This window comes from Eschscholzia californica, unplaced genomic scaffold, assembly GCF_041429995.1.
Source record: "Eschscholzia californica isolate CP2 unplaced genomic scaffold, dmEscCali1.0.p SCAF_4, whole genome shotgun sequence".
NCBI classification, from domain to species: Eukaryota; Viridiplantae; Streptophyta; class Magnoliopsida; order Ranunculales; family Papaveraceae; genus Eschscholzia; species Eschscholzia californica.
The window spans coordinates 502,083-732,499 of NW_028238461.1; the positions used below are offsets into that span (position 1 = coordinate 502,083).

The following is a 230,417-nucleotide window of genomic DNA, read 5'->3' on the forward strand; positions in this document are numbered from 1 at the left end:
AACCCCTTCGCCGGACTTTCTAGAGAGAGAGAGAGAGTGAATTTTTTTTATCTTTCCAAGTCGCCGACCGGAGAAGACAGAGCGAGTGGTGGGGAGGGAGAGAGGTGAGGTGGGAGGGAGAGATGTGAGGTGGGGAGGGAGAGAGGTGAGGTGGGGAGAAAGAGAGGTAAAAGGTATTCCCTATAAAATAAAATTGTCGAACAAAATTGACCAATTTTTAACCAAGTCTTCAGACTCCGGAAACTATTTTGCTTTTCCCAAAACGCTGACCTTTAAATAAAATTAATTCGTTTCGATGAGATATTAGGGTTTAAAGTTTGAATTTAGCATGATAAGATGATTATTAGCAATGACCCACTATTACAAAATGAGGGGTTGGGCCATTGGTCCAAAAAGGGGGCCAAAATGAAAATTTCATCCAAAGTTGCCTAAAAATGAAAGGGAGGTCCAATGTGTCAGTTTGGGGGTCAAAATTACGTAAAGGGCCCTTAGAAAATAAAGTATTTACCGTTCATGCCATCGAAAATTACAAAATTGCCATCGAAAATTCTCGGGAAACGATTTTTTTTCTGAAAAATAATCTGACAACCCGTCCATCAAAATCTGTACTGTTCAGAAAATTATGGAACAGCCACCGAAAAATTTTCGGGAAACGAAATTTTTTTCGGGAAATTATTTTATTTACTGAAAATTTTTTTCTGTACTAGACATTTTTGCTAGGCGGGAATTTGAAATTTCGTAAAAAAATTTGAAAAATTGGGCGGGAATTTGAAATTTCGTTTGAAAATTTCAAAACTTCGAAAAAAAAATTTGTGACCGGGAAATTATTTTATTTACTGGAATTTTTTTTCTGTACTAGACACTTTTGCTGGGCGGGAATTTAAAATTTTCAAAAAAATTTGAAAATTTGGCCGGAAAAATTTCGAAAATTTGAAAATTTCAAAAATTTCGAAAAAAAAGATTTCGTTTGAAAATTTCAAAAAATTGAAAATTGAAATTTTTTGTGTACGGGAAATTATTTTATTTACCGGGAAGAGATGGTTTGCTGGGCGGGAATTTGAAATTTCGTTTGAAAATTTCAAATTTTCAAAAAATTTTGAAACTTTGAATTTTTCGTGTACTGGTAAATTATTTTATTTACCAGACATTTTTTTTTCAGGAAAACGTCAGCATGTCCCGTCCAAGGGCAAGAGGGGAATAAAAAAAAACTGACATTTGGACCTGCAACTAATTTTTTGACAAGAGTGGATTTTTTTTGGGTTTACCCCCCATATTTTGGACTGTTGACTCAAAAATCCTTACAAAATTGTTCTAGTGCAAAATAGAAGATCCTTTTGGGGTTCACCACCCAACTGACCAAAATAGTCCACAAATTGACCATTCCTCTTGAGAGAATAACGACTAATTAAGAAAAGAGTGACTTATTCCTCTATGTAATTTATTCAAATTGATCATTGGTTAAGTTAATTCTTTTTTATTGTAATTCACTTTTATAATATTGTCATAATACATGTAATCTTCTTATTCTTATCAGAAAGAATTTTGTTGTTTATCATTACTCTGAGTTTTAGAACGATAAGAAATAAAAATCAAAACTCTAATTTTATTTTGTTAGTACACCGAGAATAACAATCCTCTCAACTTGGATTTTAACATCTATCTGGGAGTAAATCTTAGTGTGGTGAACTTTTCCGTATTAATAACAATTTAAAGATGGTAAGATCTTCATCGATCCTTAAGATTTTGTTTACATAAAGTAATGAGGTCATATATGTATATATACATTAGTATGTTTTCGTTGGTGCTAGTTTGTGTCTCTGTTACATAAAATTTTGAACACCAAACCGTTGAATTATCAGTTTGTGGTAAGTCAAGAAATCAATAAAATCGTTGATTTGTTGTGTACTATATTGCTGCAAAATTTGTATTTCTTTCAAAATGCTAGTCGATTTCGAAAATGCCATTAAAGCCTCATTGGAGAAACATGCGGGTAAGCATTATTTATTCTTATTTAAGTTTATTTTTGTTGTTGAAAGTAGTTAAGTTGAAGTTGTTTTCATAAATTATACAAGAAGATCAGACGATTGAATACTGACCCAGATCAAATTTAGTTCGAAAACGTTTGATTTAACCATCTGTAAACTTGTTTGGCCGACACAGACATTAGTAGTTGCTTTTCAATTATAATGATATGAGATTTGTTATAACCACAAAGGCTTATTTGAATTAGGGAATTGGAAACAATAAAGGAAGAAGAGGATAAGAAAAGTATATCCTTTATGTTCAATTTGGAGAAAGAATTAATGGGGTTAGGTCCAAGCTAATAGAAATCCTATTTTAGGATCCTTGTTTTCTTTTTGTTGAAAAACCTATTTTAGGATTTTTTTTTTTTGTTTGAACTCATATTTTAGGATCCTAGCTAGAAATACCCTAATACCAAAGGGAAAGAGAGATGGAATACATTCTACATAACTTTTTTTTTTTTATTGATGCCAATTTTTTTACCATATTCCTTTCTATCCACTAATGAGGATAAATTCATCCAAAAAGAGAAAGAACTTAGAAATTCTCATTCTCTTTAAGCACCTAATGCTTATATTAGGATTTTATGTTACATGTATTAAACATTTTTTTATAGGAAATGCAGTAGCATTTCGAGTCAGAACATTAAAAATTTGGGCCGCTCAAAAAAATAAACGGATCGGTCTAGGCCTCAATCCTGAGCTACCACGCGTCGGGTTGAATTAGTGTCGGCTTAGGGCGACTCGTTCAACAAAAAATCCTAGTCCGGTCTTGGACCGAGACGAAGCATGCTAAACCCCTAAATTGGGCGACCCAAAGACACAGGTTGCTTCATGCCCTGACTGGGGCCTATGTTAGGGCGGGCCACTGGTCCATCATAAGATTAAAAGAATTCTTCTTTAAAGTTTCAAATTTATTCTCTAAATTTTATTATAAAAAGAAAAATGATGAAAGTTCTTTTCCAACAAAATGGACAATTATTCACAAGAAAAGTCTATTTGCGAAAATCGCTAATAATCGTTTGAAACATCTTATCTAAATTGACTGAAAAATTAAATCACGCTTAAAACATGATAGATATCCACAACCCAATAGGATCAAGTTCAAATGAGTCTAATTCCACTTGGGCGATCCTTTGCCACACAAATATAATGTACTATAAGTATATCCACCAATCTTTCCCAAAAAAACATCCAAATCATATACTCATTACCAACAAAATAAAATGGCATTTCAACAAAAAAAAAAAAAAAAATAAAATAAAATGGCCCACTAACTCTCTTCTTAAGTTGATATTTTAATGTTTCATATCTCACTCAAGATAAAAATGGAACAAATTGTTCCCACATTTGGAATACGGTTCCCTCACTCACAAATCACAATGAGATTGGAGGGAAGACCAAACCATACCATTTGGGGTTTTCTCTCTCTAGTTTCTCTCTCTCTCTCTAAGATGAGATGAAATGAAATAAAGAGAGAGAGAGAGAGATGTTTGTTCTTCCAACAACAAATGCGACGAGTGGGACGTTTAAGATAACGAGAAGAAGAAAATTAAAGAAGACGATTAGTATTAGTATTATTCCTCCTCTTGGAGAAAGAGGATCCGATTCTTCGAATAACAACAACCACTCACACTCATCATCATCATCAGTAAGATGTTGTTGCTCCCTATTTAAACCACATCAACAACAACTAACCTTTCCTCATCAGAATATGCGATTCTTTCCTAAGCGATTATCAACTACTAATATTTCTTCATTTGCTTTCTCTTTTCTCTCTCCTCCTCCTCCTCCTCATTCATTTTCTCTCTCTAGGTTTCATTCTCTTTCTTCTTCTTTTAAAATTCCGTCTCTTGATAATCATCATCTGTCTTTCCAAACGATTCAAGTTTTAAGAACAAGAATCACAACAACTAATTCTAGTATGAATATCGGACGAGGTTTGTTTTTCTCGATTTTGTGTAATTTAAGTGAAGTTTTTTGTTGATTTTGTGTTCTTAAGGTGTTTGATAGATTGAATTTTGTTAATGTTGAGTTGTTTATAAGAAAATTTGTTATTTGAACTTTTGAATTTCAAGAATCATGACTGTTCGTTGTTATCCAACTTGAAATTCAAGAATTATCCTTCAGAATTTTAAGTGAAGTTATATTGATTTTGTGTTTGGAAGGTGTTTGATGGATGTTCTCATTGAAGTTTTGTTAATGTTTGAGTTGTTTATAAGAGAACTCTTGAAATTTTAAAGAATCCAGAGTCTTCGTTCTTTAATTTTGGCAGATTAGTTTCTTAGTAGATATTGATCAGAATTTGAATTGTTTATGTAGTGAATTTCTTTGGAGTTGAACGAACTATGAATTTATAGAAACAGAGCATGACTGTGTTTGATATTGATCTGTTGTATTGTTGTTGTTCTTGATCATTCTTTTCTTTAGAAAGCTCAGTTGAATTTATGTTAATTTGATCTGGTTTTTGAATGTATGCAAATTTGACTTTGTTTCAGGTGCTAATCAGTTACATACTAGTTATACAATGGATGAAGCTCGCTTAAATGATGAAATATCACAGTTGGAACAACCAATTCAGCATGATGGAAATCGATGTATTTGGTCATCTTCAGGATGGCACAGTAAGATCGACTTAGGAAAACAGATCTTCTGCAATAGATCTTTGAATATGAAAAACATTGTTGCCGTTGGATTTGACATGGACTATACTTTGGCTCAATACATGCCTGAAACATTTGAATCACTTGCTTATGATGGCACTATCAGAAAGCTTGTCTATGATTTAGGATATCCCGTTGAGGTGTGTTGTGACTATGATCATTCAAGACTTATCTTGTGCACCGAAGTTGGTAGAAACACCTATTTTGCAGCTTTCTTAAAGTAAATATTTTCTCTTTGTGCAGTTACTACAGTGGTCTTTTGACTGGGAATACATGGTAAGGGGCTTAGTTCTTGACAAGAAGAGAGGAAACATCTTGAAGGTATCTAAACTCAGTGATATTGAATTTCTATTTGCTTAAATTTGTTTTATGTGCTTTTATTGTTATTTTAGAAGACATATTGTTGAATTCAGTATGCTTCTACGACATGCCTTACTATTTTGTATATTCAATTATTATATGTAAGTGGTCTTTGTTATGCAGATGGATCGACACAAATATGTCAAAGTAGCTTATCATGGATTCAGGGAGTTGTCAAAAGAAGATAAAATGGCAACATATGGAAATACATTGATAAGAGATTCATTTGATGAGCCTGAATATGCTCTTATTGATACCCTTTTCTCACTGGCAGAAGCCTATCTATTTGCCCAACTGGTTGATTTCAAGGACACCAATCCTGGAAAAATTTCTGACAATGTGGAGTATGTGACAACTCATCTGTGTTCTTGTAAAATTGCATTTCACATACTACTTTACTTCAAAATTTATATTGATTTACGTATAGGTACACTTTTATATATAAATCTTCAGTACTTGTTATCTTAGTTGCATGTTTTGCCATCTCACTGCTAAAATGATGATTAACCAATACTTTTAAGTTCATATGTTTCAAATTTATGTTAACATATTTCAGATCTGAATCTTACACATTTTGTCACTAGCTATTTATCAGAATCTCATTTTCTATTGATGTTCCCTTGTTCACAAATATAAAAAGTACATACATGTTTGTCGGGTTGTTAGCTAACCAAGACTTACTTGGGCAGCTAACACTGACTCGCATGAAGACCATGTCAAACTAAACACCCCCAGCACTTGGAAATTTTGATGGCCCTTATCGAAAAGGCCGTATGAGGCTAAAATATGTGATCCTGTACTCTAGGTTGAGGAAACCAGGACATTGAAATGCTTACATCTTAACCATTTGAGCCTAAGTTTCTTAACCATTTGTGTCGTTCCACCCTTGATGCTGTTGTTCAACTAAGAAACCAAATGTCAGTTCATTGATGCATATGCACGTCACTTAGTTTCTCCCTGTGTTTAATATTGTCCTAAGCCTTAAAAAAATCTAGTTTTCTAATTTATCCATACATTACTACATGTGTTACAGCTACGCAAGGATTTACAAAGATGTTCGAGCTGCAGTTGATTTATGCCATCGTGATGGAACGTTGAAGCGAATGGTTGCAAAAGAGCCTGGAAAGTATGATCTCAAAAGAACACATTATTTTACCCTGTGGCTTGATTTTTTCTTTTGCTTTTAATTCTGTTTCCATGGCAGTGGTAGAATTATTATGGTTCCAGTTCTTCTGAATTAAGACTATTTAATTAAGTTATCCAATGCTATTGATATAGTGGAGTATTGTACTGCTTTTGCTTATGCCGGAAGCTGACATTTGTGGTACTTTTGATGGTTCATCATAACTTCATACGTATTTCATGTTCTTAAATTGTATGACAAGTATCCTACTGTTTGGAGTTAGGATATAGGGTTGTATCTTCATATGTCGGCTTGAAGTTTTGATCTATTACGAAGATGTCATTCTCGATCTCGAATGCAATGATAGCAATTACGTAATCATGTAACTTGATCCCGCTGTCAGTTTTACATTTTATAAATTGTTTATCCTTCAATATATATGTATATAAATTTGCCATTGTTAAAAGATTGTTTTAATGCACTTCATTTTTTGCTGATTTGTGTTATTTTCTAGGTATATCAATGAAGACATCTTGATTGTACCGATGTTGAAAATGCTCAGAGATTCAGGTCGTTCAACATTCTTGGTGACAAACAGGTGATTATGTTTGAGCAACCACAGTATTGTTCCTTTTTCTCGTTTCCGAATCAAATTGGTGATTCATAGAAAGACTTCTATTATATTAATTTTATTTTTTTCTTTATCTAATGAAGTTTATGGGACTACACAAATGTTGTGATGAATTTCCTTTGTGGCAACCGTATTGTGGATGACAATTCTTCGTGCAATTATAACTGGCTTGAAAACTTTGATGTTGTCATTACTGGCAGGTTTGTTTCCTTTCTCGGATCTTTTTGACAGTGCTTTTAGTTTGTATCCGTTATAGCTGATATTCTTTTCTCGTTGCGGTTTTTGTGTATCCATACGAGATAACTTATTATATTCAATACATACAGCGCAAAACCAGGCTTTTTCCATGAAGACAATCGTGCAAACCTGTTTGAAGTTGAACATCAGTCTGGGATGCTCGTTAACACTGACAATGGTACTCCTATGGCTCAGGTTTGTACGAGATCCATGTGATTTAAATGTCGGTTAGAAATTTATATTCTTATATATGTTTTCGCCTACTTAAGCAATTATTTTCTGATCGAGAAGGTCGGGAGCTCATCACCAACAATATCAGTTACGGGGCTGAAAAAGGGCTGTCGGATTTTCCAGGTATTCTTTAACTTACAAATGGGGTCTCAAGCTCACCTAAACAATAAAGATAAGGAGAAGGGTTTAGATTATACACCTTTATATATGTTCATTCTTTAGCTCATTTTTTATTTGGTCTACTCTACATTCTTCAGGATTGATTGTTAACTTCTAATGAACTTGATTTTCAGGGAGGAAGTGTTGGTCACCTGCATAAGCTTCTTTCTATCGAATCAAGTTCACAGGTGCTTGGAAGTGACGTGAAAATATCTTTTGTGTCTAATCCTCTTTTATCTCTCACTCCCCCTTCCAATTATAGTTTGCCGTCTTAATATCTTGTAGGTTCTTTATGTTGGAGATCACATATATGGAGATATTTTGCGTAGCAAAAAAGTCCTAGGTATCTAATTTTCATGTTCACGCCAGATTTTTGTTCTTCAAGTACTTTTGTAATATATTGATGTGGGTTGCATTCTTTAACCTGTATGTGGGTTGCATTCTTTAACCTGTAAAGCTGTTGATTTGTGTCTTCTTGAACAGGTTGGCGAACAATGCTTGTCGTTCCAGAGCTTGAAAGAGAGGTAGAACTCCTTTGGAAATCGAAGGAGATTCGAAAGGTATTACTACTAATCATCTAACATTTAAAAAGCTACCTTTTGCTTTTGCATGACTTTGAAACTTATATGGATTCCTCGTTTTTCTCGTTCTGTCTCATTTTTAATCAGTGAAACCCATCAGACTAAAACACAGTTAGAATTAGAGGTTGAATATTTTAATTTAGTTTCAATGCAAAAAAAAAGTACTCCATATTTAAATTTAGTTTAAGTATTATTTTTTTCTTTTAGTTTACATGATACAACTTTGTATATGCAGAAACTGCGACTTCTAAGAGAAGAGCGTGATCTGATTGAGGACAAGATACATCACATAAAGTGGTCTCTCAAGTAAGTATCGACCCTCGGAAAATTTATGCTCAATTCTCAGAATAACTACCATATCTTCTTTCTAATTAATGGGTTATTTTTGTTTCTCTTACTATTTACCAACTGCTGTTCTTTCTTTTCACATTTTTGTGACGAAGGTTTGAAGCTGCTGAAAATAACGAGAATGAGAAGAATCTGTCATCTGAGATTACTTCACTGGAGGTTAGTTCTTCAACACGATGTCATTAATATAGTTCTTATGATTCTCCCGATTATATAATGCACAAATCTCTGCAATTCTACTCTTATAAATCATTGTTGGACGATGATGCAAATCATCTGGTATTTAGTCGAAACATTGAAATGTTCTAATCAGCTTAACCATATTCGATCACTGAGTTAGTTTTTTCTTTTCCCCAATTTACTGATGTTTAGATTCAAAGAGAAAAGGTTCGTCTTCTTCATCAAGAGTCTCAGAGAAAATGTCACCAGAAGGTATGCACCATCATCTAGAAATGAAAATTTCCTCAGATATAGTTTTATCTATATCGCCTAAGATTTTCATAAGTTTCACAAACTTGTTACTTTTGCTTTCAGTTCCATAAGGTCTGGGGCCAGCTAATGAAGACTGGGTATCAAAACTCTCGCTTTGCTCATCAGGTAAATCTCCAATATCATTTACAATCTCCCTTTTTATCCCGTTTTTGCTACGTGATCGTTTCGGACGTTATAAACGAACTTCCCGTTTAGTAGATCCAACATTATTCAGTTCATGTTTATTTTTGCTTCTGTTTATGATATATCGGTTTATCACTTTTGTGCAGGTTGAAAGGTTTGCGTGCTTGTATACGAGCCAAGTTACCAACTTAAGCTTGTACTCGCCGGACAAGTACTATAGACCAAGTGAAGATTTCATGCCCCATGAATTTGATATACTCTCTGTCTAAACCAGACAACTGAAGAAGAAGAAAAAGAAGAAAGAGAATTGCTTCCATAATTTTTACATTCCTCCTATCAAAATGATGAACCGATTACAAAGCTTTTTTTTGCTGGTAGCTTATAATATACTCCCAAGATGGGAATTGTGGTCTAAATCATTTACAGTTTTTAACTTTACAGATTAGATGTTTCTGGTACAATGTTGAAGAATTATTGAACCTTTAAATCTAGAATTGGTATTGTTCGAATGGTTTAATCATTTTTAGGTTGAACGTTGATAATCTCTTTTAGCTATTGTTAAACAAATTTGCAGGTATGACTATCTCTTTAGAGCTCTCTTTTATTGGACATGAGTTTTAAAATTTTGTTCTGTTCGAAGCAATAATGAATAATTAAAAGAGAGGACTTGCTGAATTCGAAATTCGAATATACTTCAAGAGTTAACAGTTTGAGCACTTCTTGTTAAAGAAATGACATTCTTAATGAAAGAGAAGAAGACATTGTTACTAGACTATTAGTTCTTCTTCTTCTTTCTTGTAAAACTGTAAACAGCAACACCAATTCGAGTTCCAGGGGCAGGAAGATCAGTATGAATCAATTCAACATGGAACATCTTCTTAGCTTTCTTAAAGAAAACAGAATCCTTCTTCCACCTCCTCAGATGAGCCATTAAAAACACAGTTTCACTTTCTTCTTCTTTTTCTCCTCCAGCTGATAAGAAGAATTTAAGGGTTTGAAGAAGTGGGTCATAAAGATGATCATAGTAAACAACATCAGAACCCAATATGATATCAAAATCACTTCCAATGGATTTCATATCATCAATCTCTCCCCACCTGAGTGAAACAACGTCTACCAAAGCATTACGAGAGGCGATCAAAGAAGAATTAGCAGTGACATTGAGCTGAAGGTTTTGGAGAACATGGGGAAGATCAGTTAGAGTGACGGATGAGCCAAGGATAGCAGCAGCTGCAATGCCAGCCAGACCAGTGCCGGAGCCAAGCTCGAGAATACGAGGGGGGCGATGACGAGGAAGATGATTGAAGATTGGTGAAAGGGGTGTGGTGGTATTACTGGATGATTGGTGGTGGTGGTGGTCGAGGAGGTTGACTAGGGTGGTGGCGGCTGGCCAGAGCTGAAAAGAGAGACCTTGAGAAGGAACCTGGCATATCTGAACTGAAGAGGAGATAGATTTAAGGTAATGTTGTTGTTGTTTATATCTTCTACTACCTGTGTTCTCTGGTTCCTTCGATACTTCTTCTGATGCTGGTGGTGGAGGTGGTGGTTGAAGTGGAGGTGGAGGTGGGTTATCTTCGTTTTGTTGTTGTTGTTGTTGTTCTTCTTCATCTTGTAGTAAGATACGAAGAGGGCTGAGATCTATGTCCTCATCTTCCCCTACAATTACTGGGTTGATCATCTTCACTGTTTGGCTGCTGCTTGTTGATGTATTTACTACATATTCATTCTCATTGTGAGATTAGGGCGGGCAGTTTTGAACATTGAAGAGAGAGAGAGAGAGAAAGAAAGGGTTGTGTGTGATTGTGTACATTGCCCTTCTTACACTATAAAATTACAACAGCAAGTCCCACCACCACAATCAACTTTCATCAAATTTTGTCCATTCACCCATTGAATATTTGAGTTTTTTTTTTTATGAGATGAATATTTGAGTTTTTTTTTGTTAAGGAATGAATATTTGAGCTTGGAAGGGTGTTAGTAAACTTTAGGTCATTCTACCATATACATAATAAATGAAACTTCAATTATTTTTCAGTTATATTTACTGACTCAAAAAAGAGAAAAATTTATGAGTACAAGTTAATTTCTATTGGCCCCCAATGCGTGACCATCCAACTGTTTTAGTCCCAATTGTAAGTGCTAAAACAAATTGACATACAAATGTGGGGGCCAAAACAAACTGCCATATACATTTGAAGGTCAAAATGGTCCCTTCTTTATGTTATTTGAGTGATATTTTGTATTCTCAAAAAAAAAAAAAATTGATTGATATTTTGTATGGTTCATATCCATTGCTACATGTTTCCAGCAATCTTTGAAGGTTTACCTCTTCTCTCAAGTACCAAACACAATAAACACCTTATTTACTTAAAAAAAATTGTTATTGTAATTGTTTAACCTAATTCTATCAAGACAAGTAAAAATCACTTCCTTCTCAATTGTTTGGTATATTGTTCAGGCAAATTTGACAACTTCACACAGAACTCTGCTCCCATTATTACCCATTTTTCCAGTAAGTATTCTGGACTTTTCAAGTTAAAAACTAAAGAAGATTAAAAGAATGAACATAAGCAAAACAGAACATCTCTATTACCTTTCCTCGTCTCTTTCTTCTAAGTTGTTTGATGTATATTTTTTATCGGTTAACAGCAACAACAATGAATAAACTTCCGACATCGATGAATAATCTTTGATATTTGATCAGACAGATAAAGAAAGGTAGAACAGGTGAGTCTGAAGGCCCTTCCAGTTTGGGTGGTTCAGTTTTTTTTAATATCTTTAAGTACCACATGAGCAGCATTTCGACCTGGTGCACCCATTACACCACCTCCTGGATGTGCTCCACTTCCACACATATAAAGACCTCGAATAGGTGTTTTATAATCTGACCTGTAAATTGTAATTATGAAGTTTATGTTTGAATTAAGAAGATGGATGACATCTAGTATTCGATCTTCAATTACTACTATATGTTTAGGGTTTGAGGTCGAGGGAAATTTACCATCCTTTGACAGGTCTCATCAGGAAGAGTGAATCCAAACCCATTGCACCATGAAAGATATTCCCTCCTGAAATCAGTTTTCTAACATTATGAGATCATCAAAGTCAGAGACCTTAAAAATTGCTTTAAGAAATAGTTCGTTACAAGGAAAACTCAGCTTAAGTCTGGAACTGGAATAATGCGCGACTACCCAAAAGAAAGATAGTACTATGTTTGAGTATGTAGTGGAATACCTGTAAGACCGAACTCTCTTTCAAGGTCGGGAGGTGTCAACATGTCATACCCTACTATGGATGAGCTGAACTCTGGTGCATATTCATCTATTACAGAGAAGCATCTCTTAGCAAACGACTCCTGAGGGGAAAAAAGAAAACGAAAGAAGTGTCATATGTGGATTTTCATCAGTTCCCAACACAGGTCAATGGTCCATATTGATCAAGAACGTCTTGCTCGAGGCTAAAACATGTATACAAGCACTTGAGTTTGAAAGCTGACTCACTCTGAAATTCGGATCTTCCCAGCTACCGTCTGTAGGACTATAGGGCGTGTATTGAATAAATAGGTTAATCACGTGCTTACCTACAATCGGGAGAAGAAAACATATACGATATGAAATAGAAAGCATTTGTATACAAGGAAGGATATTGAACAATTATACAAACTCTTCACCCCAATTCGGAAATTTGAAATAGGTAAAAGTCTTAGCTTAGAAATACTTTCAAAAGAGTTAGTTAAAGCAAATGTGTTTAATCTAATTACCAGGTGGTGAGATAGTCTTGTCCAGTGCAGAAGGAATAGTCATCTCGATTAAAGGTCTTTGTGATGGTGAACCATTGCACGCTTCTTTACAAGCTATGTCAATCTCCTCCATACTTGAAAACAGAAAAGACACCCAAAGTGTTAACTAATACAAGTCTTAAATAGTTTAAGTTAATGATCAACGAATCCTAGACCATAACCTCACGCATCAAATTACAAATATAAACAAACTAACGATTTTTCGTGTTAATTAATTTCAGAACTTGAGCAAGAGAGACCACGACAAACTATTCAACTAACAATTTACCTTTCAGGACCAAGGTGAATGGTTCCAATATGTTCAGGACCTGGCTTTCCATCAGTAGGCTTGCAACACTTAAACTGCGGTAATGTATCTACAGCTAAATTAATTTTCGTTGTTCCCTGATCCAAAAACAAAAGCAGCTTACAACCCAAAATTGTCCTACAATAAAACCCGGCTTCGTCGTCTTTTGTTGGGTACCAAAATTAAGAAGACACTTCTCTCTTTCTTTCTTGTAACGAACTAAAATGGTGTTATCAAGCGATCTTACTTACAGAGCTATAATCTAAGTTCTTAATGGCAACATGAAAATCTTCAGGAAGAACATCTTGAGACACTAAATCCTGCACAGCAAACGAAACTATGTGGATCAACGTAAAAGAATTTCTTATATTACTAAATCTAATGGTGAAGGAATGCACGAACACATCGTTGATAATATTTTTTTACCATGAAGGTACGATAAGGAGTTGCATTTGACAAAACAGTTGAAGAATGTATTTGCGTCCCATCTGTCAAAAGCACCTAGAGATTTGGGATCTGGGTTTCATTACATTGTCAAGAATAATTTCTTATATGAGTTCAAGATTTGGAATCACAAAATCAACTAACCCCATTTACACTTCTTGAGTCTTTGTCAATCATCAATTGAGCAACCTGTGGGATAAAATGAAGATTATAATAGATAACAGTAGGAAAAGTACACATAAAAGAAAAGACGGAGTAAGGAAAATCTAAATAAGCACACCTCTGCATCTGTCACAATATGAGCACCAGCTTCTATGGCAGCTTTACTTATAGCCGAGGATATTGCCCCCATTCCACCTTCAACATAACTGCAGCTATTTTGATGTTAATATTATGTACTTGTTTATCGAATGACACTAATTTATTAGACAGCTCATTTGGTGTCTTAGGATTAGCACAAGCAAACTGATACCCATGCTTTGAATTATAGTGACGAAACCAAAAGCCCATCGATGAGAAAAGACTTACGACCAAGCACCACGATGGCCATCGGTTTCTCCCATCAGATGATGAAGTAAAACATACCCACTTCCTGGTGTATGTACACTTCCCTGTATTTGAAAATTAAAATTGTGACGATAAACCAGAAACGCAAAGGACAATCGAAGTTTCAAACCAAGGATCTTTCTTTTCTTGTAGATTGTTCACTCTGGGACTCCAATAAGTAGATCGATTCATTATTCTTATCAGAATTGAGAAATAATCAAAAGAAATAAGCTTGAAATCTATACCATGCTCCCAATTACAGCATCTGTTGCAAGAGTTGTCTTGAGTACATCTGCCTGCAAATATTATATCTACTTAGAAAATCTCAGCTCATCCGTACACAAGAGCTTACTAAATTTTGTGATTCGAATACTTAAGCCGAACGAGAAAGTAAGTATATCAACCTCAAACCAATTATTCAAAACCTTTGATGCAGGGGACACTAAAAGATCCATAAATTCCCTATTAAAATGAAAGAATTCAAGATAAGAGAGATTGTAAGTCCCCAATAACAAAATGAATTAGTTCAAATGAAAGAAAGGGATTCATTATATGATATCAAAGAAGAAATACTCAACACCATATCCTTTTGCCCTAAGGAGAGAGCTTGCCGTGCTCGACGAGACCAAAATTCAGATTTCTGCAACTTATCCTTCACTTTTTCGATAAACGATGATTTATCATCATGTAAAGTTTCAGGGGTCGACGAATCCAAAAGAGAATCAATTATATTACAGAACTTTTGCAGTTGAATCTCGTATCTACATTTTATATATCAACAATCACAGGTTAGAAATCAGAGATATAGATACGGAGAAACATATGATGAAGAGACAGAGTGTGCAACCCCACAAGCCTAATCACTTATCCGTATTATCCCCGCCCACGCCTCAAACCTCAGCAGTTATGGATATTTTCTCCGCTTTCGCCTCAAACCTCAGCAGTTATGGATATTTTCCCCGCTTTCGCCTCAAACCTCAGCAGTTATGGATATTTTCCCCACTCGTGCTCAAACCTCAGAAGTTAGTGATATCGTCCCCGCTCATGCCTCAGACCTCACCAATTATTGGTATCGTCCCCGCTCACACTCAAATCTCAGCAGTTATCAATACTGTCCCCGTTCAAACTCAAACCTCAACAATTAATGATATTGTCCCCGCTCCACGCCTCAAACCTCAGCAGTTATCGATATTGTCCCTGTTCAAACTCAATCCTCAACAATTATCGATATTGTCCCCGCTAACGCCTCAAACCTCAACATTCAAACCTCAACAGTTATCCATAATATCTCTGCTTTCTACACTTATTCAGCATAAGCACACACCTCTAGCCTAGACTATAGAGAGAGAGAGAGAGAGAGAGAGAGAGAGAGAGAAAGGCTGGGAGAGAGAGAGAGAGAGAATATGTATGTACCTTGGATAAGAATCAGCATCTTTGTTGGAGAACTTAGAAATCTGAGAATGATTAAGTTGTGAATCAGGTCCAAGAATAAGGTAACGTCCATCAAGACAAGGTGTGAATGATGAAGGATTTCTCATCAATAACTTCAAACCATGTCTTTTTAAACCTAATTCCCTTTTTCCAAATCAAAATCAGCATTTCAGATTAAAAACACAAAATTGAAAATGTGAATTTACAGAAGATGAATGATTATGAACCTGATAATGGAAGGACGAAGAAGACTCTGAACGTAACTACAACGAGAGAATTTGAAACCAGGAACAAGTTCTTCAGTAACAGCAGCACCGCCGATGAGGTAGCGCCGCTCAAGTACGGCAACGGATAGACCGGAACGTGCTAAGTAAGCAGCAGCTGTAAGACCGTTATGACCTCCACCGACGATTAAAGCGTCCCATTTTTTACCTTTCGCCGTCAATGCTGCTCTTGCTCCGTCGCCGGCACCGCCGCTGGTGAAGAATCGGTTCCACATTTTTTTTGGATTTTTCAGGTGACTGTGGGAGACTGTGAGTGGGACAAGTTGTACGTAACTGCTATATGGAGGAGGAGTAATAAAGACAAGAAACTGTTTGTTTTTCGAAAATTGAGATTCAGAAAAGGAATCAATTGTGACTTTTGGTATCATATAATCCAAACAAGGCCCAACCCAAGAAAATTACCCCCTAGTTGAAGATTCTACCCAAGTCCACCCCTCTTGCGTGGAGCGGTTGGGCATCCCTCTTAAGCCTATGAAATCGAAAGTCGTGAGATTGAATCAGTAAATAATATACAAAAAGTATACTCAACCCACTTCGTGGGACTCCCACTTGAATCGCATGTGAGAGAAATCCTTGTTTTTCTCTCCTCTCACATGTTCATTCACGTGGAGAGAAACAAGGGTTTTTCTGATCACATGCGGTTCAAGTGGGAGTCTCAAGAGGCGGTTTGTGTAGCCTTGTTGATTAATATAATAAATATATTGGGCTTTAGACCTCTTTCATTATAGTTTAAATTAGGCGGTTATCGTGAGCATCACGTCTTCATGATGTATCAATGCCTTTTGTAAGTTACTTTTAGAGATATGGTTTAAGACCTTCACTTTGGCGAACAAGAAAATCTTTGTGGTTACAAAATTTTGAGTAGTACATATTTTGGTCTTTTTATTGTTTCACTTTTGTTTCGGCAACCCCCACCACCACTCCTTCTCAACATGAGTAGTGGTCTCTAACAAACTATAATTACAGATAACCGTCAGTTTGTTTCAGTTTTTTCTTTATTCTCTTCCAACTACCACCACCATCATCTCTCACTCTCTTCCTTTCCCTTCATAAGAACGTCGATCTAGTTTGGGAGATTACCCCAAAATAATTAGTAGTTAGAACTTAGAAGGATTACCCCCAAACTAATAGCCACGTTCAGGCGACGGGACCATCCCCTTGCGGCCTTGCCCGAACAGAGGGAAGGAGGGAGAGAGAGAGAGATAGAGAGAGAGAGAGAAAAAGAGAGAGATAAATGATAAGGGTGATGGTAGTGGGAGTGAAAAGGTGGAGGTCGGAGGTGGTGGTATTCGAAGACAGTGGCCGGAGAAGATGAAAAAGATTACGTTTTGTTGTCTCGTAAAATTTGACTGAACTCAATTCATCTTTACAATTTATATATCGGAAAATTCACTTGTTTATACAAAGCCCCAACCTAGTTTATAGGATAGGGGTATTATTATGCAGGTCTCTTCCTTTTGTTTTTACTAAGCCACAAGCTCAAACCCTGGTCTAGAGAAAAATTCAAGCGTCAAAGGGAGGCTATGGCAAATCTTCAAGATCAGATTCATGAGTTAGACAAGGTTGAAGAGGGGAGGGATTTGCCTCAGTCAGAGATAGACACTAGGGCTGGGTTAAAAGTGGAATTGGATAGTCTGCTCAGCTTGGAAGAAATTAGTCTTCGGCAAAAGTCTCGGGTTTTGTGGCTTGAAGCGGGAGATAGGAACTCTAAATATTTCCATAGCATCATCAATTGCAGAAAGAGGTCGAATAGAATCGCGGCTTTGAAAGTTGGTGACCGAATTCTCACAGACATGGAGGATATTAAAGGGTCGATTTCCTCTCACTTTGCTTCTTTACTCGAAGAACCAGAATTGTGGAGGCCAGGGGCGGAGGGTATCGACCTTCCCAGATTGGAAGACCCTGTTGCGTCGATGTTGGAAGGGGAATTCGTAGAGGAAGAGGTTCTGGCAGCGATTCGGGGTTTGGCGAAAGACAAGGCTCCGGGTCCCGACGGGTTGCCGATGAACTTCTATGTGAGATGTTGGGATATAGTGGGTAAAGATGTTATGATAATGATGACGGATTTCTGGTACTCAGGAAGTTTGGATTGGCGTTTAAATCAAACATTTATGGTTCTGATTCCTAAAAAGAGCGCTTCTGAGTCTCTTAACGATTATCGGCCCATAAGTTTGGTCAGCGGTCCCTATAAGATTCTTTCTAAAGTTCTGGCTAATAGGTTAAAACCTTGCCTTGAGTGCCTTATATCTTCTAATCAGGGCGCTTTCATTGAAGGGAGACAAATTTTAGATGGTGTCCTAATAGCTAACGAATTGCTCGATTCAAGGATCAAGAGTGGTTCAAAGGGTATCCTGATTAAGGTTGATCTCGAAAAGGCGTACGACAAGGTGAGTTGGGACTTCTTACACTCAGTCATGACCAAGATGGGGTTCAAAAGTAAATGGCTTTGTTGGATATATAAGTGTGTGTCTACAACCTCTTTCTCAGTGTTGGTAAACGGCTCGACTACGGACGTTTTTCAGAATTCGAGGAGTATACGTCAGGGAGATCCCATTTCCCCGTTATTATTCTTACTCGTGGCTCAAGTTCTGAATACTCTTGTCTCTATTGGGGAGAATAAAGGATGGCTAGAAGGCTTTAGGGTGAAGGAAGCAGGTACAATGGTCTCTCACCTTCAATTTGCGGACGACACTTTGTTTTTTCTTCAAGCTAGCCGTACTCAAATCTTGAAGCTCAAAGATATCTTAATTTCGTACGAGGCAGCCTCAAGTTTGAAGATTAACTTTTCTAAAAGCCAAGTGATTGAGGTGGCCGAGGTTCAAGAGCTGGATGAGTTAGCAAGGATGTCGGGTGTGATACAGAACCCTCCCTACTTCTTATCTCGACTTTTCTATAGTAAATCAACAACGGAGATGGAGATGAAGATAAAGTGAACCGGATAGATAAAGAATTCCAGTCCAATACAGGGATCGTCGATCGGTTCAATGTACATATAGAACGAAAACTGACGTAATCAAATGGATGTAGATACCTCCTAGATATCAATTTCAAGAAGTCCCCATCGAGATTAACCAATGATATATGTACTTTCATTTCATTTGTGGTCGTCTCATCCGGTGCTAATACAAAGATGTCTTCCTCTTCTGTTTTATCTAACATAACTTTTCTTCTTGTCCTTCTTGTGTCAGTAGTGCTTGTGAATGATGTAGGAGCTATAACCGAATTCGCAGAAGATAAAAGAGGAGTTGGTCGACTAAAAGACATTGTAATACTATTATCTTCTAGGTCGAAACTGTATAAGCTCTTATCTTTCGGCATTGTGTAATACAAGCAACCCCTTGTAAGACCAAATTTGGTTGCTGAGTAATATGCTGTTGTCGTTGGAGATTCATCGAGAAATAACACATAATTTCCCAAACTTCTAACCTCTTCCCAAACCATTGAAGACATATCCATTCTATAAACATGTATTTCGATAACTTTATCGCGGACATTTCCAGGATAGAAATGTCTAATAACCCTATATATTTCATCACCAGCTTTTACAAACTGTGACCTTTTAAAACTGCACTTTCCTCCTATTGATGGAAAACGAAGTCGATTGCCAAATTTTACACAGAACCTCTTTATAGTTAGGGTTTCATCAAAGATTTCGATTTCAAGATGACGATCATAATCACACATAATATATAGCTTATCATCTTTGATGCAAATTAGGGTTTGAACAGAACAACATGAAATTCCCAACTTCTCTAATCACCATTGATTATCTCCAGGTCGGCAATAAAGAAGCAAGTAATAATCACTTTCTCTATTAGTACTGTTAAAGAGTAAAAAGGCCCTAGAAACAGAATCACCAAGATTATTATTATAACCTACTCCTAATTGGGTAGGAGAAGAAGAAGAAGAGGATAAAACAGATAGATATAGATAATATTTTTCAGATGATTTACTAGTAATCCAATTGAGCAAACTAGGTAACTGAATTACCTCTGAAGTTACTGAATTCCAAAGAATGCAATCCCCCAATTTCAATTTTGCACCATCATTAGGGTTAGGGTTACTAGTATTGACATGGTCTTCTACATCACATATCTTAACTAACCACCCTCTTCTTGGAAGATTGAGAAAAAAAAAAATAAAAAAATTTACTTGTGAGTTGACAGATGTTATTGTAGGAGAATCCAACTTCATCTTTCAAACTCTTATTATGAGAGAAAACTAGTCTAGCTCTGGAAGAAGCTTCCGTGGTGATGAACGACTAACCTTTCCTTAAACCCTAACCCTAAACCCCAAACTGGAAAGAGAGAAGAATGAACAAGTAATATGAATTTCCCTCCAAAAAATCTTGGGCCGTTTCTTAGGTGTATTCAGAATATGATATCGGGAGTTTCAAAAGTACATGTTTCTGCGAAAGGCACCACTTTCCTTCACCCCTTTCCTAAAATCTGCTTTGATGGAAAAATGAGGTGTCTTTAACACTATCAGGTGGCGCTTTTAATGCTGATAGGCTTGTAGGTTGTAGCTAGTCTTGTTTTACTTTACTAAATTTATTTTGATATCTATAACTTATGGATTTGGCTTCCAATGAAAATCAAACCTACTTATGGATTTCGCTTCCAATGAAAATGAAAGCTGAAACTTCTGGATTACATTGTCAGTGTCCTACACTACAGTGAGTAGGATGAGATATTTTTAGCTAGGGTGGTACGTCAAAATAAGGGTCGTCATCACTTGTCAAACAGATCCTAATGGCTTAATAACATATTTTACCAAATATTTAATACTCTTTTTCTTTTTAAATTTTTGTTTATAGTTAATTAGTTAGTCCTTGTATTGAAAAGATTATAGAATACTTCTAAGAGGACGGTGTGAAAGAAAGGTGTCCCTCCAACAAAAGATGAAGGGTACCCATTGATATCGGACAGTGTGACATTGACAGATCAGTATACGTCACATGGCGTGGCAATCACATCAGTAATGCATGTTTTTGTATGTGTATCGATCGTATCACATAAATAACGTCTTGTTCTCATCAGCAGAACACACTCCACCATATTGACCTCACCCAAGACATACCTAGTTAATGTCATATCTACCAAAGAAAAAAGAAAAAAGAAAATAGAGAAAATTGATATAAAAGAAAACCCCAACTGTTAAAATTTACATCGAAAAGGGAAAATATGATGAATAACAATGATAAATTACATGTAGTAGCATCTTCTTCTTCTCAATCCAAAGACCCCCCAAAATTGCTCCAATTCATGCACAACCAGTCTAGTTCGTTCTCAACATCTTTCTCAAACCTTGTAGTACTTGCAGGTTTCATCTGTACTCCAAAATAAGAGTGAAAGCTTTTCTCTGCAAGTGGTTACAAAATACGAAATAGTGTTCTCCACATATCAGCGTAAAAAACTGATATCCAGAATCAACCGTGGTCCCGATGGGTAGGGCACTTGAATATGGAGCCTGTTTGATTTTATTCTTCTCAAAGAATTCTGAAAGATTTTCCTGAGTTTTGTTCTTCTATTAGTCTTCTCTTGGTCTCTCAATATCTGGCAAATCAGAAGGCTCGGGAAATATGTCACTTGATAGCTTCTTGTTTGATGATGAGACGTCAACTGGGCCACTTCCTTGAGAACCGATAGTAGCTAGGTGTTTAAAACTAGTGGCACCTTCTTTTGCGTTAAGGGCAGGGGCACCTGTTATTTCAGACGAGCTTTGTCGCCAACTTCCGAAAACCGATGCATTCCAAGATCCTCTAGACGAAGTAGTTCTTAGCCTAGCTGAGCCAGTGTTTTCTTCTCTGACTACTTTTAAAGGATTTTCCAAGGCTTTTAAGACGTATCTCATTAAAGGACGTTTTGATGGTTTGGGGTGAAGGCAAGATTTTGCCACGATAGCCATTGCCCAGACTTCCTCCAAGAGGTCCTCGTCTACTATGAGAGATGGGTCCAAAATCTTCGTTACCAGCTCTTTCTCGTATATGCTGATATATGGCAATGTATTTTCCAACCACTCGTTTGTCGAGGCATCATTTGATGAGCTTATTCCTAATTTACCGGTAACTAGCTCAAGTAATACTTTCCCGAAACAGTAGACATCGTATGCACAAATTGTTGAAGAATAACCTGCAGAAAGGAAAACAGCATAATGTTAGAAGAAAAAGATTGTGTCTTTTAACTAGAGCAATATATTGACCGTCTCTCTTTACAGTGTAGGTTTTACAGTTAAATAGAGAAATTAGTAATAAACAATCAACTTGAAACGTTTTATATAAGAGAGAATTGTACATACCCGAAGAGCCTTGTTCAGAAGTCCTGCACAACAAGGGGAAATAAATGTCATTAGATGATATACGGTAGTCGTGTAAGCAAATTGTAATCATCATCACATAATAAAAAAAGAATGGGATGATTTGATGTCATATTCTTGTCTAGAAATCAATCAACAGACTTTAGCTCTCCAAAAAAATCATAAAATGAGTGAACCTAGCTTAATCTCAAAATGGTTTCGACTTTCAATACTAAAATTAAAGAGGCTTGCTTTGGAAAGTTGGATGCGAATCCTACCAGTTTAGCAAAACCGGAGGATTGAGAAACAAATGAACTAGAGTTCACTTTTTACAAGAGATTGAGGCTAAAGAGCAAATTTATCTCTATATATTTCCTTTTTATTCAAAAAAAGACATGGTGCCTCTGATGTCAGTAATGGTTTTATTATGTGAATTTTGCCGTCCTGTATTTCATTAACAGTATGAAGTGACCAACACTTAACAATGATGATAAAATAACTTACTGGGGCAATCGCAGCAACCTGGTTATGACACTCTGCTGAGTATCCCCTTCTTGAGAGCAAATCTCACTCAAGCTACCAAGTCGTACTTCAAACTTATCATCAAGAAGGATACTGCTTGCTTGAACATCTCTTCAACCATCAAAGAATAGAGAACAAGAAGAATTTTAAGTGTGTGAATTAGCAGTAGAAATGCACAACAGCAGGTGACCCAATAACAAATCCATAGGAATTCATTACAAACTGACGATACAACAAAACGTAAAAACAAAAATGTTTAGCTTTAAATGGCACTTAGTATTGGTCGATGTTAACTAATTCTTTAGGTAACCCATCAAATAAATCTACAAGTTGATGGAAATCCAATCTAATAATACAGACATACAATGGAAAACCTAGAAAGTGGTCCAGATGCTACAATAACCTAGTAAGTGCTCTAATTGCTTCAACGGAGAGCAATTTGTAAGAGTTTTTCTTTTAATGTGAACAATGTACATTTAAAAGCGAGCTCTAACAATGGTAAAATGATGTTATCACAGGTCATTATTCATAATAGAGATGGCATGACTAATTACCAAAAGGAATATAAATTTTTAAGAGAAGTAATTTATGGGATACCTGTGAACGAACGGCGGATTACACTCATGATGGAGATAAGATAGACCTTCAGCAGCTCCTATTGCAACTTTCAGTCTTGTAATCCAATCCAGAGTCTGCATACTTTCATTGTCATCATCCGTTTTCCTATACAAAGATGTAGACAGGTCCCCATTTGGCATATATTTGTACACCAAAAATTTCTCATTCTCATGCCCCAAACAGTGCCCCAAGAAGGGGATCAATCTGGTATGAGAAACCTTTTTGAAAAACTCCAACTCTACCGTGTATGCTTCCTTCTTCATTGAGCGCAAATCGACCCTCTTGATGAAAACAAGAGTCCCACCTTCCAGAACCCCTCGAAAGAGGTCCCCAGAGTGTCCATGTTTGATCATATTTGAGTCATTAAAGTCACTAGTAGCACGGAGTAGCTGCTCATATGTAAAAAGTTCTCCGACATCCGAGAAGTCCACAGATACAACGGGAGGCCCACGTGCTTCTCCAACGGGGGGAGGAGTGGGACCTCTCGTTTGTTCAGTAATACCTGGTTCACGCTTTCGCAAACACATTACTAGTAACAGCACCAAAACTATGAGAAAACAGAGGCCACCTAAAACTCCAACCAATATGAAGATCAACTTTCGCTTGCTTTTCCGGTTAGGGGAAGAAGGCGGTTGGGTTGCATTGGGTTTTCCAAAATCATCAAACACTAGGCCTCTAACAGCATAGAAAAATCTACAATCACCCAAACTTCTTTGATTCGACGCATGCTGAAGACAATTGTTCTTGAGAGAAGAATTCTTGAGGGATTCATCAACAACCCTGCCTTGGAAATAATTAACAGATAGATCAATATAACTGAATGTACCAATGTCGGAACCCAGACTACCATAAAACTGATTGTTTGATAGATTGAATGTCCTAGCACTAGTAACATTCTCATTCAAACTAACATTTGGAAGAACCCCCGTGAAGTTATTATAGGATACATCAAGGAACCCCAATGCTGGCATTGACCAGAGTAAATCAGGAAGAGCACCAGATAAATTATTCTGACTAAGTACTAGAAACTGCAGTTGATTAAGGTTAGAAAACAAGCTCGCGGGCAGCGAACCATCTAGTGTATTTTGCCCCACCACCATTTTCTTCAAACTTCTCAACCCATTGAGATCAACGGGCAATGACCCAGAAAGAGAGTTCATACTAAGATCAAGATTTACAAGATTCGAGAGATCACCGAGTTGAGAAGGAATTGAAGATGATAAACTATTGTTGGAGAGATCCAAGATTACTAAACTTTTGAGAGCTCCAAGAGTAGGAGGAATTGGACCAGATAAGAAATTCGATGAAAGATCAAGAAATGTAAGATTTGTCAATGAAGCAAAAGACAAAGGAATTGATCCAGTTATTAAATTCTGTGATAAATCTAAAACAGATAGTTTAGCTAGTTGACCTAATGTTTCAGGTATTATACCAGTAATTCCATTACCAGATAGATAGAGTGAGCTAAGATCAGTCAAATTTCCAATCGAAAACGGAATAGTATCAGTAATAGAACAATAACTAAGATCAAGTACTTGAAGAGATTGAAGATTTTGACCGAACAAATTGGGAATTCGACTAGGAAGTGAAAAACGAGAAGCATTAAACGATCTTAATTGAGTAAAATTAGTGAGAAAATCAACAGAAAACTGTGGATTAAGACGACCAAGTCTAGTTCGTCTTAATCCAGATACATTAATCCCAATTACTAAACCATTATCATTTCCACATTGAACTCCTTTCCAAGTTAAACAAGGATCAGATTTTCTAGGCCAATCTTTATTTCTTAAACCTAATGTTGATCTTAGTTGAAATAGGGCAAATCTTTCAGTACGAGAACTCGATCGAACTAGTTTTTCTTCCCCTGATGTTAACTGAAATAGTAAAAGTAAAAGAACAAACTTTATTCTACTACTACTACTTATCTGAATCGTATCCACCATTTTTCTACAACATCAAAGACGAAGACGATCTAAATTGCATCTTCTGGTTATTCTTCACCTCTTCTGATTTCTTCCATTCTGAATAACTACACAGAAAATCAACAAGCCTTCAATGATCAAAAGAAAACCCTAGAAACTACTCTCTCTCTCTAAAACTTTCTCACTCTAAACTTCAGTAGAGAGGCAGCAGCTGTAAATCTAGTGAGAGAAAGTAGGTGAAGAAGGGTTTGAGCCAGGGGGGGAGGGGGGCTGAACAGACGGTCCGAAGATTGGTGCGGACAAAGGAGCAAGACCATCGCTTGCCGGTTTCACCATTTGAGGGTAGGGTTTGACCTCCGTTAAACCCGCGTAAGCCAGCTCAAAACCAATCTTTTAATTTAATTTAATCCAAAATAAAACTATATTAAGAAATTAAAACCCTTTTATAAAGTAATCACACGTTAATTACTCTCAAAAAAGATTTCTTCCCCACTTCTCTTTCCTTTTTTTATTCATAAAAATGGGTGAGTGATTCAAAATTCTAGAGAGAGATAGAAAAGGGGATGAGAGAGAGAGAGAGGAAAGAAATGGAAAAATGGGTTGTAATATATGAGATCAAAAGTTTGTAAAATTCAGTGAAAGATCTTGTGGACATTAAATTTCTTTTCATATTTTAAGGCCTTAATACTCCATTTCTTGTTTGGTATCCTAATAAAGAAAAGATGCACATTATTTCACAAATAACTTGTTTACATAGTTTGATGTTAAGGGAGTAATAAAGAATGGGGAGTATATAGTATGGGATCCAGTAGTAGTGTGTACTATGATATAGAATAATAATAATGAGGCGGAGGTCACTAATCTTTGCAAGGTGTACCATGTGCATAACCACACTTCACATGTAAGAGAGGTGGATTACTTGTTGTTATTAGATTAAATTTATAGTCCTAAGTGTCACTTGATAACATTCTTTGAGTGCCTACAAAAAGGTGGCGTTGTCGACAACTGTTTGGTGTAGGGGTTGGTCATTCCACGTGTAATTTGGAGACTCTTAGTCGGATTCTCATGGGAAATGAAATTTATGAAATGGTGTATATTTGTAGTTGATTTACTCATATATTCAACTATAGTTATAGTGAAAAAAAATTCAACCACTTTAAAACAAAACCAAAGAAAGAGAGAATGATAGAAACCAAAAGAAAAAAAATAAATAAATTATATAGTATTCAACTATAGCATCACAGTTTTATATTTCGGTTATTTCCCTAATGGCCCCCTACTTTGTGACCAGCTTCCCGCCTGGCCCCCTACTTTACGAGAAATACCCATATGGCCCCCTAAAACCGTTAACTTTAACTTTCCGTCACTCTCTCTCCTCCATCTCTTTTTCTCTCTCTGCCATGTCACGCCACCTCATCTATTAGGCCACCTCATCACCTTCTCCGGCAGAGGTCGCCGGCCGGACAAATTTCCCGCCGGCGACCTTCAAACTAAAAAAATAAATAAATTTTTTTTTTATCTCTCTCCTCTCTCTCTCTCTAAGAACTCCGGCGAAGGAACCCTTCGCCGGAGTTCGTCTGTTCTCACGAACAGACCATATGGGTATTTCTCGTAAAGTAGGGGGCCAGGCGGGAAGCTGGTCACAAAGTAGGGGGCCATTAGGGAAATAACCCTTTATATTTTGACTGATCACCTAACCTTCATGTGACTTAGATATCATGACATCAAAGATTGATAACATATGGAGTAAAAATGACTTTGATATGGTGTCTCTAAACCCTAGTTAATTAGTAAATGCAGTCCAACAAACCTCAAATGATTTAATGTGAGTTTTAGCCAAATTTTCTTTTCCTCACTATTAATTACTAATAGAACTTTATAGGGTTAATTCCGTTTTGGCCCCCGATTTGTGACCAACTGGCCGTTTTGGCCCCTAATTGTGTCCGGCAGTTCGTTTTGGCCCCAGATTCGGTCTGGTTGGAAACCAGATTCGGTCTGGTTGGAAACCAGATTCGGTCTGGTTTCTACAACCAGATCCCGGTCTGGTTTGAAATCAGATCGGAATCTGATTTCAACTAACCAGAACGGAATCTGGTTTCAACTAACCAGAACGGAATCTGGTTTCAACTAACCAGAACGGAATCTGGTTAGTTGAAACCAGATTCCGGCGAAGGGGCCCCTTCGCCGGAGAACCAGACCTTCAAGGTCTGGTTGGAAACCAGATTCGGTCTGGTTTGAAACCAGATCCCGGTCTGGTTGGAAACCAGATTCGGTCTGGTTTGAAACCAGATCCCGGTCTGGTTTGAAACCAGATCCCGGTCTGGTTGGAAACCAGATTCGGTCTGGTTTGAAACCAGATCCCGGTCTGGTTGGAAACCAGATTCGGTCTGGTTTGAAACCAGATCCCGGTCTGGTTGGAAACCAGATTCGGTCTGGTTTGAAACCAGATCCCGGTCTGGTTTCTACAACCAGATCCCCGATCTGATTTGAAACCAGATCGGAATCTGGTCCCCTTCACCGGAGTTATAGCGAGAGAGTGGGGTTAGAGAGAGAGGTAAAGAAAGAAGAAGAGAGAAAGAATGAGATGAAGAAGAGAGAGAAAGAAGGAGATGAAGAAGAGAGAGAAATGAAAAAAAAAAAATTATTTTGGTAAAGGTGGCCGACCGAAATTTTTTATTCCGGCCGGCAACCTTTCGCCGGAGAAGAAGGGTGAGGTGGACAGAGTGATGTGACAATTGTTAGATGAGGTGGACAAAGAAAAAGAAAAAAAAATAATTACAGAAATGCCATGGGGGTAGAATTGGGAGGTTGAAAAAATTTGGGGCCATTTAGGAATTTTTTGGGGCCAAAACGAACTGCCGGACACAATTAGGGGCCAAAACGGTCAGTTGGTCACAAATCGGAGGCCAAAACGGAATTAACCCAACTTTATATGAGCTGGGGTGGAAAGATTTTTTCATTACTTTTCTTTTTATCTTGCAACGTTCATTTTTTATCGTCTATATTATTTGTAGTTGGTTTTTTTTTCTGAACTAATCCGCTTCTTATTTAAACAAGTTTTATCCTGATGTATTACTGCAAGTTTTGACAATTGAAAATGAGCATTCTCCTCATATGTTAGTATTGTTTAGTTTATGACATCCCATTTTCTGTAAAATAGGGATGATAAATAGTGAGCTACTCAATTCTTTTGACTTTAATATTATCTGTCCACTAAAATGTTGTTGTAAGTTAAAAGGCTAGGTTGGAACAGTGAGCATTTGAGAAGGGCTTCGTTCATTGAACATTAATGGAGGCATTTATGGTATGCTTAAATGAGAGTTTTAAACTAATTTAGGACATCAAATAATGCTTTGTCTTCATTATATGAACAAAAAAAAGTCTTCATGCATAAGATGAAGCCAACTATTTATCCTTAAATTGATATTGTTTTTTTGGAAGTTTAAATTGATATTGTTAAGAGTTAAAGTTTGTTGTTGGAGAAAGAATTCTTGATAGATCCACGAATTTAATTTTATTATGTATAATAATTATAAAGAGGAAAAATAGAGGTATACCCATCCTCTTCTAGCATTGAAATAAAGAGGGGAAAAATATTTTCAAGAACATAGAATGTGTTGATTTTTGGCGCCTTTAGTACACATGGTAATATCAGTTGGGTTGGGCTGAGAAAAATAGTTTAGTCTAAAAACATTCCAGAAAATTGCAGAGAAAATCATTTCCATTTCAAACTAAAAATAAATAATTTCAACAAAAAAAAAAAACTAAAAATAAATAGAGATGCCTAAGTTTTTTTTTTGCATAAATAGAGATGCCTATGTTGTTACACGCTAATATAGGTTGGGTTGAGAAATAGTGGTGGTGCCTTAGACAAGTTAAATCTCATTCCTCTGTGGTTTTGTTTGGGAAGTTTTATATGAGTTAATTCCTATATGGCCCCCTACTTTGTGACCAGCTTCCTTTTTGACCCCTTTTTTTTTCGTAAATTCAAATATGGCCCCCTATTTTTATGTAAATGGCGTAAATACCCTTCCTAATTTCTAAATAAAATATTTAAAACATAATTATTTCTACCTCACCTCTCTCTCTCCACCTCATCTCTCTCTATCTCTCTCTCTCTATCTATCTCCATCTCACCCCTCTCTCCACCTAACCTCCCTCTCTCTCTCCACCTCACTCTGTCTCCGGCCGGCGACTTAAAAAAAAAAAATCTCATCCCTCTTTGTCTTCCCCAGCAAGGTCGCCGGCCGGCGACCTTAAAAAAAAAAAAAAAAAAAAACTCTCATCTCTCTCTCAAAAGATTCCGGCGAAGGGGTTACCCTTCGCCGGAATCTGTTGAACCAGACCTAAAGGTCTGGTTCAACAGAACAGACCTTCGAAGGTCTGCTCGGAACAGACCTTCGAAGGTCTGTTCCGAACAGATCTGTTCGGAACAGATCTGAAGGTCTGTTCTGTTGAACCAGACCTTTAGGTCTGGTTCAACAGATTCCGGCGAAGGGTAACCCCTTCGCCGGAATCTTTTGAGAGAGAGAGAGATGAGAGTTTTTTTTTTTTTTTTTTTTAAGGTCGCCGGCCGGAAAATTTTCCTGCCGGCGACCTTGCCGGAGAAGACGAAGAGGGAGAGGTGGAAACTGGAGAGAGAGAGAGAGAAAGAAAGGTGGAGAGAGAGAGGAGGAAAGAGAGAGAGAGAGAGAAAAGTGGAGAGAGAGAGAGAGAAAGGAAGGTGGAGAGAGAGAGGTGAGGTAGAGAGATGTGAGGTGGAGATAGAGGTGAGGTGGAAATGAGGTGGAAAGTATTTAGTTTTATTTTGAAAAATTATGAATAAGAAGGACAATCAGGATATTTACTTGAAAATAGGGGGCTATATTTGAATTTACGAAAAAAAGGGGGCCAAAAAGGAAGCTGGTCACAAAGTAGGGGGCCATATAGGAATTAACTCGTTTTATATACACTTACATTACCCGAAAGTATAGAATTTTTGTTTGGGAAGTTTTATAATACACTTACATTACCCCAAAGTATAGAATTTTTGTTTGGAAGGGGCTGCATTTTGTAATCCGCTTTGGACCTCCTACCTGCTAGGGGCGGCCTGGATATATGCTATCTCTTATTGTACGTAATTTTCATAACTCGTGTTTAGCGTAAAAATAAAATTAGTATGAAAGTTAAATAATATATATATGGTCAAACCGACTAGATTGAACATAGCGTAACCAAACTGAAAGGTTTTTAGGCCGAACCGAACAGTGTTCCGCTTGGCTCGGCAGAAAAAATAATCAACCGATCTTTATTTGCAGGGCCGGTCCTGATTTTTCGGAGGCCCGAAGCGAGGTCTGAAAATGTGGCCCCTTCTATCAAATTGTAAAACGTATGAATGTATTAATGAAAACCGTTAGTACCGCAAAATATTTTCATCATATTTATATAACAAAATAGTTTTTTTTTTTGATAATTACAATCACTGAAATTTTGTTCTTCTTAAATTTTTCGCTGCAAAGTCACTAATAATCGTCGAATAATCAATACTGTCAGCCATGTCTTTCTCCATAGATAATATAGCTAACCTGTTTAACCTTTCTTGCGACATAGTAGATCGAATATAAGACTTAATTAACTTCAAATTAGAAAAACTTCTTTCTGCAGAGGCAACAATAACTGGCATCGTTAACATAATTCTATAAGAAACCCATGTGTTCGGGTAACAACCTTTCATAGCTTTCAAAAAATCTAGCACTCCAATTGGTCTTTTAATCTCATTTGGTAAAAGACGCTTCAACACTTTCAGTTCAGAAAATAAGTCTAGTCCGTCTATGTCATATGACTCAGTATGCTTGAAAAAAGTTTCAAGGCGACCACATGATCATCTCTCAAATGACCATCATCTTGGGAGTTTAACTTTTTTTAACTCAAACAGAAAACAAAATATTTCTTTGTACTTCCGAAATTGAACAACTTACAACAAAAAACAATAGACTTTGTTTCTAGAAATTGAATAAACAGCCCGATTTGGCACTTTGGCTTGAAGAAAGGAAAGGATATTGGGATTTCATGATTTGGATATTTAAAAAGTATTTTTGTTTCATAAGTCAAACAAACTGTTGGGCCTACCATTCATTTAAAAATCATCAAATTTGGTGGCCCTTTTTACTTAACATTAGTTAAATGGGACCTTGTAATTTTCTTAGAGAGTTGGGCTTCTTTTATATTTCTTAAAGAAATTAATGCTTTGGTGGCCCCTAAAAGTTGGTGGCCCGAAGCGACGCTTTGTTCGCTTTGGGCCAGGGCCACCCCTGTTTATTTGGTTTGGCTTCGACTTGAGTTTTTGAAAACACCCAAAATTGAATAGACCGAACTATACATACAAATGTATATAATTATACGTACATTATACAATATTATAAATTAATTATCATTTTTTATATGGATCTTAAATTATGAAATTGATTTTTTAGGTATTCAAATGTATAATAGTTTAAGAGTGAAATTGATTTATAACTGTCATTCTTTTTGCTTAAGTTCATTTTTTCCTCACATATTTGTTTTGGTTAATTTAATTCGGCCGGACCGATCAACCTAATTTAGTCGAGTCAAATCGAACAGAGTCGAAAGAAGACAGTTAACTTTTGGTCGACTCAGCTTTGACCCATGATTTAGTCTAAAATAAATTTGTGTTTTCATAAATTGGTTTTGTTATAAATAAATTTAGTTTCTTATTTGTAATATAGATTTTTTGATAAATACACGTCGTTTAAATAAAGGTTGTTGTAGTCAACACTTAGTTGCCTGAGTGGTTAAAGTGTTGATACATACTCCAAAGGTCTTTGGAGGTCCCGGGTTTGATCTCCATAGAAGGTGAAATTTCTGGATTATTGAACTTGGGGTTATTAGGGCATAAACAATGTAGATGGGCTTTAGGCAATAGTTTGTTTGGCTTAGGCCATAGTTTAGATGGGCTTTAGGCTAGTTCTTATTTGATTTGGCTGTTACCGTGCATATCACACCCTTGATGTATCAACGCCTTGTAATGACTATCGTACATCGAAGTCAAATTACTAAAAAAAAATAAGGGTTGTTATAACTTAGTCCATCTAGTAATGGAGAATAAATTACTCTTTTAAGGTTGGACACCCCTCTTAAGGCTATGAGGTCGTGGAATTGAGTCTCGGTGGAAGCAGTTGCCATCAAGATTTATTCCATGTAATTTAGACTATAAGTAAAGTTAATAATGTTATTAATGGTCGGGTTTTTTAGGCCTCTTTCTCTCATGTAGGCGGTTACGGTGCGTATCACATTTTCAAGATGCATCAATGTCTTTTCGAATTCTCAAACAAAAAAATGGAGAGAGAGAGCACCCAACCACAGCCTTTGAGTTGTAGACAACTGGCCAATCTTACACCACAATCTCTTTCTCACCACAACCCATTAATCGTTTTTCTCCTTCCTATAATCAATTGACTAATTCACCAGTTTTTCTCTCTATCTCTCTACCTCTATAATTCATTGACCCATTCATCTTCTCTCCCTGTCTTCTCTTCTCTTCTCTCAAATTAAGCAAAAAATTCTTCAAACTTCCAGACAAGGGACAAAACCGTATAAGGGTTTGCTTAATTAAGAGATTTTTACGATCATCATTTCATTTCTAAGAGAGTAAGAGAAGAAGACAACAACAGACCAAGTAAGTTAATTTAGGAGATGGATTTGTCACCAAAAAGTCAAGATGGTTCACCATCTCCAGCATCATCATTGATAGGAAATTTGTTAGGTCTTCTTAGAGTCCGTGTTCGTCGAGGTATTAATTTGGCTGTGAGAGACGTAAGAACTAGCGATCCTTACGTCGTTGTGAAAATGGGTAAACAGAAGTTGAAGACTCGTGTCATGAAAAAGAACGTAAACCCTGAATGGAACGAAGATTTAACTCTTTCGGTTGCGGACCCTAGTCTCCCTGTCAAGCTTATAGTTTACGACAAGGATACTTTCAGCAAAGATGATAAAATGGGAGAAGCTGAGTTTGACATAAAACCGTTTCTAGAAGCTGTAAAGATGGAATTTCCAAACCTTCCAATTGGTACTATAGTTACTAGGGTTGCACCATGCAGACAAAACTGTCTGTCTGAAGAAAGTTGCATTACCTTAAGAGAAGGTGGTAAGATTATTCAAGATATGATACTCAGATTGAGAAATGTTGAATGTGGTGAAGTTGAAATTCAGCTTCAGTGGATTGAACTTCCAACTACTAAAGGAAAATAGAGAGATCATGATTAATGTTGTTGTATCTGTTTTGCTATTTTGCATGTATAGGTTGCCCTGCATTTGGATACTTCTTGCATTGGATTTTCTTTTCTTTTTTTGATCTGTCTCTATTACATACAATAAAAACCATAATTCATCATCCGAAAAAAAAAAAAAAAAAAAAAAAAAACAATTTTTGTGAGCAAATGACTACTTGGCTCGCGCTGACAACCCAATTTTCTTTTTCTTCTTCTTACTTACACCAGTGTGGCTGCCTCAATCACCCGTAAACGTCAGTATTAGCCTATTAGGGGTGGGAAAACGGCCTGGTACCCGCTTGGGTCCGTTCAAGTTCGAGATGGACCACGTGTACCCAATATCCGTCACAGGTATACCTGATCCATCTGACATGTATTTAACAAGCGGGAAGCAGTCAAAGGGTCTTGACTGGATAATCGTCCCGTTTAACCCGATTGGGTCCGTTCGAGTTCGAGATGGACCACGAGTACCTGATATCCGTCACGGGCATACCAGATCCATCCAACAGGTATTTAGCGGGCAGGAAGCAGTCAGAGATAATCGTCCTGTTTAACCTGTAGACACGACCAAATGAACCAACCGATTTGACCAGCACTATTACCCTATTGAATGGACACAAAATTTTGGTTCCCGGTCAAGACCGACCCAGGAAATTTATTCCCGTGGAAGACCCGACCGGACCGATTCCACCCTCTCTCTTTAATCTTTATCTTCCCTCTTTATCTTCCCTCTTTCTCTTCTCTCCCTCCAGCTGAAACCTTAGGTTTCTTTTTCTAATTTTGTCCTTCTTGCATTAATTTATTTTTGTTGTTTTTAATTTCAAATTTTCTCTTTTCTTCACTCCTTTTTTCTTAAACAATTTTCCTCTGTATATTTTTCTCCTTAGAAGCTCATCTCAAATTGAAATTGCCAGCCGGGACCATTTGTTTTCGAGTAACTTTCTCTCTGTTCTTCCTTTCCCTATTTTCCTCTCTCTTCCTCGGGCAAATGGAGTAAAAATGAAGAGAAAAAAATGTGACGTATTAATAATTTATTTCTCTTGAGTGTCATGTGATTAGTTGAGACAGTGCACTCTTATAATCATTTCAAGCGAGATTATACTCACAAACGTAAAATTTGCTTTGCCTTTGTAATACTCATTCCCGTAACATGCAAGATAGAAGTGTCTGTACGACTGTACCACACCGGGAAGGATTACACCTAATTTCTTACTAAGCTCCTTGATCACCATAAGAGAGTCTAGAAATCCACTTGTAAGTGTTATTCCCGAGTCCCGACCAAAGGGGTTAAGGGCATTGGAAAAGTTTGATTCTATTATAATCTTAAAAAAATTTGAGGACTAGCAAAGTGCTCGAGACTCTCCTTATTCATTTGTTTCGCATCTACAAACATTTGATTTGGTCAAAACAAAATTAGCATTATGAATTTATGATCATGAACAATGAACACCCGATAATTGTTAGTTGGTCAACATGTAAAGAAAAACACTCCGAGATGATCAGACAAGGAGGAACCCCAATAGAAGTGGAAGCACCCTTAGAGGACAATTTGAATTGATATGGTATAATGGTAATACTGCTTTTGTTTTTCATTGTGACTTGATTTCAAAGACATTCTAAAATAGATGTAATAGTACAATGTTATTTTTGTTTAGCAACTATAGTGGCAGAATATTTGTTTCAACAAAAAAAAAAATAGTGGCAGAATATTTCAACTAGTAACTAAAAATCCAATTTTAATATTTGAAGGAACCAAACATCCAGTTAGGAATTTTGCAGTGATCATATTCCTATTCACGGACAAGCCAAATCTTAAACTAAAATTTTCAAATTTGATATAGAAGCAGCGGCAGAGAAATATATGAAAAAAAATCGATGCAACCAAATATACAGGACGATGTGAAACGACCAAAACCAAAGCCGCTGGTGTTGAAATTACACGAAATTTTGAACGTCAGTGTAAGATAATGTTCCACACATTCCACGTTTGCTATTCGTGACTATCACATTTCACTTTCTCAAGGTAATTCAACCGTAGTGCACTTTTAAAAGTCTAATACATATATCACTTTAACTTATAGCACACAATGAAATTCACTAGATCGTTTTTCGTCTAACTAGAACACTCGTGATGCACAAAGATTTCACAAATATCTCAAACATATGAAAGCAATTTGAAGTAGATAGTGATGTAGACTGAGAGAGAAAGAATGGCAAAGATATGCTGCCAGAACAATAGAGCGGATGCCTCTCGAACTGCATAACCCCGCAAACTTGCAATTGCACCTAACAAGATAGCACTCGGCATCGTGTATTGCAATAAGAGAACAAATCTATACATTTGATCGCCCTGTACCAAAATGTGCATTGAATCAGCCAAAGTAACTACCCCGAGTCCTAAAAGAGGAAGCACTATCAATCTCGCTACATTTATTCCGATTATAGTTTTAACCCCAATTTTTGAATCATTCGGTCCTTCTGAAAGCATTCCTCCGAGTATAAGCATCACCGAGGGAACCATTGCAGCTGCCAAGATTTCTAAACTATCTGTGATGAAAGAAAGTGGAGCGTCTTGTTGAAAGAATAAGGCTTTGAGTTGTGGCACCAAACCAACGACTATTGCTAGAAGAGAAGCTAATGTCGGAGGCTGAAGAATGTGGCGGATTGGAGTTTGTTCAGCGACGATCCTAATCCTCCGGACCATCCTCGGCTCTGCTAAACACCTAATGGACTTGGGACTGTTGTTACCACCATCGACGGTTATATCAACGTCTGGAAGAGTACTTTGTGAAATTGTAGATAAGCTATTAAATACCCTAGCAATAAAAGGTGTCTTGGAATGTTCAGTTTCTTGATCTTCCATTCCTGGCCATTCAGCTTCAACAAGAATAGGCCTACTGAAGTCATTAAGCCGAGCTTGATCTTCATCTTCTATACCCTCGTCAACAATATCGTAATACTCCATAGGAGGTTCCATCATGTGATAAACAACGGTATAAACAAGGATCACAGCAACCCATTGAGCCAACGAGACATAGGCAATGCCAGTCCTGTGACAATCTGGACCAAATGGGTTGTCTCCACTATGACAAACCGACCCAATAATAGCAATTGGGAGATTCCCAGTGTTTCCGAATGCAGTCATTACAATAGTAAACCGAAAGAATTCAGGTGGTGGATGACATATGAGTGCCACAAAGTACCCAAGTATGCCACCGATAATTGTACTTATTACAACATTTACCGGGACGAACCACCAATGGAAAAGGTTAGCAAGGGTTATAGACTCACCAAGATGAGTGAAGACAAGGCAAGGCAAAAACAACGCGAATACAAGCTTACTGAGGAGTTTGAATGTTGCCCTAGGGACAATCCTCAATTTAGAGTGTGCAAGAAGTAGTCCAATAAGAGTGAGAGATATGAGTTTCATCAAAGGTACTACTGCCGACAGTAGATTTTCACGTTCAGACATGGCAACCGATCCCATGATTTCTTCTTTTCTTAACTCCTTCCGAATATCTTGAACAAGACTTTTCTGCAATAAATTTAACAAATATTTCTCAAAACCAATCGAAACATCACCGAATCGCACACTCAAACTCAATAGAAGTTTTTCTAATATCACAACTAAACTTTAGCTTATATTAAATCTAATAGTTTACTAGTTCTTGTCCTAGTCCTAGTCGGACTAGGAGTAGCATTTCGTGATTGTAGTAAATTTGGTATCCTTAAACTAATCAAATTCTTCAAACCCCACCAGGAGAATAACAAATAAAAATCTCTTAATCTAATTCAAACCAAATTCTATTATTACATGATTTAAAAGTATTACTTATCTTGATGGTTCGAGGATTTGACATCGCTGCAAGTAGTCCAAGTGGTTAGAATTATTATCGAATTGCATTTCATTATAGATTCTCCAATAAAGCAAAATTGAAAAGCTGTGAATAATGTCAATTTCAGGACCAAGTTTTCTAGTCTTTTTAATATCCCGAGAAGTCATGAATTCCTTCTTCTCCTGGCTCGTAAGAAATCTAAGGGGTTTGTTATCAGGTTGAGGAAGTTCTATCCATATCCTGTGATTCTTGTCTTTTTTTTGTTCTATGAAAGAATCCTAATTACACAAAAGTAGTAATATCTAAGATGACCCAATTTTTCCAACTTGTAAGGAAGGACCATTAAAGCAAGAAAAGAAACAACTTTCTTTAAAAGAAAATGGAGAGTGGAATCAGATTTTGACAAATCTTTTCAAGATAGAGACACATCTATTTGCAGATAGAAATATTGTTTTTATGATAAGGATCTTAAATATCATCACCAAATGCCTTTTGTCTGAGGATCGCCTTTTTTGACATAGTTGCACAAATTATTTTCTAACATATCATTAATCATTGTTAAAAGATCGTAGATGGATAAGATGAAACTTTTTGTGCTGAGTCATATAGTTAGTAGCAACTAAAACCAATTAATATTTCTACTTCGAATAATCATTATTGTTTCAATTTATTCGTCTGACTCAAACGAGTTAAATAATACCAGTTTGAAAAAAAATTAACAGTGTGAAATCTAACTCTGAGTCAGATTTCATATTTGAATTATAGACAAAACAAACACTTTGTTAGTTCCTTAGTAAAACTACCAAAGCTGAAACTAGTTGAGCTAGGTTCAAAGAATTGTACATGTAAGGAGTCGTTTTGTATATATCCAGTAATCTGATGATTCTGATTGTACATACAACTAACTCACATGAGAGGGGTGTCTACTGGTCGACCGAAGGTTGATCATGTAGGCTACCTATACTCAACCCTTTCAAGTGAGGTATTATATCCATTTGGGCATACAAATTTTTCGGTATTTTTAAAGATAGTATTATTTATTTTGAAAGTAGAGGACCCACTATAAGGTTTGAGTAGTGAAAAGTTCAATGACAAATGACAATTTAATCACTAGAAAGACATATTGTGGGACCTCAGGGACTTATCAGTTGGTAGGACCAACTTACTCCACTAGATGATGTAAACAACTATACAAACAAAAGACGAGAAACTTTAAAATGGGAGTCAGGAAGACGATATGGCAATCATATTGATATTCGTATATGGCTGAGGTGACCCAGGACTGAAATAAAATTTTAGAATTTACTTTTTACGATTCACGAGGTCTGATTTGATCTTAGGATGTTATTATGATTTACGACTAAATTATGTGACAAAAATTGAACAGCGCGGGTACTACTTGTTGGACTCGTCTAATACTTGTTAGTTATGTAATTTCAAAATGAATAATTTACGTAAAACTACGATAAGACTAACCAGACATGTGAATGGCATGTTCAATTTTTAAACGTAAAATGCTTCAATTGAGTCAACTCATCATGAACTCATTAGGAGTTTTTACTCAAAAGTTATGACCGTTAGAATAATCTCATATCAGCTGCGGAAGGCATAAATGGTTAATTTATAGGTCGTGGAAAAGACTCACCTCTCGCCTTGAGCTAGCTTTTGGAGAGAGAAAGACCTAAAACCACCCAACAATAATTAATTAGTAAGTTTTCGTTCATGGTATCATACAAACTACTTCATGAATAATGAGATGCGATTAGTAAAAAAAAAATCAAATATCTTACTGTAACTTAGACACGTCGTCAACAAAGACAAGGAACAAGTAGGATAATAGGAAAAGAAGAACATTCTTATAAACACTATATATATTTCATCAAAACTAGTTTTGATCCTGAATATAGATACCAAACTCTACTTGTCCGACATATCTAGTAAGCATAATAATCACCTTTTTTTAAGTGTTAATCAGTCTTGTTTTCTTCAATAAAAAAAATCAATAAGAGAAATTCTTCTTTAAGTATTTATATGCAATTTACATAACACCAATACTTACAAATCCCATATATTTAGCATAACAAATTGCATTGAAGTACAATAATAAGCAGGGGGAAAGGAATAATAATCTGTTTGCTAATTGAACAATTATGATTACTTGATTAGGAGGATATAGTAAAATGAACAGAATTAGGGGCCATTTGGTTTCACATTAGCTAACAAACAAGTTATATTTTACTCCTAATAGCTTTTGCTTTTCTACTGTTAAATAATTGACTGCAAATATGGCTAATAAGCAATTGTTTTATTATTCTAAAACCTGTTTAAAGTGGAACGACAACTTGACCACTTATGACGTTTATTTGTAGCCAGGGATGCCATTCCAAAGTACAAAAATGATAGGCGAGCCGAAGATCTTGGGCCAATTTGGACCGAAATGGCTCATCAACGAACCAGGATTTTCGGCCATCTTAAAGTGAGATGTTGACCCAAAATCCCTGTCATCCAAAATGATTTTGGCTAACATTCTGCTTTGACTCTTGACCCATCTATCATTGTTGATACTACTTACATCTAAAGAAAAACTAAGAACTTTCTCAACAAAAAAAATAAGAACTTGGAAAATTAAGTCATGTTATTTCTTGATTAAGATTCAATTATTTAAACATGCCAATATATAATGTGATTAACATTATTGCCAAACAAGTAACAAGAATGGTCAAAGTTAGTAAACAAAAACCCATTGTTTCTCAGAAAATTCTAAAATAGGATTGAGTTCAGATCCTAAAACAGATAGAGAGAGAAAGAGAGGACTGTTTTTGTTAACTCTGAAAAATACTAATTCCATTAATGTACGGCCTCTCAGCTATAGCCAGCTAGAGTTTTTTGGAATGTAGTTCATTTTACAGAACAACAAAATCACAATCTTTGGGTAATGTGTAAGAATCCAAAAATATGAAAGGGGTTTCATAAATAAGAATCTCCTTGCTTGTATCACTCTCAGATTTTAGAGAGAAAAAGGAAATGAGTTGGTAGCTCGTGACCCTGGCTGGCCTTTCAAGTACTGGGCCAGTTTGCTGATATCCACCCTAAACCCCTAACACAACATTTACTATTTTTCTACTCATTGCTAATTAGTTTTGATTTATATGTTTACATGCCTAAGATACATAGTACAAGTGATATGATTTGTCGATTCATTGGTAACGCATACATGAGAATCATTCGTTCTCGATCAATGATATAATCACAGATACAGTAAAATAAGAAAAACGAATAATTTTACATGGTTTTGTCGGAAAATTTGATTTAAATCCACATAGAAATGTCACAAATGCTACATATATTATTCTCTACAAATTTCACACATGCGACTTCGTGAAAGTAACTTAGAATTCGGTCAAGTTTAGGCGTCTTAGCTCCCTACGACTTCTATCTCATATATGCACGAAAATTTGTCTTAATCTCCAAACATTTAGTTAAGTATATAAGAATCTTCGATAGTCGGGAAGAAGATCACTATTTCATTCTTCGATTAATCGTGACCCTTGAATATACTAATATTAAAAATATTCTAATAACAATTAAAATATTTAAATCATGATAAGAAGAGGAAACCAACAATACTAAGATACTTGGATACTTGTTCTATACCTGGATACTAATACTGGTTCTACTTCTACCTCTGTTATTACTACCTTTCTACTAGACTTATTCTGCCAAGTGGCTTACTACAACCTCAACCCCTTTCTTCCTCCTTATAAAAACCACACTTGTCAATCTTTCCTTGTTCATATCACCCTTCATTTCTTCTTCTATCCTTGGGTTTCTAACTCACTCACTCACACTCACTACTCTTAATTACTTAATCTCTCTCTCACTCTCTAACATTCTTGTTTAACTCTTTAGAGAGAGAGAAAGAATGGCTTCAAACTCTCATACTTCATCAAGGGGTGGTTCAACTTGGAGTAGCAAGCAAAACAAATTATTTGAGAAAGCTCTTGCTGTTTATGATAAAGATACCCCAGACCGTTGGTATAATGTAGCTAAAGCAGTAGGTGGTGGTAAAACTGTGGATGAAGTTAAAAAACATTATGAAATTCTTGTTGAAGATCTTCACTATATTGAGTCTGGTCAATTTCCTTTGCCTAATTATAAGACTAATGGAGCTAATAACACCAAAATTAACATCAATGATGAAGAACAAAGGTAATCAACACACCCTTTATTGTTTTTCTTATTAGTTAGTATTAAGATTCTACTGATGAAACATGATTTCTTTCGATAATCCTAATGGTGGTGTTTGTTTTTATTTTCCGATTGTCTGAAATCTGACTCGTCTGAATCTAAATCGACTTAAACAAATAGACTCAAAATCAACCTAAATCAGTTCGCCAAAACGAATTAGTCTAGTCTGACATCACGAGTCTCAACCTAAATCAGTCGCCAAAACGAATTAGTCTAGTCAGACATCACGAGTCTCACAAAAACAAACCGTCTGAAATCTGACTCGATTCAACTAAGACTTTGAGTCAGATTTCAGATCTGACTTACAAAAAAAAAAATTTAAATGAAAAATTCTATCCAGGTCAAAACTGTTCCGGTTCTAAGATTAGAGTTGATCAAAATCTCCTAAAATCGATGAATATACTGACCTAATCTCGACAAGAATTAGGTCAAATTTTCATGAAATCTACTCAAGAAATTCCTTAAGAATACATTTTCTACCTGTAATTTAAGCTTCTTAGTAGGGTTTCATCTAAGTTTATGATTCTTTTTCTGTTTTTTTTGGTCCAATTTTGCAGGTTGAAGTACCTAAACCTCCGATGAAATCATAATCTGAAGAAATACAGATCGATTAACTAGATCTGAAAATTTCCTGCTTCTAATGTTTTATTTCGCTGTTCGTTCCTCTCTTTTTCTCTCTATCTATCTTAATGCTTATAATGATGGAAGAACAATAACCATTAAATTGTGGATACCTAATTACTTTCTCTGTAATGTAATTGATAATCAAATTAAATGGATATATCTACTTTAACTAACCACATCAATCAACAAATTAAGAGACAAAAAAGAAGAACAAATTGAGGTGATTATGAAATTTCGAATCAAAATTAATAGAATTGATTAAGGTTTTGAAGAAATCTGACCTGATTGAATCGATTATTGATTCCAAATCTTTGGAATCGTTGAAGAAGATGTTTAAACTGCGAGTGAGCTGGTTGACGAAGAAAATCGTGATAGAGAGAGAAAGAGAGATAAGTGTTTGAAAATTATTTGCCGTAATTAAACATATAGCTCACTGATTGCTTCCGGAGACCAATCTGGCCGTCCATCTTTACATATTATGGGTGAAATCCTATGGTTGAGATTACACCAAACCAAACCACAGGGGTTTTTGAGTTGGCCAGTTTATCAGCACCCCATATAACTGGAAGGGAAGTTTTATAAGAGCCCTAAATAATTGCCAGAGACACCCCTCTATTTGTTAAATTTTCCGTTGTCCAACTCAAAATCAATTAGTAATGATTACAAGATCTAAGCTTGTGGTCACGCAACCATAAATTTAGCACCTACTGGATTCACGGGGAGAGTCGGCAGGAGTGCCTTTAGCATTACCAGGTGACGTCTAGAAAACTACCCAACAATTCAACGGGAAAAGTATAAATAAGGAAGAACCAAATTGGAGTATGTTCTGATTTGTCCCAACAATTCAATCAGTAAAAAGGAAAATTCTTCATTCTACCACATTTTCGACTGTATTTGGTAAAGACACAAGCGGAAAAAGAACAGTACTACAACATTTTGAAGGGAAAAAAGGTCAAAGAAAAAGCTAAAAACGTATGATATGACGATTCTTTTTCAGTACATCTATGATTAAGTAAAGAACACGAAAAGAAAGTATATTTGATTGTCATAAGATCGCGACTCATCGTGGATTCTAATAGGTGTAGTCATGGATAAGACCAGATCTGTCAGGGACATTAAGTCGCCAAGAAAGGAAAGGCATGCCATTATCAGAATCTCGATGATCATCGTCTTGAACAAACATGAATTCATTTCCGAGGTGATGATGGGCTGTTTGTTGTTGGTGGGCCCATGAGTATTGATGGCCCATCAAGTATTGTGGGTCTATCATAGTTGGTCCAACTCCGGCGACAGAACCACTGTTAGTGGTGGTGGCGCTGCTTGCTCTTCTCTCTTCTTTCTTATACCGAATTCCACAAGCATTGCATAATGACTGCAAACTCAAAATGACAATGGCTAAATTTAGATTCACAAAAACCAAAATAAAACGACAATACATTTCTTTGGGCTTCTAGGCCCATTACTCCAAAGTGGGCTAGAAGTATGTGTCGCAGTGAGACGTTAGACAGTACTTTTGGGCCTCTTTTGTCTAGATATGGTAAGATTGAAGCTCTAGTTTATTAGTGACAAGACATGGACATTACCGTCCAACTGAGGTGGCTCACTCCAAACTCAGTTAGGGCTCATAAACTCCATGTTCCTTAGAGGGTAGACACAGCTAAGTTAATAATTTGGAGGCACAACAGGCTGGTTTAGCTTCCGGTATCTCACTATCTAAAATCGAATTATGAGATTTTTTAGCGGTTCGAAATAACCATGTACATTGACACCCTAGTTAGTAGTTTTTATATTTTTCTAATACATACATGAACTTAAAAAGAGAAGAAATAATTAGACAGTACCTTTGGGCCTCTAGGCCCATTTCTCCAAAGTGGGGTAGAAGTAGTATCACAATTAGCACATCTTCTAGCAAGAAGAGGATCTCCTTTCATGTTGTTAGAATTGTTTCCTCCTCTACCACCACCGCCGCCACCGCCTGCGGCGCTGCTCTTATGATGATGATGATGATGAATCGGAGTGGGTCCGGTTGATTGAGGAGGAGGAGGGGGTTGTTGTTTGGTTTGGAAAATACCCCAAATACTTGAAGACTTAGAAGAAGGTTTTTGATGATTGTGACGAGTAGAAGGAGTTCCTAGTGAAAGGGTACAATCAACTGATGAAGATGGGGATGAAGAAGAATAGCAGTTATTAGGGTATTGATCATCAAACACCATTTCATGACTATAAGAAGTGTTAGTATTTGGATGATCTGTGGCACCACCACCACCACCAGGGAACAACATTGAGAAAGAATTTTCAGGTGGAGAATAACAGTAAGAGCTGTTATATAGATTCATTACTAATGGAAGTTGAGTACTATCTTAAGTTAAAATGGGTAGTCTTAGTCTAGAGAGAGAGAAAGAAACAAAGAGCACTACTAGGTAATATTGTTGTTATCCTTGAATGGATTTGGAAGGAAAGTGACTAAATATATAGTGAGGGAGGTTGAAAGATCCAGTCAGCAGTTCTTAGTCCACGTCATACCAATGAATTAGATTAGAATAATGAGTCGGTCACTATCAATCTTATATATCTAATGGTTTTAGAGATAAAAAATGATGCTATGCCCGGCTGATTTCCCGGCCCCAATCCCGGCGCGCTGACGTAGCGCGCCAACCGGGCATAGCATCCGATCTGGAGCGAAGAAAGGAGCTAGGAAATGTGGTTTCGTATTTAGTCCCTGAAATTTATGTTTATTCAGGCACAGTCCCTATTATAAAATAGTTAGTGATGCCCTAAAATCTATCTCCCCCCTATCAGACATCAGTTGCATTCTTCTCACTCTCTCTCTACAGCTTCGTCTTCATCACTCTCTTCTTCATAGAGTCCCACTTTATAAACCCTAAATATTTTCAAATGGGTAATTAATCTAAATATTTTCAAACGGGCAATTAATCGTTATGATTTTGATCATAAGTCTCAAGCTTATCATGAAATTATTGATCTCTGGGGAAAGCCTGGTCATTTAATCACAAACTTGCATCACGAAAGTATTGATCTTTGAGGAAAGCTTTGTCGTTTGATCACCAACTCTTCTCGTCATGAAAGTATTTATCTTTCAGGAAGCTTTGTCATTTACTGTCGAATTTGACTTTTTAGATCTTGGTGAGGCGTTATATTAGTAGTGGTGGATGAACTGCTTATAATCAAATAAGAGAATATGGATGTAAAACTGAGAAGATTGCACATTACTCTGTGTTTATCATTTTACGTAAGAAACAAATATCTATTTGTTGAAGTCAAATTCCAATGGATGTTGTAATGGTAATGACATTGAAGTAGAGAAGGTGTTTGTTGAAATGAAAGAATCTCAAATTCAACCAAATGTGTGTCCTTTAACTCTTTGTACTATAGTAATCTATGTGTTATGTAAAAATGTCCAATTTTCTGAATCTATTAAGCTTGAAGAGATCACTTCGCTGTCTTTTTACTGTTATTACATTACTAAATTTTATGTAGTTACTAAATTACAATCTAAGCAACTTGTCCTCCTAATATGTAGTCACTTTTTGCTGGAAGAATACTTTTTCTTTGTTAAGTGATTAAACATCAGATTGTATGTTTATAAAGGACTGCATTTCAACAGAAAAAAAAAAAAATGGGTACATGCACCTTAACGCTCAATGGATACCCACTACAAATTGATCAAATCAGTTTGTCAGCTTAAAGCATCTACATAGGTATGCTATATGCTGTGATAATTTATGTGAAGTGTCTACGATTCTTTTAATACACATGGTATATCTTTGCACCTGCAAGATGATCATTCAACTTACACCAACAAAAGCTAATAAAAATTATGGAGAAATCAAATACTATCATAAAGGTAGGTGTCTAACTCTGTTCATCCATCCGGAGTTGTAAAAAGAAACACAAATTATGTTTTTTCTTTTCTTTAAATAAAACAAAGAAACAAGTAACCACAAGTCACAACACAATGTTATTAGGGTGGGTTTCCCTCAACTTGAAAACACTTCCGCGACAGAGCTCAAATGCTATCGTGTCCGACACATAAAATGTTGTCTAATCGTTGAAGGTTGTTTCAGCTCCAATAACTTCACTACCGCTCACAATTCCTGCAGCTAAATATACTTGAATAAGAATTGATGAAAGCTAATCCAAGTCTTCGATGGAGATATGGGATGAACCTAATTTAGAAAAATAAGTATCAAAATCTTTCTCTCCGCTACTCCAGAATCAGATGACGAAAAAGAACCACCTCTGTTAGATAGGACACAATTTTTTTTGCAAATTGAGGGCGTTAGGCTCTCATCGTCATTTCTCCGCAATCTTGTTTTTGTTTAAAGTTTCAAGGCTGTAGTCGTTCCGTTTAGGGTTGGTTTTGTCCGAAAATACAATTTCATCCATTGCTTCTCAATGTCTGCCTCGGCGAGTATCGAGCTTTGCTTGTGTACTTCCACGCCTCATCTTTTAGCTTAGATTTCTCGTTAATATTAAATACTTCATCCATTGCTTCTCTATGTCTGCCTCGGCGAGTATCGAGCTTTGCTTGTGTACTTCCACGCCTCATCTTTTAGCTTAGATTTCTCGTTAATATTAAATACTGTATCCTGTAGAAGTAATAATTTAACGAATCGACCAAGAAAAAGAAAACATTTCCGACTCGGTAAATGCAACACTTAAACTAATAAACAGTTGCAGAAGAAGACACACTCACTTGATGTTATAATCTTTCATATGGGTCAAATGCACAATAATTACAACATAAATTTATCAATCTTGCTACACGAAAATATCATTACCATCAGGATATTTTATAAGTTTTGTTAAGTATGTATCAACTTTTTTGCAACAACTTTTGATTCAACTCGTTTGAAGAAAATGATTGTTCCTACCAAGCAATTAAAAGGATTTGTACCTATGAAGAAGAAAAATGATGAACACTCACCTCCGTTGCAAGAAAAATGGAAGCCCTAGGTGGTGATGAAGAGAGAGTGAGAGAGAGAAAGTCGAATGAAACCTTCGATCTGTTCAAACCCGAGGTGCTGTTCTCTGATGAAGAGAGGAAGCCGTGCCCTAACTGAGATGAGAGAAAGTGAGTGAAACCTTTGATCTGATCAAATGCTATTGTCCAACCATAAGTGATGAAGCCGAGTGAAGATGAAACCCTGAGTGAAGAAGTTGGGTGAAGGTGAAACCCTAACTCCTCGAGAGGAAATGTAGAGTGAAATTTTGAGATGAAATGGGATTAATTTGATGTTTTTATGCAAAGCCCTTTATTGTAATTAAGGTAAACTTAAGGGACCAGAAATGAAACTCGCCTAGTTCCATTTCCTGTTGAAAACACGTCAGATGCTATGCCCGGTTGGACTGCCAGCTCGGCCAGCCGGGATTCAGGCCGGGATTCAGCCGGGCATAGCATCATTTTTGTTTAGAGATAGAAAGAGAGAGATTAGAGTGAATTTGGGCAGTCAAAAGAAGGAACTCACGTGACTAAGAGAGAGAGAGAGAGAGAGAGGGGAACAAACAGTCTTTAAGGGATCTGTCTTCTCGGATCACGAGGCACTCTATCTCTCTCTCTCTATCTATGTCTGTTGGATTGATTCTGTATGTCCGTTTATCCGTATCTCTGTTTCTACTCCCCCCAAGGGAAAAGGAGGAGAAAGAATATACTTAAATTTTTGGAGACGTAATCCATTTTGCTTACTAATTCTTAGTAATACTTAAATTTGAACTTACTCTTAGCTACACAATGGGTCCACAAATTCATGAGGACTTTTTTTTTTTTTGTTGAACTAATTCATGAGGACTAGCTCTTCAAAAAAAAAATTCATGAGGACTATAGTGCATTTTTACATTCTAATGTTTTGGGTGAGTAACCTTCTTTGAGCATCAAATCCATTTGTTAAGAGACAAATTGCAACTCCGTTATCTATCAACATTTCTTACTCTAGTAACATCTGCTTCGAAAATTTAGGAGTCACGTGATCGATAATATATGTACTTGATGAGGGTAAAAATAATAATGTATTAGTCTAAAATGACGTGCTAGTTTCTATAGTCCCCGAGGCTTATGAGTGTCTTTAGCACAACATTACCGCAGTTATAGACCTAATCTTTCCATACGATCGTATACTAAAGTCATTTGATGGTTTGAGTAGTGATGGATATTATAATATGTAATCATATTCTATGGAAAATGATAAAGAAAAATACCTTAGCTATGAGCTAATTTATTTGCATAATTTTCGACAAGTCTTATATTGGTCACAGATTTTTAAGCTTAGAATTGATAATGTAGGAAAGAAAAAGAGTGAGATAGTATTTTGTTCATGATTGTAGCTAGGAAAGAAAACACAAGTAAACTTAGATGGTGTTAGTCGGCTGGTCAATGGTAATGATATGAAGCAAAGGCAGCATGGAATATTATTATTTATTGATAATGTAAAGAGAGAGAGAGAGAGAGAGAGAGAGAGAGAGAGAGAGAAATGTTTAGTATATAGTATAGTAATAATAGGAGCTTGGCCCCTGGCATTGTTGGTAAGGAAGATGAAGAGATTTTTGATCGAGAAAAGCAAAAGAGAAAAGAAAAACAACAGCTAAGCCGCGATGACCAAAACGAAAAAGGAAAGAATTAAATCTAAGTAGTAATAAGTAATCATCAAACTCCTTCTACTTATTCTTCCTCTTACAACAAGTCCAGTCAAAGATTTTGTTCAAGTAGAGAAAAAGTAAAGTATAATTAGGGGACCCCTCAATCCCATCATCAGATATATCCCACATCCATCATCAACAAGATTCAAATTTCGAATATTACTTATAATTCCATATTCTTATATTCTTGAGATTTGTGAACTTCTTATTCGACAAACTAGATGCGACGACTACCCCTTTTCAAAAGATACTTTCACTTTATCTCTCTCTCTCTCTCTCTCTCTATATATATAGATTATCACCAACGACAAATTTAGAATTGATTAATTCTATTTTGCCCCACCTTAAACTTATGAAATGGTCCTAAAAAAATGGACTAGTTGTTATTTTCGTCTCTAGTTTTGTAAACAACCTCAACATCGGTGGTTAGATAGAGTGAGACGCTCTTCTAAGAGGTTAAGCATCTTTTTCTAGTAAGACCTTTTAAAATTGTGAGTCCAATAAGTACCAAAGCAGACAATAATACCTGTAGTAAGGTTGATCTGCGTCATCTCATACCATGTTATTAACACGATTTGCTCTACTGACACATAAGAGATTATATTGAAAGAAAAGGTAGAAATAGGAAAGAACACAATGACAGTTGATTTGAATAACATAATTACAGTTACGAAAGTCTAATTATAGCGCTAGACAAATTAGGGTCAAATTTTCGAGTTGGTTATAATTGGGGCCCAATTAGAATTACACCACTTCCTTGAAGAGTAAAACTCTTGGGTTTGCTCATCTCTTCTAGACTATACACACAAGATTTCATTGTGGATTCTATGCTATCCATAAAATAGGCATACTATATTTTCTAAATTCTGTAATCATATTGTCTTATGGGTTTACAAGATTTAGTGATTGATTCTCTAATCAACACCAAATCACGTGCATCATTTAAACTTATCATTAATTCATGTTGCATGCATGCATTGAAATTGCTTAATTGGCAATGAGATGATATTTTCGAGTTTAAAAAAAGTTAATCCAACCTGTTCCTTACCCACTTATTGATTGTTTTCGACCCGACAATTAATTTCTTACATGTTCGAGATTGATTCCATATTTTTATAAAATTATAGAAGTAATGAACAATTAGATAGTTTCATATTATCAAGAAAGAATTTGATCTTCTTTCATTATTAGTACATGTTTTTTTGAAAACATCACATTCTTGAATACATTTCTTAAAAGTAACAAAAAGACATAACTTGATATGTGTTAAAGTTGTAGTAAGAATTATGGAATGAATAATGTACTATCTCTCTCTCTCTCTCTCTCTCTCTCTCTCTCTCTCTCTAAACTATAAAGTGATAGTTAATTTATTGGGTTCTACTCTCTATAGATCTTATAACCTGTTTTTCTTTTAATGTAAGACTAAAGTAAACATATTCTATGTTCTACTAACATATAAGAAAGAGAAAGTAGGAGAGAGAAAGTGAGGAACCTAATGAAGAAGCAAACACCAAACTCAAACATTTAATAAGAAGAAGAGTCCAATTCTTCTATACTTGGAAAGGTAGATAAGTTCTTGTCGACCATAAAGACATCTAAGGCTCACTATAAACCTCTTGATTGTCTCCTCTACAAGGGTCCATGTAGCCATAAAGCACACCCCTCTTGTTCTTTAAACTTACACCTATTTAATTCTTTTCTTTTTCTTTTTTTTTTCCTCCATCGGGATAAGGAAAATTTGGATATAGTAACAAACTTAGAGTTTAAGGTGATGTTTTACTTTTTTGTCTAAATCCCATTACTAGTACGAGTTTGACATAATCCTATCAAGTGTAGTCATTTAAGGATATCTAGTCTGAGTTAGTCGACTACTCGGAGAAGTTAAACGCACGGGTCAAACAACGAAAATGTATATTTTTAAATCAGTTCAAGTAACCAGTCAAACATGTGACATCTGCATTAGAATAAAAAGAAAAACATGATCTCAAACATTTTTTGGATGCCATTTTTTTAATGACAAAATGAATTATTCACCCATGAAATTACATTGGTTTGAGTTTGAAAATGGTATCTATTAATTGTAAGGAGTTTGTAAGAGAGAATTATGTCTTTTTCATTTAATTTTGCTCTTTTTCTTTAGACTGGTACGAAACCTGCCCCTTAAGACACGCATCCTAACTCCTAAGCTATAAGGATGGTACAAATAGGAGAGGCATCCCTTGAAATAGAGGCCCAACTAAGTTAAGACCAAACCTCTTTTTAGTACTTTTCCATGATTGTTTAGAATTCCCTCTTCACTTTTACTTTTGAATCTAATAGGACCCTCTAATTCCTTGATCATTCTTTTTACAACTTAGATGAATCTCTCCCAAAAAGCACAAAACATTAGGACTATCATGTACTTGAAACGCCAAATCGTTTTTGTGAGACATTATCTTAATTTGTCTGTCAACTATAACTTCTCCTAGCGCAAGGTGAGTCTCTTTATCTTTAATATTTTGTGTGTCAACTAGAACTTAAATTGTTCGTCAACGAGAACCTTTACAATTTCAACCTGTTCTGTTACGAAATTGCCATATTTTATAGGGAGATGCTAGAGTGCCCAGTTTTTTGGGCATTTTAATGCCCAGCTGATGTGGAATCACTAAAAGACGAGGTTTTTTCAAAGTTTGACTACGGTGGGGACCGCTTTTGTTTCTAAATGAGGAAATATGTCACTCTCTAAGTACCAATTTCTAAGGCACTCTATCATTTCCCTATTTTATAACGGACCAATTGTAATCTTTTTGATATTTGAAATGAATTGAACTTCAAAAAAAAAAAAAAAAAAGGATTATTATTCATTCATTGATAATGTATGAGTTAAAATGATAAAAGTTAAATAAATTAGATTTGATGAGATGAATAATGATTTGACAATTTCACTATCCGAGACACCATTGCAATATCACCAAGAAAATGGTAAAATTTATCTTTAGGTGCGAGATTGGGTACTTCTTCATCGGAGATGCTCTAAACCCATGCCACCAATCTTTTCTAGAAAAGAAAGAGAGAGAAGATTAATTGAAGATAAGAATGATAGAAGATTAGCCTATCTTCATCTTCACTTTATGAAACTTCTTATTTTTTAGGAGTTGTACAAGTAAGTAGTTACTCATGTAAAACTTGAATCTTGGGTGCGCCATATAATTTTAAGCTTCATTTGTGTGAGGTCCATAATAAAAGTGACAGACCAAAAATTAGCCCAACATTCTGGATATAAAGCCCAAGTACCTTCCATTGCCAATCTAGAATATCACACACAAACGCGCGCGCGCGTTCTTCCTCCATTTTGGTCCTAAACCAGAACTCACAAGAAATCGCACACACGCGCGCACACTCTCATAGTCAGCCTTTTTCTCTCTAACCGGTTCTCTGTCTCTCCCCTCACGGGCGACAACAACAATGATCGGGAATTCGTGATGGTTAATTAACACATGGTGGCCATAGTGCATGGTTAGGACAAACTAACCAGGAAAGAGACAAGATTGATTCGTGAGAACAAGTGAAAATCAATTGCCCAGATAGAGATCTGGTGTGTATAACACTTAACTTGGTCATTCTGAATAACCAAGTCAAATATTAGTGGTGCATGTAGCAAAAACTCAAAAGTGTGGCCAAAATTTCCCCAGTATTTTAATGTGACTAAATTATTCATGGCCGGTCAACATTTGGTTAACAGTGTTGACATAAATTCAAAAATTCTGGAAGACTTAAGTTCGATTTCCAGAAGAGGTGGGATCCATGGTTTAGTTCCACCACCACATCAACCACTACCACCAAAACTAGAGCCTATTCCTCTACACGCTTCAACCTCATAAAAAAAAATCCCGTTTCACCCTTGAGAATGGAGACCGCAAATGCAACTTATCAATTCAATATAGTTGTTATAATCCAAACCATACCATATTCCTTGTGGTGGTTGCATGTTTGATCCTGAGTAACTTTGTATAAATTGATTGTTGGATCATTTAAAACCTTGTTTTCTTTCCAAGGAAATGTTCTAATAGTGACTAAAAATCACCTTAAGTTAGTGTCATATTGATGAAAAGACAGTGAACCTCTTTCTCTTACAAATTTCCAAGTTAAAAAGGCTGGACCTTTGCAATTTAGTATATGTTCAAAATCATGCACCTCATATCCTATACTTTTTCCGGCCATTTTTTTCCGGGCATCTTATAATTTTTATTAAAACAAATCAAGCGTGCCTCGTAATAAAACTATCTGAATTTCACGTAAGGAAATTTTATATACGCCTACAATTTCTGCTAGCCACACTTACACCTCATTTAACTTAAACACCGTTGACGTGAGTATATATAACAACAATTGTGAGTGCATTTAAAAAATCCCTTTCACATAAACCATTTCGCAAAATTAATAGTGGTGCCTATATAATTTTCTTCAGCTAACTAGTTTAGATCCTTACAAATATTATGGGCCTTCATGGTTGTATTTTGCCCACTGTATGTCACAAATCACTAAGAATATGCTTTGTGGCTTTCGGCACAATAATCCAAAGAAAATCACCCATTCTTTCTTTAATTAATAAGGGGACCATAGGGCACACTCTCATTTATCTCAATATGTCTCATAGTCAAGTCCTAATCATCATTATAACTAGGGTATAACTACTATTACACTAACCTAACTCCGAACACGATCTCTCTTTTCTCATTTAGGTTAGGTCTCACATCATTTTTAACTCCTTCTAAATACTTATTAGTAAATTTTGTTACGTATACTTCTCAAAATTTGACAGATTATGAACATAGTAAAATATCAAAAACTTTCGTCAGTCTGATGTTAGATATTTTGTAAAATTTTTAGATAGACGATGATCAATTAATCGAACGGGTGAGATATAGTATATGTAAAGATATTGTTTTGTCTTCATTGTAATAGGACATAAGAGTTTTGGTTTCTTGAATGAGGACATGTTGGGATTAGTCCAGCCTTAGCCCTTAGGGTCATCTTATCTATCTCACTCATACTTTATAGCATATAAAAATCCACTAACATTGAACCACCAAATATTTTCTTACACAAAAAGAGAAGATGCTTTAATTATTTGAGATTCTTCATAGGTCATGTTATCATTCTCTTTTGTTTTGGAATTCAAAAGTGGGAAGCTATTAAGAATACAATATTTTAATTTCATGTCACGCTAAATCAATCCAATCTTAGCTAGAAACCATTTTAAGATATAAAAGTAAAAAAGATATATTAGAGGCCAACCGGGGCGACGAGCCGGGCAGAGTATCATCGTTGGTAAGAACAATAGAACATTTCAACGACATACAAATACAGTTGGAACTTGTTTGGTTCGGCTAATTTTAAGGGTTCGTGAATGGGACCAAGGGGGGGGGGGGGGGTCTGTCTAGAGAGGACCTCTTTAGGGAATAGAGTTCCAATTGATTTTTAAGTGTTCCCCACAACAAAACAGGCATTGTTGCTTTGTGTTTCTAAATGAAAATGGGTACTACAAGTTGAAGAAAGAAAACATGATAAGTAAATATTGAGAGGCACTAAAACTAATAAAAACCAGAATCCCCATATGGATTTCTGTCTGTCTAGTCATTCATGGCTTAGCCCCACTCTTTTATCTAACTATCCCAACACCACTACTTGCCCAAATCCGGCCTGCTTTTCAAGGCACATTTATACTATATGATTGGGCTGAACCCAACCCGCTCCAATCCTCCAACTTGCCCTCTCAATCTCGCGCGAAGGCGTAAATATACAGACACTTAAAATTTCTTATATATAATAACTTTTATGGTCACATAATTAGACTTCTCAAGTGAGACTTTGAGAGATATGCTACCCCGTTTAAGTGAAAAAGGTAGATAGCAGAAATACAATATATAGAACTTCAAAAGTGAATAAATAAACTCAAATAAATGGACATAGAGGTAATGAAGTTTTTGCTCATGAACCAGTAAATTAGAATGTATCAAGGATTTTGGATGATTTTTTCTTGAAATTGAGAAAATTTGTGAAATGAAATAATTTTGAATTATATTGCTTCAATGTCAAAAGAAATGATAGAATAAGAGGTTTGTTAGCTCTTGTCATTCTCAAACTTGGTATTATGAATTGGCTCAGGAGGAAATCATTTTCATACAACACTATTGCAACTAATTATGATGCAACTTGCATAAAAGATAAATGTCGACCAAACAATAGTACTTTTAAGCTTTAAGTATTTACTTAAAGCACCAATTCCTAAGGGTTATATATATATATAAGTTTTTGTACAAGAATCCTAAGTAGGTAGAAGACAAAGTGTGGTGCTCATGGAGTCTTTAAAAGAATTTGAAGCACTCTTTACTATTGAAGTGCTTTAAAGTCGTGAGATTTGAAGTGCTAAAGTGCACAATATCGCTAGAGACTATAAACGTTGGTGTCCACATTCTTAGAAGACGTTATCAGCACGATAGTTTCTAATATGATGTGATCTTGGGAAGATATGTTGTAAAACAATCTCACATTAGTAGGAGATGGAGTGTTGTGCCCCTTTTTATGTTCGAAGCACCCTTTTCTAGTGACGGGTCTTAAAATCATGAGGTCATATAGTGTCAAAGCAGACAATATTACTAGCAGCTCGAAAGACTGGTATGCACAAGTCTAAATGAATTTTGGATTTATGGCTAGTTATTTTTTTTATTTAAGTGATCATTAACACTAAGTTTGTCAAGTTCTCAACAAAAAAAAAAAAAAAAAAAAAACTAAGTTTGTCAAGTTTGTACTTCATGTATATATATGACGCCAATTTAAGGAATGTTGTATTTGATGGTATAATGACTTGGATAGTAAATGATGTAAAACTTATTTCTAAATTTACCATCTTGATCAATGAGAATTTACACTCAATGCATTTACAAAGTTACTGCATAATAAATGCAGTCAAAGAAGTTAGTATGTGGTCCAGTTGAAGTAAAACCAGGGACAACTTTTGAAATGTATTCGATCTAATTGGAAATCTCTGTTTTTTGTTTTTTCAGATGTTTCAAATTGCACATTGATTGGAGTTCTTTAGAAGGAGATGAGACATATTTGAAGTCTATAGACTTCGTTTATGTAGTCGTGTATATGTTAAGTGGATTCCGTTGAGTGTTATCTTAAGACCTTGAATCTCTTAGGGGGATTCTTTTTTAGTAGTGAGCCTATACCGTTCGTTTCTAAGTTGTATTATCTTATGTCTTCTCCAGTTTTTGACATCAAAAGAAACTTAATCGTTTTATATTTATCTTAGAATAATTGTTTTTGTATGACTCGTGATGTCTATTTAAATTTGATTTTACCAACAAAAGAAAGTCTCAGATTGTTCTTTTAAATACAAATTTGACTTGTCTGAAATGTCTGTTTTATATTGATTTCAGAATGATTATTTTTTCGGACTCGAGTCGTGATGTTTGTCTGAACTTAACTTTGAGTCTATTTGTTTGAGTCAAACATAAAAGAAACTTAATTAAAATACTTACTGTGTGAAATAAATTGGAGTGACTATATTGCACTCTTGACTAAAAAAATGAGATTTGGACGAATCGGTCTCAAACGATTTAGATCAAGATCCAAACAATAAGAAGAAATACAATCAAAGTATCAAAGTCTAAACAAACAAAAAAAGGGAAGAGAGAAAGGTAGGTTGGTTGTTTGTGTTTTTTTTTTTTGTTGTTGAAAGTTGTTTTTGCGGGCAAGATTAAATCAAAGCTAGTATATGTATATGACTAGTTAGAATGTTGAATACAGCAAGTCAATTAATAGAGTGGCTGGCCACACTAAAAAAAAGGTGTATCCTTTTGGAGGACCTCTCTCAGTCTCTCTCTCTCTCTCCACTTCCTCTCTCTGCTTTTTCTCTTTTAACTTCTCACATTTTCCATAGGTTGAAGCAACACTTCACAACCAAGTACCTACAGAAGCAAAGACAAAGACATAAAGATAGAGAGAGAATCCTTGTTCTAGCTACAACTACATTGGTTTACATATATAGAGAGATAGAAGCATAGATTGGAATCTTGTAGAGGCATCAATTGCAGTTGAGAAAAAAAAGTAATAAAGCCATTTCTTTTACTGAAATTAGAGTGGTGGTGCAGGAAGGTGCAGAAGGTGCACTACAGCCTTAAGTAGAGAGTTTTAGAGAGAGAGAGAGAGTTTTAGAGAGAGAGAGAGAGAGTTTTAGAGAGAGAGAGAGAGACCAAACAAAGACAAATGCTGTAACACTGTGGCTTAAGGACCACCCAACCACTTTATATCTCCCCACAAGCCCATTCCAATTCTTGGGTTAAGCTTAAAACATCCCCCAAACCCACCCACCCACCCACATAAAATCTCTTATCAACCATTAAATACCTCTTTCAACTCTTTGAAATCTTCCTCTTTTATATCTCTTAATTTTTGAGTGTTTGATGATCTAACTATTGGATGGGATGATTTTTCTAGCAAGAAGCAAAAAACAAAAAAAAAAACCAAGATTTGATTTAGTTTTTAATGTCAAGACATAAAAACAACAAAAGGGTCAAGTTTTGTGGTTGTGAGAGTGGAGAAGAACATGAACTTGTTGGTGGGTTTGCTCTTGATCCCTCATTTTAGGCCTTATTGATGGTTAGATGGTAGAAAACAACTAAACCCTTCTTCAACTCTCTCTCTCTCTCTCTCTCTCTCTCTCTCTCTCTATCTAACTTTCTCTCTCTAGCTACCATCTCATTCTAGTTTAATTTGCATTAATGGAAGTTTATGCACTTTTAGTTATATGGAATCACCTAATTGCTTGCTTTGTTTAAGGTATTATACTAATCTTTATTTCAACTTTAGATCTCCCTCTTTTGAGTTTTGATGTTGTTTTTTAATATTATCTTTCTAAACTAATCCTAAATACTTCTCAATTATTTGCTTACCTCTTGAGGGATAAAGGTTAAATTTTTGACAAATCGGTTGGTGGGTTTAGAACAACCAAGAGTCCAAACCTTCTTTTTTTTTTAATTAAAAAGTTAGTTTAGTTAGTTAATATTTTTGTTTTCTCCTTCTTATGTGATTATTTGATTAGATGGGTAATAAAGGTTGATTTTATGGGTTGATCATCAATCAAGAAGAAGATGGAGAAAGGGAGACCATAGTTGGAATTTTACTCCTTTAGGAAAAGAAAAAAGATTAGTGAAGTATTAAATGGAATTTAGAAGCCAAGACAAAAGAATAGGAGGGATTATGCCAAGTTCATCTTTAGATTACAACCATCCTTCAATTTCCAATAGAGAATTATCATCTAGTACTACTCCTACTCCTACTACTTCAGTACTTTTACCAACACAGAGTGGTGAAGGAGAAAGAAGAAGATTAGATGGAAATGGAGGTGCAACTTTAACTCCATCGCAAACCCTAGATCACCACTACCATAACCACCACTACCACCAAAATCATGGGCAGCAACCGGTTCGAGAACCAACTATCAACGTCCCAACGGACCCCGAACCAGTTCCAGTCTCAATTGCAGTTGTTGGTGGTTCATCTTCACCAGTTGCAGGTGATCCAACAACCCCAAGGACTACTACTACTGCATCTACTATTCGATATCGACAATGTCTTAAAAATCATGCAGCGAGCATCGGTGGGCATGTCGTAGATGGGTGTGGAGAATTCATGCCTAGTGGTGAAGAAGGAACTCAAGAAGCTTTAAAGTGCGCAGCTTGCGAATGTCACCGGAACTTCCACCGGAAAGAAGTTGACGGGGAACCTCAACCAAGTCCAAATTGTTATTACTACTACAATGAGAGAGGAAGTAGAGTTCCACCGCCACCAACATTACCACCACCACACATTCACCATCACCAAAAGTTTCATATGGGATTTCCACCAACTAGTCCTTCAACAATGCCAATTCAACCAATGGCAATGGCTTTTGGTGGCAACCGAGTTGGGGCGACTGACTCTTCGAGTGAGGAGCTTAATGTGTTTCCTCCTCCTAGTGGAATGGGTCAGGCTCATATACCAGCACCTCCTTCGTTTGGTTCATCGAAGAAGCGGTTTAGGACAAAATTCAGTCAAGAACAGAAAGAAAAGATGTTTGAATTTGCAGAGAAGATAGGGTGGAGGATACAAAAGCAAGATGAGACAGAATTACAACAATTTTGTGCAGAAGTGGGTGTTAAGAGACAAGTTCTTAAGGTTTGGATGCATAATAATAAGCATATATTGAAGAAGTAAAAGATGGATTATATCTTTTCTTAACTAGAGAGAGAAAGTTAGAGTCAGAGAGAGAAAGAGTTAGATGAGTATAGAGGATGAGTATAGAGGATGAGTGATGCCAAATCTTATGCCGTTTGTGTTGATTCGTAGTTCAATGGATCAAAATCATCGGAAGCACAGAATAACAGTCAGCCTCGTAAGATTTCCACCAGTCTGCCTATTTTTCTTGTTCCCTAACATTTTTCTCAGAGGATTTGAAGACTGAACTTGAAGAAAGAAGCTTTTCAGATTTCAACATCTTGATTCTTTTTTAGCTCCATCTTCAAGCTTTGTTGTTAATTAACATGACATTGTTGTTAGTTACTAAAATTAAATATTGAGTTCATATTGCGATTATCACTTCCTTCTCTTCTTACACTTAATAATATTTCCACCTACTAAAAGAAATGCTAAATGACATAGAACAAGAAAAACGATGCAGGTTCTGAAAATAAATCTTGTGTGGTTTGCCGCGATTCGCTGTCTATTGGATCAGAATCATCGAAAGAACGAATCACGCCAATCCATATAAGACTTATGCCTAGAGTTTGTCTGGTTTTTCTTGTTCTCTATCATTACTTAATATTTTCCTAATAGTAATTACCCTTTTGCTTAATTTGTATTCTATAATTTTGTACTAAGAGTTTAGATTTCTCTCTTCCATTCATTTAAATCTAAAGTGGACGGCCAGAATTTGCTTCTGTTCCTCTCACTTGATTGGTTAACAATATCCGACCATTCACCTCTGATTTCCACCAACTGTAGATTCACTTTTGTGGGGTATGAATTGGTGATTTGAAATTTGGATTATTTTCTATTAGTAAGGGTAATGATGATTACTCGTGATAAGATTAAGCGGGACGACGACTAATCATGATAATAAGTTATTCATTGGCCCACATATGCCTTATTTTTCTTATGTATTAGATTGTTTCTTCAAACACCATTGATCATTTGACAATAGTAAAATGACAACAAAAAACACCCAAATTCCATATTCCTCAATAAGAGCAAAGAAAGAATCAACTACTTTGAAAATCTCAATAGAATACAAAAATGCACTGAAATCCAGTTATATTGCCAGGCAGAATGAAGGGTACTCAAAAATCACTGCATTAGCCTGCAATTACAATTTTATTGTCCTGGTAATATCACCGGAAGAGAAACTTAGATGAGTTCGATTACGTACTTGTGAGATGTGAGATCTCGTTTGTTTACTCTAAACTACGAGTTTCATTCGCCGGTGATGCTCTGCTACCTTGTAATCTACTATCCCCATGAACAGTTGGGAATCCAACGTGCAGTCTGGGCGCCCGTAAACTGCAGCTTGAATACTTGCCATGAGTTTTGCTATTTCTCTACCAGAGAAACCTTCGGTTTTACGAGCAGCCTCACGGATTACATCTTCGGGCAGATCATTTATTGATATATCCTGTGGCTTTCCCTTAAACATGAATTCAAAACGAGACTCGGTTTTGTCTTCGTTTATGATGTATTTTTTCAAGTACAGGTTTAGTAGCTTGAATCGCTCTTCTTCGCCTGGGAGTGGGAATTCGATTACTTCATCTATACGATCTGTAATTGCACTGTCAAGATCACCTGGTCTGTTAGTTGCCAGTACAAGAACTATATCTCGTGATTGATCTCCAGTTCGAAAGAGCAATGCATTTAGCGCACTTCGTTGAGCTTCACTCATGTGGGTGCTATTTCGCCTGCATTATAATAACAAACAAGTGTTAAAGAGATTCAAAGTGGGATTTAGATGTTTCGGAATTAGTAGGCGCTAACTGAATATAATTCTCAAGTCAATCACAAAATTTGTTTGAAATGGTGAAACAGAAAGATTGCTTAGCTGCAATTTCAGAATCGAGTTGCTAATGGTGGCTAAATTCTTGATTTACGAGTCCTCGAAGAAAAATTGGTTGAGATAAATACATTTAGAGAATTTGGAGTACAAATGCCAAAAAACCACCAATGAAATAGCATAATTTCATATTAGAACAGGATGAAAATGCATATAGTCATACAAAAAATGCAAACTTCAGGGATCAAAGAATTCGAATAATCAATTGGGGAGAAGGCAACTTACTCGCACAGGAAGGCATCAGCCTCATCAATGAAGAGTAATAGACCTTTATTTGACTTTTTAGCCCAGTCAAATATCTGATGAATTTTGGTAACAGCCTCGGCACCCAGTGGAGCAACATCTCCACCAGTCATCATGGCATAATCGAGGCCCTGTAAATATCATAAAAGCAAGTAAGAAGAGCTCTTGCATTTACACATCTTGGAACATAATGATAGATGAAATGTTGAAAGTATACCGATTTACGAGCTATTTCTCTTGCAACCATAGTTTTACCAGTGCCAGGTGGTCCATAAAAAAGCATGTTTCTGAAAGGTGCCTGATGCGCCTTAGTGTTAGCAGTGGCTCGGGCAAGTTGCTCTATCCGCCTTTGTAAGGAAGGATGAAGAACGATGCTGCCAAAATTAGTTCTGCTTGTCCCCTCTCCAGTTTTTAACACCTTACCGATGCCCCGAGAAACCATTCCCGACCACGGATATTTAGCAATCGATGATTCTCGGATCAGAGAAGGCTGTCCCAGTATCCGATTGATGTAACCCCAAATTACTCTTGCACCTTCTCTGTGAATACATGTAAGAATTTTCAGTCAGTATTAGGTTGTATTTCATCCCATTTACAGGATTCCTGGTGCAATCCAGAAACTTTAAGAATCAAGGGTTCTACATAAAATAGCAAGTAAGTTATCAAGTGTGGACGGCTTTCTTGTTTGTGACATGTCTCCCTGGCTGGAAGGAGTTCTCCTAGACTCACAACTGACCAAGAACATACCACAAATAGGCGACACTAATAAATCAGATGGTGTAAAGTTAATTTTTTCTAAACATTAATCGGCAAAGTCCAAAAAAGTTTTTTTATTTTCCTTCAAACGTTTTAGAATTCGACTGATGTATCATAATGGCAACAAGACGCCACACAATAACGATTGACGATCAAATAGGATGAAACAGAACAAGAAACCATAACGAGATAGCAAGTAGACCTGGTAGTGTAAACTCCAGCTGCTAGTGCTGTAGCTCCTCCAACAGCCATAACCAATTTACTCTGGTCGGTGAATAACATCCTGAAACCGCCTACAATCGCATTGAGCAACCAGTAAATCAGGAAGAGCCTTCTTCATTTTCAACCAACAAAAAATTTAATGCTTTAGCACATTATAGGTAGCAAGCATGAATATGTTACAGACTCACTGTGTTTATTAAAGCAGCTTAATTGAATTATGATGACTTCAATAGTGTTAAAATGAAAAGTTTAAGGAACGCAATTATCTAATATTCTACGGAAATACAAATCCAACAAGTAATGTCAAATCAAACTCGATAAGGTTTTGGAGCAATGTTTACAATCTAGCCTTAATTTTTAGATCCAACAAGTAATGTTTACAAGACCGTTTATTATGGATTCAGATAATTAAGAACAGAAGGATAGTTGATCAACCTACCAAGTAATGCTACTACTTACTACAACTACAGAAAGATACTAGTTGTATACCTTCAATATGACTGAAAGTTGTATTGATGGCTGCAAGCCACTTCTCCCTTTCACCCTTCATACGCTCAACAAGCATTCTCTTGTTATGGTCTTCGGTCAGTTTTGCCTCATGGGCTCGAGCTTCAGCTTCAACCATAGCCTTTACTCTTATTGTTTCCCGCTCTATCTCAGCTCTCTCCTTCTCAGTTCGGCGTTGCTGGGCTTGAATTTGCTCTTCAGTAGCCCGCCTAGCTTGCTCCTTTCTTGAGGAAGACTCCTCTTGCATCCTAACTAATTCAGCATTCTGTAGCCTTTGGGCCTCGTGCTCGGTCTGCAAACAATAATATAACACCAATTTAGAGATTGAAATTGTGGAACCATTGGCGTACTTGACTATAATGCTTAAACCTCCAACGATTTTACTAGCAACTCAATTGTCTGGGTTTGGTTCAAACAAAGCAAGAAGTCTCACTCTCAAAATGAAATCACTATGACAGTTCAAACCCACAAAAACAATCAACCTTTGACCAACTTATCAACCTAAAAGAACTTGACCGACTTACTGACAGAGTGACAGTTATTATATATATGGCCCATCAACTCAAACAAATATTGCGATGATTCACCATTGCTGCTTCGCCTAGGCGTGTTGTAAAGTCAAATCCTAGTTTAAAAGTTTAGTACGACTCTGGATATGTAGTTCCTGATACCTGCATTCTCTTTCTAGCCAATTCATCTTCATATCGTGCCATTTGTGCTTTTGCTTGCGCTTGTTGATGTACCAAATTCCTTTGTTCTTCAGCCATTTTTCGTTGCCTCTCCTGCAGATGCAAAATTTGTACTTTTAAACACATTAACTACAGAATAAAAATAAAGAGGACCTAAAGAACACATCCTGATCTATGTCCAATAAAGAAGCTTTAAAAACAACTTCTTCCCCCACATGGGCAAAACGACTGATTTCCAGCTACGGGTTTATCTAATCGGCAAGGTTTTATATTCTTTCACATTATCGAGCTACATTCACAAGGTTTACACAAATAGCCTTAACTTTAAACTACCCAAATTGTTGCATTTGTTAGCTTAGACATAATCACTTGGGAAATTCCAAAGGAAACTCGTTTCGATGTATAAAGCTATTCAAATTAGAACAGTACTCATAATTTGGCAAATTGGGAAAGAAAGGAAAAAAAATTGCATACAATATCATTTTGTGATTGAATAGCTTGAAATTGAACTTTCTCAGCTTCTAACTCTTCAAGACGAGTTTCTTCCTGCTTCCTCATTAGCTCAAAAACCTAATTCAATAACAACAAATCAATTACTACTTCAAGTTCTAATCTTTTTCATTTATTTATCAATCTAATCATGAAAACTAAGAAAAAGTACCTGTTTTGAGTAAGGGTTACTGTTGATTTCTCGAAGAGCTTTAGCACCTCTCTCTAATGATTCTGGATCAAAACCAGAGGAAGAACCACCTTTGGGTTCTTCAGCTACTTGCTTTACTTCTGATTTAGGGTTATCTGGTTGGGTATTCTGAGCTGATTTAGTAGAAGAAGAAGAAGAAGAAAATGGGGGGAAACGAAAAGGGCCATCGGCGTAGACACGTTCAGTAAAAACAGAGATAGAAGCAGCTGCGGCAGCCATAGCTGCACATGAATAAATCTTTCCGGCAGCCATTAGAAGATGGGTTTCTTCTGTAAATCTTGAATCAAATAGAAATTAGAAGATGGGTTTTGGAAGAAAAAACGCCATTGTTGAAACAGAGGAAGGTAAAAGCCCCTAATAGGGTTTAAGCCAAGTTGAGGATGAATGAAGAAATCGAATGCGCGCGACTTTGATTGAGAATTTTCTTGGTCATCAAGGAAGGGCAATTTGATCCAACGGTTCTTATAGATTTTACTTACTACTTGCTTTAGTGGTTTGGATATGGGCCTAGGCTTAGGCTTTTTTATGTGATCGGATCTTATACCTATAGATTTGGGCTTTTCTATATGATTGGATCTCGTATAAAAAAGTGCCTAAGGAATTTCTCATTAGTGAGGTAAAAACACCATGATCATCGTCTCTTGGTGCAGTGGTTGAACACTTACTTCGTAACTAGGAGGTTCCACATTTAATCCTATGAAAGTAGAAATCTAGGATTTATTGAACTTGAGTATAAAGTAGATTATATGGGTTTCAGGCCCCCTTCGAATGATCTATAAAAGTTGAGGTGGAATCTTTGGATTATTGAACTTGACATTATCAAGGCATAAATAATGTAATTAGGTTTTAGGTCATAGTTTAGTTGGACTTAGACATGTTCTTGTTAAAATTCGACAGTATCGTGCTTATCACATATTTGATGTACAACGCCATTGTAATGACTATCATACATCGTAGTCAATTTCAAGAGAAAAAAACTATTATTCCTCTCAAAGAGATGGAAGAAAGAAATGTGAGATGTTACGAACGAACTAGTTATGCCACATTTCTGATCCGGTGTAGTTATAATTAGTTAATCCTTAGATTTATCCATGAAACTGCCCATGTTGACCTATCTTAAACCAATTGCTAGAGAAATTCATGAAAACAACAAAGAGACACGTTATATAGCAAATAAATATTATTTTAGTGAAGTTTTTTTTTTTTTTGTTAAGATATTTTAATGAAGTTAGGATAATAAACAAACAACAATGATAAGGCAGCCGAAAATCTTGACGTGAATAGAAATCTAACGATTGAAACTCGTATTGTTTCATCAAGAAAAAGAAAGTGATGTGAACCCAGCTGTTTGGTCGATATTTATGCTAATTTCATGCCCATTTTTAGGTGGTTGAAACATTTTCAATAGATAAAATATATAAAGATTCCGTGACTTCTTTGACCTTTGGAAATACAAGTGGCCACGTTTTGTTTCAATAAATAATTAATACTCTTTTATCATCTTAATGAGGTTAGGGTACTATAAATAGACGCTAGTATTTAGTCTGTTTCTCGCGGATCAGAAATTTTTTTTATTGAATCTAGTTGAGTTTAAGATTATGGGTAAAGTTTTTTCGCAATGCTTGCTGTTTCTTTTGGTCGTCTTTTCCACATCAGGTAAGTTGGATTTTCTCTCCTTCACGTTTTTTACTATTTAGATTCCCACAAAATTAATATTAAACATTTGTTATTTTGATTTCAATTAATCCTTGGTATTTTGATTCCAACTAAACATGTCTTAGTTAGTTATAAGTTGGGTAAGCATAAACTTAATATAGTATAGGTAGCTAGACCCAACTATGATAGGCTTAAGAGCGTCACGTGCTCTATGTGATCCTAAAAGAAAAAAAAAATCGCACTAGGCTCAAAAGAATGTCACACGTGAGAGTGCGTGTGAGATTTGAAAATATTCCCCATGGGAGAATGGGTATCTACCAACGAACAATATAATGTCTACGTCCTCTACACTCATTGTCAATTAGTTTTAAATTGGATGACTACAAACTTAACGAATATCACGTAACAAGTGGAATGCTTATGATGTGTCGAAACCTAATAAGTTCCAAAACTTAGGAAAGAAAAAAATATCCATTATATTTTGAATTCATACCCTTATTTTGGACTTTTGGTACTCTGATGTGGGAATAAATAAATAAATGATTGGGCTTTGTTAATTTGATTTTTGAAAACTAATAGTTGTGTTTGACTTTGTTATAGTAATGGGAATAATGGTGGTGAAGGCACAACAACCATCATGTTTCTCCCCCATCAAGATTCCAATCCCAAATTCAGTTATTTGCAACACCATATGTGGAAGTCGATGCAATCCTACTTATCCTGTTTACCATTGTAAGAGTGTAGACAGTACAGTTCCTTGGCAAAGATGTTCTTGTTGCCGTAACTGATAATTCCATCTTCTCAATGGACGACATTACCACCACCCGCAAGAACAATGAAAACTAAAATACAACAACCATGTTTGTGTGACAACACTTTATTTTGATTCGTAATTTTCTTTCAATAAAGTAGCTGGTACCAAAACCAACAATTTCATTTTTTTTTCATATCTGTGTGTGGACAGACAACTATTTTACTTTTCCCATCATATGAAATATGGAATATGTGAAAATTTCGTGGTTTTAATTTCTAAGTTTGATGCTTAATGTTTGAATAATTAGCATATCTTAACTCGACAAGCTCTAAATACTCATGGGTTTGTTTCTTTCACGAACGATTATGTATTTAGACAAGTACACATCTTATGTATTAATTAACATAAAGTTGTGAGTGTGGAATTCATGGGTAGCCCACATGGTAGATTTATACCTAAATTAGGGCCCATCAACATTACCTACAATGGGCCATTTATATATACCGATTCTGGCAATTATCGCTATTAGGTTGCTGTAGATGGTGCAATCATACGTCAGGTGCTTCAAAATTTCAAGACCAAACACAAAAAATACATGTATTTTTTTTTATCTTAAATAGAATATATATGAAGGCCCTATCTAGGGGGTGGTCAATGGATCGCGCGGATACATGCATTTGTTGACACGACCGTTTACGAGGAACGTACATCTACACGACATAACACATGGCGGGTCCTTACCTTTATCAATTGAAATCTTTTTCTTTCTATTTATATATAGATTGCTAGAGACTCTAGGTGGTGTAACAATCTAAAGTTCAGTAGTTATCAATACTGTCTATGTTAAGAGACATCTACACCCAGATTTATTGTTGCTTCTCCGGCGAAGGGTTCTCTCTTCGCCGGATCCCTTTACGTTCGTTTATAATAAATAGTTACCACCAAGAATTGATCGAAACTAAGGTTTTCTTTGAAGGGTACTCACTTTGTCAACCCTAATTTGTTGAAACTCTAGATCTGTTGAAACACGAACTAGAAACTAAAGTTTTCATTTTGTCAATCTAATTTGATTGTAGAAAGAAAGACAGAAGAAGGAATGGCTTCTCCGATGACTTGAAGGAGGGCCGTTCTTTCCGGAGGATTTAATGAATCTAGGTTTTCATTGAACGAAATTGGAGGTTTATTGGGTTTCTTCTGAGATTTAATGAAATTAATCAATCAACCACGACGACGAGGATATCTGATCGAATCCAAATTGAAAGTTCTTCTTCCTCGATTAGGTTTATTGGGTTTCTTCTTAGATTTACAGAAATTAATCAATATTTAAAGAACAAGGAATCGCTCTCATCGGTAACAAAGAAGAAAGAATTGACTCGTTGAGACTTGCTGTGTTAATTTTGTCTTCCGGTGATGACGGCGGTTTTTTTATGGTGGTGGCGGTTTTCCGGTGACGGTTTTCCGGCGCAAATGGCGGTTTTTCGGCGAACGCGACGGGGATTCTCATTAGTTTTTATATTATTAAATATTTTGTTGACCTTTAGGGTCCTTTTATTTGTGATCTTTAGGATCCTTTCATCTTTTTTCTATCTTTTTTTCGTCAGAGTCTAGTCCAAATTCTCTCACCTCATGAGGTACTTTACATTCAAAGTTCTTAGAATTTGATTATGTAACTCTCATGTCGCTGAACCGAGAGGATTAACATTTATCCATGTAATCAGTGATTTATTCACATATGAATGAAAAGGGTTTCAATGGTTTCAAAAAAAAGAAACATCTACATTTTTTCAATATGAAGTTACATTAGATATTCAGACTCATGACATTCTCCAAATGTGAGACTATCACATCCACTCATCGAGGAAGACAAGTTGTTTTCTCTGTTAAAAAACTATCGATATTATTTCTATTTTTGACATAAAAGTTATAACTCAACAAGTATGAAATTTTGTTCTCGTCGAAGACTACGTCAATTTGCCCTACAAAAATATGCCCACTTACTTTATCTAAAAAGATATTTGATTTTTTTTTTGTTGAAGAAAAAAGATATTTGATTGCCTTGTGATTGCACTATTTATTATATTGGGTTTGGTGCTCTATTCATTGATCTCCATGTCTAGTGACCCACACCCCTCTTCTCTCACTATACAATTAGTTTTTTTTTTGTTGAAGAACTATATACAATTAGTTGGAAAATAGAAAAGGAATGATATTTTATGACTTATCCAGTAAGATAAGATAAGAGAACATATATTTTCAAATAATTGAGACAGAGAAATGATCACATAGGGTTCTGCCAAATATATCCAAAGTTATTAAAATTTTATCCATGTTTTTCTTCTAAACTTTGAAATTCACCCTTAGTAAAATTATAAAAGAAAAAAAATATAAACTAAGAAGGTCTTAGAAAATAGTGTTTGAAACTCGTGATGCAACTGAGGTAAATATTTTATCCGACACTATGCTACTATATATCTTTGTCAAACTCTGGACCTAATAAATATTATTTAGGTATCTTAACAAAAAAAAAAATATAAATTAGGCACAACGAAACAAAAATCAGAACCTCCACTAAAATTTAGGCAATAAAATGGCCTTTCTAATAAAAGTTGAAATTGGGAGGAGTAAAAAGAAAATTTAAGCTCGACTAAGATGGGTGAAATGTACCTTTTCAGTTCCAAATAAGCGAAAATTTACCAACCTATCAGTTGTTTGTGTTGAAACGGGTTAGGATATCTAATAGTGTGTGCTAAATAAATTTTAGAGATGAAGTAAAATTCGAAATCAGATAACAACTTAGTTGGAGTGGTAAGAAGTTTAAACTTCTACTTTTAGGTCATGAATTTGAAGCACACTGCTAATACAAGAAAAACACAAGATAAATTGTAGATAACATTAAGGATACTAATGGTAGAAAATGAGACATGAACCGTCTTCTCTATTTGGCCCAATCTCTCTAACCGTCTCTCTCTCCCTTCTTTACCAGGTTCAGATCTAAGTTTTTTCCTCCGGCGAAGGGTCATCCCTTCGCCGGAACCCGTTTATCTTTCCCATGTAGTTTGTTTTTATCCATTAATAGTTTCTAGGGATTTCAATGTTGTAGAATTGTTCATTTTCACTCTTTATTCTCATCTTCTTCCTCTTCCTCTTCCACATCTTCTTTTCCCCTTTCACCGAAAATTTATTTTCTTTCACCACCAATCATCAATGGAGAGATCACATCCCTATTCCCTTCTTCTTCATCATCTTCTTGTCTCATTTCTACTTCTCTTTATCAAGAAGAAATTCAACAGTTGAGGAGTTATAAATTGAAATTGGGATTTGGAATTTTTATTCTATTTGAACAGTTTGGGTATGTAGGGTTTGGATTGAATAAATTGGTTTTTTTGAGTCTCATCAGTGGAGGACTTTGGATGAGTTTGAACAACATTATCAAGGTTTCTTTTGGTTCCAGAAAATGGAGATTTATAATAGGATCTGGGTATGTTCTTCTTTTCAAGAAGAAGCAATTCGGCTGAGTTAATTATGCTTTCCGATGATGACGGCGGATTTTTTCAATGGTGATGACGGTTTTCCGGTGATGACAGCGGTTTTCCGGCGACGGTTTCCGACGACAATGGCGGTTTTCCGGCAAGAGCGACGGGGATTTATATTAGTTTTTTATTCTGTATTATTTAATATTTTGTATTATTATTTCTTTTTGTCGACCTTTAGGGTTTTATTCGCGACCTTTAGGGTCTTCTTATTCACGACCTTCAAGGTCTTTTCATTCTCGACCTTTAGGGTCATTTTATTGAGTCTGTGTCTAGTTCCATTTCTTTCTCTTCATGAGGCACTTTACATTTAAAGGTATGTAACTCTCATGAAGTTTTCGTAGGAGAGAAATAAGAATGATGTATCATCCATGTAAACAATGTGATTTTGTCACTTTTAATGGAAATGGTTCCCTTGGTTTCAAAAAAAAAAAAAAAAAAAAAAAAAAAGAAAATGAGACATGAAAAGATGGAGACCATCTGGGTTCTGGTTAAATATCATATTGTACTCCATATTAATCTAGAGATATATATAGAATCAAAAACAGTATATGAAAGTAGTATATATTGGGGAAAATGAAGGAATCCCATGATTAGTAGTAGTGGACATATGTGATTCATAATTGTTGGTTTCGAATAAATTAAGGGAAGTTTTATAAGGCCTCCCCAATTTTGTTAAAAGACCTCCCCATGAACCATTTTACTTGCTAAATTATCACTAAGGGGAGGCCTTTTAACAAAAATGAGGAGGCCCTATAAAATCTCCCATAAATTAATCCGGGTTATGTCCCACTCTACTTCTTCACCTTTACTTTCACTTATTGTTATCGATCTATCACCAAGACACCAACTAGTATTCGCCTGTTAATATAATTCGATTATATTTGCAGTATTCATTTCTCTATTCTATTATTTTATGAAGTGATAATTCATCTTGGTTTCTTCTTCAATGTGTCCACATACAGGTCTCCATATTTTAGAGGCAAAGACTACAATTTAACACAATTTTCTTGATAACTCAGACTTGGTTGTGCGTATAAGATCTGGCATAAAACCCCGTAATGCCATAAAGTGTTTTATAACCATCTGTTAATCATAAGGGTTACGTATCGATGATTATGACACTTCCTTTACCGTCCATAGGCATCAAATTTGAATATAGAATGGGCCACGGAGTTTAGAAATAGAAGGAAAATAAAGATTATTTATGTTATAAATAATGCAGATTAGCCTGCTTCCGAAGTCTGTTAGTCATATTGTTGTTCTCTTTAGCATTTTCGGAAGTCACTATTTTAAAAGGCTCACTAGAAAATGGTGTTTAATCTCTTAACATGAACACTACACTCCGTCACACAACCGATGTGAACGGATATTAAAGAGTTAGAAGTAGAAATCAAAAAATATCTTCAATTGGTTCATTACATCGAAGCCGTTGATGTTATCTAGTTTTTACTACAGTTATTTATAATTCAACAGTTTAGATAGGCTGAGAATCTTGGGAAGTAATATGTAAGCAATTATGTGGGTATCCGTTTTTAGTTCCTCTCTGTTTACTTTTCTCTCTAAACTGTCCTTTTTTTTTTATGAAGGATTCTCTAAACTGTCCTAAAAACTTCCAACAGAATGAGTTTGAGACCAATCAGCAACGAAAATAGATACCTCCTGTTCCGTTTTACAACGTCACTTAGCTGACATGTCAGAAATAACACATGCATAACCGCCACGTTTGAGTATTCACCGAGTTCATTATTACCGACATAGTACAGTCGTCGCATTTGAAGGACATTATGAATTTGGATGAGAACGGTAATTGACAATTAAATTACTTCTCGTGACCCCACAATCTCATGAACTTAAGAGGAGTGTCAAACCACACCGTCAAAGCGTGGTGGACGACACGAGCTTTCGTCAAACCATAAGAATGTTAGGCAACTCGAAATCGAATATCTTTGTTTTAGGGTAATATTTTCTCTTTGTCTCTCTAGGTTTCGATGCAATACTACTACTCTGTCCAACAACTATCTCATATAAATTTCGACCAGAGTATATGGTTGGGCAATATTTAGCGAAAGAAATAGTTCAATTTTCTCTCTCTAATCTTACGCACTCATATACTCCCAACGGATAATGTTGTCAGACATAAGGTCATTTTTCTTCTTAACAGACTTTCTCAACATTATTGGTGATCAATTACTTCCAGTTTAACTCTACGTTAGTTTGCCTTTCCAATATTAATTAATATCATTTTTTTATTTAATCCATGGGCAAAGTAAACAAAAACTAAGGTAAGTGTGAGTTTAGTCTTAGGACGTCGAAAATACATCATAAGGACAATAGAGGTGAACTTATGACACATCCAACGATTTCAATGGGTGGAGCACATGTCATTAGGGGTGGAAAAAATCGGAAGAATTTGATGACATTACCTTTGTGTACAAAGAAAAGGTCAAATTCTAGTAAAAATGCTTTTGAACCGTCAAAACTCAGAAATCATACAAGGAACCCTAGCCAAACCTCAATTTACTAGTGAACTTTTTTTATGTCTTGCCCATGCAAACAAAAATGATTGAGGGACTTCTGCGTATACTTCCTGCATACCTCATTGCTGACGTGACTAATAAAACAAAGAGTATTTTAACATTCAAAATTTTTCAAAGTTTGATTTTGATTGGGACCGTTCAAATGGCATTTTATCAAGAATCTTGTTAAAGATTCTTTGTACATTTAGCATTTCCCTTTAACATTTTCACCGTCTATAAATATTGCGAAGAGACTTAAGATACCCCTTGTCTCACTAAGATGGAATACACCCGGGAGTGTACGGGGAGTCCCCTCTCAGCAGCTTCCCGGACAAAAATATCTGATTTCAGCTAATTTTGAATAACAACAAATGAAGAGGGGGGAATTAGATTCACAAAATGAAGAAAAAACAAACACCACCCGCCGGAAAAAGTAAAACTATTGCCAAAGATAGAACTCAGTTCAAGGAGTTGGTTTTAATCTTCCGTTTCCCGTTTATCAGACACGCCCACGTGTCGTCACGTATCCTGGGTCCCATAACCCACAGCTTTGTTTGATACTTCTCCTCTCTCTCTCTCTCTCTCTCTCATTTATCTTTTGTTATTAATTCCGGGGACTATTTGGCGTCAGAAACCGGTCAGTCCGGTAGTGTCAGATTATCACCGAAAAAACTTTCTCTCTCTCTCTATAAATACCTCATTAATTAACAATCTTCAAGCTTACACAATTTTCATCCTCCTTCACTACCAAGAAAAGAAGAAGAAGAAGAACGCCTTATAAAATCTTCTCACAGCTTCCTTTTTCTAGTGAGAGAAATTTACAGAGTGAGAAAGAGACACGCGTTTGACATGAAACTTCGGATACGTGCCTAATTTTTCCCCTACCCATTGCCTAAAATAACAAAGAACCGCCTCTTTCTTCTTCAATTTTCTGTTATGAACGGAACCCAACCGGAGATGTTACGTTGTTTGCAGACACCGGGAAACTTAGCTGGAAATGGTACCGATATTACTATACTTGAAAGACAAAGATCTCGGCAAAAATGGGAACAACATCAAAATCTGAAATTTCATCAGGATATTGAAAATCAAAGCTATTTTGATGGTACCCATTTCAATAATTTCTTACAATTACCTTCACTGACTTCAAATTTTGATCTTGATTTCATCAAGAACAGTATGATGAACAGAGAGGTTTCTTCTAGTAAAACTGATCTGAATTTCGTCAATGGGTGGCCGGATTTCGGAAAATACCCAGTAATTAGAAACGATTTCAGTGAAGATAACAACAACAATAATAATAGTATAGCTACTGATTTTGGTACTAATAATTCAGTGGAAATGGAAAATTACTTGATGATTTCAAGAACTTCTAGTTGTCCTCCGGCCATGGGTGATAATATTCTACCAACAGTGGGTAATATTGGTCTAGTGACAGAAGAGACAAGTAGAGAGATGGGTTCATCGGAAAAAATGGCTTCCATGGTTGGTAAGGAAAGCTTTAAGAAGAGAAAATCAGATAAGGCACAAATCTCAAAGGTCATTAACTACAGTCTATTTATTGGCTACTTTTTTCTCGAGCTTCCTCGAGATTTGTGTCATCTTTTTAGTCTTCATCATCTCAATTAGTTCATCAATTACGCTTTCTCTTAAAATCTCAAAATCATGATAGAAAAATCTTAATGCAGAAGGTTACGATTCTTAGGTTGTGTTTGTTTTTTCTATTTTTCAGATCTGAAAGTTCAGATGTTTGTTTTTTTAGTTAAGAAAATCTGAAATCTAGAATGAATTAATTTAACATCTGAATTGTCTGAAAAAAAGGTCATCTCATTTCAGACTTCAAAACAAGTCTGAAATGAGAGTCCAAAATCTGAAACATAACAAATGACTTGTATACCCCTCGAAAATTAGAAATATACTAGTTTCTTCCATCTTTTTTACACAGCCAATACTGAACCAAAACCACCGACCACCACTGAACCAAATCCACCGACCACCACTGAACCAAAACTGCCGACCACCACAACCACCATCGACCAAAGCCGCCACCACAACCGCCGACCAACCCCAACCCCTTCCTTTTCTCTCTTTCTCTAGGTTTGTTGATCTCTATCTCCTCAATGTCACTTGGTCAGGTGGGACTTCGTCCAGAACGATCGCCAGATTCATCTTTCTAACACCACACTTCCTCATCTTTATCCTTCACATCCTCTTCGTCAAGGTAATATCAGAAGGTATGAACCCTCGCGCAAATCAGGGTTATTTTGCTCCAAACCCTCGCCGAATTTGGCGAGGGTTAGCTTCCTGATCGAAGATTATAGAGATAGATAGATAGAGAAAGAGGAAGAGATAGAGGGGAGGGGAAGAGAAAGAGAAAGGACAGAGAAAAAGAAGAGGTGCTACCAACACCAAGGCAGCCATTGTTGGGATAAAGAGAGAACAGGAAAGAGAAGCTAGGTTTTTCTTTTAAAGTTGGAGAACAGATATTAGGGTTTTCTATTTGTTAAGAAGATCAACAAGGGTATATATGTCAAATGTTTGATTCAGACTTAGTTATTCAGATGGGAGAAAACAAACATCTTACTTGTGAAACAATTTAACCAATTCAGATTCAGCCAATTCAGTTCAGCAATTTCAGATTCAGTCATTTCAGATTCAGACATCCACAAAAAAATAAACACAACCTTAGTCACTGGCCTTTCAGTAAGTAGAATCTGAAATCTAACTCCAAGTCTGAATTGACAGAAGTTAGACATCAATTTGCGTGACTACTGATGTTTGACTAGTTTGAGTGTTTGACAGTATAGTGTGGCTGACTTTGGTTTCATTTGATTCAGACGAGTCAAATTGAGACAATGAAAAGTTAAACCAAAGTTGATAGGTTTGTTTTTTTTTTCTTCAAAATTTAGGTAGGAATTGAAATGGATCAAACAAGAGAGAAGAGAATTAAAATAGACACCGAGGAAGTCGAATCAAAGATCACACATGAACAAAAGAAGACTACCACCAAAAGAGAAAGTACTTCAGGAGAATCATCGAAAGAGAATTCAAAGATTTCTGATGTTCATAACAAACAAGATTATATCCATGTTCGAGCTCGTCGAGGTCAAGCTACAGATAGTCATAGTTTAGCTGAAAGAGTAAGAACTTCTTTTGGTTGATTATGAACTTATTTGTTTGAATTTTCTTATTCGAGATTTGATTATTGATTAAGCTAATCTTGTATTATATAGGTAAGAAGGGAAAAGATTAGTGAAAGAATGAAATATTTACAAGATTTAGTCCCAGGGTGTAACAAGATTACAGGCAAAGCTGGAATGCTTGATGAGATCATTAATTATGTTCAATCTCTTCAAAAACAAGTAGAGGTAGAAATATTACTAAATTAACTATTTGATTATGTGATATACATTTTTTTTACAGTGTCTTGTATATTTAGCATTTATTAGTTAACATCTTCATTTTCGCCGTTTCGTGATTTGATTTTTCTTTTTAATCTACTACAGTTTCTATCCATGAAGCTTGCTACGGTAAATCCAAGACTCGACTTCAACATCGAAAACCTCCTTACCAAAGATGTAAGACCACGGACCTTAATTCTTATTTAGGAAGTAAGAATGTTTAAGTAAAAAACTTTCTCTGATCAAATTATATTTGGGAACTACTACAGATGTTTCAGGCTTGCACTGGCATTATTCCCAATATTGGGTTGGCACAAGAAATGGCTAATTGCCCTGCCTACCTTCCTAATTTTAACCCAGTTCAAGAAATGATATCATCTTGTGGATTGGATATGGTTTTAAATCCACCCGAAATGGAGGTGAATCTTCGAAGAACCACAAGCGCACCAGTGACCGCTCCACCAGAGACGTTTATGGACACTTCATGTTTCACTGTAATTTCTTTCTCTCTATATGTTGGTTTGTCCGTCTATTATGATACCTTCTTTCTTACATTGGGGGTTGGAAATAACATTGCAGCAAGAGCAACCGACTTTAACATGGGAGAGTGACCTACAAAATCTATACAGAATGGAAGAGTTTCAGCAAGGAAGAACACCAACTGTTTTACCACCTCAATCATTTACTGGCGGTAAGAAATCAAATACAAAGTTAGGTTAAATTATTGGTCGTGGGAGAGATTAGAGAGCCCCCACATAGATAAACATGATCAATAACACCAACAAACTCTGAAGTTACTTCATGCCTGTAATCTTCATTGTCTTCAATATTGGGCCCATTGTGATTATAAATCAAGAAAGCATCTTATCATTTTTGTTCCTCACCTAAAGTGAAAGCGAGCATCTCTTTTGTACTTACCATGCATGATTTCATATTAGGTTTTGCAGGTTCGTTAATGATACATGTTGAAACATAAATTCTTTTTAATTTTTGTCCAAAAAAACCTAAGAATCGATACAACCAGTATTATGAGTGTATAACTTAACATGTGTATAAAGACGCAATGAACTCACAGAGGGTTGGAGTGATAATTTCGTATTTGAAGCTATCTCCCCTAAGTCAGAACTAGCTGAAATACAACTACTACATTATTACCAAAATACAACCCATCATTCATTTATCATCATTTTCTCGAGATGCCTGTTTATATCTCTAGAACGTTTGAAAATCTCAAAATTGACGCATAAAGAGTCAGGTAAACGATCTAAGTGGGAGCTACTCTAGATTTATTTTACCAAATATAGTCGTAACGATTAAGGTTTTTACTTAACTAATGTCAATGTATATATGTTTTTGCAGGAACCATGGAAATGAACAGTAATCTCAAGATGGAGGAGATGTGATGGTTGAATAAAGATAGTAGATTCTTTTTTGAGGAATTTATAGCTAGAGTTTACACTAGTCTAATGAAGCAGTCTTGATCCATTTTTCTTGCTCTATTTTGTTACATATGTTTGTATATAAAGTTCAAGTATATTAATAAATAATATATGTGCCTTTATTTAAGTGATAACCATTAATTTTGCTTAGTTTCTTTTGTTGTTTGCAAATGATAATGGAGAAGCAAATCTCCCTCATGATCATTAAATATTTAAATGATGTTATCATCTTGATTACTAAAACTATAACATCATGGGACCAATTTGAATGATCATCCTCAAGGAAAGTTTTTTTTTTTTTTTTTTTTTTTTTTTTTTTTTTGTAGCCACCAAAAGTGTGGTCCAATCCATTTATTTTCCATAAAAAAATAGTTTGCATATATGTGAGACTTTGAGTAGGGTCATTTTTCACTTGTTATATAGGACACTCATACCTTATAGTTAAGAAAATGAAATATCTGGTACGCCTTCCGACTGGATCGAACATGATTTAGAGAAAACACTTTGTCTCTCTAGTTATTTCGTGGGCAGACACTCCAATCGGGATTCTGCTGGGATAAACTTAGGGCCCAAGTGGAGAAATATTTTTTTTAAAAAGCTACAGGGCCGGCCCATTTGGAATGAGTGGCCCAGAGAGTGTTGGCGCTATTGGATTAGCTCAAAGGTCACACATCCCCTTTAGAAAGGCCATTGCTTTGGGGCGAGAAGAAATCCTTGTGGGAAGAAAGTTCCTCGACCATTTCTTTCTTCATTTTTCCTTTCGGATAAAAAATTTTAATCAACCATTTTTTTTCTCTTTAGGTATATGAAGGGATATGAATGTGGGCCTTTTGGTTGGAGATATAAAGTGCCCCACATTAGGCCGGTGTTTCTTCACTTTTTTCTTTTACAAACTCATATTTGCAAAATCTTACGTAAAATGAGCTTCTGCAAACCTAATTATGTGTGGCTTCCATATAAAATCAAAAGTTAAAAGATTAATGGCTACTTTTTTTTGTTGAAATAGGATGCTATAATAAAATTAGAGTAAAATATTCTTACAGTACTTTTTAATAAGAAAATAAGGCACGTGCTTCCATGTCTTTCCTGTTTTCTTCATCCTTGCCCACTTTGCTAGAGAGTCTGCTTGAGAGTTCGACGATCTTTTTGTGTATAGGAAGGAAATCTCTTCAAAGCTTCTAGTCATATCTGTAATGTTGTTGATGTGAGTCCTTGATTGCCATCTTATCGAATGCTTTCGGTCTTTTATGTGTTGAATGAGATTATAGCAGTCGCTTTCGATGATAATGTGCTTATACTCTCTATGTATTGCCCATTCCATACCTTTGCAAATGGCTATAGCTTCACTCTCTTCACTGTTTCTAGCTTTATTGCATTCGGCCGCTGCTTCAATGAAGTTTGCATTGTGATCGTGGATAATTAGCCCCGTGCCTATGATCTGTTCGATCGACTTGAAGGAAGCATCCACATTGATTTTCAAGAATGGTGCTGACGGTGGGGACCATCTTCCCGTGTCTGTAGTATTTTCCTTTATTATCTCGTTAGTATCAGCCGGGTAGTAGAGTATAGCATTTATGATTCTGCCAGTCTCGGTTTTTGTACCCTGAAAACAACTATTGCATCTAGTTTTCCAAAGAATCCATAGTATAGTCGCAAATTATGTTCGGTTTGAATTGTTGCATCTATAGGTAGAATTATTCCAAGAGAAAATCCATTCTTTGATGGAAACAATGTTTCCTGAAATGATGTTGAAGTGGAACCATATATTCCTGGCAATCGGACAATGAAGAAGTGCGTGTTCCAGAGTCTCTGTTTCATTGCATATGTGGCAGTTCATATTGTTTCCTATGTATTTACCTATTCTGCCTTTAACCGGCAGCGCCTCGTTACAAATTTTCCAAAGAAAGATTTTTATTCTGGGAACGACAGGAAGGCTCCAAAGAAATTTCCAATCATTAAGGTCGGAGTTCGGGTCGATGTTTTCTCTTCTGAGATGATTGTATAACGATTTTACCGTAAAGTTTCCAGATTCAGTTAAACTCCATTTCAGTTCATCTTTACCTTCAAGGTTGATCGGAATAGTTTGTATCAGGTTTTTGGTAGCCTCATCAAAATTGTCTCGTATTATATTCTCGTTCCATCTGTTGTTTTCTATAAGTTGAGAAACTTTTGTAAGTTGTGAGTTTTGGTGGTTAGTGATAGGTCTGTTTGTATTTGGGATCCAAATATCCTTCCAAATATTTATATTTTCTCCATTCTTTGCCTCCCATATGCCCAGTGTGTTTATTTGGTTTAGCGATTTGCATAAAGTTTTCCAAATCCAGGAATGATGATTCTTTGCGGTGCCAGGATTTACTGTATTTGGAAAGTATTTAGCTTTCAAGAATTTTACCCAAGCTGCTTCTGGATTAGTCTTTATTCTCCAGGCTTGTTTGCTCAACATAGCTATATTATCAATTTCAGGACTATGAATGCCCAGTCCTCCCATATCTTTTGGGAGGCAAATCGACTTCCACGATTTAGTACAGATTCCTTTAGACTTACCCCACCAGAAAGACTTTTGAATAGTCATAATGCGTTTGCTTACGCCCTTTGGAATGGCGAAACATTGCATCTGATATCGGGGTACGGCTGCTGCGATCGCAGTGATGACCACTGTTCGCCCGGCCTGAGAGAGGAACGCATTGTTCCATTTCGAGAGTTTTTGACTGATCTTATCGACCAGATCATTGAAAACTTTAGTTTTATTCGGCCCAATGAAAAGTTGGGCACCCAGGTATTTCTCCGAAGTGGAGGCATATTTAACTTTAAGAGCCCTCATAATTATTCGCTTGAATTTAGGGTGGGAGTTTTTAGAGTAAAATATATTCGATTTCGAATAATTAATTACCTGACCTGAAGCCTTCCCGAAGGTATTGAGAATCAGTTTTAGCCTATCGATATTGTCAAGAGAGTTCTGACCGAATATGATACAGTCGTCCGCAAACAAAAGATGATTAATCTCAAGAATGTTTCCATGGCTAGGGAAACCTTTAAATTTTCCATTTTCAATATCGGAATTTATAAGTCTGCTCAGACCTTCCATGGCTAAGGTGAAAAGAAACGGGGACAAAGGGTCCCCCAGTCTTAGACCTCGAGAGGGGTAGAAGGTCTTACCAGGATGTCCATTAACTAACACCGCCATAGAAGAAGTCGACAAACAAGCCTGAATCATGTTGATCCAGTGTTTCGAGTAGCCCAGATTCCGCATAATATTGGTAATGAAAGACCATTCTATTCTGTCGAAGGCTTTAGACATGTCTAATTTGAGTCCGAAGTAACTTTTTCCTCCTTTCATCTTTTTATAGGAATGGATAATCTCTTGACCGATGATGATGTTATCTGTTATCTGTCTGCCCGGGATATATGCCGCTTGAAAAGGGGAAATAATATCAACCAACGTTGATTTAAACCTGTCCGCTAAAATTTTCGTAATGATCTTATAAGTGGTGTTTAGCAGGCTAATTGGACGGAAATCTGCAGGAATTGTTGGCGTTGGTGTTTTCGGAATGAGACAAATATGGGTATGGTTGGTATTGCTGGGAAGTTCTGCGGAGAGGAAAAAGTTTTCAACCAGCTTGTAAATGTCATCACTCACCGTGTCCCAGTTGGATTGGAAGAAAAAATGCGGGTATCCGTCCGGCCCAGGAGCCAGCTGATAGCGTTGTCTATTTCTTCGTGAGTCGGATTCCTGATGAGCAAGTTGTTTTGGACCTGTGAGATGCTCGGGAGGAAGTGCTTCATTATATCTGACTGGTCTGAAGGATTTGTAGTGGTACTAATGTTAAGGATGTGTTTTGAGAATGTGTCTTGTATGTCATTAATATCTTCCATCCACTCGTTCTTTTCATTTTTGATGGCCATAATGCGATTAGTTCGGCTCCTCTGGATAGCCTGAGCATGGAAGTATTTAGTATTTTTGTCGCCTAAAGTAATAAAATTATTTCTGGATTTTTCCTTCCATATACTCTCTTGAAGATTATAGAGTTCTTCAAGCTTTATGTTCAGATCATTGTACTCTTTCCGGGTTTGACTTCTCTGCATAGATTTGATGATATCATTCACATTATTATCTATGTTTCCGAACACTGTTTTGTTCCACTTAGTGAGATGCTTACTTAAGCTATTGAGGTTATTTTGAATATCATTTCTAGGGTTTTCTCTCTCGTAAGTAGCCCATTTGTTTGCTATAAATTCATGACATTCCGGATGAGACATCCAGGTACGGATGAATTTGAAAGGTTTAGCTTGGTTATTGTTTCCTCCGTGATTAGAAAGAAGGATCGGTAAGTGGTCAGAGCCAACTGAATCCAGATGGGTAATACCTGAAGTTTTGAAGCTCTGAAGCCAGGGGTGGTTTGCCAAGGCCCTGTCCAGCCTCTCTTGGATAAGGTTAGCACCAAATTGTTTATTTGTCCAAGTAAAGGGGTTTCCCTTGAACCCCATGTCCAGGAGTTCAAGATCATTGATGATACTCATGATCTTCGGCATCCTCGAATTTGAGGAAGAATTTCCTCCTATCTTTTCTTTAGGGTCAAGGATGACATTTAAATCTCCTAAAACAACCCAAGGAATATTTTTCCCGGGATTTAAGTCCATGAGCTTTTTCCAAGGTTTAACCTTATCCTTCTGGTAAGGGCTACCATAGAAGCCAGTAAAGATATAGTGTTTGTCACTGCTATTGTCCAAGGTTTCCAAGTGAATAATATTTTTGTCCGAGTATAGGATGTTCGCTTTTATGTGGTGTTGCCAGAACATTGCCAAACCACCCGCTTTGTTTGTAGGTTCAATGTAGTGGCTAGCATATTGTCTACCAATATGGAGGTGATTGTTAATTTGAGTCGATGTATTTTTCGTTTCCGAAAGAAATATATTATCCGGGTTGTGTTTTTTTATGAGATTCATTAAATGTTTTTTTGTGGTGAAGGAGGATACACCTCTCACGTTCCAACTCAGGATGACTGGTGCCTCTAGATGAGGTGTGTTAGGGGCCATCCCCCTACGGGAAGAAGAGGCTGTTGAAAGCCTCAAGAGTTTCTACAATAATTTAAAGGCACTCACCTTCCCGCCAAAGCGACAGAACAAACTCTATCCGGGAGAGAAACCCTAAACTGTACTTTCGTGCACCAAGAAACCAGCAAAACAGAGGAGAGATGAGAACAAAAACCAAGCACACAGAAGATTGAAGCAAGAACTAAACAAACTAATAAAACTACCCTGGACTAAGAGGCTAAACAGCAGGAATAGAAGGTAGAAACAAGTACTAACAGCATATCTTAACATAAACTTAAACAACCCCAAAAGTATCAGTTCATCTGTCTAACCAGATGAAAAACATATAACACAACCCAAAATAGGAAGAAAACTAAACAAACATGACAGTAAAGTAACTAGATGAAGATAACAAAAGACTAACCCTAATAACACCTGAACTAACAAAAAACACCCAAAAGACCGAGACACCACTAGTCTAATCGACTAGATTAGGCTGTTCATCCATTCCATCATCATGAGCTCCTGAAGAGTGGCTGGGAGAAACAAGGAAATAGTCTGATAATCGATGTCTCCTTCTCTCCTCTGGACTGTCAAGAGATTCCGGAGGAGGGACGTACCAGCTAGGAGGGATGAATTCTTCATTGTCCAAAGCCACTAACATATTACCAGGAAAAGGAATACCTCTCAAGTTCTCCCCCAACGAACTGCTACCCATGCTGATATCCTTCTGTTTCTTAAACCCTTGTTGACCAATCTATCCCACTTCTATTTTGACTTCCATCAGACGTTCCCCCTCTTTTCTCTTTCCTTTATTCTTATTTGAATCCACTAAACTCGTGGAAGCTTCTTGATGGATAATAGAGGGTACGACTGAGATGGCCCAATTACCTGGTGAGATGGGAGCAGGCACAGTTGCATTCAAAGGGGAGACAGAAGCTCTTCTATTCGGCTTGATGCATGGGGTAGCAGGATGTTCAATGATACGGCATCTATGACATATAGCCTTTGGAAACCTGAGGTAGCTAAAGTTTATCGGCTTCCCTCCGTCTGTGAAAATTGAGTTCAAAGTAGCCAGGAGAGGGGTACGCACATCGTACATGAACTGGATCCTGATCAAAGTATTTGGAACCATACTAAAGTTTTTGGGTTGAATCTGCATGATATAACCCATGCAAGAGAAAATAGTTTCCAAGTCCTTAGTATTCTGGATGGCTGAGGGTAAACCTGCAAAACTGCACCACATTGGCTCCGACATCAACTCCGGGACCTCATCTCCTAGTGGAAAGTCCACTTCCTGCATGATAACCAACCAACCTCTGATGATCCATGGCCTACCCTGATTAATCTCATTCATAACAATCTGACTTCTTGGCTTGATAACAAAGTGATTTGGACCAGTAAAAGCTTTGTTGATCGCACATTCTCGGAAGAACTGAGATTGACCAGACAAATGTTTCCTAATGAAACCAATACCAAAATCATAGGGGCAGCAAAGCCTAGCAATAAAACCCGAAGATATCTCTTGGAGATCCTTGCTAACAGAAGGTTTGGGATAGGTGATGGTAAGATTCCCATACTCGGATATATTCATTTGGATAGACATCTGTTGGGTAAGGCTCTCAATGCTATGAAGATGGGAATGGGTCGACATGAACCAGCTCTGAAAGAAGAAGATGAGAAGAAAGGAAAGGTGGTAGTATATGAAGGGGGGGGACGAGAGTCTAGAAATGAGTAAATGAAGGGAAGGGTTAAGAAGATAAGAATACATTAAGCTCCACTGGTTGAGTCTAAATCTGGAAAAAGATAGCACTTGATGGATAGTAGATTCTTCAGATCTAGGGAAGGAGCGAGATACCAGAACAAAACCACCACCTGTTGCTCGGACCTTTAGAGCCCAATCCACGAACACCAAGGGGAAAGGAAGCAATAACATCCGGTGCATGCCTCACTCCGGGAAATGAACAGCCTAATCTACCCTTAATTACTCATGACACATGTATGAAATGCACAAAAAAACTCGAAAAACTAAAAATTAAAGTATATACTTACTTGGATACTCCACCTTTTGAGCCTTGATAGTTCTTCTCGAAAGTTGTTGTCTTGGATTATTGGTTGAAACTCTTCGACTTCTGGCCTTCTTTGAATGTTCTATTACTAGCCGATTGGGTAGTTTCTGGGCGAAATTTATTGGATCTAGAGATAAATGTTAGCAAAGAGTTCCCTTTTCTATTTGCATGTGGGATATGAAAAGGTTTTAATCATCTAGATGAACGTTCTCTCTATGAAATTTAGGGTTAGGGTTGCGAAAAAGGAGGGGGGAGAAGAGATATCGTCGTTGACGTCACTCCTCTCGTTCTCTCTCCTCAAAAAACCCAGTATGTATCCCTATCCTTACAGATTAATGGCTACTTGCTGACCAAAAACAAAATGTCTGGCATGTTTTGCATAAATGTACATGCCACATTTTCTTTAAACTAGCTTTAGGCCTCATAAGTGTCATGATCGACTCTATTTAAGTGCAACTCGACTAACATTAGGTGCTTTGAATTTACTAGATTCTTTTTTTTTTCTTGCAACAAAACAAAATGATTTTCATTTTCTGGGGGAATTTGTACAAGTCATCTTTCTCACTAAGGTGAATAAACTTTTAGAGCATCTCCATGCAAAACTAAAAAAAAATTCTAATTGGCTTATGTGTTGAGTCTCAATTGAGATTCTCTTTCCTATGTGGCTAACTTGAGTGTCTCTAATTCAAGTCCTTCTCCAATGCAACACTCTAAAAAACTCTAATAGAGACACATGTCACACATACATTTAATAGAAAAAAGTGGTTGAGAAAGAAAGACTTTTTATTGGTCAAAAAATTAAATTTGGTGACTAGAACACTTAAGACTCTCAAAAGAGATCTCAAAAATAGAGTTTCTAGTTGAGACATCTTAATACTTCCACATCATCTTAAGATCTCAATTGAGTTTTGCATTGGAGAGGTTTTTTCTAAAAAAAAACTCTAAAATCCTAGGTGGCACTTACGATTTTAAGATTGAGTCTTGCATTGGAGATGCTCTTAGAAGTGCTTAACCGATTTTGAATGGAAAGATTTGATTCTTTTGAGACATGTAGAAAATGTTTACCAAATCCTATTGGCGATAAAAATTTCAAAAGTCAAAAGCAACTTCTCAAAGGTTGGCGGTAACTTTGTATCAACTTAACAAGAGGTATTTTTTTTTTTGATAGATACTTGTTTTTGACTCCTCTCCTCTCTCTCTATCTTTCTCTCTCTCTCTCTCTAATTCCCCATAACCGTTTTCTGTAAAACTCTTTGATCGTCGTTGCTTCTCCGGCGAAGGGTTCTCCCTTCGCCGGATCCCTTTACTTTTCGTTTATAATAAATTGTTATTTGTTTTGTTGGTCTTTTAGGGCCTGTTTAGTTGATCTATAGGATCTTTTTTGTTGCTTTCGAATTTCTTCCGGTTCAAGTGTTTCATCATGGACAATTCATTGGTGCTTCTTCAACAACTCACTTCTCTCTTCATTTAAAGAGAAATCTCAGGAGATGTGGACTTACTCAAATTCAAACTCATCATGTTAAACTTAGGTTTGAGAAGATAGGGAGATTTTGCTTCTTCTATGGGATCTCTTGAAGATCAAAGTATTGAAGTTGTGGAAAACAAAAATTATGATCGGGGTGAGACTCAAGCTTCGGGTTGCATGGAGGAAGATGCTGACTTGACAATGGGAGTCAGATCCGGCGGCCAATGGAGGTTCTCCGATCAATCCAGTTTGTGGTGGGGAAACGGTTACAAGCTTTGACCCACTCAAAGTTAGTGGGGAAACGGTTACAAGCTTTGACCCACTCAAAGTTAGTTACTTAACTACATGAACCAATGGAGGAAGTGGTGGAAATGGGTCATGTACTCATGAAAGTGGGGAAACCACTAAAGACACACAGAAACTATTGTCTTCTTCATATGTAGTAGGCATGGGATTATTTTCTTTGTGCTTTGTTTTTTCTTTTAACTTCTTATTGTAATCCATCTTGGCTTTGCCTAATCAATGAAGTTATCAGATTCCAAAAAAAAAAAAAAAAAAAAAAACAAGAGGTATTTTTCCTCAAATAATAAAATAAAATAAAATACTAAATCCTTCAATGCAACTTCCACTTCATGGGACCTTGGGCTCTTGATGGGCCTTTTTTATTTTTCTGTCTCTTTCAATGAGTAAATGTGGGACCTCATCTAATCCATAAGGAAAAGGCACAATCTTTAAGATTCGTTTTTCTTTTCATTGGAGGAGGTAAAGAAATGATTTTATTTTGGCCCCCCTCCTGTTGGGCCCATCTAATAGCGATAGCGGGCCTTGGGCCTGAGATCCCACAGTCTCAATGCTTGTAGTTTTTCCACCTCACATGTCAAACTATGAAAGATAAAAAGATTCTTTGCATTTCTAAAAATAACCTGTCTTTTCTGTTATTCTTTAGCTTTAGAGTAGTAGGCCCCTCTTATCGACACTTAGTTGCCCAAGTGGTTGATAGTGTTGACATAGACTCCAAAATTCTGGAAGTCTCAGGTTCGAATCGAATCCATAATTATTAAATTTGAATTATTAAAGGCACAAATTATTGAAGGCACAAATTTTGGAGCTCCCAAGCTCGAAGTTATTTTGTGCGAGGTTTCTTTAGTTTTGGTCAATAAGAGTTATCAAAAGTCAATGAGCCATGACCTAGTGGGGTAAAGCCTGTTGTTGGGCAAATCATAAGTTAAAATGGTTGTTTCTAATATATTATACATGGCTAATTAGTTAATTTTGCCTTTCAACAAAAAAAAAAAAAAAAAAAGTTAATTTTGCAATAAACGGGTCATTGCTCATTCACATCACAGTACTGTCGCTGATCGAAATTAAAACAATAAATCGCTACATATACGTGTCGATATTGGAGACGGTATATCTTTAGATGAAATCAGTTTGAGGAAAAATGATCGAAGAATATAGGTAGAAAGAAAGAAAGAATCAACACGGTTTGCCGTTTTGTGTATTATTTACTCCATGAGGACTGAACTGGACAAGGTTGAGTGAAATGAACATGCAAATTAAAGATGTATTTTCTAAGTAATCTTGTAGTATTAAAATAAACTTTGTAATAATCCCAAAAGGAATAGCAACATTAAGTTGGAACCAAGCATTATTTCCAATGTTTGATAAATTGGTTGTCCTCTAATCACACTAAGCCTGTCAGCCACCATTTCTGCTTTACTATCACAAACTTAATTCCATTTTTAAATTTATTTTTATTTATGTTGTTAAACACCCATTTCATTTCTAGAAATTTCAATTAACCAAGATGGAGAGGGAGTTATTTATTTTATCGATAATGATAAATAATTGACCCATGTTATGTATTGATGAAAAATGAACACTTAATATTTTACTACTATCTCGATTATTTTCAAGATTTTAAAATGTGTATCTCCATAAAGTGTTCAGAACATGAACGTCAAATGGCCTTTCTGTCATATATGTAGTAAGTGTACGTAACAAATTTTGTCAACCTAGTATTGTCTATCTCTGGTATGACAATGTTATGTATTTGATGTTCATAGTACTGTTTCAATGTAATTGTTTCATAAGAAAATTAATTTGACATTCATCAACTTTTACCCTAATTTTTCATCTTGATGATTATGTTATACTAATATTTGTAGTATAAAATGCAACTAGACTGCCTTCCCAACAACCCTTGTAGCCCAAGAAACTAATTTGTAGTTTTGCTTGAGAAATGAGCCTAATCTAACCATTCTATCCATGACCAACTACAAAGTCTAATCCTTGAGTAGGAATACCACTTCATCCAATTTTTATCAATTTAATACCTCATAATCCTTCAAGATCAAACGGCCTACATTATGACTCCTAAGCTTTAGCAGTTGTCGATATTTTCCCTTCTTAATTTTACCACCTCACACAGATACATGGTTTTGTTCTTGGCAAAGGGTCCACGAGCGCAGAGCGCACTCCAAAAGGCCTCAGTACTCACTAAGCCTGAGCGTACACCTATAATCCAGACTCAGGACACTCGTGAGCAACATGGGACTATCACATACATTATCCATCAAATATGAAGGATATATCTTGGCCATCCAATATTGTCTATTTTCAATCAGGTTTGAATTAATTTGTTAAGTAAATAACAAGGAACATGTCTTCTTTGTCAACACAATGTACATGCTTTTCTAAACCCTAAGTTTAGCTACCTTTGAGCATCAAGTATATTATAAGTAAACGGCTGTCTTTCCTCCTTCATAATCATATATAATAAAGGCTAAGATCTCCATGTTCTCATAACTTCATCACATGTACTAATTTGTTATTTCAACTATCTTAATCATTTCTCGATCCATTCAAAGTCTTAATTCTGCGATCTTCGTCTAGTTCATCGAAAAAAGAGCTCATTAATTAACAAAGAATAATTGTTGTGATTTACAAAATATTAGGGTTTAATTAGCTAGGGTTTATATAAAGATGGCCACATTATTGGGATTAGTAGTAAAAGGTGTTCATGTGATTGATAATAGTTTTTGTATGGTTTTGTTGGTTGGTTTGGTGTGTTCTACTTTCATGGGTTATTCTCATGCAGACCTAAATAATGGTGGTGATATGTCTAGTGCTCTCCTCATTAGGGTTGATCAGTCTGGTGCTGGAGATTATATGAAAATACAAGATGCAGTTGATGCTGTTCCTTCTAATAACTCTCAACTTGTTTTCATTTGGGTTAAACCTGGAACTTACAGGTCCTCAATCTCTCTCTTTCGCTATATATAGATACATATATATATATGATCGACTTTTCTTTATGGTTTTTGAACGGAGACACCGTCGCCAAAACCTTTACTTTTTCCCTACGGATTTGAACAGAGACCATCGCCAGAACTTTTTTTGAAGCTTAAAACTGGTTTTGCCGACGGTTTCGCTCTTTATATACTACACACTTTCATGCAGGTTTTTAGTTGTAATAGATGAATTAAGACTAAGGAAGTTAATAATATTTGTTAATTTTAACAAGTATTAATTATGAGTAAAACCTGCTAATTTTTCTATATAAAATCAAGAGAAAATTCAAGGTGTTAATCTTTATTTTTTTCCTTGTTCATTTTTTGTAAACCTAATTGCTGTGCCCTAGTAGGTAAAACAGTACAAGTAGTTTACCAAAAAAATTAAGTAGGTATATCAATCCAAGTAAATACCATTTTTAATTGATTTAATTCTTTGTGAAATTAATTAATTTTTGTGGGATATGAATTTTGCAGGGAAAAAATAGTGATCCCAGCTGATAAACCATATATCACAATAAGTGGAACTCAACCATCAAACACCATAATAACATGGGATGATGGTGGTGAGATATTTCTATCCCCAACCTTTGCTGTTTTGGCTTCTGATTTTGTGGGAAGATATCTTACTATTCAGGTACCCATATCTCTTAATTACCACCATTCTTTTTTTTTTTTTTGGTTAATTTTACTTGGTTGATAAGGTACTTAGATTTCTCAAATTTTATGTGTTTTGATTTTATAGAATACATATGGAAATAGTGGAAAAGCAGTCGCGTTAAGGGTATCAGCAGATCGAGCTGCATTTTATGGGTGTAGAATTATATCGTATCAGGATACTCTCCTAGACGATGTGGGAAGTCATTATTATAGCAATTGCTATATCGAAGGAGCCACTGATTTTATATTTGGAAATGGTGCTTCCCTCTTCGAAGTAAGTTAGACATCCAAAGTTACTAACTACACCCAAAATTACATTTCATTTTTATGGTATTATTATATCAAAGTTTGCACATTATTTGTATCTAATGGTGTTTTTGTTCCATGTAGAAATGCCGTATTCATTCTGTTTCGCCAGGATATGGGATTATAACGGCCCAACGCAGGCAGTCACCATCGGAAAACACAGGGTTTACATTCTTGGGTTGTAAGATCACCGGCACCGGAACTACTTTATTAGGAAGGCCATGGGGTGCTTATTCTAGGGTTGTCTTTGCCCTAACTTACATGTCCAATGCTGTACTTCCTCTTGGTTGGGACAATTGGGGCAAAGAGGATAGAGAAAGGTATACATGTTTCTATATTAATTCAATTCTAACTTAAGGTTAACTCCAGATCGTGTTGAACGTAGTTAGGCTCGTGTCAGCCTCGCTACAGCAACCGAAAATCCAGGCAGATTCAAGAGAGAAATTAATCCAAATCAACTGTCAGGATTTTGAACTTGTAATTGAGAGAACGTTGACCTAGTGGACAACCGATTACGATTCCTCTCCTGAGTCGGTTTTGACTTTCGACGGCTCAAGCATTTTCCAACAAATATAGATAGGCTCCTATCAAAATCATAACTATACGATATTTTTCAATGTATTTGATAATTAGTCTTAATTGACATACTAATAAATTTTAAATTTGGTAAATATGGGAATGCAGTACGGCGTATTTTGGGGAAAACAAGTGTTGGGGGCCGGGGGCGAACACAACAGGAAGGGTTGGATGGTCGTATGTTATGTCGGACGACGAAGCTGCACCGTTCTTGACCAAGGACATAATTGGAGGCCGACAATGGCTCAGGTCAGCTCCCACCCGGTTCACCAGATTAGGCTCCGCAACAATTGCCTCCAAGATTGTGCCTGCTACCGGAAACTGATTACAGATTTGATTACCCATGGGCCCTTTGTGAAAGGCTAATGAATTGATTAATTTTTATTTGTTTCTTAATTAATTTATTCTCTTTGATTAATTATTTATTAATGAAGATACTATTGTAAATTTATTTGATTACTCATATTATTGTGCGTATATATTTCATTTTTTTTATCCAATATTGGTGCTATTTGGTTCGAAAATGGGAGCCGACCGACTGTAGCCCGAAAGCCGATCTCCCATCGGACGGAGTGTTTTTCTCTCTACATACCTGGACCAATGACAACCAACCACATCAGGTTTCAGACTGAAGTCAGATTCCCATTTTCAGGTCAAAAAACATTTTTTGGGTAGAAAGCCTTGATGCGCATTTACGTGTGGAAAGCCCATATAGATTGAATATTTTCTATTGTTTTACTAATGAAATATAATTAGTTTCGCCACCAATAAGATCTCAAAACAAAGGACCACATAGGATAGTTAATTTGACATTACAACTACCCATGAATATGATATTCACATATAACGTCGTAAAAATATGTAGCTGATTTGGATTGAAAATGCATATGTGCAAATATTAGATATGAATAACTTAACTCTCTTGGTTAAAAGAAAAAAAAAAACAATTTTAGATGTCTCAAGTTAAAATTAGATTTTTTTTTTTTGTTGAAGGAGATAAAATTTGAGTTAGGTAACTAAAATGCAAACTTTTTGAGTTATTATATAAGAAGCCCACTTAGCCTTCCTATTATGAATCTTGTCTCGGAAAGAAATATGGTTGTCTGGTCTTAGGTGGTTGTTAATTATTTTTTTTATTGTCTGAATTTGAATCCCCTAAATTTCAATCAAATGAATTCGATGGACGACACAAAATGAGTTCCAATATCATTCAAAGAGTCAAACAAAAATCTGAAATTTATGACCTAGAAAAAAAAGGGAGAAAGGAAGAATGACTAGTGAATGGGTTTTTAATGGGAGAAACATATATATATATATATATATATATATATATATATATATATTTTTTTTTTTCTAGCTAGTTTGGCTCATTGCTTAAAGCAAATTAAAAAAATAATTTAAAGAAAATGAAGCTTGAATTCAACACAACACCTAATGAACCCTTAAAAGTAACTCTATTTCTGTTAGGGCTTCTAATAACACAATTCTTCCTTTTCACTACACTTCTCCAACAACAACAACAAAAATACCTATAAGTTAATATTTTTTTTCACAACAATGGTTATTTTAACTGATCTGCTAGCCTGGTGAGCTAACTAGGTTGGTCTTACATACCTCTCAAACTTTTTAAAAACCCTAATATTTTAATCTTGAAGTTTCTCAACTTCCCTTCTTGGGCTAACTTCTCCTAATCTTGGGTGTCTCAATCTCTAAGTTAATTCTCTTCTTTCCAAAAGTCCACATCCATGTTAGCTTATAAGCATTAGGTCAAGGCTTCTCTCTCTCTCCCTCTCTTGCATACCCATATAAATACTATCTATCTTGATCATCTCTACTCATATACCTCAGCGTTTCAAGCTAGACAAATCAAATGGCTAGACAAGGCAAGAAGCTCTACTATGGGTCTATATTGTTCTTTCTCTTGGGTAGTATTTTGTTCATGTCTACTCTTCCTAATACTGAAGCTGCGATTAAGAAGTACCAGTTCGATGTAAGCTTCATAAACTTCGTAAAAACCGTTCATGATTTTTTGTCAATTATATTTGACTACTTAATGTAATTATCTAACTTTCTTTATAGATTCAAGTGAAGAATGTGAGTAGGTTGTGCCATGCCAAACCTATAGTAACCGTAAATGGGATGTATCCAGGACCTACAATTTATGCTAGAGAAGGAGATCGAGTTCTTATAAACGTTACCAATCACGCTCAATATAACATGTCGATTCATTGGTAAAAATCACATAAAATATCCTTATATGAAATGTATGTGTGTATACACGTAGGCTACATTTATTGACACGTTTATGTACGTTGGTGTAGGCATGGACTAAAGCAATTTCGTAACGGTTGGGCGGATGGACCGGCTTATATAACTCAGTGTCCGATCAAAACCGGTAACAGCTACACTTATGATTTTAACATAACAGGGCAAAGAGGGACATTGTGGTGGCATGCACATATCTTTTGGCTAAGAGCAACTGTTTATGGTGCACTTGTTATCCAACCAAAACTAGGAACTCCATTCCCATTTCCACAGCCTAACCAGGAAGTTAATCTCGTACTAGGTAAGAATTTAGTATAATCGAAAGAGAAGAATCAAGCTCGGTCACCGATATCGGTTGAGATAACATTAATTAAACATGTTTTGTTTATAAATTGTGTAGGAGAATGGTGGAATACCGATATCGAAGAGCTTGTTAAACAAGGGAACAAGTTAGGTTTACCACCAAATATGTCAGATGCTCATACCATCAACGGAAAACCAGGACCACTTTTCCCTTGTTCGGAGAAACGTAAGAATAATATACACCACTAATCCGATAAAAACTGTTGCTAATTTTTCAAAGAATAGACAACGCTTTTAACGAAAGTGTTGCTAAATCTACCATTAAACAATGGTTTAATGTTTCTTTATCTTCTTTTTGTTTACCTCCTTTAGATACTTTTGCAATGGAAGTTGAACAAGGAAAGAGTTATCTCTTGAGAATCATTAATGCTGCACTTCAAGATGAGCTATTTTTCGGCATTGCTGGTCATAATATGACAGTAGTTGAGATCGATGCGGTTTATGTCAAACCATTTAGTACCCAAGCTTTACTAATTGCACCAGGACAGACTACAAATGTTCTCGTTCGAGCTGATCGAGCACCAGGAAGATATTTCATGGCTACTAGACCTTTCATGGATGTCCCAATTCCTGTCGATAATAAAACAGCAACGGCTATACTACAATACAAAGGAATACCCAACACTGTTCTTCCAACTCTGCCTCAGTTGCCTTTATCGAACGATTCAAACTTTGCGTTAAGTTATAATGCTAAGCTTAAGAGTCTGAATTCTCCTCAATTTCCTGCAAAAGTTCCCTTAAATGTGGATCGACATCTTTTTTACACGATAGGACTTGGTACTAAATCATGCCTAACTTGCCTAAATGGAACACAACTAGCCGGTTCTTTAAACAATATCAGTTTTGTTATGCCTCAAACCGGGCTTCTTCAAGCTCACTATTTCAACCTTAATGGTGTGTTTAGAACTGATTTTCCCGACCGTCCTCCTACTCCTTTTAATTATACCGGTGCACCCCTGACTGTCAACCTCAGAACGTCTATAGGGACCCGTCTAAGTAAGATTGCTTTCAATTCAACTGTCGAATTGGTATTGCAAGACACCAATCTTATAAGTGTTGAGTCACACCCATTCCATCTTCATGGTTACAACTTTTTCGTTGTTGGAACTGGAGTTGGAAATTACGATTCTACAAAAGACCCAGCTAAGTATAATTTGGTTGATCCTCCCGAGAGAAACACAGTAGGAGTGCCGACCGGAGGATGGGCTGCCATAAGATTTAGAGCTGATAACCCAGGTAAAGTTATAAGAAGTTACAGCTCCAAATATATTTAACCACACTTTTTGAACAAAACCGTGGCTAAAACTTTTTTTTCTGGTGTGACTGTTTTAGGTGTTTGGTTCATGCACTGTCATTTGGAACTACATACAAGTTGGGGACTAAAGATGGCATTCGTGGTCGAAGATGGAAAAGGTCCTAACCAATCGGTTTTACCACCACCGAAAGATCTTCCACCTTGTTAGTGTAGTCTATTCACTCAACATTGTAGAATCTTATGTGTTTGATTGAGCTTTTCATGGAGTTATTTAGATGTTGTTCGTGTATTCAAAATTTGAAGGAAATTGGGTTGTAATTTGTAAAAAAATGTGTTGAAGTTGCTTTGAGATTGTTTTGAGATCATGATAATCGATTTGAAACTCATAATAAGAAATAAATGAAATCCAAGCTAGAAGAAACTACCAATTCTTGTGTTTGAATCCAATTTTTTAGACAGTTTAGAGTTACCAACCCGTCAGATTGAACAATATTTTCCGATTTAAAATTTGTACCGTGGTCTAACAAATCGCTATCTTTAAGAAGGAAAGCTCTATGGACTCGCACTATCGTTTTCGCTAAGACGGATCAACCTCTATATCCAACAACAATGGTGCTTACTAACTATATCCACCACTAAATCTAGTGGTGTCCACTGGACCGAGCTACCCGAATTCGGTCTGGTCCTGGTCCAGCTTTAAGCGGACCAGGCCTATGAGGGATGCGCGGCCTCAACCCAACCTGTAGCCTGTTCCAGGACTGGTCTGTGAAGCTCGGGTCAATTTACAGATGTGGAACCAGCCTGTTTAAAGGCGCCCACATTGCTGCTCTTCTCGCTACTTCGTCAAACCCCCATTCGATCTTCTGGTAGGACCAAAATTGGATCTTTGATTGAATTTTATTATTTATCTGCAGGCATAGCTGCTAAATTTGTTTTTTGCATTATCTGTGTTATAACTAAAAGTCGCGGAAGCTATCGAACCTATCCTAGAAATTGATCCGATTATGAAGATTAATCGAAAAGCTAAGCCAAAATCAAATATGCGAACAAAATTTAACGAGGTTCGGCTTAAAGCCTACGTCCTCGGGCGAACAAGAAATCTTTATTGAAGGATAGATGAAGACGACTAACACAACCCGCAAGTTCGTCCCAAGATGGTACCGTATAGAATTAACCTTCTATATTAAATCTTCGACGACCGAGAAATTTAACACCGCTCAAAAACTATGAAAAATTTCTCTCACTCTTGCTCTCTCTCTCTCTAGCTCTCTAAAGAAGAGTTGTTGTTGCTTGTGTTGGTGTTTTTTTGGTTGATAATTGGCACTCATATTTATATATAATATAAGCCGACCTTTATGCCACAAATTGAATCCAATTTGGAAACCATCCAATTTGGGAAACCAAATTGAAACCGCCATCAAGCCTAAACAGCCAATTGCCGTCTTTTGGAAACTACCCATTCTAAACCGCCTATACCAATTCCCATTCCAATTCAAATTTGGAAACTTGGAAACCGCCTCTTACAATTCTCCACCTCGTACACAATTTGATATGCTTCAAATTTTGGACGAACACCAGGATACTCCTTGTAAGATATATCTGCTTTTTGTAACTTCATCCGACTGCACCATATGACCATGGTTGCCTACGTACCCTTTTACAGGATCAAGCCTACCGTAGTTCTACCAACCCTTCACATAAAGATAACCTTGTCGCCATTACGCCCTTTCGGGCAACTTAACACGAGCCGATTTGCAGCAATTCCAGACAATGCTGAAACTTGCTACACGTCACCACTTTAGTCAACATGTCTGCGGGATTCTCATCTGTGTGTACCTTCATGAGAGAAACATCACCTTCCTCTATGACATCTCGTACAAAGTGATACCTGACATCGATATGCTTAGTACGAGCATGATGGACCTGATTCTTCGCCAAGTGGATCGCACTTTGACTATCACACCATACATCCACGCACTCCTGCTTAATCCCTAGATCATCCAGAAGACCCCACAACCACAATGCTTCCTTCACACCCTCGGCCATAGCCATATACTCGGCCTCCGTAGTAGATAACGCAACTGTAGATTGTAACATCGATCGCCAACTAACTGGAGCACCATGTACCCTAAATACATAACCAGTAGTAGATCGTCTTCTATCTAGATCGCCAGCATAATCCGAGTCAACATAACCGCTTACCTGACATGTGTCTCCACCAAAGCACAAACCCGTATCAACGGTACCCTTTAAGTACCTCAAGACCCACTTCACAGCTTCCCAATGTGTCTTCCCGGGGTTTGCCATAAACCTACTAACCACACTGACCGCTTGTGAAATATCCGGACGAGTACACACCATAGCGTACATCAAACTGCCAACTGCACTAGCATACGGTACACGATCCATATGATCCTTCTCCACCGTAGTAGTGGGAGATTGTTTTCCCGAGAGCCTGAAGTGTGGTGCCAAAGGTGTTGACACCGCCTTCGCATTCTGCATCCCGAATCGAGAAACTACTCGTTCGATGTAACCTTTTTGACTCAAGTACAATTTCTTACTTGACCGCTCTCTCTTAATCTCCATTCCCAGTATCTTCTTTGCAGCGCCCATGTCTTTCATCTCAAACTCTTGACTGAGTTGAGATTTCAACTTATCTATCTCCACCATGCTTCGAGAAGCAATAAGCATGTCATCCACATACAAAAGGAGATAAATAAAGTCACCTTCGCGAAGTTTCTTGATGTATACACAACAATCATAGTCACTTCTGCGAAAACCATGTTTTAGCATGAAAAAATCAAATCGTTTGTACCATTGGCGAGGGGATTGTTTCAATCCGTAAAGAGATTTCCTCAAACGACATACTTGATTTTCTTTGCCCTCAACCTTGTATCCCTCAGGTTGAGCCATATAAATTTCTTCTTCCAAATCACCGTGCAAGAAGGCGGTTTTAACATCGAGTTGTTCCAGCTCAAGATCCCTGTGAGCAACAATACTCAATAGCACCCGAATAGAAGTATGTTTTACGACCGGTGAGAAAATCTCATTGTAGTCGACCCCTTCTTTCTGTGCATAACCCTTGGCCACTAGTCTTGCCTTATACCTTGTACCCTTGATCTCGGAAGAATCCTCTTTCTTCTTGTACACCCATTTACAACCAATAACAGACTTTCCTTCGGGCAATGGGACAACTTCCCATGTCTTGTTCTTGTGAAGAGACTCTATCTCTTCTTGCATAGCAACCAACCAACTCTCTCTTTCCTCCGCGGTAATAGCTTGTTTGAAGGTGACCGGCTCGTCGTCTTCCACCGAGAGTGCATATTCAACAAGATTTGCCTGCCCATAATGCCTAAGAGGTTTGTCTGACCCTAACCTCTGTACCGGCTTATATAACCGTTTCGGCCTAGTGTGTACCGAAACATCCTGCTGTTGTTGTTGTAAAACTTGTGTACCTTCCCCTTGAACCTCCTCATGATCGGGTTCATCAATTTCCTCATCCTGAGTTTTATCCTGATGCTCCACCTGATCATGATTCCTAGAAACCCGTTGGTCTTCGGCTTCTACTTCCACTACTTGAGCTTTAGTAGACCCAACATCACCACAACTAGGCACCGTAGCTTTCGCCATAGCTATAATAGATGACTCATCAAACACCACATCTCTGCTGATTACAAACTTCTTGTCTTCCGTACACCATAGCCGATAACCCTTGACTCCTGTAGCATATCCTAAGAAAATTGCCTTCTTTGCTCTATTGTCAAGTTTGTTACCTTTAACATGGTAATAGGCCGTACAACCGAAAACCTTAAGTCTCCCGTAATCTGCATGTTCACCTGACCACACCTCGTAAGGTATGCCGCCATCTAAAGAAGAATGTGGAGACCTGTTCACAATATAACAAGCTGTAGCAACAGATTCTGCCCACCATTCTACGCCTAATCCCGAATTGGAGCGCATACATCTAGCCTTCTCAAGTAGTGTACGGTTCAATCTCTCTGCGACTCCATTCTGCTGAGGTGTGTTTACTACTGTCCAGTGCCTCACAATGCCTTCCTGATTACAAAACTCCTTGAATGCCCCATCCGTGTACTCGGTCCCATTATCCGACCTTAACGTCTTCAGCTTTCGACCAGTTTTGTTCTCAACCATTGCTTTCCACACCAGGAATGTGTTGAATACCTCATTCTTATGCTTCAGAAAATAAAGCCAGACAAATCTCGAATGATCATCAACGAATGTAACAAAATACCTGGAACCACCCTTGGAAGGTAACTTTGCCGGTCCCCAGACATCGGTGTGTACGTAGTCTAACACCTCTTTGCTCCTGTGCTTGCTTGTAGAGAACGTCACCCTGTGTGCCTTCCCGAACACACAATGCTCACAAAACTCCATGCAAGGCTTCTTCATGTCCTTCAACAAGCCTTTCCCGCACATCAAAGATAGACCCTTTTCCGACATATGCCCAAGGCGCATATGCCAAAGCCTCGTACAAGCCGTTGGATCCCTTCCATTGATTCCTACTGCTACATCTCCTGTAATTGTTGTCCCCAAAAGTTTGTATAAATTTCCGTAACGAGTACCTCTCATTACTACCAAAGAACCCTTAACTACTTTTATGGAGCCATTCTCTATAATTATCTTACAGCCGCTTCGCTCCAACACACCAAGGGAAATTAGATTTTTTCGCAAATCGGGTATGTGTCTTACGTCCGTCAATGTTCTCACCACTCCATCGTGCATCTTGATACGTATTGTTCCGAGTCCCACAGTTTTACTTATACTATCATCACCCAGTATAACTGTACCACCATCTACACTCCTATAGGTAGTAAACATCTCCCTATTTGGGCACATATGGTGTGACGCCCCTGAATCAAGCATCCACTTATCGAAGATCTTCTCAGACACCTCTGTCACCGAGAAACATTCGTCCGCCTCTTCTGACACATATCCCGCCTCTTGCATCTCTTGTTTCTCCTTGTAGCCTTCGTTCTTTTGCTTCAACTTTCTCTTTGGACAAGCCGCTTTAACGTGGCCAAGCTCACCACAACTAAAGCACGTTTTCTTGAAAGAGCCTCTAGATTTGGATCTAGATTTCCCGCCCTTTCCCTTTCCCCTTTCATTACTCCTCCCCCTCGTTACAAACAACCCTTTTGCTTGTTCTTTGTCTACTCCACCCGACGCCATACTGCTAGTAGCAACCTTACGAAGGTCATCCGCTAATAGCGAATTTCTCGTCTCTTCCATGCTTAGACTATCACCAACAAGCATCAAAGTTTGAACAAGGTTCTCATAGGATTTAGGCAATGAAAGTAACAATATGAGGGCTTGGTCCTCATCCTCAACCTTAACATCAATATCCTTCAAATCTGAGATAATCCTGTCAAACCTATTCACATATTCCTGAATAGAAGAACCCTCTTCCATTCTACATGTGAATAATTTGGATTTTAAGTAGACCCGATTCGTTAAAGTTTTCGTCATGAAACTGCTTTCTAGCTTTAACCACACACCCGCCGCCGTTGTTTCTCCGTCTACTAGGAACGCCACGTCCCTCTCAAGACACAACATAATGGTAGCCCGTGCTTCGAGATCTAACTCCTCCCAATCCTCATCTGACATATCTCCTGGTTTCTTTCCCGTCAACGTCTTGTGTAATTTCTGCGAGATTAACAGATTCTTCATCTGCATCCGCCAATAAGAAAAATCGTTTTTCCCATTGAACTTCTCTATCTCATATTTCCCTGATTTGACCGTACCACTTCTCGATCCCATCTTCTCTTCGTTCAATCTCAACAAGGCTCTGGTACCAATTGTTATAACTAAAAGTCGCGGAAGCTATCGAACCTATCCTAGAAATTGATCCGATTATGAAGATTAATCGAAAAGCTAAGCCAAAATCAAATATGCGAACAAAATTTAACGAGGTTCGGCTTAAAGCCTACGTCCTCGGGCGAACAAGAAATCTTTATTGAAGGATAGATGAAGACGACTAACACAACCCGCAAGTTCGTCCCAAGATGGTACCGTATAGAATTAACCTTCTATACTAAATCTTCGACGACCGAGAAATTTAACACCGCTCAAAAACTATGAAAAATTTCTCTCACTCTTGCTCTCTCTCTCTCTAGCTCTCTAAAGAAGAGTTGTTGTTGCTTGTGTTGGTGTTTTTTTGGTTGATAATTGGCACTCATATTTATATATAATATAAGCCGACCTTTATGCCACAAATTGAATCCAATTTGGAAACCATCCAATTTGGGAAACCAAATTGAAACCGCCATCAAGCCTAAACAGCCAATTGCCGTCTTTTGGAAACTACCCATTCTAAACCGCCTATACCAATTCCCATTCCAATTCAAATTTGGAAACTTGGAAACCGCCTCTTACAATCTGACATTGCCTGAGCATTAGATATGCATTGGACAATCCTCTCCTTGCAAGTTGGTTTTCAAGGAGAGTTGAGCCCTGCCGGATCTAACATTAATTGCTTCAGCGTTAGTGTATCAGCCAGGATAGGTCGAGACTTAGTGACCGACCTTAACCCTGCCTGGAGGGGGAGAGCTGAGTGACCTCAACCTTAGTGTTGAGGGGAGGGAGGTATTAGCACTATCCCACATCGCCCGAACCCTCAGGCCTCAGCATCAGTAATTGCGTAGTAGAAGCCTGTTTGCAAGGAAAGTTAGGCAGAATGGACTCTAATACCCGCTAGTTAGATGTTGATAATTTTCTATATCTGTTTTCGGAATTCATGATTGTTTGAGTTCAAAATTGTTAATTCGTCTCTGTTTACCAATAATCTCCACATGAACAATTTCCATCCTTAAAACAATGAAACCGAGTTCTATCCCTCATTATAATCGTCCGAGAGTAAACCTTAGAGATGAGCTTTATCGCCTTATGGCAGTCATTGCACACTCGAAGATTCTTCATAACTCGAATTGTCACCCCTGGCTCAGTACTAATAAGCCCAAATGCAATTGCAATTTTCTCACTATGTTGCTGTATAGCAATTTTACTCTCCTCCTCATCAATATCAAGCAGCAAGTTTTCCGTCGAAGGTATATATCCTTCTTGTTTCAATCTTTCCAAGACTTTTTCCCACATTAGATAAATCTCATTTCTTCTTGGATAAGACTGATCTCCTGCGAAAAATTCATGTATAGTTCCGTTCATTTCGATCGAACTGCACCCGGGGAGTTTTGAAACTCCCTTAGCTTTCATCATCTTCCTCATTTTGATAGCTTCATCTGCCTGTCCTGTTGCCGAAAAAACCCGGGCCAAGTGAATATACCTCCCACCATGATCACCATCTACTTCAATTAAGATCTTTCCTACTTTCTTCCCTAACTCAAATTCACCATGAATATAGCAAGCATTGAGCAATGCCCCCCAAATAGCTCCATTTGGATTCATGGGCATTGTCCCGATCATCTCGAAAGCTTCCTTTAGTTTCCCGGCTCGACCGAGAAGATCAACCATGCACCCATAATGCTCTATTGATGGTTTTATGTTGTAAATTTTCTCTATACTTTCGAATAGAGATTTTCCTTCTTCTACTAATCTAGCATGACTACAAGCTCTCAAAACCCCGGTGAAAGTGATCGGATTTGGCTTAAACCCCGATATCTCCATTTCCTTGAACAAATTAATAGCTTCTTTACCCATTCCATGAATTGCTAAGCTATTAATCATTGATGTCCATATCGAAGCCGTTCTCTTCTCTGAACATGTAAAAACTCTTAAAGCTTCTTCGATATCTCCACACTTGGAATACATGTCTATAAGACTAGACTCAAGAATTGAATCGATTTTGATTTGGTTTTTGTCTATGTAAGTATGAACCCATCTTCCTTGATCCAATGCTCCTAAGTTTGCACAAGCTGAAAGAATGCTGGCTAATGCTAAATTATCTGGTTTGATACCATCTTTTTGCATTTCATTAAAGAGATTCAAAGCTTTCTTGAATTGTCCATTGGCATCGAAACCAGCAATAAGAGATGTCCAGGATATAACATTCTTACCTGCCATCTCGTTAAACAATTTGCAGGTATTTTCGAACTCTCCATTCTTCATGTACCCATTGACCATCGAGTTCCATGAAACTACGTCTGGTTCTTGGATTCTCTCAAATACCCGACGAGCCGATAGAAGGTCTCCACATTTAGCATAAACATGAATCAATGAATTTGAACTATAAACTTCAAAACTAAACCCGGTTTTCACAATATGAGCATGTACTTGTTTTGCTTCTGAAAATGCAGATAGATTAGAACATGACTTGAGCAAGAAAGGGAAAGTGTAAGAATTTTGCCAGACTGAATTTTGAAGCATTTGCTGGTAAAGAAGGAAAGCTCCATTAATGTCACTGATTCTTGAGTACCCATTGATCATACCGTTCCATATGAACGTATTTGGCGAATGAATACTATCAAAAACTCGTCGAGCATAGACTAAGTCACCGAGTTCCGATGTTGCAGAGAAGGTTAGTAATCTACTTACTAGGTTTGTGTCTAAAAGTAGCCCTGTTTTGAACATATAACAATGAATTTGTTTTACTTCCTCCATGTTTGAACATCTTTCTAATAGAGATAGTGTTTTAGTTTGTGCTTGTAATGGGAATTTGTTTGTAGGAGAGAGAAAATGGGTTGCCATAGATTGTATTGGTTGAATGCCTCAAGAATTTAGATAAGGTTCTTGATATTTCTCTTACTTGTTTGAAGAGAGAGAGAGAGGGAGAGTATTGAATAAAAATAAATTTACATCTCTGTCATCTTTGTCCACATTAGACACTCAAAAAAGCTCAAACAATGAAAAATGACCATGACTTAGACATTATTTACTTGAGCTATCTAACAATTAATAAATCACAAAGAGAACAAAATTAACATATGAGATTGTCTGTAATGATGTATATTTTAAGCTTAATCATCGCATATATTCGATTCGAACACCCTCAACACTAGCATAGATTCCAGTACCACCTCTTGGTACCAACGTGACCCAAATGGTCTCATCGCCTTCTGCTTCGAGATCTTCTAATAGCTCTGAGATACCCAACTTGAGAATCGTTTTCTTCTTCGATATAACATCACCTTCTCTCAACACCAATGTCACTCCCTTCTTCATGTTAACAAATGTTCCTGCAAATTCTCTTGACTCTGGACCTATGATAGTTTCATCAACTGCATTCACATATACATCAAACTTAACATACTTGTCTTTGTTGATTTCGATACCGTAAACAACAAGAATCTCTTCTTCATCTTCTTTCTCAATCTTAGTTCTATTTATCTTTGGTCTTTGAACTTTCACTCTTATTGTTTTATCAAGTAACTTACCGTCTAACCCAAAAACTTGTGAAACAACACTTTGATTCGAAGATTGTAACAACGGGTTTTCCTCGTTCTCTCTCATCTTTAGAATGTGACGGGCGATCTTCGGTGGGACGGAAGGTTTAGGCTTTGCATTTAACCATACATTATCAACTTGCTCATAATCATATCTAAGCTTAGTTTTATCAAGAACATCTCTGAATTTGATTCTAACAAGTTGTGACTTTTCATTATGGAAATAGAAAGTAGAATCTAACCATTCCGGATCGATAATCTCTGGTTTGTTTCCTCGAAGCTCTCTCCATACGTCCCAAAGACGATCGATATTAGCATGATGAGAATAGAATATTGGATCTCTTGCTGCAGAGTAAAATGCACCTAAATCTTCTCTCTCAGGATTCAAATTACTACCAACCCAAGTATGTAAAGCATTATGAGGTGCTAGCTCAATGGTTCCTGGTCCATCACAAAACCCATTTTCACCTGCCTTATAAGGACACCCCATGAAAAGTTCGGTCTTTTTAGCACCAGAAACCATTTGATGATACATAAAAGCAACATTAGTTGATATTTGTTCTTCGGAACTATACCCTCGTTCGAAATAATCGTAATTTATATCAGCAACTTGAGGTGGAAGATGAGTACTATCTCGTTGAGTATCGACTAGACTTCCATCTAAATACATGCCAGGAATGAACATACCCTCAGGAGAATCCCAATTCCAAAAAGGTAGAGCGAAGTTTTCGTCACCAATAAGACTTCCAAGAATTCTTTCATGGAAGTATATCATAATTCTATGCCATGGGAAGAACATCCAAGATCTATGGATTTTTAGAAGAGAATTTGAATGTTTTTGGTTATAGGCACCAGTACAGTAAATACAATGCATATTAGCTTGGCGCAGATAGCTTCTTGGGTCATCATAAGGTAAAGATTTCATAATGGCTATGGCTTTGTTATATTTAGCAATGTATTCGGGATCGGCCCGATGAGCCGGTCTTCGGATTTTTATCGGAGTTGACGGGTCGGGGAACTTGAAATCGATGATGGTTTCTTGGGATTCTCGCTTCGGTGGACAACAATAAACGGGTCGGTCGGCATCGGAGAGAGATTTATGACAAGTAGTAAGGTTTGGACTTAGAATCACAAGTTTAGGATTGGTTTCTTTAGTAGCACTATTTTGTTTATTCAAGGTGGTGGATTCTTCCATTGAAGGCCATGTTCCATAAACTAGGCCAAGAATTGTTGTCTTTAGTTCACTGCAAAACAGAGAGAGAAGAAAAAAAGATACTTAGTTTCCAAATCAAAACCAATAAATCAAATTGAATCATAATCTAACATTAGATCTTAAAAAGAAAGATTTAAATTTGGAACCCAAACTCAAACACCCATAAAAATCAAAGAAATGAAACCAATAATATACCTCATAAAAGAAACACCTTGAACTTGGTTTGAATCATCATCACTAAGAAATAAGCTTGAAAATCCAACAAAGAGAAAAGCAAAGAGAAGTAAAGAACCCCATCTCTTTGCATCCATGGCTAACTCCCAAAGATCTCAACTTTGATCACCTTCAAGATTTGTGGTTTAGTATATATATGTGGGTTCTTCAAAAGCTAGTACCTCAAGAAGGGAAGTGCATTAGTCTTCAAGAGAGAAAGAGAAAGTTTTTAGAGATTTGTTAGGAAGAAGAAGAAGCTTATTTTCTTTTATATATACAAAATATAGTACTAATAACAAATACAAAGTCTCTATATAGATTTCTTTAGAAAGACCCATATTTTAAATGTTTCAACCATGTTTAAATTATAATAAAAGAAAGAAAATTACCCACTTCCAATTTGTATTTTTTGAAAGTGACAAGGGGGGCTGCTTGTTAGCAATTACTTGGAAGGAGTTGAAAAACTTTTGTGGTTCAAATTTGAATGGGTATCTTTTAACAAAAAATAATTTGAATTGGTATTTTAACAATAAAAATGCTATTGAGTCTGAAAATTGGGGCCGATTTCAGTCTGAAAATTGGAACCGATTTCAGTGTCGATTTCAGTCTGAAAATTGATATGACCAGCTCCCATTGATCCAGACTAGAGCCGATCTCAGTTTGAAACTTATTTGACCAGCTTCTATTGATCCAAGCATGTGAAGAAGAAAACACTTGCACCTCGGCTACGCCATCAGACTGTAATTGGCCTATTTTCGAACCAAATAGTAGTATTTTTCTTTCAATAACTTGTCATAGTTGTTATGGAAATATTTGGGGGAGTCAAAAGTGGGAAAAGCTCGTGGGATGATGAGGACTAGATGGGTATGAAACATGGGAGAGTTGATGAAGACATCAAGACCATGTGTGGAATCTTACCAACTCCCCAAATTTATTAGTTTATTAATAGTTTTCTGTGTTCTTTTAACTTGTTTTCAGAATATGATACTAATTACTCTTGGAAGACCCATTTTTTTTGTTGCAAAGAAAATCCAGTTTTTTTTTTTTTCTTTTCTTTTTTTTATGAAGAAGAAAAAAAAAAGAAAATCCAGTTATATATCCAAATGGAAATGAAATCTCATGTAATACAAACACTTTAGAAAATTTTATGTGAACTCACAACTATTGACTTTTCATTAACTTTTTTGTTACTGTTAATTATTGATTTATTTATTTATAGTTATACTGTAATACGTCAACAACTATAGAAGAGATCATTATCGCATATACGATAGTAATAATGATTAATTATTATGGCCAACAAATGATAGTTCGGGATGTAAGGCATGCACTTCGAAATTGTGGAGAACCTAGAGGTCAGAGGTTCGTTTCCCAACTCAAGTGGAATTCATGATTTATTGAATTTAGATATCGTATGGATTTTGAATCCGGTGGTTTAATTTGATTTTTTGCTCTCTGTCTCTGTCTCCTCTTTCATCACCAACTACCAACTGATAAAGTGATACTAATTAACTAAAACAAATACCAACTAAAAAGTGTAGTCTTAAACAGTGAGTCCATGAGATGAGAAGACTAATAGTTGTAGGCACGTAGTCTCACTTTTTTTTTCTTCTAAAGTTCCCCTTTATAAACACTCTTGCCTTTTTTTTAACAAAGACTGAAAACTCAAACGTTACAAATAATGATCAATTAAGAGCGTGTAAAAAGTTCTCTTCTTCTACCTAACCACGAAATATATATTTTCTTTCTAATAAAAAGTTCACTTGCCAACTTTTCTTGATTTATAATTAACTTGCTACCTAATTATGTATATTTTATTTGAAATTTTTTCGTTAAAACTTCTAGACATTATAAATAATAAAGTGAGAATACATTGCTCCTATGGAACCTTTTTTTTGTTGAACTTGCTCCTATGGAACTTAGAAGAAAAAAGGGGGAGATCACATCCCATATTCATTTGAGTGGGAAAGCCTTACTCATATTAGTAATCATCTCAAAGATAATATGAGTGCTTCTTTTTCAAATGCTCTCTAAGCATTTCTCCATTATTATTTCCATTTTGATTTTGTAAGATGTTGAAAGTGTTTTGAACATATGTTGATGTGTACTCCGGTTCGTGATTCAGAAAAATATTCTCGTTCTCTTGTATTTGTCGTAATCTTATAACAATTTGTTATCAATATAAAAGACATGCTAAATTCAGTTTTGAAAAGAAGATTAAAAGACGACCGAGTGTTAGGATTTTAATCGGTCACAATTACTAACATATCTAAGAAATCTCGATAATTTATTTCTTCCTTCACAGAGCATTGTTCGCCCTGGAGTAAGTGGTCACCAAATCAACCACGCAAAATGCTTATATGTTGGGAAATCGTTTAATCAACCACCCAAAAATTCTTTTTTATATTAGTAAGTATTTGCAAGTCAATAATTTATTATTCATTACAATGCAGAAAGTGTTCCTTATAAAGTAAGCCCAATAGGGTAGTCCTCCTTATAAATAGTTTTAGCTATACAAGTTGCATAAAATAAAAATTTGACCTTTAAACCTATTTTATAATAGGAAAATTGCAGTCATATTTGACCAAAACTCATATATGACCCAGCCAATCGTTCAAGTTGGGTAGTGACTCCTAACAATGATCAACTTCTTTGTGGCAACGCCACTAATGTCTAAGGTTTTCTAGGTCATTATGAGGGGTAAAAACTTTAGACAGCAAATTATAAAAATGTTCATATATGAAAAGTTAATAAAGGGTTTTCCTGCCGTTTTAAAACATATACTAGGTGTGAGAATCGTCGCATGCGACAGATAGATAAAGTTTTGGGCTACTGGGATAAATGAACCACGAAGATAGAATTGGGATCTAATTTCTAATTGCGGTTTGTAGCCATTGAATACATATTCATTAAGAGGTTCATTTTTTTAAGTTACATTTCGTAAATTTTATTTGGTGGATTGTAGTGACAAAAAAGGAAATTGGACAGAAAAATGGGAGTACATCAAACTTTGACAATCAAGGTTGGCCACAAGAAAAAAGATTGTGATATTTGTAGCAAAATTTTTGATGAAACCTTTTAAAATAAAAACTTTCATGGAGATTACTTGCTTTTCTAGATTATTCCATAAAATGGACGGATACTAATATTACACCATACTCAGCAATATAATAGCATCTGACATACTGACCGAAAATTTTAAAAATTTAAGTGTTTAGGGATTGAACTTGGTGTTTATTTTCTAGGTGGATGTTTAGAGACACTTTAGAAACTAACAGAGACGGAGCGACTAGTGGGTTCCGTCGGACTGCAGTCCAGGTGAGATTAGGATAATAAAGACAAGTGGTACTTATAATGAAGATCTCTAGTCGAGTGGTAAAAGCTATAAAATACTATGATGCAGGGGCACCCGGCGTGGAGACTATTTCCATGACCAAACCCGGTCATGGACCAACCGGCCAGAGAGAGTAGATTTAGGAAGTCCTTATTTTAGTATAATTATTAGGTAAATTAGGTTTAGGAAATAATGCTATTTTAATATTCCCAATAATTGGAAAGGTCCATATTTGAGTCTAGTTATTTAGGTAGTTGCAGTATTTTAATTATTTAGGAAGTCTAATTCAAGTCTATCTAGGAAAGTCCAGAATCCTATAAAAGGATGTCTAGTTTGTCTATTATTCATATATTGAGAGAAAAACCCCTTTGAAGTTTTAATAAAGTTGAGTATTTACAGTTATTTGATCTTTATTTTCATTGTTCTTATTTAGTTATTTAATCTCTTTAATTCCGCTGCGTTTCTACATCAAGTGGTATCTAGAGCCAGAAATTTTTTTTTTCCATCACCATGGTTAACACTACTATCACCACTACACCAACTAAGGAGAAAACACCAACCTTTACATCTGAATGGGACAACATTAAAGAAGGTCTATCTGCAGGTAGAAAGTTGGAAGAAGGTTTCAAGGAGTACAAGAAGGAAACAACAGAAAAATTCGAACGAATCGATCAACGTTTCGATCAACTCACCGATTCCATCAACAATCTTTCAAAGCAACTCAAAGGTATGTGTATCAATCAACCCTTTTCCCACACTACAAACCCGTTATCTATTGGTTCCATTACACCACCGATCCTCACAACCACTTCACACCCTACCCGGTTTTCACCTATAAGCTTCCCTACCGATACCAACATACCCCTCTTCGGTCACACCGTTAGCAATCCTTGCCCAATTACACCTCCACCCTTCATCACAAACAATCCAACGACTCCTACAGTAAAACCAACAACATACCCCTCTTATAACATTACACACTCAACCAACCCCAACACCCCACAACCATCATCGTTCTCCTTCCCAAATTCCACCATAAACCAAAACCGATCACAAACCGAACCCTACCTCCTAACCGAACATCATCACTACTCACCATCACCCGAACACCGAATCCAAACCAACAACCAACACACCAACAGTGGGCAACAAACCCAACCTATCGGTCCCTCACGTCCTTTCCCATCGTCTCTCGACCCTCACACCCAACACCCGTTTACCCGAACCGACACCAATCCTCTTTACCAACCACATCCCTACCTCCCAAACCAACAACCCGACAACCACCATTACCCCCAAACTCGCGACACAACACCACCACCTAACCAGCCCTATCAACTCCGAGAACTCCCTAACACCACTCGACCCCAAGTTACCGAACCAGCCTTACCGTATCACCTCCAAACCGATCCTCACCAAACTCCACTTACCCGAGACCCATACCAGCCGATAACCCGAAACCGTGAGACCAACCTAAACCCTACCCAAACCCGAGAAACAAACACACCATTCCACCGTACAACCACCCAAACCCAACGACAACCGATTGTCTTTCCATCCCCTAAAACCGATCTCGAACACCATCATCAACAAACCGAAATCGATTGTCCCCATCCAAATTCTTCTTACCGTATTCGAATGGAAGTACCATCATATGATGGTTCGATAAATATTGAAGATTTCTTGGATTACGTCTCTAGACTCGAGATTTTTTTTGATGTCATGCAAGTTGAAGGTCCTGAACAGGTGCGTTGTGTAACTGGTTACTTATCTAAAACTGCTCTTACTTGGTGGAAACAAGAATCTGAAAATCGTCATTTATTACACCTACCTCCTATTTCTTCTTGGTTAGAATTGAAACCATTAATGTTCTCCCGTTTCCTCCCTCCGGACTATGAGAACCAATTGTGTGTTGATTATTTACGTTGGCGCCAAGGAAGACGTTCCGTTGAGGAATATGCTTCGGAATTCCAAAGACTAATTACAAGACTTAATCTCCCAGATTCAGAGTCAATGAAAGTAGAAAAATTCAAGGACGGACTTCGGAATGATATTAAAGATTTGGTTAATTTAAGAGCTTTTAATTCGGTTTCTGAATGTATTAGTGTAGCTCGATCTTTTGAATCAGATTCACGTTCCATTTTCCGAGGACACAGTACGAGAAGTCAAGCAGTTCGAACTATACCGGATGAATTAGATCAATCCAAACAGGCGGAGGACGGTACTAAGTCACTTCCAGATAATCCTTATAAAAAACCTCCACCAGTTAAGTGTTATCGTTGTTTTGAAACAGGTCACTATTCTAATGCTTGCCCCTCTCGCGGTAAAGCAAATATGGTAGAAAAGAAATCGGACTCCGATTCAGATGAAGAGCAATTGGAACGAATTAACACTATTCCTGACAACGGTGATCGAGTTATGTTACTCACTCGGAGAGTTCTTTTCACACCTGTCAAGAGGAATTTATCTCAACGAAAGAATTTGTTCGTTACACGGGGAACAGTATTGAATAAAGTGTGTACTATTGTAATTGACAATGGTTGTGTAGAGAATTTAATTTCTACCAAGCTGGTCAATTTCTTGGGTATTCCTACAATGATTAAATCAAACCCGTATAAAACCACTTGGATTCAGTCGGGTACTACTACACGGGTTGATCAAATGTGTACTATTACTCTTTCTATTGGTTCTTCTTATTTATCTATAGTTAATTGTGATGTCACCGATATGGATTTATGCCACATCATATTAGGACGTCCATGGCAATCTGATGTTGATGCCACTTACCGTGGTCGTTTGAATGTTTATGAATTTCCATGGAAGAAGAAGATCGTGACATTATTGCCAATTGCAGATGGATCGGAGGAATTACATTCTCTTCAAAAACGGTTCGGGACGAACCTCTTGAGGGAAGGGGATGCTGATGCAGGGGCACCCGGCGTGGAGACTATTTCCATGACCAAACCCGGTCATGGACCAACCGGCCAGAGAGAGTAGATTTAGGAAGTCCTTATTTTAGTATAATTATTAGGTAAATTAGGTTTAGGAAATAATGCTATTTTAATATTCCCAATAATTGGAAAGGTCCATATTTGAGTCTAGTTATTTAGGTAGTTGCAGTATTTTAATTATTTAGGAAGTCTAATTCAAGTCTATCTAGGAAAGTCCAGAATCCTATAAAAGGATGTCTAGTTTGTCTATTATTCATATATTGAGAGAAAAACCCCTTTGAAGTTTTAATAAAGTTGAGTATTTACAGTTATTTGATCTTTATTTTCATTGTTCTTATTTAGTTATTTAATCTCTTGAATTCCGCTGCGTTTCTACATCATACTAGCTTCAAACCGTGGTTGTCACGAGCTCGAGCCCGACCACCCCATTTTTTAGGATTATTTCTTTATTACTTTTAGTTTTCCGCCCGTCTCTTAACTAATTTTTGGCTCCGCTTCTGAGAAACTTTCTATAAAAAAAAATGCTCTAAAAATCAAATATTAACTTAAGTTACATAGTTAACACTAAAAGCACTCAAGAGTAAGATCTTGAATACTTCTGCAACAACTCCATCCTCGAAAAACTTTTATATAGAGTGTCCTGCTAAAGGAGATATATTTTTACAGAAACTAAAAATTCTTAAAGGACACTCAAAGTTTGATCGAGTGAGACTCTCTTAACCTTATAAGCTATTAACGTCATTTTTATTACATTGCTCCATGCCTATTTGGAACAAAGTTTAGCAAATCCACCTCAAAAATGTCAACCCAATAAGTTTGAGCTCGTGTCTATAATTCGTGCTTTAGATGGTGAAGGAGAGCATTTGTCTATTTAGACAATGAATCACTATTTACCTAAAAAAACTGCATACAGGTACGAAATACTCTTGTTATATGATTTTAAATAATTTGTAGGATTCAAGATTCCAGATCTTGTATATAGGGTAAAACTATAAAAAAAATTTAAATGTGCCACATTTTTTTTTTGTTACATATCACATCTGTATGTCATTTTAATTTGTTTAAAGAGAAGATGACACTTATACCCTTTTTCCTTCACAAAACCCAAGAAACTTTAAGGTCAATATGGGAATCAGAATTAGTTCACAAGATTAGCGTGGGAAGTAAAAAAAAGTGAACCATTTCCTGACGTGTCCCGCGTGTGTCCTAAACAAATGCCATGTACCGAATCCATCCAAACAAAAGATATACCATAGTACTACTAGTAATTGATTATGACTTTTCAGCATATCTCTTCCAATATTTTCGTCCATGTATATTATTCGTATAAATGATGAATTTATAATAACCACATGACAAGACCATTTCTTCATATTCTTTCATTTTTGCAATTACTTTCTTTCCATGTGTCACCTACTGCCGTCTGTCAGAATTAAGTATATTATTTGACCAAGCTTCATGTATATAATCGGTTTCATGTCATTTTCTACCTATAACATTTTTCTTTTAAAATCTACTATAATAGCTTTTGGAAATCATCACATAAACATATTTGAATTATCTCAACCCATTTCTATCAAAATGCTAGGGAACGGAAAAAATTAGGCCAACTCTGGTCCAAGTCATGTGACTTGATGTCATATTGTCATAGACGATTTTGATGCACTGAACTGTGAATCACGACAAGTCACATTGAATTTCTGCCTGGTCTTTCTTGTTCCCTAGCATTACTCTTCTACCATAATAGCTTTTGCATTGTCAAATCCTTTCGGACCCATCTGAAAAATTTATATCTCGATTCGTTACCCGCATTTCTACTATAGGCACTTCTTCCCACACCGAGGGGGAAAATATATCAAAATTTTGGCTTGGGGTTTAAAGTTTTATACAAGACCTACAGCTGCTTGATTTTCAGACATCTTCAAAAATTAGCAATGAATCATTCCTCTTGATAACATTCCTCAAATTCAATAAACTCAAACAAATTTCAATTTCGAAAGAATATGTAAATTAAACAGAACCATTATTATTGCTCATGTTACTTATTCTTGGTTTTCTGATGATTCTGTCAGACCGTTTACAGAAAGGGCTCTGAATCTGAATCAACAACGAGATTTGGTATCAAAGTGATAATTTGAAGTCTTTAAGTATTCGAAAACGCGAGAGTTCAGTTCATCTGCTAAAAAGATAATAAGTAGCAGTAGAACCTTGTCTATGATATAGATTTTTGCTGTTTGGCCTTCTCAAATTCCAGTCTCCGTAACGTCGATGAACTCACTTTTTCGCCTGTTGATTCTTCAGAGAGAAGATCCACCACTTCTACCTACATTATGAGATCCTTTAGGTACGAATATTTCCGCTCCCAGAGCTTCAAAATCAAGTGAATATGAGTATTAACCAAAATACATTAGAATAAGTGAAAGAATTAAGACCTGCAATTGGGATAGACCTTTCTCAGCTCTTTTCTTGTTAACTGATAACCCACCCGGCAAGGTCTCCTTACTGCAACAGAAGAAAATCAATCAGATATATCACGACCAATGTGAACTGATAACCCCACACTCGATTAGTTGATAAGAAAAACCAGAAGCTAGACCAACCCAGCCTTTACTTAGATACTAACATCGAATTTGAACGATAATACCAAGATCTTAGTTGGGACAAACCTGACTATAATAGCATCCAAATTTTCATCGATAACTGAAGGGCCATAAGGATCTGTTATTGGCTCCACTTGAACTATCAACTCTGGCTTTATTGACTGAGATTTTTTTTATACAAAATTGAAAGAAATATTAGTACAAGTTTAAGGGCTTTAGCATCAATATGTATGGATGAGAATAAAACGATAAACCACAACCAATTCATTAGATGTTAAAGTAAAAGACATAGAAGGTTCAAAGCTTAAAACAAACATGAGGAATGGGTAAATTATGTTGTTCTTCGTTTATGGACTATATTATTATGAATGGGTACTTGAGTGATAACGATTCAAATTGATAAACAACATGAGTTCTTGATTGGTTATTTATTGAAAAACATACAACTGTGTTCCCGACCTCAAGGTTAAGGGTTCGGGGCGTTCTGGTTTTAAACCCCCTTAAAAAGTCTACTGACCTAACAAAACTTTCTAACAACGTCTAAGTCATTTTTTTTACTCGTTGCATTCTTAAACTTATATCGGTGGAACCCCCACCAACTCTCCATATATTATGAGTACCATACAACCACAGGGACTAACTTGAATTTTTTAGTTTCTTACTAATAACGTTTAATGCCGATGTTCGTTCATTTAAAGCAAACACATTAAGGGTATTTTTCATCAAAGAACTTCAAATATTCAAGTATGGTAATTGGTAAGTGACAAAAGTAGGTAGATACCTTAATATAGTCATGAACATTTTGCATTCTTATCTCAATGGGTTCAATTAGTTCAGCAAACTGCAAAACCAGAACAAAGCACAAGTTTCAACTCAACCTTATTATATACCCCATTAAACTCAATTGAAGAAGATAAAGTTCTTCTCTTTTTTCATTTATAACCCAAACTATATACTATCAATTTGCCCACCATTTAAAGGACTAAAGCTAGTAATTACCCAAAAACTAACATATAGTTTCTAAACTCACCGAACCCTTAAAAGTAATCTGTAGTTCATCCAATGTTGAATAAAATTGGAAATCTCCAAAATTGGTGAGTTGAGAAAATGTTTTAACCTAACCCCACTTATAGCATAACTAAAATTGAACTCCAGAGATAAGAGACAGAGACAGAGATCACAAAACCTGTTTCTTACTCAACATAGGACCATCACAAACACCAATCACAATTCGATTTCTGGCCAATTCAGCTGCTGCCTGTAGAAATTTAAACAAACCCTAAAATCCCAGTATGAAGAAGTTGAATGTGAAAGAGGAAAAAATTCAATCTTGAGAGAAAAGAGAGAGAGAGAGAGAGGAACCTTGAGAAAGAGGTGATGACCGGGGTGTAATCGATCGAAAGTACCACCAAGAACAACTGATGGATATGAAGAAGGAATTAGGGTTTTAGGTTCTTGAGTTTGAGGGTGGTCATCCATCTCCATCTAAGTCAGAATAAGAAGAGAGAAGAAATGGCGGGGACTCTAGTTAGTTAGTAATCATCCGCCCGCCCCTCTCTTTTATCTAGCAACAACAAAGGTTGATGTTTCAACAAAAAAAAAAAAACAACAAAGGTTGATGAATTGAGGAAGATCAACTACCCAACCACCCTAAATGCTTCCCACATTTTTATTTATCAAAAAGTATATTCAATCCGCCTTCTAGGACTCCTACTTGAACCCCATGTGAGACTCTCTTCTCACATGTTCAGTCGCGTGGAGAGAGAGATCCTCGTTTATCTCACATGCGGTTCAAGTGAGAATCCAAAGAAGTGGTTCACGTAGACTTGTTGTTTATTTATTTATGTAAACAATTACCAGTACGAATATGTTACTAATGGGTATGTGCCCCTCCAAGTTGAACATGTTTCAAAATTATACATATGTCTAAATCTTATATAAACCTATGAGCGGAACCAAAAATTTTAAGATTACATGACACACACGACTTAAACAAAGATACTAGGGCGTCCGTTATTTTTCAACAAAAAAAAGGTAAGGAAGTCGAAACTATATGTACTAGACGTATTATCGAACATTTCATGTGCATTAGTACACAGACAAAATAACATCACAAGTTTGAATATCTAAACTCAACTCTAAATAAGATACTAAGTATAAAACAAAAACAGTATTGGAAATATACATATGATTAAGTGATAACATACTAATGAGTTGGTTGTTCCCTAATGACCCTCTTCAACTCAACCCAGTTTTGAGCCTTTCCCAGATGTGCTATGAGACCTAATATATTCCCCCTAGACTGAGTGCAATGCCTTCCAAGATACAAAAAAAAAACTTGATGTGTTCTTATTGTAACAGTTTAGACCATTTTGTTTTGAGAAACTTCTACAGTTTATAACCGTCATAGTTACGTTTTGCAACCTGTGTGCGTAACAGTCTATCCTTGCACATTCAATCCCAATCTCCTTTCCTTTTTCCCAAGCTTATTTCATTTCAGTTCTATCAAATGAAGAAATAACATTTCACAGGGCGGAGATTTGTAACCCAAGTTTTTAGATGTACATCATTAAGTAAAAGGACATTCTAAGACTGAAAAGGCATGCTAAAACAGTACCATATGAACGAAGAAAAGCCTCGAGACCAAATGCTAAAACAATACCATATGAACGAAGAAAAGCCTCGAGACCAAATGCTAAAACAATACCATATGAACGAAGAAAAGCCTCGAGACCAAATAAATAATAATATATTCTAACAGATATTTTTCTAATCGACCTAAAAACACAAGAATTATTTTACATGAAATTCGTCTTTAAGATGCAACAGAAATAAACCAGATCAATTGTAAGTAAGCATTTGACATAATATTCTTCGGACGAAAATATATAAAATCAGGTTCTTGTTGATTCTTAAGACACCCGATCTGGTCTGATGTCTTCTTAGTCTGCCGACGAACGGCTACTACTTGCACCAGACTTCTTCCCGGAGTATTTCTGCACAAATTACAACGGAAATAACATCATTTACATATTTTTGATATCTCAGAACCCACACAAAGTACGATGATTAGTAGTTCATGACAAACAAAAAGTGGGTCTGGTGGACATCTAGTGTACTTACTTGCTTTCCCATGTCGAATGGGATGTATTTGTATTTAATCATGTGTAAGATCTGGCGTTTCATCGTGAGAACAAACAGAACAATCCAGTAGCAGAGAAGTATGGGCCAGAATACAGGGACATCAAACAGTGAGAAGAATGTCATCAGAAATGCTACACAAAATGCCTTTGTGAAGGAGTACCTGAAAAATTAGAGACGACATGACTTGGTTATATTCTAAATTGTACATCATTCAGCTTTATATTTGGAACTGCAAGTACTTTGGTTGTTTCCAACGAAGACTGACAAGTGACAACAATAAAATACAACATGATTTGGATAGGATAAAGTATATGAAACAAACAACTTTACCAATTATTACCTAATAGTTAAATGAAATCCCTATACCGATCAAAAAAGATTGTTAGTCGAAATACTAATTCAGAGTTATCATAGTGTGCAAGGATAGTTTCACCCATAAACAAGAGGCAATTGGCCTAGTGAATCTGAAGTTAATATCAAGTACCACAGAGAAAACAGCATGCCATATTGGTTTTAATGGAAGCAAATTTTACACACTAAGAGTTTTGGCATTTCATTGGCCGTCTCGAAATATCATTTCTAGTGTCGTTAGATCCTAAATGTCTTACAAGTGCGAATATCATATGTATCTTTGCACACTCCTCTTGTAAGGAGCATCATGCTTGAGCAGGTTACAGTTACAACACTAATGGATTCATAACATTTTATATCGAACCCTAGAAAAGAGGTTTTGATACAAGTCCTCATGTTCCGACAGTTTGCTTCAGCTAATCGCACGATTACCGGTGCGTGCGAGTACTCACACATGGGCAACCTATTACTTGTAAAGTCTTCTCACTTCTGATTCAGAATCTCTGAACTATCTATAGGCTTTCCAACATAAAAGTTGAACTCCTACATAAACGCATAAATTTGTCATCAATTCCAAACCATCAAACTCCTTCCAAGTGAAATATGAACTACATCTAGGATGACCCAAGTTGAGGGTCTTGTAATTAAGCCAACATAACAACAAGAACAACATGTCTTGAACCATCATTGTTTTTTCCTTTTAACCACTAGTTGCTTATTTACCATTATCATTTTAAGTTATAGAACGATAAAAATAGTGATTAGTTGCTTACATAAAAAGAATCATGAAAAAAGTCAACCCAATTATCAGAATAACACTAGAAATCCATGTAAAATATAATCTAAATGATACACATTTACACGAATTTTAGTAGATCTTGTATAAAAGAAATTTACCAGAACTTAAACTCGGGTAGGCGGCGAATGAAAGGTTTGAACTCATCAGAACCTTTAGTAGGCAATGAAGGTCCATCAGTAACCTCAAGCTCTGGATCAACCTTAGGTGACAAAAACCCAATCAATAGATTCAAAAGATAAATACCCAATCCATATGAGATGATATAAAACCCTTGGATATAATAAACGCGTAAAATGTAAATTAAAGCAGCAATTAGGGTTCCTATCCATCTCTGAACTGGATGTGGAGTAGATCTATCTAAATAATACTGAAATTTTCTTGAAAATTCATTCCTCCATTTAGCCAAAGGCGCCATAACTGAAGGACCACCATCATTATCTACTCCTTCCATTAGATTTAAGTATATCAACTATTCTTGCATTAAACCTAATTCAAAACATAAATTCAATTAGAATAAGAAAAATTAATAACCCTAAATAAAAACCCTTATCAGAAAAGATGAGATTCATACAAATCAGCCATCAAAATTTAAAATTTGAGAATTCCAATTCAAGATCTAGGCCAGAGGATTCAATTCTGTAAAAACCCCTAAAAATTTGACTTACATTGAAGCAAATTTACCTAAATAGGTAGAAGATCAAACCTGGAAATTCCTGCTAACAAATTTGAATCAGATCCAGTGATTGATCTGAAGAATTTGTCTTGACCTAAAAACTTAGGGTTTCGACTTTCGAGGGATTTGAGTAGCAGATAATGATGATCTAGTGAGAGAAAATGATGAGTTTCTCTGTCTGTTTTTTTTTTTCCTTTCTCCCTCGACCTCGAGTCTCGAGAGAAAGAAACGTAATTTTGTTCGTTTTATAAATCTGGCTGTTTTTCGGTTTCAAAGTTGTGTCGGTTATCCGATTCAATTCAACCCGACAAAATCACCTATCCAAGTATTAAACTCAATGTCAATATTTTACGGGTTGTTAATGTGAACTTATTATAACATTATGGACTAAATTGAAATTAAAAAGATTTGGTAAAACCCCATTTTTTTTTCGTTTGGGATCTTCTTCTTCTTCTATCTTCTCATTTCATCTCTTTCTCTCTCTTCCCACCATACTTGGAAGAAATCAAAGTCACACTGTGGAAGAAAAATGGGTACTTTGGGGAAAGCGATCTACACCGTTGGATTCTGGATTCGTGAAACTGGTCAAGCCATCGATCGATTGGGTTCTCGTCTTCAAGGAAAGTACTACTTCCAAGAACAATGTATGTCTTCCTTCCCCCCAATCACCATCTTCCTTGTTGGAACAGTCCAACACTCAAATATGTAACCCTATATAATGCTTATATTAGTTTAAGTTGAAAACGGGCTTAATTTTAATGTTTGGGCATTACTAAAATTGATGGACTTTTCTATTATAGAAGTTAAGATCATGATTGATTTTTTTAATTTTCAAGTTACCCATGTGTTATTTTTGTGGATTCTGTAGTTTATGATGATATCAAATAGGTTTAGGGTTTTGAAAAATTCTTGTTATGGGTAGATTGGTTTAGTTCTATTTATTGGGTATGTTTGATGTTTCATTAGTAACTATGTGATATTTATGTTGTTGTAGTATCGAGGCACCGAACGTTGATGAATGTATTTGATAAGGTTCCAACTGTTGATAAAGAAGCATTTGTGGCACCTAGTGCATCTATCACTGGAGATGTTCAAGTCGGACGATCGTCTTCCATTTGGTACGGTTGCGTTCTGAGAGGTACATTTGATTCATCATAAAACAAAAGTATATCACTTTGTTATCGTGCTATTACTATGTTTTCAAACACGAGACACAGCAACCGTCCGGGTCCAGGGGTATGACTTCTGGTAGTTTAGCACTCAAAGGCATCCGTCCACTAACTGATATATGCCAAGACACCTAATGTATCCTTAGCCCTTAAAGTATAACCACCATTTAGCTAAAAGTTTGTGTTATATGAGACTGAAAATGTAACTTGATTGATAGAAGAACCATGAGAAAGTCTTACCTCAAGAAGAATCTTACTTAATAGTTTCTAGTATATCGCGATTATTGAAATTATTAAACTTGTCATGATAATTAACCTAAAAGTTCCTGTTATGAATCTGAGCGTCAATCGAAAGATGGAGATTATTTATGAAGTTTGATAATAGAAGTATGAACTATGAAGTACTTCAGTCACTTTAAAAACATTCCAGGCGTACGCCTCGAGACGAGGCGGTCACCTAATGGCTCCAGGCGTACGTATTTGAACCCGAGAATAACACGTGTGCAACTAAAGTCACCTGTTATCTTTTGACTTGTTGGACGACGTAAAAACATTAGTATTTTTACATAATAGTTGTCATTTTTCTTACAAAAAGTTAGTTACGCCTTTTACGCGTCAAGGCCTACGCGCGAGGCGCCGCCTGGCCTTGTGAGAGCAAATCGCCTTGAGGCGTAAAAATGTATTTGAAAACATTGGTACCTAAAATTATAGATAAGTATAAATCTTGTATTCTTGTTTATAACAGTGCAATTGTTGGACTTGTAAAACTTTCTTGATAATGACCTGGACTTCTGAACCAGTGGACTCCAGATTCTCAACTAGGTTTGGGATCCATGCTTGTTAGTGCTCATATCTTTTAAAAACTTCATAGGTTCTTTGATGTACAGATCTTCTAAGCATAGAATTTTGCTTTTCTTTTGTTTTTGGTTTTTCATAACAATAATTTTACTTGGTACAAAATGGAGGAAAAGAGACGATTATAAGAAAAATGGTGTGACTCTTTCTCCATGCAGGTGATGTTAACAGCATCAGTGTCGGCTCTGGAACAAATATACAAGACAACTCTCTTGTTCATGTAGCTAAGTCCAATCTTAGTGGGAAGGTATTGCCCACTATTATAGGAGACAATGTTACTGTAGGTAAGTAAACAGTCCGTAGCTAACATCTGCTTGATATTTTTTGCAATTAGAAGAGTTCGAGAGGCTTTTATACTCGACCCATTTCAAGCTTCAAAGATCCTTGAGTTACACTTACAGTTTAAATTGAGCAGGTCATAGCGCTGTTTTACATGGCTGTACCGTGGAAGATGAGGCATTTGTCGGTATGGGTGCTACACTTCTTGATGGAGTTGTAGTTGAGAAACATGCCATGGTTGCTGCTGGAGCTCTCGTGAGGCAGAATACGAGGATTCCATGTGGAGAGGTTTGTATCGAATACTTCTCACTAAACCTCTTTCCATTTGCTAATCGCGTTACCTTAACTGTTTCTATGCACTATGCTACGCATGGACCCCTTTTTAGACCTTGTATCAGGAATGCATTTCGTGAAGAATTAGTTGTCAACGGAGTAGTGTTCTTCACTTGCTTTGTGTGTAAGAGAGCAAATGACTTTGATTCTTAAACCTAGTCATATACCTTCATTGTCGTTTGAAAAACAACACTGCTTTACCTGATCACGGTTTTCTCAACTTTGACAATGGTAACTAGACGAGGTTTCTGTGTTGAACTGTTTAAGTTTTGAGGCATATAAAAAAAACGAGGCTAAACCCTTCTGATCATGAATTACGCCCTATCCTAGAGACTGACTGGCTGTGAGCGTTCTTACAATGGTAATTGACAATTTTTTGGTGTTGTGATGATGCAAAAATGTTGAAATTTTTATAATAGTTACTTAATTCAACACCATTTTTCTATAGGTTTGGGGAGGTAATCCAGCAAAGTTCCTAAGGAAGCTAACAGAAGAAGAGATAGCTTTCATTTCTCAATCAGCCACTAATTATACAAACTTAGCACAAGTCCATGCAGCTGAAAATGCAAAAACTTTTGAGGAGATTGAGTTAGAGAAGCTTTTACGTAAGAAGTTTGCTCGTCGTGACGAGGAATATGATTCTATGCTCGGTGTTGTTCGTGAAATACCTCCAGAGCTTATCCTTCCAAACAATATCTTACCTGCAGATAAAACACCAAAATCTGCTTAAACTGAGGTAGTCCATCCCCTTTTCGTTTGAAGGTGGTAGATGTGAAGGAATTTTTGTTATTTTCGGATCTAATGACAATCGGGTGTTTTTTTTTTTCCTATTTCAATAATTTTGGGGATTAAATGCTTTCGAGATAGATCGTAACTTGTAACTTCGCGCCCTTGTCATTTTTGTTTTCGGCTACAATTCAGAAGTATGTTTTCTCTTCTTGTACCCAAGATCTGTTTATCTCAGACTTTGCACTATTAGAATTTCATCAATGTTGGACGAATAATTACAAGAATGTATTTGATATAATTGACATTTTATTGAATATAGCTTCAAACTAAAGATTCCACAAAGAAGGTATAACGATTGTTGAAGGCTAAGCTCCACATGTTGTATTAAGATACATTTTATGAAAATGGGTTTCCACAAATGCTCATATAATTAAGTACACGCCTTTATACAATCTAAATCAGATGGGATGTATTTTTATCGTGTGTTTAGTAAGGTGAATGCTGGTTCTAATGAAATAAAACTATAGGAGAGAAAAAATGTAAGCTGTAGGAGATAAAAAAAAAGATCACGAGATTCGTCGACAGAACACAAGCAAGCAAATAAGTAAGCCATATGAGATGGGAGCTGAATCGTTGACAATCTATCTGCCTAAGAACGACGACCAACTTCCTTCTCCTCCCAACTACCTTCTGGTGAGAGCTGAATTGGTGGCTCTCACCTGGTAGTACTTACTATAAACTCTTCTTTAATCTCTCTCTCTAGTTTTAAATTACTATCTATGATATCTTCATTTTTACTATTTATGTTCCAAATAAACTCTACATGTTTCATACTTGCTTTAACTCCTGTTTGAATATGTGGTTATTCAACACCCAATTTGTATGAATTTCATGTGGGAAAAGTTCTATTTTTTCCTTTTTTAGCTCTTTCAAAAACGATAAAATAAAGGGTACTTCTAAAGGCACCGAGCCAAAAGGCTGTTAGCATCCGAAACTTTTATTGACTCGGGTCAATGGCTATTGACCCGAGTTCTCTATGAGCACCGGTTTTTAATGTGGGTGACGTTCACCTTCGTTTGCTTCTTCCATCTTCTTCTTTTATGGCAGACCGAAAGCCTAACTGTGACGGACCAGGATCTGCCTGTGATGATCCAAGATTTGTTGGAGGAGACGGTGTTGTTTTCTACTTCCATGGTAAGACCGACCAACACTTCACCTTGGTTTCATGTACTCTGGTTCTCACACATTCAGTTTGGAAGCCAAGAAGGTAGCTGACTGGAACAACAATGAAGACCAAATCCTCTTCACTTACGACAACCAACCCATCTCCATTGATGAAGGTCATCTCTCTTCTTGATCTGCACCAAAAAACCCTCTCCTAGTTGAGAGAACTGCAACAACCAACAGTATTACAGTGACATTACATGGTGTCGTTGATATCTCTGCAACTGTTGTTCCTATTACCAAAGAAGATGACAAGATCCACTACTACCAAATCCCATATGGGAAAGATTGTTTTTGCTCACTTAGAGGTCTAATTTAGGTTCTTGGATCTTTCTGAAAGAGTTGAAGGAGTCTTGGGCCAGACAACCTGAGTTCCAGAGTCCAGTGAAGAGCGGAGTAGCAATGCCAATCATGGGTGGTGAAGATAAATACATGACTTCATCTCTGCTCTCAGCTCACTGCAACTACTGCACTTTCTCATCTTCAGTAGCTGCCAAGCCTCTAGTCTTGAACCCAAGTAGCACCATGGACTGTACCAGCAAGATGAGCAATGGACGTGGAGTTGTCTGCCGTCGTTAGACCAATCAAATTTATAAGTAAATCAATAGACGAAGACTGTCCAATACAAAGAGATTATCCATAGGGACTAAAAGATAAGAGTAGTTAATATGTAGGGTGTACAATGAATCGGCCAAACAGCGTATTAGTCGAACTTAATTGTAGAAGGTTATTAGTCAAGTTTTTTACAACATTCTTCAACCTGCTCTGAACCAGTTCGATAGGATGAGGTCTGACTAAGAAGACCAAAAAATTGTTGAATCTTCTCTTTTTGTTGCTCACTTTCTTGTTATGTTGTTTGTTCTTGAATGGTTTACTACTTCATAGATGGGCTGTGATCTTAAGGATTCATGTATAATATAGCCCATGGTAACTGTTATGTGAAATATAATATGGTGTCTAATTTAGAGTTCCTTTTGCTTAGAGAGAGAAACTTTAAAATTGGGATTTATGGTTAGTTTTGTGAGAGATGGATGGAGGGGTTAGGGTTAACTAAGAAGGGACCGGTGCCTACATAGTTTGTTGGTGCTAATAGAGAAAGGGGCGGTTGGGCGTGGTGCTAACAGAGATGGATGCTAACAGCCTTTTGGCCCGGTGCCTTTAGAAGCACCCTAAAATAGACTACAAAAGTACATCTACTTAAAACTTAAGTAGTAAGTAGTAACCAACCTCAATCAAGAGAGTGAAAAATGTCCATCAAGAACGAGAAAGAGTTGACCAGGAAATTAGAATAGTTGATTTCTTTTGGGGAAAACACTAGTTAGTATTCCGCCCTAATCTCGGTCGGTGTATGTGTCCGAACAAGATTTAAGAGAGAAAGTATTTTACTTTTTCTCTCTAAATCCTGACCGGACACATATCCTAGCCGAGATTCGATCAGGATATTGGTCGGGCAGAGCATCACGATTATTTTGTGGGAGATTTTATAGGGCCCCCTCATTTTTGTTAAAAGGCCTCCCCTCAGTGATAATTTAGCAAGTAAAATGGTTCATGGGGAGGCCTTTTAACAAAATTGGGGAGGCCTTATAAAACTTCCCTTATTTTGTTTAGGTTTTGAGTAAGTTTTGACTTGTAGCTTTTTCTGGCATTGCTTGTTTTGAAAAATTGGGTGAAAGATAATTTCATACTACGTATAATCATGAAAAATGATAGAAGAGGCTACAAAAGTAGACCTACTCCAGACCTAAATAGGAATCAATCCTCTATCCAGAGTGAAAAAGTCCATCAAGAGAGAGAGCAAGAGAGTTAACTCGAAAGTAGAGACCGTTGATCTCGTGTAGGTCTAGAGTAGATTTTGACTTATACCTCATCTCCAATTGCTTCGTATCTAAAGCTACAAGATTACTACTCAAATTAGAAATGAATAAGGCAGACTTATAAAATGGTTTTTTTTTTATATTAGCTTTAATCTCTTCTCTAAAGAAGTTTTGGGTTTTGAGCATGCCCACCATTTTGGTTTAGTTGAGTTTGTACTAGGTAGACCTTCTTCCTGCCTATTATGTCATTACAGCTTCATTATATTGACATGCCGTATAGATATATCCTCGACCATTTTTCTCTCTCTCCCTCTACTCTTTGTGTTTAGTCCTCGACTTGTTTCGAACTCTTGGAATACGAGATTCCCTCTAGAGTTGAATTATTGATCGACTTTGTGGCTTGCAATTGGTTTCTGTAGAGTTAAATTATTGATCGACCAAAGTGAGTTTCATTCGTGATGCATTTGTAAAGAAAACTGTCTTCGTTCGAAACTCAACTTGATTATTTTGACATAGTTTGTTATATGTCTTAATCTACAAATTGGTAATTGGTGTAGTATATGCATTCCATTAAATACATGAAACTCTAACCAAACAGTACTTGACTCAAATACCACCTCTCTCTCTCTCTCTCTCTCTCTCTCTCTCTCTCTCTCTCTCTCTCTCTCTCTCTCTCTCTCTCTCTCTCTATAACACACTTGAATAACAGAAAACGGCCAAATTAACTGAAATTCTCTCTCTCTATAACACACTTGAATAACAGAAAACGGCCAAATTAACTAAAATTCACACTCTCTCTCCATATAACACACTTGAATAACAGAAAACGGCCAAATTAACTGAAATTCACAAATTCTGTTTATAACAGAAGAAAGGAAATCAAGAAGTAAGATTGTGATTCTTACTTTCTTGATATTTAAAGCTATATAAATGCCTTTTTCACACCCCCAAAGTGATCTCCCATAACAGAATCACACAACTCTTCCCACTTCTGATTTGGAATCTTATAGTGTGTTGAGATGACTATGAACGAATTGACAAGGAGGGTTAAAGACGCTATGATGGCAAGCAGTCGACCATATCCGAAGAATGCCAAAGGTCTTGAACTACAGCATACAGGGGGCCTAATCACCATTCAATTGATCAACTCCAATAATGTATATAATATGGTTCTTACCGCTCAACTCGATGATATTGTTGAGGAAATGATTAAATTGTGTGACCAGGAAAACATGGAGATGGAGAATAAGAAGAGGGAGGAGGAGGAAGAGACAAGTGGCGGTGGTGGTTCTGGTTCTTCAACTTCCAAGGGGAATGAAGAAAAGGGGAAAGGGAAATGAAACAAGACAACTTGAGTGGATACTACTACTACTACTACTACTAGTACCAGAAGAATGACACAATTTCCTCTCATTTTACATTTCTTTAAATGTCTCCATTTCCTCTAATTTTACATTTCTTTACCATAGAATTACATTTTTGTTATCACAACCACTCAAAACCTGCTGTACTACTACTACTACTACTACTACTACTGGGAGAAGGATGGACTGAAGTTTCATCCATCCATTACAATGTGCTAGAACAGGGCTCACTGTCATTGTTGTTAACTGGGAGAAGGCTCTCCGAGAAAGTAGTAACATAACTATCGGTGCATAAATGTGGGAGCGACGAGGGGATTCCGCTTACTTCAAACTCTCTCCAACTTCTCTTCTTCCAATTGTAAGAATAAAAAGACACACATTTCTTCTTCCCAACTTCTTTATCACAATCCGGTCCTTGAGATGATATTATGATTATCTCATCATCTGATCCTACAAACTTACAAAACCTAACACCGCAATACTTGCCCAAATAAAAAGGCAACGTGATACTACTCGCCTCACTCCATCTTCCAACACTATTACTTGAAAAACTACCAATAGGTGTTGTATTGATCTCCTTGTCGTCCAACTTGTAGTCATCATCATCATCATAAATATACATATTGAACATACAATTGTTCATTCTAACTAACATAGCTAAACACCCACTCACTTGTAATAATTTGACACGATCACCATAAGCATCAGAATATGATGGACTATCGAGGGGGTTGAATTCTGTTCCGAAATCATCATCTCCAGGTCGATCAAGGATGAAATTAGGGACTGTGATATTTCGGAACTTCTCCCTTGCTACATCAAATGCCACTATGCATGCAGGACCATTTTCACTTTTCCAAGCTCCGATACTAAGGAGAAAACTGCTCCAATAAATAACACCATCCACATAAACAGAATCGTTTGATAAGTTATAATAGACATCTGGGACCTCTTCGATCCTCCTCCATTTACTATTGCCATTAATACCTTGACGCCCTACTGTCAATACCTCACAAATCAAGTAATTGCGGTTATGATCTTCAGAAGAAACTTTCCACACACATACCAATTTGTTTTCATTAGTGGAAGGATCAAAACCAAATTGGTAGTTGGGCTTCACATCTAAATAGTGCATCCTCATCAAGCATGGGTTGCCATTAATTTCTTTTTCTCCCGATAAGAGTGATGATTCAAACCATGGTGATAATTCTCCGGTACTGATATTGCATATACGAACAGCATACTCAAACTCGGACTCAATGAGACATATCAAACCGTTTAAAGGGTTCGAAATGAATTCATATTGGGTCGAATCCACCTCCCTTACTGTGTCAACCACTACTACTACTACATTTGTAGCAGCAGCACGAGTGTTGTCTCCTCCTCCTCCTTTTTCGTCGTCGTCGTGTTGGAACAACTTATTTAGGTCAGCTGTAATGTGGATTTCTTTGTAAGGATAAGCATCATTTCATCATCATACACTTCCTTCACTATCATCTCTGGCAGTGGCCTAGGTACAGGATTGACGATAAATAGACGACGAAGACTCGTCTTAGAACGGTTAACAAGGTGTGAATCAATAAAGTTTTCATCTTTTTCAATTAAACAACACCAATTCTTGCAAACAGTCTTAAAACGAATTAGGGTTTTCACAGGGAGTCTGGTTAATATCTCAGATACCAACCAATCATCATGAAAATTGAAATTCATCATCAATACTATTCAATAACAAACTTTCGATTAACTATATAGTATATATGAATGAAATCCGATAGGAAGAAAACATGGAGAAATTTTGAGGATAAAAACACCAAATTCCCCTTAAGTAAATAAGATGGATGGAATCATTATTGTTGTTATTGTAGGTATGTACGACTTACCCTAGTTCTGATTACTATCAAGAGGAGGAATTGAAGAGGGAGGTTTTTTTTTTTTGCCCTAACTCCCAACGGTTCCGATTCTGTTACAACTTCAAGAGAAGAGAGAGAGGTTTTGGTTTGTATGGAGTTGAATAGGAGACAATGTTACTATAGTAATTAGCAGTGAATATCACTTAATAAGTGCCAACATCTTTTTAGCACTTATAGTAATTAGCAGTGAATATCACTTAATAACTGCCAACATCTTTTGTTTTCATCACTTATAAGAGTTTTAAAAAATGTTATATTGTCTAAGCTCTACATTGTATTAAGTTACATTTCATAAAATTAGGTTTCCGCACATGCTTGTATAAGTACATGCTCTTTATACAATTTAAATTAGATGGGATGTTTTCTTAATCATGTGTTTAGTAAGGTGAATGTTGATTCTAAAGAAATAAACTCATAGGAGAAAGAAAAAATGTAAGCCATAGAAGATAAAAGAACACGAAGAAGATAGAACTGTGATTCGATGCCTTGGAGGTCAGGTCAGACCAAGCAATGGATATACGAGGAGATGCAACTCTAAGGCCTCCCAATTCCTGGTAGCTACAACCAAACTGAGAGTGCTTCTTTCTCTGTTGTCACTTAACAATTCTTAAGTGATGGAAAGAGTTGTGACATGATGTTAGCTTGTCGATCTACTGCGTCTAAAACAAGGTAGTTGCCACATCGACAAAAGGTTTTGACATTTGAACAAAAGACTTTTGAAAGATACGATTACTCTAAACCATTGTTTTTGAATTCGGTAGACATTGAGTTGAATTCTGAAACTAAATGCGACTCTAAATCCACAGATTTCAACTCAAAATATTGGAGTTGAGTTTGGGTGACCTTGAGTCAAATTTTATAACAAATTTTTGTCTGAAACCACTTACTTGAGATAGCCTTTAGTCAAACACATTCAAATTAGATTTACAAGTCAAAGGGGTGCGGGGGTCATAACACTTACAGGACGACATTTGGTTGCCCAAGTGATTGATAGTCTTGACATAAATTGCAAAATTCTGAAGGTTCGGATTTGATATTCAGAGAAAGTGAAATAAATGATAATAGTCATAAGTTTGTCGGGCCATAGACTATGTATTATCAGGCTTTAGGCTCCTTTAGCTATTGTTTTAACTTAGGCGATTATCGTGTTTATCACATCTTGATAATTTATCAATGTCTTTATAAATGATAATGTATATTGTAGCGGATTTCTTAAAAAAAAAAAATTCCTTCAGGTGCTCTAAATCTCCCCTTCTCTCAAACTCACGCCACGTGGAATGATCTCGTTGGTGTTAAGAATTTAGGAGGTCTTACTAACGTGAGCTTGGTGCATCTTATACCGCACAAAACCTTCCAAATTTCAAGAACGTTTGGCGCGTATTCTAGACAAAAACCTAACCCTGGATGTATATATATATATATGATCGATCTTCTTATTCTTTGTTGGTTGTTGTTATTAGGGTTTAATATTAGGGTTTGATTTGAAAATATGCCGATGTTTTCAGGAATCAAATTAGATAGGTTTATAGAACAACCTGAATCTTCAATTTCCAACCTTGAAAGAAGAAGAAATAGTTCATCACTAGTGGTTAAGATAATTGAACAAAATCAAATTCCTTCATCAATTTACAAAACTTCTGAATCAAATTTGAAAAGGGTAGAAAAGGGTATGGTTGATAATAATAATAAGGAAATTTCTTCTATGGTGAATGAAGTTGGTGGTAATATCTCTGATAAGGGTTTTAATGAAATTAGGGACTTGGGTGATGATGGATTGGGTGTTGGAAGTGAGTTTAATGATTTAGAGAGAAAAATTGATAGTGAAATTTTTTTTGATCCTCGGGATTCATTGAGTTATACTGATGATGATGGGGAAGAATGTTCTTTCAAGTTGACTACACCAACTGGTGAATATCTTGATCCTAATGAAGGTACTAATATATTTCTTAGATTTTATCGAAATTTACCCGCGTTTACTTATCGATTTTACCTTGTACAATATGATTCTTTTTTCGGCCTTTTCTTGATACATTAGTACACAAACATGCTTAATTTCATATGGTTGGAATTGTTATCAATAGTACTCGAAAATCGGAATTGGTGTGAAATAATGTGTTGGTTCCAAGCTAGATGTATAGGTAGTTTCTAGTGAGGTTATTCGAATACGATTTCTGTTAGTTTTCCGAGCCTTCGTTATTCTTTTGTTGAGTGGCGAGTCAAGTTCTTTTAGTTTTTAGGTTTGATCCTATCGGCTAATATGAGTTCTTTTAGTGTTGAGTGATTGAGTTCACCATGGAAGTTAGTAAAAGACTTGGTTGAGTTCTTATAAGCTCATCGTGTAATGAACGATTAGCCCTTTTTAGTTGTTTGGCCTATGCAGCACCAATGATTTAGTATTTGTTGTTTGGGTACGATAACGTCAAGCTTATCGAGTTTGTTACTTTCTGTAGAGCTTTCTAGTGGATGTAGCCGTACTCTTCAAGATTATGAAAAGGAACTGCGTGGTATCAGGTTAAATTTGTTAATGGAGATTGAAAAGCGCAAGGAAGCAGAGGATGCCCTAAATAACATGCAGAGACAATGGGAGCGGCTCAGGGAACTGTTATCCGTTGTAGGAGTAAAACTTCCTCCGGCAGCTTCAGTAATTGTAGCAGAAGGAGACTTGGATTCTGATCCTGCTGAAGATGCTTGCCAACAGATTAAGGTTGCAACTTCTGTCGCCAACTCTGAAGGAAGGGCGGCTGGTAAAGCTGAAGCAGAGATGGAGATGGAATCTCGGATGGAGGAAAAGAACTTTGAGATTGCTCGGTTGTCGGGCCGACTAAATTATTATGAAACCGTTACTCGCGAGATGTCTCGGTGCAACCTGGAAGCTGTTGGTTAGATTTCTCCTACCTAAACATCTCTAATTTCTCGTGTTTGATTTTATTTTAGTCACTAAGTAGCTTTTCCTATATGTTTTTTAAGTTTCGAACCGACTAACCTAGTACTACCCATCTTTGAATCATATGAGTATTCGTTCTTTTCCACATGCATGAACTTCTTACGAGACACACTCATGAGTGCCCAATGCGCATTTTTGTTATTCTTCTTGTTTAAATCATATTAATACAATTATGATGTGTTGTTTACTTTTCCTACGAAAATGCAGAGATGGCAAGGGATGAAAGGCAAAAGAAGAAGAAAAGGGAAAGATGGATTTGGAGTTCCATAGGGTCCACCATCGCACTTGGGTCGGCAGCTTTAGCATGGTCATATCGCCCAACTTCCGAAGGATCTTTAACCAGTGAAACTACTCATGGTTACGAGAACGGCGACACTCCAAAACCCCAAAACCGCAGAACCCCAAAACCGCAAGGTTTCAGTTAGTAGGATGACTCATACTTAGGTCGTAAGAACAAACTCTTAAAGAAGGTACAAGTCGGCATTGAGTTGTGAATAATATCTTACTTTTTTTTCTTGTTGAATTTGTTACTTGAATGAACTAGGACTCATGATATTGATACCAAACAGAACCCAAATAGAGTTATGATTCAACCTTTGTAATTGTGGGAGAAATGTTATCTTAATCAAAATCCATTTTTGAGCAGGCCCATCTTAATTCACTTAAAGTGATTCAATATTTTTGATATCTCCAAATTCGAATTATCTATACAATTTTTCGTTTATAGTTTGATTCATCTGTTATCAATACTTGGAAGTAATAGATTCCTAATTGTTTGTATGTGTGAATTCTCATGCCATAGTCGCAGTTGGTTTCATTTTTCGGAACAACTACATTTGGTGCACAAAGATGAATGCTATTTCTCGGACTACCTGTAATGTATGATTCTCAGGAAATTATCAGTAGAGATACATTTATGAGTGTGCTATATGTAGTCTGCTATTCCAAACGGAAAACAATCTTAAATCTACCCACCCATAAGAGTGGGAATCGGGTTAGGTGACAACGGTTTCCTCTCTCTGAGTATCGTCGGGTCGGTCGGGCTCTAGATTTTATTTCTGTTAAGGTTATGGGTGGCGCAGATACCTTTTAATATCTTAGTGGCCAAAATCAGTCCAAATCTTTTGAGCTTGTTTGATATCGACTGGTCTTGTTTGAGTTTAAACTTCCCAAAAAGATGGCAGCTTTACGTGCTACTCAAAAGATTGGCACCTTCGGACACAGTCAACATGAATGTCAATGCTCAGTAGGCCATTTGAGCTTGATGAAATTTTGTCAAATTGGACTGTTATAAATGAAGGTCATTCAAATATGGATTCTCTTTACCATGAGGAGTAAACTTCTTTTACTCCCTCTCTATTCTTTAAATGGGCGGACCTTCAGGACAATGTTGGGAAAATGTTATTGAATCGGGCGGAATTTCGAGTAGCACTTCAAAATCCGATTCTGGTCATTTATTTCATCAGGTCGGACAGATTGGACCAACCTTCCGGCCGCATATGTTTGTGGGGTGAAACGGATTTGGATGTCCATGACAAATTTCAGATTCTCAAATCTGTCATGAAAAATCCAACCCCAACCGCCCGCTATATCTTGTGTCATGAGGTTGGAGCCTTTAGGTGGGTTAACCTAACAAGCCATTAAGTAACTACTATCCTCCTGAAATGCCACCAAAAGTGGCTGTAGTTTAGTGGTGAGAATTCCACGTTGTGGCCGTGGAGACCTGGGCTCGAATCCCAGCAGCCACACTTTCTCTTTTATTTTATTTTTTGGTCTCGATTGTTTGTGTGAGTTATTAACTCATAGTACTTCAATTATTTTCCTTGTAAAAAGGGCATTATATTAAACAATTTTTTCAACTATTTCAAAGTACTGAGAGAGTACAAGTAACAAGGAAATTGAGACAAGGGAGCCTAAGATGGGGCTTTTTAGGAGGCCATATGTGTTCTTGTGTTTTTGGTCTCCTTGTCCTTGTTTTAGGGCTTACTTATTTTCTCTCTCTTAAAGACTTGAACAAGAAATAGACCCCTCCTCATAGTCGAGGTGGTTTTAAATGTTTGCTGAGTAGGATAACTTTGCTACGTGGGACTTTTTTATCCAACCCGTCAACTTTGACCTGTCGGCACGCAAGAACATTGTGCATAAAACCATTACTCCATCTTGAAATACCCTTAATCGGAGGCTCTAAGATAGTGAATAGATGATTTTTTGCACGATAGTATAAGACATTGATAATGTTTACTATTCTCAGCGCAGTGTGCAATTGTTCTTCGTACAAGTGCGATTCTTCTGGTTCCTCGAGTAGTTATAGTAGAGTTACCCATCCCTTCATTTACGTCCGTCTTTGAAATAGTGATAGGATCAAATAATGACATGATACATATTTGACTAATGACCACTTTTTTAGAACGTGTTGCACGTGTGGTGTGACACCATTAAGTCACATATCAAGGTGATCATCTTTTTATATGTGTGTATAAAGATGTAAGAAGTGATTTTGGTCAAAATATAATGGTATTTAGTGGGCAATGTGTGAAAGCATTTGACTGCAATCTTGGATTTCATGCCCTAATATTTAGAGAAAAAGCATATATTCCTTAAAGACTTGTGTCCTCTGTCTTCCTCTCTTTGGGACTAAAACAACTTTTAATCTCTTCAATACTTACTTTAACCCTATACTTACTTTCTAGGGCCTTGTCATCTATGCAGCTTTTTTTTTCATTTACCTTTTTCTAGGTTTTCATGTTTCTTTTTTTTACTATTCATTTACATAGAGAGAAATGAAGAGGTAGATCCTTTTGTCATATTTACTTACATATACTAAAAAATTATAACTTTAAGTGAGATTTGAGAATGGCCGGCCTAAATATGCACGCCCTTGAAATTTAAATTACATGCAAATGTAGTTTAGGGAAGTTTTATAAGGCCTCCCCAATTTTGTTAAAAGGCCTCCCCATGAACCATTTTTACTTGCTAAATTATCACTGAGGGGAGGCCTTTTAACAAAAATGAGGGGGCCCTATAAAATCTCCCTATAATTGGTAGAATAATAGGATATATTTTGTACTTACAATTACATACTCAACTTCTTACGAAACCATTTAGAAATGGTCGGACACATCCAATCTTTTGGGGTGGATACTGGTAGGATTGGCCTTATGGTGGTTACTTTGACAACTTAACTATAGGTTTCTAGTCCAATGCATCATGTTGACGAAAATCTTCGGTAACCAGCGTAGCCTGAAACCACCGGACTTGTGTTTGATTTTGTACACCCATTTGTAACCTTCATAGATTTATTGTGATTCTGTCAAGCACCAAAGAACACATGTTATTCTTTTCTAATGGCGAATATTTTTCATTTATGTCTTGACAGTATTTTGGCAATGTTGCAGCTTCTTATATGTTCTAGGTGGAGTATTGTCTCAATTAGCTCCTTCTAAATGAGGAAAATGGTTTCATAAGCAATGTTCTTAGATATTGAGCTTACAAACATAGGTTCGAGAGAGAAGACTAATTTAAGAGAGATGAAAATAGTTAGAGATATAATAGGTTAACAAAATATTATGTTAATTTATAACACATTCTTAACGACTTCCTGACAATTTTTTTAATGTAAATTTCGAATTTATTTATCAACAAAAAAATTACAAAGATAAATAAATGTTCCATTAGCCAAATAAATAAAATTAAAACAATAACACACAAAATCAGGCATTATATTCTTGGTTACTAAATCGCCTGTTCTATGTGGGTCTGTCCTCAACGCTCCCTAACATGTGGTGTTCCTTGAGCCTAACACATGTTTTATTTTCTTTCAAGTGACGTAGACTTTTAAATGTATCACGTCTGGGCTAGCTCTGATACGATGATACCATGTTAATTTTGTTGTCATCCAACTCAAAGAAATTGCCAAGGAATAGAGAAGATATAGATACTATATTCTTGATCATTAGATTGATTTTTTTTTTTAAGTAGGACTATTGTCACAAACATAAATTGAGTATTAACTAATAATCTTAGTACTCCAAAACATGTGAGTTTTTATTTAACAAGGATATGCTTATCTAAACCTAAACCACCAATAATAGCTAATTACTATTTCTTTCCTCTTATTGATAACCTTTTGGCATGAGGTTGAGCCATTAAACCTTGTATCTATGCAAAGGGACTTGATAGATTGTTGTATTATTTGCCCTTTATCTCTGCAAAACATAGCCTATAAATCATCTATTAATCTTTACTAGACATCTTTACCTTTCATAGCTTAGAAAAATCTATTTTCTTACTTGAAAGCATTGAATTGTCCAAAAAGAAACCAAATTTTTTTGTAATTTGTATAGACCAACAATGGGTATCTTGGAATCCCAAAGGCTCTCACAATCATTGAATTCCTAATGGATAGAATTTTGCATAATTAAATGAAAAAACATTCTTCTTACCAACCATCTTGCACTAAGCATAGACATGGACCTTTCTACCTACTCAATATAGACTTCACTAGTGCTATATTAGTTTTAGATATCCTTTATTTTTTTTCTTACAAGAAAAAAGAATTTCAATGTGTCAAATAACTTCACATTATTTACTCTTTTGAATTATTTTAATACCTTTAAAATCAATTAATATATATCATGGCGTCGTAAAATGAGGTTAGTTTGGTAATATTACGATAACAAGTCCAAATTAGCTTAACTAAATAAATTTGATCCGATCGAGCTGTATCGCATATATACATTTGATATAATTTATCATAATACTTGCTTTAATTGAAGTAAGCTCTTGATTAATTTTATTTTTCTCCTTTAATTCTAAACTTTATCTCTCTATATATAATTGGAGCCTCCTTATGATAAGATGGGTGGGTCTAAATCATTTTCCAATTAGACCTAATTGAAGTCAACAACCATATGCTAGAGGAGCTAAGCAAACTTTTATTAAAATCAAAATCAAAATTTGGGAGGTGGGTTGAATTTGCCTTTATATAGAGGGACCTAATTCAAACATAAAGACAAACCCTGACTAGATAGTGAGTAACTAATTTTTTTAGATCAAAACTTACTTCAAGTGGTTTTTGATTTTTAATATCTAGTAGAAAACCCACTTTCCCTTTTTGAGAGAGAGAAAGAAAGAGATCCAGAGCTCAGAATACCTCACATGGTTGTCTGATATTCTAACAGTGAATAAGGTCATTATAGTCATTTTCAAAAGTGACTAACTATTTTATTTAGAAAGCTAGTGATTAAGAGGGAATTAGGGGATTAGATCAATAATGAAGTAGAAGTACTTCTTTAGAGATACTAATAGAAACTCTAGCAATCTTGGAAGGTTGTGAGAGATTAGGAAAATTGTTACCCAAAGCAAAAGCAAGAAGAGGGTCTCAATAAAGAAATGAAGCTTTTGTGTGTTTTAAAAAGAAGAAATAGTAAATGGTCCCAACAATAGGTGGACCACATGCCAGTGGCTGATGTGGTCAGTTCCAATTCGCTGATGTGGTCGGTTCCAATTGGAAGAGTTTCGTTGGGCGAAATAATCCATCCAATGAGAGTGTGCCACGTTGAGTTTCCGCTCGTAGTCGACCCAACTATTTAGTAAATAAGGAAAAATGTAGAAGTAGAGAGAGATGTAGGTAGTTTAGCATGCTTGGTTGATGAGAGAGAGAAAAGCAAAGGGGGGGGGGGGGAAGGCAGAGTTGCCCATACTCTCTTTCACTATATTCTTTCCCTATCTCTCTCACACTCTCCCATAACCTTTTTCTCTGACTTAAACTTTTATGTGGGGACTAATCAAATTATTTTAACCCTTTCTTTTTAAAAGAAAGACAGCTTAACCTTATTCATATCTTATTAATCTGGCAAACTTAACAAAACAACAAAACCCCATCTCCCTTTTTTCATCAATAACAACTTTTTTTCATTAATAACAAATCTCATCTTCATTTCCCTCTTTTTATCTCTCTCTATAGCTTACTCATTATACAACACTCGTGTACAATGCAGACATACATATACACCAATAGACTACTGTCACTAGTCTAACAACAATAGTTTGTTGTTGGTCTAGTTAATTCGTCTGAATCAACTCATTAGTTGAGATAAATTACGTGGTCTACTCCCGCTCATAAATACTCAAAACTCTGAAACATGCGGTCCAAGTTAATTGGTCGAGTTCTTGACCAGTCAACACTGACCAATATTTATCTCCAAGTTTAAAATATATGAATGAAAGTATACAAGGTTAAGAACTTGAGTTTCCATTCCATGCCTTATATAGTCTTAATTTGACGCTTATTAACATCATCTATGAGTCTTATAATTGGTTTGTTAACCTTTTATTTCACCTATAGTTATTGGTTGACCTATTTAAATAATATAATTTGGTTAATAATTTCTATCCATTGGATTACGAATACTTTTTCATCATCCTATTTAAGTCAACACATCATCACTGTTAAAAGAGAAAGTAAGAAAAAAGATAAAAAACAAAAGAAATATGAAAAAGCACTTATGAACTAAAAATGATTAAATTTCCTAAAAGTCATTATTATAATTGGAAAAATGATCTTACTAGTAGTGTATGTGTGGACGTAAGCACACCTCTAAATGATGCATTGCTAACGTCGTTACTGCTTCGAGATTTGAGTTTAAGAATCCAACCGTCTAGACAGAGTATTAATACTGTCATGACATTTTAGTTAACGGAATATTCCAAACGGAAATTTTATATGCAAATCTTTTTTTTCCGTTTAAGGGTTTCTCTCATTCCAGTTAAGAAAGATGCAGGTGCAAGGGAGGGAATTGGGTCAGGCGGGTGACTATGGGTTCACTCTGTCAGCCGCTTGATTGCCCCAACTTTAAAATTTTATTTGTCCATCAAAATTATCAGGCGGATTCGAGTGGATATTAAATCCTAGTATGCAAAACTCGTCTTAGCCTATGAAATCTTTCGAGTTTACTGGGGTCGAACGATTTTGGTTTGGGTCGTTTATACTATGTAAATAGACACTTTTTGTTCCTACTCAAGAGAGCAACACTTTCTGATTAATGCAGATGCATCATTTACTGACATTACGAGTTGTATTGGTACTAGCTTTATCATTCATGGTCACCAGACTCAACTCATCGAAGCCAAAGTGACAACACTCAGAGCTTGAACCAGTGACGAAGGTGAAGGAAAAACTATTTTATTTGCCTCGATACTTACTAATTAATCTTGAGCACGTACGTATAGTCTAGGCTCTGGACGTACCCCCATGCGATGTGGAACTATCTCAATCCCTATCTTTGGAGACGATCCGTTATCGACATAGATGCCATTTTTAAAACCTAAAGTCAGAGCAATAATCGATATTGTCTGCGTTTTGACACCAAGGTCCACCCCTGCAAGTACCATAATTTGTTGGTGGCGAAGGTTCCACAAGGCCACCCAAAAGACCTCGATATTTACTAAGCTTTCACAATAAACCTATAATTCACGCTTCAGACGCTCTCTTAAGTGATGTGGGACTGTCACAGATAAGTGGGCTCGTGGGGACTTCGCAAGGATTAAAATCTTGTACATGTTGGACTTGGACTTGAATGTCAAAAGCGGAGACAACATCGATAATTACTAAGATTTGAGGCGCTACACCTTCCAATTCAACTTCTACGGGTCATATCCATGTGAATAATCAGATAGATGCTTAAACTGTTAGGGTAATCCCACATTGGTTGTGGAAGGGGCATGGAGTGTGTTAATAAGTGTGGGAGAAGTCTTACCTCTTGAGCTAGTTTTTGGGGTGAGAGAGGCCCAAGACCACCCAGTGCTGATAAAATTTTGGAGAGAGGGTTTCACTTTTCTCTCTAAATCTCGTCCGACCACGTAATCTACATGGAAGACTCGGCGTAGTGTCATTTTTCTTCATTCCACCAAAATAAATATTATAATTGGGTGATCCAAAAAATCAAGGTTCAAATCTTAACCTTGGTAAAAATTAAAAATCTTAACCTTAGTAAAAATTATTTTAGAATTAAGTTCAAATTTTAGTTGTTGGAGTTGATCATGATCAGATGGATTAGCATACACACCATATATAACATTCTAAAGCCTACTTTTAAATGCAATATCATATGAGCCTCTATCTATCTATCTATCTAGAGAGAGAGAGAGAGAGAGAGAGAGAGAGAGAGAGAGAGAGTATGTGTGTGTGTGCAATCATTCTCTTCTCCAATCTTTGCTTCAAATCTTGGGATTGAAGGCAGGGAGGTAATCATGGCATAGGAAGTATAATCATCTCCCTGTAAAAAAAGAAAGCTTTATTGAAGGAAAGATAACATTATAGAGAGAGAGAGAGGGAAAGTGAGAATTGCAGAGCCTTAGAAAGTTTGCCTGAAAAGGAAAAGTAGATATAGAAAGAAAAAGAGAAGAGAGCCATAGATAGTTAGAGAGAGAGAGAGAAAGAGAGAGTTCACAATTTTTACTCCTCTATCTAGTTTTCTTTCTCTCTTTTCAAAGGCTCCTTTACCTTAAGGAGAGAGTTCAAAATTAAGAGTAAAGATATCAAACTAAGTTTTTTTTTTAAAAAGTGTGTAAGATGGTTTGTGGGTGTCACCTGAACTAGTACCATTCTAGAGAGAGAGTGAGAGAGAGATAGCTCCTCTATAGTTAAATTGTAATTAAACCCATCTTGGGATTTACAAGCTAGCTTTTAAAAGGAAGATCATCATCATCATCATGGAGTCTACAGATCTCCATCACCAACATCATCAGCTCCAAGAACAGCTAATTGGGTCCTCTTCTTTATCAACCACTATCCCATCTTTCTCTTCTACTTTCAGTACTACCAACAACAACACTTCTACTTGGAACCCTAATCTCATTTTGTAAGTTCTTCATCACTTATAATAAGCTTCCCTACTTATCATCACTTCCCTACAAAAATTAATTCAAGTCAACCAAAATAGAATGTTTTATCCCAAAAATTTGGATTTTTCTTGATATTTCTTCATCATTTTTTTATTCATGTTCAAGAGTAGCACCAATTTTTTGTCAAAATTTAGTCTTTTATTGTCTTCTAGTTGTCTATTTCTTTGACAATATATTGATTTGTTAGATATTCTCTACTCATTAATATTTAAGAATTTTATTGACTTGGAATTTAGTTATTGTTTCATATCTCTAGTTAGTTGATATCACCAAGACACCAAATCTTTTGATTTAACATTTAGTAATTGTTGAATCTTAGTTAGTTGATAAGACTAAGATTTTTATTTTCAGCGTTTCAGAACACGGTTAACCAACATGTTAACTAATCGATTACGATAAATTCAGATTTTTCAACCTAGCTCCTTGTTTTTTTTTTTGTATATGAATCATCATTAGCTAGCTAGGGTTTCATTACTAATTTATTTCTTTAACTAATTATGCAGGTTAGGTGGCAACTTGAACTCAAATATCAATGGACTACTCTCAAATCATGATCATTCAAGGCAAAACAATGAAAATATTCTAGTCCCAACTTCAAACTCTTCAATGATACAAGAATTAGGGTTTCATGATCATCAATGGGTTGGTATTAATAATGGAGGAAACAATTTCTCTAGTAATCACTCAACTCATGAACTTCATTTAGCAAGACTTAAAGAGGAGTTTCCAAACAAGTTTAGCGATCAAAGTACAATTAATGGAAACACATCTAATCTTGATCATAATCAAGAATTCCATTTTCCTTCCACAAGAAATTACATCAAACATGAGAATGAAGATATGAATAACCTAAGTGAAAAGCTATTTCTCAAAACATTCTCATCTTCTTGTCATTTGAATGGACTTAACCATATTCAAGTTTCAGATGGAGATCATGATTTTTACTCTAACAATTCTCAAAATTGTGCAAGTTTTGGAAGTGGGTTAGCTTCATCTAACAGATCTGAGATCCAAAGCTTTTCTCAAAACCTAGATCAACCATGTTCGTCTTCTCCGTTTTCGAGTTCCTTGGGTATGAATTTGCAAACTTTGGATCTTTGGAACCCTTCTACAAAATTTGGTGGATGTTCTACCCAATCTCATCCACAAAGCAATAATCTTGGTGAACTTTTCAAACAAGTTCATCCATCTTCTTTTGTTCTTGATCAACATATGCAAGAATCAAGTCACACTCCATCTTACATCACTAATAAAGTAAGTGAAATATATATATTTTTTTCTTCTTAATCACCTTGATGTTTACTAATAGTACTAATTTCTATAATCAAATATAACAAACTTCTAATTAGGGTTTTTGCTATTTACTTGCATGCTAACAAAGTATTACAATGTACTTAAAATCTCTCTCTCTCTCACACACACACACACACTCTCCCACATATAAGAAAGAATCTGTGTATTTAGCTTTTATTCATTTCATAAAAGTAGTTCCTTTTCAAAAACCTTGAATCCTTTTTTTTTTCTTCTTCCTTTTGTGAATTATAAAGCATTTAGTATATACAAACAGTAGATGAATGATTATGAGTTTATCACTTTACTCTTTATTAACTTTTTTGTTCATGAAAATCCAAAAACAAAAAAAAAAGATATCAACATTCATGACAAATAATGGTGGAGGAAGATCATCATCAGGTAGTAGTGCAGTAACAGATCAAACAAAGAGAAGTAGCAGTAGTAGTAGTTCATCAGATCATCATCACCAACCAAAGTCACCTCATCATCAATCAACTTCTAATAAGAAGGCTCGAACGGAGCCTCGATCCTCCTTCCCTCCCTTCAAGGTATCATATCTTATGACACCAAGTATTTCTATGGTGGTATATGCGAGAAACTCTTATGATTTCTTTTTCTGCATACAGTAAGATTCGAATCCTGAGTTCCATAACAAGAGTGCTAGCCTGTCTGGCCACCATTCTAACTGAATCCCGACCGGGTTATATGGCGAAACAAGTTTCTCTAAACTTTGTCCGACCACGTACTCCCACTGGGATTCAACCGAATTAGTGGCCCCATTACGTTGTTTACGTAATGGAAATATATACATGTTAAACTCAATTAGGGTTTTTTGGTTAGACTGGGGAAAGCATTATTTTTGAAATACTTGATGATTTTTTGGTGTTGAAACAGGTTAGAAAAGAGAAATTGGGAGACAGAATTGCTGCTCTTCAACAATTGGTAGCACCTTTTGGCAAGGTATATATATAATTTATGAAGTTCTCTTCTTGTGCTGTTCTTTTCATTTTGTTATTAGCTAGGTTTTTTTCATCTTCAAAAAACTTAGATATACCCTAACCAAATGTCCATGTTTCCATAGATATATAGATGTTACAAATTCAACTAAAATATAAAGTGATTTTGTGGTAGGTCTATCTGATTTAGGAGAGTGTTTAGAGTCTGAGTTATAGGTAAGATCTCAAACTTAGTAGATATAAAACTTTTCGAGTGGACTCGATAATTTACGCCAGAAATATGTATCTGTTGGGTTTGTGTTAGGCTAGCAAAAGCAGAACAATATTGGCTCACACCGCTTCATATTAGGCCTATGTATTTAAAGTTGACGTGTACTTAATCGGGTACAGATAAAATTATCCTTCCAAGGGCAGAGATATGATAAAAATTATTAAAAAGTATATATGGATATAAATGTCAGTATAGCTGTGGATCAAAGGAATATTTGTGGGAATAGAATTTGAACATGTTCTTAATATAAAAGGTATATCTCCATGTGATATTCTAAATATAAAAATATTTCTTTAACTTATGAAAAACAAAATTATTGTATTATTAAATGTTAAAAAGGATAAAATATATTTTTTATTATAACTTTTGCAGACAGATACTGCCTCCGTACTAATGGAAGCCATTGGATACATCAAATTCCTTCAAGATCAAGTTGAGGTATCTTACCTATTACTATTCATATTCCTTTTTTCGTTTCATTTTTGAATTTTTTATTAGAATCCATAGGACCATTCTAGGGAAGGAATCGTAGAAACAATTCGAAATACTTTTAAATTTCATAAGCCAAATGGTGTCGAAAATGATGAAGACTATAATGAAGTAGCCTCATAATTATATAGTATCACAGAAAAATGATATTTGGCCTGACAAAATGTGGCCCAGATGACCCGACCAGGTTAAATTTGCAGGTGACGTTAGCATGACATCAACAAGTTAGCCTTATCCGGACAGTATTAATGAGATTTTGCTAAATATTGAGAGTAAAAAGTCGAATAATTTTTTTTTTTTAAATAGACTATGTTCTACGTTAGTCATACATTGATACATTATCAAAATGTGATAAGTACAATAACTGCCGAGATTGAACGACAAATTAAAGAGGCGTAAAACCCAACAACATAATAAAAAAGCCTAAAAGTCAACAAACTTATTATTCATATCTTTAATAAGTTCAATGACCATGGATTCTACTCCTGTGGGAATCGATCCAGGAACCTTCAGGTTTTTAGAGTAAAATAATAGTATTATAGTTTTATTAAATTATTTGAATTTTCCCATTTAACTTGAACTCTTTTTATTTTATAGACGTTAAGCGTGCCGTACATGAAGTCAACAAGAAACATGGCTCGTAGCTCAAGTCAAGGGGTAAGAAAGTAAATATAAATATCATTCTCGTTACTTACAAAAGAGACCCATATTATGGGCCTTAAGCATAGGCCCAGATAAACAAGTCACGGGCCTTGTTCAAGGAAGGTTTGTCAATAGGCACCTACTTATCTTGAGCACTTTCCAAATTTGAGAATTGAAGTGTGATATGTACATATGAGTGGGTTGTACGTCCATACAACTTATCTCACATGAAGTGGTCGTGGGCTGGGGGTTGCTTCCTCACTTGTTCATCCCCGGGGATAACCTGTAGACTGCCGTCTCATGCAAGAGGTTTGTAATTTTCCTCTGGAAAATCTCAACTAGATTGAACCTGCAACAAAGCTACTTCTTAAATCACAGGGCTTGCCGGCTTGTTGTACCTAGACAATAATTGTATCTGTAACTATTAATCTAAGTTTCTATATCAATCTTAGTTTTGACTAGTACTTCTTATACAGGTATCATGTGAGATGAAGGAAAACAAAGAAACGAAACAAGATCTAAGAAGTAGAGGACTTTGTCTTGTGCCATTGTCGTGCATGTCATACATCACTAACGACATCAATGGCACTGGTGTTTGGGCCATCCCTAACTTCGGAGGTGGAATCTAAATAATCCATTACAGAACTTATATATATATATGAGTTCATCTAGAATTTTAGCTTAGCTAGACTTGTCATAGGTTAAAAACAACCAAAGAAACTATGGTTGGTGGGCTTATCAATCATTTTGAATTCATCTTTGTGCTAGCCAAGATGAAAGAAGTAGTCAAAATTGTCCAATTAGTGGAGCAAATTTGGTCATCCTGCAAAACTGGTCAAGATGGACCACATTTGATCCATTAATGATAAGCCTCTCTCTATCTCTATATAATATACTATGTACTATTATTTAAGTTTGTTAATTAAGAACTCTTTGTCTAAGTTAAATAAATTTTGTTTTAGTTTTATATTTGCAAATCGATAACATAGTTGTACGTACACATACATAACTAGTGTAAGTCTTCTCAGATTGATTAAATTTCACTCCCAATTTAAAATTTTAAAAAGGATAGTACAAATAGGCCTACATTCTTAATTCACAAATTGCACTATTTTACAACAACCATTTGGTTTATTTTTTATTCTTTCATTTAATTCTTTAAAATCACCGCCACGGCACTTTGGTACCATATACTAAAATAAAGTTAGAGCAATACATAATTGAAAATTATTCTTTTCGACCACAAATATTTTATTTTAGCTAGGTTTTCTAGGTGTTCATTATTGTCCATTAGTATCTATCTTTTTCTTGTAAAACATTTGTTTAAAAATAAAAGGTGTTACCTACTACCATCTACCTTCATCAAACCCATGTCTGTGGTGATTGTTTCTTAAATTCATTAATCATATGCATTAGCAATTTAGAAAGTATTCTCATGATTAGACGGACAGTATATTGGCATCGTGATATTCAGAAAAACTTTGTATTCGTGTCCAGAATATAAAAGTTCGAAAAACTCACAATGAGAAAAGAAACTACTGAAGTTTTTTTATAAAACGGAATGAGTTAAACACCTATTGTATCCTCTTCAAAGGATTAGGATTTCTTAAACCTAATTGAATTTGAATTAACAACTACTACTAAATAAATAAAATAAATTACAGAATCCTAAGAAAACAAATAACTTCTTGATGGGATTAAGGTGCAAGTGCGTACAAATGTGCAGAATGCCATTCGGTACGAATGATCACATTTGTAGTTTCAGTTTTGGAAAGTTCAACGGTTTGGCATTAATTTTGACAGAGTTGACTCCTTCCCCTTAATTTCTCAACCATTGCCTTTACGTCATATAAATTTATCACTCTCATTAGAACAAAATTATTAATTTCATTTCTAACAATCCCACATGTAAAAAAATTATTTATTTTCTGCTCCAAAATTCTCTTATCCATGTTGTTTTCTTTTTTTGAATATTGACTACAATGGTTATTACAAAGGAATCTACATAAATCGATACGATGTGACATACACAATGACTACCGAAGTAGTTTAAAGCTTGACGAAATTACTTTATATATACCCAAGTTCAAAATTCCTCCGCGTTGCGGAGCATATGCACTTATCAGTGAGCTACCAATTGTTTTATTAAAAAAAAAAAAAAAAAAAAAAAAAAAAAAAAAAAAAAAAAAAAAAAAAAAGAGGAAAGATGAATAGGCACCCCGTAATGGTATAAGGATCCTTTAAAAGGGTGCCTCAAAAAATTGAACCATAGAAATAGATTAAGGTAGTCTTAAGTTGACTATAATAACCATTAATTGAAAATGATTAGCACATCATCCCTTCATTAACCATAATTATATATTATAACCCCCACTTGAAAAAGATCAATGGTATAGATGATCCTATTACACGTTAGTCAACTATCTGAAGTGCAAGTACAGGAACATTCTTTATAGGTTTTCTTCACCCACATTAACCTTATCTCGTCGTCTATATGACCGTTTAAAGTCTTATAACCAATCAGGAGTGAGGGAATGTTAAAAAATCTGTTAAATATAACAGTCGCTTGGAATGATCGTAACGGTCAAATACGTATATCAATTAATATATTGAAGATTAATCCTTCGGCCATTAATCACGCTTACCTTCCACGTGGTTTTGTTCCCTCACCTTAGGGGGGGGTAGTGGAGCGGGACTTTCACAGACTTTCATAGACAAAATGTCCCGTAGACATTTCAAGACATTTCGGATGAGTTATTATAGACAACATGTGTTCATAGACATTTTCAAGACATTGAGAGTTTGTAGACAAAATGTCTTTATAGACATTTCAAGACATTTGATCCATTGACAAAATGTCCTGGGGACATTTTAAGATCTTGAGTCCATTGACAAAATGTGTAATGCATATTATATTTGTGCTAATCAAAAATATATTTTTCGACTTTTGTAGACATCTGTGAATATTTGTGGACATTGATGGACATTTGGTAGACATTTATTATTTTAATATTATTATTATTATTTAATCACATGAAATAATATATTAATACTAACATTTCAAAAATATATTTTTCGACTTTCGTAGACATCTGTGAATATTTGTGGACATTGATGGACATTTGGTAGACATTTATTATTTTAATATTATTATTATTGTTTAATCACATGAAATAATATATTAATACTAACATTTCAAAAATATATTTTTCGACTTTCGTAGACATCTGTGAATATTTGTGGACATTGATGGACATTTGGTAGATATTTATTATTTAAATATTATTATTATTTTTTAATTACATGAAATAATATGTTTATACTAACATTTCAAAAATATATTTTTCGACTTTCGTAGACATCTGTAAATATTGTGGACATTGATGGACATTTAGTAGACATTTACTATTTTAATATTATTATTATTGTTTAATCACATGAAATAATATGTTTATACTAACATTTCAAAAATATATTTTTCGACTTTCGTAGACATCTGTGAATATTTGTGGACATTGATGGACATTTGGTAGACATTTATTATTTTAATATTATTATTATTGTTTAATCACATGAAATAATATATTTATACTAACATTTCAAAAATATATTTTTCGACTTTCGTAAACATCTGTGAATATTTGTGGACATTGATGGACATTTGGTAGACATTTATTATTTTAATATTATTATTATTGTTTAATCACATGAAATAATATATTTATACTAACATTTCAAAAATATATTTTTCGACTTTCGTAAACATCTGTGAATATTTGTGGACATTGATGGACATTTGGTAGACATTTATTATTTTAATATTATTATTGTTGTTTGATCACATGATGGACTTCAAATGTCTCTTGTTTTTTGAAAGACATTTTGGCTTCCAAATTTGTCCCAAATCCTTCACAAATTCATCAAACTATGAAGTCCACCAAAGTCTGGGACATATTTTGTCTACAATCGAATGCCTCGGACTTTCATAGACTCTCAAATGTCTGAATTTGAATGCCTCAGACTTTCGTGGACTCTCAAATGTCTGGATTTGAATGCCTCAGACTTTCGTGGACTCTCAAATGTCTGGATTTGAATGCCTCAGACTTTCGCGGACTCTCGAAAGTCCGCGAAAGTCTTGCTCCACTACCCCCCCCCTTAATCCCCCACATCAAAGAAAGATCCAACCATTAATCAATCCTCTTTCTCTCTTTACTTTCTCTCTCTAGGTTTGATTATTTCATCACCAATCTTCTCGGCGATATTATTTTTTGCCGTTAGATTTTTTATAGCTCAGCTAACACAAGAAAAAGGTTCAATTCATTAGCCGTTTAATAAAGATCGGTTTTTTCTTTTTGCATAATTTAAATCATCAATTACGACTAACTACTTCAGGTAATTTCTTTCTTTTTTTCCTAATTTGATCTGATTTTGAGTATTTTAGTTTGATTTAATGTTGTGAATTTTCTGTTCTAGGGTTTTTGAGTTCTTCAACTGATGCTTGATTGATCGACACTAAAGAGAGAAAGAGAAAGAACTTTAAGATGTCTGGACCGTTGGATCGATTCGCTAGACCTTGTAAGTAAATAAAGTTTGTTTTTTTTCCCTAAATTTGATCCTATTAGTGTTATGGGTATCAGCTAATGGAGAGAATTAGGGCAAATTTTTTTGCTTCTGAGCAATTTTTTTGGGTATTTGCAGTCAATTTGTTTGATTTTTTTTCTGTGTCAGTTGCCATTTTTGGCTTCTGAATGTCACTTTTTCCCTAGTATCAGTGATATGGGTATCAGCTAATGAATAGAATTAGGGCAAATTTTTTTGGAATTTGTAAGTGAATAAAGTTTCATTCAACTATCTTGTTGAATAACTTTGGAGTTTTAATACCCATGGGAGATTTGTGTGTTTGGAGTTGTTCATACCATTTAATGATCAAACTTGTAAGAATTTTGCAACATACGGGGGATTAGTCTTCCTTTCTAGCACAATGATCTTGGTAAAAGCTCTTTGTAATCTCTTAATTTAAGTCCCATCCTTTGGGGCTTCACCTATCCCTACTATTTTTATCGTGTAATTTCTTACTATTAACTATGTTTGTTTATTAGATACTTCGGACTTTATGTTATGGTAGTAAAGTAGAAAAACTATATTTTGTTTTTTACATAACTAATATCATTTTCCTTACAAAAAAAATAGTTTACGCCTTTTACGCATTGAGGCGCACGCCATGCCTTGTGAGAGAAAACTGCCTTGAGGCATAAAAACGTATCTTAAATCATTCGTAAGTGCATCTTTTACACTATGAAAAGAGGAAAAATAGCTAGAGAGCTAGTCTCCTGAACTCCTGTTTCTTTCATTTGAGGGGTTGAAAGTAATGCTAGTATGATGAAGTATTTCTCACTAGGTTTGCTTCCAGAATTTGCAATACGTTTTATAGTCCACCGTATTATGGCTGAAACTTTTACTTCTTTACAGGCTTTGAGGGTTTCTCTAGTCAGGATGAAAAGAGGGAACACAGAAAATCAGATTTTGAAAATTCAGAAGACGAGAGGAGGACTAGAATTGGGTCTCTGAAGAAAAAAGCAATAAATGCGTCTACCAAATTCAGGCACTCCCTTAAGAAAAAAAACTCTAGGAGGAAAAGTGACAGTCGAGTACTTTCTATTGAGGATGTTCGTGATGTAGAGGAGCTACAGGCTGTTGATGCATTTCGTCAAGCATTAATTCTGGATGAATTGCTAACCGCAAAACATGATGATTATTATATGATGCTAAGGTGTTGTATTCATCTTACGAAACCTTTTTTCTACTGGTTCATAAAGCATGTCTTCTAGCTGTGAATTCAGCCATTGTTTCATGCTCATGCTTTAAGTTGTCTGCAGATTTTTGAAAGCGAGGAAGTTTGATATTGAGAAAGCAAAGCATATGTGGTCTGAGATGATTCAATGGAGGAAGGATTTCGGCGCTGACACCATTGCAGAGGTATTTTATCTTATAATATGGCTTCATATATGCAAACCACTTTCTTGTCCTACATTCGAAATTTTCCGTCGTTCATGTATCTCATGAAGTCATGATAATTTAATATGGCCCCCCTTGGTTGTTTTATAGGATTTTGACTTCAACGAGTATAACGAAGTTATACAGCACTATCCTCAAGGTTATCATGGTGTGGATAAGGAGGGAAGACCTATTTATATTGAAAGACTAGGAAAGGTTGATCCCAACAAACTCATGCAAGTAACTACGATAGATAGATATGTGAAATATCATGTAAAGGAGTTCGAGAGGACTTTCGCTGTAAAATTTCCTGCTTGCTCTATTGCCGCCAAAAGACACATCAACTCAAGTACAACAATCCTTGATGTTCAAGGAGTGGTAAGTTTTCATCTTGGTTCATTTTTTTCCTTCATAAGTACACAACTCATTATATCATTTTCCTAAACATGATACCTTGTGGATCTTACTCACTCCTTTGGGAATATGTGAATTACTTGAAATGCTGTTTTCAGTATAAGAAAAGTTTAAGTAAACAAAAATTAATTTCGTTGGTCCCGCAATATAATTTTTATTTGAAGGAAATACTGCAATATAATCTTGTCATTCCTTTAATCAGGGTTTAAAGAATTTTAGCAAGAATGCACGAGACCTTCTTGTGAGACTGCAAAAGATTGATGGAGACAATTACCCCGAGGTACCTAATAGTTATCGACTTTGCTCACGTGGTTGTTTCTGGGAAAATGCTTGTTCGTAATTGTAGTTCTATACTTACTACCATGTCTGGAAACTCCATTTTTATGCAGACTCTGCACAGAATGTTTATCATCAATGCTGGTCCCGGTTTTCGGCTACTATGGAGCAGTGTGAAGTCTTTCATTGACCCAAAAACATCCTCCAAGATTCATGTATGTTAAATTTTACTTCGTCCTGTCATAACTCATAGGTAGTTGATCTCATCTGTATCACGATATTGACGTAACACCTTGGAATTTTTCTTCAGGTTCTTGGAAACAAGTACCAGAGCAAACTGCTTGAGATAATAGACTCGAGGTGATTAGTTTTTCATAATTTTTTTTTTTTTTAATTTTCTCGGTTTAAATTTTTTTCCCATGTTTCTTTTGCGCCTTCATAACTTTCCTTCTTGTTTGTCTTGGGTTTTTCTTCAGTGAGTTGCCAGAGATTTTTGGTGGTTGTTGTCATTGTGCAGATGAAGGGGGTTGCCTTAGGTCTGACAAGGGTCCATGGAAGGATCCTAATATATTGAAGGTATTTTATTCATTTTGGGAGTTTTTTCTTTCGTAAGAAAACATTTTTGAGATTCCTGCAATTCTTTTTCTTGTTTATGCTTCCTCTTCTTTATACAAGTCAAAACTATTCATCCTTATATAGTTATATGGTTTGGATTAAATTACTAATGCTCTGCAAATTCACTTAAAATGCAGATGGTTCTTAATGGTGAAGCTCGTTGTGCTAGACAAATAGTAAAAATTTCCAATAGTGAGGGAAAAATTATTACTTACGCCAAGCCTTACTATCCACTGGTAAGACATTTTCTTTCATCCTCCACAGTCTGTATTACGGCCGGCCCCCATCACTATTTCATTGTCCCGGTTGAGAACTATTGCTGCATTTTTTTAGGATTATTTTTATTTCATGTTGAAACAGCTAAAAGGTGGTGATATTTCTACTGCTGAGTCTGGATCAGAAGCAGAAGACATGGCCTCCCCCAAAGCAATGAGTTATTTAAATCCTCGCCTTACTCCAGTTCATGAAGAAGTAGGTTTTTTCTTTTGAATTATATCCAGGTTGTGCCACAAGTATGCTGGTCTTATGTAGGAGTAGGAGTGTAGGACAATAGTATATAATAAGATTGAGATATGTCTCACATACTTCTTTTATATGTTTTGTGAAACCAGTCTAAAATCGCTGGAAAGGGTAGCTTATCTAATGCCTTCTTGGAGTATGATGAATATGTACCCATGGTTGACAAAACTGTGGATGCTGTTTGGAAGAAAGAAGTGTCCCGGCAAATGTCGTTTGCTTCAAGAGGTTAGCACGGTGTCATGTATTTTTGTTCGTTTTATATATATCGTACGTTTTTCTGAAATGTAGTTGTGGTTTCCCCACAAGTAAATGCTTCCTTCCCCTCTTTTTCTGATTAGATTGTTTTCTCACGCAGCAATGTTTACTATTGCGTCTGCAGGGACACGTCCTTTGCCCGATAACAAAAAATCTCAAGAAGGAATTCGGGCTCGAATATGTGCTTTGTTAATGGTTATCTTCACAACTCTCGTTGCTCTTTTCCATTCAGTAACATTTAATGTGACCAAGAAGCTTCCCAAGACATTTTCCTACAATGGAAACAGCATTACTGATCTATCACCGGAACCAATGTCCAAGGAGGAGTTTCGTCCCCCTTCTCCAACTCCCGGATTCTCTGAAGCAGATCTTCTCTCGTCTGTGCTGAAAAAACTGGGTGAGCTAGAGATAAAGGTGGACACACTCCAAGCAAAGCCATCCACGATGCCCTGTGAGAAAGAAGAGTTGCTCAATGCTGCAGTTTGTCGCGTAGATGGACTGGAAGCAGAACTGATTGCTACCAAGAAGGTACTACTTTCACATCTAGTCTCCCCTGTCACATCTAGTCTCCCCTGTCACATCTAGTCTCCCCTGTCACATCTAGTCTTTCACATATAGTCCTTTAATGTTCATAGCAAGGTTACCAGATTCCCGGTACGCTCCGGTACGCGGTACGAAAACGGGTACGCGGTACGCCTATTAGAGTGTATCCGGTACGTGGGGGTATACCCATTCGGTACATAATTCGATTAATATAAAATTTCTCCCAAAATTCTTCACTAATAATTGTATTTGTAACTAATTCTCCCATTTTTCGATTGTGTTCATCACAAAAAATTTGGATTGTGTTCCTACCATTCTTCATGAGAATCGGTTCGCTAGATCGGGCGATCTGGTTCGCGAACGTACCCTAAAAGGGTTCGCGCGAACCAGATCGCGGTTCGCAGGGGGTTCCAGCGAATCTGGTAACCTTGGTTCATAGCTGATATGTTCATGGCTTTCTTCCTTGTCAGGCTCTGCATGAAGCTTTAATGAGACAAGACGATCTACTTGCATACATAGACACTCAAGAACAAGCCAAGTTCCGGGTAAGTTGAGTTCCGGGCGCTTGTTTTATGATGAAAAGAAGATTCTTATTGTCAATAATGAGTTCGATGATCATGTTTTATGTGATTTTGCAGAAAAAGAAGATTTTCTGGTAAAGAAAGATACAAGATGTTTGTCCGTCGCACGATTTTCGATTTTTTCCAATACAAGTTCAAGAGATGCATAAATGATTCGTCCGATTGGTTTTAGGACTTCGATGAGCTTGCTTTCCACTGAATATATATCATCTATCTATATACTATATTTTCATCTATTTTCCATATGTTTGTGTTTTCTTGGTTAATCACTTGGTACTTCTGTGACTATAAGAAGTGAACTGATACGAAGTTTTTCTTTTACTTTGAACAGATAAAATGATACATATTATTGTTCATACGGTATATAAGTGTGCAGTTCCCCGTTTTCTTTATTTCGTAAACTCAATTCTTGAAGTCAATTTTCAATTTCATATTTTTCGTGTACTCGATACCCGTAACTGGATAATGGTACATGAAACCTATGTAGAAATTGATCTCTTTTCTCCCTGCATAATTTTTTGACTAAATCCATCTCTAAACGGGATAAAGTAAGATACGGTTTATATAAGTAATAACGATGAGGAGATTTATTTAAGATCAGATACAAGTATATAGAATGGGAGATTGTATACAATCAAATCCTCAAGAGTAAAATAACACAGTTTATAGAGTACACATATGGATGGGGGCTTTGGGGAGCTAAAAATAACACCGCCTCAGCCTACCACAGCCTATTTCAACATATTTTTACATAATTATATACTCCAAATCATCGCATTATGTCTTTATGCACGACCTTTCGCCTCAAAAGAGTTTGCCTCAAAAAGTGAGATCACAGACGGAAGAACTGGCGGAAGAAAAAAGAAAAGATTATCGTTTGTTTACTTGAAAACGTTAAGAACTAGTTGAGCAAATTAGTGATTTTGTTACTTACCGATCTCTTCTTTTTCTTCTTCTTCTCTATGTAAGCTAAAAGTTCCCCTTGTCGGACTAGGGCTTCCTCGAGAGCCTACAGAAACAAGAGTAACCCGATTGTGTTATTGTCCACATTATAACCAACTGTAAAGGATGTAAATATGACTATATATGTGTTTGTTTGATTACCTTCTTAGTCGAATTAAGCTCTTGCTCAAGAGCATCAACACGGTTAAGAGCAGCATTGAGCATTTCCTCCTTATCCGCTGGCATTGCTGCAGGCTTCATGCTGAGAACGGTGACCTTGTCTTCTAAATCAGCCATACGCTTGACGATGGCAAAGTATTCGGGTCCGGATATGGTGGGTATGTACTGGTTTTGTTTTTGGGCTTCATTAACCATGGTATCGATGGAGTAAACTTGGTTGGAATAGAGGTTGGCATCCAAGAGCCTCCTTGGCATGTTTCTTGTCAACCGGATCATAGTGACAATGCCCATAATGAAGGCCATGATACCAGCAAAGATCTGATAGCTGATTCCTTCATTACCCTTTGTAGCATCGTTCATAGGAAAGCAAGCTGCCATTTCAAGAGATGCTAGTTAATCACTTAAATATATGGATGGAGCTCAATTTCCAATCAAGAAGAAATTGTTCATTCCTTATAATTTGAGAGCCACGTGTGTATATATATATATATATGGAAGTTGAATATAGTCATGTAATAACCAATTCAAGATGAACTTCGTACGTAAATTCTTCGCTCCTAGTTATACCCAATTAGTTTCTGAATTGTGTCGAAGAAAAGAAATACTAGTGTGCTTTACAAACTTAAGGCGTGAATATCTAGGATCAAAGAATTAGTAAAATATTTTAATAAAAAAGAATACCTTTTGCAAAAGCGAGCTTATCATTGTGCATCATGTTATTCCAGCTCGCATCCACGGACTTGTCAACCATAGGGATGAAATCGTCGTACTTGTAAGAAGCAGGGAATGGTTTATGGCTAAGTTGAACCTGCATTTTAAAGGAAGGGATTAAACTCTATCTCTACAAGTTCATGCACATAAAAAGCCTCGAAAGGTTCCCTTATTGTGCGATAATGCTGAGTATACATATTCAAGAAAATGATCTTCATAGTATATATTATAAAATAATAACTTACGATCCCGTATATTATAAAAAGACCCATCGAATTGGAATTACTTACTTCACGTAAAGGAGAGAGTTGGGGATGCTCTATGTACTCCCTTGGCTTCATGGAAGAGTGACCATCCATAACTGTTTCCGCATTAAAAGAATCGCATGCCTTCATAGTAAAAAATAAAATAAAAAATAATCAGCACTAAAGCAGAAGCAAAACAACAAGAGTTTTACGAGAAATTGGGAAGGCAGGTGGCTTATATGGTAAAAGACGATTCGTCACCTTTGTTGGGTATACTATCTCATCTTCAGAAATGGTCTTCTCGTCCAACCCTTGGGAGGCCTCAGTTTTCCTTGTACATTTGGCATCGCCATTTTGAACAGCCTATAATTGTTAAACAATACAATCGATAAAAAACAAAAAATAAGTGAACAAATGTAATAAATAACTAAGAATCAATAAATAAAATAATAAAGGAAATCAAAAGGCAATTGAAAACCTTCAAAATTTCTGGATTGTTCCATGGTCCCTTATCGGAGTGCATACAACCACCTTGATCAGCGCAAGTACATGAACCACCCAAAAACTCAGGCAACTCACTGGTACAAGTAAAGGAAAACAATAGTGCAAGAGTGTCAGGAAATACCATATCAAGGTCCTAATCATTAGAAACGAGATTGAAACTTCCGTATTTCACGATTTCAATGATCATTAAATGACTTACCAAGCATCAATGATTTCAAGCAACTTGCTCTGGTACTTGTTTCCAAGAACCTAATGAGTGGAATGAAAATATCGTCATTACATTGATTTCTTTGACTCATAAGCAAGTAGAAATCAACAATAATAGAAGATGTTAGATAGTGAAAGTTTTATTACGTGGATCTTTGCCGTGGTTTTGGGATCAAGAAAACCCTTAACACTGTTCCATAACATTCTAAAGCCAGCGCCAGCATTGATGATGAACATGCGGTTCAAGGACTAAAATGAAGCAAGAAATGTTCCAAATAAGGTCATCGGATCTGTTTTGTCTGAATTTGTAGAGGAAACCAAGTAGAGGAATCATATTTAGATAAACTAGATGAAAGGAATACCTCGGGATAATTATCACCGTCAATCTTCTGAAGGCGCATAAGAAGATCCCTCGCAGCTTTGTTGAAATTTTTCAGTCCCTATACAACAAATTTATGTCGTGCCAATGGTTGATCAGGAGAATCCGTATAAATCAGCAGAAATCAAGTCATGTTAAATCAAAACTGTAAACAAATCATATCTTTGTTTTCCTTAAAAATACTGAAACAACACCGTGTCAAGTGTAATAGGTTATGCTTAAAATTAAGTTTAGAGGATTTATCCAATCTTTCGTGAAGTAAATGTATATTTCACATACCACTCCCTGCACATCGAGGATGGTTGTGCTTTGATCAATGTGCTTCTTCGCTGCAATGGAGCAAGCTGGAAACTTGACTTGGAAGGTTTTCTCGAATTCCTGTACATGGTATTTCAAATATCGGTCCATGGTCGTAACTTGCATCAGCTTGGAGACATCGATTTTACCCAGTCTTTCAATGTAAACAGGCCTTCCTTCCTTGTCTACTCCATGATGTCCTTGGGGATAATGCTCACGAACTTGCTCCAGTTCATTGAATTCAAAATCCTTTTATAAAACCCAAGAGAAAAGAATACAAAATCAAAAACGAAGAACAATGGGTAGTGATAATTACACAAATTTCTCAATTTTCATACACTAAGTTTAGCCAGCAATACCTCCATGATGGTATCTGCACCAAATTCCTTCCTCCACTCGATCATGTCCGTCCACATTTGTTTTGTTTTCTCAATATCAAATTTCCGGGCCTTCAAAAATCTGTATTATCAAATAGCAAGTAAAATATATTTTCAGTAAAAGTAAAACAAAAACATCACTATGATGTCTTTCAGCAATATAAAGAGGACATGAAAACCAGATACTAGTAAAGGGAAGAACCTAAGCATGACATGATAATCATCGTGTTTTGAGGGAAGTAACTCTTCCAGGATAAGTGTCTGACGGAAGGCATCAACTGCCTTTGATTCCTCAGCATCACGGACATCCTCGATGGCAACGGACATAACTTTACTACTTTTTCTTCCCCGTTTTGTCAAAGAATTCCTAAACTTCGTAGATGCATTTATAGCTCTCTGCCTCAGAGATCCAACCTTAGTCTTCCTCTCATCCTCAGAGTTCTCGAAGTCAGATCTTTCAAGACCTAATTATAGATTATCAAATGAGAACGGTAAAGAAAAGGCATTCAAATTTAGATACCAAAACAATAGGATTAAAAGAATTCAATCCAATTACGTACCAAATCTTGAGGATCGGCTTACGTCACCCATATTTCCGGTTTGAGATCTCTCTCCTGTCCAAAATCGAAAGGCATTATTATCAGGCATTCATATCAAGCTACAAGAACAGAAAGTGAGAATTTGTAAAGTTTGTGGTCATCCAACTCAAAACCATTGGGTAACGAGAAGAGAGGACCTAGACATCATATTATTGGTTACTAGATCACCCTTCTCCATGTAGGACTATTCTCACAGAACTCACATAGCTAAACAATCATAATTTAGCATAAATGGAGTCGAGAAACAAAGGATATATATCCAACGTGCAGATATTGAAACGACTAACTCAATGAGTGAGATACCCAAGCTTCAAAACAAATTCCTCGAGGTTAGTCAAATATACACAATGTGGTACAAGGTCAAATGCAGAAACCCTAGAATCTAATGAACCAGAAAAAGGAACCCCATAAACAATCAATCTAGTACAGAAAGTGGGTATTAACTTAATCTAATTAAAGAAAATATCATGAAAAATTGCTATTTCCATTCAACAATATTGAAACTTTTTTACACATCTAACCATTAATACCCTTCTAAACTTCAATTCAAACTCAAAAGAACCAAAATTCACAAGAATAAATCAAAAAACTGTTTATGTATATGCGAATTCCAAAATACAAAACCCTAATACAAGATCAGAGAGAGAGAGAGAGAGAATACCTCCGCAAAAATAATCTACGACTTCGGGAAGACAGAGAGAGGGGATGTATAAAAGACCTAAGTAATCCTATAAAAAAGCCCTAAAATTTTGGAGCGAAAAAACGAAAATTGAGGATGGCACGACGTGGTCGGATATGATGTAAGAGATACAGAAGAAAGGTAACAACTTTAGAGAGAGAGAGAGAAAGAAAGATTCTGATGACCAAGTCTTCTTCGTCATCCTCTCGCTATGACCTTCCATTTTTAGGGTTTACTCTTCTTTCTATTAATTAGAGAGAGAGAGAGAGAAAGAGAAGATTTGGGCGAAAATGGCTGCCACTCCGTTGAGAATTTTAACCCAATTAACTACCTCTTTCCCTCCAAATCTATTTTTTCTTCCCGGTTTAATTATCCAGTACACTCTGATTCACTTTATTAATAGTACTTCTCCTTCATCCATCCGTTCAAATACCAATTCGAATAATTCTCTTCTGGTATGGACCTAACCCTGTCCAAAATTTAGGCCCGCTTTTTGGTTTTGAAGTACACAATTTCAAAAAGAAAAATTCAAAGTTTTGTCAAAATTTTCAAAGAACAAAATTTCTTCTTTCTTATCTCCTCCCATATGCGATTACCAACTCAGGCTACCACCACTCTCTTTCTCTGTCTCTAGGGAGTGGTGGTCGGAAGAGAAGAAGAAAGAGACAGATATGGAAAAATATTAATAATTTTTGAGTCTATAGACCAAAAATTGGGTCCTAATAGGAGATTTAATCCTCTATAATCCTAAAAAGGATTTAAAAACTAAATTAATCATCATAAAAGAGATCTAGTCCATTTGTATTCATCTCGAGAGAAATATCAAATCTCTATAATATTTAATCCTTATTAATACCTATTATAACCTTTCCATATATTTTGTAACCGTTTTTGCCAAAATAATCAAGTATATATCATTTCCTTAATTGTCTCCATCTTTCTCTCTCCAATCAGAATTATAATGAAAGAAATATTAACAAATCTAATATGTAACCGTAATATAGTATATCTCATTTTCAAGCACATTAACCTAGTTGTTTAACCACTATTAACATCAGAACTCTACATTCATCTCCATTAAACTTATCGAAGATCAATTCTTGAAGGTAATTATTTTTGCTAAAATCATAATGAGAACATTCATTTGTAAGATTTCGTTTTTGTTTTCATGTATTTGATATTACTGTTTTGTATTTAGATTCATTTTTAAGATCTAATAATTAATTTTTTAAACTGTATCAAATTGTTATGTATTATTTATGAAAAAACGATTCAATTGTAGATCTTTCTCATAATATATATTTCCATCTTTGATAGATCTGAAATGGAAGTCTAAACTTCTCTCTCTCTCTCTAAAATTTTAATATCAATAATGAAATCTTTGATCTTTATATCATATTTAATGTTTTATTGAATCTAGGTATGTTCCATATCTTTCAATTTTCGTGGTATGTATCTTAAGATTTTCGTTTAATCATTACTGAAGTTTTTTTTTCAGATCAGATTCATCTTCACTGACGGACTCAGATTTGCGGTATATTCAGATTCATTGTTTTCTCTGGATATAAAGTACATGTACTTTACGCGTACTTTTTTCACAAAACAGTTGCCGTTTATAGTACAATAAATGTTCCAAAAATTATATGTAATTTATTGCACATTATACATATTTTTCACATAACAGTGACCTTGTGATTCGAACTAACGTTATGTTTGTCTTCTAACACATTATGAAGTTTAACAAACAGTATGCATAATTTATTCCATTATACATGTCGTTTCTAGTAAATTGTTTGTTTTGTTAACAAATGTCTATGTTTTCTTTTTGCAGTTTTGTTGTTACTTATGGAATTTGCTACTGAAGTTGGTCATTTGTTTCCTGGTGGTGCAAAATCATTTGGATATGCTCTTCGACAATATAGTGTAAATGTTGTTTGTCCTGCTCAAGACTACATATGCTCTTCGACAATATAGTGTAAACGATTTTTTGGTAACAGAATGTAAACGATGTGTAATGTAAAAGAAATTATGTGTTATGTAATAGAAAGTATGTGTAATTTACTGAACAAGACCCAAATACATTTGATAAATTACGTTGTATACTTGACTAATGATGGTTTATTCGTCATAAATAATACATAATTACGTATTTGTTTCATAATTTGTATTCGATTTGTATTTATGTATGAGTAAAAACGAAAACAAATGCTGCTTTAATGTTCCCAGAAAAATATACTATTTCCAAAACTGAAAGTTAAGTGAGAGAAAGTGATATATATGTTTTGTATATTAACCCCCAAATCACGCTAAATTGATCCTAGATTGAATCAGATAATAGGAAAGAGAAAATTTGATTTCCAAATCTGTTTAGAGGAGAGAGAAATTATGATTTGTTTCAATCTTTTTTTTCTAATAAATCTCCATATTTTTGGCTAATAAATCTCCATATTAAATCTGTAAAGAAGAGAGAGAAAATTGATTTGGGAAAGTTAGATTTTGTTTCTAAACAGATTATAGAAGAGAGAGAAATTTTCGTGAGAATCTAACCGTTTTTCCCTAAATTTATCCTAAAATCAAGGTACATTAAACCGATTGAAATCCCAAATGAAGTAGGTTTAGAGAGAGAAAGTGTCTTTATGAAGATTGGTATCCAATCTGTTTCGGCTGAATAAAGATCCCCCACAAATCACGCCCACGGGTTTTGGGAAAGTTTCCTAAAACCCTCGTAAATTCAAAAAACCCGGGGTTTTTTGATTTGGGATACATTTGGTATTACCCAATAAATTAGCCATACTTTATACCCTTCTTGTAAAAGGACCAAAAATCCATAATCTAAGAAGAATGGTCTATAGACCTATTATCAAATTAATTTTGGTCTATATACCCATGGACTCAAATATTAAATGTAACAGATAGGAACAATTTTTCAAGTTTTTATCGGTGCAAATAAGAAATTGTCGTGGAGAGTTTAGGGAAAAAATCTAGATAAAATTTATACTTCGGAAAATTTTCCTACTTTTCCAAAGCAGTGACCAAAACTTGTACCCCTTTATCACAGTAGCTTGCAACAATATTATTTCTAATTGTTAACACCTACTTCAGACCAAAGTTATGAAATGGTCTTTCTATCATATAGATCACTCTGCCGTTATAACTCCTGTTTTCTTTTTCTTTGACTTGGCCCAAGAGTAATTACATTTATATGATATAGATACGTTATAATTTTTCATTTAAAACGTATTATGAACAACTATAGCAGAAACAAAATATGGTTTAGACAATTTGGGAGAGGCCCCATGTGTAATTTGAGAGTCTACAACATTTTTACGAGGGGCCTTTAGCCCCCTCCCTTGTTGTAATGCACTATGAACATTAATCTTAGCTAGGTCAAAATTAGGCAATTAGTCCAAAAAAAATTTAGATTAATATTAGTTTTAGACAAAATTATTAGCTAAAAAAACCCTATAATTTACCGAAGATCCAAACCAATTTAATCTGGACTAGAATTAGAGATATTATTGAAGAATTAACTTTGAGAAATAAAATGTCGGACGAAATTCTTTAATTTATGTTTATTCATTTTATAGACATATAAAATCAGATCAACCAAATTAACTCAAAATTAATTTCTTATATTATGTCAGCCACGAGTCTAGGCTCAATAGGAGATATACCAAGTCTCTCTAACTTGTTTAATAGGAAAATATTTATGTAAGCGGACGTCAATGAGTCACTCGCTCGCTTTTTCTATTAACGATTTTTTGCGCGTATAAAATTATATGTGCTATATATAAATAGAATTTAGAATTGTTGATTATTGATGAAAAGAAAATAGATTTATTTGTTAAACATTGTGGTGCTCCACTAAGATTAGGTCATTTTCCAATCCAGACAATATGTGAAGGGGTCAAAATCACATAAAATATAGATTGACCTAATGCTTTAGGATTACATCAATCAATCTCATTGTTGGGTTTTCATCTTGTGACCACATCCATGAAATTTGAGACTTCCAATCTTTTTGGTGGATGATTTTTAAGTTAAGACAACAATGAGAACTCACTACTCTAATAATTAGTTAGGTTTCTTATACGATCGATCATTTGATAATATCAGTCGTCGGATAAGAGGTGTCTGTAGGGGTAGGCCCATCTCATGAGAAATTTCGATAGATAAACAATCCCATTATGACAATTAAGGCAACGACAAATACACTCTAAACTATCTTATTGGCAAAATATAATAGTTTTTGATAGATCATCTCCGACTCTATCTAAGATATGTTCACCAATACCGAGTTCTCAACTTCATTCCCCCACCCAAGACTCTTCCTCTTCCTCTTCCTCTTCCTCGGTAACTTCTTAACGATCTCTTCTCTTCTCCAATTTCAAGTTTTCTTCTTTTACTTTCTTGATTTGTTTCCTGATCTCCTTCACCCTTTAACTCATTGTGTTCAATCTTTTTTCGCTTTAGATATTTCACAAGACCATCGAGGGACTCATCTGCATTGTCATTCTTCATTAACTCTTCTGCTATTTCTGCAGGCGTTATTTCTGAACCGTCCATGAGTTCTTCTATCTCACCGAAGAGACGATGGTGGTTGTCAACAGAAAGATAGTTTGAAGCAAGAAGTCTAAATCCTTCTGGAGTACAATAGGACATATGAATGTGTTTGTCCATTCGACCAGGGCGTAACAAAGCTGGGTCAAGCCTATCCTTGTGGTTAGTGGTAAATACAATGATCCTTTCATCTCCACAACTCGACCATAAACCATCGATGAAGTTGAGTAGCCCAGATAGGGTTAGCTAAGACCACCAAAAGAAAACCATTAAGCCCAAATAGACATCAATACGTATATATATAAGATACAACGAGTACGACAAAATATAAAACAAGGATGGCAATGTGTTACATGTATACACAAAAGTGTGATCTAATTGGGGTTTTACTGCATTATAATCATGTCAATCTTATTGCACAAAATTGGTTAAGAAAAAGGATATTCCAACTTACTCCTACACCACAAAATGAAGAAAAAGTGTACCTTTGCTAAAGACTGAAAATAGTACCCAATAAAACAGCTAATATGACCAGACAATCCTCCTCCTTTTTCAAAACATAAAAGCACAAAAGACACAAATATTTTGTTTCATAAAACTATGATGTCTTCAACAAAAAAAATAAAACTATGATGTCTTTTTTTTTTGGCTTTATAGTGCTCCAAGGACACTTATCCACAAATGAACTCTAGACAACAATTTCATCAAACAATTGTTTTTTGTTTTTTTGCAGACAAGATCCAAACAGAATCTCATTAGTGGCCCAAATTAAAGTTTATTTTTAGTGTTTAAAGAAAGTGTCCTTTGTAGATTAGAGGGGATTACTACTAATATAATATATTATTAACGAAAACAAACTTGTAACCAGATAGTATTTATATAAAGATGTGACTCTTGTAGACTAGGGGAGGTTATCGATAAATTAGTTAATATTAATCTAATCCATGTTAGATTACCAACTTTCTATCAAAATTAAGCTTGAATACCGTCTAGGGGGGAAAGAGCTTTCGGGTTTAACTTTTGTTTCCTAAATACGAATCATGTCAGTAGATATAACCTCTACTTAAACTTAAACCCATTTTTTTTAGATATAACCTCTACTTAAACTTCCTACTAAACAACATCTACTTAAACTTACTACTTGACGTTTCTTCATATCATAATAATATTATCCTCGAAAACCCATATTTCAAAACCTATACTTAGACCTCTTACTTGAAGTTTCTTCATATCATAATAATATTATCCGCAATTCTAAAATCTCAAAAACACAACGATCCAATAAACATAGAAAATCGGCGAAAGAGTAGTTAATGTACTAACCTTAGCATCAATAGCGTGACCATAACCACCATAATCGTTTTGGCGATCTTTTAATTCAACACTACTGCAATCAATATCTTCAATAACAAGTATAGATCTATTATTTGTAGCAACCAATAATCTTCTTAATTCAGAATTACACTGAATATTAGAAAGTTCCAAATCATAAATATCAAAATTAAGATAATTAGCCATGGCAGCTATCAAACTTGATTTACCAGTACCAGGAGGACCAAACAACAAATACCCTCTTTTCCAAGCTTTACCAACTCTCTTATAAAATTCTCTTCTCTTAACAAATCTTTCCAAATCCGCCATTAATTCACTTTTAAGGTTTGGGTCCATTGCTAATGTATCAAAAGTTGCAGGATGTTCAAGATTAATTGAACCCCAAACACCAGAACCACCCATATCTCCATAAAAAGTACCTAAAGTATGAAGCTTTAAAACCTTGTTTTCTTCTTTTAATTCTTGAGATTTCTTCAATATATAAGGTAAATAAGAATCCAAGATCTTATCTTTATGTTTCTTGTGAAAACAGAGTTCAAATGATTTTTGTTCTGATCTAATATGAGGTTGATATGGGTCATCAGGATTTGATGATTGTTGTGTTTCAGAACAAACAAATCTCCATTTTAATGAAACCCCATCGAAGAAATCGATGATTTCTTGACCTTTTTCGATTGTGATTGTGAGTTTTTTATCTCTTGGAGCTTTAGAAATTCGAAGTCTTTCAATTGATGGAGTGATTTTTGTTCTTAAGAAGATTTGGGTAGCTTCATAAATTTGATTTCTTGATAACCCATCAAATTCTTCAATAACAAAAGTTAGATTAGATGAAACTGGATTGAAAATTGAACGAATGGTTTTAGAGATATAAGATTGAAGTTGAATAGGTATGAATTCATTAGCTATTGATCTAACAAACATCATTGAACCAGCAAAAGAAGCATAAGCTGATAAAACCATTGATGTTGATGGCATTTGATTCATAGAAAACATCTTTTTCTTCAATGGGTTTTTGATGATTTTGAAGATTTTGGGAGGAGTTCAGAGAAAGAAGTGAAGTTCTAAACTGTGAATAAATAAGGAAAGGGTTAGTTGGGGGCTAGCTTGGAATATAAGTTTGACTTGGACTGGGTTATGGTTGATTCGGGTTCGGATCCGGTTATATGGAAAAATTACAAATAATGAGATTCCCAATTCTTTTTTTTTTTGATGAGAGGAGATTCCCAATTCTAGCTTTCGGTGGAAGCATATTTATGGAGAGAAAACTTGCTCTCCAAGATTGGTTCCAAAATTGACTTGGAGTCCCTTTCATTAGGAACAAAACACAATGAATTTATGTATCAATGGACTTAGTCTCGGTTTCACAAGCGAGGGGCAATATCGATAACCGCTAAAATTTTAAGCGTTGTAGGTGGTATCAGAATTTAGGACGAGTTGTCGCTGAAAGGAGATTATGATCGTTTGAGTGAGTTCCCAGAGTCATAGGTATATGCTCGAGCTTAATAAATCGAGGTTTTTTGGGTAGATTTATGGAGAATAATTCCCTACAAAGAAACCCTGTACTCGTGGACTTAGAATCCGAGAGGGTAAATTTGGCCAATTGCCCTATAACCCACTTAGCCACACGTTGAAATATTTCATAATCCTCTCATAATACGATATTAGAATCACATATCTAGTGATAACTCAGTTGGTTGCATACCAATCTAAAATACCAAAAAGTTGTGAGTTCAATCTTTCAGCAGAAAAGTATTTTACCTCAAGTTGTTTATCTAACAGATAGAATTGGAATTAAACTCTTCAAAGATTATAAAAAATATAAAACAATTAGTATGCTAGGGGGTAATAGATAACAGAGTTTGTCGGGATTAGGGAGTCAGCTTAAACATGTGCTACCCATATTAGATGTTCTTAATTAAAATATTTAGGGTTAACCCCACAATAATGGAAGTGCTTTTGTGTTTAACAAATCTTAACCCCCACGTTGTTGAGAGCAGATTAAGGGAAGAAAGTAGTGAAAAAGTGTATGACATGATTAATATACATTAAGCTTAAACATGTGGTCAATCTTTTTCTTTCTCCTGTGATAATGGTTGACCCGTTTAGTGATGGGTAGACTCTCTTAGGATCTTACCCAAGGCCGGTACGCTAACTTTAGCGGGTAAGACATGTATTATCACATTTCAGACTTCGAACGTCTAAGGGCTCATTTGGAGTGTGACATGACACATGACAATATCAAACGTTGGACTGTCTTCTCCCTCGTGATACAGTCACATTGTATTGGAGGGTAATCATAATAATACATTAAGATAACATGATTAGAAAATACTAATATTAATCCTATCTACTAATATTTAGGTCCTTTGAGTTAGTCATCAACAGTGGAGTTAGCAGCTAATCTAGTGGGGTTTGTTAGCAATCTCAGTCAAATGAGACTATGAGAGTCATTTTCCTCTTCTATTGGGGTTCTTGTTGTTAGAGATAGAGACCTCTCCTATTTCTTTTTGGAGTGACATGACACGTGACAATATGTCTTCGTAACGTGGAAACATGTGATATCAAACACAACCTAAATTATTAGTTCGGAATTAGAGCATCTCTAATGGGACACTTAAACTCTAACCGTTAGATTGTCACTTAAGATTTTTAGAAGTTTTTTTAAAATAACTTCTTTAATGGGACACTCTACTAGACACTCTATGATGATTTGACACATTTATTACTCCCTCCGTCCCAAATTAAGAGTCCCATATTGGTAATCCAACTTATTTTCATATTTTTTCTTCTTCCATGTTTACCCTTATTTATTTGACAACTTTTCTTGAAGTAATTCAAGGATTATAATTTCCATTCTAGAAATACATGTAGATTTTCTTGAAGTAATTAACTTTTCTTGAAGTAATTGAAAGATTACAAAGAAAAACCAACTTTTGTATTGGAAAATGCCAAATATCTTAATTAGCTTAATTAATGCACCCTATATTAAGAATATCAAAGAAAGGGTATTCATGGAAAAGTAAGGGATTTTATATGATATATTAGGAATGAGACTCTTAATTTGGGACATCCAAAAAAGGAATAGTGGACTCTTAATTTGGGACGGAGGGAGTAATAGAAACTCTCAAGAGAGACACTAATTTCTTGAGACTCTCTTAGTGCCACTTTAAAATACTAACCCAATGGAAACTCTTGCTTTTACTACTTTTTATCTATTAAATTAAAGAGTGACATGTACATTAAGTAAAGGTATTTTAGAGATCTCCATTGGAGACTAACAAAAATTAGACACTTAGAGCATCTCCAATGGGACATTCAAACTCTAAAACTTGGAGTGTCACTTAGGATTTTTAAAGATTTTGTTAAAAAACATTCTCCAACGGGACGCTCTACCAGACACTCTATGATGATGTGAAACATTTATTAATAGAGACTCTCAAGAGAAACACTCTAAAATTAGAGTGTTTTCTAGAGACTCTTTAAGTGTCACTTTAAAATTCAAACTAGTAAACCCTTGCTTTTTAACAATTTTTTATCTATTGAATTGAAGTTTGACATTTGCACTAAGTAAAAGCATTTTAGAAATATACATTGGAGACAAAAGAAATTTAGAGTGTCTCTATATTGACACTTAACAACTAGGATTTTTAGAGTGTTTGTTAGAGTGTCCCATTAGGAAACAGAATCTTCATTGACACCTGACCACCACGACTTTTAGAGTGTTTGTTAGAGTGTCCAACTGGAGATGCTCTTACTTCGGAGATATTTATAAAGGTGGGAAACACTCTATGATGGTGCCTTAGTTTGCTATCCCAAGGCCGAATAGAGGTGCCTGTAGAATTTTTTGCCTGTCCTGACAATTTTTGGTTTTCTAAGGCTCTAGTTATTCATATACATGGTTATTTACACACCACTCAGAAGTCAGAACTCATTTTTACTGTTCACACACATGTTATTTAGTAACTCTACTTAATTTCCCCAATGAAAAGCTCAAAAAGCCCACTGGAAGGTTTAGAGGCACAATTAATATGCCTCTACCTGCACAAATTTTGGAAGGGCAATTTCTTAAATGGATGAGTTTCATGTGTCCTCACTGATTGTATCGATTCTAAAGTTTCAAGCTCATCAAGGGACTGGACTCGACTAGGAGAATTGATTCTTCCAAAGAACTTGTAAGTAAAAGGATTACAGTGGACATTTGGTTCAGAGTTGACTTTTTCCAATGTACAATATTTTTTCTTGATTGTTCAGCGTGCCTCGAACCTTTGACCTTTAAGTAGAAGACTATGCCTCTAATGTAAAAGTATATTAGCCACTTTTGCTTCAATTGATCAAGCCACCAAAGTCCAAAACTTGTTGGGGCTCTTCAATTTTTTTTATGATATGGACTCCAAAAGCCAATATATAATATGGACGCATCGTGAATATATAATATGTAGAATATCATGTATTGAATAAGTCCTTAATTGCTACTGTCAAGGACGTCTTCAGTCCTAAAATCTATGTCAAGATCCTTAATCCCATCCGATGGGCCTTACTAAGATTCGATCCCAAAATATCATAGGCTTAAGATATTAGTGTTCAACCAAAACATCAGAGAATTGTGCCCCCAAACGAATATTGTTAAACATTGCCCCTCATTATTTTTTTTTTTTTTGTTGAAATGAATTTTTTTTTTGTTGAAATGCCCCTCATTATTAGCTTATCTATACTTTATTCATTTTAATATCTCTTCTCATCTCAACAAAAAATAAAGGCCGCGGCTTTGGGGAATAAAGAAAATTCTCTAGGGAATAAATTCTCGAGGGAATACAGATTTTTTTAAAAGTTCTCTAGGGAATAAATTTTTAAGGGGAACACAGAACACATTTTTTTGAAAATTCTCCTTCATCTCATCTTTTCTCTCTCCCACTTCATCTTCTCGCCACCTCATCATCTTCTCCGGCGAAGGTCGCCGGCCGGCGACCTTCAAACATAAAAAAAATATATTCTCTCTCCTCTCTCTTTCTAAAAAAAATTTAACTTTTTTTCTTTCCTCTCTCTCTCTAGAACACAGATCTAGAGAGAGAGTGGAGACCTCCATTGGAGATCCGAACAGATCTTCAATGGGTCTGTTCAGACCTCCAATGGAGGTATACGAACAGATTTTCAGTTAAAAAACTGATCTCTTCATTTCTCTTCTCCATTATTCCGACCTTGTATAAATCTGAGGGTTTTCAAAAACCCTAGGTTTCCATGTTAAAGATCATTTACCCTCTGATCGATCTGAATCTCTAGATCTCTCTATTTATCTCCCTAATCTTCCAATTTGATTGAAGATCTCTCTCTGTCTCTCATTCGATTTATCAACGCCACTTTAAATCTAAAGAAAATTTTCAGCTGCATTTGAAGGTTCATGAAGTTACTTGGAAGAAATTGGGGAAGGAGTTTCAGGAAGGAAGGAGTGAATCGAAGCTAGCAAGAAATTCAAAGAAACAACACAACTCGATTTCTTAATCTCTTATACTTCAATAGTCAAATCCAACTTAAGGTTAGTAAATTTTTTTTCATAAAAACTCGATTTCATTGATTCAAATCACAGTTTGAAGTTGTTATTTGTTTTAGGGTTTTGGTTGTATTATTAGTTTGATGAAGATCATCTTATTTTTGGTTTTATTAGTTCAATTAATTGATGGAGTTGATGCAATTACCCGAAACTAATAGATTAGTAAAAGTGTGCAATAAACAATGACAAGTAGAAAGAGAGTATATATGTGAGATCTTGTTTCAGTTGGTTTCTTCCAACTCCAAGAAACAAGATTTTCATTTTGAAGAGATGGCGTTTTATTTTGGTGTAAAAAAATTACATTTTTTTAGAGAGAGAGAGAGAGAGAAAATAATTTTTTTTTTTATATGTTTGAACGTCGCCGGCCAGAAATTTTCCAGCCGGTGACCTTCGCCGGAGAAGATGATGAGATGGCATGAAGATGAGGTGGTAGAGAGAGATGATGAGATGGAAGAGCCTTCTAAAATTAGAAGCCCCTTAGCAATAAAAAAGAAACATAAAAGTCAATCTTATTTGATTAATTTTAAGAAAAGTCTTTATTCTCCGGAGAATTTTTTTTATTCCCCAAAGCCGCGGCCAAAATAAAATAAAAATATCTCTTCTCAAAAATGTTTTCTCTTTTTTTTTTGTTGTTGAACTAAATGTTTTCTCTTTAGTTTGAATAAAAGTACAATATTTCCTTTTTAGCACTTGTTTCTCTGCTTGGTGGTTCATAACCTTGTAGGGCACCTTAATTTGGTTATTTGTCCTTCTTTTCAACAAAAGTGTGTTTGTCTTTAGAAACATAACAAAAGAATTGAATATTTATAGATAAAGAAGAGTTGTTAATTTGTTTGTCTTTAGAAACATAACAAAAAAAAATTGAATATTTATAGATACAAAGAACAAGAGTTGTTAATTTGTCCCACACTCCTTTAATGGTGTGGATGAGTTTATTGATGTAATAGACCTCATATAGTGTAAGTTTGTTTATAAAACTATAAAAGTAAATTTATGGTTTTAGTTATGAGGATTATGAGATTAATTAAGGGAAGTGTTTAAGGTAGATCCTAATACATATTTTTGGTAGCCAGCGCTTTGGGAAAAGCAAAATAATTTCCGGGGTGTGAAGACTTAGTCAAAAATTGGTCAATTTTGTTTGACAATTTTATTTTGTAAGTTGTTACAGAGAAATAAATTTAGGGACTTAAAAAACAATTTCAAATTTAGGGAAATAAAAATAAAAATCTTCCACCTCACCTCACTCTCTCTCTACCTTACCTCTCTCTCTCCACCTTACCTCTCTCTCTCTCCCCACCTCACCTCTCTCTCTCCCCACCACTCTCTCTGTCTTCTCTGACCAAGTCGCAGGCTGAAAAATTTTCCTGCCGACGACCTGGAAAGATAAAAAAAAAAAATCACTCTCTCTTTAGAAACTCCGACGAAGGGGTTTTCCTTCGCCAGAGTTCCGGTCTTTTGAAGAACAAACCAGATCGGTCTGTTGAAGAACAGACCGGAACTCCGGCGAAGGGAAACCCCTTCGCTGGAGTTTCTCGAGAGATAGAGATTTTTTTTTTATCTTTCCAGGTTGCCGGTCGGAAAATTTTCCGACCGACGATCTGGTCGGAGAAGACAGAGAGAGTGGTGGGGAGAGAGGGAGGTGAGGTGGAGAGAGAGTGAGGTGAGGTGGAGGGTTTTTTATTTTGAAAAATATTCCCTATAAAATATGTTTCTCTGGAAAATTTTCAAAATTTTGCATATTCCCTTTAAAGTTTCACATTCCGAAAATTATTTAGCTTTCCCAAAACGCTGATCTTTTGGTATAGGAAAGATCCAAAGTATGTGATCTACCTATTATTTTTAGTTTGTCTTAGTAAATGATTAGATAAATATTATTAATTGTTCTAAAACAATCCTATATGGGTACGAAATAAACTGTGGTACTCTTTATAAGGGTTTAATCACTATGGTTTAGTGTAGCGTCAGGTATGCCAAAAGAGACAATATTGCTAGCAACTCAAAAGTTGGAAGGTTGATCCGTCCAATGCTATTATACGTTATCAATACAAGAGTCTCTACTATGATGTGGGATCAAGAAAATGTATTGAAAAACAATCGTGCATCAATGATATACATAATTTAGTGCATGTCTAAGGGTTTAATCACCCTTTTGTAGAGACATTTTTAAAATATGTGAGGTCCCAAATGCCAAAACAAGTAATATGTCTAGCCACCCGGCATTCGCATAGAATTATGGTGTGTTTGGTTGAAGGATTCCTAAGTAGGATTCTTATTAAAAGTAAGATTTGGTAGGAATCAAGAATTCTTGGTCCATTTGACTACCAAGAATCTTAGGACTCTAGAATCGTAAGGATTCCTAATTCTAAAATTTGTATTGGACCAAAATACACCCTACCCCCTAGGATTTTGGATTAAAAAACCTAGATTTCAAACTTAAAATCAACAAAAATAGATTTCCTTCCACAAAATAATTATTTTTAAAATATTTTTATTATAAAAAATCGTTTTTTCTCCGAAAATCATTTTTTCCTTCAAAAAATTGCATTTTTTTTCTTGAAAATTGTTTTTTTCCGCAAAACCCAATTTATCCGAGAACCGTTTTTCCTCCGAAAACCAATTCTGCCCAAATATCCTTTTTTTTTTTTTTTTTCTGAAATCCGTTTTTTTCCTGAAAACATATTTTTTTTCTTGAAAACAGTTTTTTGTCCAGACCCCTTTTTTTTACCGGAAAATCATTTTTTTTGTCGAAAACTGTTTTTCCGATAACTAAAATTTCCTAAAAATTTTTTTGCTTCATGAAGACCGTCTTTTCCAAATTGTTTTTTTCGAGGAAAAATCGGTTTTCGAAAAAAAAAAACGATTTTCGTGATAAAAAGATTTCATGAAATTTCGATTACCGAAGAAAAATAATCCGGAAAAAAAATTACGAAGAAAACAGAGGGTTTTCGAATGAAAATATATTTGAAAAAACTAGTTGCGAGAACAAAATTTCTTCAATATTTTTCGAAGAAGTGTTTAAAAATACTCAAACAACAATAACTCATACGATTCTTATTAGTTGCCGAACAAACCAAAAATTATTACTTGGATTCATGAATCCAAAAGACTTACAGAAAGAAAATGAAATGAAATGAAAAGACAAAGCTCTGAGACATTGGTTGTTTTTTTTTTTTTTTTTGTTAAAGGAAAGACATTGGTTGTAGATTTGGAGAAAAGAGACAAACTCTTAAAATTATTTTAAGTGTTTTTCTTTCTTCCCTTTCCACTCTTTCATATATTTTTCAGTATTATAGCATTCCCTGATAGAGAGGTTTTTAACTTTTGTTCTCTTTTTTTAATGGTTTCAAGTTAGGAAATCTATCCACCTAATGGATAAACCCTAATATTATTACAAAATAAATACTTAGGGTACCAAATATTTAGTCTTTTCTTGTTAATTATTGTCATATTTTCATTAAGTAACAGAGGAAGAGTTTATTGCTCATTTATATAACTTTATTATTCAATCTACATTTTTTACTTTTTTTTTTTTTTTGTTGTCTACATTTTTTACTTTTTTTTTTTTTTTTGTTGAACAACATTTTTTACTTTTTTTTTTTGATGAGATAAACATTTTTTACTTGGACATCAAAAAAAATATATACTCTAACAGGCAATTTATGTTGGAAACCCCAACAAACCCCATTAGAGATAAAAAAAAAACAACTTTTTGATGTACTTTAAGATGGCCCCTAAATCCATTGACATATTAAACTATATCAAAAGAAGACCAAATTATAAAATAAAAAAAAAAAAAAAAAAAAAAAAAGAAAGAAATAAATTAGAACAAAAAAAAGGCAAAGCCTCCTTGAATCACCCCATTAATCGACTCTTTAGTGGGATATATAATGATATGACCCAACTACACTAGTGCATTATTATATAGAGTATAAGTATTACTTCACCAAGAATCCTGTAAAGAGGAAAAAAAAAGGGAATAATAGTAACCAAAAAAATGACTTAGAAATAACAACACTTGTGATGATAAAGTTCCCATTCATTCAAATTTTTGTCGAGTTATCTGCATGTTGATTTGTCGTGAATGATTTCTTTCACAATATAAAGCTCCAATTTTACTCTACAAATGATCTAAGAAGTGAAGATATTAATCAATCTAACCCTTAAACACATGTACACGGACCACGGTTAACCTCAATTAGTATTCTTTTTGGTGGAAAAGGAAACAAAAATATTTGGTTAACACTTCTAGAGAAAAAGTAATGAACTAGAAGTAGTAGGAAAAGAAAAGAAAATGCTCAGTAATAAAGTGATAGAGACTATCCATTTCACTTGTATAGAGATTAAAAAATAGTACCTTTATTTTTTATTAAGATTCAAAGAAAAAAAATCTTAACTAATTAAGTACTTCATCACTAAACAAAAATCACATCATATGATCATAAGATTCTAGCTAGTTTAGCTAGGTGTTCTTTCAACAAAAAGAAAAACTAGGTGTTAAATATTTGTCTTGTTCTTGTGGCATTTTCTTCTTTTCATTTTCTTGTTCTCAACTAAATGATGATAATATTCGTTGCAACAAATAAAGATACAAATTAGTAGCAAAAGCGTCCTAATGAATTTTCATCCGGTAAACAATATTAGTATCGATTTTGAACATTCTTATAACTAATAATCGGGTAGGTTTTTTTGTTATTGAAATTAACTTTACGTGAATTATTATTTAAACTCGATCTACTAGTAAACTAGTACTTGAAGAAAAGGTAAAATTTGGTTACATGATAAATATCCACCTATAACCATGAAATCAAACTAAAAGTTGGCTAATTAGTAAACTAATTTCAATGTTAAGTAAATGATCAGACAAAATCAGGAAGAAATTCAAAACGAAAATGAATCAAGAAAAAGTTAATCCGAAACTACAAGCTTAATACAATTAAGATTCTTCTTCTACATAATTTTCCTGCTAGCTAATTAATAATTAAAACTGTACAACAGAATTTTCTTCCATAGAGATGAACATTGATTAATTATTAAGACCTAAATAATCATAATCTTGATCTAATTATTCTTCTTGTTTTGAAGAACAATAGCCATTGATTCTTCTCTATGAAACTTCATCTGTTTTTCAATAAACGCTTCGATTTTCTTATTAAGTTCATCATCACTCATCTCATCTTCCAACTTCTCCTCCTTTGTCAATTTCCCCTGAATATTCTCAACTTTCCTGCATTTTTCTGTTTCAGCTCGCCGGAGCTTTTTCTCAATTGTTTTATCTGACATTTCATGATTCAATATCTCTGATTGACTTCTTCCAAATATCTTCAAATCCTTTGTAGTCTTAGAATTGATTGGAATTTCTTCATATACAGTCTCTTTGTCTTGGTAAAATACTTCCTCTATTTTAGAGAGAGAAACAACTTCTTCTTCTGTTTTAGAGAGAGAAGCAACTTCCCCTGTTTCAATTTTCAGAGAGTTCTCATTGTTCTTCACAAATTCATCATAGAAATCAGTTCCAGATCCATTAAAATTAGTGGGTTGTTGAAGAAACTGGCCAGATTTAATAAAGAGAGTGAGAATTATGAAGTTTCCTAGTAAGAAAACAAAACCAGGACTAAGAACAAAAACAGAGAGATAATTGAAATATTCCCCAGAGATTTTGAGTAAATCAGGAAGATGATTTGAACACCAAGAAATAAAAATCATAACAAGAACAATTTCAATGAATCGAAACATATTTGCGATCTTTCGGAGACGATGGTACTTTCTCATTGCATTTGTTTTCTCTGTTTTGATGTTATCAAAATCAAACAAATCCATTTTTGTTTTTGTAGTAGGAGAAGATCAAAAGTTCTTAGAAGAAACGGATTACAATTTAAGAAATTAGAGTGCTTGAAGCCGAATCAGGGGGGAGAAATTGGAAAAAACTGAACTTGGGTTATTGAATCATTAAACTATAATTAATAAAATTAATCAGCATGAACCGTTTCAAGAACACTTCAAGTTATGATTTTGAATAGAGACAGAAAGTGGAAGCGAAACAGAGGAAGAGGAAATGAGAGAGAGAGAGAGAGAGAGAGAGATGGGATCTTGGCGAGAGAGAGAGGGAGATGTCTCTTTTATATACAAATTTGGGGTTTGGGGGAGTTTGGGAATTGGGATAGAAAGTTGGGGGACAGTTCAGGGTTCAATGAACTAAACCCTATTGGGGTTCCTAAAATGTTCTTTAACCACTAATTTATTGCTTATTAGGAACAACATTACCAAATATTATTGCTTATTAGGAACAACATTACCAAATAGTTCGATCGTACGTAAGAATGTACGAGAAATCACATTTTTAAAACGCTTAGAACTCAGAGGAAAGTGTGGGGTTGGCCTACTCTCGAGTAAGTTTCAACTAGAGTATGTAGACAAACATGATTTAGAGATAAGGTATTCTGACAATTCTATTTGAATTATGTTTTCTACGTATTTTTATCGGGGTTCGTTTGTAGGTGGTTAGACATAATTTTTGTTTTGCTAATAGTATTATCAAGAATTCCATTCTAAGAACATTATTCCTAGTAGTTTGTTTGGATTTGTATACGTCAAATGTAGCCTACCATCTTAACTCAGTATTTTCGATCTAACCGTTCAAAATTTACAAATTTGAGTGCGTCAACGTAGACCGAATGGAAAAGGGTAACACTAACCCCATATGGGGGGGGGGGGGGGGGGGGGGGGGGGGGGGGGGGGGGGGTATTCCATGACGTCTAAGCGGATAAAATTACACAAAAGACAGGAGAGAACCGGTTCTAAGTTGGAACCAAGTACAAATTGTACCCAACAAGAAAAATTCAAAACCTGCACGAGTGTTGTGAGAAGTTAGTACCTACTTTTCACTTTAGAAACTTTCCAACCATCTCCACTATTGTACTCTCTTTCACATTCAAATATACTTTAAATCTCAAATTTGTTTTGATTCTCATGTTCTAATTTATTGATCTCTAACATAATCAACTAAGTTACTATTGTTTCATGTTCTTTCTGCAACCATTTGCGTGATCATCGTACATTTTATTTCTATAACTTGTATGTAATTTGATATAAAGTTTGGTCACATATGTCATGCCAATACAATATAACTATTCTCAAGGAAAACACAGTAATTCAAGACCTTTTTAATGAATTTCTTCACCTAAACTTCCACTTCCACAAATACCAATATAGCACTAGTAGAAGAGCTTATAAATTTGTAAGGGCCAACACTTCTACTAGTTAGTGACATTAACCTCAATTAAGACACTCGAACCCAAGCTAAACGAGTACGAAATTCTGTTTTTGGCGAGAGCCCTAGGTGGGTACTTGAGAAACATCTAACACTTAAAACTTTGAGTTGTAGTCTGGTTTCCGAGACATTCTCAATGTATCTCATATATAACATTCTCGCCTAAGGGCATACTTTAAATATTTTTAATGAAAATTGGAAGACATAATGAATTAGACAATCTTGTAACTTGACTTTGAATTCACTTCAAATATATCAAGTAGCCAGCTAGTCTAGTATAAAGTGTGTCACTATGCCTTCATGTGATTTTAGTAGGGGAAGTCATAGTCTCATCTCTTCAACTACAAACCAATCAATCTATTCAAAATTTTATCCATCTTCTTCCAAATGCCCCACTTCTCTACCCCCATTGTTACCTGACACGTTCCCTACTTATTTTTTACTTTCTTTCAAGTAATTTCATAGGTTTCAATCCCTCCAACAACCACTTGACAGATTCATTCATTTCTACCTCTGAAAAAGTAACTTAAAACCTCCCTAAAATAGTACATTTTTTCTTCTCATTTTGCCTTTTACCCCCCTTATTTCTTGCTGACCATAAGTGGACACTAGCTTATGTGGCTCACGAGGGAATAGGCTGTCGGAGCTACCTATTTTCGAATGGGTATTCCAGGGTAAACCACTAAATGGGACGTATTGGTTGTTTCTGAACTTATACGACCCGTTGTAAACAACGGATTCCACCTTACGCGGTTTATTTTTCTTCCGGGAATTTTTTTTCTTTTCATTTTTGATTGGTGTAGTTTGGTATCAGAGGAAACTCAATAGAGACGCCCAAATGTGACGGTTTCATCTCATTTTCAAACTCTCTTTTCAAAGGAATTTATGTAAGAAAAGCCCAAGATTTGGGCCCAAATACGATAAAAAACCTACTCGGGAATAACAATGTAAAAAAACCCAATTTTTAAACTGTTGGCAACACTTTTGAAACTGTTACAACACTTCTGAAACTTTGACAACATATATAATTATGTTCTTAATTATGTGTGAACAAAAACAAATTTGTTCATACATTTACAAAATTGTTGAGAGCAAACTGTGTTTTTGTTCAAAAATTTTTATAAATGTTTTGTAATTTCAAATTTTGGGTTTTTTTTGTATTATTATTTCGGGTTGGACTTCATTTGATATTTTGACCCGAATTTTGGGCCTTATAATTTTCATCTCTCAAAGGGTTCTCAACTCGAAGAGAGCTTTACCAAAAAAAAAAACTCGAAGAGAGATGCCTAAATCGGGGACTCACAACCCGAATTTAATTGGTACCTTTGTGATGTATGTATGTGCGGTGGAATTGTATTAACCTAACATATATGTCCCAACTTCTAGAGGCAAAAAGTAAGAAAAGGGTTTCTCCCTCCACATTCAATGGGTAAGGTGTGTACATATTGGCATAAGGATTATCTTGGCCAAAGTTAGACAAGACATTTCCAATTTTGTGTTCACAAGTACTTGCAAATGCTCTCATAAAAAAAAAAAAAAGTACTTGCAAATGACTCTAGTTTTAGGTGTCCCTTTTTGTTTCTTCTAGTCTTTTCTTATCCCTACATAAATATAGAAGAAAGAGAGTGAAACCACCTGCCTAAGTATTATTATGTTATTACTCCTATTTTCATGCCCCCACCAATAATGTTTGGGTTATGTTTGTAAGTATTATGAGATTCAAAAGACAAACACATTCAATCTCTTATGATTGAATTGAAATTGTAAAGAGAGAATTAAATGTCAAAAGTGGAATTAGAAGAAAAAGGAAGGAAGTCAGCATTATGTTACAATTTAGGAAACGCGCTTAGAAATGCAAAAGTTTAGGTAGAAATTCGTTTTATAGGACATTCTCAGAGTCTTTTTAAGTTTGAGGATTGTCTGAAAACCTTATTCGATTATGAAGTTAATGTATAAGGGATAGAACTCATATAGGTTTTATTGGTAAACTTAAAGATGGTCTTCTTAGATGATTGGTCATCTATAAAAAAAAGGAAAAATTATGGCTATCTTTTTATAGCAATGGAATTCCTTTTCTCCTACATTATGGTTTATGGTGGTCAAAATGTCACCGCGCAAAACTAGTCGTTATAGGGTGATTGGAGGTAATTTTCCTGTTAGTTAACAACGTTATCGATCTTGTATAAAAGAGATTACCGGAACTTAAACTCGGGTAGGCAACGAATGAAAGATTTGAACTCATCAGTAACCTTTGGTAGGCAATGAAGGTCTCAAGCTCACGATCAACCTTAGGGGAAAATAAGACACTAAAAAAAGTTAATGATGAAAGTAAAATGAAAAAAAAACCCAAGGCAGGGGGGAATAGTATAATTTGCTAAACATTGTTCCAATCAAGCTCTTGACCCGCGTTATCTGACCAGTTAGGTTCAATCCAGCTACAATTTAAATGTGTCTTTGTGCCGTAGAAATCTTCAGCGGAATGTTGACTCCCAAAACAATAATACCTACTTGTTTCAAGACAATAGTATAGAATTTTGTCACCACGGCCAAGTCTAGCGAAGAAGATTTTGTTCTCCATCATACTATTGGGAGCGATCGCAGAGATACTGGAGGTATGGCTAATGAATAACATGTGCTTTTGCAAACTTTTAACCTCAACCCAATTCATGTTCGACAAGTCCAGTCTAAATACCCAAACATCCTCCCCTAGATGCCCTAAAAACACGGATAACAACTCTCCTTGACACTCCACCAAGAAACTCATATAGATATCGCCATTAGTAGATGGCCTTTCAGGCTTGTCAAGAACTTTCCACTTACATACATTATGTTGTTTTTCGTAGACGCCCAAAGTTCCGTACTTGTCTATGCAATAGAAAACTCCGTTCAAGAAAACAGGATTGTTAAAAGACACCTTAAACTCCTCCGCAAGATGTTCTTCTTGAGAAGGTAATTCAGTATTATAAAACCAAGAATCGTCTCCCCGTGAAATAGAGATGCAAACATGTCCTTCACGTTGTCCTGCAATGCCGAAAATTACACAGTCTGGAGAAGTAGGTAAAGACGAGAAAGAGACTCCAGAAAACATATAATACTTTTCCAAGTCGGGAAGACAAATTGTAACTCTAGTGAAGGGGTTGAAAAAGAATATATTTGTTTTTCCTCTAGACATTAGTAGCCAACAACCCTTAGAGAAGTGGATTGTTGCATCATCTAATAATGGAATTTCCGAGTGATACTTGTGGTTATTATGCATTGGATCTATGAAGTTCCAGACAGGACACTCTCTCCGTAAAAAAAACTAGATGTGGAGATGTAGCAGTAGTAGGTGGTTGTACAATATTGGCATAATTATAGTCCACTACTACCTGATCAGAAGCAGGGAGAGTAGTCTTTTCTGCTCCTTCCTCATCGTTGGAACCCGATCTTCCATCTACGAGCCTAACCCAATCCTGTAGCGACGACAATGACAATGGCGGCATTAGTGGAGGATCCTCCTCCTCCCCCTCCTCCTCCTCCGAAGAAGAATAAGAGTAGGGGGGTAGTGGATGAACATAAATAGAATCATCTTCTAGGTCAAATTTATATAAGTTGTCTTCCGTTCGCTCAGTGAAATACACACAACCCTTTGTGAGACCCAACTCGGCCGCTGAAAAAGAAGCAACAGTATTATCCCCTAGGAAGAGCACATGATTTCCCATGTTTTCAACTTTTACCCAACTAGGAGGACTAGGAGGAGGAGCTCTTAAATCAAGTTTGGAAATTTTTATATATAACAATCGTTCTCTTCGGAAACTGCTGCCTTTATCATAATGATAAGCTCTGACAATCTTAAACAGTTCATAGCAACACTCCACATAATTTATTCTAATAGCACATGCTATTTTTTCTCCTTCTGCTGGATGAAGTGAACTGTTTTTAACTTCGAATGAGCTTATAGATATTTGAGGCTCGAGTTTTCCGATCACATGGATGTGATCACTAATAGCCATGATATATGGTAATTTGGTACCTCTGAAGCAAAACAGAAAAAAAGCATTAAATAATGAATACTCTTGTTTTCTCCATTGTTTATCTCCAGGATGGCAAAACAGAAGAAACCACAAATCTTGTACTCCTATATCTCCGTTAGAGAAGGTAAAGAAAACCATGGAATTATTATTATTTGAGGTTGGCGGAGAAGATAGAATACAACTGTAAGGACCTGGATATGGATCGTCCTCGAAAAATGAATAAAGAGAAGGTAACATAATTGACTCAAATGTTGTAGAATTCCAGAGAAAGCAATCACCCATTTTCCACCTCCTCCTCCTCCTCCGGATCCCTCCTCCTCTTGATGAAATTGAGTTTATTATTAGCTCTTCTTCTTCTTCTTCATCTTCATCTTCATCATTTTTGCACCATACAATCAACCATCCTTCATGACAAGGTGATTGGCTATACTCAAATATGTCATGGTTGGCCACCAATTCTGTGCTCTTTATGAAAATTGGTGGTGCTATGAACCTGCTGCTGATTCTCTCCATTACTACTACTATAGAGAAGAATAGAAGATAGAGGAGGAAGGAGAGAAGAAGAAAGAAAGAAAGAAAGAATACGATCGAGGAGTATATAACCAACCACCTAGTCCTAGAAAAAAAGTATAAACTTTCTTTTCCAAGAAATCACATACCATTTTCCACTTGTCAATTTTTAGTACTTTAAAATCTTGTTGGAAACCAAGATATTTACCACCATAATAATATAACAATATTAACATACAAAGTTTGGAATGCCCCTAATATTTGAGGCATGGGTATGGGACATTTCAAGTGTCATTGATGTGTGAGTGCAACACTGGTTTGAGCACGAGATTCTGTTTTTGGCGAGAGCTCTACGAAGCTACCCGAGAAGCATCTAACACTTAATATACTTCTTAAACGTAGTTCTGGATAATAAGACATTCTCACCTATATCATATAAAACATTCTCGCCTAAGGGCATACCTTAAGATATTTTTTAATGAAAAATGGAAGACATGAAAGTGCCTAATGAATTAGACATGAAAGACGCAAAACCGCGGCCTCTATAAATCAGGCTGTTTTTCGGTTTAGAAGTTGTGCCGGTTATACAATTCAACCCGAGAAAATTAACGATCCAAGTATTAAACTCAACGTAAATACTTTACGGGTTGTTAATGTGAATTCCTTATAACATTATGGACTAAATTGAAATTAAAAAGAATTGGCACGACCTCACTTTTTTTTTTTTTTTTTGAGAATTCCATTATTCTACTTTAATCGTTACAAGGCATTGATGTATCATGGAGATGTAATAGACCTAAAACCCAACAACAAAGAGGCCTAAAGTCGGATAAATTATTACATTATTTATAGTCTAAATTATATAGAACAAATCTTGATGGGAACTACCGAACTAGTTCTACCGAGACTCGATCCCACGATTTCTTGGCGGTGGACAAACCCCATTTTTTTTAGTTTGGGATCTTCTTCTTCTTCTATCTTCTCATTTCATCTACTTCCGAGAACAATGTATGTATTCCTTCCCCCAATCATCATCTTCCTCATTGGAACAGTCCAACAGACCAACACTCAAATATATAACCCTAGATAATTCATCACATTTCTCATTCTGTTATTTCTTAATGTTCATATTAGTTTAAAGCTGAAAAGGGTTTAATTTAGTGTTTGAGTGTTACTAAATTGATGGACTTTTTCTTATAGAAGTTAAGATCATAAATTGATTTCTCAATTTTCAAGTTACCCATGTGTTATTTTTGTGGATTTTGTAGTTTATGATGATATCAAATTGGTTTTAGGGTTTTGAAAAATTCTTGTTATGGGTGGATTGGTTTAGTTCTATTTATTGGGTATGTTTGATGTTTCATTAGTAACTATGTGATCTTTATGTTGTTGTTGTACGTAGTATCGAGGCACCGAACGTTGATGAATGTATTTGATAAGGTTCCAACTGTTGATAAAGAAGCATTTGTGGCACCCAGTGCATCTATCATTGGAGATGTTCAAGTCGGACGATCGTCTTCCATTTGGTACGGTTGCGTTCTGAGAGGTACATTTGATTCATCATAAAATTTTGTTATCGTGATATTACTATGTTTTCAAACACTAGATGTAGCAACCGTCCGGGTCAGGGGTATGACTTCTGGTAGTTTAGCACTCAAAGGCATCCGTCCACTAACTGATATATGCCAAGACACCTAATGTATCCTTAGCCCTTAAAGTATAACCACCATTTAGCTAAAAGTTTGTGTTATATGAGACTGAAAATGTAACTTGATTGATAGAAGAACCATGAGAAAGTCTTACCTCAAGAAGAATCTTACTTAATAGTTTCTAGTATATCGTGATCGAAAATCTCGCCTTGATCCTGCATGCGTCCTCTGAAACTTGTTTTCGCATTTTTTTCCGTCCAATTTAAGGTCGAAAGATTGCATGGTTTGAAAATGATCCGTTGACAAACACTTGGCTAGTCTCTGATGATAAAATATTGTACGAAAAACAGTTAACAAATATAACCACACCCACATAAATAACAATCATACAATTATCATCACCACTATGTCAGCCCTGCAAGATCACATGCTCGAAAATGGAAGTTGATATAAACCAAGAAGACAACTTTTAAATTCGGCTTGACATTACTTTTGCTACAAAAACAAAAGACGCCTTTAGAACTTTCCAATAAATTAAGAAATACTACGCTCATGTTGTTAAATTCATGTATATAATGCGTGCACGTGAGCTTATAGACCAAAGGTTGTGCATCCATCTCTAATAGAGCCCGTGAGTGCCATATTTGGTGGGCTCTTTCCATGACCATGAGCCCTGCCCGTGAACGAAATTAAGTATTTATGTTGTCCTTTAATATATTTATATATCATAGATTTAAGCATCATTATATAAACTGACATTAAAAAGTAAAGAAACTACTTACTTATGCAGATAAACCCATCGAATATATACTTGTTCCATATATTGAAATATGATTAACGGTTCTCTGCCCGGCCAAAATTCCAGCCTGCATAATATCATTGGTGTCTAAACATAGAAATTCTCATTACACCTTAAACAAATCATCAGGAAAAAAAGAAAAGTTATTTATACCTTCTCCTCTTCGTCGGACGATGGAGATGGGGGATATTCATGAATCCCCCGTCGAAAATAGAAATTTCTTTGACATTTCTTACAGGTAATCCATGAAATATTAGTACCATATTTTTTGAATATTGGACAAGACCAGTCACACTTTGGGCATGGCTTAAACTCACGACGAAAATCATGATAACCACCAGATGGTTCATATGGAGAATTATAATACTCAGATGATTCATATGGAGAATATTCTCTTGTTTTTCTTGGTGTTTTTCTTGGTGTTTTTCTTGTTCTTGGTTGTGAATATCTTCTTCTATCTGGGTATGGTGGCGGTGGTCTAGGTTTCCAATGTTGTTTTCGTCTTTGAAGATGGAATTCCTTTCTTTGTGTTTCATTAGATAAGATATCCCAAGCATTGGATATAAGTTTGAAAGCACCATCAGCTGAATTTGATTTGTTTTTATCTGGGTGAACTAATAAAGCTAGTTTCTTATAAGATTTCTTGATAGTCTCACTACTGATTGAACAACCAATATCATCTGAAATAGTAATACCAAGAACTGAATACCAATCTATTATTGTTGATTGAAGATTGATGAATGTGTTGGTTGTAGCTGATAGATGAACAGAGTAAGAAGCAATATAATTATCAACTCCGGGGAGGTTCGGGTCGATTTCTTTAGCCTTGTTTGCATACTCCACTGCTTTACTATAATTTTGTTGATTAAAAGCTCTTTCTGCTTTCTCCATCATGGCTGCTGCTGCTGATTCACCACCACCCATTGTTGTTTATAGATAGAAACAACACAGAGAGAGAGAGAGAAAAGATTTGGAGATTGAATGAAGGAAATTCAGTATTGTAAAAGGGGTGATTGAATGAATAAAACCCTTATTAATTCGTGTTGTATTTAAACTACTGCTGTTTCCCCCTATTTATTTATTTAGGAATTTCTATTTATTTAGAAACCCTAAAACAAGTCTAATTAGTGTGATGTTGTTGTTGCTATATGCAAGGCCAACGGGCAAAGCAGTTGTTAATTATTAGGATTTCTAAAAATATTGCATAGCAAGGGAAGTTCTATAGGCCCCGTTTTTGGTAATGACCATCCCATCCATACACATTAGAAATTTTAAATTCACTCACCATATTTGTTAGGTCGCGGCTTTGGGGAATAAAGAAAATTCTCCGGGGAATAAAGAATTTTCTTAAAACTAGTCAAATAAGATTGATTTTTATTTTTATTTTTTATTGGGGTTAATTCCGTTTTGGCCCCCATATTGTGACCAACTCACCGTTTTGGCCCCCAATTGTGTCCGGCAGTTCGTTTTGGCCCCAATTTCCTATTTGGCCCCACCATATTTTTGTAAGCTTCTCCATTATACCCTTATGGCAAATTCGTAATTTAAATGTGTTTTCTTTCTCTTTGTCCACCTCACCAAGCAATTGCCACGTCACATTCGTCCACATAAGGAAACCCTTCGCCGGAAACCTAACAGAGAGAGAAGAGGGAGAGAGAGAGAAGAGGGGAAGAGAGAGAGAAGAAGAAGGAGAGAGAGAAGAAGAAGGAGAGAGAGAAGAAGAAGGAGAGAGAGAGAGAAGAAGAAGGAAGGAGATGGTTGGAGAAGAAGAAGGAGATGGTTGGAGAAGAAGAAGTTAAAAAAAAAAAAAAATGGTGGTCGCCGGAAATGATGTCGCCGGCGACATTTTCCGGCGACCTTATGTGGACGAATGTGACGTGGAAATTGCTTGGTGAGGTGGACAAAGAGAAAGAAAATACATTTAAATTACGAATTTGCCATAAGGGTATAATGGAGAAGCTTACAAAAATATGGTGGGGCCAAATAGGAAATTGGGGCCAAAACGAACTGCCGGACACAATTGGGGGCCAAAACGGTGAGTTGGTCACAATATGGGGGCCAAAACGGAATTAACCCTTTTTATTGCTAAGGGGCTTTTAATTTTAGAAGATGCTATAACTCATCACCTCTCTACCACCTCATCTTCTCGCCACCTCATCATCTTCTCCGACAAAGGTCGCCGGCCGACCAGTTTTCCGGCCGGCGACCTCCAAACATAAATTTTTTTTTTTTTTTCTTTCTTCCTCTCTCTCTCTAACACTCCGGCGAAGGGAGACCTTCGTCGGAGGTCTGGTCTGTCCATGAACAGACCAGATCCGGTCTGTTCATGGACAGACCAGATCCAATCTGTCCATGGACAGACCTTCGAGGTCTGTCCATGAACAGACCTTCGAGGTCTGTCCATGAACAGACCTCGAAGGTCTGTCCACGAACAGACCAGATATGTTCGTGGACAGAGAAGGTCTGTCCATGAACAGACCAGATCTCCGGCGAAGGTCTCCCTTCGCCGGAGTGTTAGAGAGAGAGAGAGGAAGAGAGAAAAAAAAAAAACTTTTTTTTTTTTTTGAAGGTCGCCGGCCGGAAAATTTTCCGGCCGACAACTTTCGCCGGAGAAGATGATGAGGTGGCGAGAAGATGAAGTGGCAGAGAGAATAGATGAGATGGAGGAGAACTTTCACAAAAATGTAATTTGCATTCCCCATAAAAATTTATTTCCCGGAGAATTTAAAAAAAAATCTGAATTCCCTGGAGAATTTATTCCCCAGAGAATTTTCTTTATTCCCTAAAGCCGCGACCTTTTGTTATATTCACTCAGATCTATGATAGTATTTTTTTTGTTATATAAACTCACCATCAAGTTTGGTTATAGGCGCTCTTTTTTTATGGGTATAAAAACCCACTTTGACATCACCCAAATTAGTTTTCCATCTCTCAACCCTAAATTTCCCAAAGCTCAAATCCCTATAGAAACAACCTCATAAAATCAAATTTGTACATCATTTCATTTTGTTGTTGTCCCCAAACTATGAAGCCAAAAGGTAACTTACTTGTTGCAAACCGTCATAGATGAAGGAAATTCAAAAACTGTTGGAAAAATATCAAATGACTCTAAAAAAATAGATTTCTATACACGATTCAGTCTTTAAAGAGGTAAATGACCATTCTCTAACACATTATTACATGTTTGATGAATTACTTTTTAGATATATGAAGTAAAAATTGGCGAAGCATGAAAGGTAATTCGCTCTGGTTCTATCGAATTTGTGTGTCATTTTGGGTAAGACCAGATCGAATTTAGTTATAAAATACTAACAGATAAGATGTAATAAATAGGCTCGAACCGTAATGTTAAGCCAAATTCGGCATACCCATGTCCAATGAACTCTAGTTACATATGACGGAATTCTAAAAAAAAACGAAAACGGTTTAGTTGTACTGTTATTCTTTAACATACCTCGAGCCGTTCGTACCTAATTTAGTTAACCCCAACAAACAGTCTATGTGCACCATTTTTTAACCACACTACAAAAAAAGGAGGACATTTAGCAAGAGTAAGAATGTCGCTAATGATGCAAAACCGTCAGGAAAATAAATTCTTACGGTTTTAACGCCGTCACAGATAAAGTCAATGCCGTCGTTAAAGCATCGTCGGTAATAGTATTCGCCACATTTGCACCCAGCGCTAAAATAACTTATATTCCCGACGGTTTTTCGGTCTATATTTCGTCGTTAATATCCAAAAAAAGAAAAAAAGAACAATTCCATTTCCACTTTTTTGCAAAGACAAAATACATATAACCCTCCCAAACCCCAATAACTTCATTCAATTATAAATCTCAAAATAATCCATTTAAATGTACAAAACTTATATTTGAGTAGGTACTTCATTCGGTTTCAAAATGTTAAAACTCCTAGCTTTGCTTCATCTTTAATTATTCCCATGTCTATTTAAATTCCCATTTGATGCAGCAACAAAACTGAAGCTAGAAATATTAGAAGGGAAAAAAGATGGTAGGTACTTCTTGAGGATTGACATAAGGGCCTACTAGCTCGTTGCAAGTTCCATAGTTTTTTTTTTTTTTTTATAGGTCAAAATTGACAAATTTCTACCACAATCTACTTAATTCGGCAGTAGTTGATAGGTTTTCAACTTAGGACCCCTCTATGGATTACCCTTTTTTCCCATAAGATATTATTAGAGAGGATAATGAAGTAACATTGGAGGTGCACATAGCAAATGGCATCTCCAGTCATCAACGCACAAAGGAAATCTCTTTATAAATTCATTAACCCTTCTTTGTAAATAAATTAAATATATTGATGTTGAGTACTTTTTCAACCCATTATTTTGCATAGACTAGTACATGAGTTATGAGTACACAAGTTAACTACACAATGCTTTACTCAGTGGCGTGGCTGAGGAATTGAAGGCCCGGTGCCAAAATATTAATGGGGTTTTTTACATGCCTAAATTTTTTTTCACAAAATAATAAACATAAAATTTAAACGATCTAACCATAAAAATAATATTTCATCGGCGAATTGAATCTCAATATTGTATTCTGAACTAAATGATTACAAATTAAATTTTTCCTTCTCGCAATATCTGAAGCAAAATCGTCAATTAAACTTTCATAGTCAATTTTATCTAAGAATACGCTTTCAAAATAAGCAAAGCTAATCCCTTTAGCCTATCCTGCAACATAATCAATCTCAAGTATGATTTCAAAATCTTGATGGTAGAAAATTTTTGTACAATCTCGTTACCGAGTAATTTGTACTTGTCCAGTTCGCTCTTTGAGATTTAACTAATCCCTGTTAGTCTTCTTCTTTTTCTTTATAACAAGAAGTGAAGAAACAAACCTAATAAGTACAGTAATAACTAGTAAACAGATGATTTCAACAGAAAAAAAAAAAGAATTAGTAAGCTGTAATAGACTAGTGGTTATTAAATAGTACTTACATTAACTAGCTAGAGAAGAATTCCCAATGTAGATAGGGAGAGAAAGAAGGTAAATGGGATTCATGGGGTTCATGTTGGATAAAAGTCTGAGAACAGGTGGGATGTGGGCCTCTAAGCTATACCCCTACTCTTTATGTAATAGTAGTCCGTAGAAGTAGTAAAAGAAATTTTCAGAGGGTCATGCATGTGGTGGGGGTTCTGTGCGGGAGCACACCCCGCACCCCCCACCACACGCTACTGGCTTTACTAACCGGTTGTTCGAATCACTTCCACCCCTACCCGAGGTAGGCACGGTAGGGGATCACTCATCCAATCTTTTTTGTTGATCTTTCTCAATTTTCATCTCATATGATTTTTGACACGTGAGATTTTGGAGGTCCCGGTAAGAAATGGACATGACACAACCGAATGAACAAAACCCACGAACCCCTTTTGGGACAGGTGGGTACGATCAGGTGGCGGACTCGCAGACCATTTTTGCAGCCCTACAATGGGATATGTGTTAATTATACCTTGCATAGTGGGTCAACGTTCATACACTTTGATTTTTCAACGTGTTACGCACTAATATTTATTAATGTCTAATAATTAATTAAGACCCAACAAATAACGGCGAGATTAGTGGAGTGTTTATTGCTATTGATGTTTAAGCATCTTCCCAGTATATATCCTCAATACAAATACTATTAAAATGTGTTCACATTATACTTGTGTTAACTCATTGCCCATGTTGATAATCCAATATCCATGTAGAACCAGTCCAATGGAAAATTCACCAGGTCATTGTTGGAAATACACAATGAATTCTTACTTATATTTCGTTATCTTCATCAACATCCGTAGAAGGTGCTAGTTATCTAATTATTGCGTAAACGACGGTTAATGTATTTATCTGAATTCGACGGGCAATTGTTTGAAGAAAGAAGAGACATACCATACGGAAAAGAAAGGAGATAAGGAAACAACTTGGGAAAGTTTTCCATTACACATAATAAGTTTTCCTCTCACGGCTTCTCGTATTATATCAAAATATTGACATCACTAATAATCTTGTAGTCAACCAAATGCAGAATTTCAAGCCTATTCTCTTCAATAAACTATTGTCTATATATATATAGGAAAAGTCCAACAAATTAAGCTAACGTACTTAAGCAAGCCTAATAATTTGACATATGTTTAACCCTTTCAACCGTGATGGGGTAACTCCCCACCTCACTCCCTTGTCTACCGTATTAGAATTAGACAAGGGAGTGTTTTTTCATTTTCAGTCCCTGCAAGTGTTTCAACTTTTAAGAACACCCCTACTTTTATGTGCCACATAGGCAAGATGGTGTACAAGGGAGTAAGGTGGGAGGGAACTTTATCATTTTTCTAACCCTTTTTATGGCTAAGGGCTACCCCCACCTTCTTTTTGTATATTTGACAATTGACATTATCCTCTAATGTTTCTATTATACAGTATATGATTGGGACCTTAATTATAAGGCCCAAAATGTGGGACTCAAGAGAGAATCGGGCCCAGTCTGAAATAATAATGAGAAAAAAACCCACTCGGTCAAATTACCTCACTACCCTCATTTATAAAAAGTAAAGACTATAGAGTCCTGGCCAAATTTTTCCTCCTAAATTTCCCGCCCAAACTTTTCAGCCCCTTACTTTTCCCATCCCATCAAGTCAGATAGCTCAATAAACCATTATAAAAATAAATCTCATTCTCTCTTTACTTCATATCCTCATTTTCTCTCTCTACAAATAACCCTTCCTTTTCTCTCTCTGCTAGGTTAAATCTCCTTCTTCTATCTCGAAATTGCTAGTGAAATCGAAAGAATAAGTATTGCATCTAAGATCTTGTCTTAGGGTTCTGCTTCGATTCATCGATTGAATCTTGAAAACCTAGGGTTGTGTCGGTCCGGTGAGAAACACCTATTTTATTGTCGCCGGTTGAGAAACACATCTGTGAAAGGTATAAAGAGTTGTTTATATTCAAAATAAAGAGATTTTTGTTTGCTTTTAAATCCCCAAATGTTTCGATTCATGTAAGTAATTAAATAGTTAGGGTTTTGTTAGTCGATTTTCAGGAGAAAAAAAATAGTTTTGTTGTTGAATACATTGTTGGGTGGTTCTTTCGATCTTCACCACGTTTTGATGTGTCTTCGATTTTGTGTTCTTTGTTTTTATGTTCTGTTGAAAACATTTCTGTTTTTTTGGGTTCATATCAGAGATGTATCTTAGATTTTGTGTTCTTTGTTTTTTATGTGTTTTTTGGTAAACTTATCAGAGATGTATCTTTGATTTGTATTCGTTGTTTTCAAAAATTACGATTTTATTCTTCAGCAAAAATGTATATGTAGAAATATTTAGGTCTTCCCAGAACACATTTTGATATGTTTTAACAAATTTTGTTTATTTTGTATGATTTGTTTTTCAGATCTACATAAAATATTCATGTGTTGTAAATATTTCTGGTTTTTGTGTAACTTTATGTGAGATTTATTTCCTATTCTTTGTTTTCAAAACTTGAGGGTTTGTTTTTCAAAACAACAATACGTTTGTAAACAAGTTTATATGTGTAAACATTTAAGTGGTTTATATGTAGAAAAGTCATCTTTTCTAGAACACATTGAGATGTGTTATAATCAATTTGAGATTTATTTAGATATATGGGTTTGTGCATCTTGTTTTCTTGAGTGTTTTTAACATCTGGTTTTATGCAGAAGCTTAACAAAGATGGAAAAAGGAAAAACACCAGCTAACAACCCTCCACAAAAAGATGGATCATCAAACTTGAAGGAAGATAAAATTTTAAGTCATCTTTTCTGGAACACATTGAGATGTGTTATAAACAATTAATCCCTCAAATGTTTGGTTTTATGTAAGTATATAATAGTTAGGGTTTTACTAGTAGATGTGTTAAGACGTCAGTAAATTTTTTACTTAGGTCGACTACATATATGAATGTGTTTAGATGATCAACATATATGGTTGTCTAATATTTTGGAATCTCGTGACAAAACTAATTATGTCTTATGCAAAGAAGCTTTTGCGGCCGTCAAAGGAAAAGGAAATGGTGAGGAGAAATAGATCATAGTAGTGAGAAGGCAAAGTTGTAACCAATGTTTCTTTTTTTATTTCAACAAATTTTTTTTCTTTTTTCCACTTTTGGTTTTGCAGACACCCTTCTATCATAGAGGGCAACAACTTGGAAGTGGAAAAAACCCTAGACTAGTGAGGTGGTTCAGGTAGTTGGACAACATAATTTCTAAAAAACATAATTTTATTTGTTCTAAACATATCAAAATGTGTTGTCTCTATACTTTGATGTGTTTATATATCTACCAGAATGTTATTTGAATACTCTGTCAACTAGGTCCCAAGTAAGTATTCTGAACTTTGCATCTTCGATATTTACATAAGAATTATCTATTATTCTCAGGACATTTCTTAGTATGTTTACAAAATTTTACAATGTGTCTGAGACATATGTATGAATTTTCTGATATTATTTGTTTTTGTCCTCGACAGTCTTGACTGTGGACTCTTTGTCATTCTTAGCATGGAAGAAATGATATGCAATTTGATTCAATGGAGATTGGAGCAATAGTGTCGAGAAGTTGTAATTTTGTTTGTACATCTACATATAAAAGATCCTGGTTGTAAACATTTCTGGTTTTTGTGTTACTTTATGTTAGATTTATTCCTATTCTTTGTTTTCAAAATTTGAGAGTTTGTTTTTCAAAACCACAATACATTTGTAAACAAGTTCATATGTTGAAGATATTTTGGGTTCTGTTTCAAACATTTATGGTTTTGTTCATTTTGGGTACATTTTCAGACATTCGAGGGAATGTTGATAATTTTTGAGTGTTTTACTTGGTTAAAAAAGCTTTTCTTCTTCGTTTAGCATTTTGGGAGATCTTGGAAACATTTCAGTTATGTTAAAGACATTTTGAGTTTTGGTTCAAACATTTATGGTTTTGTTGTAGTTACTTTGTTTTCTGTCCCAGACATTCAGGGGTTTGTTGGTGAATTTAGGGTTCTGTCCCAGACATTCAGGGGTTTGTTAGTGAATTTTGGGTGTTTTACTGGGTAAAAAAGATTTTTTTCTCTGTTGCATCGGACATTTTTGTCTATAGAACATTCTTGTTGTCTGAAACATTTGTAAATATGTTTGTTGTTGAAAGATATGTGTTTTTGACATGCCAAATTGATTGTTTGCATATAGTTAAATATTCATATCTTGTCTGTTATTGTTTGTTTGATGCTTCTAATTGTACTGATATTTGGTTATTTGTCTGATGCAAGGAGACATCTGTTGCTGCTAGAGGCAGAAAAGATAAAGCAATTGCGGAAGACAACAAGAAAAAGGGTCCATCAATACAGTTTAAATGTAGCGTATATTTTTAGGAGCAAATCAGGTAACTAAAACAAACATAGTTATATTTTTTCTGAGCATATACTCATCTGCTCTAAACATACTAAAATATGTTTTGTTTTACCCGTAAAAATTTAGTGTACATATCCGTAAATTATGTTTATCTGATGAGTAAACTTTAACTTTGAAAACATATAATTTTTCTAAAAAACATAATTTCATTTGTTCTAAACATATCAACATGTGCTGTCTATACTTTGATGTGTTTATATATCTACTGGAATGCTACGGAAGAGGTAAGAGAAGTCTTGGTTGATAAAACCTGTTATTATTTGAAACATTAGTAAATATGTTTGTTGTTGAAGAAATATGTTTTCAGCTGTCAAAATGAGTTGTTTGCATATAGTTAAATGTTCATAACTTGTATGTTACTATATGTTTACTATTTTTTAATGTAGACAAATGGTTATTTGTCTGTTGCAAGGACAAATCTGTTGCTGTGCGAGGGAGAAAAAAGATCGACATTAAAGAGAAAGTCATCGTTAAAGTAGATAAGAAAAAAAGGACATCACAATCTAACATATGTTAGAGGATTGGAGGATTAAGGTGTCATGTTGTGGATATTTTTGTGACAATTTAACATATGTTCATCTGTATCGATATTTTTTAAAAACAAAATTTGGAAAATGTAAACAATAGATGAAAAATGCTCTCGTATGATCTGCTTGTGCTACTTACAATTTCGGAAAAGCAGGAACAACTTAATCTTTGCTTGGAGCATATATATAGTTTTGTTGAGAATACTTATTTCTGTTGTAAAATAACAATGAATATGGTAGGAATTTTTTTTAACACAAAACTAAATGTTGAGGAGTTCAAAAATAAGATTTAAAATATCTTAACGTTTAGTAGAAAGCAAAATAGATTGTATTTAAATGATAATGCAAAAAAACCCATTTTTTGGACATTTTTACAATTGTTGAGAACATATGTAGTTATGTTCTAAACAACATGTATAACGCATTAGTCAAAATAATATTTGTTCGTTAATGGATTTGTCAAATACAAAGGAGAATATGCATAACATTTTAATTGCAAAGGACAAATAAAAAAAAATACTTTAGTCTAAATATTTTTGTCGAAAACAAAACAAAAAATGCGGAAATCATTTCTTTTTCCACAAGACAAATAAAAAATTGTTTTAGCAAAAATATTTGTGTCAGTTTGTGTATGTGAAATGCAAAAGAAAATAACGCGAAATATTTTGGCAAAACAATGTCTGAGCAAAAACGAATTTGTTCAGAAATTTACAAACTTGTTGAGACAAACTAAGATTTGTTCAGAAATTCAGAAATAAAATTTTAAACATCTTAACATTAGGTAGAAAGCAAAATAGATTGTATTCAAAACAAAATATTGCAAAAAAAACCCATTTTTTGAACATTTGTTAAAATGTTGACAACATATATAACTATGTTCTCAACAAAATATATAATGCATTAGCAAAATATTATTTGTTCGTTAATGAATTTGTCAAATACAAAGGATAATATGCATAACATTTTAATTGCAAGGACAAATCTAAAAATGCTTTAGTCTAAATATTTCTGTCCAGAGCAAAACAAAAAATGGGAAAACACTTCCTTTCTTCACATGACAATTCGAAAATGCTTGAGCCAAGATATTTGTGCCAGTTTGTGTATGTGAAATGCAAAAGAAACGAATGCGAAATTTACAAACTTGTTTAGACAAACTAAGATTTGTTCAGAAATTTACAAAATAAATGAGACAAACTAAGATTTGTTCCGGAATTTAGAAATAAAATTTAAAACATCTTAACATTATATAGAAACCAAATAAGATTGTATTCATAACATAATATTTCAGACAATCACAAATGATAATTTGTGAACAAATAAAATCGAAAAGTCAATACAAGTTACAAAATATCCAACAAAGGAGATTGTTTCCACTAGATTTGTTCAAACATTGTATATCTTCCAAGAGAATCTCGAAAGTTTTTCACTCCATCTTGAAATATTTGACCAATATGAGTAAACATAGGGCCCCAAGCTTTCGATACTAGTGGTTGGTCCCTCTGTGATCTGTTGCTCGGTCAACCTCCATATGCAAAATGCTGGAAACAAAATGCCTTTAAATTAATAAATATTATGAGAACATAAAAGTTAATGCTTCAGAAATTGTTCTTTATGCAAAGAATATAAGTAAGTGACATGTTTCTATTTTATGCATAATGCTTCAAAAACAATGTTATTAAAAGAAGAATTTGTTAGTGAAAAATCCGCAAATTTTTTTATTGTTTTTAACACAACGATATATGTTACAAAAAGTAAAAAAAATATCCAAACAAACATGTTTGTGTTCGGATTTGTGAATACATGTTTCATGACATTTATGCAAAACAAAGAAGTAACATTCTGTGTTGCTTCAAATTATACAGAAAAGTAAAGTGTTTAAACGTGATACTCACTACATATTCTAAAATGCTTAACACACCGGTCAGTTTGTTTGTTAGAAATCAAAATATGTTAAAAACGTAATTTCTAAAGAAAAACTGAAAACATATAAAAAATGTCTATGGATTTATGAATTTCGATAACAAACTGTTATATGCACAAGGCAGAAAGAAAATGCACAAATTTTATGCATCATGATTCAAATATAATGTTCTTAAAAGGAAGAATTTTTAAGTGAAAACCCCACTGAATATTTTCTACTTCTTAACACAACAATATATGCTTCCGAAAGCAAAAAATAATCTGAACAAAAAAGTTTGTGTTTGTAGAAGCGAAAATATGTTTCATGAAATTTATGCAAAACAAAGAGTAACTTTCTGTGTTTCTAAAAGAATATAAAGAAAAGTAATGTGGTTAAACGAGACACACAAAAACATATTAGGTTTTGCTTAAGGCATAACTTGGTGTGTAACGAAGATGAGTTTAAAAACCAAACAAATATTATGAAAACTGAAAACATAAAATTACAAAAACGAAATGAAACATGAAATCTGAAGAAACAAAATTTTAGAGACAGAAAGTTTAAAGAAAAAAAAATGGAAAAGAAATGAAGAACAAAGAAGGCCAATGAGCAAAACATGGTGTTGATGATAAAGATGAACACAAAATGGTGTTGATGATAAAGATGAACAAAAATAGAGAGAGAGAGAGAGAGAGAGAGAGAGAGAGAGAGAGAGAGAGAGATGCTTAAATGAAGATGAACAAAACATGGTGTTGATGATAAAGATGAACAGAAATAGATAGAGATGGTTAATATGAAAGGAAGGTGAAATGAAGATGAATCTAGAGAGAGAAAGTTTAAAGATGGAAGAGAGATGAAGATCAAGAAACACTTTTCTGGGAAGATAGAGTACATGTAGATGAAAGGAGGGAGATTGTCGGCGAAATGATCGGGATGCTGCAGTCCGGTTATGGTTTGTGTGTGATATTTAGTTGCCAAATATGAGAGAGGGAGAGGATGGAAGGAAAATAGTTTTGTAGAGAGGGAAACTAAATATATACAGGAAATTTGAGAAGGAAATAAACCCTTTATATACAAAAAAGTTTGTGTTTGTGGAAGTGAAAATATCTTTCATGAAATTTATGAAAACAGAAAACATGAAATCACAAAAGGTGAAAACAAAAAATTATCATAACAAAAAAGTTTGTGTTTGTTGAAGTGAAAATATGTTTCATGAAATTTAGGAAAACAGAAAACATGAAATCACAAAGGTGAAAACATATGCTTCCGAAAACAGAAAATACTCTGAACACAAAAATTTGTGTTTGTGGAAGTGAAATATGTTTCATGAAATTTATGAAAACAGCAAAAAATTAGGTTTATGAAAACAGAAACACATGAAATTTATGAAAACAGAAACACATGAAATTTATGAAACATAAAACATATTGGGTTTTTGTTAGGACATAACTTGCTGTGTAACAAAATATGAGTGTGAAAACCAAATGAAATTTCAGAGAGACAAACTTTAAAAGAAAAAAAAAATGGAAAAGAAATGAAGATGAAGAACAAAGAAGGTTCAATGAACAAAACATGGTGTTGATGATAAAGATGTTTTTTTTTAAGAACACAAACTCTCTACAAACTAAAGAAGACTCCAAAATGACTGGTGTGTTTATAGAAACAAAATGGAAAATAAACAAAGAACAAAGAAGGTTCATGGAACAAATCATAAAACTTCATTTTCTTTTGTATATTTTCGTTTCTTAAAACATCATAAAGATCATGAAGATGAACAAAAAATACAGAAGAAGAAGAAAGTTTTATGAAACGAAAAAATAAAGAAGAAGAAAGTTTTATGATGTTTTAAGAAACAAAAATTTACAGAAGAAGATGAAGATGAAGATGAAGTTTTATGATGTTTTAAGCAAAGTGCAAAGAAGATGAAGTTGAATCTAGACAGAGAAAGTGCAATGAAGGGATGAAGATAAGGAAACACTAACCTGTAAATCTGTCCGGTCGAGTTATGCGCCTGAAAATCCGGTGTAGCTTAGTGGTTGTTAAGGAGAGAGAGAGAGGAGAGAGAAAATGGAAGGAAAGATTTGTTTCTCTTAAGAGAGGGGGAGCAGATATAGGAGAGAGAGAAAATGGAAGGAAAGTTTTGAGGAGGGAAAGAGAAACTATGAATTTATAATGGAAGGGAAAATCTGGAAAAATCTCTAATCTCTCTTATATATATATAAAGGGTATAAAAGGGATTAACTAAAGTATGGGGTTCCTAGAGATGGGAAAAGTGACCTAGGGATCCGAAATTGGGTTTGATTAGGATTTATTTTTGAAAAATTGGGTTTTATAAGTAATAATAATCTATGGTGGGCCAAATCCTAGTTAGAGGCCCATTTTTTGGACTTTTGAGTAAAAAATTCTATATGATTTACCTCTCTCATTGATGGTAAAAAACTTTATATAATTCAACTTAATGTTTGACCAATACAAAGTTGTGACTTGACTAGTGACCACCCTAAAATACTATCAGAATGCACAAATGCTATTTGCCCTAGGGTAGACCGCAGCAAGCCCAAGGCTAACTCCACGTGGACACATAAATGACCTGGTCAATGGGAGTTGGTCACATCACTTTCAGCGTGTGGCCGACTCTCAGTTTCGAACTAAATGACATTTTTTACTAGAACGACGTTTTTCACTAGAAAGACCAATTGAAGTAGAGGGTTTCTTCAAACAACAAGGAGCTGAATCAACTATTCAACCAAATGACATTGAGCATGTTTCCCATCTCTTCTCGAGAAAGAAGTGAGGTATTTCTTTGCAAATTCATGCTCAATTTCATATGTGGCAATTCCGTCAAGATCTTTTCGTTAGTTGGGGGAAGAATGCGCTTTCTCCTAAACAAAAATAATGCATTTTAGATATTTGATGTGGTCAAAGAAAAACTTAAAGATGCCATGGTCAAATTTTCAAACTTGTACATGTTTCCTCAGAGTGTTTTTCAACTTAGAAATACTAGGGGTCTTAATCATATGTTGGAAAGTCAAGATGAGGGAAATATAAACAAAAAAAGATTAAACCAACCTTAGCTTGAAGCATATTTATTAAATTAGCTCATTCTTATCTTAAACCATTAAAAATAATCAACTTATGGTCTATAAATAGCAACTAAGATAGTCATGATTTCACATCATAGAAAGAAACAGTGAAAGGAAAAGAAAAGATAGATCAAGAAATTAAATGGCAAGTACTAATGTTATGAAGTGGGTTAGCTTCTTTGTTCTCATTGTCATCATCTTCTTTCTCACTCCTACTCCTGGTAATTAATCTAACTTCTGTTTCCATAGTTCATGCTAAAACCAGAATTATTATCTCAATTAGGGCTAAATATTAGGTACATAGAAAACGATAATTAAAACAGGGCCCTAGGGTTTGTAGCTCAAACGAATTAATCTCCTCATGGTTTTCTATCGAGTACGTAGTCTAGTTAGGGTTCAACTATTTTCATACCACACTAACAAGTCCTGATCATGCCCCTCTATCCATTAGAGTAGCCTATATAACTTTATACAATAAGGTAAAATGAGAACTATTATTACGATATTACCCGCCTATACCTTATATTATAATTTATTTTGTGCAGGAAATACGGTGGAAGGTGCACTATGCGAAAGAGCTAGCCAGACATGGACGGGAACTTGCAGAAACACAGGAGGATGTAATAATCAGTGCAAAACTTGGGAGGGAGCTAGAAATGGAGCTTGTCATACAAGAAACAATAAGAAAATGTGTTTTTGTTATTTCAATAGTTGTAGTGCACCTAGACTATGTGAAAAGGCTAGCCAGACGTGGTCCGGTGGTTGCCATAACACAGGCGGATGCGATAATCAGTGCAAGAAATGGGAAAATGCTTATCATGGTGCTTGTCACGTAAGAAACGGTAAACATATGTGTTTTTGCTACTTCAAGAAGTGTTAAATCGTCGATATTTTAAGTACCTCTGATCATATTAAGAACTATGAGATGACCCATAGGTCTTCTTGTTAGTTACCTAAAATAAATAAGGTAGATGTAAGAAATAAGAACATGATGTACTAAATATATGTTTGGTCTTCTTGTTTGTTGTCTCTGTTATTGTTGTTTTATTGGATCTGTCGATTATGTGTACTTACTATCTTATTCGAAATTAATGAAATAAATATTTGGCGCACAATCGTTAATCATAAAACTTATCTTCGGGTTGGCACCCATAAACATCTTGTATGTCATCCCATGATTCCAAATCCCATCTTGCCCAAAAACCTTAGTTTTATGATCAAATAATGTATTAAAATATGCACAGAACCGTGAACATTCACGCCTGAAAATGGCTAGCCTAAAGTTACTTAAAATATAATTCTACTCGCACGGATACGGTCTATATCTAGTATTTGAAATTACGGTCATGGAAATATCTTTGTCACGCATCCTATATAGTATAACTTAATTTTTTAACTCAATATTTCAAAACATTGGAAATTGGAGGAAACAATTGTGTTCATTAAAAGAATAACGTAGACCTTGCTCCAAAGTGGATATTTTATCGAATAATTTATTTTTCTGATGATGTCCTAACATAAACATATCGTTGGTAAAGCATCTACATGATTTACCAACGATATGTAATTTCTATGAGGTAATTCTTTTTTTTTTTAATGAAGGTCGTCGGCCGTAAAATTGGTCGGCCGGCGACCTTCGCCGGTGAAGTGGCGATAAGGTGAGATGGCAGAGAGAGGTAATGAGATGGAGGAGAGAGAAATGATGACTAGGTAACGGTGTTATAACGGAATCTAGAAAAGAGGGCCATCTGGGTAGGGGTGGGGCTCGGTCGGGCTCGGGCTACGAAGTGTCGGGCTCGGGCGGATCGGGCTCGGATAAGCCGAGCCCGAGGTAGTGAGCCGGGCGGATCGGGCCGGGCGAATCAAAGACTTGAAGTGCCCGTAGCCTGTCCGAGCCCGACTACCCGAACGGGTTTCAACGGGCTCGGGTCGGGCGGGCTCGGGTATATTCAATCATGTTAGAGCTTGGGTTCTTAGCTTCAGTTAGGGGTGGGAATTCTACCCGAAAGCCCGATACCCGTCACGTTTACCCGCGCCCGACAATGTCCATGGACGCCCGCGCCCGAAGATGGGTACTACCCGCCCAGCCCGATGATTTTTCGTGGGCGGCCTCGGGTGAAAAGCTCTGCCCGCCACCCCGCCCATACCCGAGCCCGATATGCTCACCCGACGGGTGCCTATAGATACCAATCACTTTGAGTGTCGATTATACTTCACTATAAAGCCCAAAGTAGATTTAAGGTTTCTCCCAAGATATATAAACTACACATTGAAGCAACCCTAATAGTTTACCACATTGAATCTGAAAAATTCTATAGCATAGAGAGAGAAAAAGAATCTACGTTGTCTCTCTAGCCGTTTCTCTCTTATTTACTAAACCTTCTTGTGCCAACCTTCTTCTCTATTAAATAAGTTATTGGGATCATCTTCCATCTCTATGTAGTGGTCAAATTTTAAGATTATTTGGATGTGAAGGAAGAACAAAGAAGAACTAATGGAACATACAAAGACAAGAAAAAAAGTGGAAGACAACCAAGTCTCATGTTTGCATATATAGATCTATATCAGTTGTTGATTTCTTATGTTACGGAATCTGAGTATTTCTTTCATTCTTGATTTATAAGTTTTGTATAGATTTGGTATTATTTTGTTTAGAGAAGCTTATTTGAACAATATCAAATTTTTAGAGTTTTCTGATCTAGTAGAAAAATATCAGATACAGAAACCCGATGCCCGATTTGCCCGAAGCCCGACTTGCCCGATGCTTTAGTGGGCTTGGGCGGGCTTTGATCATAGGAGATTTTAGAAAAGCCCGCCCGAATCTGCCCGAGAACCCGAGTGGACAGAGGAGAAACTTACCCGACCCGCCCGAGCCCGAGTCAGAATTACCCGCGGGTGCCCATACCCGCCCGATTCCCACCCCTAGCTTCAGTCCTTCTCTTTATCATCTGTCTCATTTACATTAAGTTTTCTTCATCTTCGACGAGTATTATACCTACATCTTACCCATTTATTGGTTCTTATATAGCTGTTATATTGAATCGAAATCGACATAATCAATGGGCAGAAGAGATTCATAAGTACTGCCCCACTGGAACTTATACTCTTAAAGGTCCTTTTGGTGCTTGTCAAGTCTCAACTGCAAATCCTGAAAATGTAAAACACATACTAAAGACTCAATTCCATCTCTACCCAAAAGGTGATATTTTTACTACTACACTTTCTGATTTCCTTGGCACTGGCATATTTAACACTGATGGTGATAATTGGAAGTTTCAGAGACAAATATCTAGTCATGAATTTAACACTAAATCTCTTCGAAAGTTCGTTGAAGATGTTGTTAACACTGAGCTTTATGATAGATTAATACCCATTCTCTCAATGACAATGGATAAGAAATCAGTTATTGATCTTCAAGATATCTTTCAAAGGTTTGCTTTTGATAATATTTGCAGAATCTCTTTTGGGTTTGATCCTAGCTATCTTTCTCCATCAATTGCTACTAGGGTTACTGGTAGAGAGAGAGGATGGTGAGATGAAGACTAAATGGCTTTAGGTTTCGGCTGTGAGGGTTAGGGTTCGACTGATGGTGGTAGGAGAGAGAGAGAGAGGCGGAGAGGGAGAAAGAGGCGGAGAAGGAGAGAGGAATTAGGGTTCGGCTGAGGGTTTTTATAGATGCTTCGTCTTAATCCAACGGCTGAGATGTGATCTGAAGGGGCGCCCTATCTCAGCCGTTGGATTTAAAATGACACGCGGATACTCACGGGTACACTGTCGGGCTATCTTTCGGGCTTCGTAGTCGGGCTCTGTCGTCGGGCTATGCATCGGGCCGGGACTCGGACGGGCTTAACGGGCCGGGACTCGGAATTGAGAACTTGTCCGAGGCCCGGCCCTATTAGCCCGTTATATCGGGCCGGGCTAGCCGGCTCGGGGCTGCTTCGGTCACCGGTCTCTCGCGGTTCGGGCCGAACGGGCCGGATCGCGGGTTTCTAGACCGTTTTCCCAGCCCTACATCTGGGTATTTTTGCTAAGGCTTGAAACCAGTCACAAAGTTGGAGGCTATTAGAGAAATACGCCAAACAAGAATTTCTCTCTAGACGGTTCAACTGGGGCTTTAAAAGTGGCGGACTGGGTAGTCTTACTCAAAAAAAAATCTACTCAAATCAACCAAGTCCATCATTGGGTACGTGTCAATTTCACCTTACCTGAAGGGTCAACTTTCATTGACTTTGAATCTTCAAGGCTAATTAGCACTAATTAATGTTTATAAATGTGTCTCGTAATTAGTTAATGTTTGATTATCATCTAGACCTCTAGGATGTTTTCCCATTCAGAACAAAAAGAAAATGCGTTGTCAATCTTCAAGGCTAATTAGCACTATATATTGAACAGGATAAGTCAAACAATTTAGGCAACCTATTTAACAAACCAATATTGGCTTGAAGCCATAATCTTATATAATAAGATTTGATTATTTTTCCTTTCATCTTTCCATGTACAGAAGTTGTAGCTTAAATTTACTTTTTTTTTCTTTCGCAAAAGTGTTAGTCGAGAGGGGTAATGTCATGAAACCTAGTAGTTATTAAATTAGCTCAGTTTTATCCCTAAACCATAGACACTAATCAACTATTGGTCTAGGAACAACAACTAAGGTAGTCTTCAACAACTCTTGGCTGGAATGGTAAGAAGTTTAGTCTCTTTACACGTCAAGGGTTCAAGGCATGCTGACAATTCGAATTCTTTTTTTTGCTTTTCAATATAGTCTTGATATCTCAAGTTCTGAAGTGGGTTAGTTACTCTGCCCTTGTGTCATCATGTGATAGCTATCTCCATAGTTATTATTTGGATTAAAATTATAATCTTAACTTCATAAATCATTTTTTTACCAAAACACACGTAGTCAAGTCACGAAAATGTGTCGTCAATTTCGGAGTTATTGAGCAATCCAGTTACTGTCAAGGGAAAGGTACCATGTACTAAATATATTTCATGTCTTCTTGTTTGTTGTCTCTAATCAGAAGGTTTGTAGTTGCAAAGGGTATAAAGCTGCCTAAATCATATTTGGGATTGTCAATGCCCAATTGAGTTTAAACTGGGCTTGGATATGCTGGGTTTGATTATGAAGCCCAAAGTTATGAGGTAGTAAGATGCTCCAAAGATTAGTCCCACACTGGGAGAACTAGATACACAGCACTACTTCTTATTGAGGTGAAGAGGAAGATGGGTTGTCCTTTCGGGGACATCCAATAAAATTGGAACGATACAGAGAAGATTAGCATGGCCCCTGCGCAAGGATGACACGCACAAATCGAGAAATGGTCCAAATTTTTTTTTTGTCCTTTTCGGGTACATAACACCCTTCACATTTAGATTGGATGCGAAACATTTCTCACAAGCCTCCTAACATGTAATACTCTTTAAGACAGACATATATTGTATTTTCTTTTTTAAAGAATATACACACACAAAATATATATATATATATATATATATATATATATATCTATATAACAAAACAGAAAGGTTGTGACTAGGACAAGCTGACTGGGACAAAATTAATGGTCTTATTGCTGAGTTGGACGGTGACTTGGGCAACCTGTTTGACAACCATCCTCTTTTAATGTGAGATTTTATTTCAAAATTAATGAGACACCCAAAACTATTCTTCTTCCCCCACTCGATTCTTCTTTTTCATCCACGATCAGTTGATCTCCCACAACCGTTTCTCTTTCTTCTACTTCTCTATCTTAGAAACTCACTTCTATATCCAACGTCTGATAGACTGATACAACATCATCAAGTCAGTCGATCAGTTCAATCAAGTTATCTCTCTGCCCCTCTCTCTTCAAAACTTTGCTTCAACTCTTCCTCTCTCAAGCCCGTCTAGCTTTATGAGATGTGGAAACCCTATCATGCCTTCCTGTTGGTGACTTAATTTATGTTTGTTTTCAGAGTTTGGAAATCAACTGATCATTACATTTTGCCCTAAAATACCAAATCACTTTTATAAGAATAAGCTCCATAATTAGGGTATGCCCGTTTCTATGTTAATCTCATCTTTCTCTTTCAAATGGGGATCAGTTACATCTTTCATCCTCCTCTTGAAAGGTAATTTACATTCTCTCTCTCTCTCTCTCTCTCTCTCTGTATAAATTTGTAGCATCATTATTTCACATTCATACACTAATTTGTTATGTGTTATTCAACTTCATAAAGAAAAATACAAAGAATCTAGATCTTGTGGTTGAATCAAAGTTTCATTCCTAATTATTTATATATCTTAAAAGTTAAATGTGTGGTGTATATTCTCAAATTATTATAGTTGACCCTGAAAGTTATGGTGACAATCTAGGATAGTTGCTTATTCTAACGTCCTCAAAGAAAGTCTTTTGTAGAAAGAAATTGAATGAGGATTCTTTCCTATGGTTACATCCTTAAAGGATTATAATTAGCTGATTAGCTGATGGTTTAGTTTATTGAGATTATACTGAAAAGTGCGTAGTTTTTCTGTAAATACATTTATGTGAAATGAACTACACTTGGTTCTGCAAATACGAATCTTAGAATATGGCAAACTTCAACAATAGTATAGACTAAGTTATGGCAAAGTCGAGCAGTAGTCTAGACTAAGTTATGGAAAAGTTGAGCAATAGCTGTTACTGTTATGTAACTTTCTATAAAGTTTGTTCTTCTATATTTTATGTTGTAAAACCTTTCCTACTATATCTTAATGTAAATCTCTTTAAAAACCTTTCTATAAAGTTTGTTCTTCTATATTTTATGTTGCATAACCCGTGTCGGCAATAGCGCGTGATTGTTTAGGTCATGGTGGACATATGCAAAAGACGCAGAATTTTGATTATTCGGAAGACAATCGTCCTAGGTCAGTACATGTTGGTCCTGTACTCTTTTAAGAAAAAGCAATTTGTTTCACCATTTCCCCTTTCAGATTTTCATGAAAGCCTCACCTTAGTTTAAATCATATAAAACCTTCTTTCCTTTCTACAATGTCTTCTTCCCTCCTGTCTGTGCCTTCTTCGTTCAAGTAAGAATATAATCCTTCTCTTATTTTAGGTGTGGAACCATTGGATTTTTTATGAGAGACGAGTTTTTAGGTTTCTTTAAGTGGTTATAAACTAACAATAGCTTTGTGATGGTTGAAATCAATTTGTCAGAAATTTTTCTATTGGAACCCAATGTACTTGATTGTTGATATCATATTTGTGCAGAACAATCTACGTGATCTCTGGTCGCTCCTTAATTTTCTTCTTCTAGAGATATTTAGTTCTGCTTAAACATTTGATGAACGGTTTCAAATGTCTCGTGAAAACGAGCACCAAAAGGTTGCTCAACAACATCACATGGGATAGTTCATATATGGACTTCGTAGGTCCTTTGTTCGTTTTTACTCCAAAGGTTGAAATCTGATACAGAGAAAGGGTTGTGTTGAGTTTTGGTTTTTTCAGCATCACATCCAACCTATCTATTGGTTAGGTAACTTCGGTCAATTAACAGTTTATCATCATTCAGAGGTTGAGCCGCTATTAATGCTTAGGTACCACTTATCCGAATAGACCATAGCTATCACTTTCACTTCAGTTCAATAGAAAGGAAAAGCTTGGAAAAAGTGTGTTCTTTTGTCTCTAAGCCGTTAAAGCATTTACTATATACTTGATATGATATCGAGAATCGACTTTCTACTTCACTGTTATTGTAAAAGTAGCAGGAACATTCTTCAGCACTGAGTATAGCACAGAAGTTAGAAAGAGTTAAAGAGGATATCATGGTAATAGCTTTTACTTATTCAAAGATAATCTGTATATTGGACACATAAATAATTTCTTAGATCTTAGTAAAGAAAGTAAACAATTTTTTTTTCCTAAGAAAAGACAATCAAGAATCTTTTGGAGGTTATTGAACTCACCTCAACCTGCAAATTCAACATTTTGTCCATCTTCCTGAATTGGTTTATCAGATTCAGAAGATTGTTTCACACATGACGCCTGTAACAGAAATGGGCTCAGGAGCTTCAACAAGATCCATTGGCTTAATACCATCCTTAATCTCTTGTGAACTCACAGATTCTCCATTTCCAGTGGCAGTTGCTGCCCCAAAAGCACTAGACAATGATCTTCCTGTACTTGATACATATATCTAAAAAGAGTAACAACGAAATCTTGTTCCGTAGGCTATGTTGGAAATGCAGAAGAAGCTCAAGCAGAGGGATTACCTGATGGTCTTGGCAATGTCCAGAAAAGAAAACGAACTATATTGGAGGATGTGGGTCCAAAGACTAAAGTATCCGTTGATACCTCGGGACCACAAAATGATTCAAGACGCACATCTCAGAAAGCGCAATATACTCTTTTAGTCAATGGTATTCCCACACAAACAGGAAGGAGGATCTTCTTTCACATTTCAAGAAATTTCGGAAGGTAATTGATATTTATGTACCACTTAACAGTAAGCGAGCCTTTGTCCAGTTTTCCGCACGAGAAGAAGCACAATCTGCCTTAAATTCACCAGATGCTGTAATGGGTAACCGTTTCATTAAGCTATGGTGGACTAACCGAGATAGAATTCCCTCAAATGGTATAAAAATGGAACAGGAAATCTTCCTTCTTTAGCACCAAAGAATATTGCAATCTCTGATCCGGACAATTCTATCCCTGAAGCGGTCAACGTAAGGCATCTGGTGACAAATGTTCCCAATGAACCACCTTCGAAAAAGAAGTTGGATAATTTGGAGCTTCCGAAGGAAGAAATTCGTTTAAAGCAGCAAATGCTAGAACAGAAACGGAATGACTTCCGTCGTCAACTGGATATGCTTGAGAAAAAGGTAGTACCTTTTATCCACATTTTATTTCTTCAACATTTTGCTTAAATTTCGTTATTCTTGTAAAACCTTAATTTCTTTCGCCGTAAATTTAAGTTCCCATATGGAGCTACAGAGTCTACATAGTCATTGATGCATATAAGTTTCTTAGAATTTATTAAATACCACACATCACTCAATCGAAGCTGGTAAGAAATTGTTATGCAATAAGTTAAGTCATTATAACATAAAAATTTCTGCATAGTTTTGGGACACAAGCCTAAAACTTTACACTTTCTCCAGGCTGTCACTGTGAAGGGTGAAGTATGTGCCACACAAGTTGTTAAGAAACAGAAAGTAGAGAAGGTGACAGATGGTGCAACATCTGTGACGCCCAAGTCCATCAGTCCTGTAAAAAAATACAGCTAATCCAGTAATTGAGAAGAAGCAGGATAAGAGCACCCCTGTGGAAAATCTTTCATCTCCTAATTCTAAAACTAAATCAACTGCACCGAGGAGTTTAATGCCATCAGGTTATCAGTTAGCATCAGTTGGACAATTGTCCTACTACATTTCAGATTCTTCCTCCGTTACCTACTGATCTTGCAAATGTAAGTTCTCTTCTTTTTTTTCTTTTTTATATTTAGACATAGATATTATCGAACTACTCCTGGTTGCTGCTATAGTAGGAGGAAATATGAAAACATTAGATACATATATATTTTAAAAATCTTTTGATCAATGTGTAAAAACATGGATGCTGGTGTATCTAGGTTGCTGTGTTGAAGAATCATTTTTCGTCATTCGGTGATCTCTCTACTGTTGAGCTAGAAGATGCAGATGCTTCTACAAGTAGTTCAGAGCCATCTGAAAACCATTCTGCTCGTATTGCTTTTACAACTCGACGATCAGCTGAGAGGGCGTTTTTAAATGGTAAATGCTGTCAGGGCCACAATTTGCAATTTTCGTGGGTGACAACTTCCAATAATATACTATCAACAACAGCTGCAGAGAAAATTTTCCAGTTACAAAGGGCCTTCCAGATTCTGAAGGTCGGAGCAAGAGTGTATGCTGAAAGTCCGAGGTCGTTTCTACACCAATAAGTTAGTTTTATTGGTGATCAGTTTCTATTTTTGTTGTAAATATTATTGAGTTTGATTTTTTCACTTTTTGTAAACCCATCTTTCGATAATTTCATTATAGCATTGGGTTTTTCAGCTTGAAATTCATTCAGACAAATGTAACTAACGACGTAGAGAAAGTTGTATATTTACATTTGTGGTCGACCATATTATAAGAAAATTGATGGTAATATTTTGAACTAATCGCCTCAGTCTAACAAAGGTAAAATTATTTCTAATTATGGTCTGATGCATTTGTTATTTTATGTTTCATTCCTATTTACTTAAAAATGAAATTATCTGACAACAACAACCAAGGTAATTCAACATCTAACCATTAGGTGTTTAAGTTATCTTTTGGGCTAACAAATATTTTGTAATGGTTAGGAGCGTCTTTAGAATAACAATAAATGACGAAGTTAACATGTCAAAAGCATAAATTATTCTCTTCCTCTACGACTTATATATGAAATAGTACGTGCCGAAGGCACGGGTCATGCCTAGATCCTAAAACCCACAGTACCAAAAGAATCTATTAAATTGTGGCAAATGTGCAAAACAGAGAAAGAGAGAAGCAACCTACCAAACTGATCATAACACGCAAATTAGTTAAAAACATGTTATGAAAATATTGATAAACTTAGGTTCAATATTTGAGCTTCTTCATCGTCATGCCCTTTACGCAACGCAGATAAACGTACATTATATACCATTATCAAATTCTTATTTTTCACATTTGGTATTTTTTCATTGTTATTTCAACTTTTCAGGTCAGTACTCTCTAAAGATAAGTGTAATGGTCCGAGGTAGGAGATTTGTCGTAAGTTATGTAAGGTTTTAAAATTACAAAATTATTTTTTGCCTTTGACGTTCTTAAATCTATTTAGAAAAAATACTCTAAAAAGATTTTAGTTTTCTTCTATGGATAACTCACTGCAATATTACTTTGTTCACTCATGTGTTCATAAAAACGTTAACAGATTGTGCAGTTATTAGATATAATTTTACATGGAGTTTCAAGTCCAATTAGTTCCAATCAATTTAAACTCCCTCATATCAAAGGAAAAAAATCGAAGAAAAAAAATCGATTCAGACTCCAACTTGAGTGCAATCAATTCAAACACTTTATATTTACAAAGACATGTTTGAGATTTAGAAAGGTAATCCAATGTTGAACTTTAACCCAATGATAGAATTTTAAGGCTTTATTTGATCCTAGTTTTAGTTTTACTTTCATCGGATCACTATAAGCAAGAGGACCATGAAAACATATTTATTTGTGCAAATTGTTAGATCTATTGAAGATTACTCTATCTCACACGTGACAAGTGCTTGTATCTTTCCAAATCATTCTGACAGGAGTATAAAAAGCCAATTCTTGAACAGATTGATACATACCTACAAAAAAGACACAGAATCATAATCAAAATCTATACATCAATAATCAAACACACGACCAGATTATGATCTATTGAATTACTTTATCTTTTCAAATTTGAAATCATGATAATTAAGATTAAATTTATTGAAAATACTTACCAAGTGAATTGAATGAGAAGAGTAAGTTGAAGACTTTTTTTTTTTTTTTTGAAAAAAGTAAGTTGAAGACTTGAACTGAAAAAGAGCAACAGGGAAATAGTACGTACATTTCTTAAAAAGATAACAAAATACTTAGTTATATATATTAGCAAGAATTATTCCATCACCATAACATCCTCAATCTAAATTCAAATTGGTTGTGTTTATTAGCAAGAGTCACAAAAAATATCATGAAGTCGGTTGTGAAACAATGTAGCAAGTGCTTAAGTTGATAACCACAGAGCAATAACTTGACGGACACTAACTACTCAAACATATGCAGCATTTTAAGCAGTAGAAAATATTAATAAACCAATAGTTTCATCGGCACACCAAAAGCATTTTAAGATCAAGAGTTATATTTTTGACTGTTAAGACCAAACGTGAGTTTGTCTGGTACTTTTTCTTCAAATGCCTACATAATAAAAGACAACATTGGTGTTAATCAAAAACCTCTCCAAACTAATTTAAGGAACTCTATTTTTATCAACTTGATGAATGAAGAAACACATACAATATTCATGTCCAAATTAAAACAAAACTTTGAAACCTTAAACGCAAGTGATATGATGAATGAGAACTGAGAAGGGCCATAAAGTCTTCGTCATATGTTTGAGATAATCGTTGATTTGTCTTCCTCTATCTTGTAAGAAAGAATTATGTTAAGATATGGACATATCTCAATAAGTTAAAGAAAAATTAAGAATCTTGATAAATGGGAGTTGAAATGTTTAAAAAAAAAAAACAAATGCCCTAAACATGACCCTTATACAATCCAAATAACATATATTTTTTTAACGAAAACACATATTTGACCAACATTAAAAGACGAAGATAACGTTGTCAAAATAACCTATGATTAGAAACGGGATATACACATGAGAGCATACACTATATATACAGTCTGAAATACATACCTCACACATAACAATGGAAGATACAAATGTTCATATACGAATCAACCTACAAAAATGTGAACCGAAAGATAAACAAATATAGATTCGACCAAATAAACAAATAAAAAATTACCCAAAAATTTGATTTTGTATTTTGCAATAAAATAAGAGGAGATTGCAATAAACACCAAAATCATAGAAATAAAAATAAGAAAAGATGTGAAGTAAAATGTATAGAAGAAAATATGAATCAGCACAGACCTAGAAATATAATCAAAGGTATCTTCAAACACATGCGAAATAGAAAATAAGGTAATCAAATTAAAGATGTTACTTTACTATTATGTTAATCCATCATCAGCGAGCAATAATAGACTCCGAAATAATCAATTGAAAATGGGGACCAAATAGAATAAACTATTTACCTTGTTATTCTTTATACTTCAACACCTTGAATAGGTATACAAGTAACTCCTACTTGCAGTAGCTAGAGATGGTTGGAATAGAGGAAGGTTTTTCTTTTTCACCCTTCTGTCTAAAACCTCTTCCACCTGCTCTTTCTTCGTCGGGTATGCAAAGAGAGTTAAGAGGATTGTGTGTAAGGTTGCCTCTCTTGCACTCAATTTCAATTTCCTATTTCCAACATTTCCCAAAGAATGTCGTGAGAGAGTGGTTGGAATTTTTGGGTGGTAATTTTAGACCTCAATTTGAAGAGAATGAGTATGAAAGTTTTTGAAAACTTAAATAGCACATTGTTTTCGACTTCAAAAAGATAGGGAATGTTCAAACTAAGAAGCTACACACCACAATGGATACTGAAACATTACATTCAAACGAAAAACATCAATGATCAAACATTACCTTCCAAAGGAAATTGTGCATAAGGTAAAAGGCTGTGTCCACGTTGGATTCAACAACACTGATGTGGGGTAATTCCTTAAAAGCAATCCTTATCCCTATTTGTACCTAACCCATCTGCAAACATAAAAGAGAGCAATAAGAGAGCAATTCCTTCTGCACTATTGAAGGATGTGAACGTAATGAACATTCTACGCACCTCGGCAATCTTCATTATGTGATCAAATTTGAATTCTAACAGATAAATTACCCCTGGTTATGTAGCGAATGGCCATAATTTATGTTGTGTCCATGACCATGATAGAGGACTCCACATATTAAAACAGAAAGAGAAACATGAGGTTGCACGATTCATTTTTCAAGTTTATTATATCCAAACAGTTAGAGTCCCTCCGAACAGCATCATAATTCAACCTTTCTTATGTGCATTTAAATCTGAAATACTTCTTCAAATGGGATGTATTTCTGGAAAAGAGAAACGATAGTTTATACCCAGAAAAAAAAAAAACTGAGATAACCATTAATGAAAATAAGAACCAAAGTTGGTATTTATAGTAGTAAGAAACAAACAATCAAAAGCCTTGATAGGGTTTTATTGCTTCCATATCCGATACGGGGCTCAATGGAGCCATTTTTAATAATATTCCGGCAATGTGCTTCCGCGTGGGTATCTGGTAACCATATATGTAGAGGTATAATCGGTGATTTGACAGCATAACGAATAAGAAACCCAAAATAGAATATTAAATCTAATGCTACAGGATACGATTGATTAGCTGATGTTTACAAGTTTAATGTTGGTTCATTAGAACCATATAAACACATGCCAAGAACTCCCATTAAGAGAAAAACGAAATCCCAATGAAGTGTACAAAAGATGTAGGTAAACATGAATTAATTGGAACTCTCACATGATGAAAAGAAGTAAAAGATCGCGAGAAGAAAATGATCCATTTGACTGCTATACATTGCTAACATTAAGAAATGGAACAATCGGGAAACTTGAGTAACTGGCCGAGCCACCAAAGTAGCTAAAGAGGTGACGAATCCCGTCACTAAACTGGGTCGTATGGAAATTTCATCAATCCCTAGCCTCTAGTGAAAATTTAAAATATTTATCTGTTTATAATCCTGTTTTAATTGGACTAATCCAATTGGAAATGATATAACCCAAAATGATCACAACCCAGACCACCAAAATCCAGAGAGAGATAAATACCAGTGAAGCTCTGGATTTCATCAGCTAAGAAGAAGACGCCTTTCTGCCATGATTGGATTTGTTAGCGGCCTTCATCATCTTCTGAGACTTACGTATAACATGTAAATAGAGATGGATAGAATGGTAAGATTAAAATCTCATTTATTTTGCATGCGGAGAAATAAATAAAGTAAAGATTAGTTAGACTAAAACTACGTATTTTTAACTCAAAATTGTGATATTTGACTACAATTATAACACTACAAAATCAATCAAAAATTACATATTTAAATTTTTCGAATGGCTTGATGCATAGATTTTTTTTTCCTTCCTTCTTTTGATAAACTTCTTATAAAGGGAAAAACAATTACATAAGCAAAAAAAGACATTAAAGAAGGGAATAACCGAAACATTGATAATTCAAACCTCCATGAAACATTTTCTCAAACAGTTTGTGGCCAGATAAAGTGTAGTGGTCAAAATCCAATTAACCTGCAGAATTTTAATACTTTGATACATAAACGTATTCAATGAAATAGTTGAAGTAAGCGATCCTCCATCGTCCATCTAACCCCACATCTCTTTATCGTTATCATCCACACATCTCACCACTACCACCATCACAATAACCATTTATCAAACCATATTGAATTCAATGCATGTGATCCCAATCTATATCAATGGCTCATATTCCCTTTACTATTGTTAATTTATGACATCTTTGTTCACGGACTTCGAAAAATATCAATTATGTAAGTTGGATGTATGCTGGATTTCAAATAAGTCTTTTCATTATTTGAAGTAATGGGATTAACGATTCACAAAAAAAAAAATCCATACAAAAGATAGGATCAACTTAATTTGAAGAGACGATATTAAGTGTTCAGTATAAAGTTTAACTGGTTTTCAAACTTCATTATTTATCTTTCTTCGTTTGATTGATTTTAAGTGATTGATTCATGATTTATCTTTCTTCGTTTACTCTCATATGGGTATTAGGGAATTGCTATTTTTTGTTAATGTCACTATCCTTTTGTTATCTTTTTTAAATTTTCAGATGAGTTAGGTACAAATCTGGACAAGGTTGCTATTAGGGAATTGTTCAACATTGTGTTGTCGAATCAAACATGGACACACCCATTTACTTTATTGCACGATTTACGTAAGAAGGTAAAGTTTGATCATTGATGTCGTTTTTTTAATGTATATGTTTCAGTCTCTGTAAAGTTTTTCCGTTTCAATTCTATGAACTTACTAATCCCTTAGTTTTTTTATTTCATTACAATTCTACGAAGTTTTCTCCTAATCTTTATGTTCTTGCAAAGCTGAAATTGTTATTATTGACTGAAGACTATCACCCATTAATAATCCAGGGTATTTTCATATTTCTCACACAACCTGTTTGTGAAAATTCCTCACACAATTGTATTTTAATTTTCTGAAATTTTGTTTCCTTATTACCTTTACTGCTATACTCTTTTATGGCCCTGCTGAAATACAAACTTAGAAGCTTAACAACACTAATCTACCATGAAAATTATTAGTTAGTAAATGTATTTGCTTGTGATTTCTTTGGAATTCTCTTTCATAGACTTATGTAGTTATGTTTTGAGCACACTGAATTAACTAGTGATGATCTCCAGGGAAATGAAATTAAAAGTGATGAAGTAGCTACTGTTTTTGAAAGCATGAAAAAAGTTTTGTAATATAGATTTTTGGCAGCTATATAGAGGTACATTTCTTTGTTTAGTTACATATAGTGCAAAATTTTACTTCATGGGTCTAGCTTTTACGAGTTTGTTCTCATTTCAGTTTATTTAAAAATACTTCAGAATATCATCTCTTCCTGTTACCATCTTCATCACAAAATATCGTATTCATGACACAATATCCTATTTCCTGTTTTCCTTTAAGTTTGTTTATATTTCTGTTCTACAACTTAGGTTGGAGTCGATCAATCCTCTAACTCAAGGTACTTATTTCCCCTTTTTACTCTTAATTCATAAAGCCTGTAGTATTGTATATATATGCGCATATAATAGATTTGCATATGGTGTATTCAATGAACAAATCTTTAATAAAACATATTCATAGAATTTATATATGTAAACTTGTATAGTTTCTCTATTGGAACAAAATCATCGAATATAGATAATAGTATAAATTTGTTTTTGGATCAAATTTGTAATATAAATAGTTTGTATAATTAATAATACAAAGAAAGTGCAGTACAACAAAAAAGAATTATTATGATTTTGAAGCCCTCCCTCAGTATTTAGAGAAGAAAATGAGCTTTTGGAGAATGCATAGAGGTATTCATATTTGCTTCGAGGCATTATGCTTCCACTAGACTCTTTAATCTTTCTCACCTTTAACGAAGTTGTACTTTTGTATCAGTCTTTCAAACACATTGATGGTTCAAGTGGATATTCTAGATAAAACTAAACTAAATGCAAAACAACCACAAAAGACAGGTACTCCATTTTCGAAGCTATAATATATCGTTTAATTAAGTGATTTTTGCCTGATCTGGTTTGACACTACTAAAACTGAATGTTCATGTCGATCAAAATATGTGTTGTAAGGGAAGGTATAAAATTCAAAAGGCATCCCCTAAGTTCTAATAGGGTAATTGTTTAGATATCAAAATTCAAAAGACATCCCCAAGTTCTTCTATACAAACCCAGCTAGAAGTTGCTGCTACTAAATTGATAGGTGAACATGTTTTGATTTTCGTAGTGTATTACTGTCCAATATTAGGAACTCATTTTCGTTTTTTTGTTGAATACCAAAATTGTTTTTTGATGAATGTATTTCTCCGTCTTCGTCAAATAATTCTCAGGTATCAATTAAGGTCACACCTGATGATGCTGACAAAGATGAGTGGTTTATCGTAAAAGTAATTCTTTATGGTACAAAATCAAAACAGTAAGTCCTCTGCTATCAAATTAGCAAATTTTCTTTACCGTTCCATGAAAAAAAAATCGCATTTTTGGTTATGTTCTTTCTCCCTGGTTTTAAATAAATCATCAACTTATTCTGCAAAATTATAGTTTTTGACAAAAAAACTAGATGATTTGGGTTGGTGCTTATTTCGAACAAAGCGATGCAAATTTATTCCGTCTTATTTCTTCAGTTTAAGTACATCATACATGTTTTAGATTATGGTTCATTGGTTTCTAATTTAAGGCCACACAACCCAACATTTTCGCATATTGTTTCTTGTCCAAAGCGAAATGATCTTTGCGACGTCGGATTTTCCGAACTGACACTCATGTTTTTGTGCTCTACCCCGATAGCTCTCCTATAAGTAAAGCAATCGCAGGTAATCCTCATTATAGGGAATATAGATATATCTGAATACTCCTTAACCGAAACTAAAATATTTACAAAGTAATGCTCGGCATATCCACAACCAAAGTGTCTACATCATTGCATTATTTTGTTGTGACACTCCAAAATGTATCTGATTTTTCAGAAGAAGCACGAAGAGTGAGTCGCTTCACTCCTTCAATCATGAACCTTTCCATACAACCTTGCATATTGGAATGTTGAATTTCATCATTTCTTTGTTTTCTCTTCTTAAAGCAATCTCATTTTAGATCTTGAATAAATATCAAAAATATTTTTATAATTTTTCTTTCCAAACTAAAATAAGATAGTTTCATAGTCTAACTTGTGTTTTGTAGCTACTTATTGAAGTTCGTTGACGATGAAGAAGATGGGATGATTCCACAAAGGGCAATAAGCCAATACCGGTTCATAAGGTGGCTCCTTTACCATGAAGACATCGCAAGTAACCTCTTATCTGTAAGTGGGATGTCAATTAATTGAAATCTTCGCTTTATCTCTTATAATGCGCTATGTATTTATTTTTTTGGTGAGCGTCATTATTATTTAATTTTGTTTGTCAATGTGTTATCGGAGAAACTTATAATCTTGATTTTGAAATAAACTGATTAGCATTTCAACTAAGTTTTCTGAAGAATATGCAAATCTCTTCAAAACAAGTATCAAATTTAGGAACGAAAGTTTTTCTAAATTATTGCCTGTGCGTATCATTATTTTTTTCATAATTTGCAATTGCAATTAACAGTTTCCCATCTTCTTACGAAGAACCAGGTACTTTGCATGTGATTGGATGATCATACTCATAATATAGGCGAGGGCGAAGGTGTCTTGAATTGTGAAGGTTCCTTTAGAGGAGTAGAAAGATTTTGAACGAACATTGACATTATGGTGAAGATTTTGAACTTCTTTTTTTTCCTCATGGAATGGTGTTTCCATATGGAATTCTTGAAAAAAAAAAAGTACAAGTGAAGACTATATCTTCCTGAATTATTTCTCAATAAACATAAATCATAATCGAAAATAACACCCAATTCCAGCAATTTGAACTCAATAAACATCACTTCAACTCTTCCCGCACTAGGTATTTTTTCTTCCTTCGAATTTCTTATACAATGACTTCCTGGTTTATTTCTCTGTCTTAAGTTCCTAACTTAGTTTCTATTTGTTATCAGAATTTTGAAATCAAGCAATCACATCTAGAGTTGTCCAGGTAGCGAAGCAGACGGATATGTGATATGTGGTTTCTTAAAGATTATCATTCAGTTTCGCACTAATTAAACTCTATATGTTGGGTGTGCCTTTGAATTTTTTACTCTCACTTTTTCTTTCAAAGTGGAATGGATTAGTCTCCATCTTTCGACCCCATCTTTAAAGGTAATTTACACTGTCTCTAAATTTGTAACATCACTATTTAGCATTTGTGTATTAATTTGATACATGTTGTTACATCGATGATGAACTTCATTATGTATTCAGCAACCAACCTCTTCTAAAGTGGAGCAAAGGACTGAAACTAATCAACTTCAGAAACAAAGATACTAGAAACAATTGTCTCGGTCATGTGATTGAATCAAATATGTATTTATAATTATTTATGTATATCTTAAAAACAATTGTGGAGCTTATAACCTTATAACCTAACCCTAATCAATTTCAACCAAAGATTCTTTTGTGACTTTGCATACAATTAAAGATATATAACATGACAATCGTATGCAAAGGTAATTGCTTTATCTACCGTTTACGACATCTTTTTTATATTTATGTGATTATAGATTATTGGACACTTCGTGATTATTATTATACCAATAGCGTATTATTTTGTATTAGAGTATTGAAGGTCTATTCAATATAGGGAGTTTTGTGCCAACCTCAACCATTCAGAGAGGATGGATGTAGGCGACATAGTTGTTGCACCATCTTCTAGGGGTACTTCCATAATTAATTACGGAAGTACATAAATATTTAGCATGGTATGAGATGGACATGCGAATGTTGTTGAAGATGTTATCTGATTTGTGGCTATAGTTCTGTACTCTCTCTTTTGTTTTTATAAAGAAGAAACATCGTAAAGGAATTAAAAAAATTATATTCGTCTGATGAAAAAGGAAGGGGTTAAGTCGATATTCTGCTTTTACAGTTTGGCACAGAAATATAATGTCTGGCTCTTAGCCTGCAAGAGCTATATTACGACATTGAATTTAAGTAAGTTCATTACATTTGGGTAGCGCTATGTTATCTCCGTAAGTTCACATTACGTCAAAATTCTTAGTGGAATTTCTCTTTCAACTAATTCAATTTCCTTAAGAAGTTTAACTTTAGGTTGATTCTAGAAATTGTTTAGAGCATTGGTTTCAACTTATGATATGGACGGTAAGAAGTGGACTCATTTTTATGTTTATTAAGAATGACTTTATATCTTTGAAATTCATTCGAGATCTCATTTTGTTTCCAATTGTTATTATACTTGTTCTTTTATCCAGTACAAACCTCAACAATCGGATCAATTGTATTTCAAATTGTATTAACCATTCACTGTGATAGTGTATACCCAGATTGTTATAATTGACCCAGAAAATTATGCAGGCAATCTGTAATGTTGGCATAGTTAGTCGCAACATAATTTTCTGAAATAATTTTTTTTGCATAAACAAATTAATTGAGGATACTTTCTATTGTTGAGCATTTGAACTCATAAAATGAATGATCAATATTGTTGTCTGCATCTTTAATGGATTTGAATAAATAGATAGTTTGAATGTAGTGAATTTCCTGTTGAGCAATTGAAATCAATTTCTAGAGAAAATCGCAACTTAAACCTACAAACACAAAAAAAAACTAATCGGATAAAGGTTGAGAAACAACAAACATAACATTGAGAGAGAAAATCAATCTAACGAGGGAAAATGGGTAACCAGAATGAATAATTAAAGAGTTATGCCACACAAAACATAAGACTAATAAATGTAATAGTAAACAATGTGGACACTTCTTCAACAAAAAAGGAAAAACAATGTGGACACTTCAATTTCTTCAGTGAGAAACTATGAGAGACAAGAAAGAGATAATTGCACAAAATACAAGTAGACAATTAAAACAAAAGAATTTGAACTTGAAGCAAACCCATAATTTATCTTGTTGAAAGAAAAAAGTAGATTTTCAGGGCGAATCTAAATGTAATGGTGTACTGTATTATAAATTCTTGTGTCTCCCCCCCCTTCCTCTCACTAAAGACAAAACACAGTCTATTCTTTTTTTTCATAGATTCTCAACGAGTTCATCTGCTGGAGTAAATTATTATTATTACAAATTTTTTCGTGTTTCTTTCAGAATTTAATATGTTTTTATTAAAAGAATAGACTCTAAATAAACTTAAACACGACAAAACCAAAAATTATTTTGTAAGCTCAAAAACTTATATAACTTATGATAGATCGTATACCTCTAGAATACCACACTTATCTTTAAAGAGTATCACTCTAAAAAATTAAAACTACAATAAGAGAATACCAAATGTAAAAAAAACTAAATAATCTAATAACATGTTTATTTTTTCATGTAACGTAAAGGGCATTTCCCCGCCCGTAGGGCGGGGTTTATGCCTAGTATATATATATATTGTATTCGATGACATAAAAGATATGCAATTGCTGGATTTTCCTATTTATATTAGATTCTTTTGAACTAAATGCAGCAATAAATTAAAAGCAGTGATTAGCTTCTTATGTTTTAACGCATTTCGACCATAAAAACCTGTGTAGATTAATGTTATCTTCGTTTGTGTACGTCTTATACAACGAAACCTATATCGGTTGGCAACAACCTTTGGCGTAAGTGTCATGAAATTGGATTTCATCCTCCAGGTCTCGGTTTTGTGACTTCACAAATCTTATAATCGCTTTCAAGTACCTTGAGCAATATAAAACAAAAAGATCGATATCTGTTAAGTTTCTTTCTCTTTAAACGTTTCTCTCTGGCAAGACTTGCGGGGAGAGTATACAGAAAATAAATGCATTGTCGAATAGAATTCAGAAAAGAAAATAATCCTAGTTAAACTCTAGAAACCACGGAAAACTCGTGTATGTCTTACCTTTCAAGTTAGGCACGGATTTATATTTATGACTATGAACATACAAAATTCAAGACTTAAAAAATACCAAGTGTTATAAGAGTTTGAGCCAAGATATATAATTTTCAAAGGTCATCATCAAAAAGCATATCTTAGTTAGTTTTTTTTTTGTTGAAGAATATCTTAGTTAGTTGAGCTGTTGAGTAGTATATATTCAAAGATCCCGATACTTGTTAACCTCAGATAGTCATAGTTGAGGGTGATTTGAAGACCAAATTCGGTGTAAACAAAATGTCAAAGAAAGTGGGTTCCACTCAATTCTAAAGTTTTTTGGAAGGAAGGGGCGGTTTTTATGTTTGTAAAGTCTAGGGAGGGATGTCTAATTTTACAAAAAATTCCTTTCACATCCCTAAAACATAGATGCTAATTATCAAGTATTGGTCTATAAATAGCAGCCAAGATAGGCTTGATTTCATCATAGAAGAAAGAAAGAGAAAGAGTGGAAGGAAAATGGCAAGTAAAGTAATGAAGTGGATTAGCTTCCTTTCTCTTATTGTCATCTTCTCTATCCTAATTCCTAACCTTGGTAAGTAATGGCTAGTCCTATAGTTCTTGCTCCATTAAAATTGTAACAACCTTAATTATATGGGGTATAATTTTTGTCATGGTTCAAATACTTTTGAAGCTAGTTAAAATAGCAAGTATAAAGGGATCTCGTTTTCGCAGGAAATACTGTGGAAGCTCAACTATGTGAAAGGGCTAGTCAGACGTGGTCATTTGCTTGTCGAAACACAGGAGGATGCGATAATCAGTGCAAAACATGGGAGAGCGCTTCAGCCGGAGCTTGTCACACACGAAACAATAAACAAATGTGTTTTTGTTACTTCAATAGTTGCAGTGCCCCTCAATTATGTGAAAGGGCTAGCCAAACATTTTCGGGTACGTGTGATAACACCCAAAGTTGCGAAACTCAGTGCAAGAGTAGGGAAAATGCATGGCACGGTGCTTGTCACGTAAGGGGCGGTAAACATATGTGTTTTTGCTACTTCAGGGGGTGTTAATCGTCGATAACTTAAGTGATTCATATAATCTAATTTGGTTATAAGTTTGTTAGCAAATAATAGTATTTCAAGATGATTGATCCGTCTTCTTGCAATTAAAATATATAAATAAGTTTCAAACAACTCATATTTGTCTTCAATTAAAAGAAAACTAGTAATATTTATCTTTTTTTTGTTGTTAAACTTAGTAATATTTATCTTGGTTATGTGTTCTTGTTTGTTTGTCTTAGTTTTATTGGGTCTGTTTGGTTCTTATGTACTATACAAGTGATTAATGAAATAAGTGTGTTTAATTAAGGAGTAAGTGCCATTAAATTTTGGATTGCAAACAACACTAAGACAAACTTCATCCTTAATCCTCGTTCAGTTCAGACGGTAATATTTTTATTTGTGATACGTACATGTTACGTCCAAACTAAGAATCATGCTAAGGTTTGCACAACTTTAGCAAAAATTTGACACCCAACTTATATCTTGTTGGGTGCTACCACGTGGACTGTTTTTCTAGGTTACTTGGAATGAGTTTAACCAAGAAAAATGTTAGGAGACAAGAAAAACCAAGCAGTCTCTGTGCAGAAATCTTATGTGGATTATCGTCATTTACGTTTTCGATGATTTTGGTTCACTAGAAATCGAATCACGACAAACCACATAAGATTTCTGCTCGAGATCTACCTTATTTTTCTTGTTCTCTATCATTACTCGATAGGAGAGAGAATTTATTGTTTTCATACAACTATAAATATTCATATTTATTTTTCCAAATTCATGCGGCCTATAAGAAATCGGTGATTGTGTTAGCACTTACATACAGAGCATAAATGAGGAAATTACAATGGTGCCAAGCTAGAGTTTATGAAATTTACCAATAATTAACAGACTCAAACTAAATTCATTAACATTCAAGTTAAAGAGTAAATCAAGGTTCACTCTTTGACCACAAATAAGTAGAAAAAGACCCATAAATTAATAAAACAGAATTCCCAAGCATAAAAATTTCATAATACAAAGAAACCCTTAATTAGTTCAAATCTCTATTCATCTTAGTTTAAATGGGTACTTCCCACTGCAAGAGCACATTTAAATTTGTGTCTTCTTGCTCATTGTTGCATCGCGCTTTAGTAGAACTTTAGTTCCTCCCATTCCTTTCCAATAAGATTTAGATTTTGATTTGGGTACGTAACGAGTACTTGATGCACCCGAAAAGGTTGCAAACCCAAGCGGAGGTATCAAGTAGTACCCGGTAAAATCGGGGTCGATCCACGAGACGGCAAGTGTAACTAAAATACAAGCTAAAGAGGATTAAAGTGACTAAAACCTAAATCGGAACAAATAATAGGAATTTTTGTATGAAAGGATGACTAACAAAATAAACAGAAACAGATAAAGTAAAGAGGGGAGTTTTAATTAGGCATTGACCAAAAAGAGATAGAAGAGAAATACGTAAACTTGAACTATTAACTAAAGATTCTTGGGAGACTAGGGTTTTATTCTAAATATGAGAGAGGTTAAGGATTCGGGAATCCATCGAGATATATTTGCGTCGATGCTTGTTCGGGTCGATTATCAAGTTTGAGTCTTCTCGACTCTAAATTAGATGCTCTAAGTGCTAGATATACCTAATGGTCATAACTAGTCAAAGGGTCATCATATTCCATTAATATCGAGTCTAGATCGGAAAGATCGATTAACAAGTAACTCTATGACATATGCTTGACATAAGACATGAAACAAGTTTAACCGATTAACCTAACATGATAGAGATATCAAACATACTAATCTAATCAAACAAACACATACATAAACATATCAAGATTTCATCCCTAGACCTCAACAAATTGATTAGCTACTCATGTTAAAGCAAACATTGAGATTCAAAGTTAAAGAGTAGACCACACACATGATTTTATACTTTTAGAACACTACAAATCTCAATTAAATTGATAAGAGTAACTTAACACAAGTTAATATGCTCTTGGAGTAATTGAATAAGATAAAGAACAAGTAGAAATGGAAAAAAAAAACAAGAGGGAAAGTTGAAGAAGATGAGGTTTTCCCAATTGGAAATTCGGTTTCCTTGCTGAGTCAAACAACCCCTTGAGAAAAGTGATTTCCCAGCTGAAACTTCTAGCCAAACGAGCTCCAATCCTCACTTCAATTTTCAGCCATAAACCACTTTCAAATCCAGCCAAAACCGCCCTTTAAAATCCCAAATCTACCTCTTAAATCTCACAAACCACCACCTTAAAACTACCACTTAAATTAATAAAACCGCCCTACCCAAACTACCAAGTCTCACAAACCACCACCTCCAACTTACCCGGACTGCCTCTCTCCCCTTTTCCCTGGTTCCGCCCTTCCGAAGATGATGCCGTGCTGCCCCCCACCTTTTTCTTTCTTTTTTTTTTTGTCTTTCACCAAAACCCTAATCCAATTTGACTTGGTCCTTCTTTGACTTGGGCTAAACTCTTCATGGGGGTGTTCATAAAATCTCTAATTACTCATCTTCTTTACACTCTTGGGCTTGGGTTTGGGTTGTTGCTTCTCATTAAGAAATCAAATTGGGTGCCCTCATCATTCTCTACATCTAGCTTTTAGCAAAGACCGAAATATCCATCGACTTCTTATGATCACCATTTCTTCATCAGAACTCCGATTTGATTCTCATCTTCACCGTTGGGTTCATCATTGACTCTACTTTCCATTGGTCCAAATGACCAATTTTCCCTTCAAGCGCCTTTCTTCCATTTTTATCCGGTTTTCTTGTTCAACTCCATAGATAGTATCTAATCAAAAGAAGTTTATAACTAATCAAAATAAAAGTATAAAATGGACTAACTCATTTAAATTAAGTGACATAAATGTGGTGAATTCACACCACATCAGTACTCTTAAATGTTACTACTCAATTAAAGTGAGGTTCACAGTACGATATTAAGTAAGACATGATATTAGAATGTGATGTTGTCCTCCCATATATAATCTCCCAAGTAAAGGACAGACACGTGTCTGTGTGAAAGTACATAAGATGTTAGGGGGTGTTTAGAGCATTTGTCTTACATAGGCCATGTGTTTTTGTGTTGTTGAGACTTTAATTTATGGTGCCCAATTTGTCACATGCATGTGGTACCTTTGACTAACCAGTCTAGTTTTTTTTTTTTATGAGATTAACCAACCAGTCTAGTTGATATTGCATTTACTCCATAACAGAAGCTATGGGCTCGGACATATTCCTGTGAAATTAGTTAGATGGGTTTTTCAGGCTAGTAGTTTTTTTGTGTTAAAATGAGTTTTTCAGGCTAGTAGTTTTATTGTGTTTTAGACTAAGAAAGATTTAAACTCGCCAATTTTCATGTTTATTACATCGCATTGATGTATAAATGTTTTTGTAATGACAACCTGTAAACGGTAATTTATCGGATCGGATATAGGCATATCCGTATCCGTATCCGATAAACTATCCGAATATTCGAATTCGGTAATTATCCGATGGATATCAGAAATCAATAATTGAATCCGAATCCGATAATATAAACGGATATCGAATAATATCCGATATGCGAAACATTAACAAAATTTCAAAAAAAATTTCTTAAAATTTTTAACCATTAGATCTAAATAATAAATCTCAACCATACATTTTATATATTATTATGAATAAATTTAAATTTTTATTAATTTTTTATATTTCTTATCGGATACGGATATTTATCGGGTCGAATATGAGTGTATCCGTATCCGATACCCGATAAGCAGATATCCGGTAAGGAATATCCGAATCCGTGTCCGGATCCGAAATTTCAGATATTTTTTTAAAATTCGAATACAGATGCGGATCGGATGTCGAATATTCGGATCAGGGCCGTGGCTGAAGATTCAGGGGCCCAGTGCCAAATTTTAGTTCGGGCCCCTTATATAATGAATTGTAAAAAATTGTATTGTAAAATCAAAATAATAAATCAAATTTAAAATAATTTGATTCTCTTATATAAACAAACGTACAAATTTTATTTTAAAATCAAAATAACAAATCAAATTCAAAATAATTTGACTATAAAAAGAAAATAAGTTATATATTTATCAAGTAACATTGTATCTTTAACCGCATTTGAAATGACAATATTCGTTTGAGAGACTATTGAATCAGAAAACTAAAAAAATATATATATAGTACAAACTTCAATCTTTTTTTTTTATTTATTTAAAAGAGTAATTTAGGGAGTTAAGTTTATTAGGTAAGAATATTTATAATTTAGAAACAAATTAAGTTTAGAGAAAATGGAGAAGAAATAAAAGGAAGGAGCTTAATTGGTTCCTTTTTTTTTGGAATCTAAAGAGCTTAATTAGTTGTGATTTGTGAAAACTAAAGATTTTTAGTAAGTTTGAGCATATAAGGGAATCAAATTCCTTTAAGTAAGTGAATAATAGTAAATTTTAAGTAAGTTTAAGTTGTTTGTGGGAAATAGACTCACTAGGTAAAGGATAAATCTCTCCAGGAGTTGCAGCAAGAGATATTACCAGGATAAACAAAGTAAGTTTAATTTTTTGTGGGCCCCATTGGTTGGGGGCGCCCGCACTGGGCCAAACACGGCCCTGATTCGGATATCCATTGACAGACGATTTTAAAACAAAGATTAGTACAATTAACATTAGAGAACGGTTTTGAACACGTGCATAAGCTTTTTTTTATCTTAATTAATTATTAAGTTTAACACTTGTCTAGCTATACCTTACTTGATGTGATGGCGGCCATCCACCTATGGGCCTCACGGCTAGCCCAACTATAGGCCCAACGGCCTAGAAGTTATATTATTATAAGTTTCCTATTTTATTATTTAGGGTTTCTGTGTTTAGGAATATTAGCAATCAAGGAAAGTAATATTAGTAGTTATCTTATTTTCCACTTTGAGTCTAATTAGGAAAGCATAATCTCTATATAAGAGAAGTTCAGTTTATCTTGTAAGACATTGAATTGAGTTATAAACAAATCCCTTGATTGCATCTTCTTCCTTTACAGTTATTTTAGTTTATCTTTAGTTATTTCTTCTCTCTCTTCTTAATTCTAGTAATGGATTCTAAAATTATTTCGCTTCCGCAACAATCTACATCAGCTGGTATCATGAGCCTTCAAAATCCTGAAATTTTTTTTCCAACAAATCATCCAGAAAGGAATAAGGTGTTCAAATCAAGACTTACAATCAATAAGAAGGTATGTGATTTCATCATCGATAATGGTAGTGAAGAGAACATGATTTCTCAACGACTTGTTAATGCTCTTAAACTACCTACAACTGAACACCCAAATCCTTACAAAGTTGGTTGGATTTCTAATCAAAAGGAATTATCGGTAAGAACCCAATGTACGTTCTCGTTCTCCATTGGAACTCACTATCGTGATTCAATTTGTTGTGACGTCGTAGACATGGACATTTGTCATCTTATCTTTGGGAGACCATGGATTTTTGACGTCGACGCCACCTATCATTGCCGGGCTAACACATTCGAGTTTTCTTGGTTCCGACGAATTCTAACACTAAGACCATTAACGGAGGAACAAACAACTATAAACGGACCAACCGGGACAGCACCCCCACCGAAACATCAACTACCACCCAACCGTGACAGCACCACCATCGATATCGTGACAACACCATCACAGAAACAGCAACAACCATCCCACCGTAACAATATCACCACCGAAACAGTGACAACATTACCAAACCGGGACAACATCACCAACGATGACGAAGCAGATGATAATAATTCAAAAGAAACCCAATCGAAGGTACCGGTTTTCCAATTCCTTCCTTGTTCCTCGGAAAGTCTCACTTCGGCTCCCAAACGCCGTTCTCCATTACTTGAAAACCCTCCTGCAGCTTCAGCTTCCGAAGAAGAAGAACAAGAAGAAGAAATTAGTGAAGAAAAGAAAGAAGTTGAAGGAGGAGAGGAAGAAACTGAAGGCGAGGACGAAGAAGATAAAGATGAGGATGAAGACGACGAGGAAGATGAAGAAGCCGTTAAGTCAAAATTCTCTGAAGAAGAAGGTTTCGATTCAGACTCTAATTCTCCATCTTTCGTTGCTTTACCTTCTAATGGTGGAAACTCTAATATTAAACCCCTGGAATTCTACATGGTTGAGAAAAACAAGTGTGTTGAATATGAACCTTTTCAATTTAAGAAGTTGCCAGAAGATAATGGCAAATCCTTAGAATCTTACAATGTTGATGAGAATAAGAAGATTCAAATTAAGAACAAGAAGAAGAAGTGTGTTAAAACTGAACCTTGTCAATTTAAGTGGATTAAAGTTAGAACTTTTCAATTTAAGAAGAAGAAGAAGAAGAAGAAGAAGAAAGGTTCAATTATATTTAGAGATAAGAATATATTAAGCGAGATACTAAGCGGAGTCCCAGTGGAATATCTTTTGAGATTCAAGTGTGTATGTACTAGATGGTGCCACTTGATTGAACAAGATACTACAACTATCAATTCACACCGTATCCGGTCTCAACAACCCCATCTCTTTATCAGTGTTCTAGAACAAGGGCCAAAAAGATGTCGTTTTTCTGGAAATTTTTCCTTTAAACTTGGCACCGTTTATCAAGAGTTGGATTTTTATTTGACAACCGATTTTGTTTGTCGAAGATCATCATCATCTATTACCACGGTATGTAAAACGCCTTCTTGGTTCTATCATAGTGTTTCAAAGCCTGTAAACGGTTTAATTTGTCTCATCGACTCAAAAGCATCTTATTCTGTTCGTATATACAGTATCGCCACTCGACAAATAACGCCATGGATTAAATCATTAGTACTACCTATAGAAGAACAAAAGGGTGGCGATCCTGATTGGCTAGGCTGGTTTGACAGAAGCTACCAACTTGGATTTGATCCTTATACTACCAAACACAAATTAGTTTGTGTAGCGTTTGTAACTAGGTTAGGGTTTTTTGTTTCAAATGGTAGCCCAGTGGATGTACCTACAGGTCATATTTTTTGTGAAGTCTTGCCAATAGGGAGCCATTCATGGAGAAGGATCAAAGAGGTTCCACCTCTTACATTAGTAGAATCAAGTTCTGCTTATGTGAATGGTTGTATTTACTGGATTACTAAAACGCTTTTAGCGTTTAATATACGTAATGATGGCATTGGCCCTTCATGCATAGTGGCATTTGATATTACAAGTGAGAGGTTTAGAACAATCAAAATCCCTAATTTTGTTTTTAATGAGCATCCAAATCAATACGTGATGTATTTGAATCATATACTTGATCCAATAGCTGATCTGATACAAGTAGGAGTTCGTGTGGCTTTGTTGTTTAGAACGGGTGGTTACATTATGAAGCTTTGGATATTTGAAGATGAAAACAAAGATGATTACAAAGATGATGAGATGATGGATACTAACAGAAAATGGAGTGAAGAGACTATCAAATTACCTTTTTGTTCCCGTCATGTTTATTTACATGTAATCGAAGGTATAGATGACGAGATAATCTTAAGAGCTCATAAACATAGTGCAGAGGATACTATCTTATATTATTTCTTCAACCTAAAAGATGATGGGAGATGTCGCAATTTGTTGGAAGTCTATTTCCTACAATTGTTTTTGCAATATTATTTGCAATATGGGATTGAAGTTAGTGATTTAGTCCAAGTGGGTGTTCTTCGAGCCCAATGCAACTTTCGTTCAAAGTGGGGACTAAGAATTGCTTTGGTGATGTCATTGTATGTGATACCACCAATCTTTTCTTTTTCGAAAGGTTCGGGAAAAAATTTTTCTAAAGATTTTGCAGTTGGCGAATACGTTATGGTCTTTGATTCCAAGATGCAAACTCCAGTCGGCACTTTCAAGAAAGTGGGTCAAAAGAAATTTGGTCCTTTCAAGATTCTCCACAAAATCAATGATAATGCGTTCGTGATTGATCTTCCATCGGATTTCAATATTTCCAACACTTTTAATGTTTCCGATATTTATCCATTTTTTCCGGACGAACCCATTTATGAAGACACCAACTTGGGGGCAAGTTGTTCCACGGAGGGGGAGTATGATGGCGGCCATCCACCTATGGGCCTCACGGCTAGCCCAACTATAGGCCCAACGGCCTAGAAGTTATATTATTATAAGTTTCCTATTTTATTATTTAGGGTTTCTGTGTTTAGGAATATTAGCAATCAAGGAAAGTA

The 230,417-nt window shown here is 35.5% G+C and overlaps 25 protein-coding genes, 5 long non-coding RNA genes, 2 other non-coding genes and 2 pseudogenes across 49 annotated transcripts; 17 read left to right on the plus strand and 17 right to left on the minus strand.

The window, feature by feature from the left end:
* The first annotated feature begins 3,211 nt into the window (after window positions 1–3,211).
* On the plus strand, window positions 3,212–9,486 carry LOC147541189 (HAD-superfamily hydrolase, subfamily IG, 5'-nucleotidase). Its single transcript, XM_086637587.1, has 17 exons — window positions 3,212–3,961; window positions 4,520–4,824; window positions 4,928–5,005; window positions 5,168–5,388; window positions 6,078–6,170; window positions 6,682–6,765; window positions 6,882–6,998; window positions 7,125–7,230; window positions 7,327–7,389; window positions 7,560–7,613; window positions 7,711–7,768; window positions 7,909–7,985; window positions 8,242–8,312; window positions 8,450–8,513; window positions 8,727–8,786; window positions 8,889–8,951; window positions 9,116–9,486. The coding sequence occupies exons 1-17, from the start codon at window positions 3,511–3,513 to the stop codon at window positions 9,236–9,238; spliced, it is 2,088 nt and encodes a 695-aa protein (XP_086493713.1). The 5' UTR covers window positions 3,212–3,510; the 3' UTR covers window positions 9,239–9,486.
* Window positions 9,487–9,636: 150 nt separating this feature from the next.
* LOC147541190 (uncharacterized) lies at window positions 9,637–10,833 on the minus strand. Its single transcript, XM_086637592.1, has one exon. It carries the CDS (start codon window positions 10,645–10,647, stop codon window positions 9,745–9,747), a length of 903 nt encoding a protein of 300 aa, XP_086493718.1. The 5' UTR covers window positions 10,648–10,833; the 3' UTR covers window positions 9,637–9,744.
* A 498-nt stretch (window positions 10,834–11,331) lies between these two features.
* LOC147541191 (FAD/NAD(P)-binding oxidoreductase family protein) lies at window positions 11,332–16,228 on the minus strand. The gene is made up of 16 exons (XM_086637578.1): window positions 15,703–16,228; window positions 15,458–15,619; window positions 14,623–14,805; window positions 14,449–14,506; window positions 14,290–14,340; window positions 14,027–14,109; window positions 13,779–13,866; window positions 13,643–13,687; window positions 13,481–13,555; window positions 13,306–13,374; window positions 13,037–13,152; window positions 12,730–12,842; window positions 12,470–12,549; window positions 12,204–12,324; window positions 11,971–12,037; window positions 11,332–11,858 (listed from the first exon to the last, which is right to left on the minus strand). Exons 1-16 carry the CDS (start codon window positions 16,125–16,127, stop codon window positions 11,729–11,731), a joined length of 1,866 nt encoding a protein of 621 aa, XP_086493704.1. The 5' UTR covers window positions 16,128–16,228; the 3' UTR covers window positions 11,332–11,728.
* Window positions 16,229–20,873: 4,645 nt separating this feature from the next.
* LOC147541192 (putative LRR receptor-like serine/threonine-protein kinase At2g16250) lies at window positions 20,874–25,881 on the minus strand. Its single transcript, XM_086637576.1, has 4 exons — window positions 23,173–25,881; window positions 22,558–22,686; window positions 22,057–22,079; window positions 20,874–21,890 (listed from the first exon to the last, which is right to left on the minus strand). Exons 1-4 carry the CDS (start codon window positions 25,134–25,136, stop codon window positions 21,289–21,291), a joined length of 2,718 nt encoding a protein of 905 aa, XP_086493702.1. The 5' UTR covers window positions 25,137–25,881; the 3' UTR covers window positions 20,874–21,288.
* A 6,710-nt stretch (window positions 25,882–32,591) lies between these two features.
* LOC147541193 (protein C2-DOMAIN ABA-RELATED 4 pseudogene) lies at window positions 32,592–33,551 on the plus strand (annotated as a pseudogene).
* A 1,817-nt stretch (window positions 33,552–35,368) lies between these two features.
* LOC147541194 (Auxin efflux carrier family protein) lies at window positions 35,369–42,701 on the minus strand. 2 transcript variants are annotated; one of them, XM_086636066.1, is made up of 4 exons: window positions 42,372–42,502; window positions 38,864–38,899; window positions 37,215–37,244; window positions 35,369–36,917 (listed from the first exon to the last, which is right to left on the minus strand). In XM_086636066.1, exon 4 carries the CDS (start codon window positions 36,867–36,869, stop codon window positions 35,538–35,540), a length of 1,332 nt encoding a protein of 443 aa, XP_086492192.1. In that variant the 5' UTR covers window positions 36,870–36,917; window positions 37,215–37,244; window positions 38,864–38,899; window positions 42,372–42,502; the 3' UTR covers window positions 35,369–35,537. The 2 variants fall into 2 exon arrangements, with proteins under 2 accessions (XP_086492192.1, XP_086492191.1); XM_086636065.1 differs by lacking the exon at window positions 37,215–37,244 and having other exon boundaries at window positions 42,372–42,701.
* On the plus strand, window positions 40,900–42,263 carry LOC147541195 (protein RADIALIS-like 3). The gene is made up of 2 exons (XM_086636068.1): window positions 40,900–41,427; window positions 42,024–42,263. The coding sequence occupies exons 1-2, from the start codon at window positions 41,141–41,143 to the stop codon at window positions 42,046–42,048; spliced, it is 312 nt and encodes a 103-aa protein (XP_086492194.1). The 5' UTR covers window positions 40,900–41,140; the 3' UTR covers window positions 42,049–42,263.
* Window positions 42,702–42,920: 219 nt separating the features above from the next.
* LOC147541196 (GATA transcription factor 19-like) lies at window positions 42,921–44,534 on the minus strand. The gene is made up of 2 exons (XM_086636067.1): window positions 43,932–44,534; window positions 42,921–43,462 (listed from the first exon to the last, which is right to left on the minus strand). The coding sequence occupies exons 1-2, from the start codon at window positions 44,424–44,426 to the stop codon at window positions 43,163–43,165; spliced, it is 795 nt and encodes a 264-aa protein (XP_086492193.1). The 5' UTR covers window positions 44,427–44,534; the 3' UTR covers window positions 42,921–43,162.
* Window positions 44,535–45,926: 1,392 nt separating this feature from the next.
* On the minus strand, window positions 45,927–47,522 carry LOC147541197 (uncharacterized). The gene is made up of 2 exons (XR_015223647.1): window positions 47,039–47,522; window positions 45,927–46,700 (listed from the first exon to the last, which is right to left on the minus strand). It is a non-coding gene; the product is annotated as an uncharacterized LOC147541197 (long non-coding RNA).
* Window positions 47,523–56,525: 9,003 nt separating this feature from the next.
* On the plus strand, window positions 56,526–59,367 carry HB33 (homeobox protein 33). 3 transcript variants are annotated; one of them, XM_086637607.1, is made up of 3 exons: window positions 56,683–56,912; window positions 56,955–57,570; window positions 57,833–59,367. In XM_086637607.1, exon 3 carries the CDS (start codon window positions 57,952–57,954, stop codon window positions 58,984–58,986), a length of 1,035 nt encoding a protein of 344 aa, XP_086493733.1. In that variant the 5' UTR covers window positions 56,683–56,912; window positions 56,955–57,570; window positions 57,833–57,951; the 3' UTR covers window positions 58,987–59,367. The 3 variants fall into 3 exon arrangements, with proteins under 3 accessions (XP_086493731.1, XP_086493732.1, XP_086493733.1); XM_086637605.1 differs by having other exon boundaries at window positions 56,526–56,912; window positions 56,955–59,367; XM_086637606.1 differs by having other exon boundaries at window positions 56,670–56,939; window positions 56,979–59,367.
* Window positions 59,368–59,910: 543 nt separating this feature from the next.
* Window positions 59,911–64,621, minus strand: LOC147541199 (uncharacterized). Its single transcript, XM_086637604.1, has 8 exons — window positions 63,950–64,621; window positions 63,763–63,858; window positions 63,271–63,381; window positions 62,582–62,891; window positions 62,073–62,163; window positions 61,332–61,653; window positions 61,097–61,245; window positions 59,911–60,719 (listed from the first exon to the last, which is right to left on the minus strand). The coding sequence occupies exons 1-8, from the start codon at window positions 64,238–64,240 to the stop codon at window positions 60,227–60,229; spliced, it is 1,863 nt and encodes a 620-aa protein (XP_086493730.1). The 5' UTR covers window positions 64,241–64,621; the 3' UTR covers window positions 59,911–60,226.
* An 888-nt stretch (window positions 64,622–65,509) lies between these two features.
* On the plus strand, window positions 65,510–66,677 carry LOC147541200 (uncharacterized). The gene is made up of 2 exons (XR_015224160.1): window positions 65,510–65,644; window positions 66,245–66,677. It is a non-coding gene; the product is annotated as an uncharacterized LOC147541200 (long non-coding RNA).
* Window positions 66,678–72,716: 6,039 nt separating this feature from the next.
* LOC147541201 (transcription factor bHLH63-like) lies at window positions 72,717–77,414 on the plus strand. The gene is made up of 7 exons (XM_086637608.1): window positions 72,717–73,986; window positions 75,357–75,587; window positions 75,681–75,815; window positions 75,954–76,025; window positions 76,118–76,342; window positions 76,428–76,539; window positions 77,208–77,414. Exons 1-7 carry the CDS (start codon window positions 73,384–73,386, stop codon window positions 77,249–77,251), a joined length of 1,422 nt encoding a protein of 473 aa, XP_086493734.1. The 5' UTR covers window positions 72,717–73,383; the 3' UTR covers window positions 77,252–77,414.
* Window positions 77,415–78,308: 894 nt separating this feature from the next.
* Window positions 78,309–82,084, minus strand: LOC147541202 (uncharacterized). Its single transcript, XM_086632145.1, has 3 exons — window positions 81,295–82,084; window positions 79,302–80,875; window positions 78,309–78,890 (listed from the first exon to the last, which is right to left on the minus strand). The coding sequence occupies exons 1-3, from the start codon at window positions 82,082–82,084 to the stop codon at window positions 78,309–78,311; spliced, it is 2,946 nt and encodes a 981-aa protein (XP_086488271.1).
* Window positions 82,085–86,201: 4,117 nt separating this feature from the next.
* On the plus strand, window positions 86,202–94,991 carry LOC147541203 (laccase-11-like). 2 transcript variants are annotated; one of them, XM_086633461.1, is made up of 7 exons: window positions 86,202–86,334; window positions 92,637–92,677; window positions 92,767–92,918; window positions 93,009–93,253; window positions 93,353–93,481; window positions 93,628–94,551; window positions 94,648–94,991. In XM_086633461.1, exons 1-7 carry the CDS (start codon window positions 86,301–86,303, stop codon window positions 94,776–94,778), a joined length of 1,656 nt encoding a protein of 551 aa, XP_086489587.1. In that variant the 5' UTR covers window positions 86,202–86,300; the 3' UTR covers window positions 94,779–94,991. The 2 variants fall into 2 exon arrangements, with proteins under 2 accessions (XP_086489587.1, XP_086489586.1); XM_086633460.1 differs by lacking the exon at window positions 86,202–86,334 and having other exon boundaries at window positions 92,276–92,677.
* On the plus strand, window positions 88,497–91,162 carry LOC147541204 (putative pectinesterase 11). Its single transcript, XM_086636102.1, has 5 exons — window positions 88,497–89,106; window positions 89,623–89,782; window positions 89,891–90,079; window positions 90,196–90,431; window positions 90,796–91,162. The coding sequence occupies exons 1-5, from the start codon at window positions 88,838–88,840 to the stop codon at window positions 91,010–91,012; spliced, it is 1,071 nt and encodes a 356-aa protein (XP_086492228.1). The 5' UTR covers window positions 88,497–88,837; the 3' UTR covers window positions 91,013–91,162.
* A 6,340-nt stretch (window positions 94,992–101,331) lies between the features above and the next one.
* Window positions 101,332–103,228, minus strand: LOC147541205 (Tetratricopeptide repeat (TPR)-like superfamily protein). Its single transcript, XM_086633458.1, has one exon. It carries the CDS (start codon window positions 103,226–103,228, stop codon window positions 101,363–101,365), a length of 1,866 nt encoding a protein of 621 aa, XP_086489584.1. The 3' UTR covers window positions 101,332–101,362.
* Window positions 103,229–103,316: 88 nt separating this feature from the next.
* On the minus strand, window positions 103,317–106,276 carry LOC147541206 (aureusidin synthase-like). Its single transcript, XM_086633459.1, has 2 exons — window positions 105,332–106,276; window positions 103,317–105,167 (listed from the first exon to the last, which is right to left on the minus strand). The coding sequence occupies exons 1-2, from the start codon at window positions 105,445–105,447 to the stop codon at window positions 103,502–103,504; spliced, it is 1,782 nt and encodes a 593-aa protein (XP_086489585.1). The 5' UTR covers window positions 105,448–106,276; the 3' UTR covers window positions 103,317–103,501.
* Window positions 106,277–113,640: 7,364 nt separating this feature from the next.
* On the minus strand, window positions 113,641–116,050 carry COAD (4-phosphopantetheine adenylyltransferase). The gene is made up of 6 exons (XM_086632221.1): window positions 115,597–116,050; window positions 115,421–115,492; window positions 115,016–115,075; window positions 114,301–114,395; window positions 114,067–114,136; window positions 113,641–113,957 (listed from the first exon to the last, which is right to left on the minus strand). Exons 1-6 carry the CDS (start codon window positions 115,717–115,719, stop codon window positions 113,847–113,849), a joined length of 531 nt encoding a protein of 176 aa, XP_086488347.1. The 5' UTR covers window positions 115,720–116,050; the 3' UTR covers window positions 113,641–113,846.
* Window positions 116,051–116,945: 895 nt separating this feature from the next.
* Window positions 116,946–119,479, minus strand: LOC147541208 (protein RER1B-like). Of its 2 annotated transcripts, none has more exons than XM_086632222.1 (4): window positions 119,232–119,479; window positions 118,627–119,014; window positions 117,358–117,538; window positions 116,946–117,230 (listed from the first exon to the last, which is right to left on the minus strand). In XM_086632222.1, exons 2-4 carry the CDS (start codon window positions 118,977–118,979, stop codon window positions 117,177–117,179), a joined length of 588 nt encoding a protein of 195 aa, XP_086488348.1. In that variant the 5' UTR covers window positions 118,980–119,014; window positions 119,232–119,479; the 3' UTR covers window positions 116,946–117,176. The 2 variants fall into 2 exon arrangements, with proteins under 2 accessions (XP_086488348.1, XP_086488349.1); XM_086632223.1 differs by having other exon boundaries at window positions 119,210–119,479.
* A 79-nt stretch (window positions 119,480–119,558) lies between these two features.
* On the plus strand, window positions 119,559–122,897 carry LOC147541209 (gamma carbonic anhydrase 1, mitochondrial-like). Its single transcript, XM_086636973.1, has 5 exons — window positions 119,559–119,845; window positions 120,196–120,339; window positions 121,384–121,509; window positions 121,641–121,792; window positions 122,286–122,897. The coding sequence occupies exons 1-5, from the start codon at window positions 119,731–119,733 to the stop codon at window positions 122,565–122,567; spliced, it is 819 nt and encodes a 272-aa protein (XP_086493099.1). The 5' UTR covers window positions 119,559–119,730; the 3' UTR covers window positions 122,568–122,897.
* A 769-nt stretch (window positions 122,898–123,666) lies between these two features.
* On the plus strand, window positions 123,667–124,369 carry LOC147541210 (uncharacterized; annotated as a pseudogene).
* Window positions 124,370–130,216: 5,847 nt separating this feature from the next.
* Window positions 130,217–132,467, plus strand: LOC147541211 (uncharacterized). The gene is made up of 3 exons (XM_086634959.1): window positions 130,217–130,809; window positions 131,329–131,757; window positions 132,030–132,467. The coding sequence occupies exons 1-3, from the start codon at window positions 130,368–130,370 to the stop codon at window positions 132,245–132,247; spliced, it is 1,089 nt and encodes a 362-aa protein (XP_086491085.1). The 5' UTR covers window positions 130,217–130,367; the 3' UTR covers window positions 132,248–132,467.
* Window positions 132,468–133,498: 1,031 nt separating this feature from the next.
* On the plus strand, window positions 133,499–133,570 carry TRNAH-GUG (transfer RNA histidin (anticodon GUG)). The gene has a single exon. It is a non-coding gene; the product is annotated as a tRNA-His (tRNA).
* Window positions 133,571–139,780: 6,210 nt separating this feature from the next.
* On the plus strand, window positions 139,781–145,344 carry LOC147541213 (basic helix-loop-helix (bHLH) DNA-binding superfamily protein). Its single transcript, XM_086634031.1, has 7 exons — window positions 139,781–140,683; window positions 141,230–141,980; window positions 142,373–142,567; window positions 142,914–142,979; window positions 143,619–143,684; window positions 144,333–144,392; window positions 144,854–145,344. The coding sequence occupies exons 1-7, from the start codon at window positions 140,535–140,537 to the stop codon at window positions 145,004–145,006; spliced, it is 1,440 nt and encodes a 479-aa protein (XP_086490157.1). The 5' UTR covers window positions 139,781–140,534; the 3' UTR covers window positions 145,007–145,344.
* A 3,166-nt stretch (window positions 145,345–148,510) lies between these two features.
* Window positions 148,511–153,966, plus strand: LOC147541214 (phosphatidylinositol/phosphatidylcholine transfer protein SFH8-like). Of its 2 annotated transcripts, none has more exons than XM_086634033.1 (15): window positions 148,511–148,769; window positions 148,851–148,952; window positions 149,847–150,147; window positions 150,254–150,353; window positions 150,483–150,749; window positions 150,988–151,065; window positions 151,175–151,276; window positions 151,372–151,421; window positions 151,538–151,637; window positions 151,814–151,912; window positions 152,037–152,147; window positions 152,288–152,420; window positions 152,575–152,978; window positions 153,464–153,538; window positions 153,632–153,966. In XM_086634033.1, the coding sequence occupies exons 2-15, from the start codon at window positions 148,919–148,921 to the stop codon at window positions 153,650–153,652; spliced, it is 1,875 nt and encodes a 624-aa protein (XP_086490159.1). In that variant the 5' UTR covers window positions 148,511–148,769; window positions 148,851–148,918; the 3' UTR covers window positions 153,653–153,966. The 2 variants fall into 2 exon arrangements, with proteins under 2 accessions (XP_086490159.1, XP_086490158.1); XM_086634032.1 differs by having other exon boundaries at window positions 148,531–148,769; window positions 152,551–152,978.
* A 173-nt stretch (window positions 153,967–154,139) lies between these two features.
* SFH12 (SEC14-like 12) lies at window positions 154,140–159,336 on the minus strand. 3 transcript variants are annotated; one of them, XM_086634034.1, is made up of 15 exons: window positions 158,677–159,336; window positions 157,977–158,030; window positions 157,619–157,880; window positions 157,399–157,498; window positions 157,022–157,288; window positions 156,726–156,803; window positions 156,511–156,612; window positions 156,356–156,405; window positions 156,131–156,230; window positions 155,914–156,015; window positions 155,698–155,796; window positions 155,378–155,504; window positions 154,679–155,067; window positions 154,509–154,583; window positions 154,140–154,421 (listed from the first exon to the last, which is right to left on the minus strand). In XM_086634034.1, the coding sequence occupies exons 2-15, from the start codon at window positions 158,005–158,007 to the stop codon at window positions 154,407–154,409; spliced, it is 1,797 nt and encodes a 598-aa protein (XP_086490160.1). In that variant the 5' UTR covers window positions 158,008–158,030; window positions 158,677–159,336; the 3' UTR covers window positions 154,140–154,406. The 3 variants fall into 3 exon arrangements, with proteins under 3 accessions (XP_086490160.1, XP_086490162.1, XP_086490161.1); XM_086634036.1 differs by lacking the exon at window positions 158,677–159,336 and adding an exon at window positions 158,153–158,587; XM_086634035.1 differs by lacking the exon at window positions 158,677–159,336 and adding an exon at window positions 158,546–158,582.
* A 3,514-nt stretch (window positions 159,337–162,850) lies between these two features.
* On the minus strand, window positions 162,851–165,811 carry LOC147541216 (AAA-ATPase At3g50940-like). The gene is made up of 2 exons (XM_086637503.1): window positions 164,578–165,811; window positions 162,851–163,500 (listed from the first exon to the last, which is right to left on the minus strand). The coding sequence occupies exons 1-2, from the start codon at window positions 165,577–165,579 to the stop codon at window positions 162,979–162,981; spliced, it is 1,524 nt and encodes a 507-aa protein (XP_086493629.1). The 5' UTR covers window positions 165,580–165,811; the 3' UTR covers window positions 162,851–162,978.
* Window positions 165,812–175,036: 9,225 nt separating this feature from the next.
* Window positions 175,037–176,237, minus strand: LOC147541217 (uncharacterized). The gene has a single exon (XM_086634037.1). It carries the CDS (start codon window positions 175,946–175,948, stop codon window positions 175,190–175,192), a length of 759 nt encoding a protein of 252 aa, XP_086490163.1. The 5' UTR covers window positions 175,949–176,237; the 3' UTR covers window positions 175,037–175,189.
* A 5,711-nt stretch (window positions 176,238–181,948) lies between these two features.
* Window positions 181,949–185,485, minus strand: LOC147541218 (uncharacterized). Its single transcript, XM_086636058.1, has 3 exons — window positions 184,523–185,485; window positions 184,353–184,436; window positions 181,949–183,891 (listed from the first exon to the last, which is right to left on the minus strand). The coding sequence occupies exons 1-2, from the start codon at window positions 185,291–185,293 to the stop codon at window positions 184,353–184,355; spliced, it is 855 nt and encodes a 284-aa protein (XP_086492184.1). The 5' UTR covers window positions 185,294–185,485; the 3' UTR covers window positions 181,949–183,891.
* Window positions 185,486–204,513: 19,028 nt separating this feature from the next.
* LOC147541219 (U6 spliceosomal RNA) lies at window positions 204,514–204,616 on the plus strand. Its single transcript, XR_015224452.1, has one exon. It is a non-coding gene; the product is annotated as a U6 spliceosomal RNA (small nuclear RNA).
* A 316-nt stretch (window positions 204,617–204,932) lies between these two features.
* LOC147541220 (uncharacterized) lies at window positions 204,933–209,426 on the plus strand. Of its 5 annotated transcripts, none has more exons than XR_015224094.1 (6): window positions 204,933–205,394; window positions 206,094–206,169; window positions 206,516–207,072; window positions 207,368–208,125; window positions 208,405–208,712; window positions 208,875–209,426. It is a non-coding gene; the product is annotated as an uncharacterized LOC147541220 (long non-coding RNA). The 5 variants fall into 5 exon arrangements; XR_015224093.1 differs by having other exon boundaries at window positions 207,475–208,125; XR_015224097.1 differs by lacking the exon at window positions 206,094–206,169 and having other exon boundaries at window positions 207,475–208,125.
* Window positions 209,427–210,489: 1,063 nt separating this feature from the next.
* On the minus strand, window positions 210,490–214,618 carry LOC147541221 (uncharacterized). 6 transcript variants are annotated; one of them, XR_015223630.1, is made up of 7 exons: window positions 213,774–214,618; window positions 212,754–213,225; window positions 212,558–212,671; window positions 212,122–212,329; window positions 211,718–211,763; window positions 211,351–211,439; window positions 210,802–211,215 (listed from the first exon to the last, which is right to left on the minus strand). It is a non-coding gene; the product is annotated as an uncharacterized LOC147541221 (long non-coding RNA). The 6 variants fall into 6 exon arrangements; XR_015223629.1 differs by having other exon boundaries at window positions 211,351–211,443; XR_015223632.1 differs by lacking the exons at window positions 210,802–211,215; window positions 211,351–211,439 and adding an exon at window positions 210,490–210,620.
* Window positions 214,619–221,302: 6,684 nt separating this feature from the next.
* LOC147541222 (uncharacterized) lies at window positions 221,303–222,530 on the plus strand. Its single transcript, XR_015223325.1, has 3 exons — window positions 221,303–221,758; window positions 221,899–222,387; window positions 222,422–222,530. It is a non-coding gene; the product is annotated as an uncharacterized LOC147541222 (long non-coding RNA).
* The last annotated feature ends 7,887 nt before the right edge of the window (window positions 222,531–230,417 follow it).

What these genes read in the sequence shown, in the direction of transcription:
- LOC147541189 (XM_086637587.1), top strand. Translation starts at nt 3,511, where the DNA reads ATGTTTGTTCTTCCAACAACAAATGCGACGAGTGGGACGTTTAAGATA. An exon ending in AGAGAGGAAACATCTTGAAG is followed by an intron (nt 5,006 to 5,167) that starts GTATCTAAACTC and finishes TTTGTTATGCAG; the next exon opens with ATGGATCGACACAAATATGT. An exon ending in GATGTTGTCATTACTGGCAG is followed by an intron (nt 6,999 to 7,124) that starts GTTTGTTTCCTT and finishes CAATACATACAG; the next exon opens with CGCAAAACCAGGCTTTTTCC.
- LOC147541190 (XM_086637592.1), bottom strand. Translation starts at nt 10,647, where the DNA reads ATGATCAACCCAGTAATTGTAGGGGAAGATGAGGACATAGATCTCAGC.
- LOC147541191 (XM_086637578.1), bottom strand. Translation starts at nt 16,127, where the DNA reads ATGATACCAAAAGTCACAATTGATTCCTTTTCTGAATCTCAATTTTCG. An exon ending in ACTCAAGAAGTGTAAATGGG is followed by an intron (nt 13,556 to 13,642) that starts GTTAGTTGATTT and finishes CCAAATCTCTAG; the next exon opens with GTGCTTTTGACAGATGGGAC. An exon ending in CAAGACTATCTCACCACCTG is followed by an intron (nt 12,550 to 12,729) that starts GTAATTAGATTA and finishes TCCCGATTGTAG; the next exon opens with GTAAGCACGTGATTAACCTA.
- LOC147541192 (XM_086637576.1), bottom strand. Translation starts at nt 25,136, where the DNA reads ATGGTGGATACGATTCAGATAAGTAGTAGTAGTAGAATAAAGTTTGTT. An exon ending in AATCCGCCGTTCGTTCACAG is followed by an intron (nt 22,687 to 23,172) that starts GTATCCCATAAA and finishes TGATGGTTGAAG; the next exon opens with AGATGTTCAAGCAAGCAGTA. An exon ending in AGGTTGCTGCGATTGCCCCA is followed by an intron (nt 22,080 to 22,557) that starts GTAAGTTATTTT and finishes CTTGTTGTGCAG; the next exon opens with GACTTCTGAACAAGGCTCTT.
- LOC147541194 (XM_086636065.1), bottom strand. Translation starts at nt 36,869, where the DNA reads ATGGGATCGGTTGCCATGTCTGAACGTGAAAATCTACTGTCGGCAGTA.
- LOC147541195 (XM_086636068.1), top strand. Translation starts at nt 41,141, where the DNA reads ATGGCTTCAAACTCTCATACTTCATCAAGGGGTGGTTCAACTTGGAGT. An exon ending in ATCAATGATGAAGAACAAAG is followed by an intron (nt 41,428 to 42,023) that starts GTAATCAACACA and finishes CCAATTTTGCAG; the next exon opens with GTTGAAGTACCTAAACCTCC.
- LOC147541196 (XM_086636067.1), bottom strand. Translation starts at nt 44,426, where the DNA reads ATGAATCTATATAACAGCTCTTACTGTTATTCTCCACCTGAAAATTCT. An exon ending in ATGGGCCTAGAGGCCCAAAG is followed by an intron (nt 43,463 to 43,931) that starts GTACTGTCTAAT and finishes TTGAGTTTGCAG; the next exon opens with TCATTATGCAATGCTTGTGG.
- HB33 (XM_086637605.1), top strand. Translation starts at nt 57,952, where the DNA reads ATGGAATTTAGAAGCCAAGACAAAAGAATAGGAGGGATTATGCCAAGT.
- LOC147541199 (XM_086637604.1), bottom strand. Translation starts at nt 64,240, where the DNA reads ATGGCTGCCGGAAAGATTTATTCATGTGCAGCTATGGCTGCCGCAGCT. An exon ending in TTCAATCACAAAATGATATT is followed by an intron (nt 63,382 to 63,762) that starts GTATGCAATTTT and finishes TTGCATCTGCAG; the next exon opens with GAGAGGCAACGAAAAATGGC. An exon ending in AACTTTCAGTCATATTGAAG is followed by an intron (nt 62,164 to 62,581) that starts GTATACAACTAG and finishes ATGCGATTGTAG; the next exon opens with GCGGTTTCAGGATGTTATTC.
- LOC147541201 (XM_086637608.1), top strand. Translation starts at nt 73,384, where the DNA reads ATGAACGGAACCCAACCGGAGATGTTACGTTGTTTGCAGACACCGGGA. An exon ending in GTCATAGTTTAGCTGAAAGA is followed by an intron (nt 75,588 to 75,680) that starts GTAAGAACTTCT and finishes TGTATTATATAG; the next exon opens with GTAAGAAGGGAAAAGATTAG. An exon ending in AAAACCTCCTTACCAAAGAT is followed by an intron (nt 76,026 to 76,117) that starts GTAAGACCACGG and finishes GAACTACTACAG; the next exon opens with ATGTTTCAGGCTTGCACTGG.
- LOC147541202 (XM_086632145.1), bottom strand. Translation starts at nt 82,084, where the DNA reads ATGTTCTGGCAACACCACATAAAAGCGAACATCCTATACTCGGACAAA. An exon ending in ACTCTATAATCTTCAAGAGA is followed by an intron (nt 80,876 to 81,294) that starts GTATATGGAAGG and finishes TCCTCTCCGCAG; the next exon opens with AACTTCCCAGCAATACCAAC. An exon ending in CTGAATCTGGAAACTTTACG is followed by an intron (nt 78,891 to 79,301) that starts GTAAAATCGTTA and finishes AGTTGTTTTCAG; the next exon opens with GGTACAAAAACCGAGACTGG.
- LOC147541204 (XM_086636102.1), top strand. Translation starts at nt 88,838, where the DNA reads ATGGCCACATTATTGGGATTAGTAGTAAAAGGTGTTCATGTGATTGAT. An exon ending in GAAGATATCTTACTATTCAG is followed by an intron (nt 89,783 to 89,890) that starts GTACCCATATCT and finishes TTGATTTTATAG; the next exon opens with AATACATATGGAAATAGTGG. An exon ending in ATGGTGCTTCCCTCTTCGAA is followed by an intron (nt 90,080 to 90,195) that starts GTAAGTTAGACA and finishes TGTTCCATGTAG; the next exon opens with AAATGCCGTATTCATTCTGT.
- LOC147541203 (XM_086633460.1), top strand. Translation starts at nt 92,558, where the DNA reads ATGGCTAGACAAGGCAAGAAGCTCTACTATGGGTCTATATTGTTCTTT. An exon ending in TATAACATGTCGATTCATTG is followed by an intron (nt 92,919 to 93,008) that starts GTAAAAATCACA and finishes ACGTTGGTGTAG; the next exon opens with GCATGGACTAAAGCAATTTC. An exon ending in ATTTAGAGCTGATAACCCAG is followed by an intron (nt 94,552 to 94,647) that starts GTAAAGTTATAA and finishes TGACTGTTTTAG; the next exon opens with GTGTTTGGTTCATGCACTGT.
- LOC147541205 (XM_086633458.1), bottom strand. Translation starts at nt 103,228, where the DNA reads ATGGCAACCCATTTTCTCTCTCCTACAAACAAATTCCCATTACAAGCA.
- LOC147541206 (XM_086633459.1), bottom strand. Translation starts at nt 105,447, where the DNA reads ATGGATGCAAAGAGATGGGGTTCTTTACTTCTCTTTGCTTTTCTCTTT. An exon ending in CAAGGTGTTTCTTTTATGAG is followed by an intron (nt 105,168 to 105,331) that starts GTATATTATTGG and finishes TCTGTTTTGCAG; the next exon opens with TGAACTAAAGACAACAATTC.
- COAD (XM_086632221.1), bottom strand. Translation starts at nt 115,719, where the DNA reads ATGGAGATGGATGACCACCCTCAAACTCAAGAACCTAAAACCCTAATT. An exon ending in ATGTTCATGACTATATTAAG is followed by an intron (nt 114,396 to 115,015) that starts GTATCTACCTAC and finishes AAAAAATCTCAG; the next exon opens with TCAATAAAGCCAGAGTTGAT. An exon ending in TTGGATGCTATTATAGTCAG is followed by an intron (nt 114,137 to 114,300) that starts GTTTGTCCCAAC and finishes CTTCTGTTGCAG; the next exon opens with TAAGGAGACCTTGCCGGGTG.
- LOC147541208 (XM_086632222.1), bottom strand. Translation starts at nt 118,979, where the DNA reads ATGGAAGGAGTAGATAATGATGGTGGTCCTTCAGTTATGGCGCCTTTG. An exon ending in CTACCCGAGTTTAAGTTCTG is followed by an intron (nt 117,539 to 118,626) that starts GTAAATTTCTTT and finishes CTAATTTTTCAG; the next exon opens with GTACTCCTTCACAAAGGCAT. An exon ending in CATTCGACATGGGAAAGCAA is followed by an intron (nt 117,231 to 117,357) that starts GTAAGTACACTA and finishes TAATTTGTGCAG; the next exon opens with AAATACTCCGGGAAGAAGTC.
- LOC147541209 (XM_086636973.1), top strand. Translation starts at nt 119,731, where the DNA reads ATGGGTACTTTGGGGAAAGCGATCTACACCGTTGGATTCTGGATTCGT. An exon ending in GTACTACTTCCAAGAACAAT is followed by an intron (nt 119,846 to 120,195) that starts GTATGTCTTCCT and finishes ATGTTGTTGTAG; the next exon opens with TATCGAGGCACCGAACGTTG. An exon ending in AGGAGACAATGTTACTGTAG is followed by an intron (nt 121,510 to 121,640) that starts GTAAGTAAACAG and finishes TAAATTGAGCAG; the next exon opens with GTCATAGCGCTGTTTTACAT.
- LOC147541211 (XM_086634959.1), top strand. Translation starts at nt 130,368, where the DNA reads ATGCCGATGTTTTCAGGAATCAAATTAGATAGGTTTATAGAACAACCT. An exon ending in ATATCTTGATCCTAATGAAG is followed by an intron (nt 130,810 to 131,328) that starts GTACTAATATAT and finishes TACTTTCTGTAG; the next exon opens with AGCTTTCTAGTGGATGTAGC. An exon ending in GTGCAACCTGGAAGCTGTTG is followed by an intron (nt 131,758 to 132,029) that starts GTTAGATTTCTC and finishes ACGAAAATGCAG; the next exon opens with AGATGGCAAGGGATGAAAGG.
- LOC147541213 (XM_086634031.1), top strand. Translation starts at nt 140,535, where the DNA reads ATGGAGTCTACAGATCTCCATCACCAACATCATCAGCTCCAAGAACAG. An exon ending in TGGAACCCTAATCTCATTTT is followed by an intron (nt 140,684 to 141,229) that starts GTAAGTTCTTCA and finishes CTAATTATGCAG; the next exon opens with GTTAGGTGGCAACTTGAACT. An exon ending in CTCGTAGCTCAAGTCAAGGG is followed by an intron (nt 144,393 to 144,853) that starts GTAAGAAAGTAA and finishes CTTCTTATACAG; the next exon opens with GTATCATGTGAGATGAAGGA.
- LOC147541214 (XM_086634032.1), top strand. Translation starts at nt 148,919, where the DNA reads ATGTCTGGACCGTTGGATCGATTCGCTAGACCTT. An exon ending in GATTATTATATGATGCTAAG is followed by an intron (nt 150,148 to 150,253) that starts GTGTTGTATTCA and finishes AGTTGTCTGCAG; the next exon opens with ATTTTTGAAAGCGAGGAAGT. An exon ending in AACTGATTGCTACCAAGAAG is followed by an intron (nt 152,979 to 153,463) that starts GTACTACTTTCA and finishes CTTCCTTGTCAG; the next exon opens with GCTCTGCATGAAGCTTTAAT.
- SFH12 (XM_086634034.1), bottom strand. Translation starts at nt 158,007, where the DNA reads ATGGGTGACGTAAGCCGATCCTCAAGATTTG. An exon ending in AAACCACGGCAAAGATCCAC is followed by an intron (nt 156,406 to 156,510) that starts GTAATAAAACTT and finishes TCCACTCATTAG; the next exon opens with GTTCTTGGAAACAAGTACCA. An exon ending in AGATAGTATACCCAACAAAG is followed by an intron (nt 155,797 to 155,913) that starts GTGACGAATCGT and finishes TTTACTATGAAG; the next exon opens with GCATGCGATTCTTTTAATGC.
- LOC147541216 (XM_086637503.1), bottom strand. Translation starts at nt 165,579, where the DNA reads ATGTTTTCTATGAATCAAATGCCATCAACATCAATGGTTTTATCAGCT. An exon ending in GTCACGCTATTGATGCTAAG is followed by an intron (nt 163,501 to 164,577) that starts GTTAGTACATTA and finishes TGGTGGTCTTAG; the next exon opens with CTAACCCTATCTGGGCTACT.
- LOC147541217 (XM_086634037.1), bottom strand. Translation starts at nt 175,948, where the DNA reads ATGGATTTGTTTGATTTTGATAACATCAAAACAGAGAAAACAAATGCA.
- LOC147541218 (XM_086636058.1), bottom strand. Translation starts at nt 185,293, where the DNA reads ATGGGTGGTGGTGAATCAGCAGCAGCAGCCATGATGGAGAAAGCAGAA. An exon ending in CGTCCGACGAAGAGGAGAAG is followed by an intron (nt 184,437 to 184,522) that starts GTATAAATAACT and finishes GATATTATGCAG; the next exon opens with GCTGGAATTTTGGCCGGGCA.